General features: G+C 40.4%; 1 protein-coding gene across 1 annotated transcript; it reads right to left on the bottom strand.

Moving 5' to 3' along the window:
• Positions 1–112,135: 112,135 nt before the first annotated feature.
• Positions 112,136–249,769, bottom strand: LOC124555296 (DNA fragmentation factor subunit beta). The gene is made up of 6 exons (XM_047129167.1): positions 249,217–249,769; positions 162,933–163,028; positions 135,124–135,247; positions 125,052–125,264; positions 112,555–112,918; positions 112,136–112,475 (listed from the first exon to the last, which is right to left on the bottom strand). Exons 1-6 carry the CDS (start codon positions 249,220–249,222, stop codon positions 112,271–112,273), a joined length of 1,008 nt encoding a protein of 335 aa, XP_046985123.1. The 5' UTR covers positions 249,223–249,769; the 3' UTR covers positions 112,136–112,270.
• Positions 249,770–288,358: the final 38,589 nt, after the last annotated feature.

Raw genomic sequence — 288,358 nt, 5'->3', positions numbered from 1 at the left:
TATGAAACATCCTGGCAAATTAAAACTGTGTATTCCGGGCCAAGACTCGAACTCGGGACCTTTGCCTTTTGCGGAGAGGAGCTCGACAATCTGAGCTGCACAAGCACAACACACGATCCGTCCTCACAGCTTCAATTCTTCTAGTTCCTCGTCTCCTACCTTCCAAACTCCGCAGAAACTCTTCTGCGAACCTTGTAGAACTAGCACTCCTGGAAGAAAGAATATGCCGAGATATAGCTCTCCTGCCACACTTGCTGAACTAATACTGCTCGAAGAAAGGATATTGTGGAGACATGGCTTAGCTACAGGCTGGGATGTTGTTTCGAGAATGAAATTCTCACTCTACGGCGGAGTGTGTAATTATTTGAAACTTCATGGCAAATTGAAACTGTGTGCCGGGCCGCGTCTTGAACTCTGGACTTTTATTTTCCTCGATCAAGCGCTCAATATAGTGAGCCACACAAGTGCGATTTCGCTTTCGCCAGCATTTCGTCTCCTACCTTCCAAACTTCACACAAGCTCACTGGAAAACTTGTAGAACTAGCACATCTTGAGTAAATTATATCGCGGGTACAGCGGAGTGTGAGCAGGTGTGAAACATCCTAGCAGATTGAAACTGTGTGCTGGACTGAGACTCGAACTCTGGGGCTTCACCTATCGCGACCAAGCGCTCTACGGACTGACCTACCGAAGCTCGACTCACGGCCCGTCCTCTCAGCTTCACTTCCTCCAGTATCTCGACTACTAGATTTCTGGCTTCACAGCAGCCCTCGAACAAACCTTACATGCCCCGCACTCCGAGATACGGCCCGATAATTGTTGCCGAGTGAAATTCTCTCTATGCAACGAAGAGTGTGACGATGGGAAACTTCCTGGCAGATTGAAACTGTGTGCCAGATTGAGATTCGAATTCTGGACCTGTGCGTCACGCGGGCAAGTGCTCTACCGACTGAGCTAACCAAGCAATACTGACAGCCCATCCTAACGCCTTCTCTTCCTCCAGTACCTCGTGACCTACCGTCCAAATTTCACAGGTTTTCTCCGGCGAAACTTTCAGATATAGTACTCCTGCAAGAAAGAATGTTGCAAAATGGTTCAAATGGCTCTGAGCACTATGGGACTTAACATCTGTGGTCATCAGTCCCCTAGAACTTAGAACTACTTAAACCTAACTAACCTAAGGACATCACACACATCCATGCCCGAGGCAGGATTCGAACCTGCGACCGTAGCAGTCGCGCGGTTCCGGACTGAGCGGCTAGAACCGCTAGACCACCGCGGCCGGCAAGAATGTTGCAGAGACATGGCTTAGCCACAGCCTGGGGAGTTGTTTCCAGAAGGAAATTCTCACTCTGTAGCAGAGTGTGCGCTTATATGAAACCTCATGTCGGATTGAAACTGTGTGCCGGAACGAGACTCGAACTTGGGACTTTACCTTTCCGTGCAAGCGCGGTACCGACTGAGCAACCCAAGCATGACTCCATGCCCTCCGTCACAGATTGATATCCAACCCTATCTCGTCTCCTAAATTTCAAATATAACAGAAGCCCTCCTGCGGAACTTGCAGGACGTGCACTCCTGAAAGAAAGGATATTGCTGACATATGGCTTTGACACAACCTATGGGGTTGTTTCCAAAAAGAAATTATCACCCTGCAGCGTAGCGTGCGCTCATATGAATCTTGATTGTATACTGAAAATCTGTGTCGGACTCAGACTCGAAATCTATACGCTTCCATTTCGCAGGCAAGCGCGCTAGTCACTCAGCTACCCAAGCACAAATCACGGACCCCTCCTCATAACTTCACTTCCTCCACTACCTCGTGTCCTACCTTCCATATTTCACAGAAGCTCTCCGACGACATTTGCAAAACTAGCACCCCTGGAAGGAAGGATACTGCGCAGTCATGGCTTAGCCACAGCCTGGGGGTTTCCTTAAGCAAATTATCACACTGCAGCGGAGGGTGCGCTGATATGAAGCTTCCTGGCAGATTGAAACTGTGTGCCTCGCCGACACTGAAACTCGGGAACTTCACCTTCCGCGTGCAAGCGCTCTGCGGACGAAGTTACGCAAGCACAACTGACGGCAAATCCCCACAGCTTCACATTCGCTAGTACCTCGTCTCCAACTTTCCTAAATTCACAGAAGCTCTCCTGCAAAACTTGCAGGACCAGTACTCCTGGAAGGAAGTATACTGTGCTGACATGTCCACGGGGTTGTTTCCAGAATGAAATTCTCACTCTGCAACGGAATGTACGCTGATATGAAACTGCATTGCGAACTGAAACTGTGTGCCGGGCCGAGAACCGAAGTCGGTGTTTTTGCGTTTCCCGAGAAAGCACGTAGACGGAAATTCTCACTCTGCTGTTAAGAGTGCGATGATATGAAACATCCTGATAGACTGAAACTAAGTGCCAGATCGAAACTCGAACATGCGACATACGGTCTAACGTTTGAGCTACCCAAGTGCGAGTCACGGCCCGCCCTCACAGATTCATTTCTACATCTACATCTACATTGATACTCCGCAAGCCACCCAACGGTGTGTGGTGGAGGGCACTTTACGTGCCACTGTCATTACCTCCCTTTCCTGTTCCAGTCGCGTATGGTTCGCGGGAAGAACGACTGTCTGAAAGCCTCCGTGCGCCCTCTAATCTCTCTAATTTTACATTCGTGATCTCCTCGGGAGGTATAAGTAGGGGGAAGCAATATATTCGATACCTCATCCAGAAACGCACCCTCTCGAAACCTGGCGAGCAAGCTACACCGCGATGCAGAGCGCCTCTCTTGCAGAGTCTGCCACTTGAGTTTATTAAACATCTCCGTAACGCTATCACGGTTACCAAATAACCCTGTGACGAAACGCGCCGCTCTTCTTTGGATCTTCTCTATCTCCTCCGTCAGACCGATCTGGTACGGATCCCACACTGATGAGCAATACTCAAGTATAGGTCGAACGAGTGTTTTGTAAGCCACCTCCTTTGTTGATGGACTACATTTTCTAAGCACTCTCCCAATGAATCTCAACCTGGTACCCGCCTTACCAACAATTAATTTTATATGATCATTCCACTTCAAATCGTTCCGCACGCATACTCCCAGATATTTTACAGAAGTAACTGCTACCAGTGTTTGTTCCGCTATCATATAATCATACAGTAAAGGATGCTTCTTTCTATGTATTCGCAATACATTACATTTGTCTATGTTAAGGGTCAGTTGCCACTCCCTGCACCAAGTGCCTATCCGCTGTAGATCTTCCTGCATTTCGCTACAATTTTCTAATGCTGCAACTTCTCTGTATACTACAGCATCATCCGCGAAAAGCCGCATGGAACTTCCGACACTACCTCCTAGGTCATTTATATATATTGTGAATATTTCCGCCAATTCCTCATCACCTACATGCCAAACCTGACAGAAGCTCTCCAGCGAAACTTGCAGAACTACAACTTGAGGAAGGATGGATACTGTGGATACCTGGCTGGGGGGGGGGGGGGGGGGGGGGTGTTGTTTCCAGAATGAAAATCTCACTCTGCAGTGGAGTGTGCCCTGATATGTAACTTCCTGTCAGACTGAAACTGTGTACTGGACCGAGACTCGATCTCGGGACTTTCACATTTCCCGGGTAATTCCTCCACCTACTGAGCTAACCCAAGCACGTATCACATCCACACCTCACTACTATACTTACGCCATAATCTCGTGTCCTATCTCTCATGCGAAACTTGCAGAACTTGCACCCCTGGAAGAAAGGATATTGCGGAGGCATGGCGAGCCCACAGGTTGGGGGATTGTTTCCAGTACGAAATTCTCTCTCCGCAGCGGAGTCTGAGGTGATATAACACGTCCTTGCAGATTGTAACTGTGTGCCATATCGTGATTCGAACACGGGACCTTCGGCTTTCGCGGACAATTGCCCTACCGAATGCGCTAACCAAGTACGACTCACGGGCCGTCGTAACAGCTCCACTTCCTACAGTACCTCGTGCGACACCTTCCGAACTTCACACATGCTCTACAGCTGAGAGTTCGCTAACATTAAACATCCAGATAGAATTAAACTGTGTGCAGCACCAAGACTGAGTCTCGGGTAAGATCATTACCGACTGAACTACCCAGGCACGACTCACGACTCACGACTCACAGCCATTCCTCACAGCTTCATTCCACCAGTAGCTCGCTGCAACCTTCCAGACTTCTGAGTAGCTCTCCTGCGAAACTTACAGTACAAGCACTCGCAGTTTGTTGGGGGGGGGGGGGGGGGGGTTCCAAAATGAAATTCTATCTCTGCAGCGGATTGTACGCTGATATGACACTTCCAGGCAGACTGAAACTGTCCGCAGATTGAGGCTTCAACTTGGGACTTTCGCCTTTCATGGGAAAGCGCTCTACCGAATGGGATACATAAAAACGACTCGCAGTCCGTCTTCACATCTTCACTTTCGCCATTACCTCGTTTCCTACCTTCCAAACTTCACAGAACCTCCCCTGCGAAACTTATAGAGTTAGCACTCCGGAGAGAAGGGTATTGCGGAGACATGGCTTAGCCACGGGCTGTGGAGCGGGGGGCGGGAGAGAGATAGTTCCCAAAATGAAAATCTCACTCTGCAACGGGTTGTGCGCTTTTAAAAAAACTTCCTGGGAGATTGAAACTGTGTGCCTGACTGAAACTCGAACTCGGTACCTTTGCCTTTCGCTGGCAATCCCTCTACCGACTGAGCTACCCAAGCACGAATCAGGGCCCGTCATCACTGCTTCGCTTACCGCAGAACCTTGTGTCTTACCTTCTAAACGTCACTGAATTTCTCCTGCGAAACTCGCAGAACTAGCACTCCTGGAGGAAAGGATTTGCTTAAATGGTTCAAATGGTTCTGAGCACTATGGGACTTAACATCTGCGGTCATCAGTCCCCTATAACTTAGAACTACTTAAACCTAACTAACCTAAGGACATCACACACATCCATGCCCGAGGCAGGATTCGAACCTGCGACCGTAGCAGTCGCGCGGTTCCGGACTGAGCGCCTGAACCGCTAGACCACCGCGGCCGGCGGATTTTGCTTACACATGGCATTGTTCCCTAAAGGCGAAGATCCCCAGTTCGAGTCTCGGTCCGTCACACAGTTTCAATCTACCAGGAAGTTTCATATCAGTGCATACTCCGCTATAGAGTGAGAATTCCATTCTGGAAAAAACTTTGACGTGCGGAGACGTAAGAGGTCTTGGTATAGCAGTTGAATGGAATGGAATGTGACTTGAAAGGACATCAATCAAAGGAAAATAAGGATAGTGGAATGTAGTCGAATTAAATCAGGCGATACTGAGATAATTAGATTAAGAGTTGGTTGTTTTGGGGGAAGAGACCAAACTGCGAGGTCATCGGTCTCATCGAATTAGGGAAGGACGGGGAAGGAAGTCGGCCGTGCCATTTCAAAGGAACCATCCCGGCATTTGCCTGGAGCGATTTAGGGAAATCGCGGAAAACCTAAATCAGGATGGCCGGACGCTGTATTGAACCGTCGTCCTCCCGAATGCGAGTCCAGTGTGCTAACCACTGCGCCACCTCGCTCGGTAATTAGATTAAGAAACCCGACTTGAAGTAGTACATGTGTTTTGCTATTTGGGCTGCAAAACAATGACGATGGTCGAAGAAGGGGAAATATAAAGTGTAGTCTGGCAACGACAAGAAAAGCGTTTCTAAAGAAGAGAAATTTGTTAACATGGAGTATCGATTTAAGTGTTAGGAATTCTTTTCTGAAAGTATTTGCAAACAGTGTAGTTAATATGGAAAGTGAAACATGGACGGTAAACAGTTTAGACAAGAAGAGAATAAAAGCTTTGGAAATGAGGTGCTGCAGACGAATGCTGAAGATTAGGTGGGTAGATCACGTAACTAATGAGAAGGTACTGAATAGAATTGGGGAGAAAAGAAATTTGTGGCACAACCTAACTAGAAGAAGGATCAGTTAATAGGATATTCTGAGACGTCAAGGGGTCACCAATTCAGTAATGGAAGGAAGCGTGGGAGATACAAGTCGTAGAGGGAGACCAAGAGAGGAATACAGTAAGAAGGTTCGGAAAAATGTAAGTTGTAACATTTATTTGCAGATCAAGAGGCTTCCACAGGATAAAGTAGCATGGAGAGCAGCATCAAACCAGTCTTCGGACTGAAGAACACAACAACAACAATAGAAGAATTTCGCCCACTTTCAGATGAAAAACACTGCAGTCAGACAGTTCGGGCACGCTTACTCCGTCCCGGTAGGTAACGGGGTGACCATAGGAGTGATATCCGCCACCCTTTAAACTAACCATACCAAATCAGTTGCGACTGACCTCATAAAATTCTGGTGTGTGCAGCGTATCGACAGCATCGTTTTTGGTCTCAGCAGGCCTCTAATTTTTTTGTTGCTGTGAAATATCGCGTTAATGCCTACTCGTCGAATTTCAAAACATATCCAGGTTTATTAGATTCTCTACTTTCATTTCACAAAAAATTCAAAAGCATTTGTAGTATTCAAATATGTAATCAAACACGTTATCTTCGTGTTTATATTTCTTCTGCAGCCTGTTTACATCTAAAGAAACACAAAAAAACACAAGAACAAAGCCAAATTTTACATTTGCAGCGGATTACAGTATGATGCAAATTTAAACATGGAGAGATACGCAGTACATTCATTTCCTGATATACCGGAAGGAGAATCCTTCATAACAACACAATCTATGAAAATAATACGCTAAAATATGCAGCTATTCATCTTCAGAAATGAATAGAATTATTACGTTTCAGATAACTTATAATCTAAAACGTCGTCAGATACTTTGTGTCCATCATCAGTAGGCTCGTCAAGAGCTTTGTAGATCATTTTCTCCAAACATTTCTATCCTTCGCTCCACATTTTGAACACATCAACAGGAAGCACACAAAACGCACAAAACAGAGGGAACTCGAACAGCACCTAATGCCTACTAAGCAAGAGACAATAACAAAGGTTTCAAAAACGATGAATTGTTCAAATGATACCACTACTTTCATCAACAAAGCCTGCAGACCACACAGGTGATTCTGGGAGCCGTAAAAAGATGTTTGAAGGCGTGGAAAATCATCGTAACTGGCGTGACGTAACATTATGTCCGCCGCACATTCTCATTTCCCAAGCACCGCCGTAACATTACGCTAGCCGCACGCTAAGTATTAATGGTTTCTTCACTGTACGCGTTAGATCTGAAGGTAGTACGAAGCTGCTGTAATTCTGACATTACGCTATCAGCGTTGCGTATTCTGTCAGCACTCTTGGTGAGAATGTGTAATACCGAATTGTTCTGCTGTGGGTAATGGTGGGATATGGCGTGTGTTTATCTATCTATAATATCCAGTTATCTGACGATTACTATTTACAGTCTCCTTAAGGAATTATAGGGGCAGGAGTGAAGACAATACACTAGAGTTAAAATTGTGTTCCGCAGTAGTATTACACAACTGGATGAACGCTACTTCCAACAATAACAGAAACGTAGGTGAATCATTTTCCAACGTAACGTGGTCTACAACGCAGAAGAACGTTATCGAATCATATATTTTTCATTACTTTCCAGCAGTTTTGTACTATATTGCAATACTAATTCATTTTAATGTTGATAAAATGTGTATACAGTATGTTTCCGTAAGAGTGTGCAAAAATTTAACAAGGACATAGACGATGCCCCACTGAACAATTTGAGCTAGGGAATCTGGGGTCCGATAAGCCACCTTAAGGAGGTAATAGAAATAAAATCACGTTACTCTGTACTTTTTTATTTACGTTAGTTACAGTTAACTTCAAATCCTGTCACTGACTCAGTGAGCGTACCATTTGTACCGTACCTTACAAAATGTGCTGAAACTGATGACCATCAACTTCAATGCAAGCATATGGTTCAAATGGCTCTGAGCACTATGGAACTTAACTTCTGAGGTCATCAGTCCCCTAGAACGTAGAACTACTTAAACCTAACTAACCTAAGGACATCACACACATCCATGCCCGAGGCAGGATTCGAACATGCGACCGTAGCGGTCGCGCGGTACCAGACTGTAGCGCCTAGAACCGCTCGGCCACCCCGGCCGGCCAATGCAAGCATAACATCGGCGAACAAGGTTCTGATGAGTGTGCGAGTGGTTCTCATACTTCTAGTTTCTTCCTTTCTTCTTTCCAATGAACCAGTCTCCCGTATTCGTCGATAAATAAACTCTCTTCGTGACGGATGATGCCTGTTAGGAAGTCGTTCCCTGTACAGCCTTTCAGCAGCTTCCCCATACACAAGGTGCATGTCAGTGAGTCTGCGGAACTGTACCGGTACTGCTCCATCGTATTGTATTGTACGTCTATGAACAGCACTGAGTATGGGGTGGGTCTGTCGTTGATTTATAGCACGTCCTGTCATGGGACAGTGTAAATATGACACAAAAAATCCGTCTCATAGAGAAGTAAAGTAAACAAAACCTGTATCATGACTTCCGAGTAACCAGGCTCGTCCTCCTTGTTTCCCTGCAGAAAATAAAGAATATACATGTAAATAAACAGCACGATACGTGTAAACTTGTACACATGTTAGTTGTAAATAAGCTGGAAAACAGTAATGCTGGAATAAGTGGTAGACATGTTTACTTCCATATCTCATTAAGCTGGCTTCTCCAACACCAGGTTGCCTAAGTCAAACTGCTCAGTGCAGCATCCTCTATGTCCTGTTAAATTTTTGCACGCTATTACGGAAACACCCAGTATAACTGCTTTGTTTCCTGCAGTTGTTCACTATTCTGCGGGACTGGCAATATTTACGCCTACCGCACATGACGCGTTGCTCCGAATTAAGTTTCGAGCAGTTAGTTCATGAGCCCACGCGAATAGTAAACGGTTGTGAAAACACACTTGACCTCTTAGCAACAAATAATCCTGAGTTAATAAAGAGCATCAAAACCGATACAGGGATTAGTGAACACAGGGTTGCCGTAGCGAGACTGAACATTGTAATCCCCAAATCCTCCAAAAATAAGCGAAAAATATACCTAATCAAAAAAGCAGATAAAAATTCACTTGACGCCTTCCTGAGAGACAATTCCACTCATTCCAAATTAATAATGTAAGTATAGACCAGATGTGGCTTGAATTTAAAGAAATACTATCGGCAGCAGTTGAGAGATTTATACCAAATAAATTAACAAACGACGGAGCTGATCCTCCTTGGTACATAAAACGGGTTAGAACACTGTTGTAGAAACAAAGAAACAAACATGCCAAATTTAAACAGACGCAAAATCCCCAAGATTGGCGATCTTTTACAGAAGCTCGAAATTTAGCGCAGACTTCAATGCAAGATGCTTTCCACAACGAAACCTGGCAGAAAATTCAAAGAGATTCTGATCTTATGTGAAGTATGTTAGCGGCAAGAAACAAGCATTGCCTTCTCTGCGCGATAGGAATGTAGATACTACCGAAGAAAGTGTTGCCAAAGCTGAGTTACTAAACACAGCCTTCCGAAGTGCGTTCTCAAAAGAAGACGAATGTAAATATTCCAGAATTCGAAGCGAGAACAGCTGCAAACATGAGTAACGTAGAAGTAAATATCCCTGGAGTTGTGAAGCAACTTAAATCACTTAATAAAAGCAAGTCTCTCGTCCACACTGTATACCAATTAGGTTCCTTTCGGAGTATGCTGATGCATTAGCTACATACAAAGATATGTAAACGGTGCGAAAATTGGCAGTTGACCCTAAATAACGAAAAGTGTGAGGTCATGCACATGAGTGCTAAAAGGAATTCGTTAAACTTCGGTTACACGATAAATCAGTTTAATCTAAAAGCCATAAATTCAACTAAATACCTAGGTATTACAATTACGAACAACTAAAATTGGAAGGAACACATAGAAAATCTTGTGGGGAAGGCTTACTACAGACTGCGTTTTATTGGCAGAACGCTTGGAAAACGCAACAGATCTACTAAAGAGACTACCTACACTACGCTTGTCCGCCTCTTTTAGAATACTGCTCCGCGGTGTGGGAGCCTTACCAGATAGGACTGACGGAGTACATCGAAAAAGTTCAATGAAAGGCAGCACGTTTTGTATTATCGCGAAATGTAGGTTAGTGTGTCACAGAAATGATACAGGATTTGGGCTGGACATCATTAAAAGAAAGGCGTTTTTCGTTGCGATGGAATCTTCTCACGAAATTCCAATCACCAAATTTCTTCTTCGAATGTGAAAATATTTTTTTGACACCGACCTACATAGTGGGAAACAATCACCACGATAAAATAAGGGAAATCAGAGCTCGTACGGAAATACGAGTATATAGGTGTTCGTTCTTTCCGCACGCTATACGAGATTGGAATATTAGAGAATTGTGAAGATGGTTCGATGAACCCTCTGCCAGGCACTTAAATGTGATTTGCAGTGTATCTATGTAGATGTAGATGTAGATGTAAGCCAACTATAATAATTCCAGGTTGGCCGGCACAGGACGCAGCGCGCTCTCCGGTCTCTCCGCCAGCAGTCACGAATTCGATGGGTGGCGCTACGCATGAAGAAAGAGGTCGCCACTAATGACCAGGCTTACAATCGAGCAAATAATTCCTTCCGCGTCTCTTTATAAGTTGGCCCAGGCACAAATCCGGCAGGAGACGCGGAGAAGACACGCAGAGTAATGGAAGCCTCCCATCGACGCCAGCGCCTCAGCCATGAGTAAGAAGCAACCAAAGAGGGACAGTTGTAAATCCGACAGCAGACATTAATTATTTTTCATTGCCAGTTTTGGGTACATGTGAATATTGTAAATAAAAGTATGTAAATTTTACCCATACACCTGTATGTCTTTGCAGTATATTTATCTACCTCGAATCCACCGCCTGCAACTGCAAACACAACGTGTGAAACGTCCCCTTAGAAAAATTAATGAATTACTGTGCTGGTAAACCCCTTACGTTATCTCTTTACCTATTCTGATCATCACTAAACTGACACACAATATTTTTAGCGCAACGCAATCTGACTTTCAGTAATCCCAACAAAAGAATGGCCCTGACTAACAATAACCTATACCTTTCATGAATCACTTACCTCACAAAAATCTTCATTACTCGAACTACTGCAATACAGCGAGCGCCAATACTGCCAGCTAAATAAAAGATTCTAACTACTGAAGTCAGTAACTACTGATAGGCATAGTTAGTAAATGAAAGATTTTGATAAAGAACAGACAATGTATTTACCTTAATAGTGTTCAAAAGTCATTATATATATATATATATATATATATATATATATATATATATATATATATATATATATATATATCAGTTCATGAGATCCAGTCTTACAAATTTACTGTATCTGATGGACACACGTCCAGATCATCCGCTCTCAAAATTCCGCCATCTCTCTCTCCACATCCACCACTGCTGGCGGCTCACCTCCAACAGCGCAACGCTACGCGCTGTTAAGATCCAACTGCCCAACACAACAATAGCTACTATTTCAACAATGCCCACCAGCCACAGACTGCACAAAGCACAGCCAGTGATTTTCATACAGAGCGCTAGGTAACGTTACCAACATAAAAACCTAAACAGCCTACTTACACGTGTTCCACCTGTAGTAAGATTGTGGGTACTGCCAGCCTATCAAATACATTCCCTGCCTCGGAGTGTGCAAGAATTTTCTATGTAACTTGTATTATCCTACCTTCTTTTATTTTTCATTACTTCGTGTTTTTGTGTATTTGTGTACAAATCACTCCGAACTGCATGGTAGAGATAACTTTTTATCATACCATAAATGAATGAGTAATGAACTGAGAGAGGAAAGAATGACTGTTTATGATTCTTTGCGAACCATCAGTTCACTAATTTTACGTGAACGATTGTTACTGGACACTTACTTGGAGGACTGAAGAACATTCGAGGTTTATTCCCTGAAAAGCAGTTCTTGAAGCTTTCTAAGCAGCTTCTCGCGAGATGTTTGTGCCTTTCTTCGAGCGTCCTGGATAACGTGATGTGTCCTACTTGTCAGGAAATTTTCGATCCAGTAGCAGAACTTATTACTAAAGTTGCGCTCTACCAAAATTACGTTACGGTAGTGTTAGTACATTTCATAAATGACGTGGTAACCTGTAGAATTGCCGGTAATATTGGTGGAATTGGTAGGGAAAAAACATAACTGAATGTGCAAGAGAGAAAATGGGAGCCGACTACTTCTCTTCGTTATTTCTTGTTTTTTGGTTGGTTGGTCATTTTCCACATAATGAGAACCGCACATCATTTATTGTTAGTCCACTGTGTATTTTATATCCTTACAGAGTACAAGTTGCATTTTATAAGTAGTAAAAATGTATTGATCGCGTAAATTCTGCGTTTTTGTGTAACTAAAGCAATCACTTTTGATGTAAGTACAATTTACGTGCACAAATATAAAAAACATATATAATTATTGTTGTTATTATGTACTCAATACAATGTTCTGCATCGTGATCAAGGGCAAGAGTTTCTTGTTATTATTAATAAATGCGAAAACTGTTTATGAATAACAGGAACATATTTTATGTAAGTTCGACGAAGTAGTGAAGCGGTGTTTGACGTATATTTGTTCTGTGTTTTTTTTTCATATTTGTTGAGAAAATTGCGTTTTCCAGCGCTATATGATATATCTTTATTGTTTTCTTTATTTTTACTATTACATCCCTCTGTTTCACGTTACAGATCAACAATTTTCGAACACACCTGAATTAAACAATGACAATTTCAGTTTTTCTATAAATGCTGTTTATTCTTAAGTAACTGTCGGTGGGTAACTATGTAGAATAAAAATGGTCCGTTGATTTTCCGCCCCTTTATATATCCTCACCCAGTTTCTAAACGGTTCACCACTTCGGGTTTTAGGGGAATCTATTAAGACACTGATCGCATACATAAAGAAAGCGATTGTCATGAGGTAACGCCCGGTAGGTATGCGACATACCCATCGTACAGGTAAAGCGGGTGCGACCTTAACTGATCAAAACTACTAGGAAAATTACCGTAGTCAACGCTTACGCGGTAGTCTACTGAAGCCTACGGTAGTTTTACAACTCTACTTGTTACACATCCATAGAAATGCGTTTTATTTAGAACATGCCGATGTGGTACCGAATCAAAAGCTTTTCAGAAGTCTAGATAAGCGAGTCGTTATGGCACTAAGGATACTTGTGTAAAGAGCGCCTAGTGATTTGCATATGATCGATTTTTTCCGAATACACTCTGATTTTCACGGAGAAGATTTTTTCCAGGTATGTAATAATGGGACATAAGAAATTTACGGTACAACTTCACGAACAGAAGGGAAATATTGTTGCGACACATCTCGAGGCATAGAGAATTTGTCAGTTCGCTAATGGAGCGTGTGTGGGGGGGGGGGGGGGGGGGCGATGGCAAGGGGTTGGGGGTTGGGGGTTAGGGCGAGGGAGTCAAAGGCTTGATAATCGAAAACAGGATAAAATGGATGCAGTAGTTAAGCAGAGATGAGGAGGCTTCCATAAAGTAGACTAGCGTTCAAAATCAGTGCATCCTCCGCTGAGTGAAAAATTAGTCTCGGGACAGATAGTAATGTATGAACTGACAATATATTCCCGGATTCTACTACAAATATATGCAGTGTACTTCTGTAGATCAATTCTACGTTCCTTTTTATAAGTGCGTGTGACCTGTGCTCTTTTACACGCACGGGGAACATGAACTTGTGAAATGAATCTACGGCAAATTATGGCCTAAAGTCGATCAAATTAACCCTCAAATTCTGTACAGATACTGACAGAGAGTCCACCGGGGCTCTAGAACATTATTGAGTGTTAGCCCAGATCACAGAAGTTAAGCGCTGACGGGTTTGACTAGCACTTTGATGGGTGACCGTCCAGGTCCACCGAGCGTTTTTGGCAAGCCCTTGTGAGGTCAACTGAGAAATTATTTGACTGAGAAGTAGCAACTCCTGACAAGAAAACTGACAACGACCGGTAGGGTGGTGTGCTGACCACATGTCCCTCCATATCCTCATCCAATTACGCCTATCTTCTGTGGGTGACACGGCGGTCGGTCGGTACCGTTGGGCCTCGTGAGGCCTGTTTAGACGGAGTCAGGATTCAATGGTTCCAACATTATGTCAGTCACAACAGGGGCGGTACGGCTATTGAATGATAATGAACCCTTAGATTTCCATTGTGAAGGAACATTCGAAGACAGAATTCAACATATCGGCTTTTGTTTTGCCGTTCTCTCTTTCGGTTGGTAATATCTATCCATTTTCCGATTGATATTTGGTTTTGTGTAGCAGCCGTAGTTTCTTAAGAACCTTTCTGATAATGTCTTATACTAGACAAATTCTGCAACATATTCAATTATTCTATTGGGTACATGTTTTTTCTAGATCCTGACTGACTATTAGTTTCAACTTGTTGACCACCTTAGCTGAGAGGTCATCGCGGCAGAATGCTACACAAAGGGCTCGGGTTCGATTCCTGGCTGGGTCGGAGATTTTCTCCGCTACGGGAATGGGTCTTGTGTTGTCTTCATCATCATATCATTCGCATCGACACGCAAGTCGCCAAAGTGCCGTCAAACAGACCACTGGTCTACTCGACGGGAAGCCGTAGCCAAACGACATTTCATTTCAGTTTTAACTTAAACCACGGATACTATAAATGTTCACTGCTTGATCCGACGCTACGCCCTAGCCACACGACTCTTCATTTCAGTTTGAACTTAAACCACTGATACTATAAATGATCATTGCCTGATCCAAATGACGCTAGATCCTGTCTGAGAAATCAGATAACTCCCTCCTTATCCGTCCTACAGAACCAGTAAACATTTGTAGCTCTTTGTGTCTTGGTTTTAATTATTGAGCAACTGAATAGTAATCAGGTATTCCATACCCTATGAGAACATTCTTACCTGACTTCTAACATTGTTTTGTGTGTGCAGTTTCTTTTGTATAAGGAAGTATTCCTTGATATTGATGAGATATCTATTGATACTGGTCCCGATCCTTTCACAATATTCATGTATCTCATATGATATTTTTACTTCAGTTTGTCCATAAACTTACTTTTTCTGCAGCATAAACGCTCTTTATACTAGGTATAAAAGAACCTGATGGTCATTACGATGTGCACTTCAACATAGTCCCTCAACAGAATTATTGGAGTCGTAACTATTGGATCTTATGTTTTGGTTATCTTTCGGCATGTGATTTTTAGCAGGTTCAAAGGTGTAGTCCGGGACTGCCGGAGGACAACATGCACGGTCGCAGGTTCGAATCCTGCCTCGGGAATTGATGTGTGTGATGTCCTTAGGATAGTTTTAAGTAGTTCTAAGTCTAGGGGACTGATGACCTCAGATGTTTAGGCTCATAGTGCTTAGAGACATTTGAACAATTTGAATAGCGTGCACGGTATTTCCGACAATATTTTTGCATAGGGGAATAATCGGTAACGGTGTTCTTTCATCCCCGAACATAGAGAGCTTTCCAGGAGGAATGGTCAATATTCAAGAATACCCATTCCTTAAGAGCTATGAGCACTTGCTCATCTTCGCTAATGTGAAACACATCTCTTCTACTGAACCAGTGCTCCTAGCTCTTGAGGTACGCATTTTAGAGCCCATGTTTACTAGACATATTTGCTTCGAATTATCTTTCCTGTCATTTCCCGGGACACCCTGTTTACATAAAGAGCTACTTGTATAAACAAGCAACTCTCTTAACAGTTTAAAATCGAAATACTTGAGTGCTGGGTCTGTACTCCTTGCCTTTCAGCATAGAGAGAACTTTCTTCAATAAATTGTTTCATCGCTATAGAAATCACATGGGCCTACACAACTACATGGAAGTCATACGTAATCTGGAAAAATAGAAAATAAGAGTAGCAGAGATGATTAATCAGAGTAAATTACAATCAATTTTTTTCACAAATTGAATGGTTCTATCAGTACATGATAAAAGTTATCCCTATTCTGAAACGAAATTTGACTGAAAGATAAGGAACAGTAATGTCACAATCGGTTTTACATTTCGTCGCCAGCAGAGAGTGTTTTGTTAGCGAACTTCACAATGTACTCTCACAAAGACGATATTTAGACTGTTTTCCAGGGTACAATACTTGGGCTCACTGAAGAAGTTCATACGAAGACTATAATATTAGAAGATTTGACTGTGACACAAAGTGTCATTTTAAGGCTTTCGTGACAGATCCGACTCAGTGAAATGTTCGTCTTACACCAATAAGATGTACGCAAGATAACCACTCTACAACAACACCGACATCTGGCCTTTACTGCAAGAAAAATCTAAGAATACGTGCAAGACATTTCATTTCAGAAGTTATGGCTGTCACAAGGATTCCAGTTCTCTAGTAAACTGTGAGTCTCTTCCTCAAAGTACTTGGACAATGTACGAGCCATCCGGCAGTATGTGTGCTGCTCTTGACATTGGAGAGACGGACGCATTTACAACGGAGTCAGCATCTGATGAACAGAAACGATACTTCTTCTTCATAGATGATAATGTTCGACTACATAGAGCTATTCCGCTGGATGAATTTCTTGCAGGGGAAGGTGTGTATCAAATGGACTCTCTAGCTCCGACGATGTAAAAAGAAAGGAGGGAAGATTAGGGTTTAACGTCCCATCGACGACTAGCAATTAGAAACGAAGTAGAACCTCGAATTGTGGAGGGAAGCAGGTAATGCACTTTTCAAAGGAACATACTAACAGTTGTCTTTAGCTGTGTAGGGTAAGCACGGAAAACCAAAATATGGATGGTCGGATGAGAATGGTGTAGCAGTGTCTGGAGCTGGTTGGGAGGACGAACTGCTAGCCATCAGCTACCACCAATCAGACGTTCTCCTATCTCTTAAGACATCCGAACGACAGTCAAAAAAATACTGAATCACCTCATACTGACTACACTAAGTCGCTGAGAGAATGTGTAGCAGCTACCGAGAATCATATCACTCATTAATCATTTTGTAAATTTGGAAGAGATTTTCCGATTTGTTACATTTTTAAAACTGTATCTCTGTTTTCAAAATACTGCAATTACTTGTCGTGGACAATATCGTGCCAAATATCCTGTGATCAACTTTTACCTTTTTCTATAAAACTTCTAACGTAATATTCAGCAAATATATTCTCATTTTTTGATCATGTTTAAATTATCGAATCACGAGTATCCAGAACAAATATATGCTAGCCCTTTCAGCATCATCGTGGCTACTGGTTGAAGGTATGTTTCGGTTCTAAACTGTCTATCAACTAAGTGATTTAAAGAGACGGTAATTTCAGTGGTATACAAAGATTAAGGACGAAATTAACTTCCGCGTGATGGAGAAGTAGATTAACGTTCAACGTCCCGTCGAGAAGGAGGTCATTAGAGACGGAGCACAAGTTCGGATTAGGAAGGATGGAGAAGGAAAGCGACCACGTCCTTTCGAAGGAATCATCCTGGCATCTGCCTTAAGCGATTTAGGGAAATCACGGAAAACTGAAAACAGAGTGGCCGGACACGGGTTTGAACCGTCGTCCTCGCGAATGTGAGTCTGGTGTGCTAACCATTGCGGACCTCGCTCGGTCTTTCGCATAATGTGCCACTCCCAAGTGACATATCTCGATGAAACTTGGGCCACACATAGATATTATTGCTACAGTAAAGTGAAGAAAATAAATGGTTCAAATGGCTCTGAGCACTATGGAACTTAACATCTGAGGTCACAGTCCCCTAGAACTTAGAACTACTTAAGCCTAACTAACCTAAGGACATCACACACATCCATGCCCGAGGCAGGATTCGAACGTGCGACCGTAGCGGTCGCGCGGTTCCACATTGAAGCGCCTAGAACCGCTCGGCCACACCGGCCGGCAGTGAAGAAGATAACTGAAAGACATACACACTGAGACGAAAAGAGATGACACTTTTATTGAAAGATAATAATCACACCGAAGTTACCGCGACGCATGTTGGTCTTTCAAAAAAATGGTTCAAATGGCTCTGAGTACCATGGGACTTAACATCTGAGGTCATCAATCCTCTAGAACTTAGAACTACTTAAGCCTAACTAACCTAAGGACATCACACACACCCATGCCCGAGGCAGGATTCGAACCTGCGATCGTAGCGGGCGCGCGGTTCCAGACTGTAGCGCCTAGAACCGTTCGACCACACCGGCCGGCAAAGGCTCATGCATCTGCGCAGTTCAGTGCGGTCATTGTCATCCATAAAACTAAAGTCAGGGCCCAAAGCACCCCTGAAAATACGCACGTGGAGAAGAAGTACAGTGTCACAATAACGCGACCGTTGAGTGTACCCTGTTCAATGATTTGGAGGTCAGCACCAGAGTGCTGCAACGCTCAAGGAGATGAGGGGACCAGACCTCCTGCCCTCCCCTTCCCCCTACGTTCCTGCAAATTTTGCATTAACCCCGCCTCCTCCTCCCGAACGCCACTGCTCTAATGCATGGCCAATGGCGTGCAAATTTTAATTTCTGAGTGTATGTGTATGTGTGTGCGTGTGCGCTTGTGTGTGTGTGTGTGTGTGTGTGTGTGTGTGTGTGTGTTTGTCAGCATGAAGTCCCTTCACCCTGCACGAAGCCATCCGCGCGCGAGCTTTTGTATCGTACCAGGAACACACACAACGCGCACGTGTTGTATTTCGCATCAGCGCTCTCTTATAATTCTCGCGCCTCGCCGTCCGTCGACGTCATCGTCAAAGGTGGAGCTCTTAATTGCTTTCGAGCAACATGTTGAATACTCCGATATCTGTTATCACGGGAAATCAATTTAAAGTACTCGAACGATACGACGACGTCACACATGCATCACGTCTATATAACATAATCGTCTCACACACACACACATAACTGCTCAGTGCTCGGGTATTTGTTATAACAAATTATTGTTGCCCCAAACGACTGGACGAAGTCACACACCAGCGTAACGCCCTCAAGCAGTATAGTGCTCAAAAGTAACTGTAGTATTTATCAACCAACGGCAACATTACCGCTGACAGCGCCACTAAAGCGGAATCATTAATCACAGTAGCCAGCCGGGATGGCCGAGCGGTTCTAGGCGCTACAGTCTGGAAGCGCGCGACCGCTACGGTCGCAGGTTCAAATCATGCCTCGGGCATGGATGTGTGTGATGTCCTTAGGTTAATTAGGTTTAAGTAGTTCTAAGTTCTAGGGGACTGATGACCTCAGATGTTGAGTCCCACAGTACTCAGAGCCAGTTGAACCAATCACAGTTTTCCGAAATTCCTTCACCAAAGAAGACAAAGTAAACATTTCAGAATTCCAATCAAGAACAATTCCCAGCATCAGTAACTCACAAGTAAATATCCTCGCTGTAGGGAAGCACCTTAAAGCACTTAATAAAGGCAACAAGTCTTCCGGCCCGGATTGCATACCAATTAGCTTCCTTTCAGAATACTCTGATAAAATAGCCTCAGACTTTGCAGTCATATACAACCGCTCGTTCAGCGAAGGATTCGAACTGGAAAGCTGCATAGGTCACACCAATACTCAATAAATGAAACAGGAATAAACCGCTGAACTACAGACCCATATCACTAACGTCGATTTGCAGTAAGGTTTTGGAACATGTACTGTGTTCGAACATTATTATTTACCTCGAAGGCAAAGATCTATTGATATACAGTCATCATGGATTCAGAAATTATCGTTCTTCTGAAACACATCTAGCTCTTTATTAGCACGAAGTAATGAGTGCTATCAACAGGGGATTACAAATTAATTCTATATTTCTAGATTTCCAGAAGGCTTTTGAGACCGTTCCTCACAAGAGACTTCTAACCAACTTGCATGCCTACGGAGTATCGCTTCAATTGTGCGACTGGATCCATTTCCGCTCAGAAAGTCCACAGTACTTTGTGATCAACGGAAAAACATCAAATACAGTAGAAGCAATATCGAGCGTTCCCCAAAGAAGTGTTACAGGTCCTCTGCTGTTCCTAATCTACATTACTCCACCACATGCAGGTATCGGTAAATACTGTTGTTGTCGGCATTGTAGTAACCGAACTAGGCGACCTTGCTTCTATCACTTACATAAGCATAAAACACACACAAGCTGGATCTGTGTGGCGGAGGGGACACGCGCCCCCTTACCGCCTTTACATTGAGGTGACAAAAGTCAGAAACTCAACGTGGCATGAACTTAACTTGTCACCGGAAGTCCTCTGCAGAAGTACTGAGCCATGCTGCCTCTATAGCAATCCATAATTGCGAAAGTGTTGTATTGCAGGATTTTGTGCATGAACTGACCTCTCGTTTAAGTCCCATAAATATTCCAAGTGATTGACTTCGGGCGATCTGGGTGGCCAAATCATTCGCTCCTATTGTCCATGATTGTTCTGCAAACCAATCACGAACAACTACAGCCCGGTTACATGGCGCATTGTCATCCATAAAGATTCCATCGTTGTTTGGGAACCTGAAGTCCACGAATGGCTGCAAACGGTCTCCAACTATCCGTACATAGCCATTTCCAATCAACGATCGGTTCGGTTAAGACTATAGGGCTCAGTCTATTCAATGTAAGCACAGCCCATACTTTTATGGAACCACCACCATCTTACACAGTGCCCTGTTGACAACTTGGATCTATGGCTTCTTGGGGTCTGCGTCACGCTCGAACCCTTCCATCAGCTGTTATAACTGAAATCAGGGCTGATCTGAGCAGGCCACGATTTTTCAGTCGTCTAAGGTCCAACCGTTATGCTTACGAGTCTAGGAGAGGCAGTACAGGCGATGTCGAGTTGTTAGCAAAGGCACTCGCATCGATCGACTGCTGCCTAGACCCATTAACGCCAGATCTCGCCGAACTGTCCTAACGGATGTGTTCGCCGTACGTCCCTCACTGATTCCTGAAGTTATTTCACTCAGTGTTGCTTGTACGTCAGCACTGACAACTCTACCGAAACGCCGCTGCTCTCGGTCGTTAAGTGAAGGCCGTCGGCCACTGCGTTATCCGTGGTGGGAGGTAATGCTTGAAATTTGGTATTCTCGACACACTCTTGACACTGTGGATCTCAGAATATTGAATTCCCTCACGTTTCTGAGATTAACTGTCCCATGCGTCTACGTCCACGTTCAGAGTCTGTTAATTCTCCTCGTGCGGCCATTATCACTTCGGAAACCTTTTCTCATGAATCACACAAGTACAAATGATAGCACCGCCAATGCGTTATACACTACCGTCATCTGTAAATGTGCAAATCGATATCCCATGACTTTTGTCACCTCAGTGCGTAGGGCAACAGGGAGTAAGCGGTGTTCGACGTGCTCCCGTAGACGTAATTAGTTGTCCAGCTATGGAAATGGAAATGAGCGTTTGGCGTCTTTGCCCGGGAGGCCTCGTACGGGGCAGGTCCGGCCCCCTTGGTGCAAGTCTTATTACATTCGACGCCACATTGGGCGACCTGCGCACCGGATGGCGATGAAATGTTGATGAAGGCAACACAACACCCGGAGCGAAGAAAAGCCCCGACCAAGTCGGGAATCGAACCCGGGCCCGCAGTGTGGCAATCCGTCGCGCTGACCATTCAGCTATCGTGGCGGACAGTTATCCAGCTATGAAAGCACATCTGAGTGTTGATAGCAGCACCAGCAGCGTCATCAGCATTAGTCTGAAAGTAGAACCATTTACGACGTGTTCGTTCACTTCCACGGTTTCGCACTACAGACAATTGGTTTGTTGCAGAAGAAATAGCATATCGGATGATGGACGGTGATCAATGTAGCATGATTCCATTCCTATGCTTTTATGTTGAACTTGGCAGTGCTCGACCATGAGCTAGCTTAAGTTCTACAAAATGGTTAATGGTGAATCACCACCGGCACAGCATGGCCTCAGCTGGCATGTTGAGTTGTATACGCTCAGCTACTCCAGTCGAGTGAATCGCCACCGGCACAGCATGGCCTCAGCTGGCATGTTGAGTTATATACGCTCAGCTACTCCAGTCGAGTCGCGTGTCTTCGTGAAGGGCTTCGAGAAAGTGAAATGGGTTACCGACATTTTACCAGAATATGATGTCTATAGTTCTGAGGACTAGGAATGTCCCTCACTCCCTGCGCTCCGACAGCAAATGTGTGTTGTCAGGAATGAAGCATTGACTGCTCAATTAAATACGAAATTGTTACAAGTAGGTGGCGTGGTCTTTGTTCGCATATGGTAGAAATGCAATGTTTCAACAGTGTAAATGCTATGTTTGTTTTTTATCTATGCAATATGTTCCACTTGAATCCTGTAAATAGATAAACCCTACAAAAAATGTTTCAGTTTCAATTTTAAAATGTACGGTGTGCTGCCTCTGGCTCTGAGGTGCTTGTTAGCCACAAAGCGTGGTAGTCAGTGGTTTTACTGAGGATGAGTTTTACGTGATTATTGATTTCCTTGTATTGTATCGTAAAGAAGTAGCAGATTTTAGGTGAGATTAATACTAGTCTTGTAGGTTAAGAAGTGTCAATGAACTGCATTTACGCTGTATTCTAAGTTAACCCTTTCAGACCTGAATTTGTTTCTAGAGGAAAGAAAATATTTCTTCATGTGGTAATGGCCTTATGTGATTTTTTAATGAGTTTAGTTGCAAAATCTATACAAAGATATGTATGCGTTTTAAAAATATGCTTTGTACACTTGGCTTTATTTTATGGACTAAAATAACTAGTTAAGGAATACTTTCTGTTCTAATAAATAGTAAAAAGATAATTCAATAATTACCATGCAAAATAACAAAACAGCATTCAACTATGCGGTGGAAAATAGCGAATCAACGACATCCGTGTATTCTGGTGGTCACGAGCTGCTGCGCACTGCTGCGTTTACTTGCTGATATTTTCATGGTGATGCCCAACAGTTGGCAGTACTTGCGCATGATGAAAAGGTTGAACATCCACAAATGTGTACCTTAGGTTTTCATCGACAAAAAGTAATTCTGTTGGAGCTAAAACTCACTAAAATCTAATACACGCAATTGTAATAAGCTGTACATATAACATTTGGCGAAGTGATAAGAGCAGTGATTCGGTTCTCATTTTCACAGAGGACACTTACTACTCAGTTTAAACACATAAAAGAAGAAAAGACATGAGTGTGAAAAGGTGTCTGTTACACTGTCATCAAGTAACTCCTACAAATACCACAAAGTGTCTAATAGATGTTCTACTACCTTTAGAAACTCAACATGCAAGTGAAGTTAGTTTACGCACAGGAGTTAATACTAGAAACGAATATATGCAGTGTCAATATACACTAAAGAGCCAAAGAAACTGGTACACCTACCTATTGTCGTGTATGGACCCCGCGAGCACGCAGAAGTGCCGCAACACGACGTGGCATAGACTCGACTAATGTCTGAAGTAGTGCTGGAGGGAAATGACACCGTGAATCCTGCAGGGCCGTCCATAAATCCGTAAGAGTTAGAGGGGGGTGAACATACTCGTATTTTCTTAACAGCACGTTGCAAGGCATCCCCGATATACTAAATAATGTTCATGTCTGAGGTGTTTGGTGGCTAGCGGAAGTGTTTAACCTCAGAAGGGATTTCCTGGAGTCACTCTTTAGCAATTCAGGATGTGTGGGGTGTCGCATTGTCCTGCTGGAATTGCCCATGTCTATCGGAATGCACAATGGACATGAATAGACGCAGGTGATCAGACAGGATGCTTACGTAAGTGTGACCTGTCAGAGTCATGTCTAGACAAATCAGGGGTCCCATACAACTCCAACTGCACACACTCCACACCATTATAGAGCCTCCACCAACTTGAACAGTCCCCTGCTGACATGCAAGGTCGATGGATTCATGAGGTTGTCTCCATACCGCCGGCCGAAGTGGCCATGCGGTTAAAGGCGCTGCAGTCTGGAACCGCAAGACCGCAACGGTCGCAGGTTCGAATCCTGCCTCGGGCATGGATGTTTGTGATGTCCTTAGGTTAGTTAGGTTTAACTAGTTCTAAGTTCTAGGGGACTAATGACCTCAGCAGTTGAGTCCCATAGTGCTCAGAGCCATTTGAACCATTTTTTGTCTCCATACCCGTACACTTCCATCAGCTCGATACAATTTGAAACGAGACTTGGCTGACCAGGAAACTTGTTCCCGGTCATCAACAACCCAATGTCGGTGTTGATGAGCCCAGGCGAGACGTAAAGCTTTGTCTCGTGCAGTCATAAAGGGTATACGAGTGGGCCGTCGGCTCCGAAAGCCCATATCGACGATTTTTTGTTGAATGGTTCGCTCGCTGACGCTTGTTCATGACTCAGCACTGAAATCTGCAGCAGTTTGTGGAAGGGTTGCACTTCTGTCACGTTGAACGATTCTCTTTAGTCGTCGTTGCTGCCGTTGTTTCAGGATCTGTTTCTGGCCGCAGCGATGTCGGAGATTTGATGTTTTACCTGATTCCTGATAGTCGCGGTGCACTCGTGAAATGCTTGTGCGGGCCCCAATTCATCGCTGCCTGGGAGATTCTGTGTCCCATCGCTCGCGCGCCGATTATGACACCACGTTCAAACTCACTTAAATCTTGATAACCTGCCATTGTAGCAGTAATAATCGACCTAGCAACGGCGCCAGGCACTTGTTGACTTATATGGGCTTTGCCGACCACAGCGCCGTATTCAGCCTGTTTACATATCTCTGCATTTGAATACGCAAGTCTGTACCAGTTTCTTTGGTGATTCAGTGTATCAGGCAGAAATCTTTGTCGTTACGTATTTACTATAGTTTTACAATATTTGTAAAACCAGCAGTTGACAGATATTCAGGGTTTTCTTTGTTGGAAACAATAATTCATGTAACACCCTGCGGCAGTCAATGAACAATTTACATTGGTAGTAGCAAAGTCAATACTCATACAAGACGCGATAGTGTGAGAAAATGACGTCAAAGAGTAGTCTGCGAAGAAAATGTTACTCCAGTGGCGCCAACATCCGGAAATTGATAGGTAGTCAGCTCACGAAGAAAGGTAGTGAACAGGCTGTAAGTGTTTATACCGCAGTTGTGTCAGCTGCATGTACTTTGACCAATATGCTCTCCATTCTAGTTCAGAACTCGGTCATGCGTTACAACAACAATAAATTAATTTTATTTTGACCATAAAAAACGTACCTAAACAATTCCAAGACGTCTCACACAAATCGGTGCGACGTTATGTTAACATTCATAAGTCATTTAGTGCTCAAAAGTACCTGTAGAATATATCAACGATCCGAGGCCTCTGTGCTATAGTGAGAAGCAAAGTAAGATCCTCTGACAACAGAAATGATTTCATGTAGGTAATAAACGATCTCTACTATACTGTCAGCAAAATCACACAGAAAACAACCATTTCTCACAACCAATATTTGAAACGTTACGCCTATTGTGTATCTGGAACGTGACCTATGTTGCAACAAGCATGTTCCTTTACGAACAGGATCATATTTCCACGTCGAGCCACCAATATACGATAGAATCGGCAGTCTACGGAAATTCTCAGCACGGCCGTGAAAGAAACTGTTCGCTTCTGAGCAAATAAATGTAGATGAGCCATAACTTGAGAGTGAGAAACGATGCAGTAAGTTCCAGTAAACAACTTTATAACCCAGTCCCGTGAAACAGCAGAGCGAGGTCGAGGGCCCAGCGTTGCTGCCAGCAGTTATCCATATCAGGTCCCCCACACAAAGAAAGAAAGCACTCATGCACGCTCCGGCGGGGCACCTACCGTCAAGTAGCTCTCAAATATAACTGGGGTAATAGACGGCCAGAACGACCTGTGATTCTTAGAACTGTAATTGCGTTGACATAAACCGCTTCGCCTCGAACAGCCAATAAGACTGATTAACAACCTTTTCTGTAGTGTTTTAAAACCAACGAAAAATTAGCTTTCGTAAACTTCTTCTGGGAAATTCTGCAAGAATGCGGGCAGTCCAGCACAGTACAGTACTGTATTTCTGGTAGAATTATTACTTCTCATTTGTTCCGCTTACCTGGCAAATACCGATGAAGGCTGAGATCAAGACTGATAATTACCCCGACTAGTGATAATGTAATTTATAGAAGAAACGAAAGTAGCATTGGGTGTGCCCCCTCGGTCACGTAACAGGAGCACTAATAGTTTAGCACCAAATGAGCCTACGTACATCACGAAAAATAGATCATATGCTCGTATTTTCGTTATTAGTAGACAGTGTGGTAAGAGTGTCAATACACACTGACGGAAGAAGCGTGCAGTGAATAAATAAATTGTTTTGCTTAAATTAGATTAGGTTTATTTTTCATTCCATAGATCCAAAAATGAGAGGATCCTCGTAAGTATGGAACTTGTCAGAAAGCATAATATAACAGACATATTCAGAGCACTTGCGTGTAATACTAATTTTTAGATTTACGCCACAAATGAGTCTTATTACATTCTTCTGCACTCTAAATGCTATCTGTTCGGCCGCGCGGGGTAGCTGTGCGGTCTTAGGCGCCTTGCCACGGCTCGCGTGGCTACTCCCGTCTGAGGTTCGCGTCCTCCCTCGGGCATGGGTGTGTGTTTTGTTGTTAGCGTAAGTTAGTTTAAGTTAGATTAAGTAGTGCGGAAGCCTCAGCAGTTTGGTTCCATAGGAACTTACCACAAATTTCAATTTTCAAAATTATCTGTTCGCATTGTGGAGCTACCCCAAAATACATTGACGCCAAAGAAATCTCAACACAAAGAAGGAATCGTGTGACATAAAAGAAAGTTGGTAGGCGCGTTTCTACATCTGAAAGGTGAAGTCTGTTCAGATTTCTCGCCACTCCCATAAGAGTCGCGCTAGTAGGCCCCATGGCTACACAATTCAGGTTTGCTTTAAATACATGCTGTTACGGTCGTGTGCGTTAGTTACCTTTGAGACTGGACATGGTGAGCTGTTATTAACCAAGAACGCCTTTAAGGCGACAAAAACACCACTATCAGCACTTCACTGAGTGTGAATGGAGTTGTTTAATAGGGCTACGAGAAGCTCGATGTTCCATCTGCGATATTGCAAAAAGACATGGCAGGAATCTAGCCTCTGTACATCCTTGATGGCAGCGGTTGTCACGAGAATGTACGATCCCAAGATGACTGAGCTCCGGACGGCAAAGTGGCATTACCGAGAGGGAAGACCATCGTGTTCAGCGTATGACTCTGGCACATCGTACTCCATCTGCAGCAGCACTTTGGGCAGCCTTTGGCACCACAGTGACACAAAGAGTTGCTAGAAATCGGTTACTTCAAGGACAGCTCCTAGGCAGACGCCCTGTAGCGCGCATTCCACTGACACCAAACCACCGACGTTTGCGACTTCAGCGGTTTCAAGCAAGAGTGCGTTCGAGGGTAGGATGGAGATCTGTTGTGCTTCCTAATGAAAGCTGGTTCTACATCGGTGATTGCCGTGTGTTGGTTATAAGGAAGCTAGTTGAGGGCCTTCTACCAACCTGTCTGCGAGCTAGACACACTGGACCTACACCTGGAGTTATGGTCTGGGGTGCGATTTCGTATGGTAGCAGAAGCATTCTCGTGGTTATCCCACGTACCCTGACAGCAAATTTGTACGTCTGTCTGATAATTCGATCTGTTGTGCTACCACTCACGAAGAGATTCCAGGGTATGTTTGCCAACAGGATAACGCTCGCCCACATATCGCCATTGAAATCCAGCATTCTCATTTAAGTGTCGACATGTTGCCTTGACCTGCTCGCTCACCAGATTTGTCTCCACACGAGGAAATACGGGAATTTATCGGTCGACAACAAACAGCATTAACCGTCCCTGCTCAGACCGATCAAATGCAACAGGCATGGAACTCCATCCCACAAACTTACATCCAGCACCTATATAACACAACGCATGAACGTTTGTATGCTTGCCTTCAACATTCTGGCGGTTATACAGGTTATAAATGTACGAGCGTTTCACATTTGCAATGGATTATCTCACGCTTACATTAACCTGTGATCTTGCAATGTTAATCACTTAAATATGTTACCTAGAAAAATGCTGGCCGATGTGGCCGAGCGGTTCTAGGCACTTCAGTCCGGAACCGCGCTGCTGCTACGGTCGCAGGTTCGAATCCTGCCTTGGGCATGGATGTGTGTGATGTCCATAGGTTAGTTAGGTTTAAGTATTTCTAAGTCTAAGGGACTGATGACCTCAGATGTTAAGTCCCACAGTCCTCAGAGCCATTTGAACCTAGAAAAATATATTCTGAAAATCTCATTACTCTACATTAATTATTTTTTGTATTGCGATTTTTTCCGTCAGTGCACGTAAAGGATTTGCCAGGCAAGATCAGCATCTCAGTCAGATTGTGATTACAGGACTGATCGTTGTTGGACGATCGTAAATAAATGCAGAAATTACCTCCCAGTGTGATGAAAGGCAACTCTTTATAAATACCTTCCAAACTTCACAGAAGCTCTCCTGCAAAGGTAGCAGATGAGGTACTACGGAAGTAAAGCTGTGAGGACCGGTCGTAAGACGTGCTTGTGTAGCTCAGTCAGTATACCGCGATTCGATCGTACTTGCGAAATCGTGTCGCCTGCCAAAAGCTCTGATATGCATGACTTCGACCATGCCTTTGACAGGGTCAGCCATGCGTACATTACGAAAGTGTTGAAACAAATGAAGTGTCTTCAGCCCTACATCACCTCGGTGATGCGGTTACTACACGGAGCCATCTCTAAAATGCTTGTTAACCGCTAATTCGTAGGGTCCTTTACTATTACGAGATCGATCCGGCAAGAATGTCCGTTATCCACGATCATATATGCACTGGTCCTTGAACCACTTCCCAGCAGTCTTCGCCAAGGCTTGACAGACGTTGGGGCGACACATTTTTATTGCAAGGCGTATGACGACGACCTATTACTGGTGATGAGGACTGGCAACGACACGAATGCGGTGTTGACTTTGATCAATAGATACGGTGTCACTACAAGTAGCCAAATGAACGTGGACAAATCTGTCGCTCTAAATACTGGTACTGGACTAACGCTGACTGCGTTGCATTCCAGATACGGGCAGTACTAAGCGTCTATCGATCGTGTTCACGCATGGGGTACGATACACGGTGGCAGTCTATTTCAATTGCTGCTCCATGCAATCCGGAATGCTGTCAGAGCCAATGACTTGCTCGCCTTAGACTGACGGGTTGCCTACGTAAAGACCTACTTGGCATCATGTACACCCCATTAAGCACAGATACTTCTGATGCCGAAGACGATCGCTCGACGCATTCTGGCAGTATTTGGATACTTCGTTAGCGAGGGATTATTCTTCTGTATCCGATACGATGCCTTGACCCTGCCCGTTGGTAGAGGAGTCCTTGAGCTCGTACTCGTTCACGATCGAACGGTAGCACGTTATTTGAGCGCGATATTGGAAACTTAGGGTAGACAACAGCCGCGTCTGTAGGGGCTCTTGACAGACCAAATGGCACCAGCTTCTTGAACTGCGCCGGTGATGGTGAAGAACATTTCCCAACCATTTTATCGCATCGGAGATTTTTGTCTTGAATATAGCTACGTCATGACAGATCTATCGCCGCAAGAAAGACTGTTTATAAGCTTCCTAGTGAGTTACAATCTCCAAGTTTGCCATCATGATCTTTCCGTGAGATGTTCCTAAGAGGAAACAATATATATTGGCTGACTATTTTAGGAATGTACGCTCTCACAAGTGCGCCTCTGGCGCAGCGTCTAATGGGACCGGTAAGGAAACACGTCGCTCTTCTTCTATCAACAGTATGCGATATCAACAGCGGTAAGGAAACACGTTGCTCTTCTTCTATCAACAGTATGCGATATCAACAGCGGTAAGGAAACACGTTGCTCTTCTTCTATCAACAGTATGCGATATCAACAGCGTGCGATATCTACCGAATACTAACGAGCAGGCGCCCCGCTATCCTGTGGAAACACCGCAGCCCATAGTCCACTAGTCTGTGATATGGCGGACAGTTCACCAGACAACCCTTGACGGCTGACGCAGAAACAAGAAGAACATGGTACCTGGTACTTAACAGTAAACTAGTCACCGGATCCGCGTCCACGCCGTCAGTATGCTATACTCCCCTTTGCGCCCGGTTTGTCTGGTTAGAGACGACGACGCTCATCGTCTTAGTTGCGGCCCCTCTGAGAAAGTGTGGTATCTAGTCACGAAGAAGATCGCCTTCCTTCTCCGCCTTGGACAACAAGCCTTTGACCCTACGACTGTTCTTTCTCCGGACAGATGCATCCCACGAGCCACGACGAACACGGCGACATGGCTACGAACCCAAGCAGTACGTTATCTGCTTCGCGACAGTCCGAAGAATGTGCTGGACTTCTGGAACTATATGCACGAATGACATACGGCGATCGTCCGCAAGCCTAAATAAAAACAATATTTGTGTATTTTTCTGGCGAGTGCGTTAAGAAATCCTCTGTGCAACTGAAACACCCTGTGTATGAGAAGCTGATGACACGATGAAGAGGAATACAGTGACGATAACGAATCGGCTATCTCCTCCAGTTCTACGAGACGACGTAGTCGGAGTCAGAAGCACTGCAGAGGAACGCTCTTATACTCCGCCACAAGCAGAGATTTCCCTTTTTTCCCTCTTTGCCTTAGTTATTCGAGAAAAATTGTCATTTCCACAGGGAATATCAGGTGAGTGATATCTTATATAAAAAAAAAACAAGTGGACTTTGTTTAGTTTCAGTTGTTTCCTTTTTAAAGTGTTAAAACATAAAAAAATTAAAAAAATTCGGCAGAGTACTTGACCGACTCAGAGTCTCGCTCCGGCACACAGTTTTAATCTGCCAGGAAGGTTCATATCAGCGCATACTCCGCTGCAGAGTGGAAATTTTGTTCTGGAAACGTCTCCCAGGCTGTGGCTAAGCTATGTCTCCTCAGTATCCTTTCTTCCAGGCGTGCTAGTCCTGCAAGGTTCGCAGGAGAGCTTCTGCGGAATTCGGAAGCTAGGTGATGTGGTTCTGGCGGAATTAAAGCTGTGAGGACGGGTCGAGCTTGGGTAGCTCAGCCGGTAGAACACTTGTCAGGGAAAGGGAAAGGTGTCCGCCGCATTCGAGCCTCGGTCAGATACTTAGTTTAAACCGGCAGTAAGTTTCGTATCAGCGTATACTCCACTGCAGAGTGAAAATTACACACACATACACTCACACACACGCACACACACACACACACACACACACACACACACACAGATAAAACATGCATACACGCTCGGCTGGTAAAAAGGCAGACGAGAAGCTCTTTGACATATGGAAGCTGAGAACAATGTTTGCTCCGTATTAGAAGCCACAGAATGAAGTAACAAGTTTTTGATGTCAGGCGTCAAATTAGCTACCTTGACCGAGTGGACCCACCGCCCAGCGACAAAATCATGTGATCTCATGTTTATCGTCATGCAGTTCATTATTATGTATTACAATGTACAACACAATGTACAGAGTGATACAACCCTCAGACATTACACGTGCACTTCTATCACAGTATGTTCAGTCTGTTCTGACAGATACTCCGCAAGCCAACCTACGATGTGTGGCGGAGGATAGTTTGTGAACTATTATCACTCCCGCCTTTGCCGCTCCGCTCGCGAGTGATTCGCCGCAAGAAAGACTGTTGGTAAGCTTCCCAGTGAGTTAGAATCTCCAAGTTTGTCATCATGATCTTTCGGTGAGATGTTCCTAAGAGGAAACAATATATATTGGCTAACTATTTTAGGAATGTACGCTCTCGCAAGTTTAACAATAAATGATACCGTGGTGTAGAATGCCTCTGGTGCAGAGTCCAATTGAACCTGTAAGGGAACACGTCGCTCTTCTTCTATCAACAGTATCACCAAGGATCTCAAATAGCCCTCCTTCGTAAGTGCACAGCGTTAAAATAACGCGGTTTCCTTGTGAGTGGCCGAGTAAAACTTTCCAGACACACTGCCGATCAGAATCTGTATGAAAAGGCCGCAGGGAGGGGTATGAAGGACCTCAATGAAACCACCCCTTTCGCGGTCGAAAACGACAGGACGACGTTCTTGACTACCTTTGACGCTGCTGACACCCTCGGACGTTTCAACCCTTCTCTACGGACACGATGGGGCTGCATCCCAATCGAACGTGATCGCACGCGTTATGAGTGCAGCGCGACCACAATTTTTGCTCTCTTGTGCGATATGGAACCACTAGGGGTCGTTCAACTCCATTCGACCAAATCTGAACGTGATCTAGAGAAGCAAAGGGTGTTTATGCTTTTCCATCTCTGCTATTTCGCGTCCTCCTATGGTGTGATCATTATAATTGATAAACGCGTGAATAAAACGGAAAACTGTTCTTCTAAGACACCCCAGTTCGGCAAAACCTTCTTTGCCACCCAGCCGACTTTGTTGAGCACGTTAGATATGTACCTGTGCAGATAGGAACCGACCCGAGAGTCCAAGGCTCCTGCAGACAGGTTACGCTGCTGCTCTTTCACCTTACACTCCTGCTTGTGCGACTGATAACAGGCCATCCGGAGCTGGAATGTGCAGAGGGGCTGCCGGTCTGCAAGCGCCTAGGACGTCGTCACAAGTTCTGTCGGTAAAGGCACATTTTTAAAATTCTCAGTAACTGTGGGTGAGTGCCACGGAGGGTTTGCCGAACTAGGGAGTCTTAGAGGGACCCTTTGCCGTTTTATTCACGCGTGTGTTAATGTCGCATGATCACGCCGCGCCGGCCGCAGTGGCCGAGCGGTTCTAGGCGCTTCAGTCTGGAATCGCGCGACCGATACAGTCGCAGGTTCGAATCCTGCCTCGGACATGGATGTGTGTGATGTCCTTAGGTTAGTTAGGTTTAAGTGGTTCTGAGTTCTAGGGGACTGATGACCTCAGCAGTTAAGTCCCATAGTGCTCGGAGCCATTTTTTATCACGCCGCAGGACACAAAATAGGAGCGCTGAAAAGCGTAAGCATTCTTTGCTGCTTTGGATCACGTCCAAATTTTGTTAAATGGTTTTAAGGGTCACTAGTGATTCCAACCTGTACACGAGAGCAGAAATTGCTGTCGCGCTGCGCTCCAAATGGGTGCGATCACGTTCGATGGGGATGCAGCCCCACAACGTCCTCAGAGAAGGGTTGAAACGTCTGAAGGTGTCAGCAGTGTCAAAGGCAGTGAAGAACTTCTCATTGCTCATCGGACTGCGATCTGTCGTTTTCCACCACGAAATGTGTGGCAATCAACGACCGAAGGAAGGAAGTGCTCTCATTGTAGCCCTTTATGCCACTACGTGAGGTCTTTTCGCACCTATTCTGAGCAGCGGTGTGTCTGAAATGTTTTACGCGGTCACTCATAAGAAAACCGACTGATCTCAAAGCTATGCCTCACGTTTCTGATTTCCCTCTTAGATGTGTCAAAAGAAGGAGTGAAATGAGAGTAAGATGGGATGTGACGATCTTAACTCGTGTGACAGATCGTTTGAACAAAATTTTGGTGAAGTTTGGTGCTAATGTGATATCATTAACCCACCTTCCACGTCACATGAACTTCTGAGCTGTGGACTTGTTTTCGCCTGCGTCGACACTTTGCTGTGTGAAGCGTCGCCAAGCCTGAAGGCCACGCCTTTGCATCATTGCAGAGGAAGGTTGCACGCACCTTCAAGCGAAATTTAGAAGTTAAGCATCGTAATTCGCGAGAGTTAAGAGATTTCGAAGAAGTGATCCTTTAATTCTGTTGTGGGTGTATAAATTCCTGATTACCCACCTTTTATAAAAGGTTGTTAATAAAGTTTGTTTCAGTTAAAGATGTACAGTAAAAGTTAATTTTGTTTGCTGCTTTATGTATTTTACTCTACACAGAAATGCATGTAGAATACACATCTTTGTTTAAAAATATGGTATGGCTCACAATCGAACCCAGGCCACCCCCATGGCAAGCAAGTATTCCACATCAGCACCATGCTGCCTGTGGAGAAATCGTTCTTACATTAGGGAATTAACAACCATCGGACATACTTCACAGTTAATTTTCTAGAGAATTCTTGAGAGTTACATCTAAAAGCTTTGTGCTATTGATATTTGAGTTCTGATATTCACGTACCGTAAATACGGGTATAAAAAATTACAAAATTCCAATTGTTATGTGGTATCCTTTTTACCCAAGGGGCGTGCTATCTCATACGCTGACTTCCCCATAACGTAAACCGACGTCTGTTAATTCTTGGTCTGATTCTTTGAAACCTTCACCAGAAACCTCATCAAAGGTCCCATTTATTGTAACACACCTTTCTGTTGTACAATTTTTTGTTACTGCCTGTATCTCTGAAAAAGCCGTATTAGTGTGAGATTTCTTAGAACAGTGTTTCTTCAATTGACTGAATTAAGATTGGTAATACAATAATGTAGAGCAGTTTATGTACGGCAGGTATCCAGTAGACTTGCAGTATTTGTCTACAACCATCAGAAATTTTTTCCAGACACGACTGTTGAGACCCTCCCGTTCCTTCAATGTATACAAATTGATTTCAGTCTTACTTCTTACTGCACTTGCCTCCTCACACTGCATGGTTACAGATACACCACGAATGATAAACCTGTGAGAGTTGTAGTCGCACACGGATAAAGAAATGTTTAACGTCTTTGGAGTCAAACATTCCCTAGGATTCAGTCATGACTTCTATGCTCGGTCACAATAACTGGTTGGGTTGTTTGGGGGAGGGGACCAGACAGCAAGGTCATCAGTCTCATCGGATTAGGGAAGGATGGGGAAGGAAGTCGGCCGTGGCCTTTCAAAAGAACCATCCTGGCAGTTTGCCGGAGCTATTTAGGTTCAAATGGCTCTGAGCACTATGGGACTTAACTGCTGAGGTCATCAGTCCCCTAGAACTTAGAACTACTTAAACCTAACTAACCTAAGGACATCACACACATCCATGCCCGAGGCAGGATTCGAACCTGCGACCGTAACAGTCGCACGGCTCTGGACTGAAGCGCCTAGAACCGCTCGGCCACCGCGGCTTGCTAGCTATTAGGGAAATCACGGAAAACCTAAAGCAGGATGGCCGGACGCGGGATTGAACCGTTGTCCTCCCGAATGCGACTCCAGTGTGCTAGCCACTGTGCCACATCTCTCGGTAACAATAACTGGTGCAAAAAAAAAAAAAAAAAAAAATGTGTGTGATATCTTATGGGACTTAACTGCTAAGGTCATCAGTCCCTAAGCTTACACACTACTTAACATAAATTATCCTAAGGACAAACACACGCACCCATGCCCGAGGGAGGACTCGAACCTCTGCCGGGACCAGCCGCACAGTCCATGACTGCAGCGCCCCAGACCGCTCGGCTAATCCCGCGCGGCTAACTGTGGCAGGCAGCCTGTCATGATAGGTTCTATTCACCACGTCTCGCATTTTGTTCTCGCTTACTCGGTTGTGCAGAACTCTAGTCAGTACGCCCATGCAACATTATGCCTCCCCATACCATAATACCTGAAGCAGCAAGCCGGCCGCTGTGGCCGAGTGGTTCTAGGCGCTTCAGTCCGGAACCGCGCTGCTGCTACGGTCGCAGGTTCGAATCCTGCCTCGGGCATGGATGTGTGTGATGTCCTTGGGTTAGTTAGGTTTAAGTAGTTCTAAGTCTAGGGGACTGATGACCTCAGATGTTAAGTCCCACAGTGCTCAGAGCCATTTGAGCCATTTGAAGCAGCAAAACGATCATGTAAGAAGATGTTCCTGGGTGCATTAACTGTACTCACTCCTGGACATATGTGGGTGCGTCCAGCATTGTAGAACATCATCGTTTTGTGTTATGGTATGGAGATGCATAATACTGCATGGGTGTACTGACCTTCAAATCTTTGAGCACGATACACTCACCGGTTGCGTTATTGTGACACTGTACTCCTTCCCCATGTGCTTTTCTTCAGGTGTACATTTGGCCTTAACAGCATCGATCTGCACAGGTGGAGGAGCTTTTAAAGGGAGAAGATATTCGGCGAACTGACTGGTCTGCCGGTTCGCCCGACTTAAATTGCGTCGAGTACATGTGGGATGCGTTGTAGAGACGCATTGCGGCACGTTCACGTGCACCAACAACCACCCAGCAGTTGTCAACAGGAATGGAACGCCCTACAACAAGAACTCCTTACCAAACTTGTGGCCACCATGGGAGCACGTTGCACAGCATTCAATGTGTCCGTGATGCTCTACCTTTCGTAATGTCCAAGATACCACCATAAATTACGGTGACTTTAGTGTAATTACTATCTTTGAATGAAAGTGTCATTTCCGTTCGTCTCATCTAGTATTTCCTTCAGGTACTATCTGTAGTATGCTGTAGCAGTTCTTTCTATGTGTGGCCCTGGTTTCACCGAGCTATGTTAGTAGTGACACATCATGAGAAACTTACTTTCGTCCTTATGTTTCCCACACCAGAGTAGCTGATGTCGTACTTAAATGAGAATAGTCTTGAACATATCATCCAAAGAGTGTAACAGTTCAGGTGCGTGGTGACTAGGTGTAGTCTAGCATTATCGTGAAAGTACATGGCATCCGTCGAAAAACATCCGATCTGTTTTCTGCAAATTTCGAATTACAAAAACTCTAAGATGTCACAATATATGGGAATGTTGAAACGTCATACGTTGTGGCCTATGTCTTATCTTACTATGGCTGATTGTGTCACCAATACATCCGCATATTTCTTCTGCTGTAAAGATGACCTGCAGAAACTTACCTATCCTAGTTCGTTTTTGACGTTCTTTGTATTCCAGTGGCATTCATATTTAGTTAGCCAAGTCGCTCATGAGTTATAAAGTGCACACGGCACATGGAACTTTGGAGATTGTTAGCGCTGGCGCTGGGCCGAGTGCGATAATCACTGTGACTCATAGATTCGAAACAACACTCTTGTTGTTATGGCGTAAGGTCAGCGCCGGCACGCCACTCGGTAACGCCAGAGAAGAGGAGGCTGTGAGAAGAAATCAGCCAATTGCACGCTGACTGACCCCCTTCCAGGACGACAACGCGACGTCAGCGGCTCCTAGGTGAAGAGGACATAAGCGCCTCGCCCGTCTGGTCGTGGCGCAGTTGGGTAGCAGCGTCAACGTTAGTGACCTCGTTAGCTCTCTCTACATAGCACAGACTTGTATTTGTCTATTCTGAAGAATATTGATTATTTTGTATGTCGCCCTTTGCTTGTGACACGTTTATCAAAGTTAAGTATTGTAGTTGTCTTATTGTAATAAAACTCATTAATAAGAGTTGTTTGATTCTTGGTCTAGCGAACTGAGTATGCAGGCTTCCTAGACACAACACTTGTGATGGAGAAGTCTGGTCGACCACGCCACTAGTCACCAGGCAGAGCCCCCCATGTTCCCCCTCTTTGTCCCATGCACATCTTTCTATACGAAACTAGCACGCACTCTTCAACATGGTGACCCTGGCTAGCTGCTGATGGAGTTCCAGTTAGACGACGTCTGTCCATGTTTCTGAGCAAGCTGCTATCTCACAGATTAACATCGCAATCCTCTGGCCTAATCTGTGTGTTATTTAGGAATTAAATACTAGCAATTAGCTGACGTGCTGTACCCTGATGAGAGCGACCTGATCACAGCCTTGTCACCTTACAGTTTTTATCACCCTCATTTTACCTACGCTGTATGTGTTGTCGTATGTACGTCATTGTACATAATATCTGTAATAACGTTTTCGTTGCACTTTCGTTTTTCATTATTGTACCATTGCAGCGTCTGCATGTTTGCATTTGACGATCATCTCTTCATAGACACTATGGGTTGTGAAGACAAATGCTCTTGGTTAATAGGTAAATATCATTCTTACATTGTACTAACCGCTTCTGTGAAGAGAGAAAAGTCATGGGATACTTCCTAATACCGCGTCGGATCTCCTTTTGTCCGGCATAGTGGACCAGCTCGACGTGGCATTGACTTAACAAGTCAATGGGAGTTCCCTGCAGAAAGGTTGAGCCATGCTGCCTCTGTAACCGTCCATAACTGCGGAAGTGTTGCTAGTGCAGGAGTTTGTGCACGAACTGACCTCTCGATTACGTACCACAACTGTTCGATTGGATTCATGTCAGGCGATCTGGGTACCCTACCCATTCACTCGAAATGTCCAGAACGTTATACAAACCAACCGCGAATAGTTGTGTCCCGCTGAAATGGCGCATTGTCATCCAAAAAAGTTTCATAATTCTTTGGGAACATGAAGTCCATGAATGGTCGCAAATGGTCTCCAAGGAGTTCAGAAGACCCAGCACATTCCAAGTAAGGACGGCCCAGACCATTATGGAGCCACTTCCAGCTTGCACAATGCCTTGTTGACAACTTCAATCCATGGCTTCGTGGGGTCTGCGCCACACTCGAACACTGCCATCAGCTCTTACCAACTGAAATCGGGACTCATCTGACCAGGCCACGGTTTTCCAGTCTTTAGTGTCCAACCGATATGGTCACGAGCCCAGGAGAAGCGCAGCAGGCGGTGTCGTGCTGTTAGCAAATGCCCTCGCGTTGCTCGTCTGCTGCCATAGCCCATTAACGCTACACTACTATCCTAACGTCCCACATTGATATCTGCGGCTATTTCACGCAGTGTTGCTTATCTGTTAGCACTGACAACTCTACGAAAATGCCACTGCTCTCGGTCGTTAAGCGAAGGCCGTCGGTCACTGCTTTGTCCGTGGTGGGAGGTAATGCCTGAAATTTGGTATCGTAGGCACACTCTTGACCTTGTGGATCTCGAAATATTTAATTCCGTAACGATTTCCGAAATGGAATGTCCCATGCGTCTAGCTCCAACTACCGTTCCGCGTCCATAATCTATTATTCCCCATCGTGCCGCCATAATCACGTCGGACACCTTTTCACATGAATCATCTGAGTAGAAATGCCAGTTCCGCCAATGTACTGCCGTTTTATACCTTGCGTACCCGATACTACCGCCATCTATATATATATATGCATATCGCTATCCCATTAATTTGTTACCTCAGTGTATGTCTAAAGATACGTTCCTCCATGGGTCTTACAACACTTTTGTGAACACATAACTGGCAAACTGGGGCCCCGAACCTCTGCGGTATTACTTCTCTTTCCGTGCTACGAGTATAACCTCAGACTCTTCCGCATAACTCCCCACGAGTTAAGCGAGATATGGGCAAAGCGAACCCGGATTCCCGAGCTGTGGTCTGGTCAACGCCGCTTGTTCTCTATTACCATAAAGTGTGGACATCTTTCAGTGACCACGGTAGGGAGTGATAGTGAGCGGGGGTCTTGGCTTAACATCCCTGATCGCGAGGATGGTGCAAACCTCAATAACAGAAACTTTATTCTGAAGGTATGCTTCACGCGTATGGGATGGATGACTGTTACTGCTAAACAATCTTCAGCAGGTGACCTCTGGAGAATATGGCGCACTTCAGTTGTATAAGGTTTACCCAGGTTAGCTAATAAATTGCAGGAACAACGCTCATTCGCAAATCTAGATACACATAATAGCTAAACACTTCCTAAACAAACTGTATCACAACGACAAAAGGCAAAATCCACGTCAAGGTAAAAAAAAAGGAAGAGATCAGTATTCATCGACGAAAGTTATTCTGAAATGGTACTGGAAACCAGCGCTGGCGAAATTGTAAGCAGGTCTACCTCTCCACTTGCTGTTTCACATGTATCATGGAGAAAGAGAGGCAGAACGAAAGAAAAGCCTTTCTGAATAATGACTCCTATTCTGCAATGGAATATGAATGGTCTAAAGCCAAACGTGAAGGAAATGAAGTTATTAACTAGGGATAAGCCAGTACGCCTATGTATACAACGAAGACGTTTCAAACTTACGCACCATACTATGTTTAAAGTCTATAATATCCTAAGGAAGGGTGATACAGATGATAAGAGGGCTAAGGGTGGAGTGACAGTATTCGTCAGTGATACCTGCAATTGTTTACATGTAACCCCTCCAGCGCCCACCTTAAACCAGTAGGTGTTTCTCCCATTTATTGAACGTATGGACAAGAAAGCCCTTCAGGTCATCATTCAAGAACTCATTCACCCCGGCGTGGGCAGCGTGCCAAAGAAGGCCCATGCAGTGCATGGGATGAAGCAACAATGTATTAAATTTTACACAGCAGCGGATCTGGATGTCAGAGACCTGAAAAAATGTGCGCTTTCGAAAAGGCTAAATTTATTTTGGTTGTTTTGTTTTTATTTCCCAGGAAAGTCATCATTATCGTTTCAAAGGCGTTAATTTTTCATTCCCTTCTATCCTTGAACCTCAGCCCAGACATATTCGCTAATATGCAGGTGGTGGTAAACTTGTTTTTAGCAGTTAATATGTATTTTTATGTTACCCACTGACAGACAATTATTAACACAATATAAGTCTATACAAAAATTCCTACAAATGATGAAATCATCGGGAAGGGCTAAAATGGTGCCACGCTGGATTCGTGTTGATTTGTCTAACCGATCTAAAGTCTTAGACCACTATGATCAAATGACATAAAAATGTTTTTGAGGCTTCAGTGGGCTGAAATAAGAGCTTCGACATATAATGGCATCGAATTAAAGTACGTCAGATGTATTTCTGACGTTGCTATGATACAAGGCTGCAACAATTGGTACTTTTTGCCACAAGATCTGACAAGGCAATTCTGCATTGATTAAGTAAAACGACGTTCCTATTAAAGAGGTAGCCTAAGGAACACTTGTTACTGGCACTACAAATGAGTAGGAGAGGATCGTTCTTGTGTTATTCTGGTGTATTACACTACTGGCCATTAAAATTGCTACACCACGAAGATCACGTGCTACAGACGCGAAATTTAACCAACAGGAAGAAGATGCTGTGATATGCAAATGATTAGCTTTTCAGAGCATTCACACAGGGTTAGCACCGATGGTGACACCTACAACGTGCTGACATGAGGAAAGTTTCCAGCCAATTTCTCGTACACAAACAGCAGTTGACCGGCGTTGCCTGGTGAAACGTTGTTATGATGCCTCGTATAAGGAGGAGAAACGCGTACCATCACGATTCCGACTTTGATAAAGGTCGGATTGTAGCCTATCGCGATTGCAGTTCATCGTATCGCGACATTGCTGCTCGCGTTGGTCGACATCCAATAACTTTTAGCAGAATATGGAATCGGTGGGTTCAGGAGCGTAATACGGAACGCCGTTATGGATCCCAACGACCTCGTATCACTAGCAGTCGAGATGCCATGCATCTTATCCGCATGGCTGTAACGGATCGTGCAGCCACGTCTTGATCCCTGAGTCAACAGATGGGGACGATTGCAAGACAACAACCATCTGCACAAACAGTTCGACGACGTTTGCAACAGCATGGACTATCAGCTCGGAGACCATGGCTGCGGTTACCCTTGACGCTGCATCACAGACAGGAGCGCCTGCGATGGTGTACTCAACGACGAACCTGGGTGCACGAATGGCAAAACGTCATTTTTTCGGATGAATCCAAGTTCTGTTTACAGCACCATGATGGTCGCATCCGTTTTGGCGACATCGCGGTGAACGCACATTGGAAGCGTGTATTCGTCATCGCCATACTGGCGTATCACCCGGCGTGATGGTATGGGGTGCCATTGGTTACATGTCTCGGTCACCTCTTGTTCGCATTGACGGCACTTTGAACAGTGGACGTTATATTCCAGATGTGTTACGACCCGTGGCTCTACCCTTCATTCGATCCCTGCGAAACCCTACATTTCAGCAAGATAATGCACGACGGCATGTTGCGGGTCCTGTACGGGCCTTTCTGGATACAGAAAATGTTCGACTGTTGCCCTGACCAGCACATTCTCCAGATCTCTCACCAACAGAAAACGTCTGGTCAATGGCGGCCGAGCAACTGGCTCGTCACAATACGCCAGTCACTACTCTTGATGAACTGTGGTATCGTGTTGAAGCTGCACGGGCAGTTGTACTTGTACACGCCATCCAAGTTCTGTTTGACTCAATACCCAGGCGTATCAAGGCCGTTATTACGGCCAGAGGCGGTTGTCCTGGGTACTGATTTCTCAGGATCTATGCACACAAATTGCGTGAAAATGTAATCACATAGCAGTTTTCGCGTAATATATTTGTCCAATGAATACCCGTTTATCATCTGCATTTCTTCTTGGTGTAGCAATTTTAATGGCCAGTAGTGGAAGTGGAAACTGTGATAGCCCCGGCTTTCCCAAGATACCGGTACCAGTTTAGGTTACCAGCTAGTCGCTGCATTCGCGATCCTACTAGCGTTTCGGCCATAGTGAATTAAGCTTCCCCATACTGGGTACTTTAATAATACAATGAACCTTCATCGTCCGCTATCAGCTGATTTTAAGGCATGACATACAGTGAGCTTCCAACAACTTTTCTGAAATCAATCACAACAAATTCCATCAACTGCAATATATAGGAAGTTGCAGGATGCTCCCACTTAGACTTACTTAGGCACCACACAGACAGAAATTTGAGCACAAATACGTCAGTTCACTCTTAACTCAGAATGGGGAAGCTTTCTTCACTACAGCATAGATAACGTTTTTTGTAGCCTTTCAGAAAGGCGAGCATGTCGTCGACTGTGAATGTATGGATGAGATTAGTCAATAATAGAACTAAAAGTATTCTTCAGATGCCAATCCCAGCGATTTTCCAACTCGCATCGGAAAAGCTGACATGTGTGCGTCTTATCTGATTTACACTCCTGAAACAGAAGATGGTGCTGACATGTGTGCGTCTTATCTGATTTCCACTCCTGAAACAGAAGATGGTTGGTTGGTTGGCTGATTTGGGGGGAGGGATCAAACAGCGAGGTCATCGGTCCAATCAGATTAGGGAAGGATGGGGAAGGAAATCGGCCGTGCCTTCTGAAAGGAGACATCCTGGAGTTTGCCTGAAGCGATTTAGGGAAATCAGTGAAAACCTAAATCAGGATGGCCGAACCGTCGTCCTCTTGAATGCGAGTCCAGTGTGCTAATCACTGTGCCACCTCGCTCGGTGAAACAAATATTAATGGTGATTGATGTATAGTCACAGAGGACCTTTTTTTCAGAAATTTACCGTCATTCCTCTAAGAATATCATTAGTGGTGACATATGACAAAATCTTTTTTTCTGGAGATTCCCAAATGACATTGTAATTTTTTGTTCTGATGTGTAACTAATGGGAATTTTATAGAATGTAGCTCCTAAAAATGTATTTTCTGATATGCTTTATTCGACTCACCAATAGTTTGAGAAAGTGTTTACAGTCATCACAGACACACACACCAGTTTGAGATAAGAATGGGCATTTTGTTCATATTCTAATCGCACATTTCCTTCTTTAAATACACTACTCACCTATAAAATCGCAACATTAGAGTGGATAGCAAACAACGAACACATTATGGTATAACATAGTATGGCAGGAAGAACAGATGATTAAATCTTCAGATGATTTTTTGATGTACGGAGCTCTGAAATTAGTACACAGAGCTCCCACCTCCAGCGACAACAATGGCTCTACCCGGCCTGGAATCGACTCGAATTCAGCTTAGAATGGCAGATACTAGTACCTTATCCTATGCATCTTCAGCTCTAATTCAGAGTTCAATCACAGTGCCCGAAAGTGGGGGTGTGATAACCTCTCGGCAAACCGTGACCAGATGTTTTCAATGGTCGAGAGATTCGAAGAACAGGCTGGCCAGGACAACAGCTCTGTATCGATACAGATCAGGACAGCACGGGCAAGGTGTGGACTTCCTTTAGCTTGTTTAAAGATAGTGTCACACACACCTCGAACACAGGGTACATACTCAGACCTTAAACCATCATAAATTACCAGCTGTGCGAACCAGAGGTGATCTTGTTGTGTACCTACTGTCGATCTATATCATCTGCCCATGTGTTCGGTCCACATGACGATGATGAATGCAATCTGTCAACGTTCGTACATCGTGATGCTGTACGCAGAACTGTGACACATCTGAAGAGGCGATGCGTGACACTCCTATGCGCAGTGTAGTTGGGCGCACCTGTGTACGTGGGGCGGCTCCCTCTGCTGCCGCAACAATGGTCGCCGTGCTGAAAGTCCATGGTGCTCCAGACATCGCCGAACTGTACTGTGGATATCTTAATTTCTATCAGCAAATTAAACTGTATGGTTCATTTATGTACCGAATCAACATCATTATCATTATTTCATTTAACTTTAATTAACAGAAAGTTACAATTAATTTGAAAACCTGATGTTGCGAATTAGCACACTGTCGTAAGTTTCAGCAAAATTTACAATTTCATTCGCGAGGGTTGCAGTATTACATTCCCATGGAAACGTTAGGAGAAATATCTATGTTGTAATTACACCAATGATTAATTAGCAATATTTGTAAATTTCATCTTACCTAAAAACAGACTTTTGGAACATTTATCAGTCATCTGATGTATTTAATGTGACTTGTCCACTTTGTATATAATGTCAATAACGGAAATCCAACTAGATCAGTTGTAATTAACTTTTTCATTAACGATTCTTGAAAATACATCTGCTGTTAAAAGGATTCATGTATGTGTTGAAAAATATATAGACAAATCTGCAATATACATCCCCTAATGGACTTTATTGGTGGAGAATATTCGACGGTTCGAAGCTAACTATTCCAACGCAAAAGCTGCATCACTCTCATTCTGTGACGAATCTCTCGTAATGAGAAGTATTTTAGCCTGAACTGGAGTTGGAGTAACATTAGAGCCGGTACAGCCGAACAAACGATTAGTCTGTCCTTTCAGGCGCTAGTCACGTGAGACCATTCGGTGAGTATGGCTCTCTTAAATCAGTCGATTCCATATTCGCATGACAGTCGCAAGGATCCCGAGCAATGTGAACAACAGTACCGGGAACGATAAACTGGACTTTCGACGGGCCACGATACTTCAACTTGAAATGTTTTGTATTGTATTGAATATTGTTAACAATGTGTGTATGTGAAATGTAATGTAATGTCCTGATTACACACAGACTAATTTTGTCGTATCTTATACTGCAGGTTCGTTGAATTTGCCTCAGTGTCGTGCTGACCTTGATCACGTAAAATCTGAAACTTTCTCATACATATTAATAATGATTTTAATTTAAGTCTAACCTAATAAATGTTCTTCGGCGAAAATCTATTTATTTTTCTTTGATGAGAATACTACTTTCGTACTAATATAATGATGTTGAACATACACTTTACTTAATTAATACACCATCCCACCATTTGCTTTTTTATCGTGGCCAAACCCTAGAACAGAAGAAGCTTTAATCATCTTAGTCTTAATTACCACGTACAGAGATCATGCTCTCACACAGATAATATTCACTGGTACCCATTGTCCGCTACTGTGAGCGCAGTCACTGAGTAATGTATTTGTTTTCCACTTTCGCTACACAGTTTTTACACACAAACACATGGTGTATAAATGATATATTACTCGTTTTCGACAGCCGAGACGTGCTGGTATACGTTTCTCCTTCTTACACGTCGCACAAGACGACTTTTTCACAAGAAACCAACACTCACAAGCGATTTCGAAATGAGAAAACCGCTGTGTAATATTCCTTTATTTCGCTAAACTGATAATCGTTTTCGTATCAAGGAATTTTAGTGATGCAGAGTGAATTATAAACAATTTTTTGAGGAGTCAAAATGTAAAACAAAGCCTTTTCTCTTCCTGAAAAACATAGGTTGCATGAGCTGAGCTAAACAGATTTTTCTCGTATATTTTTTGCTACGAGACGAGTTTGAGTGATTTTACTGTAGTGAGGTACATGTGCGTAAAATTGTAAACGAAACAGGATACAGATAACAAATCATGATACCCTACGCAATGCAACTGGTAAAAAGGATCTCGCAAAATTTAAAAACTAATATAATCTTAGAAAGTTCTATCCAGTGAACTTTATTGTTCCACGACTGTCCAAGTCATGTAAAAGAGCATCACCCGTTACAACGTGTTTATAATTAAAACAATAAAGATGTATGTCATACTTACCCGCGCACCACAGTGACTGTGCACTTTCATAAAAGGGATGAATATAGAATAAAGCGACCCAGCCTTAAATTAATTCACATTCTTCTATCTAATTAGTAAATACCATAAAATATATTCTGTTGCAAGTTTCGGTACTGTTTACCCCCTACGTACTTGATAAAGAGCTCTGATGGTTAGATCTACTTCCCTCACCACACACAAATCTTTAAAATACACGTTTAGTTCATCGCAAAGTGAGTTTTTGCTCTCAGAATAAAAAAAGGCCTTAAGAGAGGCACGTCTGCCGTTTTTCGTCTACGTCACTTTAGTGAGCGTCGTTTCCGGAAAAATTACATGATATTAGATTATTACAATTTGAATTTTCACGCTGCATTTTTAAAACATATCACAGAGCTCGATACACTTCCCACTCTGGGACCTTTATCAAAACAATAGACGTTGTCCAATCCTCGTCAAAATAGTAGTAAACCTTCCCCTTCGCTTATCCCATAATTACGGTCATAGGTTCATGCCCCTTGGGCCTATTAAATAGAGAGCACGCTACTACAAACTGGATTAAAAGAATTTACAATGGGGAGGCGGAAGTGGATGCACATGTCACCGTTAGTGAAATTAAGAAAAAAAATATTAAGTCTCTTGCACGGTGCATGGGAGCAACCAAAATTCGGCAGAAGGATATTCTTGCAGAAAGATATTCTCCTTTTTTCTAACTGCGAACCAGAGAGGTAAACAAAAACACTGTACGCTAACAAGATGGATAGTGTACGAATTTGGTGCAGATGAGGGGATACCCGAGCACATAGTGTTTGAGTTTCTGGATTAGACACTGGTTGTCTCCTTGGAGAGGCAGTTACTATGGACAAATAATGTTCACAACAATTTGAGCAATGAAGAAAAGGCAGTAATACGCACAGAAATGCTCGACAAAATATCAATAGCAGCACAAAAATAATATATTGGAGATTAAAGAGAACAGAAACTTTAGAGGAAATGCCCCGCTAATCTGCCATGTTAATGGAGCAGAGGCCTCAATAACTTTAACGAAATAGAACGGTTTATATGGAATATAGAACGGTTAAGGTGAAGTAGGTGAGTGGGAAGGGGTAGGATGCTGATGTGGTGGTTGGAGACCCTCCTGATCATCTCCGGATGGTCAGTAGAGTAACAGGGCTGTCCTCTCGCCCCTCCCCACCACCACCACCACCACCCTCCAAATGCACATGCAATACAAGCAACAACAGCGCACCACGTAGAGTGTGTTTAGTTTCTTGTACCTTCGGAAAGTAGTGTTGTTGATTGGAAGTTTTATTTCGTTCTTACTAACACATTAGATTAGTATTACTAACAAAGGGAGCAAGTAGAGGTAAAACAGTTTTCCTCCGAGTTTTCTTCGGTAGAGCTCGACTCCCCTCCTCGCGGCGCGGACGGTAAGCCGTTCGTTAGGACGTCCTAAGTGGCGGGAAGATAATGGTATTTCAGTAATAAACAGTATGTGTGAAATATATAATTTTGCACTGTAGGATTGATATGTAGAATTGTTTAGCTAATACGTTCCTTTATAGATTCTCTAGTTGGAGAGCAATTTTGTAAATTTCCATGCAAAAGAAAATGGTACGTGGTCTCTACGCCGGTGGAATACGAGTCCAGTGCCATGACCATTTCGGAATGTATCCCGATTCTGTGTAGGAGCCGTTAGTTGAAAAATATTTTGGGAGTGCGGCTATCGGGAAACTACAAAGGCAGACCGCTTCCGGAAGCCGTCGGTGTCTGCTATGTGTGGGCTGCGACGCTGGTGCCGCTTCTCGGAAACGGCACGCTTTGCTGCAACTCAGAGCTGGAACGCTCTTCACCTGACACCCGGGACAATTTCTAGGATTGAAGTACCAGTGGCGCACACTGGGGGTGGCCAGAAAACGAAATCCACATGGCCGTCCTCAATGTGGTACCTAATTGTGGTGTGCGTACTGTAAGACCTTCGGTACACACACCATCAGATTATTTGACTTGTCGCTCTAACGAAGTAGGCGAGTGTCAGCAATATGTCTCGTTGTCTTATCGTGGCGTGTTTATATTCTGCCGTTAGGTCACACGATAGAAATGCCACTTGCACGCTTAGAGTGGCAGATTGACGGTGATCAACTTTAAACAGAACTTGATTAATTTTCACACACATTTATTAAAATAATAAAAAGCATAGAAATAACTTGGTTCTGGATGCTATTTACAATTGACAATCTGAAGTACCTTTGGTCTTGGTACGTTAATCTTATTCTCACATATCTCTGATACTTGACAAAATATCTATTTTCATTTATCTTCATGGCTATGTACAGGAATATACACTCCTGGAAATTGAAATAAGAACACCGTGAATTCATTGTCCCAGGAAGGGGAAACTTTATTGACACATTCCTGGGGTCAGATACATCACATGATCACACTGACAGAACCACAGGCACATAGACACAGGCAACAGAGCATGCACAATGTCGGCACTAGTACAGTGTATATCCACCTTTCGCAGCAATGCAGGCTGCTATTCTCCCATGGAGACGATCGTAGAGATGCTGGATGTAGTCCTGTGGAACGGCTTGCCATGCCATTTCCACCTGGCGCCTCAGTTGGACCAGCGTTCGTGCTGGACGTGCAGACCGCGTGAGACGACGCTTCATCCAGTCCCAAACATGCTCAATGGGGGACAGATCCGGAGATCTTGCTGGCCAGGGTAGTTGACTTACACCTTCTAGAGCACGTTGGGTGGCACGGGATACATGCGGACGTGCATTGTCCTGTTGGAACAGCAAGTTCCCTTGCCGGTCTAGGAATGGTAGAACGATGGGTTCGATGACGGTTTGGATGTACCGTGCACTATTCAGTGTCCCCTCGACGATCACCAGTGGTGTACGGCCAGTGTAGGAGACCGCTCCCCACACCATGATGCCGGGTGTTGGCCCTGTGTGCCTTGGTCGTATGCAGTCCTGATTGTGGCGCTCACCTGCACGGCGCCAAACACGCATACGACCATCATTGGCACCAAGGCAGAAGCGACTCTCATCGCTGAAGACGACACGTCTCCATTCGTCCCTCCATTCACGCCTGTCGCGACACCACTGGAGGCGGGCTGCACGATGTTGGGGCGTGAGCGGAAGACGGCCTAACGGTGTGCGGGACCGTAGCCCAGCTTCATGGAGACGGTTGCGAATGGTCCTCGCCGATACCCCAGGAGCAACAGTGTCCCTAATTTGCTGGGAAGTGGCGGTGCGGTCCCCTACGGGACTGCGTAGGATCCTACGGTCTTGGCGTGCATCCGTGCGTCGCTGCGGTCCGGTCCCTGGTCGACGGGCACGTGCACCTTCCGCCGACCACTGGCGACAACATCGATGTACTGTGGAGACCTCACGCCCCACGTGTTGAGCAATTCGGCGGTACGTCCACCCGGCCTCCCGCATGCCCACTATACGCCCTCGCTCAAAGTCCGTCAACTGCACATACGGTTCACGTCCACGCTGTCGCGGCATGCTACCAGTGTTAAAGACTGCGATGGAGCTCCGTATGCCACGGCAAACTGGCTGACACTGACGGCGGCGGTGCACAAATGCTGCGCAGCTAGCGCCATTCGACGGCCAACACCGCGGTTCCTGGTGTGTCCGCTGTGCCGTGCGTGTGATCATTGCTTGTACAGCCCTCTCGCAGTGTCCGGAGCAAGTATGGTGGGTCTGACACACCGGTGTCAATGTGTTCTTTTTTCCATTTCCAGGAGTGTAGTAATCTTATTAGGCGTAGACTGAAACTTGACTATAGAGTGGTACAGACTAATGCAGACTGAGGCAGACTAATGCAGACTGACTAATCGGAGGTCTGTACACTCGTTATAATACCTCGAGCGTTCAGGTATCACTGCGCGAGTGTGATCCGCGAGGAGAAAAGGTTCTACGTTAGCAGCAATCTCATTGGCTGCGTGACATATTAATACGCAGATCGGCGGAAGCAGGATTTGGTCCATCTTTATGGCAGCGCCATCTCGTCGAGCGGAGACGGACGAGCGCTGCGCCTGCGCTGTTGTGCTTAGCGGGGCGCGCTCTAGTGGGAAAGTTGTGTACGCGCTGACTACGCGGAACTATGTACACAACACTAATACAAATATTTATGTTGCTTAACGTGGGTCATGGTTAGTCAAAAACTAGTGTCCTTCTTCGTAGTTATATCTACTAACATGTAAACACATTACGCTAAGTTTTGTTCGATACGTGTTGTGATACTTTAGACCTCTTCTATGGAGGAAATTGCCGGCCGGAGTGGCCGCGCGGTTCTAGGCGCTTCAGTCTGGAACCGCGCGACCGCTACGGTCGCAGGTTCGAATCCTGCCTCGGGCATGGATGTGTGTGATGTCCTTAGGTTAGTTAGGTTTAAGTAGTTCTAAGTTCAAGGGGACTGATGACCTCAGAAGTTAAGTCAAATAGTGCTCAGAGCCATTTGAACCATTTTATGGAGGAAGTTCCGTAAATATAGATGAATTCCGTTTAATACAGGCACAAAAATTATTTCATACTTATAATAATAAAGAACGTAGTTTTTACGTTCAGTGGTAAATATGTTATCAACATTCTCGAGCCAGATGGTCGCAGGGCGTCCTCTTCTCTTTTTTCCCTCTGGTTTCCATTCCAGGATCCTTTTCGGGATTCTGGCTTCCTACATTCCTCCTCCATGCTCATACCATTGTAACTTCCTTCTGTCCATCATGTCATGTATACTTTCTCTTACTTCCGTTCTCTCTATCATTTCGCCGTTTCTTATTTTCTCTTTTCTAGAAATTCTTGCCTGTGGGTAAGTGTTCAAGCTCAGTCATAAACATAGCTCTCACTGCGTTTGCTGGAAAATACCTGGTGTTTCAAACTGAATGCTCAATCATTTTAAAATCGAGAGTAAAAATGAAACAAATAAAACCTGAGGGAACTTCAGCAGGGTCACATAGCCATATCTAAAAGGAATATCAAGAAAATTATGAATATTAAAGTGATCAGAACTGAAGAATCAGATCAATATGTTTTTAACGTTAAAATACGATTTCTTCCATTTAAAACAAAGAATAAAGCCCAGAAAGTAATCAGATACAGCTCCAGTAGAGCCAATTATTCAAAAGAAAATATTTAGAGAAGAAACTGAGGCAGTTAAAAAAGGCGATTGGCACAGTTACTAAAGCGGCAGAGAAATCATTTGGATTGGCCAAGAATAAAAAGAAGATATGCTGAAACGAGGGATGTACAGAAAAACTAGAACAAAGAGCTCAAAAACGGAAAAATGGAGTTTTTTGAAGGAACAACACCTACAACAACTCAGGCAACAAAGAAAGGGAACATCGAAAGTAATCCTGATATTCAAAAGTATTTGTAAAAGTTGACCTCATAGAAATACAGGCCGGCCAGAGTGGCCGAGCGGTTCTAGGCGCTTCAGTCTGGAACCGCGCGACCGCTACGGTTGCAGGTTCGAATCCTGCCTCGGGCATGAATGTGTGTGTTGTCCTTAGGTTAGTTAGGTTTAAGTAGTTCTAAGTTCTAGGGGACTGATGACCTCAGATGTTAAGTCCCATAGTGCTCAGAGCCATTTGAACCATTTTTTAAATACAACATACTTTCATCAAACATTCTTACCACACCTTTTAAATACGTACTTAAAGGAGACTAAGCGCCAAGTATTTGTTTCAGTAGTGAGAATAGCAAAACAGGATTAAATAGACTGGAAAATTGTAGAATAACGACAACAATTCTTACGGGTTTTTTAAGTTTCCAATTCCAAGAGTTAAATTAGAATTTTCAGCAATACCAGAATATCTTGAGAAATATTTCACATATCAACAGGGACATAAATTCAAGAAATCAACAAAACACTACAAACAACAGAGCAAGTGGTAAAGATTCTATTACAGCAATATTACTGAAACTGTGTGAACCACATATTATCAGACGTCTATACTTGCTTTTTGAGAACGGTTGGAAAACAGTAAAGATTCCAGAAGAGTGGAAAGTAGCACTAACCCACCCACTGTGTAAAAATGGAGATAAACACAATGCCAACAGTTACGCAGAAGTGTCACTTCTGCCAGTGGTATACAAAATATAATAAAAATTCTCGTGAACAGAATTGAAGATACAATAGACAAACAACTGGCAGAATATCAGGGCGGTTTTCGATAAGGTGGGTCCTGCACAGAACAGATTTTTTAACTTCAAATCAGTAAGTCCCAAGAGAATTTCAATCAGAAAACTTATAACAGGCAACTTACTGATTTGAAGAAGGCACTTGATTCTGTAGACATGGAAACAAGAGATAAAATAATTACAGAATTTAGTGTTAAACACAAATTAGGAAACATAATTCGTAAAACTGTAACAAATAAAATACCTAAAGTGAAATTTATGGGAGAAGTATCTCAGTCATTTGAAATATTAATTCATGTTAGACCACCGTTACTGTTTGATTGTGGTTTCGAAAAATATTGTTAAGATCTGGGATTTGGAACTAAAAAGATCATTCAATTGAACCAATAACCCTGGGAAGGAAAGCAAATGGAATAAAAGTAAACTACGTGGCTTTTGCAGATGATCTTGCAATACTGTCAGATAATTCGACAGGAGCGGTAACTCAAATAAATATTCGGGACGGAATAACTAATAGAACTGGTCTCCGAATTTCAAATAAAGAAAATTAAATTTAAAAAATTCATGGCAAACGTAAAAAATGCCCCAAAATACAGAGAAACGCAAATAAGTAAAATAGAATGAGTTAGTAACTTAAAATATTTTGGAGAAACCATACAGCAAAAGTAAGTAGAAAAATCTGCTTTAGAGTTAATAAAATGGATAAAGCATATTATTTGATAAAAAAATATCCACAACAATAACTACACGCATAGAAAAACAGAACTAAAACTGTATGCCACAGTGGTAACACCACAATGCTTATATGCATGTGAATGTGTAACAATTAACTATAAGCTGGACAGAAAGAAGATGCTTGAAAGACGGATTATTAGAAAAATAATGGATGCAATACAAACTGCAGATGGTTGGAAAATAAGAGTTCACGAGGAGACCAACGAAAATGAAAACGAAAACGACAATATCGTGAATTACAAAAACAGAAAAAAAAACTTGGAAGAGATAAGGTCAACAAATCGTAAACAAAAGAAAGAAACATTTTGAGGAACAAAATACTAAATTTAGATTTTTCGAGACATGCGAAATAAGAAATCTGGAACAACAAAAAAGAGAAATGAAAAATCAGCATGCGTAGAAGACGAAGGAGTACAGGAAAAACGGTAAACAGGAGAGTAACAAGAGGAACGGCAATTGTTTGGTGACTCCGGCTGGCCTGTGCGAAAAGAAAATAAACCTTGCGTTACATTATGGTCAGCAAATGAACTGTTCACAAGCTACAATCATGCCCAACGCGAACCATAAAAGTGTATAAGGCGCATACGAGGTGGCAGGAAAACACATGGACAAGTAAATTTAATGTTCGTTTACGCTCCTTCCGTTCGTTTATCTGTATTCTCCTTCATGGAGTGCGACTGGGAGCACGCTAACATGCATGCTAAGGCCAACGGCAAACGACCCTTGTTATTGTTTCCATACTGCAGGTCTACCCGTGACTGCAACACATCATTTATCACCGACACTTTCTCTTCAGTTAAAAAGATGGGATGGTCCGCAATGTAATTTTTAATTTACCTTGCCATCATCTTTTGGCTGACATTAATTTTCAACTAATGCATGAATCACTGCAACATTTTCGTTGATTTGTTTTGCAGGACTACTCCGAAATGGCGAAATTTGACCTAGTCGGAGAGGCTCCATTGCAACTACACCTCAACATGTAATGAAGCATCAGCACGTATATTGAGGTGATAAAATTCATGGGACACCTCCCAATATTGTGTCGGACCATCTTTTGCGCAGCGTAGTGCAGTAACTCGACGTGCCATGGACTCAACAAGTGCCTGCAGAAATATTGAGCCATGCTGCCTCTATAGCCGTCCATAACTGCAAAAGGTTGCCGGTGCAGGATTTTGTGTACGAACTGACCTCTCTATTATGTCCCATAAAAGTTCGATGGGGCATTGTCATCCATAAAAATTCCATCGTTGTTTGACAACATGAAGTCCATGAATGGTCCCCAAGTAGCCGAACATAACCATTTCCAGTCAACCACCGGTTCAGTTCGACCAGAGGACCCTGACCATCCCTGTAAACATCGCTCACGTCACTATGGAGCTACCACCGGCTTGCACAGTGCCTTGTTGACAAGTTGGGCCAATGGCTTCGTGGAGTCTGCGCTACACTCGAACCCTACCAACAGCTCTTACCAACTGAAATCGGGACGCATCTGATAAGGCCACCGTTTTCCTGGCGCCTACGCTCCAACGGATATGATCACGAGCCCACGAGAGGCGCAGCAGTTGATGTCGTGCTGTTAGAAAAGGTACTCGTGTCTGTCGTCTGCTGCTATAGTACATTAACGCCAAATTTTGGTGCACTGTCCTAACGGACAGTTCGTCGTACGTCTCACATTGATATCTTCTCTTAGTTTACGCAGTGTTGCTTGTCTGTTAGCAGTGACAACTCAACGCAAACAACGCTGCTCTCGGTCGTTAAGTGAAGGTCGTTAGGGACTGCGTTGTACGTGATGAGAGGTAATGCCTGAAATTTGGTATTCTTGGTACCCTCTTGACACTGTAGATCTCAGAATACTGAATTCCGTAACGATTTCCGAAACGGAATGTCCCATGCGTCTAGCTTCCGCGTTCAAGATTCCCGGGCCACAGTCACGTCTGAAACCAACTGAAAAGAATCATCTACGTACAAATGACAGATCCACCAATGCACTGCCATTTTATACCCTGTGTACGCAATGCTACCGCCGTCTGTATACGTGCATTGCGCTATCCCATAACTTAACCAGTATCGACAGCAATAGACAGATTCATACCGCATACGTAAATAAAAGACGGGACTGATCCACCATGGTATACAAAACACGTCAGAACACTTGCAGAATCAACGAAAAAGTATTTCATATTCAGAAGAACGCAAAATCCCCAAGACTGGTTATGTTTCACGGAAGCTCGAAACTTAGTGCGGACATCAATGCGAGATGCTTTTAATAGTTTCCACAATCAAACATTGTCTCAAAATATGGTAGAAAACCAAAAGAGATTATGGTCGTATGTAAAGTACACCATGGCAAAAAACAGTCAATACCGTCACTCTGCGATAGCGACGGAAATGTTACCGATGATGGTGCCACTAAAGCGGAGTTGCTAAATACAGTTTTCCGTAATTCCTTCACGAAAGAAGACGAAGAAAATATTCCAGAATTCGAAACCAGAACAGCTGTTAACATGAGTGACATAAAAGTAGATATCTTAGGTGTTGCGATACTGTACTCGAACATTATGAATCACCTTGGAGAAAATGACTTATTGATGCATAACCAACACGGATTCAGAAAATATCGTTCTTGTGCAACACAGATAGCTCTTTATTCCCATGAAGTAATGAATGCTGTCGGACAAGGGATCTCAGATCGATTCCATATTCCTAGATTTCCAGAAGGCTTTTGATACCGTTCCTCACAAGCGACTATTAATCAGATTGCATTCATATGGAGTATCGTCTCAGTTGTGTGACTGGATTCGTGATTTCCTCTCAGAGAGTTGGTAGTGATAGACGGTAAATCATCGAGTAGAACAGAAGTGATATCTGGCGTCCCACAAGGTAGTATCATAGGCCCTTTGCTGTTCCCGATTTACATAAATGACCTAGGTGATAATCTGAGCAGCCCCCTTCGATTGTTTGCAGATGACGCTGTAATTTACCATCGGAAAAAAAATCAGACGATCAATTCCAATTACAAAATAATCTAGAGGGAATTTCTGCATGGTGCGAAAAGTGGCAATTGGCACTAAACAAAGAAAAGTGCGAGGTCATCCACATGGCTACTAAAAGAAATCCGATAAATTTTGGGCTGGCCGCGGTGGTCTCGCGGTTCTAGGCGCGCAGTCCGGAACCGCGCGACTGCTACGGTCGCAGGTTCGAATCGTGCCTCGGGCATGGATGTGTGTGATGTCCTTAGGTTAGTTAGGTTTAAGTAGTTCTAAGTTCTAGGGGACTGATGACCACGGCTGTTAAGTTCCATAGTGCTCAGAGCCATTTGAACCATTTTTGATAAATTTTGGGTATACGATAAATTGCACAAATCTAAGGGCTGTCATTTCGACTAAATACCTAGGAACTACAATTACGAGCAACTTAAATTGGAAAGACCACATAGATAATATTGTGGGGAAGGCGAAACAAAGACTGCGCTTTGTTGGCAGAACACTGAGAAGATGCGACAAACCCACTAAAGAGACAGCCTACATTACACTTGTCTGCTGGGATCCTTACCAGGTGGGATTGACGGAGGACATCGAAAGAGTACAAAGAAGGGCAGTTCGTTTCGTGTTATCGCGCATTAGGGATGAGAGTGTCACTGATATGATACGCGAGTTGGGGTGGCAGTCACTGAAACAAAGGCGGTTTTCTTTGCGGCGAGATCTATTTAAGAAATTTCAATCACCAGCTTTCTCTTCCAGATGCGAGAATGTTTTGTTGACACCCACCTATGTTGGGAGAAATGATCATCATAATAAAATAAGAGAAATCAGAGCTCGAACGGAAATATTTAGGTGTTCCTTTTTCCCACGCGCCATTCGAGAGTGGAATGCTAGAGAAGTAGTATGAAAATGGTTCGATGAACCCTCTGCCAGGTACTTAAGTGTGAATTGCAGAGTAACCATGCAGATGTAGATGTAGATGTGATTAACTAACGACGTGGATAGCCAGAACTGAACATGGACTATTTTCTCCCAAACCACATGGTCTTCACTGCGGAAATGTACGTACCCTTGAGTAAACCCGAAAATATTTTTGTATTCTCTGCTACGATGTATTCAATACTGACTTCTCCTCATGCAAAGTCCTACGAAAATCAAACAAAAGCAGAGCCTGTAGCCAAGTATCTATAACTGAACTACTTGTGAACAAGCTAATGCTATTCGTGTACATCATAATTCTACAGTTTATCTTTTATTAATTCCTAGAAGAGATTTCAAACTTTTTGCTGAATCCAAGGAAAAGTGCTTTTGCTCCAATGACGAAAGAGTGTATAAATTAAATCAGCATCTTCTTAGCTTAGTGTGATATATGTCTGTTTCTCTGCAGTGACGTATTCTCCCATGTTCGTATTACGCTGTGTTATGGTTGGAGAAATCAGTTATGCTAAATCAGTATGATATTGTTTAATTATTTTGTAAAAAAACAACGAATTTGCAATCTGTCTGTTGCACCCCTTTAATGCTACAAATAGCCTTCAGTTTGTGTTTCTCTGGATGCATAGATTAACTAAAAATCTTAAGTTTCTTTCATATACATAGAATAACCTAACAATACCAGATCTTCTTCGGCACTGGGCAAGCCGTGTACAGCAAAAATTTCTCGACAGGGATAACCAACAGTATTTTGTGGTTCCCAGCCTCGTACGCAGCAACGGCATATTCCAACCTTTGACAGCACAGACGCGTGCAGAACTACGTTTCCATCCACTCAGTAACCAGTCAGCGATTTAGATCATCTACTAGTTCCGTTTCTTTTGAATAGTTCAGTGTACGGGCGGCCTGACATCACTCCAGCATCACGACAGTCGTGGAGTGACACCGAATAACAATGAACACTATTTCAAGATTAAATTTACTTTTGTCTTGGTGGCGATGACCCAGAAATCTGTGAATGGAGACAACATACGCAACATCAAAATGGACAAAGTTAGACAGTAGTTTATTGACAGCACAGTAACCTGATAATTAGGTCTTGCAACTAGTCTCTTTAACGTTTGTGAACACCCACGCCAGTGCTCTGTTTAAACAGAACTACACATTCGTTCACACTGCTGCCGGTTTCGGCTAAGACTACTGACTCTGTCATTGTCATAAAATCGCCAAAACTTCGCGGCTGGGAATTCGTGGGGACCTATAGAGGCTACTTTCGTGATTCTCACTACAACTTCTGCTTGCAGATCCTAGGAGTAGAAATTAATTAAATGTTGTAAAATGATCTTAGATAATCTACAACACCATAATTCAACATATGAAAAGTCAGGATCGTACACAGCAACATCGTATTGAAATTCACTATGTCTGCCCGACAGAGTAAATATTGGTCCTATAAATCACTCATAATAGCCATCTCTTATTCGTGGTGATCTTAAAATGCTCACCAACAGATTTCACAGTCCCCCCTGTCTTTAACGGTACAGTTTTGTTTATGACAACGATGGTATGTTGTAGATATCTTGTACACCTAATTTTTCTGTGAACAGAAATCATTATCATGTGTGTTCCTTTATCCCACAAACGACTGTTAGAAGACAACAAAATGCAATAAGGTTTATTAACTTTGAATGTGTTTGCATATAATTGGTGTTGTCACATAGAGCATACATGCATCTACAAATATATGGCTACGAAGGCTTTCCCGGCGTAATAATTGATAATATTCTTCTCGGGTATGCAGCCGAATCATAACGTCTTCATGACACAATATTTCCGCGGTCCAACTGGCCGCCATCTTCAGGTGAGAGTGCTGGTGCACGATCTCGCCAGAAATAACTACCTAGCGCAAGCGACGGCCCCTATATAGGCCACAGAAGACCCACAACGCGTGCGCGAGAAGGTGCCGTAACTGCCCTCTAGCGCAGTAAACATACCGCGCCGCCAGTGGTGGAAATAGGCGAAATCGAGATATCGCTGTCAAAAATTAAAAATTTTTTATTTCGACGATCGAAACACAGACCGTTGTTTTTTAATGTCAGACAACACCGGGTCCTAAGTCTTACTTAAAAGATAACCCTTGTCTCTATTAATAAGATTGTCAGATAAACGAATCTCTATGGATTCTTTTAAAACACAGTCCCAATAGCGAAATGCAGGGGCAACCATTTGTGTTTCGTCACAGAGCATTCTGTGTCCCTCGGTGAGACAGTGCTCCGCCACTGCAGATTTCTCAGGTTGAAGCAGCCGTGTGTGCCGCTGATGCTCAACACATCGGTCCTGAATGGTCCGGATTGTCTGACCAATATAAGCCTTCCCACAGTGGCAAGGAATCGTACACACCGGGCTTCCTCAAACCCAAGTCATCCTTTACAGAGCCAAGGAGCGCTCTAATCTTGGCTGGCGGACGAAAAATACTTTTGATATGGTATCTATTCAGAATTCTTCCTATCTTCGAGGAAATGCTCCCAGCAAAAGACAGAAAAGCCACCGATTTGCAGGTATCTTCTGGTGGTTCAGGCGAAGGTCCAAACTGGAAAGCACGACGGATCTGTTTATCTGTATAGCCATTCTGCTTGAACACAACCTTAAGATGGTCCAATTCTTGTGTCAAGCTTTCTCCATCTGAAATGGCATAAGCTCTTCTCGCCAACGTCCGCAGGACCCCCGTACGCCGGAACGATGGATGACAGCTAGAAGCATGCAGGTAACGGCCCGTGTGCGTAGGCTTTCGATAAACACTGTGTCCCAGTGTCCCATCATCCTTTCTGTACACCAGAACATCCAGAAACGGAAGCTTTCCATCACTTTCCACCTCCATGGTAAACTTGATGCTAGGATGCAGGGAATTAAAAAGCTCTAGGAGGCGGTCAAGAGCTTCTCCCATGAGGCCACACCATAAACGTATCGTCAACGTACCTCCAGAAACAGGTTGGTTTTAAGGACGCCGTCTTCAGCGCCATGTCCTCAAAATCTTCCATAAAAAGATTGGCGACTATTGGGGACAATGGGCTCCCCATAGCCGCTCCGTCAGTCTGTTCAAAATATTTATCATTGAATAAAAAGTACGTCGACGTCAGCACGTGGCGACAAAGCCTGGTTGTTTCCTCATCCAGTTTCTCACCAATTAATTGCAAGGATTCTTCCAGAGGAACCCGGGTAAAAAGCGACACGACATCAAAGCTACACACTGAACCTGCACCTGGAGTTACGGTCTGGGGTGTGATTTCGTATGACAGCAGGAGCACTCTCGTGGTTATCCCACGCACATTGCCTGAAAAATTGTGCGTCAGTCTGGTGATTCCGCCTGTTGTGCTGCCGTTCATGAACAGCATTCCAGGTCTGTTTTCCAACAGGATAACGTTCGCCCACCTACCGCTGTTGTAACCGTACAGAGTGTCGACATATTTCCTTGGCCTACTCGATCATCAGATTTGTCTCCACTCGAGAACATATGGGACATCATCTCACGACAACTCCAGTGTCAGCTACAAACAGCGTTACCCATCAGTGTATTGACTGACCAAGTGCAACAGACATAGAACTCAGTCTCACAAGTTTACATCCGGCACCTGTACAACACAATGCATGAGCGTTTGCATGCTTGCATTCGACATTCTGGCGGTTACACCGGTTGTTAGTGCACCAGCATTTCACATTTGCAATGGCTTATTTCGCGCTTGCATTAACAAAAATGGTTCAAATGGCTCTGAGCACTATGGGACTTAACATTTGAGGTCATCAGTCCCCTAGAACTTAGAACTACTTAAACCTAACTAACCTAAGGACATCACACACATTCATGCCCGAGGCAGGATTCGAACCTGCGACCGTAGCGGTCGCGCGGTTCCAGACTGTAGCGCCTAGAACCGCTCGGCCACCCCGGCCGGCCTTGCATTAACCTTTGATCTTACAATGTTAATCACTGAAATATGTGACCGATACAAGTATATTCCCGAAATTTCATTACTCTACATTAATTATCATTTGGTGTTAAGATTTTTTCCTTCAGTATATTTTGCTACTGTTTTTATGAATTTTCCCACAGGCAGTAAATGAGATACTTTTGAGGAACTTTTAAAGAGAGCAAGGATAAGATGTTTGTAACTATTGTAAAGTTTTGATAGCTTGTCATCAGACAAATTAATCATGCGTCCGTCCCTCGTTTTTGATGCGCTTACATTCTTAAAGAGCACTTACTGTGTATTTCCTTAATATGAACAAGACTAATATAAACATATTATCTAGGGTCAGTCATAATGAAGCTCTTTAAAATACTGTTATGCTATTCACGGATGGCAATTGGAAAAATGCGTGTGACAGCCTTTTTATGTAATTTACAGACAGTTTTCGCTCCATTGGAGTTGCCCTATGAAAGAATATCATAAGTCAGTTGAAAATGCACGAAAGGAAGGATTGAGGGCAGATAATTTATATATACAACGTATGAAAAGAGGGCAAGAACCGAACATTGCTAAACATTCTTTGTAATTGGTACAGTTTTGTGGCAGACTTTATCGACAGCTATACTCTGGTCCAATAGGGTCATATTGTTTATTGTCTCGTTTTGAAAGCTACCATATGTTGTTATCGGTGTGGTCTTCAGTCCGAAAATTGGTTGGCTGTAGCTCTTCACAGTAGTTTATTCATTCTTCACTTCTACAAATCTAATAAAACCTACATCTACTTCAACGAGCTTACTATATTCCAGTTTTGGTGTTCCTCTACAACTTTTATCCCTCCATAACAAATGTAACTATTTCTTCATACCTTAAGATGGGTCCTAGCATCCGAGTTCTTCTTTTAGTCAGGTTGTGCCATAAATTTCTTTTCTCCACGATTTCATTCAGTACTTTCTCATTTGTTATTCATCTACCGATCTAAATTTCTTCTGTACCATCAGATTTCAAAATTTTATACTCTATTTTGTTTATACTGCTCATTACCCATTTTCATTTCGGTATAATGCTACGCAGTTCAGACAGATAACTTTAGAAAAGACTACTTAACAAATTAATTTGAATTAGACGTTATAAATCGTTCTCTCTCATCTTCCTGTTATAAGTCTGTATTTTACATACTCTCTTCGGCAGTTATTTTTCTCCCCAAATTAACTTCAGTGCTTCAGTTCCGAACCTAATTTCCCCAGCATGATCTGAATTAATTCGATTTCATTACTGTTGTTTTGCTTCTGTTGATGTTCATCTTATACTCTCTTTTCAAGATATTATCCATTCCGTTCAACTGATATTTCAAGTCCTTTGTAGTCTCTGACAGAATCATCGGTAAACCACAAAGTTTTTGTGTGTTCTCCTTGAACTTCAGTTCCCTATCTAAATTTCTCACGATTTCATTTACTTCTTGATCAAGGTGCAGAGTCAATTACTCCCTCCTCAGTTACTGCCTCTCTTTCATGCCCGAATCTTGGACCTGCAGTCTGTTTTCTGTATAAGCTGTGGACAACGTTTCACTCCCCGTGTTTCATCCTTTTGACCTTCAGAATTTCGGTAAATCCGCAAATGCTATAAGTGTATGTTGTCTTTTGCAACTATCTACTAAGATAAGCCGTAGTGTCAGTGCTGTCTCGCGGATTCTTACATTACTCCGGAACCCAAACTGATTCTAGCAGAGGTTACCTTCTATCAGTCTTACCTTTCCTCTGTAAGTAATTTGTGTTAGTATTCTGTGACCATTACTCATTAAACTGACGGTCCGGTTATGTTCACACCTACCAGCAACTAGCTCCTTTGGAATCGGAATTATACATACTTCTTGATACCTGCGAATATTTCGCCTTTATCATGTATATTGAATGCCATAAGGAATAGTTCTGTCATAGCTAGTTTTCCCAAGGGTCTCAAAAATTTTGAGGGAATTTCGTCTTTCTTTCTTTGTTTCGACTTAGGTCTTCGATCAAATTCTTCTCACAGTGTCATACTTCCATCTCATCTTCATCTGCCTCCTCTTCCCTTCCCATAACATTGACTTTAAGTTTCTTTCCTTTTAATAGCTCTTTACGCCTTTCAGCCTTCCCTTCTTTCCTTAGCACTGGCTTGAGAATAAAGAAATCTTCGTATATGTCAAAAGAATTTCTGAATTATATCTCTAAAATTCCTGTAACCAATTTCGGATGAAATATTACATTTGTATGCGTAGTATGTGTGTTTCAAGGGAAGCAATTACTCAATTCTCTTTTCCTTCGTCTTTATTTCCTAGATGGAAAAGCTGATTTATTCTACTTGTCTGAGCGTTGTCTGAGACTGGGTAGTATTTGTTTCTAAAACTTTCTAGGATTTCTGAGGATGTTATACCTCAATTAATGATTATAACAGCAAAGTCGTGTATCCACAGTTATACTTGCTTTTTTTGCAAAATAAAATTCTTTAATGTAAGCATCGTTGAAGCTTTTGTGTAGCTCTATCATTATCTTTCAATTATTTTTCATCTGCAAGGTGTGTGTTGGAATTACAGAAGAATCTCATCCATATTTTCATGTTATGTGTAATACTTAATATTGTATTCGTTTCGAGTCACTCGGAAATGAATGACACAATGAAAAGAAACAATAATTAATCCTGTTGTGCAGTTGTTCACTGCAGTGGACAGCTGTTACTGTCGCTTCTTTGTCGTTTTTATTCAGTCCTGAGGCTGCAAATGCACGCAGGGCACAGCACAAGTGGGCAGTACCCACTCGAATGGACTGCTTCTATTTGCAGCCTCAGGACTGACCAAAAACGCCAGAGAAGCAATATTAACAGCTGACTACTGCAATGGAGAATTGCACGGCAGAGTTAATGTGCTGCACTCGTACTTGAGAGGAACGTTATTCAAATAGGCGTATAGCCATCCATTTTAACTTAGTATCATTTTCCCTAAATCACTTCCCGCGAGTTTGCTCACGCTAGAAGAAAAATCGACTAATTTCAATTATATTCACTGCTACTGAGCTCTGATCAAAGATTTCGAATGAAGGAAGAAAGATTGGTTTTAATGTCCCGTCGACAAGCTTGGATTGTGTCAAGGATAGGAAGGAAATCGGTCGTGCCCTTTGAAAGGAACCATCTCAGCATTTGCCTGAAGCGATTTAAGGAAATCACGGAAAACATAAATCTGGATGGCCGGACGAGGGTTTGAAACGTCGTCCTCCCGAATGCGAATCCACTGTGCTAACCACAGCGCCACCTCACTCGGTAAAAATTTCGAGTATTTAGTTACACTGTTCTTTCCAGATTCTGATAAGAAAACAGTCTCAACTGCTGAAAGAAAAAACGTTAGAGAATGAGGCTGATAGAGATGAAATGAGGCACGAATTTCACGTAGATGAAATAAGCAATCCATCCCGGCCTCATTGGAGGAAGGAACTTGTTTGACATTAGCCTGAAGTTATTTAAGGAAGCCAAGGAAAACCTACGTTACCATTACCGGCGCGGGTGCGTGAAAGCTACACCAGCCGAAGACGAGCCCAGCGTTGTGGTCGCTCGAGGTGGCACGGCTATCGGGAAACCACAAAGAAAGAAGCGGCCGGTATGTACTGAGCGTTGGCTGCGCGATACTCGCAACCAGAACGCTTTCCTACAGCAGGTGCAAAGCTGGAAGGCTCTTTAGCACTGCCAGCATCAATCACTGTACCGACAGCGTCGCGGCTGAAAACCGTAACAAGTTTTATGTCCGGGGTACTGCGACACATAATGAAGCTGGCCAGAAACGCGCTGCACACCGTCAGCTCCCACCTTTTCTTTGTTACGTCGTTTGGCTAAGGTAAATTCTAAGGGTCTCTCCCCTAAATGGCGCCTCTAAATTCCACACAATTAGAGTAATTCCACACAACAGAGTGAGGTAGTGACAATATGAGCAGCCGGCTTAGGTTGTTTGCAGATGATGCTGTCGTTTATCGTCTAGTAAACTCACCAGAAGACAAAAGAAAAATGTTATATTTAGATTAAAGTTCAGTCTTGATCACGTTATGTCTGTTTTAATGAGTAACCGGTTTCGGTTTTTTCTATAAAACCATCATCAGACCCATTGGCTCCCTTGGGTTGGTAGGTGGAGCTCTCCTTGCTGCTGTGCAGTTGACTGCACAGCAGCAAGGAGAGCTCCACCTACCAACCCAAGGGAGCCAATGGGTCTGATGATGGTTTTATAAAAAAAACCGAAACCGGTTACTCATTAAAACAGACATAACGTGATCAAGACTGAACTTTAATCTAAATATAACAATTAATTGATCACTGAATTCCAAAAATGTTTACCAAAATTGTGAAAAGAAAAATGATTTAGAAAAGTTGGCAATTGACCCCAACTGATGAAAAGTGTGAGGTCATCTTGAGTGCTAAAAGGAATCCGTTAAACTTCGGTTACACGATACGTCAGTCTAATCTAAGGCCGAAAAGTCAACTAAATACCTAGAAATTACAATTAGGATCAGTTTAAATTGTTAAGAACACAGAGAAAATGTGGTGGGGAAGTCAAACCAAAGACTGCGTTTTATTGGCCGAACACTTAGAAAATGTGACAGATCTTCTAAAGAGACTGCCTACACTACGCTTGTCCGTTTTCTTCTGGAGTACTGCTGCGTGGTCTGGGTTCCTTATCAGATGGAATTAACGGAGTACATGGAGAAAGTTCAAAGAAGAGCAGCACGTTTTGTATTATCGCGAAATAGGGAGGACAGTGTCACGTACATGATATAGGATTTGGAACGGATATCACTTACACAAAGGCGGTTTTCGTTGCAGCGGAACTTTCTCACGAAATTTCAATCACCAACTTTGTTCTCCGAATGTGAAAATATTTTACTGGCATCGACCTCCATAGGGAGAAACGATCGTCATAAAAATAAGGATACTTTTAGAACACATACTGTTAAATGAGAAACATTTTCTCAAATGCTACTTTTCTTATCAATTTCAAAATGTGATAAGCTGTTCTCAGTAATTAGGTAAACAAATTTGTGTACTAGTTTTTTAATATCAGTTTTAGGGTCTCGCTACAATTTCTTAAATTTGTATGTGTGATACATAGCAATTTTTGTTTCTCAAAAATTTAAATAAATTTGACGATAATGGAAAGTGAGAAATTTTGTACCACAGTAAATTGTGTTATAGTCTGTACAAAGTCCGCAGCAAACTTCACCATTCTATCTCCAATGGTTCACAAGTTACGGGAAATGCAGAAAAAAGACTTTTATTAGCATTTATTAAGTACCTTAATATTGGCCAGAGTCATATAATTAGTCTTTTTGGTCTCCATATAGATCTTTTTCTTCTGTTATGATTCTTCTGACGCACTCTTTTGGCAACATCCTTCAGTGACATTTCAGGACTAGTAATACGTACATTATCAATCTTCTTCAACAGGTTTTCAGTGAAGCAACCTAAATAAAATCCTAGTCTCTTAAGAGCCCATATTTATCAGCATCACCGCGTGAGAAAATTTTAATAACTGTAGTTGAGCAAAATGTTGCCTTTAGGCGTCTCTTCTAAATGAGGTTATTAAAGCATCCGTTCGGATTCTGTGTTCCATCATGTGTCCATTTCTTAATACAACAAAATTATTCTATTCTGTACAGATGTCTTCTCTGATGGCAGGAAATAATAAAATATCACTAACAAGGCAGAATTGTGAAGAAATGGGGGCATTTCACTACGCATTGGTTGAAACTAGATGGCATTTACATTATTTGTAGCACGAATTAAACTCTGAAAATTGAAGACAATACTTCCAACATGTTACAGAACTATCTCACTGTAAAAAAAAAAAATTTCAACATTTTTGTCAGTTGTACTTACGTTCCCCCTTAAGAAGGAGGTACAGAGTAGTATTAGCGCTAAAGTCTTGCAGTCAATCAAAAATGTAGACCTATATTTGGTAAGCTCGTGTTTTGCTCACTGTGTTACACTGTATAACTGTATCGAATTCTATCCGGAATTCAAGGAACAAGTCATCAACCTGTGCGTTGTCTATGGTCACTTTTAATACCATGGATGAACAGAGCGAGCTGAGTTTCACAAGCCTGCTTGAGGAATTTATGTTGATGGCCATGTAGGAGATCTTCGTCTTCCAAAAAAATCATAATACGTTAGCATAAAACTTTATCCCTAGTTCCACAACAGACTGGCGTCAGGAATTTGCGCCTTTGATTATACGCATTGTCCGACGAGCACTCTCGAAAACCTAAATACCTGTGCCTTTTACCAGTCGCTTTGAATCCTTCATAGCTCCAGTAATCTACGATAACCAGCAATTAGAATGGGATCAAGTATGTGTGTGTGAGTGTGAGTGTGTGTGTGTGTGTAGTTGCCATCCGCTATTATATGCACGAAGAATCAAAGATTGTTGAGTGCTCATTATGTTGACCTATGCCAGAACAGAGTCGTAAGTGGAATATTAGCTTACCTTCATACGAAATTTCCCATTGTACGCGTTTCAAATAATTCAGTTATACACAGATTACTAAAGAAATTTTAAAAGACTGGGTCCATGTTACACAAAGGAAGGTCTAGAAAATCAAGTGTTTTTAACAGCGAATAAACAAAACGAGCTAAGAGCATCATTGGAGATATGCCCAAGGAATTTTATCGCTTCAGAGTCTTGTGTAATTAGTGCCTGCGCGCAAAGCTGCCCACAAACTTAAATCGAAAACTTACAAAGTAACGGTGGTGTATCGATTGACCGCTTCAGGTACTGTTGCCCGAAGCCAGTAGCGACGCTGCCTCTGGCAGTTCGTGCATGATAGGTAAGTTGGTCATGAAATGCTCAATTTTCTGATACAACATGGCTGCAGTTATCAGTTACGTGAACTTGCAGAACAATCGACGTTGAAGTTCTAAAAATCTTCAGCAGTTATATCAAGAGCCTCTGTGTGATTTGAAAAGTGGACGTGGTTATGCAATATGGACCAACCCCAAAATATACATTTTGAGATGGAGCTGTTAAAGCACAATTTTACAAACATAATTCAAATCTAACATTATCCTAAAAGCAACTGTCGCATTATAAAGATTTCTAATGCTCTATCAGATTAACAGGTATCAACATTAATTGATACATCTAGCGTAGGGGACCGAAACTGGAGCTGGTTCCTTATTGTTTATCTTAAAATTTAACACAGGGAATTGGTTCTTGAGGTTTGTAGTTGGAAAGAAGGAAAATGAGGCAACATTTACATAATCGAAATAACTGTACTTCAGAATTCATGTTTGAACAAATTTTTATTCGCAATGTGAATGTAAAAGTAGCAAAATGTGGAAGTAATAAAAAATAGTAGAAACATTATACTAAATTCACTAACATTTTACGATTTTTGTATAATTTTATGAGAGTGGATACCTCAACATTTAAGTTAACATTATCATTGTTATTGTTAATTTTAAAAATACTTTATGCTCATATGATTCTGTTACACGCTGACATGCTTGAAAATTACTCCAAAGTAAAACAAAGTTTACCATCATTGTCATCAACATCATCAACAATAACAGGGTCTGCAGTTAAGTTTTCGTAAAACTCTCTAGCATGCCCTGGAATGAGATACACTATCGATTTTATGTCCCGCAATTTTTGCGGTGATTTGGTTTACCATTGGCCATAAACGTACCTAGAATGCTGTCAATGATGCCGAAGACTTTGGGCAGCCCCAGCCAGTTAACTTTGCTGTTGGATATGTCATGCTTTCTGTTGACTACGTTTTTCTAACGGTGAAGTACTTCTGAAGTTTTCCGTTACCAGCCTATAGATCTGAAAAGTATGTTTTTTTCCGGCTTGTTGCATGACAGTGATGTAATCGTCTGGGGTATACAGCATTTGTTGCATTTTTAGTGTGCTTTCTGTATCACCAAAGTCGCTGTCATTCGGTAAGAATTAATGACCGGAAATAAGAAATTTTAGGGTAATCGTTTTAAGGATGACATGTCTTCAATATCAAAATCAATTTATGTTCTTAGTCTGTCCTCCACAAGAATAAGACCACAAAATTAGTGACATAACTTTCTGACTAACATTGATAAGAATGTCTCTCTTCAGACAAGATCCTACTTCTTGAACTCCACGACCAGAAACTCGTTCAACCCACACATAACTGTGAGCTTCGCTATTTTTCCCTGTGTGGATTTCGCAGTTATACAAGCAGACTTTTTTCCAAGTCAAGTGTGATCGTCTCCGTTTTTCATGTATTGTTGATGTTATAATATCCTGTTTCTGTAACTTTTATGCTTTCTCCGCTTCATTACATGCATCCGATGATCCACCTCAAGCTGCTCCCTACTAACTTCATTATCTGTGGAGTGGCTTTCTGCATTCATTACAAGTATCTGTATGTCTTTCCTTCTGTAACTGAAATTTGAGACAAAATATCTTTGTATTTAGGAAAAAACGATGTTATCATATACTCTTGTATATAAGACAAACATTTTACAATTAAGTCTGGTGGAAGGTATTTTGAACATGTATTGTTCCTATTGTAGTGAATTACATATTTGAGAACTTTTCTATACGTTCCATTACATCCTGAGACTGCAGATCTGTTATTGTGTTGTTCACACCATTATTTTTCCTTTGCTCCAAAAATGATATTCTTGAACGTTGCTTCATTAATAGGATATTCACTCTTTTCGTTGTAATCTGTAATGTCTGCCAGAAGAAGTCCCTATAAACTTCGGTTTCACTGAATTTGTGTATTCTGCTGTAACTCCGCTTACTGTTGTCACTTCCTCTGTGTCGGCTGATTGCAGGTTGTTGAACCATATAACAGTGATGTTTGGATGTTACAATCACCAGTGTTGCAAAATTTATTAAAACTGTCTTTTCTCTGCTCAATGCTTATTTTCTCGTTGAATTTTTCCTGCAGTTACATAAATAATCTCGGAACACCTTTAGTTCTATAGTTCGCTTCGACACATTAATATAGCACTTGTTGATATTTCTTCCGTTTTTTTTTTTTTTTTTTCTTTACTGTCTTGATAATCTCAGAACTTCTTCTTTCTCCATTTCTTGGGCCTCTCTTTCTCTCCCTGGTCATTAACAACTCTATTTTCACTTTCATCTTCTGTGCTGTACTCATTATTTGAAAGAGCACTCGTTTATGTCACCACACATGGAATCAAAAATTATGGTAACTGAAGCTGATTTTCCATCCTAGGGTAAAAGCATCTGAAAGGAAATTGCATAAGGATATAAACCACATTTTTAGTTCAGTTATTCATCATTTGAAGTTAACATATTAATAACATTACATACGAATGAGATAAAGTTTTAACAAACATATCATTCAAGTCGTCAACAATATTTGCATTTGTGTGTACTGTTTCATCTTCACACCTTTGTCCATAGCTGCACAGTAATGTCATGTTAGTCATCGACTGAAAGAAACAACATTTACAATGACACAGGCGTTCGTATTAAAATATTCCGTGGCTTGTAATTATTTATTCACAGTTTTTAAGATAACTTAGTGATTAATGTTATTAATTATAATCTTATATAATATAGCAACTAATAAACATTATATGTTTAAGGTACAACATGGCTATACTAACCTCAAAATGACTGCCTTCAGTATTTTCTACCGAACACAGAGACACTAAAGACTTTCCTCTGGATGACAACAGTATGTCTTTTTAAACAATAACGCACAAGAGAACACACTCCTCGTAATTATCAGTTAATTGTTTATGTTCCAACTCAATACACAAAAAAGCAATACATGTGACATTCTAACATGGATTTGGTTCCATATTGCAAATCACTGCCACATGGATACAGCAATTGGTAATTGATTCAGAGCTCTCTAGAGAGCAGCACGTTATGGAATGGAGTTGGTTCTATTTTGCATAACATACTAGACATACCCCATCACAGTTTGCAACAGACAAAAAGAAATCTGAAAAATGTTAGTTGGTTCCCAGTTGCGTAACTGGTTTCAGGTGAAATATGGTGTACTATTAGTGCAACACGAATTACTGAACCGTTCTCTCTACGCCAAACTATTAATAGCGATGGGTATATGAAAAATATAATGCAACCTTTCAGTTGATTACGAGGGGCTTTCAATAAGTAACCGAACACATTTTTTTCTTGAAAGCAGGCTAGTTTTATTCAGGATTCCAGTACGTCATATTATTTCACGCTCTTTTCGTTACAACATCCTATTTTTCAGCATAATGTCCGTTCGATGTGACGACGTTACGCCACCTTCCTTAGAAAGCCTGCGTGCCCGCATGGTACGACTCTACTGGTCGACGCCAGAGCCAACATCTTGCTGCTTTAATAACTTTCCTATCATTCACGTACTGCTTCCTGCGGAGTCGGGCTGTTCTTCCTTCTCCACATCCTTCCTCACAACTCCGTTCTGTTATGTGCATACCTCGTACCTTAAATTTATATTTGGATTCATTTTCGCTGTTGTTTCTACAAAACATGGCATTTGTATGTCAGTATTTCTCAAGAGAAGTAACACTTATACAATCATCTTCAGTGATGTAACAATGTATTCTAAGTACGTTCCCTCTCTGGTTGATGTGGTGTCTGGAGCTTCTCGTTAGTCTACCCTTAGTATTTGTCCTCCGGTTAGTTCAGATTCCTCGATGTTAAAGGTACTCTTACCGTATAGCTGTTGGTCTGGTATAAAATTTCATGCCGTTCAGGTTCATGAGTTCTTCCACGTTAGTTCACTATATACCGTTCTTCTTATAGTAATATCAGGACTATTGGGTTTGCCACTGAATAGGTTTTCTCTGATAGTATGACTGTTATTTCAGTTATGTTCATGAATGGCGTACAACACATGGGTCATAGGTAATTAGCACCACTATATGCTTCACATGTTGTAACTTTACGTCTCACAGGAACTATAATGGCTTTCTTTTTAGAATTAGGATTGTTTTTACCCCTAAGACTTGAATGTGTCTTACGTTCTATAAAAAGAAATGCATCTCTCTACTAGTATGTGTTCTGATTTATGATCATTTCATGCATTTGATTGGTTATATCACAACTCATATTGTTTGTAGCTTCTATTAGTTGTCTTTTATGTGTAACGTGTTAGTGTATGAATGCCAGCCATGATGTGAGCATGTTCTTTTATAGTGTGGTTTGTGCGCACATTTAACTCTTTATATCAGCTTATGTTACATTTTGAATAGTATAGCGACCTTTGCCGGTCTTGTTTTGTATCTGTATTATTATCTTGTGTTGTACACAATAAATACATCACATTTTATACTTGTTGACCTTCTTATGTACAGAAGCCTGAGGACGGCACCTGCGAAATCCCGAAACTAGTTGTTCAAATAAAAATAAATAAGAGCTGATTGATGTCATTTGTATTTCCCTACGTACTGTTTGACCAGCCGCTGTCTCGAGTCCATGATGAGTACAAGAAGATATAAGAAATTCCTTTCAAATAGGCTCCAGAGTGGTTTAAAATGGTTGCTATTGTTCTTGTTATACATTAGTAGAAAAGGAAAAGTGAACACCTCTAGAGATCAAATACCATTTCTTAACAAAGTTGTAAAGATAATGTATCAAAGTTCAGTCTTTAGACATAGTTGATGAATTGAACATGAAAATGCAGAGCCCATAAAAACTGCACTTAAGTTGTTGAAAGAGCGATCAGTCGTTTCGAGAATTGTGCTGCTTAGAAACCACGTTAGACATGGCAGGACGTTATCGATGCTCACAACTCGTGTGATTAACTGAATTTCAAAGAGGGTATATTAGGAGCTAACACGGGCTCAAATGCACGTGTGAAGGAATAGATTCGAATAGATTGCTCAACACGATTGTCTTGAGGTGTCTCCTGCGATGAGTGTGGTGCCGTTGGTCAAAAACAGAGGTACATACTAGTCGTCCCAGTACCGTAGGCCAATGGTATATAGATTCCCGTCTGCATCGTCATACCTAAGGAGCCATTGATGTTCACAGGGCGGCCGCTGCACAATTAGGACCAACGTGCCACAAGAGGTGCCAGTCAGGAGAACCAGGACCTTTTTCTGGAAACTATGCTAATGAGGTAATTAAAAGCCAAGTGGAGGGGCAAATCGCGTGAAATTTTGTTTTGTAGCTCTAGCACATACTCCTTGGCATTACTGGTGGTCGTGTGCGAGTGTGGCGTCAACATGAAGCGCAGCAAGTACCGGAGTGTGTCAAGCAGCAACATCCAGGACCCACTACAGGCACAGTAACGACGCGAGACATACCATCCAATGGCCACACACATCTACCGTCGGCGAAAAGCTCTCGGATTTCCAGGCGGGTGGCGGTGCCTAGATACCACGTCGTTTCGACAGGTGTCTACTCATCAGGTTTTCACTTCATCAGACCTGATGACTTCCCTACCGGCCCTTTATATGCACATGTTCGTATTTGTGCCTACTATGCGCACGTTTATTGCAAGGGGGCAGGGGTATACCAGATATTTCGAAAAAATATCTGGTATTTTCTTTGCTTACTTGTCTTGTCTGTTTGTTGAATTTGTGTTCAAAAGTGCCCACCCCTCCTGTCCAGCCCCCTGCTCAGCGCCACAGCCGCAAGCGTTAGATGCCACACAGCTAATGCAGATGTTTCAGTTCCAGACACAACAGATCTCCATGTTACTCAACACGGAGTAGCAGCTACTGGCCAACGCTGCACGCCAGACGGAACAAGCACCACCTACAGCAACACCTACCGCTATACCACCTTTTCGACAGTTTCATGAACAAGACGAGGAATGGTTCCAGTGTCTGCACCAGTTCAATGCCCATATGCTAGCTCACAATGTACCAGGTACTGTGAAACTTGCCTGTCTAATATCAAAAGTAGGAACTGCAGTGTTTAGGCTCTTACAAAAACTTTTCCCTAACGCCACTCTGAGTGAACTTAGTTATGAACAGGTGGGATTATTATGACCAACAAGTTAATAAGTGAATGTGGTATCAGCTCAGTATCAACTCTTTAATTGCAAAAAACGGTCAGAACAAACTTATCACGAGTGGGTAACAGATTTGCAAAGTATGATAAAGAAATGCAAAAATCAAATGTGCTTGCGGTGGTTTATATTCAGACGTTAAGTTGCGTAATACGATCGTGTTCAATTTACCTGATATTAAACTCAGAGAACAAATTCTGATACAGTCCGATCCATCGTTTCAGCAGGTAGTGCATATACTAGATCAGTACGATTCCGGTGCCTTGTCAGCTCATACATTTGAGCAGCCAGCTACGAGGCGTGTTTTTTAAATAAGTACCGTTTTGAAATTTAAAAAAGGCGTGCTAAGATATATCAATAATTTTACTTTTACATGAAAGCCTGTACCTTAATCCACGCACTGACGCCATTACAATCTGATTCTTCCTTGTTTATGTTGTGTACTGAGTGTTTAAGATGCCTCCGATAATCGTGGGTCCCACCGGCTGTGAAGTACGGGCTGTTATAATATTTCTTAGTGCTAAAGGCCTAAAAGCGATCGATATTCATCGTGAGATCTGTGCAGTTTACGGGGAAAACATTATGAGTGATTGAATTGCAAGAAAGTGGGTGAGAACATTTAAGGATGGCAGCACAAATGTGCATGATGAACAACGGAGTGGGCGTCCTGCGGTCGTTAATGAAAGTTTGGTGCAGAAAGTGGACAATAAGGTGAGAGAAAACAGACACTTTACGATTTCGTCCTTGCGGGATGACTTTCCTAATGTTTCTCGTAGTGTTTTGTATGACAAGCACTTGAATTACCGAAAATTGTGCGCACGTTGGGTACCGAAAATGTTGACGGATGTGCACAAAACTAAACGTTTAGACAGTGCATTGACTTTCCTTGGGCGGCACCACAACGACGGTGATGATTTCTTAAGCCAAATTGTTACGGACGATGAAACATGGCCGGCCGCGGTGGTCTAGCGATTCTAGGCGCGCAGTCCGGAATCGCGCGACTGCTACGGTCGTAGGTTCGAATCCTGCCTCGGGCATGGATGTGTGTGATGTCCTTAGGTTAGTTAGGTTTAAGTAGTTCTAAGTTCTAGGGGACTGATGACCACAGTAGTTAAGTCCCATAGTGCTCAGAGCCATTTGAACCATTTTTTTTTTTTTTTGTTTTGATGAAACATGGGTGGCCTACGTCACACCAGAATCAAAGCAACAGTCCATGGAAGTTGAGCAAGGGCATCGTTTTGCTTCAAGACAGTGCCCGTCTGCATGTGGCGAATCATACCAAAGATATCATCACATCTTTTCGATGGGGAACTCTAGATCATCCTCCGTACAGCCCCGATCTTGCGCCCAGTGACTACCTTCTGTTCCTGCACCTGAAGAAACACATGGGCGGTCAGCGTCTTCAAGACGATGACGAAGTCAAAACAGTGGTGATGCAGTGGTTAACAAGTCAGGCGGCAGACTTCTATGAGGAGGGTATTCAAAAACTGGTACAACGTTATGACAAGTGCTTCAGTATTGACGGAAATTATATAGAAAAGTAGATTAAGGTATTGTCTTTCATGTAAAAATGAAATTATCGAGATATCTTATCACTTCTTTTTTTTAATTTCAAAACGGTACTTACTGAAAAAACACGACTCGTATTTGTCAGGTGAGTCCCTTGCTTGTGATCGCCCCATTCCGCACCGGCGGCTTGCGCTAGCCACGCCGAGTAAACAACGTAAGCAGTTCACTAAACAGGCGGCTACTCAGGTGAACAGAATTAAGTCTTGCCATAGGTGATATTCATGGCACAAACGCTAAGATTGCCCCTCCCGAGAAGCTCAGTGTTACGCTTGTGGTAGGAAAGGACATGTACAATCCGTTTGATTGTAACAGAACAAACATAAGAATTCGGCCCACTCACAAAAATCTAGTCACAAGGCCCGTATCATTAATGCAGTCTATTCCAAGTCTGCAGCAGGCAGTAGCAAAACTAGCAAGCCTGCAGTTTCTTCAGTGGTACGCTAGTCAAACAAGCTTTATGTTCAATTACTTATTTGTGGGACACGTGTGAAATTTCAGTTGGACACAGGTGCCTCTGTCACATTGCTCAATCGTTGTATATATGAACTGCTAGGCTGCCCACGCCTGTCTAAAACTAGCACGCAACTAACGGTTTATAATGGACAAGACATTCCCGTCCTCGGAACATGTACTTTGCCTGCCATGAATCGCTCGCATACGCTAACTGTGACTTTTACACTGCTAAAATCAAGCGAGTGTGAGAACATATTTGGTCTTGCTTCTTTTGATATGTTTGGTTTTAACATTCAGGACAGTGTGTTGTCAGTGTCTGCATTCAATGCAAAAGGCACTGTAGCTAACTTGCCAAAAGAATTCCCGGAACTCTTTTCTGAAGGTGTAGGCAAAGCTAACAATATTGTTGCACTTATTATTCTGAAAGACAATGCTCAGCCAAAAAATTGCTGGGCCAGAACTGTTCCCATTGCATTACGGGACAAAGTCGCGGAGTTATTGCGCCCTTGTCAGCTAGTCAGTGGGTAAGTCCACTGGTATTGCTCCCCAAACGTTGGGATCGCAATCGCCTCTGTGTTGACATTGTCTACAACCAACCCACAAACTGTGATTGATACTTATCCATTTCCACCCCCAGAAGATCTCATGGACAAATTAGGCCCTGGACGCTAGTTTTCAAAAATTGATTTGCGCGACGCGTATCTTCAAATTCTGCTCGATGAAGAGTCTCAAAAAGTGTGTGTAATAAATACTCATTTGGGCTTGTTTAAATATTAGCCTTTACTTTTGGCAGTGCTCCCCGCCCCCGCCATTTTCCAACGGTATTTGGAATAGATGACTGCACAAGTGCCAAACTATTCAAACTATTTGGACGGTATTGTAGTGGCAGATCGTACACCTGAAGAACATATTGCAAATTTGCATGCTTTTTTTCGTGTGTTATCTGATGTGGGACTAAAGTGTAGGCTGGAAAAGTGTGATTTTTTTAAAGCCTGGGTTGCAGCATCTTGGTCATGTCATAAACAGTCAAGGTGTACTTCCTCTGCAGTCGCATTTGTTAGCCATACGAGACTTGCAGTTCCTCACAATGTTACTATTAAATTGGGTTCATACCGAATGCTGAACAAACCGCAGCTTCATTGTGTCGCAAGAATGTCCCCTTTGTTTGGACAGCAGCAGCAGTAGCAGCTTTTCAAAAGCTTACAGATGCATTGCTCAGTGTTTGATGCTTAGATCACTTTGATCCTGACAAACCAGTTGTATTGCAAGTTGACGCTTCCTCTTACGGAATCGATGCAATGCTTTCGCACAAAATTGGCGATAACGGCAGACCTATTGCTTTCGCGTCAAAAGGGTTGTCCAAAGCTCAATGTAACTATTCACAAATTGAAAAAGAGGCTTTGGCTATTGTGTATGGTGTCACCAAATTTCATTACTATTTATATGGCAAAAAATTCTACTTTAGTAACAGATCACAAGCCTTTGCAGTGCTTGTTTCATCCGACGAAACTGGTTCCTGTACGAACAGCCCAAAAATTGCAAAGATGGGCTTTGTTCCTGTCTCAATACCATTACGAGATTGTGTATCGTCCGACAGCTAAACATGGTAACGTGGACGCAGTTTTGTCTTCCGATTGGCCCTGATACAGACTTTGACACTTCTGCTGCATCTTGTCACATCGATGCTCAAGATACTGAATTGCTTCAATCGTTCCCTCTGAACTATAGGAAAATTGCACAGGCCACAGAAGCTGATCCAGATTTGAACGTTTTGCTAAAATACATTCGCACATCTTGACCTTGACCGTTGAATAGCATCAATAACGCTGTAGCGCGCCGATACTTCGCACGTCGGCATAGCCTCGCTGTACAGAAAGGTGTTATTCTCGTTCAAATTGACGGTGGACAGTCACGTGTGTTGATTCCTAAACCTTTGCAAAAAGAAGTGTTGCAGTTACTTCACCAAGTACAATGGGGGATTGTTCATACGAAACAGTTCGCGCGTCGACACTGTGCTTGGCAGGGTATGGACACCCAAATAGAACAGATGACGTCACAGTGTCACACATGTGTGGAAAATCAGTCCGCTCCGCCATAAAAATTCTTTTCTTGGCCTAAGCCGCAATCGCCATGGCAACGTGTGCACATAGACTTTGCGGGACCTTTTTGGAACACCCGTTGGTTAATTGTGGTTGACTTGTATAGCAAATTTCCTTTAGCTGTGCTAATGAACTCAACAAGATCACGTAGCACAATTCAGGTGTTGTCATAGATTTTTTGCCTCGAAGGTTTACCTGAAGTCATAGTGTCAGACAAATGAATTTGAAACATTCTATGAACGCAATGGCATACAGCATCTCACTAGTGCACCGTTCTATCCACAGTCAATCGGTGAATCGGAGCATTTTGTCAGAACATTCAAGCCGCAGAAGGCCAAACATTGCTCCACACACACCAGGGATTAAGCATTGCAACTGCTTCTCGCCTCATATCGTTCGCACCCATGAGATGGACCATCGCCGGCAGAATTGCTTCACGGCTGCCACCATCGGACACTGCTCCAACTGCTCCACCGTCCTCAGCATCCGGCGCCGAAATAGCGACAGCAGACAGTGGGCGCGAGGCGAGATCGTCCGTCGACTTGGCGCTTGCATGTATCTCATTTCAGGTCCGGCTTGCACCGCCGCCATCAAAATCAATTTCACCTTAGTCATGTGAACGATGACCGTCCAATGTCTCTTCACCCAGATTCACGGGTCCACAGGACAGCGCGGCCACAGCAGTCGCCAGAGGGTGTCCTCACGATACCATGCGATGACCTCATGGAGATGGCGCCTTTGCCGCCTCCTCTCGTTCTACAGATGGAGCTGGACCCGCCCACACCGCAGCAGTCGCCGCCTTCTTCATCTGGTTCATGGCATCAGGGACGTTTCCGCCAGAGCACAGGCGGATGGCAGGGTACGGCCGGAAGCTTGACGTCCCATGCAGCTACATCTTCCGGCCCCTACGTTGCACCCACTTTCCAGCTTCTCCCGCCGTGGTTGCACTCCTTACATGACTACGGTCCGTCGCTTTGGGAGGAGGGAGGAAGGGGGAGGGGGGAGGAATTTTTTGGCGTATCAACAAGCGTTGGCACGAAGACGAAGATTGCAAGAGCAAAGAAGGTGGTGTTACGACGTCAGACAATAGCCTGCAGACAAGAACTGCACCACGACAGGAGTGCCCTCTAGTCGAGGAGAATATAAGTGTCGCACCTGCCAACCTCAGCCAGGCAGTATTAGTACAGTACTAAGAGAGCGCTATGATAGCAGTGACGTGTGTTCCATATCATTTGCTTACGTGGACCTTGTATACAGCAAAGGACTTTGACTGTTTGCATGTCGCCCATCGCTTGCGACACAGTTGTAAATTCAAAGTTAAGTATTGTCAATCTTCTTATTTGTAATAAAAACTATTAATGTGATTTTTCTGGAATTATTGTATAGCATTCTGAGAACGCAGCATCCTTTAGGCACCATATATGAGACGGGTGGGCAGATAAAGATGATTGCAGAGCCGCAGACAGGCATGTACAAAATAAAATAATCACACTCTCACAACTATATTTTCAGCCATAGCTTTTGTCAGAAAATGAGAGCACACACACATTCACACAGTCACTCAGATACAACACATGCACACATGACCACCGTCTCCAGCTGCTGTGTCTACAGTCGCTGCCAATCAGACCCAAATTAGCTACTACTCACACCTCTCTGCCTCTCGTCCGCAGCTGCTAGGCTAGTGGCAAGAAGTTGTGGCAGCACTGACTGCAAGCTGTGGTAGCAAGGGCAGAAGCAGTAGGAATGAGGGAGTAGGGAAGCGGCACACTTAGTCGGTTGCACCCAGCCAGCGATGATGCGCGACACCTCAGTAAACAAATCACTTCACCTACTGAGGCAAAAACGATGTTTTTCCACTGCTTTTCTTCAAATTTCCCTGATATTTCTCTGACATGTTTGAAATTCCCTGATATTCCTTAATTTCCAGAACCTGTGGCAACCCTAGCTCACTTTGACACTATGGATCTTGGAATATTGGATCAAATGGCTCTGAGCACTATGGGACTCAACATCTTAGGTCATAAGTCCCCTAGAACTTAGAACTACTTAAACCTAACTAACCTAAGGACATCACACACACCCATGCCCGAGGCAGGATTCGAACCTGCGACCATAGCAGTCCCGCGGTTCCGGACTGCAGCGCCAGAACCACATGGCCACCGCGGCCGGCGAATATTGAATCCCTAACGATTTCCGAAAAAGAACATCCCATGCATCTAGCTTCAACTACGTTATTCAAAGTCTTTTAATTTCTATTGTCCAGTCATGATCCCACCAAAAACCTTTTCAGATGAATCACTGAGTACAAATGACAGCTCCGCCAATGCACTGCCTTTTCTTACCTTGTGTTGGGTATGTGATACTGCCGCCATCTGTATATGGGCATATTGCTATTCCCTGACTTTTGTCACCTCGGAGTGTGATATAACACACAATTACAGTATTAGCCACGTATTGCAATACTATATCCCTCACTTTGCAGTCCAAATAAACTGTCCTGTCTTGATGTAGAAGGTGGCTGCTGTGGCTTAGGCAGTAGTAGGTCATGAAACATCCCCATATCCTGGTCCAGCAGTTCTGCTAGCAAGCCCTTTGGGCTGTGGATGGTTGCTGCTGTGTCTGTGTCACTGCATAGTTGAATGACAACAGGCCCAGTACATTGGGAAGACAGCCTGTGGACAGCGGCTGCCACTCCTGAGGCAATAGTACTTCACAGAAAACATCCATCTCCTGGTTCAGCAGTTTGGCCAGCACTGGATCAGGGGTTGCAACAACAATAAAACCTAAGTACAAACACATTAAATATATAGTTTGTGCAGAGGTCATAACATTATTAATTTATCACAACTGGTTAGCACATCAGTATAACAAACATGCAACGAAAAAAAAACACACTAGTTTTCTTAGTACAGTGAGAGCTAAAAGACCATTGACATTTGAAAATGCACTAACTGATGGAATAATGTAAGTAGGGAGCTAAAAATTGACACACATGCCTGAAGTGTCATGGAGTTTTACTGAAACCAAAAACAAGTGTGAAAACTGGCTAATAAATTTTAGTGATGTCAGTGATGCCACATAAGAATCATGTATAAAATGTGCTGCAGTAACAGAGGGAGGCAGATGTGCCAGTATTTGTGGCATGTTGACTTTACAGGAAAAAACATTGTTAGTGAAGCTTTACTATCAGAATGAAGAACCCACTACTGCAGCTTTATGATACTGTCACCATAGGAATGGTACTTGAATACGTAAAGGTCTTACAGGTCTCGCTGTGAAGATGATGACCATTAAGTTTGAAGCCATGGATTGTTTAGACAATCCGCCCCATGGTGGACGACCAGACACAAATGCTACTGCTGCTTGGACAGTTCGTACTTTTATGGGTTTATCTCGGTACAGATAAGTCAATACTCATGAAGTCACACTAGCTCTGGTGTTCCATGAACTACTGTTTGGAGAGTACTAACACGTATCCTCTAATGCTATCCATAAGAAATTCAGTTTCATCATGAACTGTCAGCCACTTATTTTGTGATGCAGAGAGCATTTGCAGTGTGGGCACTTCTAAAACTGAGGGAAGATAACAACTCGTTGTCTAATGTGTTGCGGGCTGAAAAAACCTGTTTCACACTCAGAGTGTCTGTCAACATCCACAAATGCAGAATTTTGACTACCAAAAATCCTAGACCGGTCATCGAAACCCCTTTGCGTGATGAGATGTCATGGTGTGGTGTGAATTTACCACACTTGTCATGATCAATCCCTTTTTCTTTGATGAAATGCAGGCTGCTACTTTTCAAACTTTCAGTGTGATAGGTGCAAGGTACGGTGATACGTTACAGAATCCCATCATTCCTAGCTTGGCTGATAAAGATCTGATGAAGATACAACTTTTATACAAGATGGCACTCCACCTCATATTGCTACACATGTGGAAGATGTCTTGTGCACATCATTTGGTGAGCCACCTCTTCCATTGTGTTTGGCTTCCCAAATCCCCAGACCTCCATCCCTGTGATTATTGATTGGGGAGTTACCTGAAGTTGCAAGTCTATTGCAATCATCCAAAAACATTAGCAATGCTTAAAGACAATATCTAATGGCAATTTTTCACTGTATCTGCTCATATGCTATTCACAACATTGTCCCTCGACTACAGGTTTTGTTGATGAATGACGGCAGACTTTCGAGCATTTGTTGTAAAGAACCCCATCTCTGCTAAAAATCATGCTAACTATTGTTTTTGTATCATATGAAGTGCCATCTGTTGGTCATTTTTACAGATTTTGTTTTTTGGTTTCAATAAAGCCCCATGTCATTTCAAGCATGTGTGTCAGTTTTTACCTCTCTACCTACATTATTCCCTGAAGCACTAATTTTCAAATTTTAACAGACATTCAGGTCACCCTGTAGATTTGTAGTGTCTGTAATGTTTGATGCAACAATCCTTTAGACATGCATGCATGTCCAAAGGAACATCGCATCAGACTTTACAGATACTGTCAAATACTGACAAGAATACTAAATAAGTTTCTCCCTGTGCAAGACTCTCATAATTGTGCAAGCACTATGCGAAGCAGACACTGGGAAATATGGGCATGTGGGTCTGTCCATGAAGCATGCTCAGATAACCATGTTTATCAAATGATTGTTCACATTAGGCAGAATATCTGGGTTCAGGATCTGATCCGGCACAAATTTTCACTTGTTTCCAACAATTTGTATAGCTGTGGTGGTACCATATTCACAATTTGCAAATACATTTCATGAGTTCACTAAGTCTTGCATGGAAGAAGTACAGCATTACAAAGTCAGCTGCTGCTCTCATGCCATGTTGGAATGCTGTGATGGATGCATGCAAATTGGTGGGTTTTGCTAACAATAACTATATTGTTATTACAAAATGAATACTTACTGTCAGTCTTCTTCTGCCTGGCTGATTGCTATTGGTCCTCTCACTACAAAGTACAGAATGCAAATGATGGTGCTCACACAGTTGAATTATAAAAGTTAAAATCCAGTGCCCCCCTACTATTGGCCAACAGCATGATGTTGACACACATATTTATTGCCACTGGCCATGGGTGAGAGGGAATTCCAGGATTGTTGGTGCTGATATCAGTGATTTCAGGAATGCTGATGCTGATGTCAGCGGAATACGATATGCAATATTGTGTCAGCTGTAATATGACACCAAAGATCATTTAAAGGTTATCTTCTTCTCTCCTTGTTGTTACTGTGTCTACATTTTATTTTTTAAGAGGAAAGGTTGTAAAAATAGAGTTAAGCAATAAAAAGTGTTGCAGTGGAAAACAGTGTTTGTTTTGGTTAGATTTCATGCTAAACATAAAGAATAAACTCCCTCAGATGGTAAGCCTGACACTGACAAGAAGGTACGACAGAAAAACTTTGACCATGGACATCTCGAATGAAAATTCTGCAGCTCCAGCGAAAGTTGAAGTGTACAAGGTTAGTGTGAAATTCCACAATTTTGGGTTGAAAAAACAGGTATTTTGTTGTACCAAGCTGAAGCATAATATCGTATCATTGGCATAACAATTGAAACTATGAAATTTAGTTATTTACTAGCAAAACTAGAGCCACAGTTTGTTGAAAACATCTTGGATCTGATTGTCACTACAAGTGAAAAGTGAAAAAGATATTTCTTAGGTGAAGGTAGGTTCTTAACAGTGTTCCAGGAAAGTGAGCAGCACAAAATAAAAAGATTAGTCCATTAACTGCAGTGAGGTGATCTAAAACCAACACCACTGCTGAAAATGAAAGACCGTACTGGCATAAACGTGAGTGTAAAGCTCCTTAAAACTTTATAGTCAAACTTACCAGCGATTTTGAAAGTATTTAACTATCTCTGAAGAAGGTGTACACAAATTGGCTCCTGTGGCAGACTGAATGGCAGAAATATGATCAGTTCATAATGTTCAGTCAATTCCATGTTGCAGATTCTATGTTGGAGTTAACTTACATAGGCTGCACATATGAACCGAGGAACTAGAAAGTCATTTGAGAGAAAACAGCAAATAAAGATGACAACATTCTTATAACAGGTGCAGAAGCTGATCAAGATATAACAGCAAAGGGAGGTGTTGCTACTACCACTATGGTTTTAGTGCAGGTTTTAGGCCATAAAAAGTGTCCCATCAGGGAAATGAGAAGAGGCAGACACAATAGTCGCAAAATGTTCAGTCACAGGACATCAATAAAAAAGAAGTTACACGCTATGAAAATAACCTGATGCAGTGATTGTGAAGCCAGTGGCTTCTGCACACCATCATATTTGGGAGACCGAACTGTGTGTGTGTGTGTGTGTGTGTGTGTGTGTGTGTGTGCGTATTTTGTAGTGTTATTTATATAAAAACATAAATTTGTGTAAAAATGGTTAATCACATTGTTCACAGGTGCAAAAGCAGAAGTGGGGGCTGAGCTATTATTTTCTGTAGTAAATGCTTCAGCTTAACTCATAGTTTCTTGATCAACACATTGTGATGAAAAAACAGAACACAGCACAATATGTTCTTAGTTGTTCTGCAAAGTTGACATTGATCAAACTAAGAGATCGTATGTTTGAATCAGAGATGATGCCACACCTTGATTTCTCTAAACAAGCAGTACATAAGTCACATCAGATGTTTCATATAAGTCAACTACAACATTCTTGCACCTGGGAGTGAGAGCCCTTTGGTCAGTTTATCATATATCAGCACATAATAAGAGCTGTAGAGGGAAGGGAGGCCATACAACTGCAGTTATACAAAGAAAACTGTACTGGCTTTGGTGATTAGAGTTACGATGTGGGTGGTCTATCAAACAAGACATAGGGGCAAAGTTCTTTATTGCTGTAGGCCTATCTGTCGCAGTGGAATCTGCCCCAATTTCATCCATCATGTCAGTCTCCATATCACTGTCATCATCCCATGCTTCATATTCACTTCACACTCCAGACCAACACTGATTATTATATTCTCTATTGATCCTTCCATTAACCCATCTCTGCATCAATATTCATTTTCAATTACTTTTACATGTTTGCAAGCTCTTAAACAAACATTCTGGGTAATCTTAGATAAAGGTTCTTTGGTTATTTGTTACAGGATAGTTAAATTATTGGGAGAAATGTTTTTTGTCAGCAAGTTTTTGTTTCATTGTATTCCAAATTAGCTATGTATGGTTCAAATTACAGTGGTATGGTGGGAGCCCTAGTATAGTCCTTACACTTTAAAACTGCATACTGGTTTTCTCTAAAATTAGGCTTCAGTTTATTACAATACACAATCTGTGAACGCTCATTTCTTGTTAAGCTCAATTCAAAACAGATTTTGTTCTGAATGAGTCATACAGTTATATCATTTTTGCGAATTGCAGAAGCAGGGGCTTTATTTGTCTGAACAGTATGGTAGAGTGTATTATCGAGAACAAAAATACTACCGGCTCCGATATTAGGATCAGATTCTCTTCAAACCATTTGTGACAGTTATTCCCAATTCATATCATGGTGATAATCTTGGGCATTAGATTTCAAGTCATAAATTAACTCTGCTCCCTCTATGAAACCCATTGCTTCTCATGCATGGATGATAATAGTCTGGCCTTGCACTGCTGTTAGCCATCACACATAAAATTTGTTCCTGCTGCAAGCACTTTTCATTATGCAATGTGTATGTATCCATGTTTCCACCATGAATACCACAGGGTTATTTGACCCTTTTTCATTATTTTGAATCGATCTCAACTATTTGGCACACTTTGCAACGATGCCGGAATGTTCAGTTTGGTCGTTTCTCTTGTCTTTACATTTTTTGAAACGAAATTCCATCTTAAAAATTTTCATAAATATATCCCCTTCCCCTCCCCTCCCATGAATATTTATCTTGGTAAGCAGTTTTCTCAACATGGGGGGTTATTTTTTTCCACTCATCATACTCCAAAAATTTTCTTTAAGTAAGTGCTTTATCAAAGTCATATAGACAAACTATTTTACTAAAATGGCTTTGTTTTCTAAGAGTTTTAACTTCTTCCCCAGTTTCTTCCACTTTCTATAGCCTTTAAATATGTACTTTACTGTTCTTTCTGACTTCGCTACTATTTTTGCCACCCATAAGATTGGTTTTTGTAAAGGTATCATTACCTGAGTCTACTTTCTGCCTAGGTGTACAACACTGAATATAAGCTCTCTGTTTCACCTTAATGTGTCCATTTTCGTGACATCTTCCTCTGTTTTCCATTCTAAGGGATATTCAGGATTAAGCATAATGCCGCTTCGTACTACTGATGAAATTTTCATGAGGACATGCTGAACCTCTTAGTAGTGTATACAAAAACTGACCTTTAAGTTATTGGCTTTCGGGACTCGCATTTACAACCGTGCCATCAGTTGAATGTAAATTATGATGATACAAATGTAAGGACAACACAAGACTGTCCCCAAGCAAAGAAAATCTCTGACATGACTGTAAATTGAACCTGGGACCCTATGGTTAACAATCAGCCACACTGATCACAATGCTACCAAACGGACTTGAAAGCATTGATGGTGCAATGTTTTCCTTAGTCACCACTGTACTTGTTTACTGCAACCACCAACATAGGTTTCCGATAACAGCCATGGGAGGCCAAGTGCAATAACACACTGAAGTGACAAATTTCATGGCATACAGAAATGCACATACACGAATGGCAGAAGTATTGTGTACATAAAGTATAAAAGGGCATTTCGTTGGAAAATTAACAGATTTTGAACGCAGAATGCTTGTTGGAGCTAGGCACATGGGACATTCCATTTCAGAAATCTTTATGGTCTTCAATATTCTGAGGTCTACAGCATCAAAAGTGTGCCAAGAATACCAATTTCAGGTATTACCTCTCACAGGGGTAGACAGGGCACAACAAACTTTCAGCAGCAAATTGAAAAGTAAGAATGTAGGGAAATCAGTAAAGAGAAAGAAAGTGTTGTTGTTAGGTAGTTCCCATGGAAGAGGTGTTGGCCAACTCTTGCAGGATGAACTAGGATCAGAATACCAGGTCACCAATTTTTTTAAACCTAGTGCTGGCCTGGAGCAGGTGACAGAGGATTTAGGATCACTTTGCAAAGATTTCACTAAGGAAGACACCGTGGTTATAGTGGGTGGGGCAGGTAACAGTATTGACAGAGATCCTGGGTACAGCATAGAGTGTGACCTGGCGAAGATTGCATCAGCATCGAGGCATACCAGTGTTGAGTTTGTATCTGTTCTTGGGCGCCATGACCGACCTCATTTGAACTCTTCTGTCAAGAGAGTTAATTTGGAGCTGGAACGGCTGCTCATGTCGGGTGCGGGGTCACACATTGGTGTGGTTCACGTTGATTCTGTCAGTAGGTGGGATTATACTAGGCATGGCCTTCACCTCAACAGGAAGGGGAAGGGTAAATTGGCTGGGGAAATAGCAGGAAAGTTAAAGGGGGGAGGCACTGTCATGAGTGGTAAAATACCAGTGGTTATAGGATTCAGAAAAGACCCTTTTTTAGGGTAGGGAGGACAGAAAGAAAACAAATTTTAAGAGAGGTTAGAACTGAGACAAACCTTCAGTTTGAGAAAGAAATCAAAAAACATAATTCCAGCTTATTACATCAACATAAACAGCCATTGGTTAAGAATTTTCAACTGTCAGCAGATATTTTAACTCCATCCAATTTTAAGTCAGTCAATGTGAAATGTCAGCTATCTTTATTGCATCAAAATATTCGAGGACTGAGAAATAAAATTAATGAATTAACTATCTGCATAGATGAATTAGAGTCTTCAAACCCAGCTGACATAATCTGCCTCTCTGAACATCATGTGACCACTGGTATAGAACTTTTAAGTGTTACAGGGTTTAGGTTAGCATCTCACTATTGTAGATCAGAAATGGAGAAAGGAGGAGTTGCCACATTCATCAGGAACTGTCATAAATTTAAGAACATAGACATTCATAAATTTTGCCTAGAACAGCATATGGAAGCATGTGCAACAGAATTAGATTTTCACAAAAAATCTTTCATAATATTAAGTGTATATCGAGCACCTGCAGGTAACTTTAATCTGTTTGTAAACCACCTTGAAGCTGTACTGGCCCATTTAACAACCAAAAACAAAGAAATAGTGGTTGCTGGTGATTTCAATGTAGATTTCCTTAAAGACTCTCCCAATAAGAACCTATTTGAGTTAGTAACACTATCATTCAACTTAATTCCCACAGTAAAGTTCCCCACTAGGATAACCACTTGCTCACAAACAGCCATTGATAATATCTTTATAGAAAAGTCAAATGAACAAAATTATATTACAAAACCAATAGTCAATGGCCTCTCAGACCATGACATGCAGTTCCTTCTGTTAAATGTTAATACTGAACAGGATATAAAATCTGTTAAATCTGAGCTCAAGAGGGTAATCAGTAAGCCAAAAATTGATTATTTTAGGACACTCCTCAGAGACATTCACTGGACTGATGTTTACAGTGCTCATGGCATGAATGAAAAATATAACATTTTTGCTAATAAAGTGCTTACCTTATTTGAACACTGCTTTCCCCCAAAACTTACCAAGGTTAGAGCAAAGTCTACAAAGAAGCCATGGATTACTCGAGGAATAGGGGTATCTTGTAAAACAAAAAGAAAACTGTATCTGTCAATCCGAAACATTTCCAATGTTGATGCTATAGCACATTATAAGAAATACTGCAAAATATTAAAGACTGTAATACGGATGTCAAAGCAAATATATTACAAGGAAAAGATAGTCATATCAGATAACAAAATAAAGACAATATGGGATATAGTGAAGGAGGAGACCGGTAGAACCAGACATGAAGAGGAACAAATAGCATTAAGAGTAAATGATGCATTGGTGACAGATGTGTATAGTGTTGCAGAACTTTTTAACAAACATTTTATAACTGTTACTGAAAAGATGGGGTTGTCAGGTTCGGTAGATGCTGCTATGGATTACCTTAGACCAGACATTTCAAGTAACTTCCATAATATGAATTTGACCCTCACTACCCCAACAGAAATAATGTCCATCATAAAATCTTTAAAATCAAAAACATCTAGTGGGTATGATGAAATATCAACAAAGTTAATTAAAGAATGTGATTCTGAGCTAAGTAACATATTAAGCTATCTGTGTAACCAGTCGTTTATCAGTGGAATATTTCCCGAATGGCTGAAATATGCTGAAGTTAAGCCACTGTTTAAGAAGGGAGATAAAGAAATAGCATCAAATTTCCGTCCAATTTCACTGTTGCCAGCATTCTCAAAAATTTTCGAAAAAGTAATGTACAGTCGTCTTTATAACCATCTTATCTCAAATAACATACTGTCAAAGTCACAGTTTGGATTTCTAAAAGGTTCTGATATTGAGAAGGCTATCTACACTTACAGTGAAAATGTACTTAATTCATTAGACAAAAAATTGCAGGCAACTGGTATATTTTGTGATCTGTCAAAGGCATTTGACTGTGTAAATCACAATATCCTTTTAAGTAAACTAGAATATTATAGTGTAACAGGAAATGCTGCAAAATGGTTCAAATCTTATATCTCTGGCAGGAAACAAAGGGTGTTATTAGGAAAGAGACATGTATCAAGCTATCAGGCATCATCCAACTGGGAACTAATTACATGTGGGGTCCCACAAGGTTCCATTTTGGGGCCCTTACTTTTTCTTGTGTATATCAATGACCTTTCATCAGTAACATTACCAGATGCCAAGTTTGTTTTGTTTGCTGATGATACAAACATTGCAATAAATAGCAAATCAAGTGTAGTCTTAGAAAGATCAGCCAATAAAATATTTGTAGACATTAATCACTGGTTCCTAGCCAATTCTTTGTCACTAAACTTTGAAAAAACACACTACATGCAGTTCAGAACTTGTAAGGGGTGTCCCAAGAGTATATGTCTAACATATGATGACAAGAAGATAGAAGAAGTGGACGGTGTTAAATTCTTGGGATTACAGCTTGATAATAAATTCAACTGGGAGGAGCACACCACAGAACTGCTGAAGCGTCTTAACAAATCTCTGTTTGCAATGCGAATTTTGTCAGACATAGGGGATATAAAAATGAAAAAGCTGGCATACTATGCTTACTTTCATTCCATAATGTCATATGGGATTATTTTCTGGGGTAATTCATCAAGCCAAGCTAAAGTTTTCCGGGCACAAAAACGTGCAGTAAGAATTATATGTGGTGTGAACTCAAGAACATCCTGCAGAAGCCTGTTTAGGGAACTAGGGATACTAACTACAGCTTCCCAATATATTTATTCCTTAATGAAATTTGTCATTAAAAATATATCACTTTTTCAAACCAACAGCTCAATTCATGGAATCAATACTAGAAATAAGAATAATCTTCACAAGGATTTAAAGTCACTTAGTCTTGTACAAAAAGGTGTGCATTATTCAGGAACACACATTTTCAATAACTTGCCAGCAGCCATAAAAAGCTTAACAACCAATGAAATTCAGTTTAAGAGAAGCCTAAAGGATTTATTGGTGGCCAACTCCTTCTACTCCATTGATGAATTTCTGAGGAAAACCAACTGATTTGTATATAAGTACAACATAACTTCTGCACAATTTCAGTGCAGTAATGTGTTCACTGAAAATTTGTGTGTGTGTGTGTGTGTGTGTGTGTGTAAGTATAATCTAACTTCTGCACCATTTCAGTGCAGTAATGTGTTCATTGTAAATAAGTATTACAGTAGTTGTATTACATGTTTCTTACCTTATAAATAAATATAAAACTTTTTTATTTTAAATTCAGTGCAATAGTATTTGTAAAATGACTCTTAGTGTTCATTAAAAAATGACGATCATTCCACTTGGGACCTGTGGAATGGTACATTAGCTTATTTGTTTTAGTTTAAATATTTGTCATGTATTGTTGTTTTTCTGACATGTTCCACATCCTGGAGGACCTCCTCACTACGGATCAATTGGAATGAAAGTAAATCTAATCTAATCTAAACCATACACAATGAAGTGGTCGACGGCCATCACTTAACGACCAAGAGCAGCAGCATTTGTGTACAGCTGTCAGTCCTCACAGACAAGCAACAGAGTGTGAAATAACTGCAGAATGCAATGTGGGATGCATGAGGAACATATCTGTTAGGACAGCGCAGTGAAATTGGCGTTAATGGGATATGGCAGCAGCCTTTGTTAATAGCACAAAATTGCCTGCAGCACCTCTCCTGAGCTCATGACCATATTGGTTGGTCCATAGATGACTTGAAGACTGTGGCCTGGTCAGATGAATCACGATTTCAGTTGGTAAGAGATGATGGTAGGGGTCGGGTGTGGCACAGACCCTATGAAGCAATGCACCCACATTGTGAACGAGGCACTGGGCCAGCAGGTGGTGGCTCCATAATGGTGTGGGCTTTGTTTGCATGGAATGGACAGGGTCCTCTGGTGCAGCTGAACCAATGGAGACCATTTGCAGCCATTCACAGACTTCATGTTCCTAAACAATGATGAATGTTATATGGATAATAATGCACCATGTCACTGGGCCACAGTTGTTCAAGATTGTTTTGAAGAATATTCTGTACATTTCGAGCCAATGATTTAGCCACCCCAACCACCTGAAATGAATCCCACCAAACATTTATAGGACACAATCAATAGGTCAGTTCACACACAAAACCCTGCACTGGCAACACTTTTGCAATTATGGACAGCTATAGAGGCAACACGGCTCAATATTTTGGAAAAAATTGGAAATTTGTGGTAAGGTCTTATGGGACTAAACTGCTGAGATCATCGCTCCCTAAGTTTATGCACTACGTAATCAAACTGAAACTAACTTACGCCAAGGACAACACACACACCCATGCCAGAGGGAGGATTCGAACCTCCGATGGAGGGAGCCCAATATTTTGGCAGAAGGCTTCCAACGACATGTTGAGTCCATGCCACATTGAGTTGCTGCACTATGCTGGGCAAAAGGAGGTCCGATACGACATTATGATGTATCCCATGGCTTGTTACCTCAGTGTATCATAGTTGGATAGTAAATTATTGTGATCTTTCACTGTATGACATCTGTATGTTGTCCTTATTTTGTCTGTATTTGACAGAATTTTACGTTAGATTGGTTTTCCTTTGCTGTTGGCAGCTGATGTCATGGCAACTGTCATTGCACTGTACATTCAGTGTTTACATTTGAGGTAAACTATCAAGTGAATATTGTACCATGCAACAAATCATTCATTTGTTCATATACAATTGTTGGGCTGTGTGCTAATAGTTATGTTGTAAGGTTTTTCTACATTTCCAGAATGCAACTCCAGAAAGTAGCAATCCTTTTGGTGCATTCTTATTCTAAATTTCTTATTTTATGCATCTGTTTCTTTTCTAGTGTTGCCAACAGATATTCTCCCTCAGTCCAGACATACCACTTCATGACACAGTTGTTCATATCATGGAAAAATTAAAAGATTCTGTCTGGACTAAATATGCAATGCAGCTAGAATATGCTTCAGGAGGCAAACTTGGCACAGTCAGTAAAGTAGTTACTTGAATTATGTCATAAAGGCCTTGGAGAAGAACTACACAGACACAGATGAAGAGCATATTTCAGTGCTTAACAGTAGACCTTCTATCAGGTATAAATGAAGAATCGTCATGTCAGTTTCTGTCTTTCCCGTAAAATATGTCTCAGCTGTGTGGCCCTTTCCATCACCATCTAACTTTTATTCTACAATGGCATATGATTATGTCAGGGCTATATCTCATACTTGCATGCTACATCCTAGGGAAATTAGTGGCGTCAATGTCCAAATGGGGCTCTAGATTTTCCAAGTGAAGCAATATGTACATCTACAGAATTCCATTGATTTAATGCTTAGTGAATTAAGAGTATGCATGTAAACATGACTATTTCCGAACATGAGTGCCCACATGAGACAAACTGTCACTTGATAAACACTTTCTATTACTGATAAAAGTTATTACAGTCTAGTATGGCTTATGCAGTGAGCATGCTGAATGTCTTTGCCCACAGAAAGAAAACTAGTTGCAAATATACTAACCCAATTATCTCTGAAGGAAAAGTAACTAGATTTGTGATAAAGTACACTGGTTAATAACTTTCAAGCCTGTTTTGTTTGAAAAAGTGAAAAAGATTTACTTTCACAGAGCATTGACGTACTGTCCAGCTGTAAATAAAATGATTATTCAAGTGTAAAACTCATTTGTTTTTGAAATTCATTAGTTATTTTTACAGATATCATAACTCAGTGTATTGCCCTTACCTGTGTTGACTGCTACCGCCATGCAGCAGCACAGCTCAGTCACTGCTGGAATGCTGATTTTTCTTCCTGTCTGCATTAAAAATTACTTTGTTTGTAATGTGAAATGTACCAATGGTTTCCATTGAAAATGGGTGTCACATGAAAGATGTGATGAGCAGAATTTGTTTGGAGTGACTCTAGCTTCACACTGCAAAAACTAACCTGCAAATATCTGCTGAAACACCAGAGAAAATGCAACTAATGATTCTTTAGACGGGAGAGCCTGTATACTGCTGACTGGGCAAAATTGTAAAACAAAATGTTCTGGGATGAGAAAAATGTGTGAGAGACAGAGACTTTACCTGACGTTAAGTTTAAATCTTTCATTTTAGTGGGAATGCTTAAATGCATGGAATCTCAACTAGTAACTTTCACAGAAAATTCTGCGGTTTGGTGTGAAATAATTTGAAGGACATAGTGCCATATGTACACTGAGTTACTACAGCTAACAGCTACACTTAAAATAAAACCAAATAAAATAACCAACTGTTTTGTCACAATGTAGACCATGCTTTACAAATCAAATTTTGCATCAACAAATTATGTTGTCTACCTTCCAATGATGAGTAGTCCTCCATGAACAAATGTATTTAATTACATACACAAAGGTGCCTGTCAGTTCATAAGTGGCAAAGTCAAGTTTCACGCAAGATTTTCATGAACAAACTCTCAACCTGGTGTCCCCAAGATGGCAGACAAGCCTGGGACAAGCAAATGTTACTTGAATTTTTACTGATAAATGATGTCAAAATGACACGTCTTCCATAAAACTAAAGGTGACTATGAAACTCACCAGTAGTCGACAGACGAATAACTTTGAAGATGCCATACTTGATTTTGTCATTTTTACCTATGTATTTGATGGTTTTCACTTCATAATTTGTGTATTATGACACTAAGCTGTTTCAAGGCAACAGCACATTGAAGATTTATCACAAACACATCACTTTGAACAATTTGTTATATTTAAATGTCCGCTACTGACAAATCAGTGGTAAAAGCCTTTAGGAAATCCTTAGATAAAAGGCACTTATCACAAGTCACCGTTTAGCATAGTGTAGTGGATAGATGTGTGCAGTTACAATGTCCAAAATAGTATGTTCACATATTAAAACACTTTTCATACACCCTTGGGTTTGTAAAAAAATCTGAGTCTTTCCTGTTAATTTAATAGAAGTACAATATGTAATGTTCTCTGTTCAATTTTGTGAACATGCTAGGAAATATGGACAAATAAATTGCAAGCATAGTCGTTTGAATCACAGTCACATTAAATACAAAAATTTCAGAGATAACGTGATACTGATTGTTACAAATTATATGCCGGTATAACTAGTTTCACATATTGACTAGCAAATATAGATAAAATACTGAGAGTTATGTGACAACTTTCTTTTTTGATCAGCTTAAAATGTATATTTTGCAATGAATTGCAATGCTTACTTTGCCTTTAAGAGCAAAGATTGAAATAAGAATAAAAATCAGAAATAAAATAAAAACAATAGTGTTTGTTTTTTGATTCCACTATAAACATAACGAATATGTTCCTTCAGTTCACAATACACTGAGGTGACGAAAGTCATGGAATATCTCCTAATATCATGTCAGACATCCTTTTGCATGGTGTAGTGCAGCAACTCAATGTGGCATGGACTCAACAAGTCACTAGAAGTCCCCTGCAGAAATACTGAGCCATGCTGTCTTTAAAGCCATCCAAAACTGCGAAAGTGTTGCTGGTGCAGGGTTTTGCGCATGAGCTGACCTCTCTAGTAGGTCCAATAAATACTCAATTGGATTCATGTTGGGAAATCTGGGTGGCTAAACCATTCACTCGAATTGTCCAGAATGTTCTTCAAATGAATTGTGAACAATTGTGGCATGGTGACATTGCACAGTGTCATCCATAAAAAATCCGTCATTGTTTGGGAAAATGAAGTCCATGAAAGGCTGCAAATAGTCTCCACTGGTTCAGCTGGACCAGAGGAACTGGACCACTCCATGTAAACACTGCCCATACCATTACAGAGCCACCACCAATGCCTTCTTGACAACTTGGGTCCACGACTTCGTGGTGTCTGTGCCACACTCAAAGCCTACTATCAGCTCTTTCCAACTGAAACTAGGATTCATCGAGCCAGGCCACATTCTTCCTGTCATCTAGGGTCCAACTGATATTGTCTTGAGACCAGGAGAGACGCTGTGGTTGATGTCATGCTGCTGGCAAAGACACCCCCGTCAGTTGTCTGCTGCCATAGCCCACAAGCACTACATTTCGCTGCACTGCCCTAACATCCCACATTGATTTCTGCAGTTATTTTGTACAATACTGCTTGTCTGTTAGCACAGACAACTCCACACAAATGCCACTACTCTGTCATTTAGTGAAAGCTGCTGACCTCTGCATTGTCCGTAATGAGAGGTAATACCTGAAAAGCATTATTTTTGGCACACTCCTGACACTGTGGATCTCAGAATATTTAATTCCCCAACAACTGCAAAAATGGAATGTCCCATGCACCTATCTCCAACAACCATTCTGTATTCACAGTCTGATAGTTTGCGTAGTGTGGCCATAACCACATTTTCAGATGAATCACCTGAGTACAAATGACAGTTACACCAATGTACCACCCTTTTATACCCAGCGTATGCGATATTGCAACCTTCTGTATATGTGCATATCACTATCTCATGACTCTTGTCACCTCAGTGTATACACTAATACTACGAAACATTATCATCACTGACCAGCTCGAGACTCAATGCCATCTAGTGATAATTACAGGTGTGTGATGTCATAAAGAACTTATGTAACTGGAACAGAGAAGAGGAATCATTCTAGCAATAACATTGCTGGAAATGGGGAAAACCACTGACGTAAGTGACTTTGACGAGGGTCAGATTGTTATGGCTTGGCACCTAGGAACAAGCACGGCTATAGTAATGTGTTGGACATCCACATTCCATCACCCAATGTGGAGGTCACACGCTTCACTGCTCCATGAAGCAGGCTAGGCTGTGATCAGTGGCAGATAAGATAAATGTAAATGGTGGAGCATGCACAAGTGTTTGGAGCATCCCATTCAGCACACATCATTGAATATGGGGCTTTACAGCAGACAACCCCTATGTGGTACCACATTCACACAATGACATACTCAGTTATGATTCCTGTGGGCACAGTATCAAGATTTGGCAACGACCCCCAGCCACCCACCAACCCTCGGCTGTGACATCACAGCTGCCACTGCCGAAGGCACGAAGTAGCACTATGTGGCAGCCATGACGTCATGGCCAAGGGTCAGTGGGTGGCTGGGGGTCGTTGACAAGTAATCACTTATGGAAATTTCTTAATTTGCATTGGAAATGAGGCCACGAGCAGGTATATAAGCGGAGTCACTGGAAGTGTATAACGATTTCCGTCAGTACCTGATGAACAAGTGCTTTAGTCATTGGGCTGAGTAGTGAAATGTTTACTTGCAAACAGGGGTGTCTAAAAGAGGCAGGTATTTTTTATATTATTTTAATTAGTGCATGTTATCTCGGAGCGATACTATGAGTTCGTCCGATTCCAATGAGAATAGTAATAGTGTTTCATTATTGAGCAATGAATCGTTTCCTCCGAGACAGAACATTAATAACCAAGCTATCCGTCGCTTAATTTTTTAAAGTGACAGTAATGGTGACAAACTATCTCATATTCACAGTAGAGAATCTGATGAACAGTTTACTTATCATTGTGCAGACTGGGCCGCATGTATTGATGAAAAAGAACCTGTATCTACAAAAGACTTGCACTATGGTGGAAAGACAATAGTATTAAAAGGTTTGGGATGGCCAAGCTGTTTATATGATAATGCAGTAATGAAAGCTGTACCAAATACAACTTATAAATTATTTACTAGAAATGAAGAATTTGAAAGACTTTTTAATTGGAGTGCTATCCCTTTTAGAAGATTTGATCATTTATGCGAATTTGTTTTTTAAAACATAAAGATTTAACAACGTGGACACGATTTGATACAATGTGTAAATTACGATATAGAATTAAAATTGTCAATGTAAATTATAAATTAATATCACTTAATCATCCGCACAATTACTGTCTTAAACATTACAACCATATGCGTATAAACCTGTTCTATATAATGTATTGTGCACAATTTTTTACGGCCGAGGATCGGTGGGTGGCTGGGGGTCATTGGCAAGTAATCAGTTATGGAAATTTCTTCATTTGCATTGCAAGTGAGGCCACGAGCATGTATATAAGCGATAAGCGGAGTTGTTGGATCTTCTGGTTAGTTCTACTTAGTTAACGATGGGTTATGGAGTCAAACCGTGGGAAGTTTAAAAAGTATACCGCTCGTGGTGAACAAAAACAATTACCTTGGTCAGCAATACAAGAGATTAATCATAAACATGCCGCAAAACGTAAGAGAGATATTTTAGATGAATCTTTAGAGTTAACTACTGAAGATAGAGATTTTTTTGATGCTTTAGAAGATCCTCATTTAATTGAATTATTTGGTGGGACTCCATCTGAAGTGAAACTTCCTAAACAAGACAACTAGCCTACACCAGGACCTTCTTCAAGATCTGATAATCAACCTAATTTAATAGACAACGAGCTATAAGATCAAGGATCACAAATTCCGAGTACTTCTTCATCCACGGAAATGGATATAGAAGAACAACCACTGTCTGCTCAACAATTACATCAAGGTACTATGTGTATTAATAGTATTGCAGCAAAAGATCATATACAAAATATCTTATGGGGTTCAAGTTCAATGAATGATTATCCTACATGTTTAACTGTTCTATGTAATTGGCCTTTTTATGATTCTTTTATAATACCACATGGTAAATCTGATGATAATGGAAATTTATTTGGTACTCATGAAGTATTCGGAGTTCATCATTTACATAAGTTGTATGAAGTAGGTATTGCTTCAAAAGCTGTTGATCAAAATATATCATTTAATTATGAATACGAACCAACTATTGGTATTATTAAGAGTAGAAAACATGCCCACAGATTTGATGGTAATGGAACACAATACTATTTAGGAACTCATGGTTATCCAGGATGTTTTTGTAATACTGATAGTAAAGTATTAAAAAAAGTTGCACAAAAATCTGTAAAGCCTTTGTCTGTTCATTTGAATTCTTTTAATAAAGATCAAGGTATTGAGAAATCTCATCTTGTTATCATTTAAATAGACCTACAAGTGTTAAATTAATGCCTTGTTTTACACTGGCTATTAATCCTTTTCCCAATAATGCACTAGGAGATTCAAATAGTCATGTCAATTGTAAAGTGACTGTAAAAATGACTACAGCAATTGAAATAGGATTTTCTATAGAAACATACAATACTTTAGTAGAAACATTAGATCACTCTGGAGAACTTTATATGAAAGGTGATAGTGATACTGTAACTTCAATTTACAGTGGTATATCATTTGATTCAGGAGTAGCAACAGCTATAAATGCAGGTACCACTGGTAATGCCAATATTGTATTAGATGCACCAAAGAAGAAGAGACGAAGTACATGAAAATAGAGATGTGGAAAGTATAGAAATAGAAGATTTAAGTAAAGACACTCATCATTGATGTAATTAAATACATTTATTGTATATTTTCATTGTAACAACTCATATTCAATAAACAAATTATACAATGTATAAGGATTTAATTCTTTGACAATTCTCGTATTCCACGATTTCCAATATTGTTATACAATCCTTTCATCCCATAAATGACCTTTAAAATAATCACAATTTGAACATACAATAACTGGAGTTTTAGCTAGTGTATAATCTCCTTCAAACTTAATAGGTATATTGGTAGGATTAACTGAAAATATTGTTTTTAATTGTTCAAAACATGCGGGATCATAATTTGGATCATCCATGACAATTAATCATTTTCTAGCACATTCTTGTAATCCAAATGATACATATTTATTATTTTTATTACACCAACCAGTATTTAACATTGCTGATGCAACCATTTGCACAAATGTGAATTTAAATGAAGTTGGTTCTCCTATTAAATTTAAACAATTTTTTTTCCATTTCTTCTATTAAGTATAGAAAATAATGTAATGATAAAATGTCTTATAACTTCTTCATCATCTTGAAATTGATATCGTAACAGATCTTTTACAATTTTTCCACTAATATTTTCATCATAATAATAATCATTAAAATTAGAAACATAAGATTCAAAATAAACACAATGAGGTTTACATATATATTCATAAAGTTGAAGTACACTCAAATGACTTGTTTCAATTTTAATGTGTTTAATGACATTCGCTAACAATCTATCATTAGGTGTACGAAGTGTTATATTGGATCTCCACATAAAAATTTCTATTACTATATTAATTGGTACAGTCAAATTATTTTTTACTACACCTACGAGTTCCTCAAAGGGAATTTTTTTTTTGTGACCTGTTGTCCACTTTTCGTATGCCTGTTGAGATGTTGTGATGTTACTATTATATTCCTTACAGCTTGATTCAAGTAAGAATGGCTTGTATCCAGATTTACATACAATTTCATTTACCTCTTTTTGTCTCTCCACCATTGAGGCCTGTTGATATGTTTTATCATCTGAGTTGAATAAAACAGAGCAATCATATAAAACGGTTGTTTGTCCTCGATCCATGAAGAGGATGTAATAGCATTGTTTTTTTTTTTTTTGTTTTTTTTTTAACTGAAATACTGCAATAGATCTGTAAAATAAAAATATGTTTATAGTATTTTACAAATCACATTGTGTTCCTTGATTTACAGAACGTATTAAATCTTTAGTGAAAATACTTTCAATGCCTTCTGCAAATGTAGCAGTTAAACATATTCTACAAAATAAAATCTCACTCATTTGTAGTATAGTTTCAAAATAATGAGCCTTTGATATACAAATTATTTCTTGAGGATTAAATCCATAATGATCCTGAGTCAGTTACTCAGTTAAATATAATACATTATTAGGTGTATTTACAAAATGGTTATTAGTATTCGTAATTTTCCTTCATCATGAGTGTTAACAATAACATTTAAATAACAATTTGTGCACAATAGATTATATAGAACAGGTTTACGCATATGGTCATAATGTCTACAACAGTAATTGTGTGGTTGATTAAGTGATATTAATTTACAATTTACATTGACAATTTTAATTGTATATCATAATTTAAACATTGTATCAAATCGTGTCCACGTTATTAAATCTTTATGTTTTAAAGAACAAATTCGCATAAAATGATCATATCTTCTAAAAGGGATAGCACTCTAATTAAAATGTCTTTCAAATTCTTCATTTCTAGTAAATAATTTATAAGTTGTATTTGGTAAAGCTTTCATTACTGCATTATCAAATAAACAGCTTGGCTATCCCAAACCTTTTAATACTATTGTCTGTCCACCATAGTGCAAGTCTTTTGTGGATACAGGTACTTTTTCATCAATACATGTGGCCCAGTCTGCACGACGACGAGTAAACCTGTTCATCAGATTCTCTACTGCGAATATGAGATAGTTCATCGTCACCATCACTGTCACTTCAAAATTTAAGCGATGGATAGCTTGGTTGTTAATGTTCTGTCTCAGAGGAAACGATTCATTGCTCAATAATGAAACACTATTACTACTCTCGTTGAAATCGGATGAACTCATTGTATCGTTCCGAGATAACACACACTAATTAAAATAATATAAAAAATACCTGTCTCTTTTAGATGCAGATATGAGACAAGCACTTGCTTTCAGACTGTTTGCCACAAACCAACCATGTTACAAAGAGAAATCTTGCAGAAAATAGTATTTTAGTTCATACTAAAGCCCTCTGTGATACTATTTGAAACTAACAGGACCCCTATTCCATCGGTAACTATTATAGTATTACAATGGTTGCATTAGAGCACTCGGATGCACCAAAGCCCCATGCAGTAAATCACAGTTTTAACATATTTTAACATTTATGGCACACTTTATATGAAGACATCTTAAAAATAGACTCTCCATGGAACATTTTAAGCCAATAAAAAATTTGCCTGAAAAATTTTATACCCTGGTCTACCCCATTACATTTTATGTGTAGTTTACAGATCTAGGTTTCAGAAGTGAATTATCTGACACAAAGGAAATACTATCTGTTTCTTTACATACATAAATAAAAATGTGAAATGTGCAGATTTTGCACTTAGCTGGTTTTGTGACACCTACTACATTAAAGACGAACACTGTAGCATTAGTGTATCTCACTAAAATGTGTCTTTGGTATGAGCCAGCTAAAAATGTAGCAAAGAATGAATATAACCTGTTTAACATATGCCATAATGTAAGAAATAAATATCTCATGAAAAGGCATGTGACACTGTTGATAGTTATCTGTCTGTTAGATGAAATTGTTAAGCTGGGTGACCTCCTGGGTGCTGTTCAAGTTGAGGAGGTTCCATACTAGAATTTGGTTTCACTCACTATCTCCTCACCAGATACAAAATATGACACTAGACACATGCATCATCACAGTCATCTACAATGAACAGATATACTTATGACACAACTGTCACATTTCATGCAGTAAAGGTGCCATTGTGTGCGAAGAAAGAAAAACTGTTCAATTATACAACTTAGCTACCCATCCGGTGTCTCCCATTCAAATGTGCCATATGATATTTAGTTTCTACTAAAAACTGGAAACTACCTTCACCACACCAGGAAACTATGGATCATCAGATGGCCTTACTCATTGGTGAGTGAAAAGTATGTTATTTCATCAGTGTGAAATGAGACACAATACCAGTGAATACTGTACTTAAACAGCCACAACTTATTTTATGCCACTTCCAGCAACTCTTCATTCTAATGATACGTGGCTCTGTACTTCCACAATGAAGTGATAGTGTATAATAAGATGGAACATTAAGCCGTGTGATTGCTGCACATGCCTGCTGCTACATCTTCCAATTTGTTTCCCTGATTTCCTACGCACCCAGTACCCAACATAATGGTGACTGCTTCCCCACAGCAATGGCTACCAATATGCTGTCACAAATACAGTGAACTTACTCCCAGATCAAGAGTATTGCCCTGCATTACCTATGCTTTGAAAAAGTTCCACATACATATTTATAAAGTGAAATTATATTTACTGGCAAATCACAAGCCACTAATAGTAATATTCAATCAAGCTTGAAATGTTACAAGATACAATGCTCAAGATTCTAACACTAAGCTACGATCCTGACATTAGAAATACATCACTATTCCACCATCACACATGAAAATGCCAATGTATTGTCACACCTTTCAATAAGTTTGTATATTGCATTACTAGATATAATCCCTCCAATAATGATTAATGGTTTTCTATGTGATGCTGCACCAGTCACAAAAGAAACAGACTTCAGCTCAGTGCTTCAACAGATGCACAAATATGTGCTGTCTTTCACTAAACTGGGTCACCAATTTGCTGTTGCATTCTAAGTGAATTGTTAACATGGCAAAACATGCCAACTGTCCTTATTCTCTGAATCAAGTAATCTACACAAGCTGGCAACATCATAGGTTGTATCAGGTTTTAGAGGAAGTTCTCTTCTGAAAACTGTCTTTGCTGTCTGTCTGTGCCTGAACAAATTGATCTTCAGGGCTCTTGAGCCTACCGTCCACACAGTAGCTTCCACCAGCTGCTACCCTGGTTTTAACATTGAAGTGACTACCTCTGTTTCCCAGTGCTGGGACCTGTTTATTATTGTTGTTAGATGTTCTATGGAAAATGACTGTGATAAATGGAGTGTGTAGCAAGTGGTGCACATTCCAGACGGACCACTCAATATTTACATTCTTAAATACATTTCTGAAGAACTTAATGTGACAACTCGATATGGTATGAATTGACTATCACAGTCAAAATGTTTAAAAACAGTAATTGCAAAATTTGTCATATGACAACTGCTCAGGTAGACTATGGCTTGGAGTACATAATATGTCACTATGATAAAAAATTATCAACACATTCATGCAAATTACTCACTTATGATGATTCCTTTATGTCAAATGTTTATTATGAAAAAATAAATAACTACAAAAGAAGTGGGGTACAAAACATTAAGAAGCAATAAGATATGAAACACTTTTTACTTTAAAAATATTATCCATGTGCAGACTTTATGCACAGTGAGATTTTCTTAAGATTTGATTACTGAAATTTCCAATGGTCACATCATGCTGATTAAACAAGAAATAAAAAAATAAATAAAATAAAAAAAAACCTTACTCAAATATGTCAGGGGAGATGTAAAGCAACAACCAAAGGAACCATCTGTAATGATCCAGCCTATTTCCAGGCTGCTATGTGTCATTATGGTTGACGGAAATGGTGAGAGAGAGAGAGAGAGAGAGAGAGAGAGAGAGAGAGAGAGAGAGAGGCATATAGTGAAACAATGATAGCGTTAACAAATGTTTACTTCCAGCAGCCTTGTAGACTATGGTGACCATCTTCGGGGGCACCCTGCGTCCGTGCAATTGCAGCTGGTTGCGGAATATGCTGATGCCCTAATGGCACCTATGATGTCCACTGTCCTGGGTGGTGGCCAGCAGCTTTCGCAGTGCTGAATGGGTTGCCACTAGGCAAAGAATGAGCAAGGCCCACCCACATCTTCTGGAGTTTTGCTGGTTATGCAACCCCACACATACTCATGGTCCCCATGTCATGTGCTCAGATGCAATAGGCAACACTAGGTGTTTGATGACATGCAGCTACGCCTCAGTCACCCACCATGGGTCCACCAGGACAATGGCCAATGATGTCTAGGTGGTTTGGTGGTCACATGGGCATGTCTCCCCTAGCCTGGCCAACAGCCGAAGTTCCTCAGAGGGTGGAGGCTAGGTGTACACCAACTCCCTGCACTGGTGAAGTTTCCCAAGTCCCACAGCCACGCCATAGGGATAGCATGTCTCATGCCTGGACTTGATAAGTTAATCAATGGGCTAGCAGCTGGCAGATCTTCTTCACAAGGGATTAGCTGAGGCTTCTTCTAACTCTCAAAAGCCCATCATTCTCTCCAGTTCAAGATGCAGATAGGATGGCAGTATGAGTGAATGTCTTGAGCCTTTAAGCTTGATTATTTACACCCTTATGGCTATGCATCTGCCACAGTCAAACTCAGAGGGATCTGAGGGAGGGGGGAGTCCACTCTATTTACAATGTGTGTGTTTCTTGGTAGCCTGCAAAGTGCTCTGACTTACAAAATGTTACTTTACTCTTTGTCACACTGTGTTGCGACATTGACTGTTCTATGCGCTTTGGCTCTGACTGGTGTCAGAAACCTCTTCCAGCTGGATTGTTTTGACATAATGTCAACAGTACTGCCCAGTGGCTTACTTGGTTAGCATGTCACCAAGCTGGCCTCCCTTGCCTTGCTGCAGCTGGAATCAAACTTTAAAAATTTGCACCCAGCACATCATATCAGGTGCAACACTGTACATGTGGTGTGACCCAAAGAACATGGTGTCACAGCAAGGTTCGCACCTTGCAACAAAACCACAAAAAACAATAGTTGCTGCATGCAACATCGACAAGTGAGAAATGCCGGCGTAGCCATGCCTCCTAGACCTTTGCTATGCCACTGCAATCAGTGATGTACATATGGGTGACCCGAGGACCACTCAACTCAATTAACAGTCAGCAATCAAGATGACAGCATCGTCAAAGATAGGCCACCAGATTATTAAACGTCTTAGGCAGAACTAAATGTGAACATTATGTCAGTGATTTTTCATGTGAAGAGTCTTCTAAATCTGTCTGTCTCAAGCGATAGTTTTTATTCACAGTTGTAAATATTGAGAACATTCCAGTGGAAATGGACTGCACCAAGTTATGTAAATCTTCAACTCTATGTTGTAATAAAGTGAACTAGTATTTTATGTGTGAAAGTTCCACTCAATCTTCTCCCAGAGGAAACCAACAACCCACCACTATACTAGCGAGTCTACTTTCATTCTGCACAACAGTGCCATTAATAAGACACCACAGCAGTAAACGCGCTTTCATAGACACTGTGGCTAAGACAAATAGCTCACAATGTGAAAGGTAATAACAGCTGTAGCATACACATCATACAGAAATCAAATTTGATGCCCTTACTGTAGACTGATATTATCAGTTCATTTCCAGTTTCTACGGTATTGCTGATGTGTCAGTGGTTGGGGATTTCCAAGTAGACTGTGGGCACTTTTGACAAGTTGGAATTAGTCAATCTGTTCATCAGAGACAAGAATATTGTGCCCCAGGGAAGGGTGATCCAACCATTATTATTCTCTTGGGCAGCAATCTGTCATTGTTTGCTGATGATGATGTGCTGTATGGTAAGGTGTGAAAGGTGAGTGACTGTAGTAGGATAGAAGATGACTTGGACAAAATTTCTAGTTGGTGTGAAGAATGGCAACTAGCTCTAAAAAAAAAAAAAGAAAAAGGAAGAAGAAGAAGTTATTGTGTATGAATAGGGAAAACAATCCCGTTATGTTCAGATACACCATCAGCATCGTCCTACTTGACATAATCACATTGTTTAAATATCTGGGTGTAATGTTGCAAAGTAATATGATATGGAACAGGCATGTGAGGATTGTGGTGGTGGTGGTGGTGGTGGTGGTGGTGGTGGAGGTGGTGGGGAGGGGGGGGGGGGGTGCGAATGGTTGAGTTTGGTTTATTGGGAGGCTTTTAGGAAATTGTGGTTCATTCGTAAAGGAGGCCGCATATAGGATGCTAGAGCAATCTGCTCTCGAGTACTGCTCAAGTGCTTGGGATCCGTACTATCTCGGATTAAAGGAAAACATTGTAGCAATTCAGAGGCGGGCTATTAGATTTGTTGCTGGTAGGTCTGACAAACATGCAAGTGTTACAGAGATGCTTTAGGAACTCAAATGGGAATCCCTGGATGGATGGTGACATTCTTTTTGAGAAACACTATTAAGAAAAATTAAAGAATTGGCATTTGAAGATGACTGCAGAATGATTCTACTGTCTCCAACATACAGTGTGCAGAGGCATATAGACAATTCTTCTAATAATTTCCGGGTATGCGAGATTCGGCATAAATACCGCGACTGCACCTGGGCTCTTCAGTAGTTGTGTACTCACCTGATGATGGCCGGACGTCTCTGGGCCGAAATATCGTGGCAGAATGTCGACGGGATCCGGCTGCATACCCGGAAATTATTAGAAGAAGAAATACGCCGGGAAAATTTCAGAAGTCACATATAGACAATTGCTTTTCCCGTGCAGGGTAACATCCACCACGCACCATATGGTGGCTTGTAGAGTATCTATGTAAATGTAGATGAAGATGTAGATGTAGATGTAGGGAACTGGTGCTACATCTACATCTACATTTATACTCCAAAAGCCACCCAATGGTGTGTGGCGGAGGGCACTTTACGTGCCACTGTCATTACCTCCGTTTTCTGTTCCAGTCGCGTATGGTTCGCGGGAAGAACGACTGCCGGAAAGCCTCCGTGCGTGTTCGCAATACATTAGTCTATGTTAAGGGTCAGTTGCCACTCCCTGCACCAAGTGCCTATCCGCTGCAGATCTTCCTGCATTTCGCTACAAATTTCTAATGCTGCAACTTCTCTGTATACTACAGCATCATCCGCGAAAAGCCGCATGGAACTTCCGACACTATCTACTAGGTCATTTATATATATTGTGAATGGCAAAGGCCCACAAGTGCAAACAAAAAATTAATTTTAAAGGATAAGTAGTTTGAAAGTGGTAAGAAGAAATGCTTGAGTCACTACAGTAACTGATATTTATAAGAAATAATTTTGTTAAACTAACTGTAAAAATCTCGAGAAATGACCTCTACGGCAGCCATTAGCAGTACATGGAAAACTGATTTCTATACAGATGACTTGTTGGAAGTTGGATAGCACATGAAATCTTAATTTCAGGTGAAGTAACTAAATAACTGGTGTATTCTTAATGTGAATTATAACAAAGGATTAGGGCACATAACTTGCTCTATGTGGAATAAAATTGTGTTTAAATTGAGTGACTTTTATCATTTCAGAACAACGTTAATATACACTGACTGCCTACAATGTGAATGAACAAGGAAGAGATGATGAAATAAAATGAAACTTCATGGGCTGAGAGGATATGCAATATTATTTCAATGATTACAAAACTGAGTCAAATTCACAAAGAACTTGGCAGCATGAGTACATTTAACAATATGATGTTTCATCCACCTCCCACCCCCTTACCCCAGCCTAGATGCATGTGCTGACATAGTGGGGAAGAGTGTCAAAGCCACTGTACTCTCTCCTGAGGCAGCTGGCCCGCTATTGTCATAACTGGTCCTTTATAGCCAAGATACTGGCAGCACTACAGTTCATGTCTGAGCTAGTACTACACACATGCTATCAGGGGCAGATATTGCTGGCCATGGAAGTACCTCAGCATCACACAGACAGTTATGAGAGGGACACACACACACACACACACACACACACACACACACACACACAACTGCAGTTGCAGGCAACTGAAACCACAGTGTGTGTGTACGTATGTGTGTCTATTCTTGACAAAGGCCATTGACCAAAAGCTTTAAGTGTGAAAATCTGTCTGTTGTGCCTATCTGTGACTCAGCATCACCATTAGATAGTGAGTAGCAACTTTCCTTCTCATAATATTGTTACATTACATTCTGGATTTTCCATTGTTTGATTTTCACACAGACAATTCATAGACACATGAACCATGTGTCAACAAGTACCGTCCTGTTGAAAAATGACACAAAGATAGTGTCACACAAGTAACACATGAGGATGCGTGATGTCAATCCCTACCAGCTGTGACCTGAAGTCATACTCAATAGCTGCCCACACCATAACACCAAGGTAATTCCTCTGTGCCTCTCCAGAATGTTGCACGAATGGGAACTCTCCCCAGGTCTCTGCCATACTCATCAATGTCTGTTGTCTGTGGTGACTCATCACTAAAAACAGTGATGTTAACGACAGCCTATGCATACGATGGTAATTCCATAGTCCAGTTGCTGTTAGTCTCTGATCAGTAGGGTGGGACGATACAGAATGCTGCAGGGAGTCCATTGCTAACTATCACATTCAAACGCACAACAAATCTGGATAGTGCACAAATCAACTTGTAGGCCAAATGGAGAGCTACAATGAGGCCCCCAGGGCCCTTTCAAACTATGTCAGATGCTGATAACAGAGTGTTGCACAAGTATGCAGCATCTCTATGTCCTTCACTCTTATCACTCAATGTCTGACACTGTTCGTAGCCCTTACGTACCTTACCCAGCCTGTTAACAACAATAACTAATGCACTCTGATGGCCATTCTATCTGTCAGAAAGAATTGAAATTCTTAATAATTTACAAAGCCAATGGGCCATATTCTGAGTGCTTCAATTTTTTGTCAAGCACTGTAGTTGCCTGTAAGTGGAAGATGCAGTGCGCAAGTTGGTTTGGACACAGCTCAGTTCAGTACTCATATGCATATCTGATATTGTGAACCCCTTTCTCTTGTCAGATTTCTACAAAGACAGACAACTATACCAGAGTTGGAAAAATACATATGCTACCTCAGTGACGTATCTTATATGAGAATCACTCAGCATATTTCATCAAGATAATTTGCTGAATAATTCAGAAACATATCTGGATGATCACAGAGTTGCCAATGTTTTTTGTGAAGCTGGAAAATCTGGGGCACTTTAACCCAAGGAAGGCTGTGTTCCCATAGCCATTCCATTTCTTGGGTGGATCCAAATACATTGTGTCATTAATCAGAACCAGAGCTGGCCTGGTTTGGTGTCACAAATATAACAAAGTCATCTACCAAGGTGACAGTACACCAAGATGCCAAAAGGATACACAACTAAGTTTTTATTTCCATTTTTGCAACTGATTTAATGGGCTAATTCAAAGCTAGGTATAATGCTCAGACGCACGGACAATGACCAATGACTTGCACATTAAGTTAAGAGGTTTACTAACTGATGTTGCTATGTAATTTCTACATGACACCTCACAGTTGGCACAGTTTGCTCACAATTTAGTTCCTGATAGGTTTCATACCACTGACATCTTTATGGCAACAGAGTGTTCACATGATAGATGTTCAGGTGTCTGTACGGCTCAGTTGGTGATGCTAATTTTAATTTTGTTTAATCCACTGTTTGACTTTTGAAGTACTCCCACTGTTGCCTGCCTCACGCACTGTGTCAAATATCATACTGGCTGAAAAGTCAGAATTGAATGCAGCTCATCACTGTTGTATTTTGGAAACACAATATGAAGGGCTTATTTCAATAGTGGTACAAGTCCATTTTTGTTCATTCTGAGATACAAAGTCCTAAAGTTAAATGCAGATTTTTCAGTGCTAATTTAACTTTAGGACTCTGTATCTCAGAATGAACACAAATGGACTTGTACCACTACTGAAATAAGCCCTTCATATATTCTAAGTTGAAAGTGCATACCATCCTACCAATTCTTTATAATTTGTTTTGTAATGAACTTTTTTTTTATTTTTTGGCAAAAGAAATAAATTATGGTAAGTGCAACACTAATTCCACACTTCTTATACACTTTAATTGCAATAGCAAATTTTCTGAGATTTTGTCAGCCTGTGCAGGATGCTAGGGTTAGAGAGAATTCTGACAATGGCCAAGTTTGAACATAATCAATTAGCTCAGACTGAGGCAACTAGCTGGTGCAGAGGTTGTGTGCAAAACACTGAGGGCAATGAGTGGGCTTCAGTTGAACAGTAAGTCTAGCAACTGCTATTTTGATTTTTTTAAGGTGTGGTACCAATTGCAGGCTCAGCAGGGCATAGTCCTCTTGCAGTCAAACATAGATGGCAGCTGAATTATTTCACTGGCTCTATTTTACATGCTATATACCTCCTGCAGTTAATTCTAGTATTGGCCCATGATAGAGGTATTTCAAACAGGCACGTACAGGAGTTAGACAGAAACATGGGAACTCTGCGAGAAATCTACACTTGAACATAAATATAGATGCTAGTCAAACCTGTAGATTGCGCTGTTGTATTTGACCACAAAGGTCATCTGTGCAATGTCCCCAAGACATTGTCATGCCAGTCATGGTCAGAGCAGTGCTCTGTTAGTTGCTAGTGCATTATCTTGGAGCTAAGTGAATTCGAATGTGGGCAAATTGTTGATACTGGTATGGAGGTGCTACCATAACCAAAGTTGTGGAAGTATTTGGTGTTTCAAGAGACACAAACAATTTATATTGCATACAGAGAAAGCGGTAAAACATCATCCGCTAAGTCACATGATGGATGCTTTTTCATCAAAGCCGTTTGAGTATTATCTGAATGAAGTAATTAGCTCATTGATGCTGTTATTGATACTGAAGTTGTAACCAGATACTGTAGAAGTAGTGCCAAATACCAGTCAACTTCTAACCCGCAGCTTAGGTAGTGGCCAATGTTGTTAGAAGCTTCTGAATGGATTCACATTAACTTTGTTTGAAAGTTGGCAAAGTCCATCTAGGTGACTGTTGTTGGGACACAATCCAAACTTCACCAAACGTTATCAATATGTCTTTGGGCACTATGGATGCCACCCTGTAAGCATAGCATAGATGCTTGCTATAAAAAGATCCCAGACAGTCTTTTGCAGCAGATTACAACACAAATGTTATGAACAAGTTTTTCATTTTAATGCACCTACATGGTACTACACACAGAACAGCAGTGCTATTTCATTCAATGAAAAGAAAGGAAATGAAAGTTTAATACTCCATTTATGACAAGATCATTAAACAGAGCACAGCCCTGGATTGAACACATACAGGAATGGAAGTTGGCCTTGTCCTCTACAGAGGAAAAATCCCAGCTTGAAGAAATTTAAACAAACCACTGGAAACAACTACTTTCACCCAACACCTTCTGTATGTGAGTCTGGCACCTTAATCACTATGCCACCTCGCTTGATACAAACCAATTGAGAGGCTGAGGAGATAATTTGTTTGTTTACATACTCATTCTGGAACATGCATAGAACCACCATAACAACTGGGGGGGCAAGCATTTTCCTTTACAATTTCCATACATTCTTAACATTGCAGCTGTAACCTTTCAAACTGGTAAACATTCCAGCCAAGCAGTGCTGACCTCATGAAACAATTTAGTAGACAGCATGCTTGGACACTGAGTACAGTCACAAAAAAACATAGATCCAGCATACTACCACTGCAGTCTCACAATGAGTGGAAATTTTTAACTATAAATGGAAGAAAAAATTTGCCACCAAATGTGACTTTACACTGCTCAAATGTCAACAAGATACAAGACACTATGTTCTACAGGCCCAGAATGTTGACATTCCCGATACTTCTAAACAGTGGATAGTCCACCCTATTGCTCTCTCACTATAATACATATGAATTTCAAAGGTTTAGCAGCCAATAATGGTCTAAATCTAGTTGCGATACCAGTTCATTTTTGTCACCTGAAACCTGAATATACAACTAACCTATGCTAATACGCATTACAAAAAATGAAACAATCACATTGATTTGCAATTATTGTTGTATTGTCAATGGTTGACATACAGGGCAAAGTTACACAACACAGCACATGAAAATTATTTTATATAGGCTGTCACCCTTTATAGTTTCATTATAAATAAGTTGGAATATTTCAGTCAATACACAATTACAATATCTATAGAGTAAATCAGTAAAAAAATGAACTTCACTCATGGAATACATAAAAAAAGTAATGTGGGAAATTTCTTTAAAACTTTTAATTGAAAGATATACACAACATTCACATAAATTTCCATAAATTAGATATAACTCTTAATTCTGAACCATCAGAGTCACTTCATAAACACAGTACTTGCTCTTTATGACCAGTTTGTGCTTTATTTATTTTTTATTACAATCCTAGATTCATCACATCCCATTTCATGTTTGCCTTTGTCATGACACAAGACGTGCACAAGTTTCAGATTCTCTAAAGTAAACAGCAGTGTAAAAAAATACTCTGAATTTATCATGTATCCTTCTCGGGCTGCTATCTTTGCTGCCTTTAACATTCCAGGCACTATCTCTCGGCTGCGTTCAATTCTGCAGAAATTAAACAACAATGTTATAACTCTATTGAATGAACAGTCCACACACCTCATCAAACAGCTAAAATGCCCACCTGTGATCAAGATTCCATGTTGAAAACATAATTCTTGCTTCTCGGCTCTCATAAGGGTTAATAACATGACTGTAGGAGCAACAAGGTGAATAAAACAACCCTTGACATTGGAAGTCACCAAATGTTGTACAGAGACAAGTTGATTCAGCAGTTCTATCAAAGTAGCTTCCAAAGTACTGTCTCTGCTTCAAGTAATTTGTAAGACTTGTACAAGCATCAATTAATTTTGACCGTGCTACTTTATTTCTTTTATAAATTTCAGATTTCTGAATTGCAGTCTGAGTTTTGTAAAAGTAACCTCTAATTCGATCCTGAGAACGCTGAAATAAGAACTTCTCTTTTGTATCAGCATTTGTATCGATACCTGAAACATAAATTTGATGTATCAGATGTGCCTCTGCAATTTTTCTGCTTATCATTGTTATACCTCTTATCTCTCTATATGAAAGAAAGATCACAGGGAGAAGAAATGAACCTTCTGAGAGACCAAAAACCATCAGAAAAGAGAACAGAAAAGAAATATAGAAATAAAGACAGAAAGACAAAAGGAAAGGAAGATTAGGTCTGTTATACTCGTCTCAGGTTTTCAGTTGGATCTCCAAGTCAAGCTGTCAGAGTGACAACTTGACTCGAAGATCCGGCTGCAAACGTAACAAGGACATCACAAGTCATTTAGCCAGGAAAGCTTATGAAGCCAAGATTAGGGTTTAATTTACCACAGATGACGTGATCATTTGAGAAAGAGCACAAACTTGTACAGGACAAGAATGAGGAAGAATATTGACCACAGTATTTCCAAAGGAACCATCCACACAATTCCCATTACAGATTTAGGGGAACACAGATGTTCAATACCACTTTTAAACAGGAGTGTAACAACATTGTAGTAGATGTTTACAGTGATTCTTTTTCAAAAATGGCTTGCATATGTACAAAAAGTGAAGCCAAAAACTACCAGAAGGGTGTAATTTCACTTTCAATGTCTTGCTAACACCCGTTATAACTATACCTGTTATCTGTGTGAATATCATGATCTGTTAAGATAATGGTAGTCATCTCCTTCTGTCTGTCTATGTCTGACCATTTGCTGAGCATTGTTTATTGGATATGGGTATCCTATCAAATCCACATTCTCAGGTGGAACTGGGCGTTACTAAGAGAGCTTTTCAGCCATAGCACTGGAAACATCTAATTGGAATAGCAAAGTTGTACACTGAATGGAGATTGCAGGGAATTGCTTCAAATCCCACAAACAGTACAGGTACACACTATACTAAAAATGTAATGGAGAAACAATAATTCTCCTCTACAAATGTTCCACAGAACTCTTAGGAAATTTACAAGTACTGGGTTGAAAACACTGCAGTATCTTCATCACAGCATATGCCTTGCTTCATGTAACACTGGACTGTTCCTCACTCTAATAAGAGGCGATAACAGCAGTTTTTCATTGAGAATGAATTTCAGAAAATGAGGAGGGTTGTCACATGTATAAAAAAAATAAGTTTTGAAAAGTTAGAAAAGTAAATTTAACAGGGCTCAGCACATATCAGCACTTACTTGTGAGCTGATTGAAAAAGGGAGTATTCTGTAATCGGAAATTTTTGCAGTTTACTGGACATCACAATTCTATGTAATATTTATAATACGTTTCATAAAAAAGAAGTTAATATTTTGTTGTGATTTCATTGTATAGTTTCTAACAGATTCTGAGAAGATAATTAAACTAGAAACAATATTTGGTTCACACAATTTGGTTTCAATACTTCATAGTGTGCAGATCAAGGAACCATCCTGACATAATCAGTCATAGCCAATAACATTAAAAGCAATGAAATATATGCTTACTTGTTAGTGAATGGACTCTTGGATTGTGATGCTCAGCTAGTTAACATAAATAACGGACACTACAGAGACATCACTATGGCAAAAGACAGCATAATTAATAACTCCAAGGCAAAAGATTTTAAAAAAAAAGCTTAATAGAGGCAGCCAGAGATTAAATTTATAGAAAAATAAAGGCCAATGTCAATTATAACACGTTCCTTGATATGTCTGTTATGATATTCAAATAGCTTTCCAGGTAAAATAATTTGAAAATATATTAAAAAGTCATGTAAAAAGTGAACATTAATTCCTAGTGTGATATGGGTCTCTTTCGAACAGAAGACTGAAGTTTTACTGTAGGAAGGAGAAATAAACACCTGGTTTATGTGCATATTACAAAAATTGCTCAAATTTATTAAAACATCTAGAAGCAAGCACATTATATAAGAAGTAATTAATTTGGACAACAGAAATAAAAGCATATTGTTAACAGTAGAAACAAATACCAGGACAACATGTTGCTCAATAAGGTGAATCTCTATTGATATGAACAGTAAGATTACAAACAATAATTCAGAGGCAGGAAGAATTTTTAACAATCAATTTTTACACATGAGAGACACAATATGGTCAAAACATTTAGCAGAAAACTCATGAAGGATTTTCCAAATGAAATAAATTTCTCAAATATAAAATCTCATATGGACTTGATGGTATTTACAACAGAGTACCGTAATGTATAGTTGTTACTTAATTAGTAACATCCTCTATGAAACATGTAACGCATCGTAAATGATGGATTTTTCACCATATATACACCATTGTATATACACATGCCTCATCAAAAGTTGGGATATCATAGAGTTTATTACAATGACTTCTTATAGTAAACTCATTGAAGCTTGTACAAAGATAAATGTAAATCCTTCTGAAAACAAGAATGATTTTGGCTAATTACAAAAAATCATTACAAAACAAAGCAGGCTCTCAGCTCTGTACATTTTGAAAAGAAAAACAAAGGTGAAAATCTTTACCTCATGATGATTATCAGTCTTTAGTAGTATGTCCTCCTTCCACACAGATGAGTTCTTCCACTCTGACAGGCATGATCTGGATGAGACCATCAAGTTTATCTTGGAGTATAAGGTCCTATTCCTCAATGGCAGCTTCAGTGAGGTCATGAAGATTGTCAGGTGGATTCGGACACTGTGCAGTGGCCACCTTCAACAGGTCCCACGCATGCTCAATTGCATTCATGTCTGGCGACTGTATTGGCCAATGCACTTGGTTGATGCTGTATCTTTGAAGATACCAAGACATTGCTAGAGTATGGTGCGGTCTTGCATTGTCATCAGCTAGGACGAAGCTGTCACCGACTTCACATCTGCAGGGCCTTCTCTTGAAGGTGTTGGGGACCAGGAAAATTGTCGTAGGTGGGAATCAGAGGGGTCTGCCATCCCAGCATTACTGCCACCCAGAACATTACATTTACACCAGCAAACGGATGGATTTTCTGAATGTATCTGCTTCCTGCTGCTGCCTAGTGCTTCTCCAAACCCTAACATGTCTAGTGTCCATTTGCAAACCATTCCTGGTCTTGTCAGCAAACATGAAATTACTCTATTCTGCACTGAAATGGTCCACTGTTGATGCAAGAGCCCAGGTCCTTCGACTGAATCGGTTCCTCTGGTTCAGTGCAAAACATCTCATTGGTCTTCTGGAAAGAAGACCACCCTGATGCCATCTTCTACACACTGTTTGGTCTGGCAGCTGATTTTGGATGCCTGTGAGCCTACAGTTGGAGGAAACGATCCTGCATTGGTGTTGTCATATGAGGACGACCACTGCAAACAATAGTGTTCCCATTTCCCATCTCTCTGTACTTTCTCCCTAGCTTAGACACACCACTTTGAGTGAAATGTAACGAATTGGCAACATCTTGCTGTGTATGACCTGCTGAAAGTAAAGTCACTATCCTGACTTTCAAAGTGTTATATGTCTTTACATGGCATGTTACTATGGTGCTGAAGACAAACTGAATGAAGCTGCTGTTGATACCGAACTGCTCATGGTGTGCCGCTGTGGTAGTGGTATGTTAACATGACAGGGAAATGGCCACAAAGCATGCTGGCAGTAAACACCGTCCAATATGTGAACTCTAACTGGATGCAGGTAACGCATGAAGTGCCTAGGTCAATGAGACCTCTAGTATTGCAGACTACATCTTATGATAGTATTCCAAACTTTTTTTAGCACTGTATTTAAAAATTGTATCATAAAACCACCCCATAATAAAGCTCTCAGGAGAGACCTAAATTATTATTACCTTGTTTCACTGCAGACTTCTTAAGAAGTTATGTCTTATTAACTGCACTAAATGTGGCAGTGGCTGAATTTGAACTGCCCACCATGTTACATAGCAGTCAATCACATTACAGAGTGTACAGTACTGCTCATAAAAGTAAATGACACTTGTAACTGCGAGTCCAATTGAGGAAGTTAGGCCTGACACTCATCATGTGCACAATTAAAAAAAAAAAAAAAAAAAAAAAAAAAAAAAAAAGAAAAAAAAAAAAAGCAAGCAAGAAAACCTGCTCCCTCTCATTCCTAGGATTTCAAACATGTGAAATGCTCTTGAAGCTGTGAGGTGGAATCAGTGGCAGAACAGCAGCAAGAAATATCTGAAATCTCTACACTTAAAACAGTCGCTTCGTAGTTCAATGGTGTAGCTAGCAGATTGACAAACAACTGTATGATAGCAGGATTCAAACTGAATCTCACTTTCATAAATAATATTTTGTTTTACTGCATTAATTTGTTTAACCTATGGATAACATGAAATCAACAGAACAAACACTTCAGGGTTCTTAACAAGATTTTTCAGCCCTCCAAAGGGCACTACATGCTGTTTCTTTACCACTTAATATCCTGTCCAAAGGCCTTCCACTTCAATGACTTTCTGCATCCCTAGATCCTGTGAGAAAGCATCTCTATTAGATGAGTAATAAATCTCTTGATTTCTGCCACTTCCTACCAGGCAACTATGGAAACATTCCAAAGGTCATCACAGATTATTGGCATGGTTCGTTTCATCTCTGTCTATATGTTTTCAATGGGGACTGAGGTCTGGCACAGGAGGAGGCCAGCTGAGAAGTAAAATCTCATTCTCATCTGGAAACCACTCCTGTACCATAGAGCTGATGTCTGTATTTGACACAAATCATATTGGAAACAGACTAATCCCTCAGGATGTAGCAAGTGCATATTCCGGGATTGAAGAATAAAGTAGATGAGCTCCTGGTTTTTTTAGATGACATTGAATCTGATAATGTAATAAATATACTATGCCTGTCTGAGCATCACATTGTGTCTGATGTGGAAAAGGTAAATATCAGTGGTTATAAACTAGCTGCACATATGAGTAGAGAGAATAAGGTGAGAGGAGGAGTTGCCATATATGTCAAAAGTTATCACTGTGTAGAAAGCTTGGATACAAAAAAGTTTTGTCTAGAGCAACATATAGAAGCATGTGCCGGTCAACTTAAACTGAAGGAGGGCTCTTTTATAATTGTAACAGTATATAGGTCCCCTTCAGGAAACTTTCATTTATTCCTGGAAAACTTGGATCCCTTGTTGTGCTATCTGTCAGATAGGGGAAAGCAAATTATTATTTGTGGGGACTTCAATTCTGATTCACTGAAAGAGTGTAATAGGAAGAATGACCTGGAAGTCTTGCTCGGTTCTTTCAATTGGACATCTGTCATTAATTTTCCTACTCGGGTAGTAAAGGACAGCAGCACATTGATAGATAACACTTTTATAGACCAAGATAGGTTTAAAAACATAAATTCTTGTCCTGCTGAGAATGGGCTTTCTGATCATGATGCTCAGCTAGTTACAGTATAAGACATAGCTCCATTCAATAATTCAAAACTACCCTCCAAAGTTGTGCAGTCAATTAACGATTCAACAATTAGAAATTTCAGAGAAAATCTTCAGCAGTTAGATTGGGATGAGGTGAACAAGGAACCGGATGCTAATTTAAAATATAACTTATTTCATGATACACTTGTAAGAGAATTTGAAAACTGTTTCGCCCAAGAAAGTAGTTAAATGTAATTATAAGAAACCATGCAAAAAACCTTGGCTTACTGAAGGAATAAAAATATCTTGTAACCACATAAGGGAACTGTATCTAACAAAAAGAAACAGTAATGACCCAGAAACAGCCAAATATTATAAAAACTACTGTGCTACATTAAGAAAGGTTATTAAAAAGTTCAGAAGCATGTGCATCATGTCTGAGATTAATACCTCTGATAACAAAATCAAAATAATTTGGAATATTATTACAAGGGAGACACGGCAACCAAGAGTACAGGATGATGGCATCACCATCAAAGCGAATGGAAACTTGATAAACAACAAGCCGGAAGTTGAAAACATTTTGAATAATCATCTTTTAAATGTTGTAGAGAAAATAGGATCTAAATGTTCATTAGAAGAAGCAAGGCTGTTAATGGAAGAGGCCTTACAAACACCATTTGATACAACTGAAATTCCACCCACCTCTCCTTCTGAAATTAGGAAGATAATAAACTCTCTCAAGGAAAAAAGCTCACATGGAATTGATGGCATTTCCAGCAGGATAATAAATGCTTGTTCCCAAGAAATAAGTGGAATTCTTAGCCACATATGTAATAGCTCTCTGGAGCAGGGCATTTTCCCAGATAGACTGAAGTATGCCATTGTTAAACCACTGCATAAAAAAGGGGATATGTCTGATGTCAACAACTACCGCCCAATCTCTCTTCTGACTGCCTTATCCAAAATTCTTGAAAAAGTAATGTATTGTAGAGTAGCTTCACACCTCTGTAAAAATAAAGTTTTAACAAAATGTCAGTTTGGTTTCCAGAAGGGTTTTTCAACAGAATATGCTATATATACTTTCACTAATGAAATATTAAATGCTCCGAGTAACCGGAAGTTGCCCGTTGGGATTTTTTGTGATCTATCAAAGGCTTTTGATTATGTAAATCATGGAATACTTCCAGATAAGCTCAAGTACTGTGGTATGAATGGGACAGTTCTCAAATGGTTTAAATCATACCTAACTGGAAGAGTGCAGAAAGTTGAAGTAAGCAGTTCACATAATATGCAAAAAACTGGTGATTTCTCAAACTGGGGACAATCAAGAATGGGGTGCTGCAAGGTTCGGTCTTGGGTCCTCTGCTGTTCTTAATATATATTAATGACTCGCCATTCTATATTCACGAAGATGCAAAGCTGGTACTTTTTGCCGATAATTCAAGTATAGCTATCACACCCAACAGACAAGAATTAACTGGTGAAATTGTAAACGATGTTTTTCAGGAAATCATTAAGTGGTTCTCTGCAAATGGGCTCTCATTAAACTTTGACAAAACACAGTATGTACAGTTCCACACAGTAAATGGAATGACCCCATTAATAAATATAGACTTCGATCAGAAATCGGTAAATAAGGTAGAATATTCATAATTTCTAGGTGTATGCATTGATGAGGGGTTGAACTGGAAAAAACACACTGAGGATCTGCTGAAACGTTTGAGTTCAACGACTTATGCTACTAGGGTCATTGCAAATTTTGGCGATATACATCTGAGTAAATTAGCCTACCACACTTATTTTCATTTCTACTTTCGTATGGCATCATATTCTGGGGTAACTCATCATTGAGTAAAAGAGTGTTCATTGCACAAAAGCATGTAATCAGAATAACTGCTGGAGCTCATCCAAGATCATCCCGCAGACACTCATTTAAAGAACTAGAAATCTTCACTGTAGCCTCACAATATATTTATTCACTTATGAAATTTGTTATTAACAATCTGAATGAATTCAAAAGTAATAGCAGTGTACATGGCAACAACACTAGGAGAAAGGATGATATTCATTACTCAAGGTTAAATCTAACTTTGGCTCAGAAGGGGATAAATTTTGGTGCCACAAAAGTCTTTGGTCACTTACCTAATAACATCAAAAGTCTGACAGATAGCCATACAGCATTTAAAAGGAAATTAAAAGAATTTCTTAATGGCAACTCCTCCTACTCATTAGATGAATTTTTGGATGTAGTAAGTGGATAATTTCCCCAACCCCCACAAAAAAAATTAAAAATATTAAGTGTCATGTAATATCTTGTACAGACACCTTTTATTAACCTGACACGACAGCAGATGTTTCATGTGGAGGCGCTTACACAGCCTCTGTTAATTCCCTATCTCTCTCCATGCAATTTCCACATTTTTGGAGCCCCAAAGAAAGATATTTGTGGCTGTTGATTTGCCGGATACAATCATGGTTCCATAGGCAACCCTAAATTTTTCCATGAAGGCATTTACCATCTTGTCCCACAGTAGGATCAATGTATTAGCAATTGCAGTGATTACTTTTGAAATAATGAACAGTTCACTTACTATTTCTCCATCTGTATCATATTCATTTGACTGTCCATTGTATTTTAAATATAACATTTCATTTAGTAAAGCACATCAAGAAGTCCATAACATAGACAACATTCCTTTGCCACACCAGAGATGGCTCGAATTCAAAGATACAGTATCGACAGCAATAGATAGATTCATACCGCATAAGTTAGTAAGAGACAGGACTGATCCACCATGGTACACAAAACACGTCAGAACACTGTTGCAGAAGCAACGAAAAAAAGCATGCCAAATTCAGAAGAATGGAAAATCCCCAAGACTGGCTAAGTTTCACGGAAGCTCGAAAATTAATGTGGACGCCAAAGCAAGATGTTTTTAATAGTTTCCACAATGAAACATTGTCTCAAAATATGGTAGAAAACTCAAAGAGATTCTGGTCATATGTAAAGTACACCAGTGGCAAAAAACAGTCAATACCGTCACTGCGCAATAGCGATGGAAATGTTACCAATGATGGTGCCACTAAAACAGAGTTACTAAATACAGTTTTCCGTAATTCCTTCACGAAAGAAGATGAAGTATATATTTCAGAATTCGAAACCAGAACAGCTGTTAGCATCAGTGACATAAAAGTAGATATCTTAGGTGTTGCGGCAGAACAACTCAAATCATTTAAGAAAGGCAAGTCTTCCGGTCCAGATGGTATACCAATCAGGTTCCTTTCAAAGTATACAGACACAACAGCGCCTTTCTTAGCAATCATATACAACCACTCACTTGACAAAAGGTCTGTTCCTAAAGACTGAAAAATAGCACAGGTCACACCAATATTCAAGAAAGGAAATAGGAGTAACCCATTGAATTACAGACCCATATCACTGGCCTCAATTTGCAGTAGGACTTTGGAGCATATACTGTACTCGAACATTATGAATCACGTTGAAGAAAATGAATTATTGATACATAACTGACACGGATTCAGAAAATATCATTCTTGTGCAACACAGTTAGCTCTCTATTTCCCATGAAGTAATGAGTGCTGTTGACAAGGGATCTCAGATCAATTCCATATTTCTAGATTTCCAGAAGGTTTTTTATACCATTCCTCATAAGTGACTATTAATCAAATTGCGTGCATATGGAGTATCCTCTCAGTTGTGTGACTGGATTCGTGATTTCCTCTCAGAGAGGTCACAGTTCATAGTGATAGATGGTAAATCATCGAGCAGAACAGAAGTGATATATGGTGTCCCGCAATATAGTGTCATAGGCCCTCTGCTGTTCCTGATTTGCACAAATGATCTAGGTGATAATCTGAGCAGCCCCATTAGATTGTTTGCAGATGACACTGTAATTTACCGTCTAGTAAAATCATCAGATGATCAGTTCCAATTACAAAATGATCTAGAGAGAATATCTGTATGGTGCAAAAAGTGGCAATTGGCACTAAACAAAGAAAAGTGTGAGGTCATCTACATGGGTACTGAAAGAACTCCGAAAAATTTTGGGTATACGATAAATCGCACACATCTAAGGGCTGTCAATTTGACTAAATACCTAGGAATTACAGTTACAAGCAACTTAAATTGGAAAGACCACATGGATAATATTGTGGGGAAGCCGAAAAAAGGACTGCGCTTTGTTGGCAGAACACTTACAAGATGTGACAAACCCACTAAAGAGACAGCCTACAATACATTTGTCTGTCCTCTGCTGGAATACTGCTGCGCGGTATGGAATCCTTACCAGGTAGGATTGACGGAGGACATAGAAAAAGTGCAAAGAAGGGCAGCTCGTTTTGTGTTATCGTGCAACAGGGGTGAGAGTCTCCTAACATGATACACAAGTTGGGGTGGCAGTCACTGAAACAAAGGCGGTTTTCTTTGCGGCAAGATCTATTTACGAAATTTCAATCACCAACTTTCTCTTCTGAATGTGAAAATATTTTGTTGACACCCACCTACATAGGGAGAAATGATCATCATAATAAAATAACAGAAATCAGAGCTCGAACAGAAAGATTTTGGTGTTCCTTTTTCCCATGTGCCATTCGAGAGTGAAATGGTAGAGAAGTAGTATGAAAATGGTTCGATGAACCCTCTGCCAGGCACTTAAGTGTGAATTGCAGAGTAACCATGTAGATGTAGATGTAGATGTAGATGTAGACCATATTTTAGTTGTTGGGGAATGGCTGAAGTTTAATATGTTTGGGAATGGTGATACCAATTCTTTTACAGTACAGAGATCCACATTTGCTTTGGGGTTGAAATGAAAATGTAAATACCTGTTTAGCAGAGGATCAGTCACACAATTCCCACAGAGCTTTGCCCACACTACTAGAAATGTGGATAACATATAACTGTGACATTTTCTTAAATGCTGATGGCACTCATCAGATACTACAAAATTTAAACAATACTTTTTAAAAGTATTATTCTCTGACTGCCACCAATATACTACGACACATTAATTTTGCCATATTAATTATATAACATAGAGACAGAGGAACAATAATTCTGTCGTATTTTGCATATTTCCACACTCTGATTTCCAATGGGGTAATATTCTGGGGAAATGCTTCAAAAGGGGGAAAAGTTTTTTAAAATACAAAACCAAGCTGTGAGGTTGACCTGTGGTGTTCCAAATCAGGCACCCTGTAGGCACCTATTCAAGACACTTGGGATACTGACACTTGCAAGTCAGTACACCCTACTTATTGATGATATTTGTAAACAACGACAAAAAAACTTTTCCAAGCGAACTATGGTATTTACAATAATAACATATGACAGAAGCAAAGCCTTTACAAAGGCTCAGCTACTCTCAATATAGTACAAAAAGGAGTTATCCAGGCTGAAATAACAATTTACAATAAGCTCACAGTGAATATAAAAAATTATATTGACAACCCTCACGTATTCAAGAAAAAAGTGAAACAATCCCTTATAAACAATACTGTAAATAATTTAAATGAATTTATAGATCTATAACATTTGTAACAAATGTATTATATTGTAAATGATGTAATTTGTATGCCAATGTACATAATATTGTGTATCTCATATGTATATTGTTGGCAATACTGTTGTTTCTTTTTTGCACCTTGAATGCAATATTGTGTAGCTTGTATTTATATTGTTTAGGGTATTGCTTGTTTTTCTTCTCTTTTTGCCCATATAATATTGTATTCATTGACTTGTCCTACATTAGAGTACAATCTTTATACAAAATGTAATTTTAGAAGACTAAATAAAAATGAATCAATCTCCAAAGGTTAGCTCTGTTCAAAAATGTTTTCAGATCCTGATCAAACGATGTCAAAGCAGCAAATTCAAATGAACATTTAGTCTCCTGCAGCATACTCTTTATTAACATCTGACGCACTGGTTCATTTGAAACAACATTTGGGAAATGATTTTCATATTATCTTCTATTAAGAAGGGTACTGAAATTCTTTTTCCTCCTTTTGGTATTTAATATTGGTAATATATCCAAAATGACATGAAATACCAAACTACTTTTTTAATAACAAATTATCAGTTTTGAGGGCTCTTTCCAATTGCACTAATTTTTCCTATCTTCCCACCTGAGATTCTGAAAATACTTTATTTTTTCCACCTTGCAGTAGCTTCGACATGAAGTAAAGTTCACCACTCTGTTCACCCTTATTGATTTGTCTAGAACTCATTTTAGCCAAGAAAAGATCTGATACACCATTCCCAAGAAAAAATGCCTGTATGTAGGTTTCAAGCACCATGTATATGTTCTATTGTGCTTGTTATAATCTATCTAATGTAGTAAGTATCCAAAAAATAATTTACAAGCAGCAGTGTTTTACAAAAGATATTTATCTTCTGACTTTAAGATTTGGTGCATCTAATTATCACAAAGACTTTGGATTACAGTGAAACAAAGGATTTGACATTTCTTTACAATCTGCCTGCAATAACTACAACAAAATGACTTGTGAATTCAAATAAAAATATTAATATTCTTTCATAAGCAGACAGTCACAATGCTGTTTATAACAAATTAATTTACGTTAGAAGAAATTAGCATTTCTTATTCACACAGGGAATTTGCCTCAGCAAAATAAACACCATTTGGTATACAGTTTGAAGCCAATTTGAAATGAAATTAATATGAAACACTCAACTCACCATATTTGACTAGGTAAGCATAAGAAGGAATAAGAAATTATAGAGAGTCAATCAGATACCCTGACATTCAGTTATTACCCACCTACGAACCAATCAGGGTCATCTTTTCGATGACTTTTCACCACTTTCTCCTTTCGTTCTTTTGCGGTCTTCATTTTTCTGGCTTTTTCGACAGCTGATGTCAGGATATGCATTTTTTCCTTAAGGTTTTCTGACAAGAACTGCTCTGCTAAGTCACCTACTTGTAATAACTCAATATTTACCATCTTCAATGCACTGTACAGTAGCTCTGCCCCTGTAACACAATGGTGGCACAAGTTATGATCTCTTCTTTTCTATAAACCTATGAGACACATAGGAACTTAATATTATATAACATAATATCATTGGTTCAACGTCGATACAAATGTAAACTCACACTTTCTTGTGTATACAGTAGCAAATAAAATAACTTTCCCAAATTCAAATCAAACTAGTCTGAATGAATGTTATATGAATTTATGATGTCTGACTTTTTCTGATTTAATTAGGTATTATTTGAATAAAATTAACAGGAATAATGATATATATGTATGTATCAATTTTTTGGTAATTTAAATGAAAATTCCAGAATTGTGAACATGTTGCCATATTCCAGATGACAATATTAATTAGCAGAAATGGCTTTCTACAAGCAAGTATGATACATGTTCTTACTTTACCAGGAGGTCCTGGTCAGCACTACAAGTTTGCCACTGATCATACTGTCAATAATCATCAGATTGAAACTGTAACTATTTTGCTGGGATGAAATTTAGTACATTTATTATTTACAGTAATATAAAGCAAAAGTTAGAAGTACAAAGTAATAAAAAATATTACATATCTAAAACTCATGGTATGATTAAGCCTCCATGTGTAGTAATTTTTGTTTTTAAATATTCATTGCAGAATTATACTTCTAAATCAGAAAACGATTATCATTAGTCAAACTATCATACGAGATTGTGCAGAAACTAGTCTCACATCCACTTTTTTCACCTCAGTGATATAGACAGCAGTACTGCAGGTACAACCACAACCAAAGAAATGAGAGAGAGAGAGAGAGAGAGAGAGAGAGAGAGAGAGAGTGGAGATACCGAACTAGTACACTGTCTGATCAAAAGTATCTGGACATCCCAATGTAATGTGGAATTTATCACTAGGTGGCACAAGAGGCAGACCTGCCAGTGTAAAAGGAGATGGTGAGTATTGTGATGTGATTGGAGAAGCAGTAACAGCAGAACGGGTCAGTCAGGAAGGCTCAGTGACTTCCAAAGTGGGGTACTCATTGGATGCCACCTGAGTAACAAATCCATCAGGGACATTTCAACTCTTCTACAGATGCCCAAGTCCACTGTTGGTGATGTGACTGTGAAGCGGAAATGTGAAGAAAAAAACAAAACTAAACCATAATGAGGCAGATCTCACATGCTAACTGACTGGGGCTGTCAAGTATTGCAGAGGGTGGATGTAAAAGATCGCATATCAGTTGAAGGAATTGCTTGAAAGTTCCAAAGTGCTATGAGCAGCCCAGCTAGCACAATGACTGTGTGAAGGGTATTAAAAAGAATGGAGTACAATGGTCCAGCAGCTCCACATAAGCCACACATATCTGTAGTCAATGCTAAAGGGGCACTTGAGATGGTATAAAAAGTGATGCCATTGAACAGTCGACAACTGCAAAAAAGTGATTTGGAGTGATGAATCATGATGTAACCTGTGGTAGTCCGATGGAAGAGTTTGGGTTTGGTAAATGCCTGGAGAATGTTACCCATCATCATGCGTAGTGCTGTCAGTGAAGTGCAGAGAAGGTGATGGTACAGTATTTGGGGGGAGGGGGGGGGGGTTCAATTGTTAAGAGTATGGTTCCCTTAATGTGCTTAAGAAAACGCTAAGTGTGGAAGGATATTAACACATTTTACACAATTGTATACTGTTTACAGTAGTGGAACAGTTTGAACAAGATGACTGTTTGTATAAGCATGACAGTGCATCCTGTCATAACACAGCATCTGTGAAGCAATAGATTGTGAACTGTTACAATACTGGAAAGGATTGACCTGCCCAGAGATCTGACATGAAACCAATGAAACACATTTTGGATGAGTTAGAACACCAATATTGCCCCACACTATGGCATCCTACATCACTGCCTTCTCTGGTTTTGGCTCTTGTGAAAGAATAGGTTGCCACTCCTCCCCAGATATTCAGACATTCACTGAATGTGTCCCCAGAACAGTTCAAGCACTCATAAAGGTGAAGGGTGGACACATCCCTTATTAATGCCCCCCAATAGGTGTCTGTATACTTTTGACCAGATAGTGTATACAGATTCTGTAGAGAGGCAGTAGCCATTCAGTAGTTGCAGCGACCATAGTCCGTGTAATAGACTGATACAGGCTTTAAAAATCATATCACATGGCCATGCCGTGTTGGTACAGCAGAACATCTGAAAGGAAAGGGAAACTACAATTATTACATTTCATGAGGACACACAGCTCTACTTTATGGCTTAATGGCAATAGCAACCCACTGTATTCATGGTGTTTCTGTAAGAGCATGTAAAAATTTAACAACACATAGAGGATGCTCCACTGAAGAATTAGAGGTAGGGAACCTGGGGTCAGAGAAGTCAGCCTGAGGAGATAGGAATAAAATCTCATTACTGTGTACTATTTTGTTTATGTTAGTTACAGTTAACTGCAAATACCATCTCTGACACAATAAACATACCATTTGTACTGTACCTTACAAAATGTGCTGAAATTGATGGCCATCAACCTCAGTGCAAGCACGACATTGGCAAACAAGATCCTGACACACCCTGACAAATACCCCTGGTGTGTACAAATCCCATCACAGGTAGCTACAATTCTGGCAACTAATTCCATCTCCATATCCACGAGGGTCTCATACACATAGGAAATAATGAAGTGGATGGGGGTCAGGTAACCTTGCAAGCCATGGAATAGGACCTCCACTTCCAATCCAGCAGCCAGGAAAAACAGCATTGAGATGACTGCGGACGTCCACACTGAAGTGAGGTGGTACACCATCATGTTATATCCACATACTCTCACAAACAGTAAAGGGGACAATGTAAATACAGTATAATAGAGCCATCATATGGACAAATAAAGTAAACAAAACCTGCAACATTACATCCCAGTAATCAGGATTGTCGTCCTTCTTTCCTTGCAGGAAATAAAGAATGTACATGTAAGTAAACAGCACAGTACGTGTAAACTTGTATGCATGTTAGTTGTAAATAAGCTAGAAAACAATAATGCTAGATAAAGCAATAGGCAAATTTATTTCCATATCTCCTTAAGCTGGCTTTTCTGACCCCAGGTTCTCTAATTAAAATTGTTCAGTGGAGCATTCTCTATGTCCTGTTACTTTTTTGCATGTTCTTACAGAAACACTCTGTATAGTATTATGGAGGTAAAATAGTCCCTAGAAGTGTAAGTCGGGGGCACTAACTTCAAGCAAGAGATCCACAGTCATCAAGAATATGTTCTTGGGTTGATCACTGTTGTAAATGATGGTTAAGAGCTTCACAGTACTGAATCAGTTGGCACATATGAGTTCTCTACCCTTGAACTCACCTTCACTAGCAACTTCAACTGTGTCGAATGATGCTGACAAATCTTTCACCATGTAACAGTGCTAAAACCTTTCATTTCCATCATAACACTCAAATAATGCTTAGTACCTCATGACACTCTCTCTCTCTCTCTCTCTCTCTCTCTGTGTGTGTGTGTGTGTGTGTGTGTGTGTGTGTGTGTGTGTGTCTCAAGTCATATGATAATGTTCTTTATGTTCCTGTCAATAAATCTGAAATAAGACATGTAGTTTGACACAATAATAAACACAATGAGAGAAGGAGTTAAAGAGAGAAATGTTGAAAATGAAACAGAAAAGGAATCTACAAAGAGGATCCACATAAGTTAATGGGCAGTTTCTTAGCGTATCTATTTTTTACTCATACTGCTGTCTTACAATGGACAATACAATAATCATAATTGTACAAGCAAAGAGCAGAGCCACAAGCACAACTAAACATAATAAAGACAGATGTAGGAGTGTGCTAATTTCACAGACAACTACAACAAAAGAATTATGAGCATTTGACAGAAAAGGTAAAAGACATTTATATGACACTTCACATGCAAAGAGAAGTCCAACAGTTTGACACCTGAAATCCAGAGAAATTCTACACCTACGTCTACATCTACATGACTGCTCTGCAATTCATACTGAAGTGCCGAACAGAGGGTTCATCAAACCAATTTCACTCTAGTTCTCTTCTATTCCACTCTCAAACAGCGCACAGGAAAAATGGACACTTAAATCATCCTGTCGACCTCTTGTTTTATTACAATGACTGTTTCTCCCTATGTAGGTGAGAGTCAACAAAATATTTTCATATTTGGAGGAGAATATTGGTGACTGAAATTTCATGGAAAGATCTCACTGCAATGGAAAACGCCTTTGTTTTAATGATTTCCACATCAATATGTGTATCATACCTGTGATCTCTCCCCCCTACATCATGATGATACAAAATGAACTGCCTCCTTTCAACTTTTTCGATGTTCTCCGTCAATCCTATCTGGCAAATATGCCATACCATACAGGAATAATCTAGCAGAGGAAGGGCAAACAGCCTTAGTGAAGCTGAAAACAACACAAAAAGAGGACAGAGTATAGATAAAGATGGGATGGGAAGGAGGAGAAGAAAGCAGAAATTTGAAAAAAGTAGGGCAGTACTGTAGATGAGGAAATAATAGAGAAGGAGAAAAGAGCATGAAGAAAGGAACAGAAGCACGGATCACACTGCAACAGAGGAGAATTGTGAAAGTTAGAATTGTATTTAATTATTGCTTTTTCATGCCCCCCTCCCCCACATTCTACTATCAGCGACCATCTTTGACCTCTCATCAATGACTCACTGACTTCCCAGGACTTTGTAGGTCTTGTCATTTGCAAGACACTGTGTGACTATATGAATGCAAGTCTCTCTGTCTCCCTTGCCAGGTATGACCTTCCTTTCCTATTAGACCCTTAGCTCTAATACCTGCTCTCTCCTTCAATTTCTTTCACTGTCTTCTGGGGATGGACTAATTCCACAAATTAAAGATTTCTGTTTCTTTCTAAAACTGTTATTAAATCTTTAGAAGAAAAATGGAAGTTCATTATTTTTTTAACTTCTATAATAAATCACAGGTGAATCTACTCGGCACATAAATTACAACATATGGAAAGTAACAGACGCAGAATATATTACAGACCTGATCAAGGAGTGATCTACAGATCACAACAGTTGAAGACATACTTCAGAACCAAGATCACTTTAAATATTTATTTTGAATTGATGACCAGTTTCAACAGCATTTTGCTGTCATCTTTGGATCTGCAATACAATGCAATACAATATAATACAACACACACACACACACACACACACACACACACACACACACACACACTGCATTTGTAAACATATTTTCTATGCCAGTAGATAAGTATAATATTTTACATATTGTTAACCTAACTCCTCTTTTCCAAAATTATGCCAAATATTTTGACACTGTAGAAAAATTTAAATTAATTCAGAAATGCAAGCTCTACCTGGTGGTAAATCGCAACCAATCAGCATATCACTAACAAAAATAGTATTTACAAACATGTTGTCCTGCAACTTTCACCGATCACATGCGACCACACACATGCTTGTCTGAAGGTCCACTGAGTTGGGGATTGTGACAGAAAAACTACCTCTTAAGTCCACTACATGGCAGCATGGTAATAGATGTTACTGTTTGCATTTAAATTAAATAATTACACAATTTGTTTATTAGAAATTTGTACAGTGATTAAAAACACTCCACATCTAGAGTTAAAGAAAATTACACATGTTCCATAAAGATTGTACAGTAGTAATAGATTTCAATATACAAGTTTTCATAAAGGAGCAATATCATTATTTAAGTAATACACTGCTAAAAAATTTTATGCTGTTATGTATGTCATATTTATCTAAAAGCAATCCAATAAAGTTTTTTAATTTTTTACACGTATTTGTCACTGCACATTGGAAGTTCTGTATAAATTTTAAAAAAAATTACTACTATAGTATAAGGCAGGCAAATTTTTATTCTCATGATTTCTTCATTTTATTTCTAAAGCCTCTTGTTTTCGACAATTCACCCATTTTTGAATATGTTATTTAAGTGAGACATCATCATTTTTTATTATGCTACCTTGCATCACAAAATCACAAACCACTAAAGCAGTAACATCAGTGTACAATCACAACATCCTGCCATAACACTTCACTGACAATGAACAACCTCCAAGACTACTTGTCACGTAATACCTAGATGGCATCATACAGTATGTAAAAACTTTTTTCTTAATATGATCTTACCATAGGATTTTACGTTAATCTCATGTTTTCTCGTTTATATATTGGTCCGAAAATCTCTGACACTACTTATCAACAAGGAAATTTTCATGTCGTATTTGGACTGTTTCATTTTTAAATGAGGTTTTTAGCTGTGAAGTTTGGAAGTTTTAAAAATAAATATACAGATAAAAGAGGAAACATGAGAGTCGTGTCAAGTCCTATCATAATATCATATAAAGAAAAATGAAATTTACAAGTTGTATGATGTCATATACACATTAAGTAACATATAGTCTTAGAGATTGTTCATTGGATAATTATATTACACAAGTTGAAATGTTATGTCAGGATGTTCTGATTGCACACTGATGTTACTACTTTAGTGGATGACATACTGATTGGTTGTGATCTGTTTGCTGGTGGAGCTTGCATTTCCAAGCTATTTAAATTTTTAAACATTGTCAAAATATATGGCATAATTTTGAAAAAGATGAGGTATGTTAACATTATGTAAACTATTATACTTATATATTTCATTTCTACCTTGACACAGAAAATATGTTTACGAATGCAATGTGTGTGTATGTCTTGTTGCAGATCCGAAGATGACAGATAAGTGCTGTTGAAACCTGTGTTCCGTTCAAAATAAATATTTAAATGTGATAATGGCTCTGAAGTATTTCTTCTAATATATAAGGAATGCCAAGGTACACAAATCCACACAAGCCACTTCTGTGTTGACTGAAGATGGGCTGCTGGCTCAGATGTTAATGGAAAGGGATGCATGGTACTCACTCTGTGAAAACAACATAATGAGTGATAAACCCAAATGAAAGAATGATCTTGGAATTAACACACATCAAGATAAAATCAAGTGTGTTCAGTTGTGATTATTAACATAAAAATCTCTTGATCCTGACTCCTTGATCACATAATCCTAGGAATGTATTTATGTAAGAACAACATCACCATCCTAGAACATGTTACCATTTGCAACATAGGCAGTTGCAGTACCCTTCTGCAGCAGTTTGGAAGAATGCTTCTCAATGAGATACACACACAGTACATGCAGTTACTCTCTTTCTGGCCAATGACATTAAGAAGTGCTTAGAGGCAATTTAAGTATCTAACTATTGGTATTAAAAAACCATTGCACTTACAGTAAACATGATGAACAGGACTAGTGTTGTAGGTTAGTTTTGCTTTTACACACAACAGATTACCATGAAACAACACAGATGAAAATGAATTTCATTTTCACTTAAACACTGCATACATAATGCAGAGATGAATACACATCAACAGCAGGAAAAAATTGAAAACCCATGCTAATGGTCATGTTAAATGTGTGACAATCAAATGACAAGGGGAGATGACAGGAGAATTGTTAATGTAATAACTTAAAGAGTGAAGACAGACTAAAAAGTATAAGATATGCCACAGACTAGATGCATAACTGAAATCTTGGTCCCTTGAGGGAGATTATGATTACTGTAAGAAAGACATGAGAAGTGCAAATAGGTGAATTAAAAAAAAGCTTCAACATCTAACAGCACAAAAATGTGTGCAGATGATCCTTCTTGTTTTCTTATTATTTTGCTTCCTCTCAACAAAGAGATCAATAACAGATGAAGCACGCCCCCAGTCCTGATGAGTAATTTTGGATGAAAATAATCAAGTGTTTACATAAAGAACCAATTCTGTATTTGCCTGACCAGATTTAAAAATGATTTTCAACTAGTATTTTAAAACATTTGACTACGAAACTGCATTGCTCTGTAGAGGCCAGCTAGTTAAAGTTTTATGTCCTATTTAAGTTAATGGCATTTAGAGACAGAGCATTAGGTCAAAACAGGAGAACATGGAAGAAAATAGCTAATAGACTCATTTAAGGAACAGTTCTTATATTTAAGTGAGATAACTTCGAGAAGTTATGGAAAATCTACATGATGATTGCCAGAAACGTGATTGGATCTTGTTTTATCTAAATATTAGCTGAGTGTCTTAAAGGCACCTAGCTTAGAGTGATGTAACATAGGCTATGTTGAGAGCAGTGTGTACAATCATCCAAAGTACACCACGATTGTGTGCGAAAGCTGTCAATGAATCTGACAGAGGAGCAATGCATATAGCAAAATCAGCAGAAGATAAAGAGACAAGGAAAAGACATAGGATGAAGAAAGACAGAGGTACAGATGAAGGAAGGAAGGAAGGAAGGAAGAGTGAAAGAATGAGACAGAGAAAAAGGGGGGGGGGGGGGGGGGGGGAGGGCGAGATAATAACTAGAAATAAAGCTATGGGAATTCTAATCTATCTGTAGTCATGCAATAGGGTTTTCTATTCTTGATTACCTCAATGCTACCACTCACAGTATAAAAAAAAATTGATTTTAGTTATGTATGTCGGATTCAGGAATCTGGGGTTAAATGCCTTTTGCTAAACTTACGGGGATTTAGTAAGCCTTTACAAAAGTCATACAAAAAAGTAAACTGCCCCACATAAAAACAAGGATGTCATACAATAATAAGCAACAGGAAAACACAAAACCAAACATTACTAAAAGAATTTTACACCTGGCAAGTGCTTTAGAATAATAGAGGTAAAGCTCCAACAGTTGTGTTCAAAGACCTGAATGTCTTCAGTGTAACTTTATGAAAATCTTAGCTTGCTTTTTTCCTTCTCTAGCAGCATTTTTGTGCCACATTGCATAATAATTTATTCGGTATCATTCAAGATACTTCATGACTGACCTGATGTGCTTGAAGAAGTATGCTGCTGTATGTTGAATTCTGGAGCCTTCTATTTCAATTAACTATCCGTTTGCCATGTCTTAGGTTTCTGAGACCCCTCTGTGCCATCGCATCTTGACTAATTATCATGACCATGCTAAGTGGGCAATTCTTCTTGGTGAAGTAGACACTTTCAAGTAAAGTCCCAGTTGCTTTTTGGCAACCTGAGACAGTGAAATATATAACTTTCAAAATAAGGAGGTGTGTAAAAATATTTTATCACCACTTAACTTTCAAAATAAGGAGGTGTGTAAAAATACTTTATCACCACTTACATGCCATAGAGACAGATCATCAACTTCAAGCAAACTATTTTTCTGCTGAATGAAGTTCTCTACTGAATTGACATTCTCAACCACATGACCAGCATCATCAGAATGAGCAGTGAATGGAGCTACGTTTTTCATTCGACTATAGCTTCAATAATATATTTACAAAACTAAACATAACACAAATAGCAAAAAATGTGGTCAATAATAACATAAAGAAAACCTCAGAATAATGTTTGTGCATACAAAACACATACATCTCTGCACAACAGTGTGCAGAGAGCACCTCCACAAAAAAGAAACAACACGTAATTAATTATATCTACAAGCTCTTCTCCACAAAATGCTGATCACACACCCAATTCTTTCAGGAGAAAAATAATCTTCCTGAAGAACAAGCTGAATTCATTATGCAAAAGTATTAGATATTTACAAAAAGAATTGGCTTCAATTAATAGTATATATTATAGGTAGATGACTCTCCATAGACACGTTACTTACACAGAAAAGGAAAATGTGTTTCTCATACAAATTTCTCAAAAGTTATAAAATTTTATTCCTTAGTAAAGTAGTGTGTCCTAGCTATTTTCCGGATTTGAACCAAATCACAAACTAGTTTACATAATTCATGATACATACAATAAATGTAGATCTCATTTATACCTGTAATGGCATCTTCTCCGTCTTTAAGTAAAATAAGAAGTGACTGCTCCTTAACGGTCTGAAAGAAGTCTTCATCATCAACAATTGTACCATCTTCTAGCTGGACTGTCACATCCTCATCAATCTGGAAAGAGTTTTGCATTTAGAACTACCCAAACTTTTGACACACTATACATGAATTTGGGATTGACTATGTGAGCAAAAAGTTAGGTGTCAAATGAAAACTAACTTCAAAATGAAAACTCATTAATATACATGGTACGTAACAGAACCATGAGGGTAAAATATATAAAACATTCTGAGACATAATTTATCACAACTATATTGCAACCACAACCATTAGGTAACTTATTTTATTACATGTACCATTGTAATTTACTTTTTTCAGCAAATAAAATGCACTACTCACTTTTTGAAAAATGAAATTACATTCTTAACACAGTTTTTACACATAAAATAACAAGCTGATCATTCAGAATCATTAAAACAGCAAAGAAAATGTTCATTTACATATATATACTTGCATACACATTTCATTTCTTCAAAGAAACATGATTATAAAATTTAATAATATCTTGAATAATAACCACTTAGCTGCTCTTGTAAACAATTTATTTAACAAGTGGTTTTGTAGCCTAGAAGCCATATCATCACATTAAATATGGTGAATCATGACATTAAAGTTGCAACATGGACAGGACCAAACATCCCTTGTCTACGAGTAAATTATGCAGGGAAGCAGAAAGTATGAGTCCACAGTTTCTCAAGCATCCCATGAATCCAAATGGATGATAGTAGGTTCAACATAACTGGTTAATCACTACATATTGGGGGACAATCCATCCAGCCTCTCACAAATACAGCAGACTGCAATGTCTAGAGATGCAGACAGGGAAGTGGCCAGCTACTTACATAGGCTACTTTTTTTTCTAATATACACAATATATAAACATATATGTACTGCATAACTGGGCAAAGTTGTTAGAAAAGATCCCCAAAAATTCTTGACTCACTTTTTTCAAATTTTTACATGAAGTGACATAAATGACACTGAGACAATTAGTTTAATACAGGATACGTGGGGCCGCAAATGTCAGGAAATACTTGAAAAGTGGATGACACATGTTGAACATGTGAGACCACCAGATGATGCATGTGCAGCAGTTGGGCTTGTTGATCCTAACTTCACTGGTAGAGGGCAGAGCTGCACATTGCACTGCTAGGCTACCCTTTTTTTCAAACATCTTTATAAATGTGATATGTTGTAAACATAAAAGTCACAAAATTATTGTCCTTGCTGTAACCAAGCAAAATCTGTTCTTAGTTTGTGTTTCTTTCCTTTTGTCTCATCTTTTTTTGCTTACAGAATTTATTTAGTAAACAAAACTTAGGTCATTTACTGGTAGCAATGCAATTAGAAAGCTTATACTCATTTACTTGTGGTGCAATATGGTAACTTTTTGTTGCACTGTACTTTACAATAAACCACCGGGCTCAGTGAGACTGGTAAATGAAATAATAAATATTACCTCATGCAAACACATAATAGTCTAACCCAAATTTTAACAAAATACTTCCTGCCACATGGAAGACTTGAACTCCGATCCTCTCAAGCTATAGCCATGCACATAGGCCCGCAGCCACACAGGTACAGAAAGCTGGCTTAAGCCAGAGATAAATTCTGCCGAAATTTTTACAAAGGTACAGACGGTGTTTAGAAAGGATAGATTGCATGCAACCGGTGGTGGAGTGTTCATTGCTGTTAGTAGTAGTTTATCCTGTAGTGAAGTAGAAGTGGATAGTTCCTGTGAATTATTATGGGTGGAGGTTACACTAAACAACCGAACTAGGTTAATAATTGGCTCCTTTTACCGACCTCCCGACTCAGCAGCATTAGTGGCAGAACAACTGAGAGAAAATTTGGAATACATTTCACATAAATTTTCTCAGCATGTTATAGTCTTAGGTGGAGATTTCAATTTACCAGATATAGACTGGGACACTCAGATGTTTAGGATGGGTGGTAGGGACAGAGCATCGAGTGACATTATACTGAGTGCACTATCCGAAAATTACCTCGAGCAATTAAACAGAGAACCAACTCGTGGAGATAACATCTTGGACCTACTGATAACAAACAGACCCGAACTTTTCGACTCTGTATGTACAGAACAGGGAATCAGTGATCATAAGGCCATTGCAGCATCCCTGAATATGGAAGTTAATAGGAATATAAAAAAAGGGAGGAAGGTTTATCTGTTTAGCAAGAGTAATAGAACCCAGATTTCAGACTACCTAACAGATCAAAACGAAAATTTCTGTTCCGACACTGACAATGTTGAGTGTTTATGGAAAAAGTTCAAGGCAATCGTAAAATGCGTTTTAGACAGGTACGTGCCGAGTAAAACTGTGAGGGACGGGAAAAACCCACCGTGGTACAACAACAAAGTTAGGGAACTACTGCGAAAGCAAAGAGAGCTCCACTCCAAGTTTAAACGCAGCCAAAACCTCTCAGACAAACAGAAGCTAAACGATGTCAAAGTTAGCGTAAGGAGGGCTATGCGTGAAGCGTTCATTGAATTCGAAAGTAAAATTCTATGTACCGACTTGACAGAAAATCCTAGGAAGTTCTGGTCTTATGTTAAATCAGTAAGTGGCTCGAAACAGCATATCCAGACACTACGGGATGATGATGGCATTGAAACAGAGGATGACACGCGTAAAGCTGAAATACTAAACACCTTTTTCCAAAGCTGTTTCACAGAGGAAGACCGCACTGCAGTTCCTTCTCTAAATCCTCGCACAAACGAAAAAATGGCTGACATCGAAATAAGTGTCCAAGGAATAGAAAAGCAACTGGAATCACTCAACAGAGGAAAGTCCACTGGACCTGACGGGATATCAATTCGATTCTACACAGAGTACGCGAAAGAACTTGCCCCCCTTCTAACAGCCGTGTACTGCAAGTCTCTAGAGGAACGGAGGGTTCCAAATGATTGGAAAAGAGCACAGATAGTCCCAGTCTTCAAGAAGGGTCATCGAGCAGATGCGCAAAACTATAGACCTATATCTCTGACGTCGATCTCTTGTAGAATTTCAGAACATGTTTTTTGCTCGCGTATCATGTCATTTCTGGAAACCCAGAATCTACTATGTAGGAATCAACATGGATTCCGGAAACAGCGATCGTGTGAGGCCCAACTCGCTTTATTTGTTCATGAGACCCAGAAAATATTAGACACAGGCTCCCAGGTAGATGCTATTTTTCTTGACTTCCGGAAGGCGTTCGATACAGTTCCGCACTGTCGCCTGATAAACAAAGTAAGAGCCTACGGAATATCAGACCAGCTGTGTGGCTGGATTGAAGAGTTTTTAGCAAACAGAACACAGCATGTTGTTATCAATGGAGAGACGTCTACAGACGTTAAAGTAACCTCTGGCGTGCCACAGGGGAGTGTTATGGGACCATTGCTTTTCACAATATATATAAATGACCTAGTAGATAGTGTCGGAAGTTCCATGCGGCTTTTCGCGGATGATGCTGTAGTATACAGAGAAATTGCAGCATTAGAAAATTGTAGCGAAATGCAGGAAGATCTGCAGCGGATAGGCACTTGGTGCAGGGAGTGGCAACTGACCCTTAACATAGACAAATGTAATGTATTGCGAATACATAGAAAGAAGGATCCTTTATTGTATGATTATATGATAGCGGAACAAACACTGGTAGCAGTTACTTCTGTAAAATATCTGGGAGTATGCGTGCGGAACGATTTGAAGTGGAATGATCATATAAAATTAATTGTTGGTAAGGCGGGTACCAGGTTGAGATTCATTGGGAGAGTGCTTAGAAAATGTAGTCCATCAACAAAGGAGGTGGCTTACAAAACACTCGTTCGACCTATACTTGAGTATTGCTCATCAGTGTGGGATCCGTACCAGATCGGTCTGACGGAGGAGATAGAGAAGATCCAAAGAAGAGCGGCGCGTTTCGTCACAGGGTTATTTGGTAACCGTGATAGCGTTACGGAGATGTTTAATAAACTCAAGTGGCAGACTCTGCAAGAGAGGCGCTCTGCATCGCGGTGTAGCTTGCTCGCCAGGTTTCGAGAGGGTGCGTTTCTGGATGAGGAATCGAATATATTGCTTCCCCCTACTTATACCTCCCGAGGAGATAACGAATGTAAAATTAGAGAGATTAGAGCGCGCACGGAGGCTTTCAGACAGTCGTTCTTTCCGCGAACCATACGCGACTGGAACAGGAAAGGGAGGTAATGACAGCGGCACGTAAAGTGCCCTCCGCCACACACCGCTGGGTGGCTTGCGGAGTATCAATGTAGATGTAGATGATGTAAATACTTGACTTGGGTTGGGATGATCGGGTGTGATAGACCAATAAGCTGAATTACTGCACATGAGGCAAGGTATGTCATCCAGTAATGTCACATGTTCAACATTTGTCATCCACTTTCCAGATATTTCTCAACGTTTGCAGCCCCATGTGCCTTACATTAAATTACTTGTCTCAGCATCATTCACATCACTTTGGGGGTTTTCAAACATTGACAAGAATCACCATGTATACTACATAAGGGGGAAATGTTGCTAGCGACCACCTCACAAATTTATTGACTGATTTACTTGAAATTTTTAAACAATATTCTAGTAAATTTCCAGACAAAAGCTGTGGGTTTTTTTTTTTTTTTTTTTTTTTTTTTTTTTTTTTTTTTTTTTTTTTTTTTTTTACCAACAAAGTACAGGTATTCTTTTAAAACTGACTATAAGAAAGAAAATGCTATGCTGTGAAACTGTGCAACTACATTTTCTTTCTTACTGTCAGTTTTAATTTTGATAGGAGAGCACTTCAACCTTTAGACAAACTGTTTCTCCCATATATATTCTTTCTCCTTATATGCAATTTCAAATAAAAATTGTATACAAAATTATGTGCTATTTTTCTCCTTCCTCACACTCAGCTTTAACAGAAAACAGGAAAGTTGTATTTATGTCTTACTGGCTTATGACTAGAATACTTCTACAGAACTTGAATTGTCCAAAACCTTTTAATCCTACCCGTTCATAGATTAAAACTATGTTAAATACTGTCATTGAAGCTACTATCCTCACAGATCCAACAGCAGGAGATATTTCTCATACCCATATACAAATGATCCCAACTGATTTACCCATTTATTTTAAGAGACACCTGTCCTCAATCAAAGTTTCACTGGCTATAAAATGAAAACAATGCTTAAGGACAGGAAGAGGGAGGAAGAGAAAATGGACAAAAAGGGGGAGGGAAATGGACATACAGAGGAGGAAGGAGGAGATGGACACAGATGAGAGGGGGGAGGAGGCAGCGGAGATAGATGTGGAGAAGAGAAGGTGGACAGAGAGAGGAGGGGAGATCAGAACATATATATAATTCCCATACATATTTAGCTATTGCAAAGCATTGCTGGGTTCACTAGCAATTAATACAGACAAAAGAAGGGCTTGTCATGGAAAATTACCTTGTGGGGAACTTTACCAAGATTTTTCATTAAAAACCTAGAAAAAGCCTTCTCCAGACAAAAGTCTGACCTGATAGATAGTAGTTACAAAAGAAAAGTATACAATTCTATAATTATTTCAAAAGTCACAGATTGAAGATCTAACTAACAAAATGTTTAGTTTATTTCAAAAATTAAGGCTAAGTCATAATTTGGACATCAGAACAAGGACAAAAAATGTTTGTGATTTCACTATATGCAAGAAAAATGGCAAGTAAACCTTTCAAATATTCAGGAAACCAACATGTACCAACATTATTATAAATGCCTAATCTTGTCATCCTCTGTGGCATAAATGTGCTTATTTCTACTCAAGTATCCATAGGGTTCTTTGCCTTTCCTTAGAGCAGTCACAAATAATGAAGGAACTCAGCATTATGTGACTGGTTGCCCACAATACTGAACAAGATTCAAAAATAGTCTATTTTGTACATAACTAAATTATTCAAAATAATGAACTTTATGAACTTTACAAAAGAAAGATAAGTTACCAACCAAGAACGTTTACCACCATGAAATATATAGATTGGATTTTCCAAGAAGAAAGGGACCTCATAAAACATGGAATGGACAGAAAAAAATCTCCACCAATATGTATTTGAACATCTATGATGGACTGCTCACCTAAAACACACTGCACTGCCTTCCTGGCATCCCACTAGTGCCTGGTGCCCAGCTGAAGTATCCAACTGCTATGTGTCATCATCTCCAGTCTGTCATCCTACAGGATAACAGTGCTTTAACAGCTACACATCATGACAAACATAACACCACCTACACGCCTTCAAGCACCCCATACTGATTTTTACCAAGAAACACAAATGCAACTAATTAATTATTTTCCTCCTTTTCTACACTGGTGTAGTATACATCATAAATACTCCTAGCCAGTACTTTCCTTGTATAGTCAATCGACATCATCATACGTCTATGAACCACTTTTAAATTTTGTAGACTTCCTTAAAACCAGTTAGAAAAATCATATCACACTTCTCTAATGAATGCAACTATAAAATTTGTGCTGAAGTAGATACTTCTTTCACGAATGTAAACATGCATTAATAGACAAAGAGGGGATTTCAATCTGACTACAAAACCGTGATCTCTATCTTCAGTCTGTTTACAGTGCAACAGAAACCATTGCACCATGTGCCTTTGGTATGATTTTCTTCTTTTTTATCCTTATGTAAATGGCGACTCAGCAGATGTTATAGATTCTATAATGACTGTCTCACTTTTTAATCTATTGACTGGCTGATGATGACCACCGACTAGCTGGTCGAAAGCAGTTGCAGCATTATGGATGCTTATGCGATACTTCATAAAAGATTACACAAAGAATAAAGTACATAAATCAATCAATGGACAGTTCTGCATCCTTGGCTGTCACCTAGGACACAGCTGCTGACTACAGAGTGAGATTACTTCACCATGTCCTCCATAGGAAAGAGGGATGTAGTATATGTGGCTGGCACTTTACGATCTGACCACCAACCACACAGAAGATAGCTGCATGTAGCCCCCTGACAAAGCACCCACAACTGAACTGCAACTCATCCTGCCTGTGACAGCTACTCTGGTATCTGAGGGTGCCACAGTGCCACTGTTACTAGTACTAGATCACCTCTAGCAGGCATATGATACAAGCATGACTTCTCAGTATTCTTTCACTGAACAGCTTTATAATACGCCACCAAGAAGCTCACCACTCAGTCTGAGTGTGTGCAAATTCCAGTCCCCATTTGGGAGTTCAGCATTCACCAAGTGCCATGCATCAGAGCACAGCACATGCCAGTCAGAGCCTAGACATCAATAATGTAGCAGATATGAACTTTGTTTATGGCAGTGTTTCCTTGCTATATCAGACTGTGTACTCTACTGCACTTACTGTACTTTCAAGAACTGTTCTCAAGTAGTCCTGTTTCTCATCAGATTATGACAATATTTCAATTGCATTTGTTAGTTGCTATTCACAACCTAACATTACAATGTATTCTCTTTGTCAAAAACAAAGTTCTATTGTTCTTGGTTGCCTGGGCACATTTCTTTTCTTGTAGCATGCACCACCCCCAATGGGATCCAAAAATGGTGAAGAGGTAAACGTTTCTTTTTCCGTAACGCTCTCGTCTGTATGAGGACTGTTTTGCTTCTAGGCCTTCATCCCCAGTATCTTGGGCTCAACCAGGTAGTTTTCCACTTGGTGTTCATGTACCCTCCACACGGTGTTTTGTGGTTCTGTCACAGAATGTGGCATCCACCAGCAGTAGTTGACTGTTTACTTGGTATCCTTGCCTTTTGTGTGTTCACATTTTTTGCTCTCTCACATTCTGTGATTCTATGTATTATTCTTACTTGTTTTGCCTTATTTCTGTGTGGTGCTAGCACAGCTTCATTTCTTTGTCTCTGTGTTTTTGCTTGTGCTGTTTCACTGCATGCTCCAACTTCTCTTGTTTCTTGACAATATTGGATCATCTTTTGTGTTTTGTTACTGGTATTCTTGCCCATTTTCTTTGGCTACTTCCACATCACAATTATTGTTCCCGCAGCTTATCCACTTATGGGACCAGCAGCTGCACTGTCTCACCCAGGACAGCATTCGCTTCTGCGCACCACCGACTAACTTCAACAGCACCTTGCCTGTCCTAACACTCCCCAAGACCAGGACTCAGTTACACTCCCTCCCCCCCCCCCCCCCCCCCCATTCGCTTCAGAGTTCACCTCTGACCCTGCCCCCATCCCCCTGCACCGCCATCCCCTTCATTGCTGGCCCCACATGCTGAGATACCTCTCACTGCAGCAGCATCCGCTCCTGTGCCACCTACTCCTACACTGCCTGTGCTCTCACCATGGGCACAGGCTCCTCTTCTGGTTCCAGCATCACTGGTACTATCACTGACAGCCACAGTACCTCTACTGGCTCCAGCATCGCCAGCACCCTCATCGCCTCTTCAGGCGCCACTACCACTGGTGCCCTTCTCGCCACCGGTCAGCATGCTGCTGAACTACTTGACACTCTCCTCTATCAGCCCTGCCCTCATGCTTCTTGTGTCTTCAACTCCTGTCCTCTTTGTGACCTTACCTTCTTGTTCGGAGGGTGACATTACTCTGTCCTCCGCCGTTTTTGCTGACCACACCTTGCCCCTCTGGACACACAGCTCCAATTCAGCCATTCTTTCTGCCTGTTGCTGATGTTCAGCCTACATCCATGGAGTCCTGCTTCTTCTCTTGTGCTTCGTCCCAACGAAGAATGTGTCACACGTTTCACCACTCACAGGCACCTTCTCGAGGTGTGCCGCATGTCTACTCTGGGACTTTGCTCTGCAAAGTCTCACAAATCTTCAGTTGCATTTCTCGAACACTCTGGTTTGCTGGTTGTGGAAGTTTTACCACAAGCCTGGCCTCATCAGGTCACATCGGCTTCAGCAGCATGGACATTCCTCTTTTGATGGCAACCCTGCATGTCTTATTTCCCAGGTCTGCCCCTCACTGTTTTCCACTGGCTGGGTCTTTCTCTTTGTGGCTGGCTCTGTTCCGCCAGCCTTTGGCACTGCTTCCAGTGCTCCCTGCTGTAAGCACCTGTTCCTTGATCAACTGTCTCATGCCAGGACATGCTCCCTCCCCCAGGAGGCACTTCATCCCCATGATGGCTTCACCGTCTCTCCCTTGTGAAAGAATCGATGCAAAAACTATGGATGTCATCTATGTTGCTGTTGCCAGCTCCAGTGAGATGACTTCACCATCTCCTGCATAGGGGAAAGGGATGCTGCGTGCTCAGCTGTCACCTACAACACAGCTGCCAACAACATAGCTATCTTCTCCATATGGAAGAGGGATGCGTTATTCGTAGCCGACACCTTCCAATCCAGCTACCAAGTGCACAGCAGACCGCCCCAGGTTGGCACCTTGTAAAGGCACCTGCAATTCAATTGCAACTCATCCTGCCTGTGGCAGCCACTGTAGTATCTAAAGGAAGCACAGAGCTGCTGTTGCCAGCACTAGCTTGCCTCTGCAGACCATGAGACACAAGTACGGCTTCTCAATATTCCTCTGCCAGACAGCTTTATAACGTACCACCCAGCAACTCACTAGTCAGTCTCTGAGTGTGCGAGTTTCAGTTCCAGTTAATTTATTCAGCATCAGTGTGCAACAGGTGCCATTCATAACAGCATAGTCCATGCCAGTCAGAACCCAAACATCAATACTGTAGCAGATACAGACTGTGCCAACGGCAGTATTTCCTTAGTGTGACAGACAGTGTACTCAAACTGTACTTTCAAGAACTGTTATCCAGCAGTTCAGTTTCTCATCAGATCAGAACTGTCTTCCAGTTGCACTCATTCCAGAGCTGTTCAGCTGCTATTCAGAAACTAATGTTACAGAGCATCCTCCATATCAGAAATGAAGTTCTATTGTTCTTGGTTACATCTATCTTCTTGCAGTGTGCATCACCTACAATGGGATTCAAAAGACAGTACTTCATACTTTTTCAAAGTAATATGTCCATGTAATACAGGTGTACTGAAATTTAAATTGAAATGTTCTTGTTATAATATTTTCCAATATACAGTTTACTATTATCACATAGTTTTTAGCTTCCGCGACACACACATTTTTCCATTCCTTGTAATTCTTTGGCATCCGTTTCTATTATATCCACACAGCTAACTACCCCATGCTAAAATTAAAAGTGTTATGGACTTTGGTCATTATGGAATACTTGACTAATTTATTATTATTGTTCCTTAGAAGCTTACACATTTGGTGTGACGTGGTTGTCCCTGCTAGTAGTGCTATCTCTCACATAGTGAGATGCCTAAGAGAAAACATATTTCAGATCAATGAGAGAAAGTCTTATTAACAAAACAATAGGACACTGACAAAAAAAAACCTCTTCTCACAAAAATCAATACAAAACCCTCTCAGTCTTCTATCAGGCAGGTGTCTGGAAAACAACAATATTAATTACAATCATAGGACATAGAGACTAATCCAACCAAGTTTCCCAGGAGAAAGACGTAGCGTGTACTCAGTAGAAGATGGTCAGAGATATTTTTTGGTGAGGGGTGTTGGAGACGTCCTCCAAGTGCTGCTGACGTGGCTCCTACTGGGTTCTGACTGATGAACTAGGACTAACTGGCACGAGATGGACCATAGCATTGGTGGAGAATTGTTAATGAGTGAAACTGTGCCACTACCAATACTCGGTGTGCACATGTACACTTGACGATTATTTTGGCATATGTGACTCAGCGGAGGGAAGTAGATCCCCTGCAAGGAGGACCTCTTGTAGCGCCTGTCCTGCCGTCTACCGTCTACCTGTTTACCTGTCACTGGTGGCCGAAGTCCTGGGGGGCAATGCCTTGAAGATATGCTATGTCTCTCCGTCTAAAGGGTTACCGATTCTTCAAGTGTACTGCTGGAGGTGGCAAGTAGCATACCATTATGAAGTCGTCTTGCACCTTTTAAAGACTTAGCAACTCCCTCCACACCTATGTGAATGTAGCAAGGGGAGGTCATTTCTAAGGTCCTGCCACCATTTTGATTGCTATGAAGGTATTGTGGCAAACCTGTTCCCTGTTATCATCATTTTAATTCATCTTCTCAATTTGGCTAATCACCTGAGCTCTCTTTGTGGGTGGGAGTAGGTGTTGTCTGATGGCACCCAATTCCAGTCATGAGTATTTCTGGTAAGATTTTATGCTACAATCACATGAGCATCTATGAGATTAAATGTTGACTCAGACAAAGCCCCATTTACCAAGCAAGCCTTATACAACTGAAGCATGGCAGGTGCCCCAGAGGCTGCCAGCTAAGGAACATTTTTGCCTTGTGGCCATCCACCTCATTGGCACCTAGCTTGAGGGTTTTTTTTCTTTCTATATTTGTACCTTCCTTGTGACTCAGACAATTAAACCAAGATCTCTGTTCAACAAAATAAACTATGCTCCACTGTCACAGCTAACAATGGTCACTAAAGTATGCTCATAGCTGACAGAATAAGAAGACTGGTGGCACTTTTAGCATCAGATAGGTGATTCAGACTCCCACCCAGCCGAATGTAGCGGCACCACCATTTAGGACATGGGAAAGTTAATTTTGTGCAACATTCTGAACACAAGTTACAGCCAGGTGCAGGCCAGATTGCAGTGAATTATGCATACCAACAATTGCAAAGTAGAATAGAGGCCACAGGGCCGTCAAATTGCTGAAACAGTATACACAGCGGTTTTGCATATCGCAAAATCACAGGCAGAAGGGGCGCACTGGCCAACCTAGCGTGTTATGAGTACATGACACAAAGCAGCACGTATGGCAAAACAGAGGTGCACAGCCGCGTATAAATAGGTGCGGGTTTCTAACGAGATTCATTCAAATGTGGCAGCTCTCCTGGATGGTGGGGCATGTCACAGCACCAGCTACACGCAGCAGCAGATGGGGCGCCAGCATTCCAGTCCACAGCAGGTTGCTGGTTCAACCCTCTGAGGCTGACACGGGGTCCGTAGCCAGACAGCGGTGTGCCACTCCACAGCTCGCTACCGTGGACAGGCGTCCTGGCTTCCAACACATGCCGGAGGCATCCCAAGGCGAGGGCTACAGATTTGGAACTCAATTGCAGGCACTTGTTGTCGCCACGATCTTAGTCACGCTGGCGAGAAGCATGCAGCTGGCCACGTGCGGCTCACACGGAGCGGCGCTGAGTCAGCAGGGTTGCACACCGCTGAGTCAAATGCCGGCATCCTGATGATGCTGCAACTCCGCTGTCGTACAAGGCCAACTCACAGCAGTGCGTGCATGGGTCGCTGAGGCAGCCATTCCGCACCAAGTCATTTTGCAGACAGCAAAGTAGTGTCCTCAGCATTGCAGGACCCAGTGATGCAGATCGAGAGGAACAGGAGCACTGTAGTTGGAAAAAATAAATAACTTGGAAAGCTTGGATGAGTCTTAATACGGTGCCTTCTACCTCTTCCTGCTACATTTGGTGTTGCTGTTACATTCGGTGTCACAAGTTGCCACTACACCGAGTACTGATAGCGAGAACACATCACAGATACCCAGGCTACACACTACTGTCACAGTTTAGTCCCATGCGAGGTCCGCTGCCACAGTGAGCAGCTGCCTGACACCAGCTGCTGATGTATGTATGCCAATGTATATTGTGGCCTGGCTCTTACTAGTCAGTCTCTCGTCTGTCTTTGAAGACTTCAGTTATGCATTATTGAACAGTAGAATTTTGACCTTGCCTGATTTTTGTTTATGATTCGGATTGCTCCCTGGACTGTTGTATATGTTTGAAACAGCTTTGCTATGTGTGGACTTGTTTTCTGTTAGCCATTCACTTTGTGAACTCTGCTATCAACCTCAGGAATTACCTGTTTGTTCCACTGCATCTGCATTACCACCAGTATAAGTGATCATCAACTGTGTTCAAACTATATAAAGTAGTATAGAAAAGTGGTGATGAGTAGTTTCTCACTGTGCAACTATTCCAGTAAAGCCCTAGTTTCCAAAGTCGTGGCACCAGAAGTTGCAGCTCCAGCAGCAACAACAACGACAACAGCAACAGCAAGAAAAAACAGTGGAAATTCCACAAGCAACAGGAGAAACTTCTGTTACAACTGATGCAAAACCAACAACAGTCAACAGCTACAGTTTCCTAGTCTTCTGCTCCACCATTTGCTTATTTCAATGATGCCAAGTAGAGTTGGAAGGTCTATTCACATTGTTTTACTCTTCACACAAAGATAAATCAAATAATGGCCCTGAGCATCAGTGCCTACGCCTACTGTCTTCTCATACTAAACAGTACAAAGCTATGCAAGAACCACCCCCACTCTCAGACCCCAGTAGTATGAGTTTGTTTATTGTTTGTGGTTTGCTGACTGACTATTACAGTCACCAAACCCATGTCACTGCAACTAGGCTCAAGTTTAATCAATATGTTGAGCAACATAAGGTTGGGCTGCTGAATTGCATGGCTTGGCACACGAGTGTGATGTTTCCTGTAAACTGTGTGGTGCATCTTATGCGGAATCCTCAATTCATGATGTTATTACATGGCTTGCTGCTGACAGAGAAGTTATCACAAAGGATTTTGAATCATATGATCAACTGATGGCCTCCAATCATTATCATCATCATCATCATCATCATCATCATCATCATCATCCGATTTATCAAGCACTCATTCATCCAGCAGTCCAGCGGCATGGCATTCAGTAGCACAGTAGTTAGAAATACCCTGGCCTTATTGACAGTAGGCGCACGCTGACAGATGTGCTTTGTTCTCCATCAGCACGTACCAAAGCATGTGGAGGCTCATAAAATGTTTTCCTCCCCATTGTTGTCAAAGGATCCCAATAAAGTTCATGCCATCAAGTAATGTCCAGATTGTGGCCCACAGCATCAATAGCATGACTGTCCTTTCCATGACATCATCTGCTTTGCATGTTGAAAACCAGAGCATCTAACAAGTGTATGCCTCAGCTGGCATGCTTCAATAACATGGGCCATCAACACACAACATGTGGCAACAGATGGGATGCAGAGGCTCATGTTGCAACTGGACATTAATGAAATGATGGCTTAACTACATCTATGATTACTGAGGGCATGTTCCAACATACTGGCTCCCCATATCTGAGGTCCTCTCAGCATAAAATGGTGATGCACAAAGGCCAGTTGATCCCACTGCAAGTTCAGATAATAGTCCGAGCCAAGTATAAAAACAGCTCTGCGCCTAACTTTGATAGTAGTCAATCCTTGGATGAGAACTAACATTTTTGGCTTACTCACTTTTGCACTTTTCGATTTTGAAACTCAGAACCAGATGAATCTAGTTTCAACTGTGATACCATTCACATATCTTCATACATTATGTGCACCATTTAAGAAGCTGTTTGAACCTACAAGGCTATGCAACAGGGTTGCAGGCCCAAGTATCCTTAAAGCAATTTGCTATGCCTAAGTTTTGTAGAGATCGTCCAGTGTCTTTTGCCATGCGTGAGCAGAGCTAGATCAGTTGCAAGTATGTAATGTCTAGCCAGTGGAGTACACCCAGTGTCATAGATAGGACACCAAATGGATCACTTAGAATTTGTGATTTTAAGTCTACTGTTGACACTTAAGCAAATATCGATGTGTATCCACTTCCTAGGCTGGAGGAATTGTTGGCAAAATTGAGTAGAGGCCACTGTTTTTGCAAAATTGAAACGAGGCCACAGTTTTTCAGAGATAGATCTCACTGACACCTAGTTTCAATTGCCTGTAGTTGATCAGATGAAAAAGATTTTAGTGATTAATATGCCATTCAGCATGTATCATCAAAACAGGTTGCTATTTGGGGTTGCAAGTACTCCCTCAATATTCCTAGGCACCCTGAACAACTCATCCAAGGTATCCCCAACTGTGGTGGTGGTGGTGGTGGTGGTGGTTAGTGTTTAACGTCCCGTCGACAACGAGGTCATTAGAGACGGAGCGCAAGCTCGGGTTAGGGAAGGATTGGGAAGGAAATCGGCCGTGCCCTTTCAAAGGAACCATCCCGGCATTTGCCTGAAACGATTTAGGGAAATCACGGAAAATCTAAATCAGGATGGCCGGAGATGGGATTGAACCGTCATCCTCCCGAATACGAGTCCAGTGTGCTAACCACTGTGCCACCTCGCTTGGTATCCCCAACTGTGTTAATTACTTACTAATTACTGATAATTATTGGGGTCACATAGGAGCACCACCTGCAAAACCTACAAATGATGTTAGAGTGGCTGTAAGCACACAGGCTGCATTGTCGCCTAGACAAATGTAGTTGTCAACTGCCTGGGACATACATTAAGCGATACATTAAGCGAAGATCGGCTCACACCCTTACAGGATCATGTGGTCACAATCACTAACTTACCAGCTTCTAAGAACCTCAGAAAACTACACTTGTTATTTGGCAAAGTAAATTATTATGCAAAATTCATTTCCAATTTGGTGTAGATACCTCATTCACTTAATCAATTCCATAAAAAAAGTGTTAAATTCGTGTGGTCAGAGGCACGTGAAGGCTTTTTTGCAACTTGAGAAGGACTTTAGATCAGCCCCTTGTTGACCAATGTTCCATCCTAGCAAACGTTTAATGCTTGCCACTGACATGTCAGATTGTGGCGCTGGTGCTGTGGAGTCCCAAAAATATGCCAACAGATTGGAATAGCTCATTGCATTTGCATCTAAAACATTAAATGCAGCACAGAGGAATTATTCTCAAACTGAGAAAGGAACGCTGGCTATCACATATGGTGTCAGTAAGTTTCACATGAATGTCTACGACACTAAGTTTTGCCTGATCGCCCATCACAAGCCCCTCATTTCACTGTTCAGTCCCCAATCGAAACATCCTGATAAGAAGGCTCAACAGTGGGCATTATTAGTGACTAACTATACCTATGAGAACCATCACTGATCCACCATGCAACACTCCAAGGTATGAAAAGCTGACTAACAGTCTAAACAGACAAAACTGAAATTTCTGGGATAAAACTAAATAGAAGAGGGACGTTCAATAAGTAATGCAACACTTTTTTTTTCTCACCCAGTTTTGGTTGAAAAATGTGAAATGTCTAGTTGTACATTGTGGAGCATTCCTATTTCAGCTCCTATAGTTTCTTGAAGTTCCAGCTGATGGTGGCACTGTACTTAGCCTTCAAAATGGCGTCTGTAATGGAGGTGAATTCCAAGCGGAGAACTGTCATTGAGTTTCTTTTGGCAAAAACAAGAGCATCACAGATATTCATAAGCACTTGCATAATGTCTATAGAAACCTGACAGTGAACAAAAGCATGGTGAGTTGTTGGATGAGGTGTCTGTCATCATCACAACAATATCATGCAATCCTGTCTAATCTCCCACATGCCAGCTGGCTGCACACAGCTGTCATTCCTGCAATGTTGGAATGTGCAGACACACTCCTCTGAGGCAATCAACTTCACTGCACAACTGGACGTCTCTGTTTATAATGAAACATCAGTTCATCACTTGGAACCACAAACAAAATGGCAATCCATGGAATGGTGCCGCACCACCTCCCCTCCGAAGAAAAACTACAAAGCTGCACCCTCAGTGGGTTAAGTCATGGAGACTGTCTTCTGGGAATCTGAAGTGGTGATTCTGTTCGACGTCCTCCCTCATGGTGCAATGATCAACTCTGAAGTGTATTGTGCTACCTTCGGGAAATTGAAGAAACAACTTCAGTGTATTTGTCATCACAAAAATGCAAACAAACTTCTCCTTTTCCATGACAACATAAGGCCTAACACAAGTCTGCCCACCTAAGAACAGCTCATAAAACATCACTGGACTGTCCTTCCTGATCCACCTTACATCCCGATTCTCACATCTTCCAATTTCCATCCGTTTGGCCCAATGAAGGACGTGCTCTGTGGGGGGGCAGTATGTAGATGATGGAGAGGTTACTGATGCAACAACAACCAGTAGAGTGGTACCATATGGGCATAGAAGTCCTCCCTGTAAGGTGGCATAAGGCTGTCACATTGAACGGAATTACGTTGAAAAAACCGTTTTTGTAACCAAAAGAGTGGGTATTAACATAGTGTATTGGAATCTTGAATAAAACCATTCTCCTTTCAGAAAAAAATTGTATTTATTACTCAAAAGGATAAACTAATGGGAAAACTGAGCTGGTGTATTTCTTGCAGCAGACAAGAGTCTCAATATTACTGGGTATCAGGTCCACCTTTTATGCAAACAGCAACATTTTTCAGCACCTTTGTGGCATCATCAGTAGGTATTCTTTATTCAGTTCAGTAAAATATAAACAAGTTTTAAATAATAATTATTGTAACAAAATTATGTCCAAAAAAAAAAGGTTTTGCTTGTTGTTGTCATTACCTTAATTTTTCTACATTACTAGATTATGTAGGATCCTCTGTACATTGCTGGATATCAGTAGCTTGTTAAATTAAATTACATTATTGAGAGTTTGGTTGGTGAGTTAACAAGTCAGTAATTTGGTTGCATAAAAATATTTTGTAACTATATTTTGTAACTATATTTTTAGATTACTTCCAGTTTGTTTTGAAATATCCTGTTCTATCTGCTCTCTCACCTATTGTAGGAAAGTGCACATATTTTGCTGAACTTCACGCTCAAATAACACTTTTGCACTTTACAAAACACAGTACAAATATTGCTTGTGTGTGTCCAGCCCTGTTCATGTGCATGCGTACGTGCAGAGGCGGTGGGGTGTACTTTGCATTTCTACAACAGGTGAGGAAACAGATGTAAAAGGATATTTGGAAATGGACTGTAAGTAATCTCAAAACAGTGCTATAAAATGAGAGATAAAATGATTTGGTAACTTGGCTACAAAACTCACAATAACATTCGTATCATTTAATTACACATGACAAGCTACCAAAATCCAATAGTGTACAGAGCATCCTACACAATAGGGTAATGTGCAAAAACTGGTTTTACACCTAATTTTGTTAGAATAATTATTACTTAAAACTAATTTAGATTTTACAGAACTGAATAAAGAATGTGTACTGGCAATGGCCCAAGATGCCGAAAAATATTTGGGTTTATATAAAGAAACAGTTATTTGCACAACAAGAGGAACTGATACCCAGTAAATTTGTCTGCAAACACAGCAACCACATGAGCTAAAAACTGAAATGATGACCAACACAAGTAAATCCACAGATATAGAAACTGAAGCCACATGCCAAATTGCTTGGCCTACACTCGTTATTAAGGATATTTCTAAGTTTACAATTGCATGCTTCTATCGACCACCAGACTGAACCACATGTGTAACTGAAAACTATAGAGAAACTCTCAGCTCACTAGTATGTATGTTCCCAAATTGTAATGTTATTATTGGGAATGACGTTAATCATGTAACAATCAAGCTTCCTGGCAGATTAAAACTGTGTGCCGGACCGAGACTCGAACTCGGGACCTTTGCCTTTCGCGGGCAAGTGCTCTACCAACTGAGCTACCCAAGCACGACTCACGCCCCGTCCTCACAGCTTCACTTCTGCCAGTAGCTCATCTCCTACCTTCCAAACTGTCATGAAACAATCAGTTAGGATAATTACAGTTCTGTAAGTGTTGGGTGTAATAAGGCATTTTGTGAAACATTACTAAATGAATTCTTTGACAACAACCTAGATCAAATATAATAAGGAAAGATATACATTGGATATAATGGCAACAAATGCACGTGATCTCTCTTAGGATGTCCATGTTGAAACTGGTATCAGTGACTATTAGCCAGTTGTAGCAACAATTATTACCAGAATACAAAGGGAAACTAACACAAATAGAGAGACTTTTCAATAATCTACGTAAAGAGGCAGAAGCATCATATCTAAAGGAATACCTCGAAACTATTGGCCCTATATGTGAAGACGTTGGGGAACTGCAGCTCAAGTTTAGGAAAACAGATAAATGGATACATATGTACCTATTAGAACAGTTCACGATGAAACTGATCCCTTAAGTATTAAGGATCTGCAAAGAAACTTCTAATGAAACAATGGCCACTGCACAGTAGGTGTAAAACAAGGTGATGCATGAAGCTTTTAATGACTGTCACAGCAGAATCTTATCAAAAGACCTCCCACAAAACCCAAAGAAATTCTGGTCATACATGAAGGCTGTCAGTGACATCAAAGTAAGTGCTTAAGCTCTCATGAATGATACAGGAGCCACAACTGAGGGTAGCAAAGCAAAAGCAGAAGCAGAAGCAGAAGTGCTGACCTTCATTTCTTTACAATAGATGTTTCTTTACAATGGAAGATATGGAACTACTGCCCCACTTGTCTATGAGAATGGTAACAGATCTGATCCACAAATCTACCACTCAATTTAATTGATGTCCACCTGTTGTCATAACTTAGGACACATTCTGAACTCAAACATAATTAGGATGTCTATCCAAAAAGCATTTTACACAGTACCAAACCAATGTTTATTAACAAAAGTATGATCATAAGGAGAATTAAACAATATTCATGAATTAATTGAGAAATTTTTTAAAGAGGAACAGAGTATCATACCTTGTACTGAGAATCATCAAAGATTATGATACTGCTCTTCAGATTCTAGAAAAGTACTGTTGCTTCAAGTCAACTGAAGAAGAAGTAAATTCAAGCATGCCTCAAAGAAGTGTGTCTGCCTCTGCAGCTGAGTGGTCAGCGTAGATGGTTGCCATGCAGAAGACTGTGGTTCAATTCCTGGCACTGCCACGCATTTTTCTTTGTTGGGAGGACTGGACCAGGTTGCATTCAGTCTCAACAAGCCAATTGAGGAGCTACCTGATTGAGAAGAGCTAGAGACTCCAAGATCTCAATGTCAACAACAGCCAGGAGAGCTGGACCCATGCCCCTCCAGGCCACGTCCAAATGACATCACATGGCACAGGATGACACGGCAGCTGGTCAACATCACATGGTCTTCAGGACCTGATCGCATGATCGCAGAGTTTTGTTGCCCCCCACCCCCAAGAAGTCTGTTTGGACTCTTGCTGATAACACTTTTATATTAATAATGTGACAGACAACATTAACAGCAAGTAAGACTTTAGCAGATGATGCAGTTATCTATAATGAACTACTATCTGAAAAAAAGCTACATAAATGTCAAGCCAGATCTTGACAACATTTTATAAACTGTTTCTTTAAACAGATACATAAAATTGTGCATTTCATAAAATGCAGAAAATTAGTACCCCACAAAATTATCACTGAGTCACAACTGGGATCAGTCAACTAACATAAATACCTGGTGTAATAATTTGTGGGGATATGAAATGGAATACTCAAAAAGGCCCCAATAATACCACCACTGATACTGACTTGAAATTAAAACAAACAAAAAAAAAAACCCTAAACTTCACTTTCATAATGTGGATACAGTACAAACTCCGTACATGATTTACTGTTTGGTTTTTAGATTTTCTTCCTACATTTTCCCATTTAATGATACTAGAAAATTCTGTTAGGAAACTGATTTTACTGATAGAACCAAATGCAAAATTGGCGTGTAGTATTATTTTGTTATTACCTTGCTGAAATTGTTGCCAAAAAGCCTTTCAGTTTTTTCTACAGGTTGGAGCAAATAATAGTGGCCTGGACGTGTGGATATGACTGGACATGAATGTACATACGAAACCACACCCCGTCACATGGTTACTTCCAACAGCATGGAGCAACTGTCCATACACATGGCTGAACTTAAGAGTACATTTGCGCAATCTTCACGCATCACAAAGTTGTTAGCAGAGCTCAGTCTGGTCAGCACCCAGGTCTCCTGATCTGTCAGTGTGTCATTACGCAGGAATTCCAGCAGTCCAGCTTCAATTCTCCTTTAGCAACTTGCTGACCAGGGCCCAAAATATCAAGAGATGAATAGTGGTCACTTTCAACATCTGCTACAGTCAGGTTAGTACTGTATTTCTTTTTCTCTGCCGTGTCTCTTTGTACCCTGGACCTCTGTTCTCTGAACCATTTTTATTTGCCCCATCCTGTAGTAGCTGATTACTAACATCCTTCTTCTGTGGGACTGTTTACATTAATAGATTTTCTGTAGGTATTAGGAAAATGATTGCAGACAATGCTATTTTAAAACACATTATTGCATTCTTCAAAACACATTTAAATGTATTGACAGTGAATAATTTTTTTTGTGTCACTGGTTGTGGTAAAGTATCTAACACAGGTGCTGTACCACTAGAACTAAAACTTAAATATTGTTTTGAACAATGCGATGTTTTACTAGGCGTGGTTCTACTGTATTCCTCATATCTTTGAACTGCCTTATTCTGTCAGTTAAAGGGGGACCTACAGTTCAATGTGAATTCAAAACCAACATGTAACTTGGCATTTTTCATATCTATCAATCACTACCACTGGTGAAAGAAAAACAATAAGCAACAGAAAAACTCCTGAGACTGATTGGGAACTGCACAACACACTCTCAGATTTCTCGTCTGATCTTTAGTCAATGAAGTACATAAACACTTAGTAACTAAAAACAGGCTGATTAATAAAGAGTTCACTATGAAACAGTAAAAATCAAGATGCTTAGCAATACCAATATTTTCCAGTCACGAAGGACATAATCATGATTCTGGATATTAATTTATTAGTTTGGCTACGAAGTCTTCCGCGACGTATTTCTTGAATAAAAATCTCTCGATGTACATGCTGCGTCAACTCAGGATAAAACTCCAAGCTTTCGACCACTACCTCCATGGTCGTCGTCAGGGCTAAAACTGACTGTCGTAAACTAGGAAGGCTCCCACTTTTATATGCAAAGGATGGCTTCTGATTGGTTGGAATACGTCATAGCAACAGCGATATGGCGTGTTGTGAAGTGGTGCCCTATCTTTGATTGGTCTCAACATTTCCTTAATTTTCTTTAATTAGGAAAATTAAGGAAATGTTGAGACAAGTCAAAGATAGTTTCAGCTTAAGGGTGCCAGGAATTTAAAGTATTCCTTGCGAATGTCGCAAGAATTACGTGGGCCAGTCTGTAAGAACCGTTGCCGACCGCTGCATTGAGCACCAGTGCCACCTGAAATACAGGTATTTGGAAAAATCAGCGGTGGCTGAGCATAGCCTGCCTAACAAGCATAAGATTTTATTTGAAGAAATGAGAGTAAGAGCGCATGCATCGAATTACTGGGACTCTGTGATCTGGAAAGCAGTCGAAATTAAGACTCGGTAATAATAACTTTAACAGAGGCAACGGCTACGCACTTAGCAACACCTGGAAGAGTGCACTGAATAAAGAAAAATTGCAGAGGAAAACTTCCCGCACTTTACCTCCTGATTCAAGGGATGGCGCTGCAAGCAACGCGGGATAGAAACTACATCTTTGGAAGTAGAGGGCACCACTTCACAATGCACCATATCGCTGTTGCTATGATGTATTCCAGCCAATCAGAAGCCGTCCCTTGCATATGAAAGTGGGAGTCTCTCTAGTTTACGTCAGCCAGTTTTAGCCCTGACGACGACCATGGAGGTAGTGGTCGAAAGCTTGGAGTTTTATCCTGAATTGACGTGGCATGTACACAGAGAGATTTTTATTCAAATTTACTAGTTTGTAAGACTGCTGCTGTTATAACCTCTCTCTCAGTAACACATGAATTCTGCTCAATGATTTATTTTTCTTCTTCCATATGAGTATCAAGCATCATTGAAAACTACTCTGTAGAAGTATATTAAACTGAACAATTCACAGCTTCACCAGCATCACCACCATCATCAGCAGCAGCAGCAGCAGCATTGACATCTTCTGTTGGATAATGGTTTCTTGCACATTTGTATATGCAGTACAGTACCCAGCTGTTCACATTCATATTGTTCTTGCATGTCTCCAAATGTCATCTACCCACTTTCCATTGGGTCACCATCTCTGTCTTTTCTTTTTTAACTTGTTTCTTTTCCTGTCTCTCCTAGTACATCCAAATGTGTGTCTTATCACTTCCAGCTAAATAACACTTGGTATTTGAATGTTCTTCCCGATAAGTCTGAATCTCACTGCCATAAGTCAAATCTGGTAACACACATCAACTCTAAAATAGATGCAATCAATGCCTTCTTTCTCAAGGACTGTTAGTACATGTGTTGTCATCACTGAGTGAAAGAATCTCTCAAAATTTAGGAATCACAAGGAAATTAGTAAATCATATAGACATTCACATAATAACCACCTTAATGTATTTATGAATGTTAATCTTCCACTGCAAAGGGAGATGTTAAGGCCATTCAGAACTTCACCATCAACAAGGGTGGAAGTTATAAAACACAACACACAAAACTTTTATAATGTTAAGTGTCAACAAAGGAACTGCCAAGATTCTAAACAGCTGGAGATCTACTTCATCTTCAACCACCATCAACTGAAGTGGTAAAAGTTAAGAATAGGAGAGTGCTGTTATTTGTACACTTTACGGAGCAGTGTTGACTGTTCACATAGTGAGGCAGGAACAGAATGTAGGGGACTATCTCAATAGCTCAAATTAAGTAGCCAATAAAAGAAATATCCAGCAGACTAAATGTTTTGTGGCAGTAAAATGAAGCTCATTGTTCATGCCTCAACCACAATAAAACACAAGGATATTCAATGTATGAATAAACTGGTTTCTGGAATATGTAGCAGTTATTTCTCCACTTCCAGTTTGCCCCACACTAAGTACCAAGTTACATTACATATATAACATTCTGTGAAATGGTAGAGACTAAGCTATAAACAACAGATAACATCAAAAGCTTTAAATTTAGGTGCAAAAAACACATTACATATTTTCTCCACTCTCATTGTTTACATAAATTACCCAAATGGTAAGTGAAACTGGTGTGTTGCCTACCTACATGTAGGAAGAAAAATGTGTACTGGCTGGCACCACTCTTATTCCTACAGTTAGCAACTGCAGCTGCTAATAAACTGATGTTTTTCATGCCATTCTGGGTAAGTTCACAGACCTTACACCTAATTTTCATATTAAGACATTTAAAAGGTTAAGTAACTTAACTTCTAGGCAAGTGTCACCTGAATCCATGCAGTTCACGAATGATGTTAGCAGACATGTTACATACCAGACAACACAGAACAAGTAATTAAATTCAGTTAATACATAAAGTGAGGAATAGCAAGTACGGTTTTATGTGTATGTTCACACCTGACTGTTCATTGCATTCAAAGATGAGTGTCATGTATCTTGTGTCCACTTGCCCATCTCCATTTTTCCTCATACCCTGTACATTTAGAAACATTACTAAAACATTATGTAGACCTAAACCACAATTTTCTTTTTGCCTATAAGGGAGGGAGTTTGCCTATAAGTTAGTCATTTTACTCTAAAGGCATGAAAAGTATTGCTCAATAAGCTGCTGATGCTGACTAAGTGTTTACAGAAATGAAACAGCTAAGGTTATCCCTGTCCTATTCACTCCCTAGGACAGAAGCAGCACACCCAATCTGTTTGTGTATACAGGGTGAACATTAATAAAACCAACAAACTGCAGTGATTGATTCCTGAATGGAAATGGAGGAAAAAAGATCCTACGAACACGTGACTGGAAATGGATGGTGTGCATGCAATGACAACAAATCATCCAGGAACACAGCACAGAGCTGCAGTGCACCCATGCCTCATTCAAAGTGGCCTCCATGGGATAGCAGGTGAAGGGAATAGTAGTGGTTGTCATGCAGGATACACATAATCATACGTTGGCTTACACCATGTTGGCAGGTCACTTGCCTGGAGCTTGTAGTAGGGTTCATTTCAATATCCTGTAGAACCCAGTCCTCCAAATCTGGTGTACACACAGTCCATCGCCCAGTAGGTTCACATGCCAGAAAGGACCCTTGATTGTGCAAATGCCCAAATAGGGCTTGAAATGTGGGATGTGGCTGGTGTCTGTGAGGGTACTTGTTATGTTGCCTCTCAACCGTTTCCATCTGCTTGGCCATACACAAACACCATCTCAACTTGTTCACAACATGGGTACTGGACCATTCTGCTGCTTGCAGTATGCTGCATCAATCACACAACCTGCAACACACAAGGAACAGATGGAATGTGGACAGATGAACTGTCATTCATCAGCGACACCTACCGAATTTGTATTTCCAGACACATGTTCATAGGAACTTTTCTCCTCAATTTCCAATCAGGAATCTGTCCCTGCAGTTTGTTGGTTTCATTAATGTTCATCCTATAGAGAAAATTCCATGTGCAAGTGTGAGCAGGTTGTCCAAACATTTGCATAGCATGTTTCTGGGGCAGAACATGGGGACTAGCCCATTATACATGTACAGGATATGCAGAACCATTGAAAAGCAACATCCAGGCTGACCAACACCCTGACCCCTCGTCATTAATCTGCCAGGTGAATTTGATCTGGGGCCAGCATACCTCCCCATCGTGGAAGCAGTCGCAGTAACATGTGCAGCTACCTGGACAGATTGCACAATAAGCTATAATGGGAGACAAAAAAATCATTGTGACATTTATTTTAAGTAGTTTAACAAAGAGAAAAATTAAGACCTTTGGAAATAAGGAGATAAAAAAAAACTCTAGATTTGTCCTAATATGTAATTTTTAGAAGGAGAAAATGGAAATCAACATGCTGTTTCAGGAACCAAATGTGAAAACTGTAATAAAGAGCAGAAGAATTGAATGGCTGGGACGTGTCTTGAGAAGAGAAGAAAGAATGGTGAAGGCAGTGCTAGAAGGGACACTACAAGGGATGGGAGCCCTTGGGAGACCAAAACTGAGGTTGATGGAAGTCGTCAAGAAAGCCCCAGACATAACAGGAGCTCAAAGGAGCATGGCCAGCAACAGAGACCATTGGACTAGGCTAAAGAGTGAAGCAGTGAACCAACTTCAGTTTGTGTGGGCAACTTAGTAAATAGTGGTGCTGGTGCTGCTGCCACTACTACTACTACTACTAGTAGTAGTAGTAGTAGTAGTAATAATAATAATAATAATAATAATCATCATCATCATCATCAAGGTCCACACTAGCTGGCATGTATTATTGCACTTGGCCTCCTGTGGCCTTTATCCAAACATGTGGTGACTTTACAGTAAACAAGTACAGTACTGACTAAGGAAAACAAACAGCACTGTGAATACTTTCAGGACAGTTGTGCATATATTATCAAGTGGTTCAGCATGTCCTCATGAAATATCACAACTGAAACTAACAATAACCCGACCAAAGCACCCTCACTCTCAGATGCAATAATACTGCAGTTGACTAATATACACGATTCAGACTTTATGTCAAATTGTGGGTAACTTCTTTACTTAGTGGTATATATTTTTACCAAAATACACTGCTGGCCATAAAAACTGGACCCTCATGGAGGATAGCAAATAACTATTTTTTTCAAAAGAAGCAGTAATGATGATCATCATGGTGAAAGTCCGTGTTTCTATAGACATTGTCCGCATGGATACTTATCTTGCTGCAAACAAGCTCATTTCCTAACTCAAGGTATGTGATGTGTCTGTGCCATCCTGCAATGTCCGAAAACAACTATATGCCCTCTCAGGTGTTAGTTGTTTGGCACCATTAAGGTCCAGCATTGAGATGAATATGACTCCTCTGAACCCATTAATTCCATACTTGAATGACCGCTGTGGGAGCCCAACCAATATGAGCTGCAATACTACGCAACGATAAACAGCAGTAACTGAATTTTCCATTGGTGCTTGGCACAACATGGTAATAATTTTACAAAGAAAACACTTTCTAATGTTATACAAAATTATATTTATTTGGTCACGAACTGGCTTGTGGCTTCTCATGCCACCTTCAGGTGACCCCTGAAAATGGCCTGATAAGCCAAAAGTCGGTTCGTGAGCAAATAGATCTAATTTTGCATAACATTACAAAGTGTTTTCCTTTTTAATATTATAAACAGCAGTCTCAACAGGCCACCAGCTTGGACTGTTCAATTCAGAAATGTGCTGGAAGATGCTTCTCCTCCACAGATGAGGCATAATACAGTATCCTTAAATACAACCAGCATTCTAATGCTATTTCTGATTAGGGAATTTCATATGTAATATTTCTTTATACAAGGTATATAGATGGTGTTACATCTACCTACTTTATTTGGTTGAACTGAAATGCTAATTATTTGCATATCCAAACACGCAGTACACTTAACACCAGTTTTAGGTTTGTTGCATGCCATATTCATGGTTTTGCTGTTTTAATAGAAAGTGGAGTAGGTTTAGAAGCTATAACACACACTTTCCTGGAGCATATTATGTTTATTTCCCATGCAATAGTTCTCTCTTGTTCTAAACAAGGATGATCAACAAGGAGGCATTTATCAATGTGAATGCAGATTACTGAATTTATATGCTCACTATGAACCTTATGCTGTGATGCTCAAATTTCAGTTGTGACTATGGGTGCCCTACAACGAGTTTGGCAAGCTGACAGAAATGAAAAAAAACAAGGGAATTAATTGGGAGGACATTTTTCTGGTAGAAAGCAGCAAACAAGTGTTAGGTGTAAAAAATAATGAAATTGGTATTGGTGGTGGTGGCAGTTGTGACTATATTTGATATACCTAAGAAATTTATCTGTTGAGAATATTCATACAAATTTTTTTCCCACTGCCATAAAAAATATCAAATATTTTCTCTCTCAATTTCTCAAAATAAATGATAACCACAAGTTCCTTTAAAAATATACAAAATGAATCATATTTTCAACTTACGTTTAACTTCAGCCGACCTTTCTTCTTCAGCTCGTCTAAAGAGCAGCAAGCAACACCCACTCTCCTGGTACGCTTAGCGTCAGATACTTTGAAACCCTTAAACAAAAATAGACAAATAAATTAATTCTGAGCTAGAACTATAAAACTCCTACTATTTTATTAACTTCTGATCTATATTTAACACACACACACACACACACACACACACACAAAGCAAATGTTCTCATGGTATTGATTACATTTCAGGTAAAATATTAAATGCATTTTGTTCTGACATAGCTACTGGACTTAGCCACATATTTGACGAATTACTTTCACATGGTATCTTTACAGCCAAGTATACCTTGGAGAGACCCCTGTTAATGTTAATAGCTATCAACCTATTTCAATAGTAACTTCTTTCTTAATCATTTTCTAAAAGCTAATGTATTTAAGAATGGGAAAGGAAAACGGAGATAAGGAAGTGTAGTAGGTGAATATGGAATGGGGTTAAGGAATGAAAGAGGAAGCCGTCTGGTAGAATTTTGCACAGAGCACAACTTAATCAACACTTGGTTCAAGAATCATAAAAGAAGGTTGCACACATGGAAGACGCCTGGAGATACTGACAGGTTTCAGAAAGATTATATAATGGTAAGACAGAGATTTAGGAACCAGATTTTAAATTGTGAGACATTTCCAGGGGCATATGTGGACTCTGACCACAATCTATTGGTTATGAACCGTAGATTAAAACTGAAGAAACTGCAAAAAGGTGGGAATTTAAGGAGATGGGACCTGGATACAGTGACTAAACCAGAGGTTGTACAGAGTTTCAGGGAAAGCATAATGGAACAATTGACAGGAATGGGGGAAAGAAATACAGTAGAAGAAGAATGGGTAACTTTGAGGGATGAAGTAGTGAAGGCAGCAGAGTATCAAGTAGGTAAAAAGACGATGGCTAGTAGAAATCTTTGGGTAACAGAAGAAATATTGAATTTAATTGATGAAAGGAGAAAATATAAAAATGCAGTAAATGAAACAGGCACAAAGGAATACAAACGTCTCAAAAATGAGATCGACAGGAAGTGCAAAATGGCTATGCAGGGATGGCTAGAGGACAAATGTAAGGATGTAGAGGCTTATCTCACTAGGAGTAAGATAGATACTGCCTACAGGAAAATTAAAGAGACCCCTGGAGAAAAGAGAACCACTTGTATGAATATCAAGAGCTCACATGGAAACCCAGTTCTAAGCACAGAAGGGAAAGCAGAAAGGTGGAAGGAGTATACAGAGGGTCTATACAAGGGCAATGCACTTGAGGACAATATTATGGAAATGGAAGAGGATGTAGATGAAGATGAAATGGGAGATATGATACTGCGTGAAGAGTTTGACACAGCGCTGAAAGACCTGAGTCGAAACAAGGCCCCGGGAGTAGACAACATTCCATTAGAACTACTGACAGCCTTGGGAGAGCCAGTCGCGACAAAACTCTACCATCTGGCGAGCAAGATGTATGAGACAGGCAAAATACCCTCAGACTTCAAGAAGAATATAACAATTCCAATCCCAAAGAAAGCAGGTGTTGACAGATGTGAAAATTGAGCTGCTTCAAACCAGTCTCAGGACTGAAGACCACAACAACAACATCAGGTTAATAGGTAATGGCTGCAAAATACCAACGCGAATTCTTTCCAGGCGAATGGAAAAACTAGAAGAAGCTGACCTTGGGGAAGATCAGTTTGGATTCCGTAGAAATGTTGGAACACGTGAGGCAGTACTGACACTACGACTTATCTTAGAAAATAGATTAAGGAAAGGCAAACTGATGTTTCTAGCATTTCTAGACTTAGAGAAAGCTTTTGACAATGTTGACTGGAATACTCTCTTTCAAATTCTGAAGGTGGCAGGGGTAAAATACAGGGAGCAAAAGGCTATTTACAATTTGTACAGAAACCAGATGACAGTTATAAGAGTTGAGGGACATGAAAGGGGAGCAGTGGTTGGGAAGGGAGTGAGACAGGCTTGTAGCCTTTCCCCGATGTTATTCTATCTGTATATTGAGCAAGCAGTGAAGGAAACAAAAGAAAAATTCGGAGCAGAAATTAAAATCCATGGAGAAGAAATAAAAACTTTCAGGTTTGCCAATGACATTGTAATTCTGTCAGAGACAGCAAAGGACTTGGAAGAGCAGTTTAATGGAATGGATAATGTCTTGAAAGGAGGATATAGGACGAACAGCAACCAAAGCAAAATGAGGATAATGGAATGTATTCGAAATGAGTCAGGTGATGCTGAGGGAATTAGATTAGGAAATGAGACACTTAAAGTAGTAAAGGAGTTTTGCTATTTGGGGAGCAAAATAACTAATGATGGTCGAAATAGAGAGGATATAAAATGTAGACTGGCAATGGCAAGGAAAGCGTTTCTGAAGAAGAAAAATTTGTTAACATCGAGTATAGATTTAAGTGTCAGGAAGTCGTTTATTAAAGTCTTTGTATGGAGTGTAGCCATGTATGCAAGTGAAACATGGACGATAAATAGTTCAGACAAGAAGAGAATAGAAGCTTTCGAAATGTGGTGCTACAGAAGAATGCTGAAGATTATATGGGTAGATCACATAACTAATGAGGAGGTATTGAAAAGGATTGGGTAGAAGAGAAGTTTGTGGCACAACTTGAATAGAAGAAGGGATCAGTTGCTAGGGCATGTTCTGAGGCATCAAGGGATCACCAGTTTAGTATTGGAGGGCAGTGTGGAGGGTAAAAATCATGGAGGGAGACCAAGAGATGAATACACTAAGCAGATTCAGAAGGACATAGGTTGCAGTAGGTACTGGGAGATGAAGAAGTTTGCACAGGATAGAGCATGGAGAGCTGCATCAAACCAGTCTCAGGACTGAAGACCACAACAACATTGACAACATTTAAGAATGGTTGAGGATATTTGAAAAGTTAAAATTCTGAGTCAGTCACTATCTGGATTCTGGAAGGGTCTCTCCACACAACATGCCATTTACCATTTCACTGGACATGTATTACAATATACGAATAACAACATTTCACCTATTGGGATTTTTTTGTGATCTGCCTTCACAGTGCAAATCACAGCATTCTTTTGGTGAAACAAACTTTGTAGCTTGCGAGGCATCTCATGCAGTTCCCATTATGTGCCTTCTTCTGAATTTGGTTCAATTCAGAGACTACCCCTGTTCTGGCTATATACGGGGTGAACCCAAACTCCATTAAAAAAATTTCGAGGTTGTTCAGGAATATTTTCTAAGTACTTTTGTACAAGGGACATGTGGTCTATAGTGACTCATTACAGAGCTAAAACACATTATGATTTCTCCTGCTGCCGCAATTAACTTTCTTTCTGTGAAAATACTTTCAAAACGGTGAAAAATCTGTAATATGCAATCATTCTATGACAGAAGGCTACAGCTTCTCATAGGCATCTATGTACAGATACAAAATACAGTGATGTGGTTGCCATTGCTGCACAGCATTCAGTGAACCCATAAGCAAGGTGTATATCGGCCAGTGTTCATTATTCAACCTATCCAAACTGCTGTGTAGCACTGTTAACACACAAAAGACCCTAGTAAACAGCGGGAGAGGGGAGAGGGGAGGGGGGAGGGGGGAGGGGGGAGGGGGGAGGGGGGAGAGAATTACAAGCAGTCCGTAATGCAAGCTTGAGGCCCAAGAGTGAAATGGTGTGGGCATTACTGTTGTGAACTGCAAATATGGTAAGTGAATGGAACAATTTTGCTAACAAACAAAACACACAGTGCATACTATCAGCACTTGCACTCTTATGCACATATTTTCAGTGCAATACAGGTGCCAAAATAAACTGCGGGGAGGGCAGGGTGGTGGTGGGGGGTGAGATATCAAATTAAGGGGACCACACCATGGTTCAGGTTGAAAAAAAAAATTCTGATTTTCGGTTTTCATCATATTTTGATAGAATAAGGTTTTTATTTAAGTACTCCGAAAAGGATTTTGCTGAAAATTTTTTTTTCGTGCATTTAAAGAGCACTTTCCTACCTCGTGTGTTTATGTGCAGTGTCCACTTTTCTGCTGTTTGTAAACAACACACTTTCAAACACACGGTTAGTTTTGTTCAAGTGTGATTGCAAATAGTTGTTATAGAGAGCTTGCAGGTATACTATGAGCAGGCAATTAGGAGAAATAAAGAAAATCTGGAAGCAATGAAGAGAGATGCTTGGGCCATATTCTTCCGTAAGTCCTCTACTGATGATAAACCATGTCATGGATTGTGTCCATCAGGAGAAAATTCGTGGTGCAAATAGAATAGGGCTCAGGCAATTGGAGAATCTTATTCTCACCAGCATTCTCTTCCTGCTGCCATTAAACCTATTTTCAGAGACTTAGCTCATCCTGACCTTCTAAGGAAATGTCTACGTGGGCAGACACAGAACCGAAAAAAATGTTTCAACAGCATAATTTTGAACCACCTTCCTAAAACTGTATTTGTTGGCATGCATACAAGGAAACTAGGAGCTCATTATGCTGTTATTACATTCAACTGTGGTAATATTGGAAAGTGTTGGTTACTGAAAAAGCGGGGAATTAATCCTGGTGAAAATATGATCACTGAGCTGCAACATTGCGATAAAATGAAGATAGCTAATGCAGACAGGTCTGCATCTAATATGGCCAAAAAAGCAAGGCAAACATCCAAGAAGGTGAAAAAGAAACTGGAAGACCTGTTAGAGGCCAAAGAAGGGCCATCATATGCAGCAGGACAGTTTTAATTAACTGTAAGTAACAAATTTCAAAAGTTTTTTCTTTAAAGTCAATTTCCCACAAACTAAAATTTTCAGTACATATGCCCCATTATATCAGGAATGAATGAAATTTTCAGAGACTCTGCATAACATAAAAAGCCACCTCTGGTACTACATTCATTAATATTCCCCCATTAGGAAGTTCACAAAAAAAAATATTTTCTGCAGAAAATGTTTTTGTTAATAAATTTAAAAAAGTATTTCTTAAAAACTATACAATGGATAAAGTAGATTTTAGTACAGTTGACTCTTATTAGCATCATGTAACATACAGCAAAAATATTAAGGTCCTGCATCAAATAGTTTTTTTCAGAAATGAGTCAAATACTTGCCTAAATTAACATGGGTTAGATACGCAGGCTGTGGTCGCCTTAAATGCAATTACTCTGTAAAGAGTGAAGGAAGATCATGGGTCTCCTTCACCAAAATACTCAGAAAATATCCCTGAACAATCTCATAATTCTTTCCAGTGGAGGTTGAATTTACCCTCCCATCTTACACTGATAAAGCAAAAATAATGCTCTTCACTGATGATACAAGCATCATAATCAAATCCAACAGAGCTGCAACAACAGATGGGATAGTAAACAAAGTATTCAAAATAATAATAATAAATATTTGCATTTGCACACTTCTGTATCATGCAATGTACAACAAATGGCAGATTGGTTTTTAGCTTTCCTTTGTGCCCCTAGTATGAGTTTCCTTCAATAAATAATAGCCCATCATCTTTTTCTCAGAATATAGCTACACTCCTGGAAATTGAAATAAGAACACCGTGAATTCATTGTCCCAGGAAGGGGAAACTTTATTGACACATTCCTGGGGTCAGATACATCACACGATCACACTGACAGAACCACAGGCACATAGACACAGGCAACAGAGCATGCACAATGTCGGCACTAGTACAGTGTACATCCACCTTTCGCAGCAATGCAGGCTGCTATTCTCCCATGGAGACGATCGTAGAGATGCTGGATGTAGTCCTGTGGAACGGCTTGCCATGCCATTTCCACCTGGCGCCTCAGTTGGACCAGTGTTCGTGCTGGACGTGCAGACCGCGTGAGACGACGCTTCATCCAGTCCCAAACATGCTCAATGGGGGACAGATCCGGAGATCTTGCTGGCCAGGGTAGTTGACTTACACCTTCTAGAGCACGTTGGGTGGCACGGGATACATGCGGACGTGCATTGTCCTGTTGGAACAGCAAGTTCCCTTGCCGGTCTAGGAATGGTAGAACGATGGGTTCGATGACGGTTTGGATGTACCGTGCACTATTCAGTGTCCCCTCGACGATCACCAGTGGTGTACGGCCAGTGTAGGAGATCGCTCCCCACACCATGATGCCGGGTGTTGGCCCTGTGTGCCTCGGTCGTATGCAGTCCTGATTGTGGCGCTCACCTGCACGGCGCCAAACACGCATACGACCATCATTGGCACCAAGGCAGAAGCGACTCTCATCGCTGAAGACGACACGTCTCCATTCGTCCCTCCATTCATGCCTGTCGCGACACCACTGGAGGCGGGCTGCACGATGTTGGGGCGTGAGCGGAAGACGGCCTAATGGTGGGCGGGACCGTAGCCCAGCTTCATGGAGACGGTTGCGAATGGTCCTCGCCGATACCCCAGGAGCAACAGTGTCCCTAATTTGCTGGGAAGTGGCGGTGCGGTCCCCTACGGCACTGCGTAGGATCCTACGGTCTTGGCGTGCATCCGTGCGTCACTGCGGTCCGGTCCCAGGTCGACGGGCACGTGTACCTTCCGCCGACCACTGGCGACAACATCGATGTACTGTGGAGACCTCACGCCCCACGTGTTGAGCAATTCGGCGGTACGTCCACCCGGCCTCCCGCATGCCCACTATACGCCCTCGCTCAAAGTCCGTCAACTGCACATACGGTTCACGTCCACGCTGTCGCGGCATGCTACCAGTGTTAAAGACTGCGATGGAGCTCCGTATGCCACGGCAAACTGGCTGACACTGACGGCGGCGGTGCACAAATGCTGCGCAGCTAGCGCCATTCGACGGCCAACACCGCGGTTCCTGGTGTGTCCGCTGTGCCGTGCGTGTGATCATTGCTTGTACAGCCCTCTCGCAGTGTCCGGAGCAAGTATGGTGGGTCTGACACACCGGTGTCAATGTGTTCTTTTTTCCATTTCCAGGAGTGTATTTTTGAAGGTTAGAATTTGGTGATATCTGTCAACATTTCTTTTACATGTACTATTCTCTATTTTTCTACATAGTCTCCATCATCTTCTATGGTCTTATGCCAGTGTTCTGTAAGAGCATGTATTCCCTGAAGGTTGAAGCAATTCCCCTGTGTTTGTAGCCACATTTCCACTGCATGAATTATGCTTTCATCAACTTCAAAGTGTGTTCCATGTAAGGGATTCTTAAATGGCCTGAACAGATGGAATATAATGGTAGCCATGTGATTCACAATGTCAGGAGCAGTGGCTGTGACAGGACGCGATCTTAGTTTCAGCACTTACAGACACTGACTCTCTTTACCTATCGCCTAGCTGTCCTATCAACTGCACCTTTACCATACATTGCACATAACTGGTTGTGGATGTTCATCACAGTTTCGTTTTCTGCAAACCTAGATTTCAACCACAGCATGTTTCTTCTATCATAATGGACTACCCCAGTGGGGGAGTGCAACAATCTGGTTTCTCATGACTACAGTGAGTGGCCGAAAAAAAAAACTGAGTGGACGATGGCTCAGCATACACAGACTTGAAAGGACAACTGAGAGGAAGCCAAACATGTAGCCAAAAGAATCACCAAGAGCATATGAACAAAACTTGAATAGCAAACAAACAAAATTACCTAAAACAAATGTGTCACCATATGTGAATAGCAATGTCAGCATCTTCAAAGCTTCAGACACACAAGCACAACTGATAAAGGAATGCAAGCTCTTTTTGCTCCTAGCAACTATGAAACCCTAAAACTCTAGACAGCCAATGCTGGTGGATTCAACAACTGAATCCAGTAATGACACTAAATCACTTCCTCTTTAATAGGTGCTTAAGGTCAAAAATGACACATCCTGTGCTTTGCATGCTGAGGCAAGGGGGAGCATTGTGTGAGTAGGCCTGCCAGTGACTCCCATGGGCAGCTCAATTTCATGTGTTTCCATCCCCACGGCATCTTGTTCGTTCACTGCCTGTTCCACAGGATGATGCAATTGCAGCTGAGACATTGAGACTGTCGCTGAGGACAATGTTGGAGGAAGTGAATCAATGTACATGAGTTGCCAGCCCTGTACCAGTTCAGTCAACTGCTGCTTCTGATAATAATGATGTGAGCACAGGCTGGAACAGCACTGTGGCCAAGTCCACAGTGCGAACCTAGAACCACCAGTAGCATGCATGGATGGCCAGAAAATGTGGTCGTTAAAAACAGTGAGATTGGAAGTGCCATGCACTGGCTTGAGGAGTGGGGATGGCTCCTGCATTTGTCATGGCCACAACTGATTTTGGTGATGAAATAGGTGTTCCTGCCCAGGCGTGACGAGTAACATTTGACACCCCTTGCACCCAAGAACGATGCCTGGTGTACACCCTGACTTCCAGATGATCATGCAAGCCCAAACAGTGGCACCTTGCTGTTAGTAGAGTACACGAACAGGGCTTGTGATATACAGAGCAGGGCACAAGGGATCCAAGAGCTTTCGCAGCCTGCCCTCGTGCAGTACCTCAGCCAGGCTTTGTCCACTGACCATGGTGGACCAATAGGTTGTAAGACATGCTGTTAAGGGCTCAGCAATGGGCACTACATCAGTCCCTTCCTCATTTATACCTTGAAGGTTCTGACCATCCACTCCACCTCTGAGTTCGACACTGAGTGGAAACAGGTGATCGTCAGGTGCTGCATTCCATTGCACTGGCAGGATGTCTTAAATTCTGCCGAAACAAACTGAAGTCTGTTGTCTGATACTATGGTGTGGGGGGCGCTCTCAAAAGTGAAAATGGTAGCAAATGCTCTGATCACAGTGTGTGCACTCTCAGAAGAGATGCGTGCCACATACGGAAAGTTAGAGAGCACATCCACCACCAGCAACCACACTGTACCCTAAAAAGAACTGGAGAAGTTGATGCACACCCTCTCCCAAAGGTATTCAGACTGGGGCAATGGGGAAAAACTTTTGATTGGGAACGCTTGGTTCAAGTACAGGCCTGATATGTATGCACTACATGGTCTGTGCCACCTGTCCTGGCCCAATAAACGTGGTGCCACGCTAAAGCTTTCATCTTATGTTTCACTGGAAAATAATTTCATAACAATGTTCTGATCCTTTTAGGAGGCACTCTGGCCAACCAATCTGCACCACTGACATAGCTCTACAGACAAGGGGTCCTGGCTGGTAGTCAATGCTACTTCACCAGCAGTGATCAGGATATCTCACAAGGTGCGGCACAAAGTCACGCTTAGGGCAAAAGACACTGCTTCTGGATGGTCAAACTCAACATGATAATGCACTGGCACTTGCTTGCCCTGCAATGGGCTGAAAAATAGTGTCATTGTAGTAATTGTAAAAAAGAGTGTCATAACAGTAATTGCTCAAGAACAGCGCCCAAGGTTGCAAACACTGCACCATTCTGTCTGGAAGGTGACAACATGGATCAAAAAGGGAAATGAGGGGTATGCAGTAAGTAAGTAACAGGAACTTATTCTCATATATTAAAACGAGGAATGTTTTTAATGCTATATAGAGTGGCCAATGCCACTGCCACCTCAATTTGTGAATAATTTTGCTGTGCTTGCAAAAGCATCTTAAATGCCAAAGCAATTCAGTGCTCCGTACCATCAGCATCCTTATGCGAGAGAACGGCCCCAGCCCCGCATTGCGATGTGTCAGTTGCTTGCCTGATGGGAACTTCACTTCAGCGCAGGGTCGACTTCCGGTATATTTTCAACAGTGAGAATGCTTCAAGTACACGGGAGACCAAATGAAGAGAACTTCTTTCTACCTCAAATGGCTTAACGAATGTCAGGTGAGGTGAGCTGCCTGGGGCATGTATTCTGCTTAGTAGTTCACTTTCCCCAGAAATGACTGTAATTCATTAAGTTTTTTGGGGCTGGCAGCCTCTTGATTGAATCAACCGGCTCTGCCATTGGTGTAATTCCTTTGCTGCATAAGATATGCCACACACAACGCACAGATGATGCAGAGAACTTGCATTTCTCTACCTCACACTGCTGAGATATAGTATTTGTAAGTTTTGAATGTGCTTTTCTCTAGCAGTACCCATTACCCAAATTTCACCCAAATAGATTATGTATCTTGTAGTCTTACTGAATAGAATGGATAAAGTTATGGGTGAAGAATATAATATGAGAATTAATAAAACAAAAACAAAAGTAATGGCATGCGACAAAGAAGATCCAGTGAAAGTCCAAGTTCATGTAGGCAATGAACTGCTTGAACAAGTTGATAAATTTACTTATCTGGGCAGTAATATTACCAGGGATGGAAGGAGCAAGGCAGAAGTGAGAAGTAGAATAGCTCAAGCAAAGGCTGCCTTTAACAAGAAGAAAAACATAGTAACATCTAAGAGCATCAGCCTTGAAATCAGGAAAAGATTTTTGAAATCATATGTGTGGAGTGTGGCATGCTATGGATGTGAAACATGGACTCATGGGACAGAGGAAGACCAGAAGCTAAATTCTTTTGAAGTGTGGTGCTATAGACGCATGCTCAAAATAAAATGGATCGACAAGGTCACAAACGAAGTGGTTCTGGAAAGAGCAGGTGGGAAGAGAAGCTTCTGGAGTTTCATTGTTAAAAGAAGAGTGCAATTTACAGGCCATCCATTAAGATATAAAGGACTCCCGAACACAATCATAGAGGGATATGTCGAGGGAAAAAGACCAAGAGGAAGACCACGACTGAGGTACATGGATCAAATCGTAAAAGATTTGGGATGTAACACCTACAAAGAAATGAAGAGAAAAGCTGAAAGACGCACAGAATGGAGACAAGCTGCCATTGTAGCTATTGCAAACCAATCCTTGGATTGACCGCTACAGAAGAAGAAGATTATGCACTTCAGAATTTCAAGGGTTAGTTGCAGAGAAAGAAAACTGGCGTTCTACGGATCGGAGCGTGGAATGTCAGATCCCTTAATCGGGCAGGTAGGTTAGAAAGTTTAAAAAGGGAAATCGATAGGTTAAAGTTAGATATAGTGGGAATTAGTGAAGTTCGGTGGCAGGAGGAACAAGACTTTTGGTCAGGTGAATACAGGGTTATAAATACAAAATCAAATAGGGGTAAAGCAGGTGTAGGTTTAATAATGAATAAAAAAAATAGGAGTACGGGTAAGCTACTACAAACAGCATAGTGAACGCATTATTGTGGCCAAGATAGACACGAAGCCCACGCCTACTACAGTAGTACAAGTTTATATGCCAACTAACTCTACAGATGCCGAAGAAATTGATGAAATGTATGATGAGATAAAAGAAATTATTCAGGTAGTGAAGGGAGATGAAAATTTAATAGTCATGGGTGACTGGAATTCCTGAGTAGGAAAAGGGAGAGAAGGAAACATAGTAGGTGAATATGGATTGGGGCTAAGAAATGAAAGAGGAAGCCGCCTGGTAGAATTTTGTGCAGAGCATAACTTAATCATAGCCAACACTTGGTTCAAGAATCATGAAAGAAGGTTGTATACATGGAAGAACCCTGGAGATAGTAAAAGGTATCAGAAAGATTATATAATGGTAAGATAGAGATTTAGCAACCAGGTTTTAAATTGTAAGACATATCCAGGGGCATATGTGGACTCTGACCACAATCTATTGGTTATGAACTGTAGATTAAAACTGAAGAAACTGCAAAAAGGTGGGAATTTAAGGAGAAGGGACCTGGATAAAGTGACTAAACCAGAGGTTGTACAGAGTTTCAGGGAGAGCATAAGGGAACAATTGACAGGACTGGGGGAAAGAAATACAGTAGAAGAAGAATGGGTAGCTTTGAGGGATGAAATAGTGAAGGCAGCAGAGGATCAAATAGGTAAAAAGACGAGGGCTAGTAGAAACCCTTGGGTAACAGAAAAAATATTGAATTTAATTGATGAAAGGAGAAAATATAAAAATGCAGTAAATGAAGCAGGCAAAAAGGAATACCAACATCTCAAAAATGAGATCAACAGGAAGTGCAAAATGGCTAAGCAAGGATGGCTAGAGGACAAATGTAAGGATGTAGAGGCTTATCTCACTAGGGGTAAGATAGATACTGCTTACAGGAAAATTAAAGAGACCTTTGGAGAAAGGAGAACCACTTGCATGAATATCAAGAGCTTTGATGGAAACCCAATTCTAAGCAAAGAAGGGAAATCAGAAAGGTGGAAGGAGTATATAGAGGGTCTATACAAGGGCGACTTACTTGAGGACAATATTATGGAAATGGAAGACGAGGTAGATGAAGATGAAATGGGAGATATGATACTGCGTGAAGAGTTTGACAGAGCACTGAAAGACCTGAGTTGAAACAAGGCCCCCAGAGTAGACAACATTCCATCAGAACTACTGACAGCCTTGGGAGAGCCAGTCCTGACAAAACTCTACCATCTGGTGAGCAAGATGTATGAGACAGGCAAAATACCCCCAGACTTCAAGAAGAATATAATAATTCCAATCCCAAAGAAAGCAGGTGTTGACAGATGTGAAAATTACCAAACTATCAGTTTAATAAGCCACAGCTGCAAAATACTAACGTGAATTCTTTGCAGACGAATGGAAAAACTGATAGAAACCGACCTCGGGGAAGATCAGCTTGGATTCTGTAGAAATGTTGGAACACGTGAGGCAATACTGACCCTACGACTTATCTTAGAAGAAAGATTAAGGAAAGACAAACCGACGTTTCTAGCATTTGTAGACTTGGAGAAAGCTTTTGACAATGTTGATTGGAATACTCTCTTTCAAATTCTGAAGGTGGCAGGGGTAAAATACAGGGAGCGAAAGGCTATTTACAATTTGTACAGAAACCAGATGACAGTTATAAGAGTTGAGGGACATGAAAGGGGAGCAGTGGTTGGGAAGGGAGTGAGACAGACTTGTAGCCTTTCCCTGATGTTATTCAATCTGTATATTGAGAAAGCAATAAAGGAAACAAAAGAAAAGTTCGGAGTAGGTATTAAAATCCACGGAGAAGAAATAAAAACTTTGAGGTTCGCTGATGGCATTGTAATTCTGTCAGAGACAGCAAAGGACTTGGAAGACCAGTTGAACGGAATGGACAGTGTCTTGAAAGGAGGATATAAGATGAACATCAACAAAAGCAAAACGAGGATAATGGAACGTAGTCGAATTAAGTTGGGTGATGCTGAGGGAATTAGATTAGGAAATGAGACACTTAAAGTAGTAAAGGAGTTTTGCTATTTGGGGAGCAAAATAACTGATGATGGTTGAAGTAGAGAGGATATAAAATGTAGACTGGCAATGGCAAGGAAAGCGTTTCTGAAGAAGAAAAATTTGTTATCATCGAGTATAGATTTGAATGTCAGGAAGTCGTTTCTGTAAGTATTTGTATGGAGTGTAGCCATGTATGGAAGTGAAACGTGGACAATAAATAGTTTATACAAGAGAATAGAAGGTTTCGAAATGTGGTGCTACAGAAGAATGCTGAAGATTAGATGGGTAGATTACGTAACTAATGAGGAGGTATTGAATAGAATTGGGGAGAAGAGGAGCTTGTGGCACAACTTGACTAGAAGAAGGGATCGGTTGGTAGGACATGTTCTGAGACATCGAGGGATCACCAATTCAGTATTGGAGGGCAGCGCAGAGGGTAAAAATCGTAGAGGGAGACCAAGAGATGAATACACTAAGCAGATTCAGAAGGACATAGGCTGCAGTAGGTACTGGGAAATTAAGAAGCTTGCACAGGATAGAGTAGCATGGAGAGCTGCATCAAACCAGTCTCAGGACTGAAGACCACAACAACAACAACAACAACAACAACAACAACAGTTGCAAAGCATAGCTTTGGAAAGAGCTTGGTGCTGAAGTGACTCCAAAAGGCAACCTCTTGTATTCATACATTCTGTAAATCTCATTTAGTGCCAGGATTTTATGCTTGTCCACACAAAGAAGTAACTTGAAGTATGCATCCTTCAAATCAGTTTTTGATAATCACTGCCCTCATGCTAACTTCGTTAAAAGTTTCTCTGGCCAAGAAACTGCATAAATGTTGATCTCACTTTGCGCATCGTTTGTGACCTTAAAATCACTGCAAATTCTGACGGACCCATTTGTGCTCTTCACAATGACCGTGAGAGTCACCCACTGACAAAGTGACACTGGCACAATGAGCTTCAAGTCCAGTAACGTCTCTAACTTGATGTATACCACATCACACATTGCGAATGTAACTGGCCATGAACAATGGAACTTAGGCTCAGCATACAGCTGGAGTAAAAGTGACACTTCAAACTCTTTGGCCCAACTCAATGTTGCCTGGAATAACTGATTATAGCTTTAATAATTCTAGATCCTGGAATGGTACTGAGCTGAAAACCAGGTTCACTTCATCCAATAGTTGGAAACTAAGCATGGCAAATGCATTTAACCCAAAAATATTTACATCCAACTGTGCACTTATGACTAGTTACGAGATTTGCTCTTCCAAGTTCTTGTATTTTGCCCATACAGTAATTTTCTCTCGCAAAGAAATCTTTTGTTGTCTATATGAAATTATGTGCCACTGTCACGGCTGCAGATAGGGTTGTCCAAACACTGATGGGTTCCCTGGTTAATTGGAGTAACTACAGCTCCCCTACTCACCTGAAATTGGGTTGTAATACCATTGATATCCAACTCAATCAGGAGTTTATTAGGCAGTTGGCTGGGTTCTGTGCAGACTGGAGTGAAAGCAAACACTGACTCTTGGTTAGGTTCTACTGCTCACTGTGTATTAATGAATACCGGTGCAGCAGCCTGCAGTGCTGTTTTCCTGCCCAGTCACACTGCTGCTAAGTGCGGTCACATGTGACATGTAACGTGTCAAAAATGTGGGCGCTGATGACTCTCATGGTGTGTCCAATAGTCCGAAGAAAACTTAATCACCAATTGGGTGAATACGACAATGAGGGGCAACTTTACTTATCACCTAAAGAATGTGATCTACATTAAGACGTGTGGCTAGGTATTGTCTGTTTACTAAGTCCACTGCAATCTATGTGGGAGCAAGAAGTGTTTCCTTATGCAGGACTCGTAACCTGAGCGTCATCAAGGGACTAAATTGCCGGCACGTGGCAGAAGGCTGAGCTATTTGCTAACTATCCAAAAACATATTTTGAGCTGACATAATTATAATTAATGTATTTTATATAATGATGCAGTGCAACACACAGAATAATTTTAATCATCATAATCATCACATTTTGAGCTGATGCTGACATCTCAAATGTATTGGTATTATTTGTGATTGTGCTTAATTTGGGGTCTGATGATTCCATAGCTTTAGACTGGACCTTCTCACCCATCACTAATCTAACAACTATGCCTCCGACTGAAGAATCGGCTTACACGACTCCACAATTCATACATTCACAATTCCAGTTACAGGCAAGGCTTTGCAAATATGCTATCCAGGACATACATGACTGACCACTATGCTTCCCATATACGTTAAACTGGAACTGTGCTGCAACAATATGAGTTTGATGGCAGAATTGTTCACTCAGCAGATCACACAGTTCAGTAAATTCCTATGCTTCAGGGCCCACGCATGGACGCAGAGTTTGAAAAGTTTCATAAAAGCTGCTGCTACTACTACCGCTAAATAACAGAGTGCTCTAGACTACAGGACCTAATATGTCTTTTATCTTGCAATGCAGAATAAATCTATGCAGGTAGTTTCTCCCAAGTCTCTAATGTTGTCAAACACAGGAAATGGCAGGGGTGGTGAGCAAAGGTGGCTCGACCAGCAGACTGCATGCCCACAGTTCGTACAAAATTCACAGTCTGCTTGATCAGCTCCTGCATCTGCACCCTCCTGTAGTAGTTATTGCAGATGTACCTGTTCCTCCTGTTGCTCCTGCAGCTTTATCTGATGCTGTCAAAGCTCCAGAAACTGTTGATCCACTGTTCTGAGCTATTTTGCTTCATCGTCAAATTTGTAATGGACTACCCCAGTGGGGGAGTGCCACAACGTGGTTTCTCCGGAACATGGTAATTAGCCAAAGAAGACTGAGTAGATGGTGGCTAACTGTACATAAATCTGAAAGGAGAATTGAAAGGAAATCAAATGTGAAGCCAAAACCTGAATAGCAAACTGACAAAAAGACCAAGAACAAGCATCTCTCAGTGAGTGAACAGTAATGTCAGCAACCAGAAAGCTTCAGATACATAAACATAAGTGGATGAGGAAAGTGCGCTCACTTTCCTCATTGCCTATGCTGCCAAGAAGTCTATCCAGGTAACACAATACCCCCATTGCCCGTGGTGGAGACATGAAATCATACAACTGTGAATGGCCAATGCTGTGTGTTCATTTTGTAATCCATGTAAAAATCTGGTGACAATACTAGATCTCCCCCTTTAATAGGTTGTAATGGCTGAATCATGAATGGTTGCCAGACAAAAGAGAAAAATTATGTAAGTATGAATATTAGCTATAAGACTAGCAACTTGGGTAGAGACATACAGTGCAAGCTGCTTTTGTTTGCCCATTAAAAGGTCTCACACATTGGGAAACTGCGGGTTTCACAATCACTGATCACAAGTTGGTGATAAAAAGCAGCAGTCACATCCCATCTACAAGCAAACAGCCCCAGACACAAAGTAGAGTTCGAGAGTTCCAGTGAATGACAGCAGCCTTGAATGGACTGGCCTACAGCAGATACTATTTAAGTGAGCAGTCAGACTCCATTAACTTTGTGCACTAAGAAAGACTTGTAAACGTTGCCTGTATATACCTCTGGGCTACAGTTATTCATTTCCATTGTGCATCTGTCTACATGTACCTATGTCTGTATGTCACTTACATTGTTATGTGTACTTGAACTGATGGTTCGATTAAAGCAACAGAACCTGGCACTCTCATAGTTCAGGGTCTGTAGCACCATACACTGCCGAGTACGCCTGAATCTTAAAGTTATATGCCACAGAACCCTTTGTTCTGGTAAGTGATTGGAGAATCTAGTAAGCCTCAACTGTGCAACTGTATACAGCTTCTGTTCATTCATTGCAAACACATGAAGAAGCAATAAAAATCAGACCAGTAAGTGAACCCTACCAACACTACCACCACCATATCTATCTCCTTCAGCCTGACATCCATGTCTTTCTGTACTGTCTCTAATCACAAAGACTTGAAAAATCTCAGCTTGACCCCACTGCTGTTTCATTCCTGTACAAAGCTGCTTGATTAACAAGAAGCAGATGAACTCAAAATCCTGCATCATCTCTTACCCGAGAGGAGCCTCTAAAGTAAGTATGTTGGGGCCTGTTTCATTAATAATTGCAGTGGTTTGAGGTTCAGACCTTTTTCTTTCAGAATAGGGTTAGATATGACCTGGCCTGTGCTTCACCTGCTAGGAGAAGGAAAAAACATAAATTTTGAAACTTCTAGAAACATGTTTTGCTACTTATATTAGTGGTTAAGTAAAATAAAAAACCCTCACTTTCACTCTCTCAGAATGGGCTCTTTATCACTTGCCAAACCAGTTGTTCAAAGGCTTCTTGGGTTTCTCTGCCAGGCCAACTGATCAGTCATGAATTTTCTGCCTCAACATTTTTCTGTCTGGTATATCAAGTTGTATTACATCAACTTCCTTCTTGTCTTCTTTCACTGCAGCAAGCCATTTGATTGTTTAAATTTTTGCTTTGCTGTGAATTCCATAGAATTCCACAACCAGTCTAGTTGGCTCTACTTTTTTTTTAATATGCCCACAGAATTCTTCTATTTGCTCTTAATTTGTTTGTTCCTTCTTCAATATAGTTCGGTTCCAAAATTTTCATGAACACTTTTTGTTCTCTCTTTTGGATTTCTTCAGTGTCCTTTTTCTGTTTAAAATGAGTGTTTCAGCTCTGTAAGGACACACTGTTTTTATAACTGTCTTGTAGTATCTCAGTCTGGTGTATTTTAAACTGAATTTTTTGTCATAGAAGGATTTTGTAAGCTTGATGGCTGTTTTCATTTTGTAAGAACAAATTTCACAACCAGTCTTTTCCAGGTCAGTTTCCTGAATGATTTCATCTAATTATTTGAATTGAAGAATTATCTCAACTTTCCTGTATTTAGTTTTTAGAATTTTGGATGTCAAGTAGTTTCTAGACATGATTTTTTTTTTCCAAATGATACTTACAGCCCTGCTCCTCCTGCTATTCCTTTAAGAACTTCTTTTTGTTTTTGGTTCTGTTTGAATGTCATGATATATAAATGTCGTGATATAGAAATGTCGGGTTGTCTGCAAAAACAAAGCAGTCTACCCTAACATTGGTTCTTCCAAACTTGACTGGTTCATCAATTTTAAGCTCTGATTTTAGTCCCCACCACTCTCGGCCTAGTTTTTCTGAGAGAGATTTGAAAAGTACTGGAGAGAGTCCATCATCTTGTCCCCCTCGAATTTTAATTTCAAAATGTTCCAACATATTTCCCCTGAATTTTACCTCAGATTTTGTACTATTTGCTGTTTCACTAATAACTGTAGTGGTTTGAGGTTCAGACCTTTTTCTTTCAGAATTTGGAAGAGACTTAATGTTCACTATCCTTCAATTATTATTTATTCTCTCTGGCTCCCTTTTTATATAGTGGATATATCAATTCAGTTTTCCAGTCTTATGGAATGTTCTCTGTTTGCCAAATGTTCTGCATGATCATTGTAGTTTCTTTTAAGTTTTTTGGGCCAGCTAATTTCAGTAGTATTGTAATAAAACCATCTTCACCAGACACTTTGTAATTATTAACCTTTCTATCCAGAAGTTTCCTCTTCATTTGGTGCTTGTTAAAGTGGACTAGATTTTAGGCGAGTCTCTGGTGGAAATCTCTCAGTGATCCCAGGGCAATTTAGAAATTTCATTTCAAATCTCTGCAGAGTTCTCTGCTCTTTTCTTGGTTGTTAAGTGCCAGTTACCCATATTCACTGTTAAAAGAAGAGATTCTGCTGAGGCTAGTACCTATTTAGCTTTGCTTTAAAAGTTTTATAGAAGTCTTCAATTTTACAGTGTATTGTCATTACATTCATATAATTAATTTTGTAGTCTCTTTTCTAGTTACCAGAACGTGATAGGAATTTTCTCATTTGTTAACACTCCATGTTTTGAATGCCTAGTGTTGAGTTTTGCTGCCTTTTCACAATCTCCATTCCGCCAAGGATGTTTTTTCTGCCTTTGTCAAACAATTTAGATTTGGGCGATTTTGCTAAGCTTCTATTTAAATTTTATTTATTTCATCATCTTTTGGCATGCATCTAGGACAGCTTCTGGCTGATAGAGCCATCTTCAAGGTAGATCCGTGACAGATTTAAATCCACTCAATACAATGCTGTGGCATAAAAGCAAGTGCCTCACAGATAACACTTATGGCAACAAGAACGTCAGTCACAGATAACATTGTGTGTCTAAGAACAAAATATAGTGAGCACAGTGCTTACAAATTGTGTGGTTAATTACTGAAATGGGTGGTATGTGTTGGAATTCCTCTGAATACACAGATGCGAAATGAGCGGTTTCCATGATATGTTGAGCTGGAAACTCTTGTCTTGAACAAGCAGGTTGTCCACTAATTGTATTTCCACAACTTCCTTGACCAATGAATCCCAACAGGATGAGGTTGTGTTCAGTATCGTGACTTCCCGTAATCCATGGCATGGCCAGTGTAAGTATACCAGATGTAGAAGTATGAAACTGGAATTTGGATGCAATGTTTACACATCCGTTGTTTGTAACTGATAAACAATATTTTATTCAAAATAATCTCCATTGCTATTTATACATTTCTCCCACCTCTCCGGCAGGCTATAAATGCCACGCCAAAGACACAGTTTTTCTTTTGAAGCGAACCAGTCAGAGAGCCACTTTCGTACATTTTCTACATCTACATCTATGTGATTACTCTCCTATTCACAATTAAGTGCCTGGCAGAGGGCTCAATAAACCACCTTCAAGCTGTCTCTCTAGCGTTCCACTCTCGAATGGTGTGTGGAAAAACGAGCACTTACATTTTTTTGTGCAAGGCCTGATGTCTCTTATTTTATCATGATGATCATTTCTCCCTACGTAGGTGGGTGCTAATAGAATGTTTTCGCAGTCAGAGGAGAGAACTGGTGATTGAAATTTAATGAGAAGATCCCGTCACAATGAAAAATTCCTTTGTTTTAATGATTGCCACTCCAGTTCATGTATTATGTCTGTGGCACTATCACCTCAATTTCGGTATAATACATAACGAGCTGCCCTTCTTTGAACTTTTTCAATATCATCCGTCAGTCCCACCTGATACAGATCCCATACCGCGCAGCAATACTTCAGAATACGGTAGACAAGTGTAGTGTAACCAGTCTCTTTGGTAGATCTGTTGCAACTTCTAAGTGTTCTGCCAATGAATCACAGTCTTTGGTTTGCTCTACCCATAACATTATCTATGTGATTGTTCCAATTTAGGTTATTTGTAATTGTAAACCTTAAGTACTTAGTTGAATTTACAGCCCTCAGATTTTTGTGACTTTTAGCGTAATCAAAATTTAGCAGATTTCTTTTAGTACTCATGTGAAGAACTTCACACTTTTCTTTATTCAGGGTCAATTGCCACTTTTTGCACCACACAGATATCTTATCTATATCATTTTGCAATTCGTTTTGGTCATTTGATGACTGTATAAGACGGTAAACGACAGCATCATCTGCAAATAATCTAAGAGGGCTACTCAGATTGTGTCCTACATCGTTAATACAGATCAGGAACAACAGATGGCCTATAACACTTCCTTGGGGACCGTTGGATATTATTTCTGTTTCACTCAATGAACTTCTGTCTATTACTACGAACTGTGACCTCTCTGAGAGGAAATCACGAATCCAGCCGCATGACTGACGCGATATTCTATAGGCACACAGTTTGGTTTAAATACGTTTGCGAGGAACGGTGTCAAAAGCCTTCTGAAAATCTAAAAATATGGAGTCAATTTGACATCCCCTGTCAATAGCACTCATTACTTCACGAGTATAAAGAGCTAGTTGTGTTCTGCAAGAATGATATTTTCTGAATCCGTGCTCACTGTGTGTCAGTAAATCATTTTCTTCAAGGTACTTCATAATGTTGGAAATACAGTATATGTTCCAAAACCCTACTGCAAATCACCGAGCGAGGTGGCGCAGTGGTTAGCACACTGGACCGCATTCGGGAGGACGACGGTTCAATCCCGCATCTGGCCATCCTGATTTAGGTTTTCCGTGATTTCCCTAAATCGCTCCAGGCAAATGCTGGGATGGTTCCTCTGAAAGGGCACGGCCGACTTCCTTCCCTCTCCTTCCCTAATCCAATGAGACCGATGACCTCGCTGTTTGGTCTCTTCCCCCAAAAAACCAGCCAACCAACTTACTGCAAATCGACATTAGTGATAAGGGCCTGTAATTCAGCGGATTACTCCTATTTCCCTTTTTGGGTATTGGTGTGACTTGAGCAACTTTCCAGTCTTTAGGTATGGAACTTTCTGTGAGCGAGCGGTTGTATATAATTGCTAAATATGGAGCTGTTGCATCTGCATACTCTGAAAGCAACCTGCCTGGTATACCATCTGGACCATAATCCTTGCCTTTATTACATGATTTAAGCTGCTTTGCAACACCAAGCATATCTACTTCTATGTTTCTCATCTTCGCAGTTATTCTTGATTGGAATTCGGGAATATTTACTTCATCTTCATTGGTGAAGGAGTTTCAGAAAACCATGTTTAATAACTCTGCTTTGGTGGCACTGTCATCAGTAACTTCACCATTGTTATCGCGCAGTGAAGGTATTGATTGTGTCTTGCCACTGGTGTGCTTTATATATGACCAGAATCTCTTTGGGTTTTCTGCCAGATTTTGAGACAGAGTTTCGTTATGGAAATTATTAGAAGCATCCTGCATTGAAGCACGTGCTATATTTTGAACTTCTGCAAAACTTTGTCAATCTTCGGAATTTTGCATTCTTTTAAATTTGGCATGTTTTTTTCGTTGCTTCTGCAACAGCGATCTGACCTGTTTTGTGTACCATGGGGGATCAGTACTATCACTTATTAATTTATGTGGTATATATCTCTCAATTGCCATTGATACTGCCTCTTTGGAATCATTCCACATCTTTTTAATATGAACTGAAGCATTGTTCAGTGAGAGTGTGACCCAGTGATGCAAATAGATGATAATCAGACGGAGCCAAGTCTGGAGAATAAACCGCATGCTCCAGAATTGCCCATCTGAATGCCTCAATCATTTCCCTGACCCATTTTGCTGTGAGTGATGGGGCATTATCATGGAGCAGTATGACTGTGTTGCCTTTTTCCCTATTCCGGTTAGTTTTCACGAAATGCTAGATTTAAATCGATCATTTGCTGTTGGTAGTGAACAGTGTTAACAGTTCCACTACGTTTCAGCAGCTCACAATAGATGACGCCCTTCTGATCCCACCAAACACACAGCATTGTCTTGTTTTCCAAGTGATTTGGTCGTGCAGTGGATGACGATGATTTGCCTGGATTCACGCATGACTTACGGCACTTATGATTCTCAGAATATATCCATTTTTCATCACTTGTTACTATTTGATGGAGAAATGACTTTTTGTGTCTGGCAGGTAGCATTTCCCAAGTGGTCTTTCAATTTACTTGCTGTCTTTCATTCAGTTCATGTAGAACCCATTTTCTCACTTTCTGCACCTTCAGTAGTTTCCCATGCTTGTCATTTCTTGCGTCAAAATTGGCACTTTTGAAGTTTTCAAACCACTCGAAATACTGTGTTTTCCCAAGTACATGTTCGCCGAAAGCTTCGAGAAGCATTCGATGTGATTCTGCAGCAGTTTTCTTCAAATGATAACAGAAAAACAATGCTGTCCGCAAATTGTAGTTCGTAGGCACAAAACTCGACATGTTTACAGGTTTGAAACAGATACCGATGTATGGAACTTGGGTTACTGTGCACTGACATTAGTCATCAGCCGTTACAGAAAGCAGACGATGCTACAAACATGGTCTCATGGACCATACACTGACAGCTATCACCATCTATATGGAAATTCCGGTTTCATACTTCTACTCCTGGTAATGCTCTGCCACTGCATGTTTGTTGGGCTGTAGATGGCGGGCGTATTACTCGTGTTTGATACACTGTTCTTATACAGTGTGTATGGTTTGTCCTATGTACCATTTACCACACTCACAAGGAATTTCATACACACTCCATATTTGTATAAGCATAGCATCTTTCACAAATCCCAAAAGAGTTGCCGCAGTGGTACGGAGATCTCATCAACCTTATGCTTCTTTATTATTCTGGCAATTTTGAAGAAACATTTCCCGCATGAAGTACATTTCTTTCTTCTTGCACTTCCTTTGGTTAGTCAGGTATTTTTGCTTGCAGAGCTCTTTTAATTTGAGGTTTAGTACAGCCATTTTTACTTAATAACTCTTCCCAGGGTACCAGTTCACCCTGTTTGCTGTCAGCATCAGACACTGCATGGCTTAGGGCCTATGTACTATGTTTTAAGTATGGTCATAGTTTACGAATGATGGCAGCAGCTAGATGCCTACAAGTATGCATCAGTATGGGTGGGCTTACAATACATACTGTGCCCCTGAAATCCATTCTCTTTGTGTCGAGCTAATACATCTGAGATTGGTACACTGCCATTCATTTCATGTTCCATGATAAATCTGATATTTTCATGAATAGAGTTAAGATGCCCAAGGAACTCCATCAGTTTTACGTCGTCTTAGGGCCAAACTATGAATAGGTCATTGACGTGTATCCAGAACAGTGTAGGTTTTAAAACTGCAGATTCGAGCAATTTTTTGTCAAAATCCTCCATAAATAACTTGGCTACCATGGGTGAGAGAGGGGTACCTGTGGGGGCACCATCAATATGCTCAAAATACTGGTTATCAAATAAACAGTACAAAGAAGTTAGCACATGCTTAAATAATTTGGTTGTCTTCCTCAATCCTGCTGCTAATCACTGACAGTCAACAGTAGGTACTTTAGCAAGAAGGGAATATGAGGTGTGATTGGAAAGTTTTAAGAATCGGCTTGTAATTGCACAATGGTGGTACTTACATGCTACTGTGATACATCTCCTTCAAATGGCTCTGAGCACTATGGGACTCAACTGCTGTGGTCGTAAGTCCCCTAGAACTTAGAACTACTTAAACCTAACTAACCTAAGGAGATCACACACAGCCATGCCCGAGGCAGGATTCGAACCTGCGACCGTAGCGGTCGTGCGGTTCCAGACTGTAGCGCCTTTAACCGCTCGGCCACTCCGGCCGGCTCATCTCCTTCAAAATAGTCCCCTTCTGACTGAACACACTGACTCCAACGGTGTTTCCACTTCCGGAAACATTCCTGGAAATTTTTTTACCTGAAGTGTGTTAAGGACACTCTCAGTATTTGCCTGGATGTCTTCAATTGAGTAAAATTCCTTCCTTTTCAGTGAAAAGTCCACCGAGGCCAAATCAGGGGAATATGGCAGTTGTGGAAGCACAGGAGTTTTGAATTTGGTCACAAATTCAATGACGGAGAAGGCACGATGAGCCGGAGCACTGTCATGGTGTAGCACCCAACTCCTGTCTTCCACAATGCAGGCCTTTTCTTCTGCACCTTTTCACACAAATGCTCAAGGACACATTTGTAGTATTACTGGTTAATTGTCTGTCCTCCAGGGGCAAATTCATGATGCACAATACTGGTAGAATTGAAAAAAATCACCAACATTGTCTTCACCTTTAACTGACTTTGCCATGCTTTTTTCAGTCATGGTTAACCTGGAGTCTTCCACTGCGAAGACTGCACTTGGTTTTCAGGACGATATCCGCATACCCACAATTCGTCACCTGTAATTACCCTATTTAGCAAATCTGTGTCATTTTTAGTCCAATTAATCAGTTCTTGGCATGCTTCAAGACGGGATTGTCTCTGGTCACTTGACAACACTCTTGGAATGAATTTTGCACACTCGATGCATATTCAGATCTTCAGTTAAAATTGACTGAACTGCATAGAAATTTAAATTAAGTTCATCGGCAATCTCCCTAATTGTAAGTCTACGATCAGAGCACACTAAGTCGTGAACTTTCACAACATTTTCATTAGTTTTTGAGGTGGAAGGACAGCCAAACCATGGATCATCTTCAAACGATTCACAGCCATTTTTAAATTTGTTGAAACATACAAAAACATTTGACTGGCTCATACAGTTATCTCCAAAAGATATTTTTAACAGTTCGTAAGTCTCCGAAGCTGATTTCCCAGTTTTAAAACAAAACTTCACACAAACTCGTTGCTCTGTTTTTACGTCCATTTTCATACAGACAGAATCTGGCAACAAGCCCTAACAGACCTGCACTCAACCAGCAGCCACAACAAACTGAATAAAGGAAATGCAGTTTCCTGTCACAGGGTGTTCAAGGATAAGGCAATGACTCACTCCTCACCCTCCATGTACCTTCCTGCCAAACCAGTAAGCAGTAGTGGATCCATTCTTAAAACTTTCCAATCACACCTTGTATAATGTCAAAGCTAACAAGTAAATCAGAGCTGTTAAGTCTCTTCACCAACTAATAGAATCTGTTAAATTATAGACATCATGTTCTCATCTACCTACAAAAGGCTTTGACTTTTGAGGCTAAATATGTATGGTCAATCAATAACTAAGGTAATTACAGTAATCACTCCTGGTCTAGAAGTCAGTGCTTTTAGTATATGCTCCAAGAATGGTTTGTGATTTCCATTTTCTTCTGAACCATTTATTTGTTTTTGTATTACTTTATGGACATTGGGAAGTTCATTTAATATGGGAGAAATGGAAGCGCGTCCCTTTTGTCTGTGGACAACCTCCTTGGGTAGACAGCTGGATTTAGGGAAGCAAAATAGTTTTTTCTATTAAGACAAGCAGTGGGGTCCTTGTCAATCTTACAATATAGCATGTCCCCAAGTGAGTCGTTTATGTTTTCTATGTAGTCTTCTCCCAGCAGAAAAATTGTTGTGTTACCTTTGTCTGCAGGGAGAACTACTATCTGGAAATTCTTCCTAAGATTATAAAGTGAAGTTCTTGCAGACAAAGATAGGAACTCGTTTTTAATAGCATTTGTTGCATTTTATTAGTATCAAATTTAGTACTTACAAATAACTTCTTCTCTGATGGACCCCCCAGCTTGCACAAGGTCATAATTTTTGAGGCTTCAAATTTTATTTTACCTATGTTAGTTAGCAGTCTATGTCAATATCTACTTCATTACATACTTGAACATTTAAAATCTCCTTGTGACGTAGGCACCAGATTGTAATATAGTCATTATGGAATTCACTATGTTATTGTTGCGGATTGCCATTTTTTTTTAAAGATTTTTTCTTAAAACGGATTGACATGATTTTTTAGACTGAAATTTCTACAAAATTCTAACAGTTTCTTTCTCTCTTTCCTTAGCTGTGCATTAAAACTACCTATGACAGTTTTCACATGAAATTTTAGAGGTTATATTTTATACCACTTCCCATGATTTATTTACTTTTTCTGGGTTTGTTTAAAGACAAGATGGCGCCCACTGAACAGTGTAATGACACATCACATGCGTACAAACATAGTAAAAACAACAGTTCATTGTGTAAACAGTGTAAAAAACGTGTTATGAAAGGAATCTTATGTGTAAAGTGCAACTATTGGCTTCATGAAAAGTGCGCTAAAGTGAACCTAAAATTCATAAGTGACGATCTGCCATGGTCTTACTCTGACTGTTTGCAGTGTGAAACAGCCGAACTTGTAAGTACAATAAAGTCGAAAGATGAAATAATAAAATTGCTACAAAGTGATACTGGATCTCTGAAAAAGGAGATTATATCTCTGAAAGATGCAAACGCAAAGTTGGCAAGTGAAACAGTTTCTTGTGTATGTAGAAATTCTTTGTCAAGTACAATACAAAACAAGGGACAATTCTCATGTGCGAATTTCAGTGAAAAAAGATGCAGGGGACTTACCGAGTGGAAAACCTGTAAACAAATACACTTGGAAAAAAGTTATGTACATGAAAAAGAACAAACTCGAAAATACCGGTATCTCATCAAAACAGGTTGACGAAAATGAATTTCTCGTTATTGGCGACTCCACACTGAAAAATGTGGTAATTCCGAACTGATATCGATGTTCGCCCTGGCTTTCAACCTCAACAACTTGCAAACCACTTTAAAAATATCAAAAAGCATGATTCTAACTCCAGAAATAATAGTGGTCCTAAGACAAATTTCAAAGCTGTTATAATACATGCAGGGACAAATTCATTATGAAGCAACAGCCAGGAAGAAATAATAAATGAAACATGAAACGTAATTCACTGTGCTAAAACTGTTTATGCAGGCTCAAGACTGGTAATCAGTGGAATTTTACAAAGAAGATCAGTGAGTAATACTCACATGAACAATTTAAACAGTGGCATTAGGGAACAGTGCAATGAACTTGGTGCAATTTTCGTTGACCCAAACAAATTCCTGAGTGACAAATGTCTGCATAGGGATGGTGTTCATTTAAATAGACTTGGTTCAACGACTTTTAGTAAAATGCTAATTGATATTTGTAAAATAATTAAAAATAAGGGAAACTGATACTGTCTGTAGGGGGTGACAAATCAAAAATATCTTCTCTAAATAAAAATCGGAAAGTAATCGAAATGTAGAAGCTTCTCAAGGATTTTTGGAGCCTCACCAGGACACTGAACAGGACGTGGCACAGAATATGACTAAAAAACTTTCTCATATTAACAAAACATTAACTGTGATGCAAGTGAATTTATGTAGCATTAGGAATAAATTGTTGGAACTGGAGCATTTCTGCACTGATAAGAAATTAGATGTTGTTTGTGTATCAGAGCACTGGCTGAGGAGTAATGAGGTAGATTACTTTATTCCTCAAGGATATGTTGCTGCAGATATAATGTGTCGGGAAGTGAAAAAAAAAGGGGGGGGAGGCATTTTTGTTAAAGAGGGGACAATATTCAGAAAAATTGATATTAGCCCATACTGTTCTGAAATTCACCTGTGTAAATCTTGTGGATCATAACCTAATTATTGTAAGTCTCTACAGATCACCAAGTGGTGACGTGTGTTTTCTTTGAGAAATTTGGATTAATAATGGAAAAGTTGTTAAAACCTAAATCAAAAATTGCTATCTGAGGGGACTTCAATATAGAAATGGGAAACGATTGTGAGCAAGACACAAAGTATTTTTTCTACCTCCTCAGAATGTTCAATCTATATTGTAGCAATAGAAATGCCACACGTGATGGAGCATGTATAGATAACATCATTGTTAACTTTGATAGGGATTTGTACACTGTCAGTATTGTAGGTGGGGGATTTGCAGACCATGATCCAATACTCCTCACACTCAACCAAAACAAAAACTGAAGGACTCCCCTCCAACACTGGTGCCAATGGTAAGGAAAAGGTAATGTGGGTTAGAGGGCATAAGGAAGAAGTAGTAAACAAGTTCATTCAGAAACTCAGAGATATTAAGTGGGACTGTATATATAACTGTAAAGTGGGAATAAATAAAACTGAAACTGCTTTTGAGAACTTCATTAAAATTTATTTAGATTTGTGGTATTCTTGTTCTCTTCTTATAAAAATCAATCATAAAAGCCAACATATAAAGAAAAACATAAAGTGGTACACAGATGAAATTACCAATACGAGAGAAAATACGTTATCGCTGTACCACATGTATAAAAAATGCTCTTAAATATGGAACGGAGCAGAAAGATGAATTGTACAAAGCATATCTTGAATGTAAGAGAATCTACAGAACTAAGCTTAGAATGGCAAAAAGGTCAGCATACGAAAGATACATTGAAGGGGCTCCTACTAAGTGCAAAGCTGCATGGAATGTTGTTACACAAGAGCATTGCAGGAATGATGAACATAGCATAGCTCTTGACCCAGATAAAGTTAATCGTTTTTTTCATGGACTCTGTAAGCGATATTAGGAACAAAATTGAAACAACAAACACTAATGCAAGTGATCTACTTAAGCAACAACAACCTGCAAACAATACCTTTAAATGGAGGACAATTGCACCCACTGAGATTACAAAAGGTAGTGGCAAAGTTCTCAAACTCCAAGAGCATGGACTACTCTTGGTCCTCCAATTACATAATTAAAAAAACAGCGCATATAATTAGTGAACTACTGGCCTTTCTGTTTAATAGGTGTCTAGAGTTTGGAGTCCACCCTACAACTCTAAAAATATCGAAAGTTATCCCAGTGTATAAAAAAGGGGATAAACATGATCTCAAAAATTACTGACCAGTTTCAACAGTTCCCATTTTCTCGAAAATATTTGAATCTCTTACTTATAACCAACTAAACTACTACTTTGAGTCGCATAACTTACTCTCTAATAGTCAATTTGGCTTCCGCAAGGGAAGAAATACCACCACTGCTGTTCTTTCAATTGTGAATGAAGTAATAACAGCCTTCGAGAATAAAAATAAAGCCTCACTTCTTTTATGTGATTTAAGTAAGGCATTTGACTGCATTTCTCATACCATCTTACTTGCTAAACTCAAATTCTATGAAACAAAGACTCACAATTGCTAGAAGTTAAGACAGGAGTCCCACAAGGTTCTGTCCTTGGGCCCTTATTTTTTATAATTGCAGTCAATGATTTACCCCATTGTATCCCCAATACTGTTATTTGTTATGCTGATGACACAACTTTGCTTGTTCAGCATGAGAACATATCAGTTCTGCAAGATATGATGCAAGATGGCCTGGAAGCAGAACTAAATTGGTTCTCATCAAATACACTGCATTGCAATCCTGATAAAAACCAACAGATTGTACTAGGATTATGAAAAGAAGTGGAAGTGAAAGCAGTTAAAATTCTAGGAATTCATGTCGACTCTAAGTTAACGTGGGAATCACACATCAACCATACCTGCACAAAATTGTCTCAAGTTACATATTTGATGTGGAAACTGAGGAGCCTGGTGACAAAAGAATATTTAAGAGTTATTTATTTTGGACTCTTTTAGTCACATATAGAGTATGGACTGCTGATATGGGGACACTCTCTTCACATCACTGAAGTTCTAAAAATTCAGAAGAAAGTGATAAGGGCAATGAGCAATTCTGGTAGATCAGAGCACTGCCGGCCACTGTTCATTCAGCTGAAAATATTAACAGTTATTAATCTTTATATATACGCCTCAGCATTGTATGCAAAAAACAATATAGCAGATTTTGAAATGAGCGAAAACATACACCACCATAATACCAGAGGCAAAACAAAATTAGACATACCTAGGCACAGGCTGGCAAGAACAGGGAATTCCCATCCAATCAATAGTCTAAAAATATTGAATAAACTTCCGTTTTCTTCTCAGTCAGCTCACATAAGTAGCTTCAGGAGCAAGCTACTAAACTGGTTACTAATCAATCCTTTTTACAATATAACAGAATTTATGAATATAAAATCAATCGACATTAATTTTTAAGAATTTCATTATGTGATGTCACTGAATGTATTTATCTTATGTTATGGTGTACGTTATCATCCATGGGCACTATTTGCAATGCTCATTTAGCTTTAAGGTACTATTTAAGGAAAATGTTATATGATATCCATGTAAATTACCTATTCCACCTCAGGTGGTCAATGGTGAATAAAGAAACTATTTTCTTGGTTCATTGGTATTAACTATTGCAGACATTTTATTTGCACATTCCAAGGAATCTGTCATAAATTTAGTGCTGACACACTTTACTTGGATTATGGCACTAAAAACATCTGGCGAAACTAAAAATGCAGCTCCCAGATGGGACATATTTTTAAGAATGATTCTGTCTGTTTTACTTTTGAGCCATCTGCAATGTACTTCATTTGGCAATCTAGTTTCTTGCACGGCTAATTTTTTTAAATTAATTTATTTACTTTTGTAGAGTTTTCTTGGCTTTCAGAATGAGTTAATGTTAATCATGCCAGAAAAAGTTTTACTGATTAGTGGTTAGAAAATAAGCTTAACTTAGAAAAAGCACTGTTCATTCAGTTATGTACAACACATGATATATCTTCATCAATAACAATACAGTATGGAGGAAATGAATTATGCAAAATTGGTTTTTTCAAAATTCCTGCATGTAAATGTACATAATAACTTGAATTGAAACTCAAATATAACAGATTTTCTCAAACACTTGTGTTTGCAACATTTGCTTGAGGTGTAATTGCTGCTTTTGGACATGAAAGCATAATGGAATTAGTTCGTTTTGTACACGGCGATTAATTGATATCACATGGAATAATTTTGTGGGAAGTTTAACAAAGAACAGACTATTCACTGCTCATAAACATGTTGTAAAAATATCTGGCACCCATCCTCAATCTTCATGTAAGCAACAGTTTAAAAGTATTATGCATATCAACAACAGTCCCACAGTACACTTGTTGTTGTGGCCTTCAGTCCTGAGACTGGTTTGGTGCTCTCCATGCTACTCTATCCTGTTCAAGCTTTTTCATCTCCCAGTACCTACTGCAACCTACATCATTTTGAATTTGTTTAGTGTATTCATCTCTTGGTCTCCCTCTATGATTTTTACCTTCCACGCTGCCCTCAAATACTAAATTGGTGATCCCTTGATGCCTCAGAATATGCCCTACCAACCGATCCCTTCATCTAGTCAAGTTGTGCCACAAATTTCTCTTCTCACCAATTCTACTCAATACCTCCTCATTAGTTATGTGATCTACCCATCTAATCTTCAGCATTCTTATGTAGCACCACATTTTGAAAGCTTATATTCTCTTCTTGTCTAAAGTATTTATCGTCCATGTTTCACTTCCATACATGGCTACACCCCATACAAATACTTTCAGAAACGACTTCCTGGCACTTAAATCTATGCTCGATGTTAACAAATTTCTCTTCTTCAGAAACACTTTCCTTGCCATTGCCACTCTACAATTTATATCCTCTCTACTTCGACCATCATCAGTTATTTTGCTCCCCAAATAGCAAAACTCATTTACTACGTTAAGTGTCTCATTTCCTAATCTAAATCTGACAGCATCACCAGATTTAAATTGACTACATTCCATTATCCTCGTTTTGCTTTTGTTGATGTTCATCTTATATCCTCCTTTCCAAAGTTTTTATTTCTTCTCCATGGATTTTAATACCTTCTCCGAATTTTTCTTTTGTTTCCTTCACTGCTTGCTCAATATACAGATTGAATAACATCGGGGAGAGGCTCCAAGCCTGTCTCACTCCCTTCCCAACCACTGCTCCCTTTCATGTCCCTCGACTCTTATAACTGCCATCTGGTTTCTGTACAAATTGTAAATAGCCTTTCGCTCCCTGTATTTTACCCCTGCCACCTTTAGAATTTGAAAGAGAGTATTCCAGTCAACATTGTCAAAAGCTTTCTCTAAGTCTACAAATGCTAGAAATGTCGGTTTGCATTTCCTTAATCTTTCTTCTAAGATAAGTCGTAGGGCCAGTATTGCCTCATGTGTTCCAACATTTCTACGGAATCCAAACTGATCTTCCCCGAGGTCGGCTTCTACTAGTTTTTCCATTCGTCTGTAAAGAATTCGTGTTAGTATTTTGCAGCCATGGCTTATTAAACTGCTAGTATGGTAATTTTCACATCTGTCAACAACTGATTTCTTTGGGGTTGGAGTTATTATATCTTCCTGAAGTGTGAGGGTATTTCACCTGTATTATACATCTTGCTCACTAGATTGTTCAGCTTTGTTAGCCCTTTCTCTCCCAATGCTGTCAGTAGTTCTAATGGAATGTTGTCTACGCCCGGGGCCTCGTTTCGACTTAGGTCTTTCAGTGCTCTGTCAAACTCTTCATGCAGTATCATATCTCCCATTTCATCTTCATCTACATCCTCTTCCATTTCTATTATATTGTCCTCAAGAACATCGCCTTGTATAGACCCTATATATACTCTTTCCATCTTTCTACTTTCCCTTCTTTGCTTAGAACTGGGTTTCCATGTGAGCACTTGATATTCATGCAAGTGGTTCTCCTTTCTCCAAAGGTCTCTTTAATTTTCCTGTAGGCAGTATCTATCTTACCCCTAGTGATATGCGCCTTTACATCCTTACATCTGTCTTCCAGCCATCCCTGTTTAGCCATTTTGCACTTCCTGTCGATCTCATTTTTGAGATGTTTGTATTCCTTTTTGCCTGCTTCATTTACAGCATATTTATATTTTCTCCTTTCATCAATTAAATTCAATATCTCTTCTGTTACCCAAGTATTTCTATTAGCCCTCATCTTTTAACCTACTCGATTCTCTTCTACCTTCATTATTTCATCTCTCAAAGCTACCCATTCTTCTTCTACTGTATTTCTTTCCCCCATTCTTGTCAATCATTCCCTAATGCTCTCCCTGAAGCTCTCTACAACCTCTGGTTTAGTCACTTTATCCAGGTCCCATCTCCTTAAATTCCCACCTTTTTGCAGTTTCTTCAGTTTTAATCTACAGTTCATAACCAATAGATTGTGGTCAGAGTCCACATCTGCCCCTGGAAATATCTTACAATTTAAAACCTGGTTCCCGAAAATCTGTCTTACCATTACATAATCTATCTGAGACCTTCCAGTATCTCCAGGCTTCTTTCATGTACACAACCTTCTTTTATGATTCTTGAACCAAGTGTTAGCTATGAGTAAGTTATGCTCTGTGCAAAATTCTAGCAGGCAGCTTCCTCTTTCATTCTTTACTCCCATTCCATATTCACCTACTCCTTCTCTTCCTTTTCCCACTATCGAGTTCCAGTCACCCGTGACTATTAAATTTTCGTCTCCTTTCACTATCTGAATTATTTCTTTTATCTCATCATACATTTCATCAATCTCTTCATCATCTGTGAAGCTAGTTGGCATATAAACTTTTACTACTGTAGTAGGCACGGGCTTCGTGTCTATCTTGGCCACAATAATACGTTCACTATGCTGTTTGTAGTAGCTTACCCGTACTCCTATTTTTTTATTCATTATTAAACCTACTCCTGCATTACCCCTATTTGATTTTGTATTTATAACCCTGTATTCACCTGACCAAAAGTCTTGTTCCTCCTGCCACCGAACTTCACTAATTCCCACTATATCTAACTTTAACCTATCCATTTCCCTTTTCAAATTTTCTAACCTACCGGCCCAATTAAGGGATCTGACATTCCATGCTCTGATCCGTAGAACGCCAGTTTTCTTTCTCCTGATAACAACGCCCTCCTGAGTAGTCCCCGCCCGGAGATCTGAATGGGGGACTATTTTACCTCTGGAATATTTTACCCAAGAGGACGCCAGCATCATTTAACCATACAGTAGAGCTGCATGGCCTCAGTACAAATTACAGCTGCAGTTTCCCCTTGCTTTCAGCCGTTCACAGTACCAGCACAGCAAGGCTGTTTTGGTTAATGTTACAAGGCCAGATCAGTCAATCATCCAGACTGTTGCCCCTGCAACTACTGAAAAGGCTGTTGCCCCTCTTCAGGAACCACACGTTTGTCTGGCCTCTCAGCAGACACCCCTCCGTTGTGGTTGCACCTAAGGTACAGCTATCTCTATTGCTGAGGCACGCAAGCCTCCCCACCAATGGCAAGGTCCGTGGTTCATGAGGGGACATTACACTTACTCTCTTATAAAGTTTTTGCTGAAGGATCAGTCATAATTTGAAAATAATTGTAGCATTTGTAAATATAACACAATGGACAAAACTAGCTTCTAATACTCTCAAATTAACCTTACTCTTGCACAGAAATTGTGAATTAAAGTTGCTGGCAAGCAATGAAAGTTTTAAATCATTTCAGCACTACTCCTCCTACTCCATAAATGAATTTCTAAACAAATAGTATGTACAGTATGTAGCTGGATTCTACTTATCAATTTTGGTATAGGTAAAAAATGTGAATAATATCCAGTTACGTAAATGGCCACCAAGCAGATTATCTATCTTATTTATAAATTTACTGGCTCATTCTACATCATAGTGAGTTGTCATGAATACAACCCACAGGATTTAGCTGAATGTAACTGTAAGGGTCAATCAGATGAAAACAAGACATACGGAAACAAAGTAAACTTTTTATTATTTCAAAAGTAATCACAATAACTGTTAATACATTTATTCCACTCGGAGACAAATGGTCACTGCCTTCATGGAAAAATATCTGTGGATGCCTACAGAACCACGATTGTACCCAGGTGTGCACCTCTTCATCCACAGAAAATAGATGGCTATGTATGTATTTCTTCATGTATTGCCGAAGTTGTTTCAAACATGTTGCAGAAGTTTTGCTGGAAAGCTGTTGCACACCCTTCATGCAGTCCTGTGCGATTTCCATATTTTTGGAGCCCTGAAGAAAGATATTTGTTATATTAAAGATTGAAAATCTGAAAGGTCAAGACTGCAAATAAATTTTTATTTTGCTTAATAGTTTCAGCTACACATGAGCCATCTTCAGATCTACTATATAAAATTGCATATGATAATACAGCAACTTACAACAGCATTACACATCCAAAATACAAAACTCCGCATAAATTTACAGCAAAGTTCACAAGTATGTAAAAAAGTAATTACAGAATACATACTATAACAGCATTCTTGATTAGTGTGATTATCATGATGGCTCAAATCATCATTAAAATCTTTTTTTAATACTGATAACTTCCACAAAAAACGTATAGGTAAAACAACTTTACATTGTTCGTAACCCATCAAGTTGAATGCAGGTCATGAAACTGAAAAAGTTGTAAATTTAAGATATAGAAGAGGCAGTGAGAATGAGAAAATATTTATATAAGTCAAAAACTATACACTAGAATGAGTACATATTTAAAATGTATCATCTTACCTACGGCGTTATGACATTTCAACTTTGTAACTGACACAATTTAATTAGTATTTGTATTATCTCATAACAAAGATCATCATGAGTATGTTATTAGAATGTGGCATACAAGGATGATATTGCAGTTGATGACTGTTACAAAGATCACGAGACAACATTCGAAATACACATCATGTAAATGCGTAGCCAGTTCTGCAGTGAAGAGGTGACTGATGGTCCCCAAGTTCGATAAGCAGCTTGAGGCGATGATAGCTAGGTGCTATGTAACTTACATAAAAACTTAAAGTTCTCATAAAATTTCATAGAAATACAAGGTATAAATGTTTATTTATTGTTCACATATGGAACCAATATGACCATGTAAGGTACGATCAATCAATGTTGCTTTTGATGGTTGGCCTTTCTTTGTGTCCAAATTTGTTTCATCCTTTCAGAATGAGATCTCTTTCTTTCATCAGAACACAGTGTTCCAGTCTGTTTTCCCTTTGGCCAAATTTCCAATCAAATATCTTTTGTCTTTTCTATCTGTAACGTCTGCCTGAATTACACCAGCTACATTAAGATCTTCCTTAATCAAAGTGATCTATTTAACTGGCAGAGTTTTGGTCTTAGTTATGTTTTTGTAGAATTCTACCGTTTGTTTTGTCAACGTAGTGGGTGCAAATCTTTTAATGTGCCCATAAAATTTAAGTCTTCGTTTTCTCATGTCACCATGTATGTCTCTGTATTCTTCTATTTCCTTATTACTTCTCAGGCTACAAGTTTCTCCATCAGTAATTTTGGGGCCTAATATTTTCCTAATAATCTTTCTTTCTTTTGAATTTCTTCAACATCCCTCTTTCTATTTAAAATTAAAGTTTCTGCTCCAACAAAGACATTTTAGTTTGATTACAGTGCTATAATGCCAGTTTATGGAATTTACAAAATGATTTTTTTATAATAAATATTTTGTGTTAATCTGAACTGAATGCAGTTGCCATTTTTTGACAGCAAACTTAATTTGCAGGTTTTTCCAGACCATCTTCTTGTATGATTTCCCCCAGGTATTTAAACAGAGAAACCCTTTTCATTTTCCCATATTTTATGTTCAAAAACTTTGGTGTTTGTTTGTTGCCTGTCATATATTCTGTTTTTTCAATGATATTTGTAGTCCTACTTTTCCCCACAACTTCTTTAACAATTTCAATTTGTTTTTGAGCTGAGGTAAAATCCCTAATTAAAACTGCCAAATTATCTGTAAAGGCTAGGCAATCTACTCTATAATATTACTTCTACCTAACTTGATTGATTGATTAATCTATATTTTGACTCGACTTTTGCTCTCACCTTTCTGCAATTATCTTTTCCAAAACACAGATAAACAGTAATGGGAACAGTCCATCTCCCTGTCTAACACCAGTCTTTACACCAAAATTTCTGCCACGAATTTAACTTCAGCCATAGTGTCAGTTAATGTTTCCTTAATCACTGTTAGAGTTTTGTTATCTAGCCCTTGTTCCTTTAAAATATGGAAGAGAGATTCATGGTATACTGTGTCATAGGCTTTTTAAAATCCACAAATATACGTATAATATTGTTACTAGAAATCCTTTGTAGTCTAAGGATTAGTTTTAAATTAAGCATTTGTTCCAGACAGGATCTGTTTGGTCTAAAGCCTGCTTGGTATTCACCAATTTTAGGTTTTAACTGTTCTTGGGCTCAATCAGGTAAACATTGTGAGAGAATTTTGTGTGTGAGCGAGAGACAAGAAATTCCTCCGTAATTATTAACGTCTGTTCTACCCCCTTTTCTATGCAGTACATGAATTAGGGCAGTTTTTCAGTCCTCAGGTATTTTCTCAGTTTGCTACATATGTCCTCTTACTTGAGTGATCTCTTTTACACTGTTACGGCCAACCGATTTTAGTAGTTCTGCAATTATGCCATCTCCTCCAGATGCTTTATTGTTTTTAAGTCTCTTAATTTGTTTAGCTATTTTGATTGTGTTGTTAGTTTGCTGTGGTTGAAATTTATTTGCTGGTTCTGGACAGTTTAAAAGTTTTTCAACATAATTAGCAAGTACCTTACAATTTTCCTGGTTGTTAAAGCCAAACTGCCATTTTCATTTTTGAAGCAAAGACTTTGAAGTAGAAAACTGGTTAGTTTTGTTTTGAATGTTTTATAAAAAGTTTACTGTGTTGTTCTTTTGGAAGTCTTTTTCGATTTCTAAAAGTTCGGCATTTTCATAGTTTCCTTTAGTCTGTCAGATTAATTGAGATGTTTCTTTTCTTACAATTATAAAGATGTACGTGTTTTCAGTTCTGTTACTATTCCAATTCTTGAATGTCTCATGCCGAGACTTAATTGCTGTTTCACAATCCGTGTTCCACAAAAGGTGTTACTGTTTCTTTTGAAGCAGAATTAAATTCTCCACTGTTTTGATGAACTTTTCTTTTAGGCTTTGCCAACTGTTTGATTGTTTTTTGTCAAGTTTGCTTGTAAGAGTTGGGGTTATTTCAGCAGTGTCAAATTTTGGGATAACATTTTTTGTTTTGAAGAGTTTTTGATGTTGAAGTTTTACTTGTATTTGCATTACATAATGGTCAGAATAAATATTAGCTCCTTTCCTAACTTAGACATTTAAAATTTCTTTGTAGTTAAGGTACAAAACTGCTACATGATCAATTTAAAATTCCCCAATAAATGTACTTGGTGCCTGTCCAGTTGTTTTGTTTCAAAGGTATCTTCTTAAAATGTCTTGACATAATTTTAAGGTAAAATATTTGCATGCTTCAACAAGTCTTTGGCTACTTTTGTTTGTCCTTTTATGCATAGGAAATCCACCCACTGTTTTCTTATATTTTTTCTCTTTATCTAATTGAGCATTAAAATCACCCATTAAAGTTTTACCTTGGTTTGAGGGAATTTTTGAGAGGATGCTTTCTCATGTTTCCCGAGCATTGTCAACTTTTTCTGTTTTTAATGGTTATCCTCACTGACTGGCGTATGGGCACTAACTAAAGTGTATGCTTCATTTTGCACATTTAAGAGAAACTGTCATTAGTCTATTATTAATGGGTTTTACCTCCATTATTGAATTTAAAATACTTTTGGAGACTGCAAAAGTAACTCCCAGATGTGGTGTATAATTAAGTATTCTTTTATCAGTTTTATTTTTAAAAAGATGATAATTGCTGAAATCAATGGTGTTGTAGTCCATCATTCATGTTTCTTGAAGTGCCACAATTTGAATATTCTGTTCTTTTAATATATCTTCAATCTATGAGTGTACTTGGTAGTGAAAGTGCTTATATGTTAAGTATTGCAAAAAGTATTTGTTTTTAAGTTGACCAGAGGACTACGACTTCCTCTGCTGGATCATACTGCGTTTTAACCTGGCCGTCCGAGAATCCGAAAGACCAGTTGTGCCAGTAATACTGGTGGTGGATTGACCACCTGGGGTAATACTGTGATTACCAAATGCTCCATAATGATTGTACCTGGAGTCAGGAGGGGTTGAGTAGACTCACTGAGTGAACTCAGATTTTTGAGACTAGAAGGGTTGTAGTTCCAGAATATAAATTTCAGGTGCACTACTTGTGAACAGACACTGACCAGTTTGCTGCTTGCTACAAGACAGACACAATATGGATTTGGTTTTGTTTTGCCTTGGTTCGAGACTGCTTATTCTGTATTCACAGATGTCCACCTTATCTGATAGAACATTCACTATCTGCCACCTGTGACCCATCCGATGCCCTAGGCAAGGTCAGCTTTTTAGACTCCTAGTTACAAAGTCTTGATGCCTTGAGGATATTAATGTATTTATAACAAAACTGTAAACATTAGTACAGTTCACTTTATAATTGAACAAATAGGGCTTTAACTGATAACAACATGACATGACATTAACAGCCCACTAAAATTATACAACAAGTGCTCCAATTTTATGTAATATTCTACCAAACAGGTAATTTAAAAGTATTAACCATCATTAGTCACAGTCTCGGGATGTTTAAACATTAAATTACATGTCTTCATAACATAGCAGAGTATAAGGACGATTGTTGGCATACAAAATTATGGACCATACATGAAGTCGAAATAATGGTACCACAATTTTCGTCATAATGACGATAATAATTAATGACAGATTACTGAATTACTGTAAAGGAAAAGGATACAAAATGTGTCATAATACAAATGACATATTATAAAAGTAATAAAACTGCATATAGTTCAGTAGGTAGATGCCTGCCAAGTGCACAAACAGCAGCTAGCACTAGTAAAGATCACGTCAAATTGTCACTCAGGAGTTATTTTTTTTTTGGTTTTTTTTTTTTACACACATAAAGTTCCATAGGACCAAATTGAGGGCCGGCCGGTGGGGCCGTGCGGTTCTAGGCGCTTCAGTGTGGAACCGCGTGACCGCTACGGTCGTAGGTTCGAATCCTGCCTCGGGCATGGATATGTGTGATGTCCTTAGGTTAGTTAGGTTTAAGTAGTTCTAAGTTCTAGGGGACTGACGACCACAGATGTTAAGTCCCATAGTGCTGAGAGCCATTTGAACCATTTGAACCAAATTGAGGAGCGAATCTCCAAGGTCATGGAATGCGTCAGAACATGAAATTACAACATAAAGGTAATAACAGATAAAAATAAAATGTTTATGAACCCAAAAAAACTCAAGCCATAAGTTTCAGTAAACACAGTCAATAATATAACATAAGAATCAGCTTAATTTTTTCAAGGAACTCCTCAACATGATAGAAGGCGTGACCCATGAGGAAACTCTTCAGTTTTGATTTGAAAGTATGTGAATTACTGCTAAGGTTTTTGAATCCTTGTGGTAGCTTACTGAAAATGGATGCAGCAGTATACTGCACACCTGCCTGCACAAGAGTTAAGAAAGTCTGATCCAAAAGCCGGTTGGATTTCTGCCGAGTAATAAGTGAGTGAAAGCTGTTTATTTTTGGAAATAAGCTGATATTGTTAACAAGAAATGACAGTAAAGAATTTATATAGAGACGCCAATGTCAACACACCCACACTACGTCTACAAACAGGGGTCGACATGAGATTCGCGAACTTGCACCACTTATTGCCCAAACCACCTGTTTATGAGCCAAAAATATTCTTTCAGAATGGGAAGAGTCGAAATATAGTACCATATGACATAAGTGAATGAAAATAAGCAAAGTAGACTAATTTTCGTGACGAACAATCACTTCAGATACCATTCAAATAGTAAAAATGGCAGCACTTAAGTCTTTGAACAAGATCTTGAATTTGGGCTTTCCACAACAGTTTACTATCTATCTGAAAAGCTAGAAATTTGAACTGTTCAGTTTCACTAATTGTATGTCCATTCTGTGAAATTAAAATGTTAGGTTTTGTTTAATTGTGTATTAGAAACTGTAAAAACTGTGTCTTACTGTGATTTAGTGTTAGTTTAGCCATGAACTATGTCATGAACTGTGCTATTTGAAACTGAGCCAATGTTGCACACAACATCCTTTACTACCAAGCTAGTGTCCTCAGCAAACAGAAATATTTTAGAGTTACCCATGATACTAGAGGGCATATCATTTATATAAATAAGGTACAGGAGTGGCCCCAACACTGATCCCTGGGGCACCCCCCCCATTTGACTGTACCCCACTCAGACTCTACATCACAGTCATCTCAACACTGTGAATAATAACCTTTTGCTGTCTGTTGTTAAAATAAGAGGTGTACCAATTGTGAGCTAGTCCCTGTATTCTGTAATGGTCCAACTTCTGGAGCAATATTTTGTGATCAACACAATCAAACACCTCAGTTACAAAAAAAAAAAAAAAGCCTAGCATTTGAAACCTTTTGTTTAACCCATCCAGTACCTCACAGAGGAAAGAGAATATAGTATTTTCAGTTGTTAAATGGCTTCTAAAGCCAAACTGTACATCTGGTAGCAAATTATGTGATATAAAATGATGAATTATACTTACATACACTGCCTTTTCAGAAACTTAAGCAAACACTGATGGCATAGAAATAGGTCTAAAATTGTCTACATTGTCCCTTTCTCCCTTTTTATAAAGCAGCTTTCCTACGGAGTACTTTAATCGTTCAGGAAACTGACTTTTCATAAAGGAAAAATTACAAATATGACTACGTAGGGCTAACCTGTGCAGCACAGTACTTTAATATTCTGCTAGGCACTCCATCATATCCATGAGAGTGCTTAGTCTTCAGTGATTTAATTAGTGACTCAATCTCCCCTTTGTCTGTATCACAGAGGAGCATTTCAGACATTAATCTCGGAAAGGCATTTGCCAAGAGAGTTATATGATTCCCCATAGAAAATCAATTTTTATTTAATTCAACAGTAATGCTCAGAAAATGATTGTTAAATACTGTACATATATCTGATTTATCAGTTTTTACTACGAACTGACTTTATGTGTCGACCTTGTGCTGCTGACCACACACTACCTTCACAGCTGGCCATATGGTTTTAATTTTATTCTGTGAATTAGCTATTCTCTTTGTGCACCTCATACTCTTTGCCTTCCTAGTAACATTTTTAAGCACCTTACAATACTGTTTGTAATGGGCAACTGTAGCTTGATTGTGACTACTTCTAACATTTTGATATAATTCTTGCTTTGTTTTACATGATACCCTTTTCCCACTAGTCAACCACCCAGGCTCCCTTTTACTGCTAGTGCCCTGTTCAGAACGTTCCAGTGGAAACAATCTCTCAAAGAGCATGATAAATGTGTTAAGGAAAGCATTATATTTGTGATATATGTTATGGGCACTATAAATGTCCTGCCACTCTTGTTCCTTGACGAGACTTGAAAAACTCTCTGTTACCGTTGGATTAGCTTTCCTAAATAGCAATTAATTATATGTGACACCTGTTTGAGTACAAAGGCCTTTTAGTGTTAAAATTTGTTCAACATGGTCTGGAAGGCCATTCACCCTTTTACAAACAGAATGCTCATCTAGTGAAGAAGAATGAATAAAAATATTGTCTATGGCTGTGGTACTGTACCCCTGCACCCTAGTTGGAAAAAACACAATATCTGCGTCATATCATATGGATTTAGGAGATCTACCAAGATCCTTTCTCTTGCACAATCATATACAAAATTAATATTGAAGTCACCACATATAACTAATTTCTGGTTCTTCCTATAAAGTGAAGCAAGAACCCTCTCTAGCTTGAGCAGAAATGCTCTGAAGTCAGAGTTAGGGGACCTATAAACAACAAAAATTAGAAGTTTAGTTTCATTAAATTCAACTGTCCCTGCATAACATTCAAATATCTGTTCAGTGCAGTGCCGTGATACATCTATGGACTCAGATGGAATTTTTTTTTTAAATCTGTATCCTGGTAAAGGAAGCCTCTGAATAGGTAGTAAGGTTAATCGAGGTATATGCTGTAACAGGTACATAACAGGAGAACAATACGAATAAACTCCTACCTAGGACAACATATTACAGTATACATATGTATATACAAAGCAACCATAAAGATGAGTCATAGATGTCACCTAATTTTAAGCAGTGGTGTGGCCCAAGGTCTACGTTATTTCAAGTATAAGATAGGAACTAATATGATTAATTTGTTTGTCTAGGACCATGTATAACAACATACTCCTGTAAAACTGCATTGTATGTAATGTACATGAGTTTAAAAAGAATCCAGTAGCAGTGTGACACAGATATAACACAGATTGATACCTTGGCTATTGGCAAATGTTAAATGGAGAACCATAGTATGAAATATATTATTGGTATGCTTATTTACGTTGCTGAGTTTTCATAGGCATGTAAGACATATGAGTACATAGTTATACTAACAGCAGGTAGCACTCATACAGGTAATGTAGATCTTTGGGTAACCTTACTACCTAAGCCCTGAGTGAATCGATCTCCATGAGTGCTAGCTGCTGTCAGCATATAGTAAGTATTCATATGTTTTATATGGCTGTGAAAGCTCAGAAATGCAATAAGCACACTAATAATAGATTTACTGTGATTTACTATTCATTAATTGCCAATAATCAAGGTATCAGTGCAGTCACACCTAGCTCTCCAATAATCAACATGTTCTTTTCAGACACATGTACATTATGTACACTACAGAAGTATACCATTATACTTTGTCTTATTAGTTCTCGCCTTATATCTGTTTAACCTAGCCTCACGCAACATCACTACCTAGAATTGGATGACTACTAAGACTCATTTTCACAGGTTAATTCTGCATAGCAGATAAATAAAAATAAATGCCGTGTGGCTAGGGCCTCCCGTCGGGTAGACCGTTCGCCTGGTGCAGGTCTTTCGATTTGACGCCACTTCGGCGACCTGCATGTCGATGGGGATGAAATGATGATGATTAGGACAACACAACACCCAGTCCCTGAGCGGAGAAAATTTCCGACCCAGCCGGGAATCGAACCCGGGCCCTTAGGATTGACAGTCTGTCACGCTGACCACTCAGCTACCGGGGCGGACTTAGCAGATAATTACATATACAAAGGAAATGACACAATTTCAGAGACTTTACTGGTCTCAAACATATATGATTTTTGTGTGTATAGACTGAAGTGGTGAGTGAAAATTTGTACCAAGGCCAAGAATTCTGTTAGTGCATAAGGGGGAATTTAAAGTAGACTGTGTCAGCAGTGAGAATCTGGATCGAGGAGGGAGACATGCGAGGGTAATCCGAGCAGTTGTGCGAACCGCTGTGCCGAGGTGGCTTAGTGGCTAGACACCTGCCTAGTAAGCACGAGACCTGGCTTTGTTTCCTGGTCTTGGCACAAAATTTCACTCGCCACTTCTGTCTATACACAGAAAAATTGAGATTGTTAACCTTGTTGTGGACTGTGTTGCGATATTGGTTGCAATAAATATATTTCTGTGGTTAGACACCGAGCAATATTACATCTTGCCCTCAAGCAACGACTGCCATTGTTTTCTGGAGTGTAAGATTAAGATACATTCCACTGACCTAGGTTCTGCAACCTTTATGTATGTGCATGGTAGGTATATAGCTACTGAGCTATATGCAGTTTGATTACTTTAATAATATGTCATTTGTATTATACCATATTTTGTATCTTTTTTCTTTTCAGTAACTGAGTAATCTGTTATTACTTGTTATCATCATTATGACAAAAATTGTGGTACCGTTATTTCAACTTCAGTTATGATCCATAATTTTGTATGTTAACAATAGTCCTTATATTTTGGTTTGTTATGAAGGTAAGTAATTTAATGTTTAAACATCCTGAGACTATGGTTAACAATGGGTAATGCTTGTAAATTACCTGTTGTGTAGAATATTACATAAAATTGGAACACCTGGTTTATATAATTTTGGCAGGCTGTTATTATCATATGTCATGATGTTATCAGTTAAACTGGTTCAGTTGTATGGTGAACTGTGCAGATGGTTACAATTTTGTTATAAATACATGTATATCCTGTATTTCTATTAAATTTTATAGTCGTTATGTAAGTTACGTAGCCAACTGTTAACACCACCTAGTGATGAGCACCTCAAGCTACTTATCGAACTTAGTGGACATGTCTCCTCTTCTTGCAGAATTGGTCACACTTGGTTACATGATGTGCATTTCTTGCTCATTGTAACGGTCAATAACTGCAGTATTGTTATCATATATCACATTGTAATAATGTACTCATGATGGTCTCTACTATGAGATAACACAAATACTGGTTAAATTGTGTCAGTTACCAAGTTTTAACGGCGTAATCCTTTAGGTAAGATGATATGTTTTGCATACATATTCATTTTAGTGCACAGTTTTGACTTATGTAAATATTTTCTCATTTTCACTGCCTCTAACCTATTGTTATGTACATTTTTTTCACTTTTATGACCTTCATTTTACTCGCCTGGTTACAAGCAATGTAAAGTTGTTTTACCTATACATTCTGTGCGGATGTTTTAAAATTTAAAACAGATTTTAATGATGTGTTGAGCTGTCATGGCAATGACAATAATGATGAATGTTTTTTATGGTTTCTATCCTGTAATTACTTACTTACTTACTTACTTTTGAACTTTGCTATAAATTTATGTGGGGTTTTGTATTATACACCTGTGATTTCTGCAAGTTGCTGTATTCTCATGTGCAATTACAGATGGCTCACATATAGCTGAAACTAGTCACTGAAACAAAAATTTATTTGCAATCTTGACTTCGAAGATTTTCAATTCTTAATATAAAAATTATGACGGCTCACTAGTCTCCAACAATGCATGAATAGTTTACTTTTTTTCTATATGTCACATCTGCATTTGACTGCCGCTTATATTTTGACAACATACTTATTAATTTTTCAGTCAAACATCGATTCTCGTTCACAGAATTCTCAAAACTTTCATATATGACTGAGGACTTCATACTTTTGAACAATCAGTGGCAGCTGCATGTTCAGAGTGATCTGAAAAGTCTGGGCCTGCATTGATACTGTGCTAAGGACTCGAAGAAAGTTTCATTCAGTGTTAAATTCAATACGCAATCTCTAGTAGACATATGTGAATTAACGGCACTAACTTAATTTACAGCACATTGGAAGACAAAATGGAAATGTGGTGCATGAAGAGTAAGTAAGCTAAATAGAGAAATTATGTGCAGGAATGAAAGTTAGAAACAATATGGGTGGGATTCTCAAAAGTGAGTGGAGATAATGACAGAACTCCAAGAATTGGCACAGACATTCCAAAAAGATGACTTGCATCGCTGTGAAATGCAGCTCTCAAAAACAGGAAGAAAACCATTGTACAATCATTAAGAAATGATTTGGGAAATTGATGCATTTGGCATCTACCTCATTATAATCAGCAAAATTTTTTAAAGTAGTATGGGCTGTCATAACACATGAAACTGGGAAAGGCAGGCAAGTATAACAAACAAATCAAAACGGGGGTAGAATAACAGAACATCCTCAGGACGTGGGAAATTTTTTAAGTGACTGTTCCTCTGGTAATGAGGAGAAGTTGCAACACTATCTTCTTAAAACACTTATAGCACTCATTACAACTTACACATCAAGCACAATGATGTTCCCCCCCCCCCCCCCCCCCAAAAAAAAAGAGTTTGAAGTCAGGAAGGCAATACAGATATTAAAAAATTAGAAGCCACCAGGCACAGATTAGGTTCCACTCTCTGTTCCAAAAGTGTTCATAGACAGCATACAAGCCTCATTAACAAACACAATAAATATCTCCTTTAGTTCTGGTGTTTTCCCCCAGAATACCTAAAGCACACATAAGTTGAGCCTTTATTAAGAAACGGTAATGTGGATTGTACTGAAAACTGTACACCTGTTTCATTGCTGCCTGCATTCTTAAGAATAACTGAATTAATCATGAAAGATAGACTAGTGAGTTACATGAATAAGTACAACATTCTTGATGAAGCACTGTTTGTTTCCTAAGTGGGAGAAGTAAAATATCAACCATTACAGAGTTCACGAAAGTGGTACTTAAAGCTCTTGACAAGGATGACCATGTTACAGGCATATGCTAAGACTTTTCCAAGGCTCTGGGAGTTGTTGACCACACAATACTACTAAACAAGCTAGATGCACTAGGTGTATGAGGAATAGAAGCCAACGTCTTTTCTGGGGATTGAAGGCACAACATATGATCAGCATTTTTAAACTGCAGAAAAGTGCCGTAACAATAATAACTAGAAGTAGTGGCCCACTTGTTGTGAGAAATTATTTACAGATGATCCTAAGAGGGATCATCACCAAATCTGTTGTGCTAATTAGGGAAACCGTAACAAAGTATTTCACTAGCAGTTCTATATATAATCATACAACATAAACCAATCTGGGCTTAGATTTACCACAGAAAAGTAAACAAAAAACTCAAAACATCATTTTAAATGATGACATAAAATTACATAATAAATTGTCCAAGAGGATGAAAAAAGATTACTAAAATGTCTGTTTAAAAAGGCAGCTGAAACATCTTTCATAAATAATGCATACTACACAACTCAGGATTACTTTGAGGACTCTTAATAGGGGTTTATAACAGAAGAGGATAATTACAACACACTGTCACATTACAATACACAGACACAATGTTAAGCTTTTACAAGAAAATCTTGTGCCAAGATCTATAGTGTATGATAGTAACATCTTGTCTTTCTCTTGATCTCAACATCTCAGCGCGACCGCTACGGCCGCAGGTTCGAATCCTGTCTCGGGCATGGATGTGTATGATGTCCTTAGGTTAGTTAAGTTTAATTAGTTCTAAGTTCTAGGGGACTGATGACCTCAGAAGTTAAGTCCCATAGAGCTCAGAGCTATTTTCAACATCTCACTCATCATGGGAGATGTTGATTCGTTTTTTCAGGTGGACTAACGACATGGACATGACAACTTGTGTGAGGCATAGTTGCGTATTTAGGCACTTGGAGGCATTTTTCTGAACAACGGGCATAGCAACATGTTTGTGGCCAGGAGTCACCAGCAGGTGTCCTTAGTGTGGGCAGTGATGAAGTGCAAAAGTATGTTTTATACAACAGGGACCAATTGAATGAGATTCTGGAAGGATGAAGTTTGCTCTGCTTGGCCACCCTGATTTAGATTTTCTGGCTAACCCCCTACCCTGCCCTCATAAAAGCACACTTCTATATTCTGTATGTATGTACACTGTACTATTACAACAAATCCAACATCACTGTGTGACAATTCCTGGATGAATAAATAAATAAAATAAGATGTTATTGCTCATTTATTCCCCTTGTCAGTCACCTGTTCAAGAGCAGTTTAAAAAATGCATGCTTCCATCTAAATTAAAATCCACAACAGTCAAGCCACTGCACGAAAAGTGTAGTGCTGACATAGTTGAAAACTACTGACCAGTCAGTTCAATTCCAATCTTATATAAAGTGCTTTAAGAATTACTGGACTGAAATGAGAAGCCAATTGTCAAAGAAGAAGTATTAACAAGAAATAACATGATTTAGAAATGAGCACTTAGCATTATCCACTAAATGTGATCTAACACATACACTTACTAATGAAGCTGGACAGCAAGGAAAGGAGGGCATGTTTGTTCATGCATCTATTATGTGCCTTTAACAAAGTTTTATTATGAACTCCTCCTTAATAAATTGGCAACTTCATCGTGTTGCATAAATAGCTAAGTTTCTTACAATCATGCCTAAAAAAAAAAAAAAAAAAAAAAACACAGAGAAGCTGAAGTTTATAAATACAGCTCTTGTAAAGTGAAGTACAAGTTATGTATTGGATCCTCCCTAATATTTCTTACTTTACGTACAATACATGTACATAATTTACAGCAAAAATACTTGTAGCATATTTATCTATTATGAACTAAAGCATTTCTGAATTTACCTTGCAGTTTTAGATACTTTTAAGGAACAGTGCAATAATATCTAGTGAATGTTGCCTACAACAGTTTCACAACAAATGGCTGAACCAACCAGCCACACAGCAGAATTCAAACCCTGTTGCAATAATGCACATTAAACATAGAGCAAATCTACCCAATGACGAATGAAGAACTCTGGCTACACTAAAGATCTATCTGTTAGCACAAACTTTATTTCTTATCACATTTGTTGTCTCCACAAACTGACAATCAAATTTACAGCTTCCCACCTAACCTGAATCATAGGTTATGCTATAAATAAATCTGCACGGGAGGGGCTTTAATCATACTGGAAAGTGTGGTGTTAAGTACCACAAGGAACAATTCTGGGGTCTTCATTTTTCATACCTACAGGATGACTTTTCAAAGTATTCAAAAAATGTAATAATGTAAAGAGAATACTGAAGGGAATAGAAAAGCTACTGGTATGCACTATTTTTCATTATTTACAGAGCTATTGCTACTTTTCTGTGGCTCACAAATGACAATTTGGAAGAACATAAAACTAATTACATCATACATAATACTATCACATTTAAAAGATTTCATGGAGTTTCTTTGTCCAAATATAGCAGTTTGGTCAGAAAATGTACAAAGATTTTTAGCAGTGAACCAAGTAAAAGAGAGTGGTAACTTTGGAAATGCAGTACTTCCTCCAGGCTTCACTGGCAGCACTATTTGGCAAGTGTTGTCAAGCAAATCTGGTGTACTTATCCTATACACATCCACCTTGTATTGTCAAACTGGACCAGGAATTCTCTAGCATAGCTCCAAGTTTCAACATCAGCATGCGGCTGCCAATTCCAGCTGCAGGTTATATCTATAGGTCATCCCTACAAAAAATAGTCTGTGACGTTAATTATGAACTAAATCTTTGTCCAGACAACAAAATGGAAGAGAAATTCATGTCAGCAAATTGTCAGTACCTTCTGCAAGCAATGTTGCATTGAAAATTCACTCTGCACATAAATGATCAACCCACAGTGCACAATTGTGGCATAATTAACTATAGGATAACAATAGATGTTTGCTGGGGATTAAATGAGGTGGTCTAGCAGTGAACTGTTCTGCTGTCTAACAGGTTTTGAGGAATTATTCTGAAAGCCACTGCCTAAGCTTAAACCTTGGTGGTAAAAATAAGCCTCTGTACTTCCAGCCTGATGGAGTGCAATGGGATGTTGCATCTGATGATGGTATGAAAATAAAATTGAATGATAACAATTGCCTTCCTTCGTGTGTGTTTGACAGTCCTCTCTCTGGAGAATACAGTTATTTTACGCCAAAAATTAGGGAAATATGTTTATGCAATGAGGATTATGTCAAAGAGTGATGATGCACAACAAATGTCATTGTGCAACTTCTGACTACTATTCCAATAAATTATCAAAGAGAATAGATGGAATGTAGGTGTAATTCAGTGGCCCACCAATGCAAATATCATGTGCTGCAGGCAAACATATGAATAGAGAATTTACCCAGATAAAGCAGTAAGGATTCTGTGCAATCTGAAAAATAGCGAGTCACATAAAATGCTGTTGAAGACTGAGAAATTGCTAATATTGGCATCACTAGCACAAATCTTGCATTTAATGGTGTGCTTTTAGGTGTACAGCACCATTGTCCATTCCATTTTTAAGCATAATATTTCCACAACTGTCCCATTTGTCTGCTTCAGGTTCTGCAAGCTGTGTGCAAACAATAACTCAGACGTACATCTGAAAGATATTAACTGAAGCCTCTGATACCACTTCACTAACTCACAACCAAACAGTTACGTTTTAGCTTTGTGTAGGCCTTGGGCTATGCTACAGATCAGTACTTCATAAGAACTAAGATTTCCTATTCAAATTCATTACCGTCACCAACTATACCTTGGGCTACACTACACATCAGATTGTCATTACAACTTACATTCCAAAAACTAACACTGACAATGAAAAATATTGCCCACAGCACTATGTGATTACTTACAGGATGAAGTGAACATCTGGTACTAGTAGGTTCATTTGACCCTCCAAAAGCACACCATTAATCAATCAGGTAAAACTGAGACATCAAATCTAGCATTTGTCTACAGTAAATAAATAAACACTGAATAATGGAGGAGGCACATCAAATGCTACTGCACAATATTACAACAGTTACTGCGATAACTGCCATAAGATTTCCTGCAGTGTAATCTCTCATCAATGCCAAGATCATCAAAGATGTAATAGTACTACGACTGAACAAGGATTGGTGAGGTACATCACTGTTAGTTTGTTTAAGTAACCATACAGCTATCAAATGAAACAAGAAAAATGCATAAGAGACTGCATAGAATCTCAAATGTAGGAATTCTTTCTACAATCTGCCAGCAAAAAACAAAATGAGAAACAGCCACACACCTGCATGGCTGCATGATAATTCACATAAAATGTAATATCCCTTAATGTTATAGCTGTAAACTGATGTAAACCGTAACCTCTGTACAAACTTTTCAAAACAATTACACAATGAGCCCATGGATGTAGGCCCTATCTACTGCATCAACTCAAAAACCAGGTACTGATAATGTATAAGAAAAAATGCTTCTTTATTTAAACAACAGAAAGCATTTCTTTGATTGTATACTGATGTAACAATAAGGTTTCACTTGGGAGTTGCTTATCTGAAAAAAGAAAACTTATAATACACAGATACTAATGACATAGCAGTACTAAGTGAAAGTGAACCATTAGCACAAAACAGCTTTTAATTATGACACACACATCAGCAATGCCATATAAGTCACTTAACAAGCAAAATGATGTTCACCATTCAGTTGTACCTGTTTACTGTTCTTTTGGTATTGTATACAGAGACATCTGAAAATGGTCAAGGGTGAAACTGGTCAGTAATGCGATAGCTAGTTTCATATTCCATGGATCAAGTGCATGATAAATTGTAATTATGTGGAGCAAGTCATTTTATATTCACATCACAAATTTTTTGGTAAATATGGTTAGGTGCCGATCATTTACAGTTTTTTTAAAAAAATACAGTGTGAGTTAATAATTCCTACCCACCATCTTTTATACATTACAATAATGGAAATTATTCTACAGAATACTAAGAGTTGTCAAGGAGAAACATTTTCAGCTTGGTTTTAAATTTTTCTTTGCTGTCTGTCAAACATTTTATTTAACTGATTAAATGACCAAAACTTTTGGTTTCAGCATTGTGCATCCCTTTTCGTGCTAAAGACAACCTTAATGTGGCATAACAATTTTTTTTCCTGGTATTGTAATCATGTAGGCACTACATCTTCATTCTTTTTGAACTCAGGTGGATCATTTACAACAAAATTCATGAGAGAATACATATACTTTGAAGCAATAGTCAAAATGCCTCCTTAAACAGATGTCTAATATACGGTTATGATTAAGCACCACTTATTGCTTTTTAGATATGAAGACTTCCCTCCTTAAAGATGATGACATCCCAGAACATTATTCTGTACAACATACAAACTTACTACTTTGACTCTCCACAAGATTTGCAATGATTATAAGTGCAAATATGGCTGAAATAAGTTGTTTTCGGAGCCCCAAAATGTGCTTTTAAAAGTTTAAATTCTCATCAATATGAACTTCTAAGGAGTTTGAAGTTTCCACCCTATTTATTATTTCTTCAGCATGCATTAAAACTATCACTAGTATAGTACCTCTAGGGACCCAAAATTAAAAATGTTGTGTCTTCTTAAAATTGAATGTGAGACCATTTGCAGAAAACCAGCGAATGATACTTTTAAGAGCACTGTTTACCATTCCTTCTGTTGCTGTATTATACTTGGATGGATTACAATACTACTGTCATCCACTAAGAGAACTAAATCTGCTTTTGTATATTAGATGGAAAGTTGATTACACGTTTGAAGCAAGATCTTAAGGGATGGGAAAGACCCACCGTCATCTAATAGCCATTTTACAAAACTGCCCTGTAAAGAAAGAGAGCTTCATCTCAGATTCAAGATGTTGTAACACTATACAGTGAGTGCACATAGTTAAACAGTGCATGGCTGACCTAAAGAGGCTGCCTCACTCAGCACAGATGGTGTTGCCCTTGTGCAAACAGCAGTATATAAGCCGGCATGTCGGGCCCTCGGGTGTCCTACCTAATGTTTTTTGTGACTAAGGACACTTCAATGTTAAACTGTGCATTTATGCAACATGTGATTTTGTGTGCTCGTTCTGATTACAATGTCCTTCAGTGTTTCTGTATTTGCCTTTATGTGGAAGCAAATTAAAAGTTGGTTGGTGGGAATTCTAATACAGAGTTTGTGGAACATGACAATATTTTTGGTGATGAATGTGGCATTCTACTTCACGTATTTCAATTCTGGGTCACTGTGACCGATATGTCACAGGAAGAAATTCTTCAGTCTCTTGTTGAAGAGTAGTGAGCTCTCACCAGCCAGTAGCAGGCCCTCTTCATGGCACTAAACAACTTGGCAGCTTTGTTGATGTGCCAGGGTTCACCACTGTTGATGCCACCCCCACTGTTATATCCATTTGATGATACCATGGAGGATTGGGAGGCATATGAAAAATGTCTTTGGCAACATATCTAAGCTTTTGGTGTCCCTGACCCTAACATATTTACGGCTTTCTTTCTTTCATGGATTTCTCCTCATGTCTATCATTTTTCATGTCAGCTAGCTCCTCTGAAGGAACCTGCTAGTCTCTCTTTTGATGAAATGTGTCAGTTGCTCTCAAATTATGACTGTAATCATTCTTATGTTATTGTTGCTCATGTTGAGTTCTACTATTGTCAAAAGTGGTCACAACAGTTGTACAGAGCTTGGGCAGTGGAACTTCATGGGCTTAGCCATCATTGCCTATTTGCCCTTACCGGGCCTCACATGCTGATTCGATGGTTCATGATGCTATAATACACTTGGTCCTTGGTACAGAAGTTCATGAATGGGCTTTACAACGTGAAAACCCATCTCTTGCAGAGGTTTTGAACATTGCCTAGTCTTTTGAAGTATCTAGGGAAGCAGGAATATCAGATAGGCGCTTGGTGTGAAGTAGTCGCTGTTACATCTCCTCCCCAGCCACTGTCAATTAACTCATGGGAGAAAGATTATGTCACAGCCATGCAGCCAGAGTCTCCACATCACATGGGACAGCATCATGCTGAGCAGCAGCAGTGACAGTATCGGTCACATGCACCTCCCCCATTGTACTCTTATTGCTTTGTTCAACATGAGCGGGCTGCGTGTCCACAGCAAAAGCATCGGGCAATGTGCAACCACTACAAAAAGAGGGACATAACTGTGTTTGTGTGCAACTGTGAATCTCATGCATGAGACGTTATCATGGATGTGAACAGTGTTCCTCAAGTGATGGTAAACCCAAACAAACTTTATATTGACGTGCAAGTTATGGACAAGATGTTACAAATGCAAGTAGATAGGGTGCGGCAGTGACTCTGTTAAACTCTAAAACTTATGTGGATCTCAGATCACCCACATCGTCCTCTGTCTCTTTGGTGAGTTACAGCTAACAAATATCCATGCTGGAAGAGTTTTCTACTGGTGTAGTGTCTAAAACAGTTGTTTGGGTTTTGGACAGTTTAGAGTGTGCTACCAACTTAGAGGAGACTCACATCAGAATGAACATGATGATGCGTCTCCCCCCCCCCCCCCCCCCCCAATTCTTTCATGCCTGTCCTGTCCCATCCCCATTGCTTTACAGGAGCACGTCAAAGCAGATCTCAGTCAACTTACGTCCTTGAGTGTTGTCACATCTGTCTCCTCTATTGAATAGTCTACTCTGATGGTAATTGTCGCAAAACCTAACAGTAACCTTTGGCTCTACGGGATTTTAAAAGTCTATGAATTCATAGTCTGTTATTGATACCTATCCCTTACCCTGGTAGGATGAACGCTTAGCTCAGATTTTTAGGGGCCAATATTTTTACAAAATACACTTGGGGTGAAGCCTATTTGCAACTGGCTCTGGATGATGATTACAAACATATCCTTGCAGTAAATACACCCTTCGGGTTATACCAATATCAGCACCTGCCATTCGGCATACCTAGTGCCCCTGCAATTTTCCAATGCGTTTTGGAGCAACTCATGGCCTCCGTGCCGGGGTGCATTAACTACCTGGATGATTTTGTGGTCTTGGGTTCCTCTGCAGATGAACATTTGCAGAAACTTTGTGTGTTGTTCATGGCATTGTAGGCCAATGGGTTGAAACATAACTTGGACAGATCACAATTTTTCAGCTATCTATCGTCTTATCGCAGCTTCAAAGCCTAAAAGTATTCCACGCTGCTGTCAAGCCTTTACGACAGCATATCAATGCCACTACAGCTTTGTTGTATCCTATCAATGTCAAAGAGCTGCAGGCTTTTCTCAGAAAGATTGTGTACTATGATAAATTTCTTCCTAATGCAGCCACGATGGCTCAGCCCCTTCATACTCTCTTTCGTATGGGGGTTGTTTTTCACTAGCTGTCCAGCTGTGAGCATGCTTTTACCCTGTTGCAGTCAAAATTACACGCGCCACATTGCTTAGCTACCTTCCAACCAGACCAACATCTGGTTTTGGCTACGAATGCCTCCCAGTATGACCTTGGGACTGTTCTTGCATACAGATAGGCAGACAGTTCTGAACGCTCTATTGCATACGGCTTCCAAAACCCTGAATCAGACACAACCACTTTGCAACCAGATAGAAAAAGAAGCCCTTGCTACCGTGTACATACTCAAAAAAATTTATGTCTTTCTCTATGGTTTTCAGTATCATTTGATTACTGATAATAAGTCTCTGGTTTCTCTTTTCAATCCTTCGGCATCTCTTCTGGACAAAGTGGCCCATCGTCTGCAATGCTGGACTCTATTTTTGTCATGCTATAACTACCAGATTCACTCTGCCCCACAGCACAAGACGCTTATGCAGATGCTATTTCTTAGTTGCCAATTGGCCATGATCCTGCATTTGATCAGGATGAACTGTGGAATTTCTATTTAGATGTTGATGCCCGAAACATTGTGGATGGTTTTCCCACTGCCAGTTCTCAAATTTCAGTGACTGTCATGGCTGATCCTGCCCCACATCAGGTTGTTCACTTTGTCCACCACAGCTGGCTGGATAAACCACCATGCCAAGCATTGGATCCTTTGTGTGATTATTATGCTCTCCACCACTGCTTCTCAGTTCTTGGCAGTGTATTACTGTTGGCTACTGAAGGTCAGCTCCCTGGGTTGTGATTCCATCTACATTGTGGTGGGACATCATACACCTTCTCCATCTGGACCACTGGGGTGTTTCTCATACAAAATTGCTAGCCCACTGACGTGTTTTGGCTGGGTACCAACAATGAAATCATGCATGTTATGTCAACCTGGCCACAATGTATCTGTTGTGTACATAGTTCTGCGTAGTCAGCGTGTACACAACTTTCCCACTAGAGCGCGCCCTGCTAAGCACAACAGCCCAGGCACAGCGCTCGTCCATCTCCGCTCTACGAGATGGCGCTGCCATAAAGACGGACCAAATTCTGCTTCCGCCGATCCGCGTATTAATATGTAACGCAGCCAATGAGATTGCTGCTAACGTAGAACCTTTTCTCCTCGCGGATCACATTCGCGCAGTGATACCTGAACACGCGAGGTATATAACGAGTGTACAGACCTCCGATTGGTCAGTCTGCATTAGTCTGTACCAGTCTATAGTCAAGTTTCAGTCTGCACCTAATAAGATTACCATATTCCTGTACATAGTCATGAAGATAAATGAATAGACACTTTGTCAAGTATCAGAGATATGTGAGAATAAGATTAACGTACCAAGACCACAGGAACTTCAGATTGTCAATTGGAAATAGCATCCAGAATCAAGTTGAGTAAGGTTTATGATTATTATTATTTTAATAAATGTGTGTGAAAATTAATCAAGTTCTGTTTAAAGTTGGTCACCGTCAATCTGCTACTCTAAGCGTGCAAGTGGCATTTCTATCATCTGACCTAACGGCAGAAAATAAACACGCCACAATAAGACCACGAGACATATTGCTGACACTCATCTACTTTGTTAGAGTGACAAGTCAAATAATCTGATGGTGTGTGTACCGAAGGTCTTACAGGACGCACACCACAGTATCACCCATCAGATGGCACCATGGTCCTCTCTTTCCTTGTGGCCCACTGCCCAGCACTCCTGGGAGCATATTTACCCTGATGATGTGCATCCTTTCCGTAACTGCTTTTGGCTTTCTCAAAATTTCCTTATATAGTTCGCTGCCCAACCACATCCACGACGGCTATGCTCATGGCCCTCACAAAGACTTTTTCCTAGGAAGGATTATTGTACACACTTGTGACAGACAACAGCCCGCAATTTGTGCATTAGGATTTTGAAGCTTTTTGTACAAAGAGTGGCATTCGGCATGTTACGGACCCTCCATTTCACCCTCAGCCAAATGGTGAGGCAAAGCAGCTGGTCTGTACTTTCAAAACTCAGATGAAAAAACACATCATGCAGTCTTCTCCCAAGGAAGCCCTCAACAGGTTCACTCCCGTTGGTGACCATAGCCAGGGGGAACTGCTTGAGGAATGCTGCTTCATCTACTCCAGCTTACTCCCGGCCAACTGCCAGTGCCCGCCTCGTAGCTGTTCAATCCAGGCTTAACCGTCTGAGCCTGTAGGTTTGGCCAGCACCGTAAGTGGATACAGTTTTCCTCCCAGGCGAATGGAGTGTTGTAACTCTATACAGTAAGCATGCATAATTAAACAGCACACACCTGCACAGTCAGCATAAGAGGCCACTACAAACGGCACAGCAAGCAGTGCACTGTGTGCAAACAGTGGTATAAGCTGGCACGCTGGGGCTTTGGCCACTCTAATGTTTTTAGTGGCTAAGAACACTTCACCGTTAAACTGTGCAGTTACGTAACACACAATTTCATGTGCTTGTTCTACTTACAATGTCCTTCAGTGTGTCTGTATTTGCCTTCATCTTGAAGCTAATTAAAACTGGTTGACGGAAATCTAATATAGTGTTGGTGCAACATTAGAATACAAGAAAAGACATACCCTAACTGACAAACAAAAGCTGAACAAAGAGCAAATGAGTATAAGGAGAGCGTCAAAACAAGATAACACAGAGAAGGCCGAAATACTGAATTCAGTCTTACAAAATTGGAAGATGAAGATCACAACACAGCCTTCCTTTCAAGCATTGTACAAATGTCAAAATGGCAGATACTGAGACAACTGATGCAGGATAGAAAGGAAACTACAAGGCCAGATGAGATACCTACAAGGTTCTACAAAGATTATATGAAAGAACTTGCTCCCCCTCTAGCAGCAGTTTATCGTACATTGCTGGAGCAATGAATGGTACCCAGTGCAGGTAAATGCAATTTTCAAGAAGGGTCGCAGGACAATTATAGACCTATATCATTGATGTCCATCTGTTGCAGAATTATGGAACATGTTTTATGCTCAAGAATAATGACTTTTGAAGAGTGAAAATCACCTCTATAAAAATAAACATAGATTCTGCAAACAGAGATCTTCTGAAAACAGCGATCACGCGAAACTCAGCTTGCTCTATTCCTCCACAAGCACTAAGACATTTGACACCATCCGGCACTGTCGTTTAGTGAAAAAGTATTAGTTCACCAAGTATTGGACCACATTCGTGACTAGATTCAAGACTTTCTTGTAGGTAGAACTCAACATGTTGCTCTCAATGGAACAAAATCGACAGATGTATAGATAATTTCCAGACTACCCCAAGGAAGTGTGACTAGACCGTTACTGTTTACATTGTTAATAAATGACCTAGATGAAAGAGTTGGATGCTCTTTAAGTCTGTTTGCAGACGATGCAGTTGTTTATAAACATAGTAGCAATGCCAGAAGACAGTATCAATTTGCAGAATGACCTGCAGAGGATTATTAAGAATGCAGGCTCTGGCAGCTGACCCTGAATGCAAATAAATGTAACATACTGCACACACACAGTAAAAGAAAGCCACTACTGTACAACTACACTATTACAAAATTGTTGAGGCTTTCGTGGCCACTTGTTGACAAACTGCCTATTGGCTTCTGTCTCGGGTTCTTCGGCCGACGTTCATCTAATGATTTTTCTGACGTTTCGCCAGCACGAGTGGTTGGTATTGTCAAAGCTTCACCCTCCATTGCCGGTGATGAACTGGAGCTGAGCTCACGGGCGCAGACTATATGTACCTGGCGCGCCAACGTCCGAGGGCTTCTCCGCGGTCATTTCCCGTGCGGTTCTCCTCTTGCTACCTGCGACGGTCGTTCACTGCAGTACGGGAAGCCAAGATCCATTTACCTTAAGGCTTTCCTCTTTCTTGTTCAAACTGTTCGCGCGTTTTTGTATTTCTACAGCTTCTCTGAACAAGCGCGTGTGATAGTGGTTCTCTACAGCCAGAACTTCCGTGTCGGCGAATTTTATTACGTGGTCGGTCTCATTCAGTGCGTGCTCTGCCACGGCCGATTTCTCCACCTGCCCCAACCTGCAATGTCACTTATGCTCTTTGATCCTGGTGTTAATGGATCGTCCAGTCATTCCGACATAAACTTTTCCGCATGTGCATGGTATGCGGTATATTCCCGACATTGCAAGTGGGTCTCTTTTCTCCTTCGCCGAACTAAGACACTCTTTGAGCTTCCTTGTCGGTTTGAAAATCGTCTTTACATCATGTTTGCGCAATATACGGCCGATTCTGTCCGTCACCCTGGGAATGTATGGCAGTTGGGACTGATACAAAAGAGAGAGAGAGAGAGAGAGAGAGAGAGAGAGAGAGAGAGAGAGAGAGAGAGAGAAGATCCAATGAAGAGGGACGCATTTCATCATGGGATCATTTAGTCAGCTCAAGAACATTATTGAGATGCTCAACAGACTCCACTAGCAGTCATTACAAGAGAGGCATTGTGCATCAGGAAGAGGTTTACTATTCAAATTTTGAGAAAGTACTTTCAGGAGAAGTTGAACAACATATTACTTTCTCCCCCATACATGTTGCGTAATGACCACAAAGAGAAAATTTGAGAAATTGGAGCCAGTACAAAGGCTTACCAACAGTCATTCTTCCCATGTGCCATTCGAGAATAGAACAGGGTAGGGGGAGATCAGTTAGTGGTACCGGAAGTACCCTCTGCCACATAGTATGCAGAGTATGATGTAGATGTAGACGTAGATGTAGATGCAGATCACGCACAGTAGTGGACCTAAGATTTAGCCTTGGGGAACCCGATACATGATTTTTTTGCCAGTCAGAATAGAGCCCCATGTTTACATTGGCTGAATTACTAAGTACAGCTTTCTGTACTATTTTGGTTAGATAGGATATTATCCATTGGCTGGCTGTCCTATCAACCCCTTAAATCTCAGTTTCTCCAAAAAAATACTGTGACTGACACAGTCAAATGTCTTAGATAGGTCACAGAAAATACCAGCCAGCACTTTTTTGTTATTTAATGCTTGTAAAATTTGGTGAGTGAACATGTAAATGGCATTCTCAGTAGAACAACTCTTCTGAAATCCAAACTGTGACTTACTGAGGATATTAATGTTGTTCAGGTGGTATACTATTCTAGAAGATATCACCTTCTAAAAACTTTTGGCAAAGGATGTCAGCAGTTAAACAGGTTGGTAGTTATTGACATCTCCCACACCACCTTTCTTACAGAGGAGTTTAACAATGGTATATTTCAATATTTTTGAAAAGATGACTAGTGACTGATGCATTACATATGTCAGAAAAGACAGGATGTGGGAACAAATATGTAGTACTTTGATGGAAACACCATCAAATCCACACGAGTTCTATTTTTTAGAGAATATACAATTTTCATAACATCAGAAGATGGTGATACATTCATATAACTGAATTTTTATGAGAATTGCTTTTCAACATAGTGCTGTGATTTTTCTCTTGAACTGTTTATCCCTTTACTTTTACTACAATTAAAAAATGATTATTAAACATATTTACAACCTGTGACTCACCTTCAATATAATTTGTGGAAAACATGTAGGTGAGGGCTTTCCAAGTTAAATAAAGGTGAGTGCAAATACTGTGAGTCTACACTTTTATTACTAAGCAGAGATACACACGTGAAAACATATATACACCATGAAAGCTCAGAACAGACTAGTTCAAAGCTTGTCCTGCAGCAGAGCCATAGCGCTGGCCAGAGTGGGGTGGGTGGATTTGGGGAAAGAGACCAAACAGTGAGGTCATCGGTCTCATCAAATTAGGAAAGGACGGGGAAGGAAGTCGGCCATGCCCTATCAAAGGAACCATCCCAGCATTCGCCTTATACGATACAGGGAAATTGCAGAAAACCTAAAACAGGATGGCCGGATGTGGGATTGAACCGATGTCCTCCCGAATGAGAGTCCAGTGTGCTAACCACTGCGCCACATCGCTCGGTGCGCGCTGGCCAGAGTTTTCTCGTGCAGCATCGTGTAATCTGACATCATGTACATGTTTCTTGATTTTTTTAGTAATTGTTGAGTAGGTTTGTAGTGTGCAACTATTGCAGAATCTCTACTTGTTCTTGACAACAGATCCACCTCCCTTTTCCTTTAGCAAGGTATGTTAATCCCTCAAGTGAGCTGTAGTTTTTTACATGGCTGTTTAATATCCTTTCTGATTAGCTTCTATAGGAAGCTATTTTTTCAATAATGATATGATTCTATCATAGAACAGATTAAATTTTATGTCAACATTTGGTAAATTCTAAATTTTATCCCAGGTCATCTCTTCTAAGCTATTCTTGGAAACATTTGTCCTGGAGTCATTAATCATTTTAACTGACTTCTACTGAAGAGTATCAATACTGCAAAGCACTAGCTTATTTATCCTAACTGTGCACCATGATCAGAGGGAGCATTTGTTACAGTTATATGGTCTAGTCACATTAATGTGACCCCCACCTATAATTGATGTCAATGAGCAGTAACCACTCACAGATGCCACAGGTGGCTGCACTAGCAGTGGAGGGTACAAAAAGCATGTCAGGGGGATGCAGAAAACAGAGCAGTCATTGTCTCAATGCAGGAACGGAGCGGTTTATCTGACATCCAAAAAGGTATGATCATTGACTTTTGGACCAGGGGAGGAAGTATTTACAAACTGGCTAAATTTGTAAATGGTTTGCACACAAACATGTTTAACATATAGCATGCATGGCAAAATGGTGCTATCCAAAACCGGTGCCAAGGCAAGTGTGGTGCACCAAGGGCCATAGATGACAGGAGTGAACAATGGCTGCAGAGATGTCTACAGGCAAACGGACATGCAACTGTTAAGCAGCCGACCACCAAAATGAACCAAGGGACTATCAACAGTGTCTCCTCAATGACTGTTCGGTGAATGTTGCTGCAGCAGGCATCTGGTTCATGCACCCATGCTGACTGCTGTACATCGCAACAAAGGCTGGAATTTGCACGCCAGTACCCCAACCGGACATTCACTGAGTGGTGACAGGTGGCCTTTTCAGATTAATCATGTTTTATGCTTCATTGGACAGATGGCCACTGGCGTGTATGGCCCCACAACAATCGTCGGAAGGGTCTGGGGAATGTTTTTATGGTATTCTCTGGATTTCTCATCATTCTGGAAGGGGAAATGGATCAACACACATACACATCAACCCTTGGGGATCATGCACACCCCTACACGATGACACTGACCAGCAGGACAATGCAACATGTCACACATCTCAAAGTGTACGTGCGTGGTTTGAAGAGCATCAGGACGAGTTTATCGTACTCCTCTGACCACCAAACTCCCTGGATTTATTCTCAATCAAGAATCTGTGTGACCAACTCAATTGAGCTGTTTGTGCCAATGATCCTCATCTGAGAAACATAGCACAGCTGGCTACAGCACTGGAGTTGGCATGGCTCCACAAACCTGTTGATACCTTCCAGAACCTCGCTGATGCTCTTCCTGCACACCCACACTGCAAAAGGCAGTTATCAGGTTTTTTATATGTGGTCACATTAATGTGACTGGGTCGTGTACTTCATTGTTTTGAGCTTAGTCAAAGAAAACATTGTCAGTTTGGGTCCTACTGTCTTTATCCACCCTTTTGAAAAGTTTATTACCAAGATTTGATTGCAGGATCCAAATAAAGTTTCCAGATCTTTTTCCTATCAGAATCCTTTAAAAAAATCAACACTGAAATAACCACCGATTATTGTTTGCTGCAGACTGACAGATAACTTATAAGGACTACATATTTCTCACAAGCAGTTCAAAATTTAAAATTGAGGATCTACAGTGTGTGTAGCAAAGGTGACCCTGATTTCAAGAGTAAAATATCTTGAAAACTAAGACTGATAGATGAGTGCATCAAAAGGTATGTTTACTGTGAAATCTGTAAGAAATTTTGTACGTTAGTTGTACAAAAGTTTCAAAATAGTTTCAAAAGCTGTTGACATAAAGCACTGTAAGCTGAGTGGCTCTTACAGTATCAGTGTGCATAATTAAACTCATTCTCTGCAAGCAATCTCTGCAACCACACCACCACTCACCAAACGGAAGTGGCATAAATGAACAATGAAATTGGTCATTACATCCTGTAGTGTCTCAATAGAAATGGATTCAAATATGACACAGATTGCCAATTCCATCTCATCCAGCATAGGGGGATGGTTCCAGTAGACAGTGTCTTTCAATGTGCCCCACAAAATGAAATCCAAAGGAGTCAGATTGGGCAAATATTGAGTGCAATCCATACCTACAGCAGTAAATCTGCAATACTCCAGTGGAACGACACTGTACCCAAGTATTCATCAAGAAAGCAAAACAAATGTTCAGTGCAATGGGGTCTGGCCCCATCTTGCATGCGCCACTTGGTTCCTGGTCAATTCTCCAATGTGGCAACAAACTGTTCCAAAACTGTAACATAATGATAACTAGTAACCATTTTTCACATGAAAAAAGGGCCAATGATGCCTCTGCTTTACACCGTAGCCCAAACAGTAACTTTGGGAGAATACAATACTCTCGCTTCACACAAATGTGGATTTTTGGAAACCTAAAATTTCCAGTTTTGTTTATTCATGGGTCCATTCAAGTGGAAGTTTGTTTCATCTGTGAATCAGATGCCACTAACATGAAGTCCTTCATTATCAATCGTCATGAAAATCTGGTTCGCCAAGTCAGCCCTCTGACACACAGCTTGTACAGGTATGGAAGGAGGCTTTGAATTTTGATTGCAAATGTGCAGGTTCTGTCTCAGTATTTTCTGTACGCTGGAATGCTTCAAACCAGTTTCAGCTGCATTTCTTCAATATATTTCCCTAGATTTTGCTGAATAATTCCAGAAACTGTGGCAACATTTTCAGGGGTAGCCACAGTTTGCTCGTGATCGACATGTCCCGCTTGATCATCAGACCCGCTACATCATCAGCCACCCTGTCTGTCCATTGGAATTCGGTGAAGAGCTGTGACCAGTTTTCGCATCAGGTCCTTTTGGAACATTAAATTGTGTTTGAAAATTGTGCCTTGTTCCCATAGGACTGTGTTCTACCTTGTGATATTTCAGTATCAGAAAACATGCTGTTCACTGGAATACAAGATTTCTACCTCTTCCTTTAGCATGCTGACCTCCTTTCACATTTCAGCAGTGGAAATGATCATTCTGAGCTGCAGTACACTATTCTAGGCATTACATATTGCAATTGTAGTGCCATCTGTTAGCAAAAAAAACTATTTTGTATAACTTCTGCATAAAATTCTAATGGCTCTTATAATAAATGTATCGTTTGTTGTACTCATCTATTGATCTTAGTTTTTAAGATATTTAGTTTTTAAATCTGAGACTCCTTCACTGGACATCCTGTGTATGCAGCTAGAATTAAAAGTAAATTACTCTTTTTTATTAATTAACAAACACATACTTCTATACGCTGATAACCACAAAATCTACTTGTCTCAATGTTTTTGGACTGATGTCCTGTACTAACATATGCAACAACTCCTCCTTTTCTCATTTTTCTCATATTCATTCTCCAACCCTGTGGTTATGTGGTGCTCATATATGCACAGGATGTCTATGTTTTCAGAGCTCTCCAAATTTTTCAAACAGGCAAGCAGCTCTTCTACCTTATTACTCAATCCAATAATATTCTGATGAAATAAGCTAACCCCACTTTTCTGAGCATTCTTAAGCATTTTGTGGGGTTGTTCTCTAAATTTAACTTCTATAGTAACAAGGTGCCTGAATCCTGAGTCTAACCTAAAAAAGATACCTCTCTGACACCAAAAAACCACATTGATTTTGCTTTGTGTGGTGGTGCCAACTTTTTTCAGCAACCTACCAAGGCTTCATTGTTTCCACACCACAATGGGATGTCACTGTTATTTGTGCCAGAGATGGACATATCAGATAATAGGCAGGTGGTCAATGTTCTGGCTTATCAGTGTAAAAAGGTATAGAACTGTATTTAGAAAGGTGCTAAAGGCAGCAAAAGAAATGGCACACAAAACATTTATTCTGGATGATACAATTAAATCAAAGACAGTACGGTCAGTCATAAAATCTGAACTTGGTAGCATGGTCGGCAATCTACAATTTCCAAAATTAAGATATGTGAGAAAACCACTGGAAACCCTTCAGAAATAGGCCTATCACATTATTTCAATGAAACAATGGAAAATCCAGGATGGAATGTAACAATATTATGAGAAGGAAAGTTACTACTCACCATATAGTGGAGATGCTGAGCCGCAGACAGGCACAACAAAAAGTGTTACAGACTTAAAGCTTTCGGCCAATGGCCTTTGCCAACAATAGACGCGCGCGTGCGAGCGCGACACACACACACACACACACACACACACACACACACACACACACACACAACTGCAGTCTCAGGCTTTCAATCAGAATGACAGAACAGTACTAAACAAATCTGAACAAATTACAGAGCTGAAGATGTATAAAAAGCAGTAGTCTCCCTCAAAAATAAAAATTTGACTGAATGGGATGAAATACCTATGAGAGTAATTAAAACAGTTTCTATTATAGTATCAGGGCACACATCTGAAACAAGAAACCAATCATATGAAGAAGGATACTTGCCAGATGCTCTAAAGTATGCAGTAGTAAAGTAATCATCTAAGAAAGACTCAAAGGAAGATGTAGGAAACTACCAACCAGTAAATCATCTGCCAATAGTTTCAAAAGTATTTGAAAAAGTTGTTGCAATCCAGATCCAAAATTTCATGCAAAATATAAGATCATCACATTAAATCAGTTCAGGTTCCAGAAACAGAGGAGTGCAATATGTGTCATCAACAAATTTTTTGGGAAAATTTGCTTATGTATGGTCAAATCCCAAAAAGTCAGGAATTTTCTTGTGATCTTACAATGGCTTTTGACTGTGTAAACCACTCTCTACTATTGCACAAATTAGAAAAATGTGGAATAAATTGTAACGATTTGAAATGGTTCAACTTATATTTACCAGATAGAAAGCAAAAGGTAGATTAAATGTCAGCTACAGGGAACTGTTTTTCAGAACGAAAAATTATGTCAAAGGGAGTCCTACAAGGTTCCATCTTAGGTTCAATCTTGTTTTTATTTTATGCAAATTATTTACCTCCAAATATAACACCCACTCAGGTTTATTGGCAGATGACATGTGTGCTCACTGGAAGTGAGACCACAGAACAATTTCCCCACAGTTGTTGACACCATAAATAGTGCAAAACATTCATTTGACATAAATGGATTAAAATTAAACACACAAAAAACAACTTGCACAGTTTAAAACTAAACAATCAAAATCAAGTGACTTCCAAACTACCCACAAAAATCAGAAACTTAGGGAAGCAGATTCTGTCAAAATCCTGGGCATATTTCTAGAAAAATATTTATCCTTGTCTTCTCATATAAGCTACTTGCCAAACAAGCTACAGAGTCTTGCATTCGCAATGACAATATTATCCTACACAAGTGACATGGACACTAGCATAGTTGTTTATCATGGATATTTTGAATTTACTGTAAGATATGGGATTATCTTTTGGGGGGAAAGCAAGTACTGTAAATAGAATATTACTATTTCAAAAAAAAATTTATTAGAAAACTGTGTAATACTAAACTTAGGGACTTTTGACTACCTTCATTCTGGGATCCAAAATTTTTAACCATTCCATGTATTTACATTTATGAACTGTTTGTCTTTATCCATACCAATCCAGAATTATTTATAGAAAACCATTTGCAACATATGCATAACACAAGAAATACAGATAGTATCATGTTGCCATCTCATATACTAAAACTTTACTCCCAGACTTCTCAATATAGACATGGCTATGAAAATTTATAATAAATTAAAAATGGTAACCTTTCACAGTATGGAAATAGGCTTATTGACGATAAAATTATGCACCATCCTAGTGCAAAAATATTATTATTCACTCATTTTTGAATGGTGAAGATTCCTGTGTAGAGCAATGAAACAAATTTATAATTATTTTTATACATTAAGATTGATTTTAGTTTTGAAACTTTGTATGTATCTCTGTTATGTTATTTATACTGATTGGTTTCCTGTACCTTAAATCAATAATCTTTGTATGTATGTCATAACACAATAAAATTCTAATTCTGAGTCACATTAACAAAAATAAAAAAGGTTCAACAGAAGCAGATAATTTATATAGCAACATACAACATAAACTCACAACTTACGAACAGAAAACTCAACAACTTCATAGATGACTTAAATGAACAAAAAATTTTTCTAGCGGGGCTCCACAAATTGAGAACCACGATAGAGGACCAATATGAATCACAAGGATACAGAATTTATAATGGGAAACCATAACGATGGTATGATGTAACATCCCCAATTTGGAATAGGATTTATAGTGAATATAAAAATAATAGATTGATTAACCAATTTTATAACACTATCACCATGAACTTCAACTCTTAACTTTCAAAACAAAGAATAAAACTTACCCACTAATAAATACTTATGCTCCCATAAATGAAAAAAAAAAAAAAAAAAAAAAAAAAGATTCTAACAAAAACAAAGGAAGAGGCAGATACATTTAGGGACCTTCTCAAACAAACTGTGAACAGAACAAATAAAAAGAAATTCTGATAAGGAAATATAAAATGTTAAAGTACTGAGAGGAGTAGACACAGACTCAGGCCACTATACAGTTAAAATTAAAATCAAGTTCACTCCACTAAAAAACTAATGAAAGAAAAAGGAGGTGCAACCCACATCAGCTAATTAAAAATGACAAATACCAACAAATAACACAAACCATTATATTAACAGATGATCCAGAAGAACTAGTACCAAATCTCAAGAAACAAGCTGAGAAAGTAGCCCCATTGAACACACGAAGAAAACATACACAACGGACAACAGAATGAGATAAATTCCATGAAGAAAAACACCAAGCATGGTTAAATTTTCAAATATACAAAACAGAAGGAAAAGCCATCAACTTCAAAAATGAAAGGAAAAAAATTCACCCACAATTTTACAAGGATCAAGAGTGTATTCCATAAATACATAATAAACTCTGTAGAAGATAATTACCAAAAAACCAATTTCAGGAACTGCTAAAAAATCTTTGGGAAACAACTATAAGCCCTCTACATTAGAACTGAAAGATGAAAGTGGAAGAAGAGCACACAGTAACAAAGAAAATGCTGAAATTTTAGTAAAAGCATTTAATACTGTTCTCAACTTCAAAGACCATTCACAAATCAACATCAGTACCCTAATAAAAACCAAACCTAACAAATTAGATCTTCCAACTTTCCAAGAAATGGAAAACGCACTCTAAGGACAAAAAATTTATGAAGTGTGTGGAGAAGATCAGGATTTGTTGCAATGTGGAAAGATTCAAATGGCACGATCATCAAGACAACCTTACATATGGCTCTAACAGAAGTCTGGATAATGGAACAATGCCCTGAACACTGAACCATGACCATCATCCACCCACTACACAAGATGTGGGGTAAGAGCAATCCAGACAACTACAGGGAAAATTCTCTCCTAGACTGCGCCTAAAAGATTTTTATCCAAGATCTTGTACAGAAGAATCGTGAACAACTAGAACAGGAGTTTCCACACCATTGAGATGCAGTGCAGGCAAATAACTGGTTTAAAACTAACTATTGCATAATACAAGAAATGGAACAAACCTCTGGCAATAACTTTTTTACACTTTAAGAAGGCATAAGACCAACTCTGTAGACCTTCAGTACTAAATGTTCTTAGGAATCTAGGACTCTGTCCAAAACTAACTAAACAATGGTAAATCCACGATGGAATCATAGTCTCAGCAGTCAGAGTCTCTGGTTACGTGTGTGTAAGTTGCGTTTGTGTTTGTGGTTGCGTTTGCGTGCGTGCGTGCATGCATGCAAGAGGGGTGTGCCTTTCTGGCCAGAAGCTTTCTTGTTGACAGACTTCTTGTTGTGCTCTCTGCAACTCTGCTATAGGTTGAGTAGCAACTATCCTTTTCATAATATTATCAAAACTAATCAAACTAACAGAACATAATCTAATCAACACCATATCAAAAGTCAAGTCTAGAGGAGAAATTTCTGAAACATTCCTCACAAAAACAGCCTTAAGACAAGGTGAGTGTCTATCACCATTATTGTTCAATTGTGCACTGGAATATATAATGAGATAAGTACCAGGATAACCCAAACAATATAAGAACTGGAAGTGAGAAAAAGATATAAGTTTAAATTGCTTGGTATTTGCTGCTGATCTTAAGATTATACTAACTGATCCACCCCTTGTACACAAAATGTCTGTCGACGAGCAGCAAATCAAAATCATTGATAAATCTAAATATTTAAGTTAAATCATACCAGACACTCTAAGTGAGAAACCAACATGGCTAAGTAGAATAAAAGAACTGAATGAAGCAAATTACCGAAAACGCACACAACAACAAAAAAACTTATCTACAAGAGCAACATTAGAACACAGACACAACCAGAAATAACATATGCAGCTGAAATCATCTTCAAAACAAGAAATACAGCAGAAATTGAGAAAATGTGTGTATAAATAAACAATACCAAGTAAATGGGCATTGAGGAATAGCTCACTACTAGTGATTTAGCACCAGAAGGAGGTTCTTACTCATTGGTCTGAAGATGACCACAGTTGTGGTTGAAACCAGTCACCTGATTAAATAATTTGTGAGCAAGACTGTTTGTGATAGTAAAGATGTATGAGAACCTCAAATTACAAAATGAGACCTAAAAAATAAAACAGAGAAAACCAAAATACTGCAAGACACACAAACCGTACTACAAATGAAGATTAATAAAGGAGTACAGGCAGAGTGATCTCAGATGAAAAAAAAAAAAAAAAAAAAAAAAAAAAAAAAAAAAAAAAAAAAAAAAAAAAAAAGAAAATATCTGGAAGAATGAAGAAATATTGGGCAGAGAGATGAGCAAAACCCCCTTTTAAATAACAATAAATTACAATAATCCTTGTGTAATCACTGTATTATTGAACTATTTTATTGAACTAACACTGAGCTAAATTGTATAAACCTTTGTATAATTGGCTAGAGTGGTCCAATGAATGCCACAAAGTAAATAATAATAACAACAACAATATAATGATAACAAGGACCCAGGAGTAGACAACATTCCATTAGAGCTACCGACAGCCTTGGGAGAGCCAGCCATGACAAAACTCTTTCATCTGGTGAGGAAGATGCATGACACAGGAGAAATACCCTCAGACTTCACGAAGAATATAATAAAACCTATTCCTAAGAAAGCAGGTGCTGGCAGGTGTGAAAATTACCTAACTGTCAGTTTAACAAGTCACAGCTGCAAAATACTAAAACGAATTCTTTACAGAAGAATGGAAAAACTTGTAGAAGCCAACCTCAGGGAATATCAGTTTGGATTCTGGAGAAGTGTATGAACACACGAGACAATACTAACCCTACAACTTCTCATAGAAATAGGTTAAGGAAAGGCAAACCTATGTTTACAGCATTTGTATACTTAGAGAAATCTTTTGACATTGTTGACTGGAATGCTCTCTTTCAAATTCTAAAAGTGCAGGGGTAAAATACACGAAGTGAAAAGCTATTTACAATTTGTAAAGAAACCAATTGGCAGTTACAAGAGTCGAGGAGCACGAAACGGAAGCAGTGGTTGAGAAGAGAGTGAGACAGGGTTGTAGCCTATCGCCGATGTTATTCAATCTGTATACTGAGCAAGCAGTAAAGGAAACAAAAGAACAATTTGGAGTCGGAATTGAAGTTGAGGAAGAAGAAACAAAAACTTTAAGGTTTGCCAATGACATTGCAATTTTGGCAGAGACAGTAAAGGACTTGGAAGAGCACCTACACAGAATGGACAGTAGCTTGAAAAGATGATATAAGAACAACAACAACAAAAGCAAATTGAGGATAATGGAATGTAGTCAAATTAAATCAGGTGATGCTGAGGGAATTACATTAGGAAATGACACACAAAGTAGTAGGTGAGTTTTGCTAGTTGGGCAGCAAAAAACTGACGATGGCCAAAGTAGACAGGATATAAAATGTAGATTGAAAATGGAGGAAAGAGTTTCTGAGGAAGAGAAATTTGTTAACATCGAGTATAGATGTAACTGTCAGGAAGTCCTCTCTGAAAGTATTTGTATGAAGTGTAGTCATGTGTGTGGAAGTGAAACATGGACGATAAACAGTTTAGACAAGAAGAAAACAGAAGATCTGAAATGTGGTGCTACAGAAGAATGGTGAAGATTAGATGCGTAGATCATGTAACTAATGAGGAGGTACTGAATTTGTGGGGTCCTGCCCACTGGTTGCATATAGGGTGCCTAAGGGATGCTGCGTTCTCAGAATGCTATGCAATAATTCAAGCAAATAACATTAGTAGTTTTATTTCAATACAGCAGATTAACAATTGAGTTGTAAAAGATGGGCGACTTGCAAACAAGTCACAGTCCTTTGCTGTATACAAAGTTCATGTAAGCAATTGATATGGATCACTAATAATTTATATCGTAGCACTCTCTGCTATGCCATGCTAATACTGTCCAAATACCAAGCATCCGAGGCTGACAGGAGCAGCACTTATATTCTCCTCTTGTAGAGGCCGCTCCTATTGTGGTGCGGTCCTAATCAGCGCACCATTGGCTGATGTCGTTTCACCGCCTTCGCTTCTCTTGGGTTCTTCATCTTTGTTCCGGCACTTGTGGTTATGCCAGAACAGAATAGAATTGGGAAGAAGAGAAATCTGTGGTACAACCTGACCAAAAGAAGAGATCGGTTGGTAGGACAAATTCTGAGGCATCAAGGGATGACCAATGTAGCACTGGAGGGAAGTGTGCTGGGTAAAAAATTGTAGATGGAGACCAAGAGATGAGTACAGTAAGCAGATTCAGAGGGATGTAGGTTGTAGTAGTTACTCGGAGATGAAGAGGCTTGCCCAGGACAGAGTAGCATGGAGAGCTGCACCAAACTAGTCTTTGGACTGAAGACCACAACAACAACAGAATGATGATGATAATAATAATAAACTCCTCCAACCTGGGTCGTAAAGATTCCAAGGTTGTTTGTCATAAGCTAGGATAAAAGAGGAGTGACAAGAGGAGCAACACCTTTTAAAAAACTTCAGTTCAGCAGGCCCAGCTGATAGTACCATGTAAGAGCTCCTTGCCAGGGTTACAGTGAAGATCACAGGTGAAATACCCTCAGACTTCAAGAGGAATATAATAAATCCAAGTCCAAAGAAAGCAGGTGCTGATCACCTTTTAAAAACCTCAGTTCAAAAGGCCCAGTTTGATAGTAGCATGTAAGAGCTCCTTGCCAGGGTTACAGAGAAGACCTCGATGGCAGCAAAGATGGAGATAATGGACTTGGATATGGCAGAACTGGCAAAATGGGTAGCCTATTGTCCAAGGCTAAAATGGGTAGATGGCATGATGGTTCAGCATATTACTGGTGGTAGCCCAACAGTGCCTGTTCCACACATTAATGGTGGTTGAATCAGTAATAATCTAGTCTGACATCCTGTTCTTATTTTGGGAATTCAGGGATAATCCTGGATTTCCTGCTTCTACTTCAAATCGCAAAATGAAAAGTTCACACAATGGATGCACTACACTGGTGTTAACTCTGATGAGGTATCCACCATTACCTCTTGCAATACATTGGGACCTAAGGCTCTGGAGAGTCCCAGAGATGGAATATTCTGAAAAACCTTCTACGTTTAAGTTCAAGAAGAAGTACTACTTTGGAACATTAAATGTAAATTCTCTTCTGAAAATTGGAAAACAGACAGAATTAGAATTGTTTCCACAGAAGAACCAAATACAAATTTTAGCAGAGCAGGAAGCGAGATTGTTAGATGAGAATGTAGTTGATACACAACAGACAGATTTTACAAACAGAAACAAGCAATAAGAATAATGGAAAACATGCCAGAGTTTGGAACGGTATTTTATGTAAACAAAAAAATTGCGGATAGTATAGCAGAATTTAAATCGAAATCAGAATGAATGTCCTTGTTAACAATAACATGCAAGAATAGAATCTATAACCTTATAAATTGTCATGAACCCATGAATAATAACAACAGAAGAAATCTGCAGAAAGTAAACTAATTTTGGTATATTTCAGAATCTGAAATCTTCATAGTGCACCAACCATACTTGGTCAGAAATGCAAAAGTAGGAAGTAAATTACAGCCGAGCCAGCTGCAGTCAAGCATGATTGTTATGCCTTACAAAACACAACAAAGCATTCACACGGTACAAGGCAAGCCAGCCAAGCAGGATCTGGAAACAACTGACACAGCAGCACCTATGCGGAAGCCTTTCCACAGCATTAACTGCAGAAGTTTTTCGTGTATGTGCCACAAGGCATAGCAAAGTCTAAGCAAGGCCAGCCACTTTTGTATTGAAATATTATTGTGCCAGTATCGCAGCACTACCACCATGGGACTGTGAAACTTGGAGCACCATCCAGAACGCTGTATGGGGTCCGCAGCTTGGCCTCATGTGTGGGTAGCCTGCCCTGAGATATAAGACACAGAGCTACAGCAGGGTCTGCTGAGCTCTGGGACACAGCACGTTGGCCACAGTGCTCCTACAGTGGGTCATAGCCACCACAGCACTGGAGGCATAAGCTGTGCCTCAGCCACTGCTGCTTCTGCTGCAGAGCACAGAGTACATTACTAATGGAAGCAGTGGTGTTATGCACGCACGCACGCACGCGCACGCGCGCGCGCGCACACACACACACACACACTCACACACACACACATACACATACACACACACACACACACACACACACACACGAGAGAGGCATTGGATGCCTAAGCCACCCTGATGCTGAAGGAAATGTGTACCGGTGGAGACCCACAATAAAGGAATTTGAAAGCACAAATTTGCTGTCTCCAGTCCTATTTCACTCATGTCAGGACACTGGCGTCACCTTTCTGGAGCAACGTCTGAACCTACAGTCTATGGTACATTGAACCCAGAAAATTTACTTGTTGGTGAATGTTTATTCATGAAAATAAAGCTTGCTGCCATGCTTCCTATAAGGTGGATTGTTTTACAAGTAAAAAGTCAGTATATTTGTTGCACTGCAGAGGTAATGGGAGCCACAATTGATTAGTACCTGTTAAATGTACACATTGTAATTTAGAAGGTCATTCAGTGTACAGACTCAGTACCAGCAGTATGTTTCACATGTAGATGCTACACACGTATGGTTAGGAGTGACCCGTCAAAATGGGCTAATATATTTTAGTTTCTCTGTCTCGTGAATACTGGTGTTTCAAACTGAGTGTTGGAGAGAACAAGGCTTTTGCAGAGACAGAGACGCAAGGTGTATCACAACCAGAGGCAGTCTGCATAATGTTGGAATGGTTATCTCAGCTGACAGCAGTTAATATGGAGTTATGTGTTCTAATGGAGTCGCAATTGCCACAGTGAGGTATAGATTCATCACCTGCATGTTTTGTTGCTCCTTTCCCTGGGAAATCAACCGAGGGTGTACAAGCATTTGTGGGAGATCTTAAAAATTTGGCAGAAATGGAAGGATGGTCTGATGCAGAACTTTTAGGGGTCACAAAATTGAGATTAGCAGTGGAAGCAAAAACTTATGCAGAGTATACGGAGACTCTAAAGGGAGTTAGACTGAGCGACTGACGAATTTAAGGAGGGGTTAGCCCAGAGGTATGTGAAACAGAATAGTGCAAGACATTTTAGAGAAAAGTTGGTGATGGTAACAAAGAAGCATGTGGAATCAATGGAAGAATTTGCAGATAGGAGAAGAAAGATCAATGGGTGTACTTATGAGTTGGGACATGAGGCTGTAAATGAGGTTATTTTACAAGAGGCTGAGCAGAGGGCATTTGACATGTTTTTAAGAGGATTACCTTCAGGAGATGTCAAGACAAGTACGGACACGGGGTCCAATTGATTTGCGCACAACTGTCACATTGTCAACAGAATGTGAAGAAATTTACATATAAACTGAAGTACAGTGTTCTCAACCAATATAAGGTGTTATAGGTGTGGGCAAATGGGGCATGTGAGGAGGCAATGTCACTAGCCTCAGGACAATGGGAATAGAGGCAGAAGTCACAGCAGTTTCAGAGGTAGAGGACCAAGGAAGAACCAGACATTAAACAGCAAAGGAAACCCAACGTCCGCCTATGGCTATTCCCATTAAGATTAGATTCTATGAAGTCAATCACAGAGGTGGATTGTGCGGTCAGAGGAATAGTAAGAAACATGAATTGCAGGATATTTTTGAACACATGGGCACATGTATTGGTTGCCAATGGTGATCTGGTGGAACATGAGCACTGGAACCCATTGCAGTATATATTACATGGAGTGTGGGATAAAGATTTCATGCTGTTGGGATTGGTGCATGTTGATTTTTTCCTGGGCACAGTTCAGTTCAAGCAATATGCAGAGATTGTGCCACACATGAGTGAGGGCTATGACACGATTCTGGGGTAGGATTTCTTGCATCAACATTGCGCCCAAACCAATTTTTCGCAGCATATGGTGAAATAGCTGTCAGTGTAGCAATGTCACAAAGTGAGTTTATCGCAATGAAAAACCATTTAAACTGTGACTAATTACTCAAAGACTTGATTCACACAATTTTGTGCCTGAGGGTACCGGGAGATCGCTTTGCGTTAATGTTGAGGCTAGATTACTGATAAGAATTTTGTGTGTTGTGGAACCATTCAAAGTAAATGAGGTCTTGGATAAGGCAAGATGCTTAGTAAACTGAAATGATGTATGCATACAAGAGGTAAATGGTGAGAAAATGATATCTGTATTTGTGGATAATTTTAGCATCACAGATTTAAGGTTAATGGAGGGGTTGGTGATCACTAATGTGGATACCCCAGAGGAGGAAGAGTAGGACAACAAGGGGTATCAGCCGCGGAAAATTGGTAGATACCACTGAAACTGCATCATGGTGGAAGGTAAAGCACCTAAAGGGAAGTAGTGGGGAACAAATAGAAGAGTTACTTTTATAATTTAGGGCTTTTTTCCAAAAGGGTCATTGCCAGCTATGCATATTACGCAGGACATGAATCACAGATTTACTGCAAACCGTACAGAGCTCTGCGGTACCTGCAGCTGATTCTGACAGAATTTATCGATCAGCAGCTGAAGGCTGGGATTACTGAGGAGAGTAATAGTCCATTGGGGTGGGGGATGGGTGGGGAGGGACAGGAATTGTCATTGTACCAAAAAATCAACGGTGCAACATGGAAGTATAGGTTTTGTTGTGATTATCGACATCTAAATGCTAAGATTATAATGGACGCCTACACTTTCAGAAACGTTAAGGAAACCGTTGACTATTTGAACCAGTGCAAAAAAAATTTTAGTGATGACTTAAGATGTGTCTACCATCAGCTAGAAGTCACTCTGAAGATGGACCGAGAACAGCATTTTCTGCACCATGGGGCTGTTATCAATTCAGGAGATTTCCTTTTGAATTAAAGAACACACCTGTAAACATTTCAGAGACTGTTAGATAGAATTCTCAGAGGAATAAAACAACATCAATGCTTGGTGTATCTTGACGATATAATTGTCTATACAAGTGATATCAAACAGCACATACAGTGCTTAAGGTAAGTATTCCTGAGACTGAGGGCACCAAATTTAATGTTGAATACAGAAAAGTGAAATTCTGTGTTGGAAGAGGTGGCATACCTTGGTCAGATAATAAGTAAGGATGAGGTTAAGACAGACCCCAAGGTTTATTAAAGCTATACATGATTTTCTCTGCCCGAGTCAGTGAAGGAATAACAATCATTCCATGCAGTTGCAAACTATTACTGAAGATTCGTAAAGGGATCTGTGGATGTTGTCAGACTGTATGCATAATTAGTGAAGAAAGGTGCAAAATTTGTTTGGTCAGAGGACTGACTGTGCTTTTGAGAGACTGAAGAAGCTTTAACATCAAGTCCAATCTTAGTGTTCCCAGATTTCACCAAAGAACTAATTCTGTCATAAGATGCATCCAACTATGTACTTGGCTGTGTGGTTGTCTCAAGAAACAGATGACGTAGAGCACCTGGTAACCTATGCACCAAGGCAGCTGTACTCAGCAGACAGGAATTACTTCACAACGGAAAGAGAGATGTTGAGTCTTCTCTATGGAATCAGATGCTTCAGTTCTTATCTCTACAGGAAAAAGTTTTGAGTGATAACAGATCATGTAGCACTGAAATGACTGCTGGGATTGAAGGACCCATCTGATAGGTTGACATGATGGGTGGTAAGGCTGAGCAAGTCTGATTCTATGGTCGTACATAAACCTAGAATGAAACATGGGAACATAGAGGACTTAAGTAGGAAACTAGCAGTGTGGCAGACAGGTGGCAATGAGAACAAGGAATAGCATACAGTGCAGAGGACAGATGAGGAGTCTAAGCAGTATAGTAAATAATCACAGTTTTGTATGCACAATTGGTTGCTGTGCAGACAAACCAAGTTGTGACCACAAGCAGTGGTACCAGTGAAGTTGAGGAATAGAATGCTACAAGACACACATGGTCACGCGTTAGCAACTCATGGAGGATGTAGGTCTACCAACAGGAGAGTAGCATAGAGGTATTGGTGGAAGGATAGGAAGATGGACATGAACCAGTATGTGTAGAATTATATACAGTGTGCACATAGAGCAGATTTGTGTCGAACAAGAGTACCATTGCAGAGACTACCTGAAGCATTAGCATGGCTTGAATTTCTTTGGATTGATGTTTTAGGTCTTTTTATGAAAATACCTGTAGGGAATAAACAGGTACTTACAATTATAGGTCAGTTTTCAAGATATGTGGCAATGGTCTCAACACCAAACCAAGAGGTAGCAACAGTGGCAGAACTGCAGGTAAACAATTGGATACTGAAGTTCAGGGTACCTGAAATGATAACAACAGACTAGGGAACCAACATTATGTTGGATTAGTTCAAGGAACTGTGTAAGCTGTTATGTGTGAAGAAACTGAGGATGAGTCCTCTGACACCCAAGTTAATGGGAGAACTGAAAGGGTGCACAGAAGCATAGGAAAGATGCTAGGATATTATGTGGATGTGCACCATACCAATTGGGATGTCTAAGGTATGCGGTCTCCACATACAACTCAAAACAGCTCACACACACACGACTGCCGCCATATGAGATGGTACATGGTCATAAAATGCCATTTTGACATGTTGAAAACCAAGAAGGGGAAGACAGGAGATTCGGTTAAGGAGTTTGAAAGGGTCCCAAGAGAAATTTGGAAAGTGTACGCATGACAAATACATGGGCACTGGAAAAGCAAGAGGAAGCACTGAGCCATAAGCAAGAATACCACAACACAAGGTTGGCCAATCAGTGATGTAATTAACTTCATACACTCCAAAAGGGAAGACAAAGAATTTTCTTATGAAATATCAAGGGCCATTTCAAGTCGAGGCAAATAAGTGTCCAGTGAATAGCAAGATTCAGTTGCTGACGAGAAAAACAATTGTGTACATAGGAGTTTGAAACCTTTTCGAGGGAGCCCAGAGGTTAACCCATGAACTGAAGGGACAGACTGGAAAGGGAAACTGGAAAAGGAGGTGCGGAGGTGCAGAGGAGCAGCAAGAGGTTGTATTTAAAGCAACAATAGGAAGCCGCCAGTAGTTTCGAGCAGGGGAAACTCATGACATCAAAAATGTTAGAGTTAGATGGGAGTGGATTATTGGTAAATGGGATTTCATGTTAAATAATTGGCTCTGCTTTCCACCTACCTGCCACAGTTAGGGGGTAACCCTTTTAAGAATTTCACAGCCTGGATTGTATTGGCCTGAGGAACACATAGAAGTGCTCCTCCCTGTGAATCTGACTATGTTAAACCAGACTTTGGGACCCTAGCTAATGCACTCTACAGAAACTCGTTAGCGAGCAGGAGAGGGAAATCTTTCTGGACACAGTGATGCAGTATCTGAGTCTGTACGGAGAGTGTCAGTACTGGAGGGAAACAACATTGATCATTGTCATATCAACTACTGCAGAGATACTCTACTAACTGTAGTCCATGTTTACATGTACAAAAAGCAAAACACAATGTACAAAAAGCAAAACACAAGACAAAGTCCACACCCAGTCACTGTTCAAATTCCAGTCCATTGGATTCCCATAGCCTCAGAGACAGCAGAGGACAAGCTGCAGCTATAAACTGAATTGAGCAGAAAACTAAGGGGCCTAGGATCAGAAGTGTTTAAGGGAACTTATTGGTACAAGTAATCCTGAAAAGTGGAACACAGCCAATTGGGCTAGCCATCAGGATTTGTCATTCTAGTGTGAGAACAGTTTAGTTAAGGCAACACGAGACGCCAAGTCTTGTTAAGAGAGAGCACAACATAGAGCAGTGACCATATTCAATCATACACACAAAGTAGGAAGTGGATTAAGCCAAGCCTGCTTCAGGCAGGTACAGATGTGTCTTACAAAACACAGCAAAGCCATTGTGCAGTACGAGGCAAGCCACCCTGGAAAGGTGCAGAAATAGTCGACACAGCAACACCTAAGAAGAAGTAGGCAGAAGCCTTTCTACACCAGCAACCACAGAAGTGTTTAGTACGCATGCCGCAAGGTGTAGCAAAGTCCAACCAAGCCCAGCCCATGAGCATAAAAATACTGAACCACTTTCGTGCTGCAATATTCTTGTGTTAGTATTGCAGCACTACCACAACAGGGCTGAAACACTTGGGGTACCATCAGAATGCTGTATGGGGTCCACAGTTTGGCCTCGTGTCAGAGCAGGCTGCTCTGATAGGCAAGACAAAGAAGCCACCATGGGGCCCGTCAACCTTGGGACACAAGTGCACCAGCCATAGCATTCCTACAGTGGGTCATGGCTGCCATGGCACTGGAGACATCAGCCATGCCTCAACTGCCACTGCCTTAGCCGCCAAGCCCAGAGGACATCACTGATAGAACCAGTTGTGTTACACCACTGCTTGACCAAGCCATGCTCTATCAGCATTGGGGAATGTCATGCGCACACGCACACACACGAGGGAGATGATTGGCTGCCTCTGCCACAATGGTGCTATTTGAAATGTATTTCAGTGAAGTGCCTCAATAAAAGAATTTTAAAGCACAAAACAAATCTATAAATCTATTAATTCCAGTCCTATTTCATCTGCAACATACATAAAAACAACATCAAAACACTCCTCAGCAACTTCAATATGAAAGTTGAGACGGAAAAGAAATTTAAGAATACTGCAGGTGAATATCCAGCGCACTTAAGAACAAACAGAAATGGAGAAAAACTGATCAATATACGCAAAATGTTACAGTTAAAACTGATGTCCACAATTTTCACAAACTATCAAGAAAAGCCAAAACTTGGATATCTCCAAATCTAAATCTAGTATCGTGTGCCCGTATCTAAGTGGGATATCAAGAAAATTATAACTGTTGAAGTAATCAGAAGTCAGGAATTTGATTCAGATCATTATCTCTCTAAGATTGTAATATGATTTCTTCAACATAAAACAAAAAACACAACCAAGAAAGTAATCAGATACGAATCCATTAAAATTAATATTACAATAGAAAGACAAAAAAATGTAAGCAAAGAAATCAAGACAAAAAAAAAAAAAAAAGGTTGAGTGGCATGATCTCCATGTAAAAATTAATGTAGCAGAACAGAAAACTTTATAATTTGCCAAGAATAAATAGAACACAAGGTGAAATGAAGAGTGTGAAGAAGCACCAGAAAAAAGAGCTCAAAAATGGAGAGGGTCAAATAGAGAACACTTAGAACAATTCAGATAACAAAGAAAATAAATGTCAAACATAATAAAGAAAATCAAAAGAACCTTCAAAAATTCTCATTTTATGGAGATACAAGAAAATTTTGCCAACAATAATACTAGAAATTTTTACCAGACTTTTGAACATGTACTTAATTGGTATCAGGCACCAAGTATTTGTTTCAAAGATCATAATCGCAGCACAGGATTAAATAATAAGATTTGAGGATCTTCAAAAACTGGGAAAAGTCTAAGTTCTAAGGAAAATACTGAGACCTGGAAGTAGTAGTAATGTTGAACACAAATTAAGATCAAATAGAGAGTTCTATTTGGAAATGGGAAAGCTAACTGTTATGAGGAAAAGACAACTGCAGTTTTATTGCCACATATACTGAATCGACAAAACCAGACTAACCAAGGCAGATTTTCAACTTACTAAACAGCTACAAAAGTAAGCCCATATAGTTTACTGAAATTGACAAAGATATGAAAAACTCAGGAAGTCTAATGGATATAATAGGTAACAAAATATCTTTTAAAGAAGCAACACGAAAAGCAAAATTTCAGGAACAAAAGAGGTCTGCAAAAGGAAAAAAAAAAATGGACCCAAGTAGAAAAGGAACGACACTCTCTACAGATGAAAGAAGTCTGGTAGCAACAAAAACTAAACACAAAGAAGGAAAACCAAGATTGATTTATCGTACCCTAAAAAAGTGTTATTCGAATAAATAAATAAAGAAAGAAAAATTGTGAAATACTAGCATTTTTTTATGCTATGCCTTTAAACTATCTAGTTCTAACAGTTAAACTGGACTTTCTAGTAACACCACAAAAATTTGGAGGATGATTTCCCACCAACAGAGCAAGAAATTGATGAAAAACAAAGTAAGTGGTGAAGGCTCCTTTACAGCAAAACTGTTGAAACTGTCAGAACCATAGATTATAAATGTCTACATATGCTTTTTGGGCACATCTGGAAAACTGAAATGATTCCAAAAGAGTGGAATATAGCATTAACTCACTCACCACATAAAAAGGGAGACAAACAAAATGTCAACAAATACAAAGGAGTGTTACTTCTGCCAGTGGCATACAATATAGCATCAAAAATTCTCCAGGACAGAGGTGTAGAAACTTTGCACAAACAACTTCTAACCACCATCATGTCTAATATCCAGACAAAGTATAAAGTGAATGGAATTGCAAAACCTGGAGCTACAATATGAGCAGGGCTAAAAAGCTGTGAAACTGCAGCGAAAAGCACTTTATAACTGTTTCATAATCAGAGAAGGAAATGATGTGTATAAAAATGAAAGTAGCCTTGCAGTAAGAACACTGAAAGAATTTTCAGAAAAAAATTGGCTTGCAAAATTTTCCTTTTTTTTCTCTTTTATATATCCCCCCCCCCCCCCCTTCCCAGGTGTGACTTAATTGAAAACTCTTGTATAAACAGAGAAACTGTTGGAACAAAATGAAAATTGAGGATAATTTGGCTGATTCTAATTCCAAAAGAAAACAAGGATGCATTTGCAGTGTATAAGAAAGAAGCATCTCTGGCTGCATCTCATGAGGAAGAAGTTACATAAGCACCAGCATGTGAAGCATCAGAAGCAACAGTGGAAAATGAAGAAACAGCATAATAATCATCAGTATCAGAAATAGCATAGCAAACCCACACAAAAGGACAAAAATTTTTGGTATTCAGAGGTAGAAAAGAAACACAACAAATAAAGTAATGCACTTAAAACAAAAGTCATATTTAAGAACACTGCATTAAAAAGTTCAATATCGTTAAAAAATCACTGAAGTGTCCATTATTTTCATAATGAATGAAGAAACTGACCACTATGGAAATTAAAGAGCAAGATATGAACTGACTGTGCTATATGAAAATTACCAGAATAATAAAGGACAAGTTGGTTATGAAGCTTACAGGTGCAAGAAGAATTCATATGCTAGTAAGATAAGAGAAGGAAAGGCTAGCCACCAAAATTAAAAATACAAACTACTTCTAACAAATCTAAAACAGTTATATCGACAGGGGAGGAGACATGAGTAACACATCCACAAGTGTGTAATACTTTCAATCAGCACTATATACCTATGATGGATAAACGAGGGTTGGAACATAAATAGTGGCAACTATTTATTCACAACCGATACAAAAGAGTTACATGTTTGCACCTGTTACTGTCCTTCAAAGCAGTCAACAGCACTGTGCAGAACCCGTAGCCAGCGATGTGGAAGGCGTAGTATACCATTAGCACAGTCTGTTCTGTTGGTGGTGCGAATGGAGCAGTCTACTGCTAGTCGAATCTCTGGAACAGTTCTGAAGTGAATGCCACAATGTGGTTCCTTCATCTTCAGAATCAAATCAAAGATACAAGGACTTCAGTCGTACTGCTGTTCATTTTTGGAGCATCACCTGCGACCAGCTTTGCGAAAGAGGCGGTGACACTTTCTGCGCAAACAACCCATCATTTTGCACGACAATGTGCAGGTGCATACAGTGCAAGCTGTGGCTGCTCTGTTCGGTCGATGGGACTGGGAAGCACTGTACCATCCACCATACTCCCCGGACTTAAGTCCTTGTGACTTTGATTTGATTCCAAAGATAAAGTAACCACTTCGTGGCATTCGCTTCAGAACTGTTCCAGAGATTTGACAGGCAGTAGACCGCTCCATTCGCACCATCAACAGAACCAGCTCTGCTAACGGTATACTACACCTCCCACATAACTGGCAATGGGTTCTACACAATGCTGGTGACTACTTTGAAGGACAGTAACAGGTGAAAACATGTAACTCTTTTGTATTGGTTGTGAATAAATAGTTGCCACTATTTAAGTTCCAACCCTCATACTTCTAAAACAAAACATAGAATTAGCACAGAGCATTGGAAGAACCAAATGGGTGGCTGACAGTTTATATCTACTTCTTACAGACAAATTGGAAGTTTCACATATATTAGAGCACTAAAAAATAGAAATAAAGCAGGTTTGGACGACATATCAACAAAAATGTCGTAACACTGCACTAGGTATCTCGGAAAGCCCTCGATATTTTTGATAAATTTAGTAATGAAGGAAGGAATATTCCCAAATTGCTTAAAAAGGAGCAACATTGAGCCTGTCTGTAATAGAAGGATATAAAGGAGATCAAGGAAACTACAGACCCATAACTATCATAACTGTTCTCTCTAAAATAGTGTAAAACAATAAAGACACAATAATAAACTTTCACTGAGAATACGAAAATCTTATACGAAACACAACATGTCTTCAGAAAGGGGAGGTTCACACAGACTGAAGTGCCAGAGTTCATAACAAACATAACTGACGCCCTGGATGATTTAAAAACTACACTGCTATGGTATAAGAGGAAAAGCAGCTGGGAAATACGGAAGCGTCCGATCCCGCCCGTCTGCTTTGACCCATGACGTCACAAATATGGCGAAAACAAACAAAAACACACACACACACACACACACACACACACACACACTTTCCACAAGAAGCCTAATGACACTAACGGGACAAGCGCGGAAAATGGGGTGTTTTGGGTGGGGGGTAAACTAAATATAAACAAATTTAGACGCCTTGCGTAGCTACAACGTGTAAGTGAAGACAGCCATGCATGAATACCCACCCACCTCCCCAAGGGTCTTAACCCCTGCAACCCATAGAAGATAAAGATGCTTCAGTAGCTGATTAGTGTTTTTTGTCTTTAAAAAAAAATGTCACGTGATAGAACGAACAGATCAGAAAGATAAATATAATAAACTAAAACAGAAATTGGAGGAAACAGATAATTAAAATAAATAAGAAGTGTTTTTAAATTTAAAAAAGTATCTCACGAGATAGAACGAACAGATCAGAAAAGTAAATAAAATAAGATAAAACAGAACTGGAGACAGCCACACTCAAACCAGACTCCGCGCCGTCATGACGTCACACACGACAACACCCTTACGTCACGGGTCAAAGCTGACGCGTGGGATCGGACGCTTCTGTCGACCCTTTAGGGGGTATCAGGGGATAACATGACAGCATGTATGTGGCATAGTTGTTTCTTTAGGGAGCTTGAGGCAGTTTTTTGAACAGACTGGAGTTAGTGAATGCGACATAGCAACAGGTTTGTAGTCCAAAAGTCACCAGTTGTTGTCCTCAGCGATCACAGTGAGAAAGGGCAAAACTATGTAGCCTATTATAATGTAAGTTATTTGGGACAAACCGAGTGTAGATCAAAGAACATTATACAACTAGAGCAACAGTCAAGAATTTGACTTCATATTTGGGAGAACTAAATTTGCTCTCTCAAAACACCCTGAACCAGATTTTTTGTGGTTTTTCTAAATCATTTCTGGCAAATGATGAGATGGTTTCTTCTTCATAAAAGCATACCGGTATTTATTCATTCTGGGTATCTGTATATTTTGGTACTTGTGCTTGCATTGTAAATTCACCTCAGTCCAAACTATTTTTTGTCCACTATAATTAGACTCCTGTCTGAAAGCGTTGTATAAAATGAAATCGACTATAAAACATTTCTAGATTTATTAAAATTAGTATTACATTTATAAAAAAGGTAGGTGGCACTTTTGCAAAACTATACTGACTAAACTTAATACTGAGGAAGGTTACCTTCATTCTGTTGAAGAGATGTCCAGCGTCTCTTGTAAAACATTGAATAACGGCATATTGTAGTACACGGACTTGGCCAACGTCAGCTAAAAGTACCAAAACTTTATCTTCATAACACTGTCTCACTTATATTATTTTGAGGGCACCATTATATGATGCTAAATACATCGAAACAGTACATTATTTCGAAACAGTTTTACATAACCAACTGAGTCAGTAACATTCATGATCTAAGTAGTGAGGAAGATGATCTCCGTATCACTGTCTGTTCACGCTACATTACCTACAGAAACTATTGGAAAATTTTGCGTGTCAATAACGCATTATATTTGACACTGCATCGTACCTAACGTCGCAAATACCAGCTTATCACGACTACAGCTTTCTCACCAAACAAAGCTTTGTTAACCTTATGTCCTCATGCAAGTTTCTAGCTTCTACGGCATTTTTTATGACATCTATATTATCTCTCATCACTATTAGCGTCAAAATCCAAAACGTGCGGTCGCAACAATTTTGTTTTATTTTTCATTTCCAAACATCGCAGATGCTCCTTTGCACAGATTACTGCGAAGTGTACACGCTGACGCGGTTTTTTCAAAGCAAGAAGTAAGAAACGGTCTTTGCGCTAACTGACTAAAATGACTAACATCTGATTCATTTCATTCATCACTGTCCGAGTGCTTGACGGCTATTTGTACCTTGGTAAAAATATAGACTTTCGTCGAACATTACTCTCCTAAGCATCGAAAACCGGGAAACAGAAGGTATTAAAATGTCTGCGTTTCACTATTATTATTATTATTATTATTATTACTATTATTACTGTTATTATTATTTAAGTTTTTCATTAGTTCGATCCGAATTGGCCTATTTATTACTATCTATCTTTATTGTCCAATGGCTGTTAAGCGCCTTTTGCTTGCGAGTGAACGTTTTCATATTTGGTACCGATGTAATCGAGCGTGTACGTAAAATAAGCACGATAAGCAGTATAGACGAGAAGCTTTTGGATTGTAATGCTAAGAATAAGTGCCGTATATTGGACATCTACATCGACTAGGAAGCGCTACCCGATCGAACTAGGGAGAGAGCATATAATATTTGTTTCCACAGGAAGTTTTGAACGGGATTGTATCTATACGCCACACATTGTGAAGAATTTCCTCCTATTAGTTGAATAGAATAATTGCAGTTCATTAATAGCAATTACATTTTGCCTCTAATGAAAATAAAGACAAGCTAATGGGACCATGAGTTGCCATTTCTGCTTTGAAGAAGAGATTTCCATAAAATTTGCAATGGAATCCACTTTGGCGACTATCGATAATCAGACTACGCCAGTGACGAGGTATGATCTTTGACTTTAGTCTCTACCGTCGTGTATTAACTTTCACGTGTGCTCATGTTTACATGTTGTGTTTCTTCGTCTATAAAGTGAATTCTGTATCTAAAGTAGTGTCTTCTATATCTCCATCGAGAATAGAGAGCTATAATCCATAGTGGTGCCCTCGAATACGTTTTCGATCGCAATTATCCGTTTCGTTTTGCGCGTTGCAGTTACTCGTTACTGGCCAACAAACAATGGATCGCCCACGGTGTAGTGTTTAGGACCCTGCTTTTCATTCCTACATATTGGACTTTGACTGCGAAGCACAGGCAACGTCGACATTCCAAGTACCAGCTTGAATTGATTATGGATGTGCTAGCCATACCGGCCTTCATACAACGAATCTAACCTCGTCTGCTACACGAGAATTGATCTAACCTCGTTGCGCCACAGCAGGATCCGCATACTACAGCTACAGTCCAGATGGCGGCTACCATGTTCCTTCTGTCGTCCCAGATCACGACAGTTGAAACAGGAATTCATACCACAACCTCTTGTCTCGACACATCTTGTTCACAACAGATGGACAATTATACCAGATTCGTGTTGCAATGTTCCGTTTGGCTTTCCGACTTACCGCCTCGTCCTTCAGCGACCACGGTCGTTCTACCCGCGCCAGTAATTTTCTCATCCGCTCGTGCCGCGTCGTGGAACCTCGGGCGACACACCACATTCTCATCTCACTTCATATGGCACCATCAATCAAGATTTTGCATCATCCACCAGGGAGGTACCCGTGTAGCCATCTACAACGCAGCCTCCTCCACAGCATATGGAAGGTTAACTGTTGGCTATGCAACATGCTCCCACAATCAGATTTCCCAAGCAGCCTCAACTACAAAAGGGAAATCCAAAGACTTGGTTCGCCCTTGTGGACGACCTTCTAGACTTGCATGGAATGCTGGATGATGATGCTCGGTTTATTTTCTTCGTTAGTCACCTACATGATCACACAGATCTTACCAGCAACCTACTACTGGGCCAACAGCACAGCTCAAATGTGCTACAGCAGGGCAAGAATCATTGAACACCTGTCATGTCCACCGGCAGCTGTACATCACAAAATCCACGAAGAACACCTCAGCACAAGATCGCGTTCGCAGCTGTGGAGACACCTATGGGAACAGGTAGGACCTGAAGTCATGCCTGACTTTGCGCTCTGGGCATTATGGCTCGTTAAGCTACCACATGAACTCCAAATGCAACTCCTCTCCCACTCCGCTGAGCCTTTGGACAGCAACTTTCGAATGGCAGACAAGGTGTACAGAATTGTCAGGCAACTACTTCCAACTAAAAATGCTCCAGAAGATGCGAAAGTTGGTAGCAGCAGCACCATTACCCACACTGCACTGATGCACTAGGCTGGTAGAGTTCACGCAAGAGCCGACATGCCACAGCAAAGTAACTCACAGCCACCTAGCAATGGATGCCAGACACTTCCAGCTTCAGATTCCTGCAAACTGACGAGTCATTCTGACTCACTGTCTGGGCAGAGAAGCAAACCACAGTGCAGTACAACAGATGACACAGTTGACAACTGCTTTCCCCCCACCTCTTTCAAACCCAGAATACCCACTCTGCTGGTTCCTCGTCACTTTTGGTAATGCAGCGAGAAACTGTCGCCCTCCCTATGCTTGCAGAAACTCGATGCATACACTGATCTAGGCCCCATGGCTCGCCACACTCCTGCATTATGCCATTTTGGACTACAGTCATCGAATATGGCAGCCACAACATGCATATGACTGTTTGTCTCGGCACAGTACAATAACATGAGTTTTCTCATGGACACTGGAGAGGACACCAGTGTCATCCCATCCTCTTGTACGTTCACTCAGTTAATTCCTGTGAAACTTGCTCTCTGCACAGCTAACAGCTCACACATCAATGTTTGCACCATAGTGGAACTCTGGCTCCAGCTCTCGCTGCAGATGCAGTTCAATTGGACATTTGGCATTGCGGACATCGATAGCCCAGTTCCTGGTATTGACTAGCTAAAAAACTTTGGTCTCTCTCTCAACCTGCAGACAGCATCACTGATTCATCATGCGACAAGAAGTCACATCCCAGGCTCCTTCAGCCCTTCTGCTGCTACATCTTCCTCAAGATCCGATCAGCTTCTCTTAGCTCTATCCGAGTGTTCAATGCTGATGGCTCACCTCACTAACTCATTGTTCAAGCTCACTACTCAATGCACCGAGATCAACGCTGTATGCACGCACAATGCCAAGCTCACAAACCTTACCAGTGACATATTGCAGGAAGTGGACTGTGTTCAACAGACTCAGCCGCTTTGCTGGTTCACAGCCAACACATACCACCAAAATGACCCCTGCAACTGCCACATCCCCTCTGGAGCCTCTGCTTCCACCAGCTAAGGTCAATGCCATCCCTCCTCCAAGTGTTTTGCCTCCTTGTGTCAACTCTTTGCGAGATGATAATTGTGTTCTTTCCTCGCATATTCAAGCTGCACAACTATGTGCTGTCACTAACGATACTTGTCACAGGATAATGATGATGCCCATGCTTTACAAAGCATGATGCCTCAGCCCACCAAAAAATTACATCATGCTAAAGTGGTTATTTATGAGCTTTTAGGTGTGGGCATTGTAAGTAGAGATGGGGCGAACTCGTTGATTCCCGTGAACTACTTCATTCATTTCACTCTTTTCCGTGAAGCGTTGAAATGAAGTAGTTCATTCATGAAGTACGGAAGCCTGGCGAAGTTGCCCAGTTCGCCGCTCAGCCATGGCTACGCTCGCTTCGCCTCGCTCGTACAATAAAGGTTCGTAGTACTTCATAATTTTACCAACAGATGGCCAACTATGCAGTAATGTGCACGCAACGTTTTACGCTCTTACAGTGTCTGAGCTAACTTAAATAGAGCGTGGTCGAAAGGGCCAAAGGAAAGATAAACAGAGAAGCCTGTCACATATAAAGAAGGTATTACATTTAATCTTGCTCGATATTTTCTCATGAAACGCCCAAAAAAGTCTTTATCAGCCAAGTGAAACACTATTTGTTGTATTCATGGACTGAAAAACTAGGGCTACCAACAAAATGCAGTCCAATTTCATGTTCCTTTTAAAATTTAATCCAAAATAGAGTATGTTTACCACTGTCACAAAGTCTATATATCTACGTTAAGTAATTATTCAGAAGTTTTCCTGTAGATTTTATTTTGTTGAGAATAATATAACCCTCCAAATTCAAAACATAAACTGTCACCTGCAGTAATTGGTACGATTTCAGGTAAAATCCCTCTTTCAGTGTTATTAACAAAACTTTTATTTTCATGTCGGCTGTGCGTGCACACACAGCCAGCCTCTTCGTTTGTATCTGTAATATTAATTTGTCCGAAAGCGCTGCTAACGGTAGGCTACCGGTAGACGCGAAGTATAACTGAACTGCACAAATAGTCACGGGTAATGATGTCAGCACTGCAGGAAGCAGCTGACACTGTCTTCCCATCGCCCCTCACCTCCCCAACCCCTCGCAAACCTATAGTTTCCGACAAACGCCGCGCGATTCGTCGACAGGCAGTAGAGGGGGGACTGAAGTGAAGGGAGAATGAGTGACGTAACGCCGATGTAATGGAATGAGGGAGAGGGGAAGAGAGTGAGTGAACTTGAAGAAAGTGTGGAGTGTGTTATCTGTGAAGAGTTTGAAGTACCAGTTCATTGAAATTGAGTGGTTAGTTCACACTTCACTGGAGTGAAGCGTTCATTTGAACGACTCATTCACGAGCTCCCCATCACTAATTGTAAGCTCTTCAGACTGTAACTGGTCTGCTTATATCCAGCTTGTGCTTAAGAAGGATGGTTTGTTTCGGTTGTGTGGTGACTATCAGAAACTCAATGCCCTTATTGTTACGGACAATTACCCCATCCCACACATTCAGGACTTTGTCCAATAGCTTAACAGGGTCTGAGCATTTAGTTTTCTTGACTGTCACAAAGCATAATACCAGATTCCTATGTTTGAAGATGACATCCCCAAAACAGCAATAATTACACTGTTTGGCTTGTTTGAATACTGCTTTATGCCTTATGGCCTGAGAAATGTGGATCAGATTTGGGAAAGGTTCATTGACTCTGTTTTATATATCTTGGCTTATTGCTACACCTATCTTGAGGACATTTCATTTACTCCACCTCTACCAAGGAGCACGAACAACATTTGACACAGGTCCTTAAAGCACTCGCTGACCATAGTGTGGAGATTAACGATGACAGATCACAATTGCACCACACTAGTGTTACCTTTCTTGGTCACACCGTCAGTGCTGAAGGAATCTGTCTGATGTCGGACCGCATTGCATTTGTCAGTGACCTGCCATTACCAGAGATCTACCAAGATCTGCTACTGTTCTTCAGAATGGTAATTTTTTTGTGGCGGCATATGCCTCACACTGCTTCTTTCCAGGTCCTGTGGATGGATGCCTTGACAGGCAAGAACACTTCTGAGACATGGAAGATATGATGATCGGATGAAATGATTGAAGTGTTCAGTGCACTTAAGACTGCACTTTTGAACACTACCATCTTAACACTTCAATTGGTGCAGTTCTACAACAGCATGTTGGTGGTACAAAACAGTCCCTTTGGTTTCTCTAGACGAAACTCACTGCTTCTCAATGCAAGTCGTCAGCTTTCCACTGTGAATTACTCGCAGGTTACAAGGTCTTATGGTAAATCAGCGATGACACTGAAGGGCGCGAAGTTACGATTTTTGCATATCATAAACCACTCACTGACATTCAGTGCATATGCGTGGCAGATAACATGGTTGTGGGTTGTCTATCACGAGTGAATTCCATCACTTCTCCACTGGACTTGGATGAACTGGCCCATCTCCAAGTGGACGATGCAGGACTTCAAAATCTTCTACAGGACCTTAACTCGGCACTGACCTTTGTTTTCCACTGCTTTTCCCCCGCACACCCAGGCATCAAGGCTACATCTGCCTCATTATGGAATTTTTTTGTTTGATCCAGCATGGAGAGTAATTACTGCTTCACTGTTCATGCATTCATTCCATGTCAACAAAACAAAGTCAGCCAGCATACTCAACGTTCACTGGGTAAAGTCGACATACCATGCTCCTCGACATCGTGGGCTGCCTCCTCTCATCCAGGAGGTTCAGATATATCCTTTTTGCCACAGATCAGGTAACAATATAGACAGAGGTCGTGCCTCTTTCAGACATGGTTTCTGATTCAGTTGTGTGTACTTTTGCTTCTGCCTGGATTTCACACTGTGGATGTCCTTCTTCCATCACTACCAATCAGGGATGCCAGTTCGAGTCTCCACTCTTCGCCAGATTATGTACCTTGTGTGGTGTTTACTGTTTCCATACCACTGCATACCACCTGCAGAGCAGCGGACTAGTTGGACATTGGCACTGTACACTTGAAACAGCTATCATGTGCCAGGTGGCTTGTGGTCAGAGCCCTTGCTGTATGTCATACTCGTCATCTGCCCAGCTCACAATGACAATCGAAATGCCTCTCTCACTGATATCCTCTGTGGTGAGTTTCTAGTGCTACCTACAGAGTTCATCAAGGACACTGGACTCCCATCTCGGGATGAGCTTCCTGCTCTAGTCAAGCATGCCCACTCACACATCGCTACTGTACACACACAAGCCCTGCATCCTCACACACTGCCGAAAGTGTTCATACATAGCGATATGGCACATTGTAACTTCATTATGCTACAAGATGCAGTGCAGGCAGCTGTCCAACCTCCATACTCCACTCTGCATAGGGTACTAAGCCGTGCAAGGAACACAATTGAAATCCTTCTTAATGGGAAACATAAAGCCGTTTCTGTTAACAGGGTTAAATCAGCTTGGACACTGACGAGTACCCTTGTCTGAACACAGATTCAACTCTGGAGCACACACATCACCATGTTCTTGCTGCAAGCAATGACGATTCTATTCAATCTTCTGCCCCTTCCAGTGCACGACATGACCCTAGTGAGTAGTAGTGCAACAGGGACACCACCGTACTTTGCATTATTGCCAAATTTATTCAAGATTATTGCAAGGCAGGAAGTTAAAACTAACCCCACGCTCCTCCCCACCCCCATTTGGAAATTGACAGGAAAAGGACTCTGTCTCTGCTGTGCTGCAGGATCAGATGGGTGTATGTCTTTATTTTGTATGCAGTGCGGTATATGGTTTATTTAAACTATTTGCGTTGCTATTGATTGAGCACTAGACAGCAGCTCCATCCAGTGTGTTCACCTTGAGGTCCAGAGGCCAACTGACCTAGTTCACAACACCACCACCAGAGGGCACTGATGACTTTCCTCTCTCCCCCTCGTGTGACATAAACCAAAATGGCGGGAATTCGCTCAGTCTGTGTCTATCTGCTGGACTGGGAGGATATCACAACTGTTGGCTAATATTCCATGCACAAGGCAGTGTTCAAACAATTTGTTTAAGAATAATTCTTATTTATTTCTGAAATTGTAATACACCTCGAAATTGATGCTGTTGTTTTAAACCATTCAGACGATGTTAAACACTTGTGGTACTTTTTTTATTCTGATAGTGAAAGGAACCACATAGTTACACTGTCACAGATCATGTTAAACACACCTGAAAAACTTCCTTGTGTGATCTCCGTGCTCTCGGCCGCTCTACACAAGCCACCAGCAACTGCATGGTGGCCATGCTAAGCACATCCTGTTATGCTGGAAATACCCACAGCCTTCCTCATCCCTGGCGCACATTCATTCTTTGTGGCACACAGATACCCTTGTCACTGAACACGAACTGCCTCGTGAGTTATTAAATCTGGTGTTTAAGCAATGTGCGGAATATTTTCACACACTTATCTTGAAGATCTCACAGGAACTAAATGTACCACTCCACAATAAGAGAGAGAGCTTTACAGATGATGCAAGCATATTTAAACAATTTGCATTGTAGTTATGTGTTTTATTCCGAGGAATACCGTCAGACTTGAACATTGACTCTAAAAAGATCACAGCACACTTGTGAAACCTCCCAGCCTTCCTCCCTGAGTCACTTCAAGCGCTTTTGTGGGAAACATCACATCCTTCCTTTGTCCTTGAGCACAAGCTGATTCAGGAGTTATTGAATCCAACAGAATATATCTTTAAATAAACTTTCAAAAAGATTGCTGCACAGTAGTTTGCCTCAGTTTTGCGATGTTTACCACCTCAATTGAACACAGGCTCTAAAAAGATTGCGACACATTTGTGAAACCTCCCAGACTTCCTTCCTGAGACACTTATGCGCGCTTTTGTGGAAACACCACATCCTTCCCTTGTCCTCCAACACAAGCTGCTTCAGGAGATATTATATCCAATTGAATGTGTCTTTAAATAAACTTTCAAAAAGATTGCTGCACAGTACTTTGCTTCAAGCTGTGTCATAAATAAATCGTCAAACAATTTGCTGGGATGACTTTCACAAATTGAATATATATCTCCACTGTAGGCAGTTTTAATTACAACTACAGATCGACACTTCTATGGAATATTTCCATGTATAAACAAATTAGATAAAGTGTTTGAAGCCTCAGTACATTTGCAAAAGATCGAAACTGGACTGAAATATTTGTGTGCATAAACAAATTGGGTAAATTATTTGACCTCTCAGTATATTTGCACGTGCAACAGAAATAATGTGTGTAAAAAAAGGAATGCAAATACATTCGAAAATACATCATGCAGGAATATTGTTTATATATTGAAACTAAGATAAATAAGCGCAAATACACCATGTGAAAACTTTGGAGATGATCCTACATCATGTAAAATTTTTTGTTAAATACATTATCAAAGTAGTTTGCTACATGTGGCATGGTTGTAACCCAGGACTCGCGAAGTGGCATGTCTGTCGGCGGTTGCAGCTCGCCATAGAGTGAACCGGCGACTGGTAGCGGGGGACACTCCAACTGCATCAATGAGTGCATCCAGCATGAAGAACAGATTGGTGGAACGAGTTGGTATTTCCAGAACCCCACATTCAAAAGTGCGTGGAATCTGTGGCTGTCAGACCAGCATCAATTTGTTCTGCGTGCTCAGACCAGCATTCATCTCATCAGTAGGTAGGGGGGGGGGGGATGAACTCCTATTGGCTCCTGAAAATATTGTTCTGGGCTTTCCATCAACCACCCTTCCTGACTGATTCCTGCCCTACCCCTTCCACACCCAGTCTCATTTTGCCAGTGTCAGTTGGCCAGTGCAGTTGCTCCTTAGTTGTGTGTGTCAGTTTGTTGAAAATGAAGCGTTCAGCAACAACGACTACCATCAGTGTGGGCAGAAAATGACATAGAATTGTAGAAGAAGAAGAAGAAGAAGAATATGGATTGCCACATACGTAAATAATTTTGTTTGTTTGTAAATATGTGGTTATTGTGTAGAAATCAGGAAAAAAAATTAGTGTGTTAAAAAATTCTCATCAGTAATTCAGTTTCGTTTCCTTGTTTTACAATGCAACTCCAGGATTTTATCCTAGATTGCAAGGGGCAGATAGGAGGAGGAAGAGGGCGCTAGGCCACAGGGAACTCTCCCTGTTGAGGTCCAGCCTCCTTTGGAAAGCCTGCAACTAGAACTGCTATGTGAGTATTAAAAAATTTAATGGTGGTAGTAATCTGTTTTCATATCGTTGGTTTATTTCTTATTTCATGCTTGTTCTTGTTATAGCTCACATGGTGAAAATGCTGCTTGAGCTGGAGACAATGCTGGAAGCTGAAAAAATACACCACCCACACACTGTCGAACAGCCTCCAGCAGCAAATACACAGCACCAACAGTCACATAAGTATAGAAAAAAAGAGATATTTGTGTAGTAGTAGCTCTGTAATTAAATGTTTCATCTTGTTGCAGCAAAAATTCTAGCGGGATTAGACCTCCTAGACAGGCCGCTGGAGGCTGTTCACCAACTGCAGCAGCAGTCTTCAGCACCCAGTGAGACAGCAGAGCAGTTTTGTAAGTGAGAAAAAATAATTCTGCCTTTTGTTATTTGCATCTGTAGTATAGAATATTTTTCTTTTTCTCTAACAAATCTGTGTATATATATATATCTTTTTGTTGTTGTCATTGTTGTAGGTGAGATGGATCGGAGGCATCATATTAACCCTGACAAGGATGAGAAACCTGAATGGGTCAGGGAAATGGCTCTAGATGAAAAGCTGCAAAGGCAGGGTGACCTGGCCCTTTTAGAGGAGGATAGCTTCCCTGAAGGGGTGGTAGAGATACCTGATAATGCCGATGAAATGTTCATGCTATGGACCCTGAGCGTGAAATGTAATTATTAACTCTACTTATATAACAATGCAGTCTGTATTCTTTCTTTTTTTTTCTTACAGCAGCAGCAAGCAATGTCTGGAACATTGTACTTAATTTTTTTCGTTATTCTCTCTCTTCTACACTGGCTACATCTGCACAGCTGCAGCAGAGCGTGATGTAGGTAGCAGTGGGGGCTAAACCTACCTAATCAAAGTGGCATCTGGTGAACCATGCTGTACTGGCAAAAACACAGCTAGTCGCCATGTATACCGAGCGAGGTGGCGCAGTGGTTAGCACACTGGACTCGCATTCGGGAGGATGACGGTTCAATCCCGTCTCCGGCCATCCTGATTTAGGTTTTCCGTGATTTCCCTAAATCGTTTCAGGCAAATGCCAGGATGGTTCCTTTAAAAGGGCATGGCCGATTTCCTTCCCAATCCTTCCCTCACCCGAGCTTGCGCTCCGTCTCTAATGACCTCGTTGTCGACGGGACGTTAAACACTAACCACCACCACCACCACTAGTCGCCATGTGAGAGGCCACAGCCAACACCTTGTCTGCCACAGTCATCCCAGCACCGCATCTGTGCATTTAACAATAAGCTACCACCTGTCAGGTTAGTGTGTCAGGCCTACAGCAGCATCAGCATTGAAGCTGTTGCTACAGCCAGGCGGTTCCCACTGGCCTGACCCAATAGATCCTCCTCAGTCATGGCGGCCAGTGTGGCCGAGCGGTTCTAGGCGCTACAGTCTGGAACCGTGTGACTGCCACGTTCGCAGGTTCAAATTCTGCCTCGGGCATGGATGTGTGTGATGTCCTTAGGTTAGTTAGGTTTAAGTAGTTCTAAGTTATAGGGGACTGATGAGCTCAGAAGTTAAGTCCCATAGTGCTCAGAGCCATTTTTTTAAGAACTTGGTTGTTGTGGAGATGGTGAACACTACGGTAGAGTTTACAAAACCTATTTATGTGGGGATATGCATATAAGACCTATCAAAAAATGGTTCAAATGGCTCTGAGCACTATGGGACTTAACTTCTGAGATCATCAGTCCCCTAGAACTTAGAACTACTGAAACCTAACTAACCTAAGGACATCACACATGCATGCCTGAGGCAGGATTCGAACCTGCAACAATAGCAGCAACGCGGTTCCGGACTGAAGCGCCTGGAACCGCTCGACCACTCCGGCCGGCCAAGACCTATCCAAACTCCACATGTACCACTTTCGTTCTGAGTTAGCGAAAATCATTTTGCAGATCCTAAATTACTGTATATGGATACAGACAGCTTCATCTGCAGGTGTAACGGAACTGAAATGATGGTGGGCTGACAGTAATTTGGAGCCCGCGCGTCGGAAACGGGCGCGCTGGTGTGAGACTGCCAGGGAGTGCACCCTGATGCTATCTATTGGCGAAACTGGGAATTAGCGCTACCTGTCAGACAATGCACTAAGCTCTCGGAGTCAAATGTATTCTTTGTCTTGGTAATTATAAGTTATTACTGTATGATTTAATGTTATAAAGCGCTAGTAGTAAATTATTATGACTGGTATGAACTCCAGGGTAATAAATATAAATATTCTTAAATACTAAATGATTTCGGTGAAAAGGTGGTAGGGGAACGCCCCCACTCTTGGTGATACGAGCGTAGCTAGGGGTAGCTGGAGACACAGGGACTGAACAATGGAATGGCCTGGGGAGTGTTGACGTGACCGGACGTGCGTAACTGTGCTCACGCAAAAGTGATTGTGCAACAGCGAAGAGGCGAATATCGTCGCCGTTTGTGGAGTAGAACGCGACGAATGCTTGTCGAAGCCGTCTCTATGCCACTGGGGCTGATTGTAAGAGTTCCTGCGCCCAGATTTTATGGCGGACGTGCAGTAGCTTATACGAGTGCTACAGCTCGTAGTTCCAGCCGCCATTAAGGGCATGAGGCGTGAAGAGCTGCGTTAGCCACATGCATCTCACCACCAGCACCGACACGTCTACCCAAGGCAAGACTGCTTGCAATTGTTAAGTCGAACTTTGTATACATGTAAAAGGAGAATACCAGTTTTCTTTTATGCAAGTGCAGAGGACAGAATATAGTAATGAGTAAAATTACGACGCATGTTGTTCATTGTAAAGTGTAGTAACCTCAAACATAGTATAGTGAAATCAGACTGAGGCCACCATCGCCTTTTTCATTTACAATTCTTTTGGTTGTAGAATACTTTAGCGGATAAGAATGTTGAAAAGAGCAATGGTCACACCAGAATGAGTCGCCTATTTATAGTTACTTAAATTTTTCTGAGTAACTTTTCAAGTAAAGTCACTTAACTAATTCTATATCAATTGTCCAAAGAGTAATATCCAAAATCATTAAATAAGTTGAAGGATAGGATTTTGTTAACCTAAGTTGCATAAATTGTCTTGGTAGTAATTACCTAGCCAACTCGCAGAAATTGAGAGACTATTTGCTTTGTAGAATCACCTAGAATGATCAGAAATAGTAATATTCAGAATTAAGTTTAAATTCAACTCGAGCCGTTTCACTTTGAAACGAGCCAAAAAATTGATTTATTCTTTTGCTCCTTCAGAGCTGGCGACCGTAGTTATAAGTATTTTCAGGAGGATTCGACGGTAAGCCTGCTGCTCTCGTTGTGCTGATAGGATTATCCACTGCTGCTAGCAGTGGTGATTGGATACATAAGCTCACTACCAAGTTAAGTGGGTCAGGTAGGCAGTGTTACCGTGTGAACTGTAGGGCACTGTAGGCCGTGGATCGAACCTGTTCAATCATCACAGCTCTTTCGGAAGTAGTCCGGTTAGGAGTGTACTAATCATTAGGTAAATACTGGCGAGTAACGGTAAAAAATGTATACGCAAGTGAATTTAGCAAGGTCCATGCAGCACCTAATTAATGTGGTGCAATGGCGAGGGTAGGAGTGGAGTAAAAGTGAGCTGAGCTTGTGGCAACTGTGCTGTATTCAAAGATTAAAAACGTGAATTCACTACTACCTCTTACCATTAGGACTGAGCTATTTACGGTTTAAATACGTAGCAGTAAGCGCAAAGGCGTGACAGCTACAAGTCCGTATTGGCTTTATACATACGGAATTAGGAAGCGGGTCATTCCGTCAGTGGAGGGGGTTAATACAACCGAGTCAGTTGAGAACATACCCCATTTACTGATGGAAAGATTCGGCGGTTCGGTCGCACAGGGTGAAGAATTGTTATCCATATGAGGGAATGAGGTACCACAGTGATGAATTCGATGTGTCCTCATACATGTCCAATAATCGTTGTGGCATTCTTCCACAGAACAAGGTTATCAGCTGTATAAAAGACGAGGAGAATGGATAGCAAATTGTGGAGTTTGTAGGTCTGTGATAAAAAAGTGTAAGCAAATTGCACATTGGAAGGTGCCACCTAGAGGTGGGCTAAGGGTGTGCATCACATGGCATCGTGCACCCTCTCTGTCGAAGACTATTTGCAGTGCCTGTACATCAGTGTCTGCAGTGCATATGGTAAGACAAACTAGTATTCTATCGAGAGGACATGAGGTGTACACTGTGCTGCAGTCTAAAATCGGCCAGTTGCCTCATATTGATAAAAGGGTCATTTGTGATGGGATTGAAACTCACCCATACTCACACTACTTGCTTCTCACTTGTAGCGAGAGAAGGGATGGGGGAGCAGTTCTGATTGAGTGAAAGAGGGAAAGAGTGAGAGAGAGAGCGAGTCCGCAGAGTAGTAGTGTGACCTCTTTATCATAATGTAAGTGGTTGTGTGTGTGTGTGTGTGTGTGTGTGTGTGTGTGTGTGTGTGTGTGTGTGTGTGTGTGTGGTGTAAATATTTATTTATTTATGTGTACTATATACATGTGCACACACACACACACACCATGTATGGAAAAAAGCACAAAAAATGTATGTTTAGTGTGTGTGTGTATATATATCTCACAGTCCCTCAGAATTTTTGTAAAATTTTTGGTAATTGGGCCGTGGAAATTAGTTTCTAGGTGTACACACTAAATCAAAATTATTGTAAAAGCTATGCTTCTGGGATTGTGGACTTTAGTTGTAGAAGTAAAAAAAGTATCTCCATGTTAGTTTTTAGCATAGATTTGTATATTTGGAAATATTGTAAACATTCTCATCCAGTGCTGTTTGTAAAAACACTTGTAAATGTATTCTCAACCAGTGTCACTGTTATAGTATGTAAGTTAAAAGTGTCCCTGCATTGGAATATCAGAGTCAAACTGTACCTCAAGGACTATGTTGTACCTCAAGAACCATACTGTACCTGAAGAACTGTATTGTACCTTGAGAACTGAAATGTATCTCAAGAACTGTATTGTATCTCATGAACTGAATTGTATCTGTGTGAACTGAATAAATGAAAAAATCGTTACTGTACGTATTTGTTGTTGTTATTAAAAAAAACTATCCCCTTTTGCATTGTGTGTATGTGTAAGGGATGTGCATGACACAACTGAATTAGATTTTCTGAAGATGAGTGCTATTAAGGAGGTGAATTTTAGGATGACTGATAACAAAATGTATACACAATGGTTTCATGGGATTACACTTATCGTGCAGGATGAATTGGCTCATGGGAGAAGGAGGCACGTGACCATGTGTGCTTCCAAAGACATATAGCAAACATGTCTAAAATTATATCTCATGCACTTGAAGAGAACCACAGACATAGTATCTGGACAGAACTGTATACTGTCAAAGTGGAAACAGTATGAATACATACACATATTATGAGATAAAAATTAATTTATATTTCATCCAGCTTAAAACTAATTTTGCATTTTCATAAGCAGACCCAGCTACACTATTTTCACTCATCTTCTTCTTGCATCGATGGACAGCAGGAAACCCATTTTGAATAGTAGTAAACTTGAAGATTCGACATATCCATGAGATCTTCTCCTTCCTCTTCACATAGATGATGGTATCCATGTGGTCGAATAATCGAAGCGACTTCACAGTATCTTTATAGGACATGCCAGGATCGTCCCAGTGAATCCCATGGTCGAAATGTGTTAACTGCTTTGCATTCTTCCATGTTTCAGCGCACTTCACATCCTTGAAAGACCTCAGTAAATACAGTGGTTGCTGAGAATGTCTCTATTATTCCAGCAACTTCTGTGTATGTTACAACTGCATCATCTTTAAATATGATCTGCCTACACTCACCATCATAGAAACCCTGAGCCTCTGCAATGGTGTTCACACTTTCAGATAACATAGTGGAATGCTCTGGGTATGACACAGCATCTTTTCGTTTATACAGGTCACTGCAGAACACTGGTGAGCAGGCAGTAGTTAATCACACTATCATGTAGAACTTGAACATACGCTGCAATGTGTTCTGGGAAATTTGCTGAAGATTTAAATTCAATTTGTACATCTATAGCTCCAGGCTTAATTATCTCATTCTGTTTTGAGCAATGTATTACAATGATCAGTGATAGCTCCTTGAATTTCCTTGGACTGAGTAGACACCCTCCTTCTTCTTCAGCACTTTCATAGTAAGAAGCATGAAACCTCATATACATGTCATATGCTAGACTTTGTACATTGTCATCCACTGCAGGTGTAAATTGTCATTTGTGTAGAATTCTGAATTCATATAGACTTTGACATTAGTTAACTGGCAGTTGTAAACTACAGGGGAATCATTTGCTATATTCCCTCTTCTATCAGTCTGAAATGCAATTATGATGAATGTAGGTGTCTAGCTGCAAAGAGGGTTTAATAGTCCATGTTTGTCTGCTTTCAGTTGGTAGTACTGGGTACTCGAAAACCTCTCAGGAGTGGAATGTTAGTGATAGATATGTATTGGAATTCAGAACTTCTAAAAGCTTCAAACACTCCGTATCCGATACACTGATGTGAGGCATTTTCCACATTATCTTGCTGATTGTGATCATATTCTCCTCTAGAGCTCCTTGAATGTATGAGTTATTATCCATCACACTCTGTACCAAAATGGATTCCTGTTTACCATTTACAATAATCTGCCTCATGTCCTCAAAGTAGAGATACAAATGCAGTAAATCGTTTGTACTCTACAACTGTTCCAACCACCAGATCGTCTATGAACCATCCTGCATTTTCTAAACCATTCAGATCTGTGGGTGATGCAAAGACATATGTTTTAAGGGTTGATGTTTTGCCAGAACTGTATGTACCATCGATCTCAGACCTGTTGAGTTCATAGCGCATCTCTTGAAACAGGAATGCTAAAACATTATGTGTAAGCTTGCATTCCACTGTAGCGCTGCCATAGGTTTTCTTGAATGATCCCTCCAAATATATGAAGTTTTTGCATGGAAGGATGTGCATGTTCCTGGTGGTGGATGACAATTCTAATTTCACCATTCTTGTTAAATGTGTTTGAAGCAGTTTACGTGAGAAGTATTCCTGAGGTATAATTCGCTCATCATACTCTGCTGGACTGGTTATATTGAGTGAGAACTTCATTGCGAGGTTTCAAGCCAACTGATTTAAGAAACTCATATTTCGCACGTGTTATTATTTTGCAGTTCAGCAGTGAAATAACGTCCTGTGGATTGCGTGCACTGGTTGTGTGCCGAATGCCATCCTGCCTTAGATGCAATTGCACAATGACTTCCTCACCATGAAAGTCAACAAGTTGATTATTCTGGTACACAATACGCAGCTCCAAATAGTCCAATGTCTGAACTGTCACTGGAAGGTATACTGCATTGGTGGAAGTCTCAACAATCTTATACCCTGTTGCAACAGAGAGGAAGAGTCTGTAAATAGCATGAATCAGACTGTCATTGAGATAGGAGTTCGTTGCAAAGTTACACTCAACTCGGATTGTGCTGACAGGCAGTATGTCCACAGTCTGGCCTGACTTGTGAAATTTACTAGGATCCTTCTTCAAAACATGTCCTTTTGTGAAACCCAGTAGGCGCCCTGCTGAACCTTTCTGGTTTAAGTCAATCGCTGCATTCACATTCCATATTTCAGATTTAAGTGTATTGATGTTTGCACATATCTCAATACCTTTTTCAGACTGTTTTAAAACTTCATTTAAATCGCCGATATCGTATGTACCAGGTTCTATTCCCACAATGTCTTTTTCACCATTAATATCCAGATGCAGTTTGCTGTTATCCTCGGTGATATTTGGGATACTGTTATATGTCTCCAGTCCAGTCAATGCAATACTCCATTCACCATTGCTCAAATCAATTGGTGGAAAGTAATTTGTATGTAATACAGATGATCGTTCTTTTAAAGACAAAGTGCATGACATTGCATCCGAACCTCAACTGATGAAGGAATGTTTGAAGCTCTTCCTCATATATATTCTTCTTCTTTGTAAAAGCAAGAGAAACATGATACATAGATGTCCATAGAGGTGTGTATTAAAGTCCTGATAGTGCCAAAATTTGTAGAACACTTGTCTTCTGCGAGTGAAGTATTGTTGTATTTCTTTGTGCGGTCGAAGTAGTAGATGGTATTTGCATTTTTCATAAGATATGACAACCAGTGGGTGCTGGGACCTCCAGCAACATCTAAATTCACAATACCACATTCACCAGTTTTCCACATAGTCTTCAGTAATATACCCACATAAAACACAGTGGAATCTTGAATTCTTTTCGAACAAACTTGAGTAGATCAGTATTTGTGAGTGCCAGTTTGGTAGGACAGCTAATGGGTTTTTGTTTTATTTGTGAATACGCCAAGCTCTTTCATGTACGATCTCAAGTATAGTCCTTTTCCGATGGCTGTGGCTTCCATCATGCAGTTATGTCTTCTTGCTTCTTCTAACTGCGCTTGGAATGTTTTGCGTGTCCTTCACTGTTCAAGTAATAGTTCCAGCACCACCAACAAGGTTCCCTACCTCTGAGGGAGCGGAGAGGGCTGGGATGAGGAATGTAAGAGAATCACCAGATATCTTAGGTATTGGTAGACCTTGAGGTGCTTTAACCAATCCTCCTCTTATTCCTGCTGCCTTCTGCTTCAGAGCGTTTATAGCTGCATACATTGCTGTCAGAATACAGTTCTTCAAACACCTTTCCTTCCCATACTTCTTCTTCTTCTTCTTCTGTATGGCACAATGTGCGGCATTCATAACTCACTTGAAATTCGTCACTCCTAAATCCAACTTAATTTTTCGATGCATGGTTTTACCAATTACAAATGCTGCAATGCGTTGACCTATAGCAATATCCTTTCTTCTGCGTATCGCCTTAGCCTTATCAGCCAAAACCCTGTCTGCAATGTGATGACATGGGAGATTTTTATTTGCAGCATCGCGTTCCATACACGCTTTGTTGAATAGATTAATCCCCTTGTCACCTTGTGCCAAGCGTTTTTGAGGCTTTGTTCTGGGCCCACAGTAGTCATATCCTGGAATGTGTAATTCCACTGGCAGTTTGTCTAGAATACCACCACCTCCTCTAATGTGTCTCCTAGCACACATGTTATGCTTCTACGGTGGTTTTGGTCTGCACACCACATTATATAGCAAATCGTTAGTCTCAGTCCAACTGTTTTGTGTAGCAGGAAAACCAATCCATTTGACTAGCACTGTATTTCCTCGACATCTTATGACTCTCTCCATGAGAAACACATCCGGTTCTGAGCTTTCTGCATCTCTTCGGTTTTTGAAGCAACCTGCAATTTCTTCACCTTTACTATCCTTAAAGATATAAGTTCTAGGAGTAGTTCTTTGCACCTTGAAAACTGTAAATATCTCTGTGACCAGTTTGGGAGGTATTACTTCTCAAATGCTATCTTCCATTTTTAGATACATACCAAATCACCTGCATTAAATTTCTGTTTTTGTGGACCCAGCATTTTACTGTGATAGTATCCATGACTCCATTATCTCGAACATCAATTGGTCTCATTTTCATTGTGCTATCTTTGTTTCCGTTATACTGAGTAATTATTTCTGGGAGGATATCTTTCCATTTGCATGAGCTGTAAAGATTAAAATGCTTCCACATTTCATCTATTATTCTTCTATTCAGATATCAGATTTGTGAATGGTGACTAGCAATGTATTCCATACCGCTGTATCATGGTCTTGTAATACATATTTTAAAACTCTCCATCGTGATCGTTTGGAGGTTGTCCAGGCATCAGTTCATCCCTGTCTGCAACAAACACTCAAACAATCCACGGAATTTCTCTCCGTTTTTGTTTTAACTGGTAATGCTAAGGTGAATTTGGAGTATTCATCAATAACCATTAAAATATATTTGAATCCATTATTCTTGTGTGAGTACTCCCTCATAGCTACAAGATCAGCATACCATAAGCCATCCATACCTTTAACCGTAACATCTCTATGAGGGTATGTTTTGCATGCTGGTTTGTGTAGTTCTTGAACTACTGTTTCCATACTTATTCAGTGACACCTCTCTCTCTAAGCTTGAAGGTTATTAAAACAACCTCATTCGAATGAGCTGTATTATCTGCAGCAGCTCATCCCATGAGCAGACATAGTCGATCTATTAGCTCATTGGGGTCGTCGTAATATATGCATTTTTTTTTTTGCAGGATGCCATTTTTCACTGCTTTATGCTCAATCTCAATACCATCACAGCTGCTGCTATTGGTTTTATAATGGTTATATATTTCTTGTTGCTCTGGCTTTTTGCAATCTTACATACATTGGCCAAATGCAGTATTTCACTGTACATTTCTCTATCATTAACTGAATAATTTATGTTTTTTTTTCATGGGTCTTAGGAAAATAAGATTAATTAAGCCAGATGTTCTGTCAAACTGCCCATCACCAATCTGTATTGTATCATCAGTTACATTTATAGACTGCATTCCCAGAATGTACAGTCTTCCCCTGCTGACGCCATATGTTCTATCTATCTGGCCAGGGGCATAACGGATAATGAATTCGTCAATGTCAGCACCATCATTATTGTGTGGTTTTGTTTTTGCTGAGAGCTGCCTGAGAGATCCAGTAACACGCTTAAAGATCTCTCTCAGTGTTTGATGCCGATCCATATGCCCTAACCTTAGCAACATTAATTTCTCTCGAATGGCTTTCCACGCCTGAATGACTTTCTGCTTCGTTGACACATAGAGGTTTTTTTATAAATCCACTCTTCTTCCTTTTATTATGTGGCTGCTCCCTCTTCTTGATAACAAGGACCTCTACATCTGTTTTCCCCTCAATAGCCTCAACCTTTTCAGTTAAGTCAGTTACTTTCATACTGATTTCATTAACTAACTCATTTGATGCGTCGATCTTTCTCAGAAGAGTCTGGTAATACGTCTCTAGCTCCCCACGCACACCTCCAACTTTATGCATGATAGCATGAATTTTCGCATCCATGTACAAGCGAATGTTCTGCCTGTGTACACCCATTCTCTAGGATTGAGAGCCAGACATGCGCGCGAATTTGTTTATGGTGCAGCGTATACTGATGCACTCACCCCTCTTACCAGGCTCTGTATCCAGAAACCCAAATTTCGCCTATACCCAGTTTTCTTGTTTTACCAATAACGAGAAATCCATACTGTGAATGTTCCAGCAATCAGCACATATCTTTACAAAATCATTGAACGACATGTCAGTTTCTTCATGTGCTTGATAAATGTGTTTTAAATTGAGATTGTCTTGTTTGAAGGCTATGATGAGGTTTGCATCATACCTAACCAATTGTTTCGGGACTCTGGAATATGTTTCGCTTAGAGAAAAATACATCAGCACCCATATGACGACCGCAACAAAAATATTTTCGAATTTGTACTTGGTTTTGCACAGCAACATCGTCAAATGGGAATACAGTGTTTGGCTTTACTTTTTCAGGTGGGGAATATCACTGCTTTCACTGAATGTCGTGTATGTAACGCCTTTTACACTGCGCAGTATCTCCTGTATTAGCTGACACTTAAGCTGAAACACTGTTTTTGAAAATACACAAACATATTCAAATCGGACTCTGTCTGCATGTGTTAGTAGCGACATGAGAACATTAGGCTTACTACAGTAGGATGGACCTACAATAACTGCTCATATATTATCAGCAATAAAAATTCCATTCTTCTTTCTCTTCTTCTTCTTCAGGTCTCCTGTTGCATCTTCATGTGACCAGTCACCTACAACAAAGTCCTTGTGACAAGGATGTTTCACCCACTTTGCCATTATACCGACTATGTCAGGTACCAACAAGTAATCGGCATATATAGAAAGACACACTTGTAAGGATGGTAATAATACGTGTAGCCATACCTATGAAAAGTAACTGCATCATTCAGTTTGTCAGTTTAATAATAACTGGTGACAAGGTGTTTGAGGCAATTGCCCACAGCTTCATGATTATAGATGCAGCATTGAAAATAATGATATTAGTAAGTGTAATTCTTGGACTATAATGACAGAGGTGTGAAATAAAACACAAACACAGTTTGAGATTATGTATACACATTATTTATTTAAATATCATATGAAGTATTTCAAAAAAATCATCTGACCTTTTCTTTATCTTCTTAGTGCCTGTACAATATATCCCAAATAAAGCTTTTTGATATGCAGTAAATTTCACACATATCTCCTTCAAACCGATGGGCACCTCACAATATTCTGGTTTTTCACATGCACATTTAACCTGTTTCTCTTTCTGCGTTCATGCTGAAACATAGGTACTGTTGCAAATCATCAACATGTGCACTGTGCACATGTAGAAAGTTTACAACATCATTGTATGCGGAGTCTATGCCTGGCATCCACCGACTCATTGTCTCCAGTGCAAGGCTTAGTGTAGTACCCACTTTGTATAAATTCATAACTGAGGTGTGCCATAGACAAACACACTTGTCACCAATTTCACACATAGTGCAGAGTGTTCATACACTATTTTAATAAATATTGTCACACCAGTTTGGTGATTGTCCAGGGGGGGGGGGGAGGTATGAGTTGGATAATGGTCTGTGTGGTCATCTGCTGATTGATGTATCTGCATGACATATTTCGTCAGTCGAGCTTAGAACTTAGAAGGCACTTTAACACCTATCGATGCGTTTTCAATTTCTACCCTCACATGCAAGCCTTATTCATGATGTGCTTCTGTAAACACATTTACATGCTTTGTACCACTAGGAGTTAAGTTGTATGTAGAACTGAAGAGCATGGGCACACCTGATACCTTCTTATTCACAGCACCTGCACTCTGTCCCTACGCTAGCACAGGGATGTCCTGCTGGGATGGGTCATATGTCAGTGACCAGTACTTGTTTACAACCACCAGTAGCACCCTTCTCCAGTTGATATGTTGCTTAGGACCACCAGTAGCATTCGAGACATCAGGAACAGGCCGTGTATCATCATCACTCAAATCAGTGAGTGGGACAGACAATAACAGCTTCTTGTCCAGACCACATGCCCTCATCACATAAATTGATGAGTGGGACAGACAATAACAGTTCCTTGTCCTGCTCCAGCAAGTGGGCTATGTGAGGAACCTTCTTATCCACAGAATCTGCACTCTCCCCCTCTGCTACCACAGGGATGTTCTGGTGGGATGGGTCATATGTCAGTGACTAGTACTGACCTCCATGTTGCAGTTGCTTTGGACCACCAGTAGCATTCGAGACATCGGGAACAGGCAGGCATCCTCATCACCCAAATCAATGGGTGGGACTGACAATAACAGCTTCTTGTTCTGTTTCAGTATGTGGGCAATGTGCGTTATAAGATCATACATGGTCGCTACAGGTTCAGACATGCAAGAGGTTGTTGCTGCTGCAGGTCTAGAGGTCAGTGCAGGTCTCAACAAGATGGTGGCTGAGGTTGCTGTGGGTCTGGATGTGTCGGAAATCGACATGTTGTTTCTCGCCCCTGCAGAACTCGACATGTCGAAGCCTACCACTGAACAAGGAGGAGAAAGTGTCAAATACAGACCAAGGCAGGGAGAACAACCAATAACAATGCTAACTACAGACAAAGATGTGATATGGGATACTTACTTTTTCGGTTCTTCCTGTTGTGCAGGACTGTGCTGGATCTCGAATGCTGCTGCTGACACTTGATGGATCTTCTGCTGCTGACTGAGACTGAGGCCATGGAGCTGCTGAGCTCGCCCTATATCTCCTTTGATGATGTCACTAGATACTTCCATCCTATTGGCTGAAGCCTATTAGGAGACCAGATTCAGCATTGCTATTGGTTCCCACCTAGTTTTTCTGGACCACCATCTTGGATTACATCACAGGAGGGTAGGAAGGGGGGAGGGGAGTGGGTGAGGGTCAACAGCGCCTTTGGTGGTGGTGTTGTGAACTAGGTCAGTTAGCCTCTGGACCTCAAGGTGAATACACTGGATGAAGCTGTTGTCTAGTGCGCCATCAATGGTAGCTCAGGTTGTTTAAATAAACTATATACCGCACTGCATTTTGTAAAGACTTACATCCATCCTATCGAGCAGCCCAGCACAAGATGAGTCCTTTTCCCACCAGTTTCCTGACGGGAGACGCAAGGGGAGGGGGTAGAGGAGGGGAGGTGGAGTTAGGCTAGTGGAGGTAGCCCAACTGAGCAATTTTCTCACCAAAATTTCAGCTTCGTGCCATGACATCAGAGCGATGTTGCTGCATCTGTGGCCGCCATTTTGGATACCCCATCATGAATAAATTTCGCAACAATGCTGAGTGGGGTGGTGTCCCTGTTGCCTTACTACTCAAGTGCTGCATGTGGAGCTTCTCCAGCAGAGATATTCAGGCTACATGATTCGCCTGTGTTCGCGCAGCCTTCATCTATGAATGCAGTCATCTTATCAGTTGATGTCTCCAATTTCAGTGTCACAGACCTCTCTATCCAGCTCAATGATAGCCACTCCCCTTTGGTTTTATGATAACCCATCTACCACCCACATTATCCTCATTCGCTCCTTTCAGATACTGGGCAGTGCTAATGAAGGCAACACTGCAGCTACTATCAGCGAGAATGACAGCATATCAATCACTGTCACACTGCTTCCACCTCAGCATAGCCAAGCACAATCGCCAGATGTCCAACTTTCCCACACAGGCTGATGCCTTCCCCCCCCCCCCCCCCCTCTAGTTGGCTACAGGACTACATGATAGCTGAGATACACACTCCAGCTTCGCCCAGTCTCTGAGAAATGATCCAGCAGTGCCTCCTTAGGGACTGGCCATGACACGGCTGGTCACATAACCTTGAACTGCGGTTCCAATGTGTCTTCCCACCAGTCCTGCACATACTTTCTCTCCCCTGTGCTCAGCACTGCTGGGGGGAGAAGGGGCGATTATTGACAACCAAACAAACTATTCCTATGACAAGCTACGATCTTTGACTTAAGGCTTTGCTCTCGTGTATTAACTTTCGATTCTGCTTCTATTACATGTTGTGTTTCTACGACAGTAAAGTGAATTCTGTATCCAGTTCTGTATTTTCACATCTCCATCGAGCATATAGAGTGATGATCCACACCATGAATGCTCCAGAGGATAATTTAGCTAGTTAGTTTCGTGTTCCATGGATCATTGATACGATTAATTGTAATGATGTGGAACGAGTTCTACATTCACATTATACGTTCGTTTGTAAATATGGCTACATACTGACCATTTACAAGAACAGAAATTCTTCTGTGAAATGGAAGGAGTTGCCCAGGAGAAAGTGTGTGTGTGTGTTTGTTTCAAAATTTAACTACGTTCTCTGCCAGACAGTGGCCACCAGGTGGTCATGGTCAGGCAGTTGATGTCACTGGGTGATGATGATGATGAGGTCCCATACTCCGAGGAGCGTAGGGGACGATGCAGGAGACCCACACCGCTGACTAGGTACATGATCAAATATTTTATTTACCGCGTTGTGTACCGCTTTCTTTGCTAAAGACAGCCTTATTGTGGAGTAGTGAATGTATTTTTTCCTTCTGGTATTGTAATTACATACAAGGTGATTATAATTAAACTTTCAAAACGCTGTAGAAATAACACCACTGATCAGAATGACGTCAAATTGCAACGGAAGATTATTGGAGAAGGGGGAAAACGTATGACAGGAGAAAAAAATAGTGTGAAAACTGATCAGTAGATAGCACTGTATGTATCACAATACGTAAATGAAAATACCTGTCATGCACATGACCCACTGAAGTTGGTACAAATAAGCTGGGTACACGGCTTTTCGTGCTGGATTAGCCGAGCGGTCTAAGGCGCTGCGGTTATGGACTGTGCGGCTGGTCCCGGCGGAGGTTCGAGACCTCCCTAGGGCATGGGTGTTTGTGTTTGTCCATAGGATAATTTAGGTTAAGTAGTGTGTAAGCTTAGGGACTGATGACCTTAGCAGGTAAGTCCCATAAGATTTCACACACACAGTACACGGCTTTCCCTCTTTTCGCATCTGCGACGTTCGCCATGACTGACTAAATGCAGCATCGCGCTCTGCTTGTAAAGCTGTATTACAAGAATTATGACTGTGCATACTTCACTCTGCAGAAGTTCCGGACTCTGATGGGTTTGAGAAAAGGCGTTGGTCCGATGACTGCCGTGATTCTGGAGAAAATGATTCGGGAATTCGAAGAGACAGATTCTTTTGGTGTGCAACCTGGTAGAGGGAGAAAACGAATTGATTTGACGTCAGTGGAAGCAGCGGCCACAGCAATGTAGGAGACGAGTGGTGGTGTGCAATCATGTAGTGTATGGAGAATTGCCAGAATATTGGACATACCGGTGAGCATGGTGAGTAAAATCCTATGAAACATTCTTCTTTGCTATCCATTCAAAATTACCCATGTGCACGAGTTGCTTCCTGTTGACCTGCCAGCAAGAGAAACCTTTGCTTTAGAATTTCTTGCTCGCATGGAAGTTGACAATGATTGGCTGTAGGAGATTTTGAGCACAGACGAAGCCCACATCCATCTAACAGGATATGTCAATACACAGAACTGTCGAATATGGGCAACGGAAAATCTACACGCAAATCAACCAGTACCACTTTGTCCTGAAAAGGCCACTGTGTGGTACAGGTTTAATGCATCATTTATCATAGGGCCACATTTTTTCGAAGAGACAGGTGCTTCCGGTCCTGTTACCTGTACTGTCACTGGTAAGTGCTATGAGTGTCTTTTGCGCAACCCCGCCATTCCAGCTCTCCAACAGCATGGATGTGTGGATGGGATAATTTTTATGCAAGATGGCGCACCTCCACACATTGCAAATCCAGTTAAGCAGCTGCTGAAGCGCCATTTCGGAAATACTAGAGTTATCAGCAACCATTTCCTTACAGCCTGGCCATCCCGATCACCTGATCTTAATCCGTGTGACTTCTGGCTGTGGGGCTATCTGAAAGATGTTGTGTTCAGTGTTGCGATTGTAAACTTAGCTGCATTGGAGGCACACTTCGAACAGTTGTGGAACATGCTGTTTGTCGATTTAAACTTGTTGCAGAAAACTGTGGGTAGCATACTGAACATATTTAGCGCCAGTCACACGGAAATTGCTAATTTGATTTGATTTTGATTGATGCTTTTTATGCTGTTTTTGGACTCAGGACAATTAAATACCGATGTGACTGATCCCTTTTATGTGGTATTTGGCCTCCGGACAGTTAAAAATCGATGCAAGTGATTCTTTTTATGCCGTGTTTGGCCTTAGGACAGTTAAAAACCGATTTTTCCCATCTGATGTGCTATGACCTTGTCGTGGTGGATGGGCTTACGTACACCTGTACACCCATGCACACTGAGTAGTACAGTTTGTTTAACGTCAAACGTACACCTTAGGCGTTGTTATGTGATTCATTTGGCATTTGTAGTCGACCACTATTTTATCATAATGCTTAAGCGCCATCTATTGCTTTATTTTGTAACTATTTATTTTTCTTCTGCCATACATTTTCCACCTTCTCCGATAATATCCCGTTGCAATTTGACGTCATTCTGACCAGTGGTGTTATTTCTACAGTGGTTTTTGAAAGTTACACTTTGATTATAATCACCCTGTATATCATTGTTCCTTTTGAACTGCAGTGGATTATTTACAACGAACTTCAGGAGGGAATAAATATACTGTGAAGAAGTAGTCAAAATGTCTAAACTCCTTAAACAAATGTCCACAAGATGATCATGGGTGAGGACCACAGATTATAGTGGAACTAAGACAGAGCCTTGTGTAACCGCGAAGGTGACCTCAGCAATCAGAATAATCTCCCCTGCTTACATTTTTTTAATTTACTAAGTACAACTTTTGTTAGATATGATATTATCCTTTGATTGGCTGTACCATCAGTGCCGTTAAACTTCAGTTTATCTAGGATAATATTGTGATTCACACAGTCATATTCCTTAGATAGGTCACAGAAAATAAAGGTTATGGTATTTTTTTATTTAATGCTTGCAAAATTTGGCGAGTAAATGTGCGTATGGCATCCTCACTTGAGCAGTTATTCTGAAATCCAAACTGTGCTTTACTGGGATATTGCTGTTGCTCATGTGGGATAATAAAATATATCACTTTCTCAAAATTTCGGGAAATGACGTCAGTAGTGAAATGGGTCAGTAGTTATAGAATTCTCTCCTACCTTCTTTGTCATGGAGGGGTTTGAAATGTCATATGTCTATCTTTCTGGAAAAATGCCTGGATTTAGTGATGCATTACATATTTCAGAAAAGACAATGTTTGTAAAATGGGAACAGGTCTTTTTTTTTACTGAGTTTTCTGACCTTAAGTATAATTTCCATATTCATCCTAATGTCTGTTGTGATACTGTGACATCCTCGGATGTCATATCGTAGTTTTTCTTTCAGTCTGATGGTTGAATCATTGAATATTCAGCTGTGTTCCACCTAACTAACTCCCCTTCAAAAATAGCTTGGACACCACCTCTTCTGGCTAATCACCGCAGATAAGTGCCACTGCATGACACTGCATGGCCAGGTGTTGGTTTTACAACGAAAATCATTAGGCAGGAAGTAATGAACAAGATGAAGGTTACACTGCTCTGAGTGTTTCCCATAAAGCTGCAGACGCAAGGAGATGTGGAGATAAAAACCGCCAGATGTCAACCAATGGCCATGTGGCACTATACTAGTTCACCTAGAGTTGACACATTTTGTTCACATCATACCATCTGCTTATGTCATAATGCTTCATGCACCTCTAAATCCAACATGTAGTGAGATAAAATGGTTAATCAGTGCACCTCCCCCTGCCCTCCCCCCCCCCCCCCTCTTACACGTTGAATCACTAAGTACTGTCTGTGCCCAGTCAAATCAGCCCTGAGAAATCTGTGTTTATAGGTGATGCATTGTAATAAATGAAATTTTTGTTACACCCTTTCCCCGTTTTAATACTGCCTACATTTACATTTTGGATCCGAATGTGGGGACATTTCATTCCATTCGCATATTCATGTCATTTACTACATTTTATTGATGAGTGTGGATCCATTCCATTCCGTTTGTGAGAACTCTTATTTGCAACAGCAAATGAGGGACTGAATGTTGAGAATTATGATGTACACAGTAATACTGACGAAAATTTGAATAATTTAATGAATGTGAATGTTGTTTGTGCTGAAAATGAAAATATCAAATCAGATGTTTAAGTTACATATACTGATACTAGTCTGCAGAAAGAAAAATGCTGGAGAAGTGGCTGCTTCTGTATGTGCTGTTTCAAGTGTTGTTGGTACTGATGTGTAGTGGAAGGAAGATACATTTCATGAAGATCGTAATGTGTTGAAAATGAAGCTTTTCTCAAGAAAGTTCCTGAAATTGATTGTGCTGTTGGTGAAATTGTTAATGCTGGTGTACAAGTGGAAGTAAACAGTGCAGATGAAGTGAATGACAATGTTCATGATGTTGAAGATACAGGAGATTTTCATGGTAAGAATAATGCTTCAGATTATGTTTTTGATTATCTGGTACTACTGCAGATGTAGGTAGTGAGTGTATTGCTTATGGACTGGTGAAATTGCAGGTTCATATATTTATAATAGAGTTTATTATGAAGAGGTGGGTAGCAGATGTACATGCTGTAAACACTAATTCAGAGGTGACAATAAATAAATATGTGAAAGTTGTGAACTCAATTTTCTGGTTATCAGGGGCAGAGATTGATGCATACAGCGAGGAATTTGCAAATGTGGTCAGCAGTTCAAAGCAACAGAAGAGTGCTGGTACTGTAGTGGATTAAAAAAATTATGTAGAAAATGAAATAAATATGAATTAGTAATATGTTAGTTTATGACAGTAAGGACTTTATGGCTCTGTACTTCTTTTAAAAGATAGAGACAGATATTATGTGACTGTAGCGATCTATTTGCCTCTATCTGCATGTATGTTGTTTTGTTTGTATTAAGGTAAAGTGCAAATTGAGACACATATAGGATGTCTGACATGACACGACACTACAGTGGGACACGCACGTTCCACACGTGTCACGCTGGTCCACCGCACATTGAGACACATACACATACTTAGCATGCACCAGTTGGCGACGCTCTGCGCTGGCAGACACGAAGAGCGCACACCCAGTAATCTTTCTCAAACGATTTTACAGAAACTATTCAGTAAAAATATTTGATTTTTGCCTTGCTTGTAGCGTTGTAAGTCAGCCTCATGGTGAAGTGCCCATCATCTTGCAAATGGTTATACTTATTGGGATATACATATTTTAGTAAGATGCTACTCAAAATTCGATAAGTTTGCATTGGAAAACAGGGGTCGCTGTAATTTTGCGTTTGGTGCATATTGCACCATATGTTGCTGCATATGAAATTTAGATAACATTTTTATTTTTCTTTAGAATTGGGAGGAGGTTTGCATCTCCCTCCGATCTCGACAAGATGGATCCTATGTAGCGTGCTCACTCCCGATCTCACGCCCATGAAAATGAAATATTCACAACAGTAGTGGGAGAAAGCAGACGCCACCCCACTCTCCATTGTTGCCAAATTTATTCAAGATGGCGGATCCAAGATGGTAGCGATTGATATGGCAATGTCGCAATGACATCAAGGTGGGAAGTTCAAATTTTGGTGGGAAGATAGTTCAACTGGGCTACATCCACTAACCTAACACCCTCCCCTCCCCCCCTCCCCCATCCCCTCCCCCCAGAAAATGGCAAGAAGTTCAAATTCCATCAGGACAATGCAACACACCAAGGCTACTCCACTAACCTAAGAAAATGGTGGGAAAAAAGGCACTTGGGCTACCTCCACTAAGCTAAGTCTCTCCCTAGGAATTGGTGGGCAAAGGACTCCACCTGTGCTGGATATGATGGACATAAGTCTTTACTTTTAGCCTTTAGTTAAACAATTTGAGACAGTATCTCCATCCACTGTGTCCACCATAAGGTCCGGAGTCCAACTGACCTAGTACACAGTATTGCCACCAGAGTGCACTTTCATCCCATGGCGGCGGTCTGCAGGAAAAATGGTGGAGAAAATGACTCAGCCTGTGCTGGGCTGTTGGAGAGAGGAAGGAGTGTACTTTTTTAATTATGGAACAATTTATTTAGGGATAGATTTGACATAGTATATTTATTACACTGATACAAAACACTTGCCCTGACATTCTTGGGGTCACAATACACAGCCTACAGACCTGCAAACTACTTGTAAATTATTGTTTACACTGATGTGCAGAAACGCAAATAACTCGTAAATTGTAAAAATAATGCACGTATAATGCTCTGCAATCTCATCTACTAATCTTCAATTGTCGAAATCATGCATTGCACGGCCTACGGAGAGCCGACCGGAGTGGCCGAGCGGTTCTAGGCGCTACAGTCCGGAGCCGCGCGACCACTACGGTCGCAGGTTCGAATCCTGCCTTGGGCATGGATGTGTGTGATGTCCTTAGGGTAGTTAGGTTTAAGCAGTTCTAAGTTCTAGGGGACTGATGACCTCAGCAGTTAAGTCCCATAGTGCTCAGAACCATTTGAACCATTTTGAACGGCCTACAGATCTGTTCACAAAATAATGTTACAGACACGAAATCACCATAATAATGCATATATAACGCTCTGCCACCATGCTCGAATGCTTAAACAGCCGAAAATAATGCACTGCACAGACACTCAGTGCACGTAAAAAACGCGACATACCAGCGAACTGTATCCTTAAAGAACTCCAAGGCGCACCATGCCTGTCCCATACACAAGACATCCCTGGCCACATGTGTTTACCATTGCTGGCGTGTGTTTCGACAGTTGACAATTAGCAGCCATGTTTGCAGAGCATTATACATACATTATTTTTACAATTTACAAGTTGTTTGCATCTCTGCACATCAGTGTACACAATTATTTACAAGTAGTTTGCAGGTCTGTAGGCTGTGTATTGCGACCCCAAGAACATCAGGGCAAGTGTTTTGTATCAGTGTAATAAATATACTATGTCAAATCCACCCCTAAATAGTTTGTTCCATAATAAATAAAGTACACTCCTTCCTCTCTCCGGCAAACCAGCACAGGCTGAGTCATTTTCCCCATCATTTTTCCCACATACTGCCATGGGATGAAAGTGCACTCTGGTGGCAATACTGTGTACTAGGTCAGTTGGACTCCGGACCTTATGGTGGACACAGTGGATGGAACTACTGTCTCAAATTGTCTAAATAAAGGCTAAAAATAAGGACTTATGTCCATCCTATCCACCAGTCCAGCACAGGCTGAGTCCTTTTCCCGCCATTTTCCTCCCTAGACCGCCATCTTGGATTATGTCACAGCAGGGATGACAGTGCCCTCTGGTGGCAGTACTGTGTACTAAGTCAGTTGGACTCCAGACCTCATGGTGAAGACACTGGATGAAGGTAATGGATCTAAGTGTTTAAATAAAGACTGAAAATAAAGACTTATGCCCATCCCATCCAGCACAGGCTGAGTCCTTTTCCCATCAATTCCTAGGAAGAGGTGGCGGTCGGATGACTTAGGTTAATGGAGGTAGCCCAAGTGCCCTTTTTTCTGCCATTTTCTTAGGTTAGTGGAGGTAGCCATGATGTGTTGCATTGTCCTGATGGGATTTGAACTTCCTGCCATTTTCTGGGGAGGGGAATGGGGAGGGGATAGGTTAGTGGAGGTAGCCCAGTTGACCTATCTTCCTGCCAAAATTTGAACTTCCCACCATGACGTCATTGCGACATTTCCATATCTATCATCGCCATTTTGGATCTGCCATCTTGAATAAATTTGGCAACAATGGAGATTGGGGTGGCAGTTGCTTTGTCCAACTACTCACAACATCCCTCATGTCTCCTAAACCGCTCGAGAGATCTAAACGAGATTTTGGCGAATTATAGCAAACAAAGAGGAGAGTATTTTGCCAATTCATACACATATGGAACCTTCTTATATATGGCGATGCATTAATAGTACTACTTCTTTTTTTTTCACTCCAATGACTGCAATTTTTTAGGAGTTATCAACAGCTAGTGAAACAAGAGTTTCCTAGGATGAAAATAAACATGAAATTTCTTCTCTTATGTTATTGCAAACTGACACTATGAGGCTTTTCGTAAGCTATTCAGCTCCCTGATTGCCAATTACTTGTTTAATGAGGAACTCTGTTTCAGAATTCTGTCGCAGTAGCTGCTGCAAGATGAGTTTGTGCAAATTGGGCTGTGTTTTGGGAAAGGAAGTACAATTAATCCTGTCACCAGGGGAAATGTGGCCGTTACTCATAAAAGGTGATGCTTCCTTGAATAAGAAAAGGTTAACAATTCGCACAAAAATAAATTGCCAGTTCTGTTGGAATTTTGGTTGAATCCCCGTAACCCATCGTATTTTTAACACTGAACGACTGGACTGGTAACTTACCAAAGGATTTTATTCCTTTTCTTGACCCTAGCAGTATTAAAATAATGGCGAGCGTTCCATTCAGCCGGAATGATAGGCACACGCCAGATGCTGGTTACTAACTTATGGCTTGCCAAACTGACAATGTGTGATTCGAGAATAAAACAGTTGTTATTCAGAAAAATAACTGATCTGTCGCACAACACAATAGTCAGTGTATTGTCAGCAGCTGGGAATAATGCGCGCTGCTTAAGCTAGCCACGTGTGCCTTGTGGGCGGGAGTTCACGTTGTTAATCATTGTCATGAAAGTAGATATGCCTTTGTCAGCAATACATTTCAACAAATTAAATATATCAAATCACCAAACTCTTTCAGGATACTCATACGTTCGCAATAATACCGACCATATTTTTCATTTGTGTAGCCTGTTGTATAATTAGTTTATTAATGCTGCTAGTGTGTATGCAGCCATTGAAATGCTTTTTCTTGTCACGGCGAGCCAATTAAAACATTCTTATTCGTGAGGGCTTCTCGACTGTTTCTAGCATGCAGTGGAAATGTGATATCCACATGTACATAATATAATGTCTCTTATTACATCCATATCGAAGTAACGATAGTGAAACTTACGTACTTCATATCTTGCACGCCTTTTACCAGAAGCACAGAGGAGTCGTGCCAGTGGAAATTATGCCTTTTCGACTTTTTGCAACGGATTGTAGGGAAACGTCAGCATAAGAGGCAAGAAGTAGATAACCTTGTTTTACTTTCTTACTTTGCTTCTAGATCACATGATTTTATAATATTCCTTACTTCCTTATTCACTACCATCACAATAAATCATCTGTCCCTTCTTACGATCTAAAAACATTGTGGAGGCAGAAGATATAACCCCAGTGGCTAATGGTTCAACAGTTATTGAACTGTGCGTTGTTCTTAACAAAAGAATAAACAAAACAAAAGAATTGTATAGATATATGTAACTGAAAACTATTATGTACTAACAAAAAGAGATGGAGCGCTGAAATGGCAAAAAGCGAAACACCACTCAGTGACAATAAAATTCAGTATACCGTAAGGTTTTATTTTTCGGATGGGCATTCCCCAAATGCGCCATGCCGAAGTGAGCATATGGCAGGACTGCCTTCCCGCTCCCCGCCTCACCCGTCCCACAGTCCTCGCGTGGCGGGCGGCGCGAGAAACTGTGCCACAAATACAATGCCGTGCGACCTGGCGCAGGCGCGTGTCGCGTCCCAGTCGCGTCACGTCGCGCCGCACCGCAATTTGCGCGGTCCCATCTGCACCTGTTAAGTTACAAGAATGCGCGCTGCTCTGCGCCGCGCCACACGTGCTATAGGCGTCTCAATTTGCGCTTAGCCTAACTGAAATATTTATTAGCCTCTTCCAATTTAGAAAGATTCATAATCCTAGTTCTTCTACTAAAGTTGTCTTTTCTATAAGCGAACACTAACACTGACACACCTACTACTGAAGCCATATTAGTCAGCTACAAAATGAAGAAAACTGTGACATAGTGGCTTGGGATCAGTGATCCTTATGATTTAGAACAGTTTTTAATGCCTGTGTCACCTTATGATTTATAACAGTTTTTAATGCCTGTGTTACAACGATAATTTTTATTTATTATGACGAATATTCATTGTCTTGGAAAACTGTCATCAGTCTTATGCTTCACGTTTATCTGTACATGATACAAGGGCCACAATATCTGATGATGGTTTTTGAAGAAGTAATAAAAATGACCGTTTTGCCTGGCAAAAAGGTGATCCATCCAGTAGACATGATCGAATGTTAATGTAACTTCATACACATACACATCATCAGCACATACACTATGTGATCAGAAGTATCCAGACACCTGGCTGAAAATGACTTACAAGTTCGTAGCGCCCTGCATCGGTAATGCTGGTATTCAATATGATGTTGGCCCACCCTTAACCTGGATGATAGCTTCCACTCTCGCAGGCACACGTTCCATCAGGTGCTGGAAGGTTTCTAGGGGAATGGGAGCCCATTCTTCACGGAGTGCTGCACTGAGGAGAGGTATCGATGTCGGTCGATGAGCCTGGCACGAAGTCGGCGTTCCAAGACATCCCAAAGACGTTCTATAGGATTCAGGTCAGGACTCTGTGCAGGCCAGTCCGTTACAGGGACGTTACTGTCGTGCAACCACTCCGCTGCAGGCCGTACATTATGGACAGGTGCTCGATCGTGCTGAAATATGCAGTTGCTATGCCTGAATTGTTCTTTAACAGTGGGAAGTAAGAAGGTGCTTAAAACATGTATGTAGGCTTGTGCTGTGATAGTGCCACGCAAAACGACAAGGGGTGCAAGCCCCCTCCATGAAAAAGAGGACCACACCATAACACCACCGCCTCCGAATTTCGCTGTTGGCACTACACACACTGGCCGATTATGTTCACCGGTCATTGGCCATACTCACACCCTGCCATCGGATCGCCACATTGTGTATCGTAATTCGTCACTCCACACAATGGTTTTTCACTGTTCAATCGTCCAACGTTTACGCTCCTTACACCAAGTGAGGCGTCGTTTGCCATTTACCGGCGTGATGTGTGGCTTATGGGCAGCCGCTCGACCATGAAATCCAAGTTTTCTCACCTCTCACTTAACTGTCATAGTACTTGCAGTGGATCCTGATGCAGTTTGGAATTCCTGTGTGATGGCCTGGGTGGATGTCTGCCTATTACACATTAGGACCCTCTTGAACTGTCGGCGGTCTCTGTCAGTCAACAGACGAGATCGGCCTGTAAGCTTTTGTGTTATACGTGTGCCTTCACGTTTCCTCTTCACTATCACATCGGAAATAGTGGACCTAAGGATGTTTAGGAGTGTTGAAATCTCGTGAACAGACGTATGACACCAGTGACACGCAACCACCTGACCACATTCGAAGTCTGTGAGTTCCGCGGAGTGCCCCATTCTGCTTTCTCACGATGTCAAATGACTGCTGAGGTCGCTGATATGGAGTACCGGGCAATAGATGGCAGCACAATGCACCTAAAATGAAAAACGTATGTTTTTGGGAGTGTCCAGATACTTTTGATCACATAGTGTATGTAAATGACTGAACTGCGCTTTTCAGTCATAGGTAGAACGGCCACCAGAGAGTATTAGGGTTGTTTCTATTTAGTGTTGCTACCAGGCCTGGTAGAATAGATAAGGAGTGTGAGCAGCATCAGATGTTGAGTGATAAATGTGAAGAACAGAGAGATGTCACATACTCATGTGAGACAGTGTTATCAGTACCTGACAGTTTGAAAGTCTGGTTGAAACTGACGGCTATTTGAATGTGACAGTGGCCTGGCATTGTACTGCATGAGGACAAGGGAGGATTGCCTCACTGAACACCAAGCACATCATCATCCCTTCATATGAGCATCTGTCATTTGAGAATAAGTAATGGACTACCTACAACGTCCTGTGTTGTCTCTCACAATTTACAGTGACAAAAAGCACCCACACTAGGAAGTTACTATCCCATACGTAGGTTGCTGTTAACAACACAACATAGATGGCTGCATTTGGAGTTGTGCCATGGCTGGGTAGCATGGACTGATGATTTGTGGCATTGTATTGTGTTCAACAATTAATTTTGGTTCTGTACTACCCCTGATGACCATTGTTGGCAAGCATAATAGCAGTGACCTGGGGAGAGTTCCTGTTCTTCCATTGTAATGGAGATGAACTGCGACATTACTCCTGGTGTCATGGCATTGTGAGCCATCAATATGATCTCAGGTCATGGCAGGTAGTGATTGAGGCATTTATGATGGCACAACAGTATGTCATGGACTTAGTGCATTCTCATGTGTTACCTCTCATGCGACAATATTGTGATGTCATTTTTCAACAGGACAATGCTGCTTCACATATGGCACAGGTCTCTATGAACTTCTGCATAATGTTGAGGCACTTCTGTAAGCAGCACGATTTACAAATCCGTCCCTGATAGAACACACGTGGTACCACCTCAGACATTAACTCAGTCCCAGTGCCAGAATCCAGGATATCAATGACCACTTACAGCAGTTGTGCGCCAGCTTGCCTTAGGAGAGGATGCAAAAGCTTTATGACGCCTTGTCCAACAGAATCAATGGGTACTCAGAGGTCAGAGGAGGTGCATTGTCATACTGATAAGTGTATTCATACTGCCAAGTCCTTTGTAAATTCGACTCAATTTTGTAATCACTGAAATAGCATCACATGTTCTATCAGTTCATGAAGGTTCAATGGGTTTCCTCTTTCTCTTCTGAATACTTCACTTTTTTTTGTCAGGCAATGTATTATAAAGAATGAAGAAATATATTTCTACTGCTGATACGTGAGGAACTCCATACATAACAATCTGAGTTCAGGGTGTGAGAATAGGGCTGGAACAAGTGTGTTTGATGTTTATACAATGTGACTGTTACTCATAGGCACTTGTATTAAGAATGGAACATTTTAAGAGTTTCATTGGGTTTGCTAATGTGCATGCATAGCTGAATACCTTTTTGTTACTCAAGGATGGTCAGATGCATGCATGCATATGTTGGTAAAAATAATTTATTCACTTCCAACACAATACCAAGCGTACAGCACATTACATGTCTCAGAACAAATCACCAGCTTCAGTCACAGACTTTCCACTCCTCTACATGAGAACGCTGGTCAGAAAAGTAATTTGTAGTGGTGCCCCCACAAAGCCGCCCCACCTCACGGAATACGGAGCACTGGAGGGTGTGTTGTGAGGTCGATATCTTCGAATGGAAATCTCTGTTGGTACGGTACTCATCAATGGTTGTTGCCTGCAAATCGAGTACAGATGGTGTGTGAGACTTGGCAGGAGGCGATGGGATCGGCTTTAGTGTGAGGTAGTGGGTGATGGAGGCAATTCTGCATCGGCTGTCCACAGTGGTGGATCATGAATGGGTGGTGAGGGTAGCAGTGGCATAGCTACGTCTGACGAGAGGCTCAGACATGTAGCCGCTGTGGTAATAGTGAGCTTGCCTGCCTGAGAAAGCCAGGAGGAACAAGCAGAAAAATCCACAAATGGTTCAAATGGCTCTGAGCACTATGGGACTTAACTTCTGGGGTCATCAGTCCGCTAGAACTTAGAACTACTTAAAACTAACTAACCTAAGGACATCACACATATCCATGCCCGAGGCAGGATTCGAACCTGCGACCGTAGCGGTAGCGCGGTTCCAGACTGCAGCGCCTAGAACCGCTCTGCCACACTGCAAAATCCACATTTGATAATAATTAAAGTTAAGGAGGAATTGGGTAGCACTGACATGGATGGGGCATCCACAGCTGCATGGGTAGCTTCAACCATAGGTCCAGTGTCTAATTATCCCTGGTCCATGAGTCACAAGCCAGGTGTGGGTGAGTCATTGCAAGCATTGTCTTGGAGAGCAGTTGGATCGCCCTGTTGATGGAGGCCATCATAGAAGTATCGTTTGTATCAATATCGGAGGTGTGGTTGCCATACTTCAACACCCAAAATGGTTTGGTATAGGGCGGTTATAAGGCTGGCCATATGGTGTCATCACAGAGCATGACACATGTACAATCTGTGAGCTTCTTCTGGGTGAATGATTTCTGTGGTGTCATAGAGAGATTGTGTTGCCACACCAAAGTTGACACCGTGAATTGAGAGCATAGAAATTAGCGAGGGCTTGCTGCAAT

The sequence above is a fragment of the Schistocerca americana genome, chromosome X (genome assembly GCF_021461395.2).
Source record: "Schistocerca americana isolate TAMUIC-IGC-003095 chromosome X, iqSchAmer2.1, whole genome shotgun sequence".
Classification (NCBI taxonomy): Eukaryota; Metazoa; Arthropoda; class Insecta; order Orthoptera; family Acrididae; genus Schistocerca; species Schistocerca americana.
Note: the sequence above shows the minus strand (reverse complement) of the source record. Positions and strands in the feature narration are given on the sequence as shown.

Excerpts from the sequence above, each read along its gene's own strand:
- LOC124555296 (XM_047129167.1), bottom strand. Across the intron at positions 112,919-125,051 it reads TGACCCTGATTGGTTCGTAG|GTATCGATACAAATGCTGAT; the intron begins GTGGGTAATAAC and ends TTTATGTTTCAG. Across the intron at positions 112,476-112,554 it reads ACATGGAATCTTGATCACAG|AATTGAACGCAGCCGAGAGA; the intron begins GTGGGCATTTTA and ends TAATTTCTGCAG.